At 46.4% G+C, this 288,358-nt stretch overlaps 1 protein-coding gene across 2 annotated transcripts; it reads right to left on the bottom strand.

The window, feature by feature from the left end:
• Nucleotides 1-76,681: 76,681 nt before the first annotated feature.
• On the bottom strand, nt 76,682-253,472 carry Tgfbr3 (transforming growth factor beta receptor 3). 2 transcript variants are annotated; one of them, XM_057772958.1, is made up of 18 exons: nt 253,135-253,472; nt 234,770-234,862; nt 231,430-231,605; nt 184,131-184,315; nt 145,795-145,932; nt 126,289-126,472; nt 122,058-122,226; nt 120,519-120,666; nt 115,006-115,198; nt 112,973-113,316; nt 112,382-112,534; nt 109,562-109,705; nt 109,248-109,415; nt 105,058-105,354; nt 102,834-102,951; nt 93,853-93,906; nt 90,800-90,907; nt 76,682-78,163 (listed from the first exon to the last, which is right to left on the bottom strand). In XM_057772958.1, the coding sequence occupies exons 3-18, from the start codon at nt 231,491-231,493 to the stop codon at nt 78,045-78,047; spliced, it is 2,586 nt and encodes an 861-aa protein (XP_057628941.1). In that variant the 5' UTR covers nt 231,494-231,605; nt 234,770-234,862; nt 253,135-253,472; the 3' UTR covers nt 76,682-78,044. The 2 variants fall into 2 exon arrangements, with proteins under 2 accessions (XP_057628941.1, XP_057628942.1); XM_057772959.1 differs by lacking the exon at nt 234,770-234,862.
• Between the last annotated feature and the right edge of the window lie 34,886 nt (nt 253,473-288,358).

The raw sequence follows: 288,358 nt of genomic DNA, 5'->3' as shown, positions 1-288,358 counted from the left end.
CATATGATATTAATTAGTATTTAGATATGATTATAGCATCATACCCATGTTTAAAGAGACCTCTTCTGGGGTGTCACACACACCTGTTCACAGAGGAACTTGCATCTGATTTGCTTCAAACTCGTTCAGATGGGAGAGGAGGTGAGTGGGGTGAACATAGGAAGGACAGTGTCAGCCACGAACCCCTAACTGTTAAGGTCAAGCTGCCTTTTTCTGACACTTCAAACCTTCACCCGCCTGTTCGGCTCCACGTTCTTGGAACTTTCCACAATAAAATGTTTGAAAACACCTACTATGCACCAGGCACTAGACTGGTGTTGACCTCAGCCATGAATTTGCATCACAGAAAAACTCAGTCAGAAACTTTACCTCCTGGCTTGGACCTGTGGGAAGGGAGAAGAATGTGGTGGCGACGCCCTTAACTCTCCAGACTTGAGATGAATATGCAGTTTCTGTTGCCAGATTGGAAATTGGGAGCAGAAGGCAGCCCTGTCTAGCGACATGGTCGAAGGCCGGAATCATTACTCAGGGGCCAGCTGCACAGAATGCTCTCCACCCAGGAATCAGGCAGATACCCACCAGGCTGAAAGGGGGCCACGTGCGGGTTCTGACAAACAGCACTGAGAAAGAAGCCCCACAGACTTGCCTGAACTCTCCCTTTGGCCCCCAGGCCTTCCACGGAAATGCTGAGCTTTCCTCTGACGCTTGCGCGGCACCCTCTGAACCTGAACAAGCGTCCCATAGAGACTGGGCAGTGCCCTTTGGCTGCACGGAGGGCAGGGGTCCCAGGGCTCTACACTGCTGGTATTCACACCACAGTCTCCTCTTATTTCCGTGACCCGCCCTATTTGCACTTTGGCTTCGTGGAGCTTGGGGGCAGAAACATAAATTCAGCTGGTTACTGTTCTGCCTGATGGGGTGACCTTTATCCTACATATCTGGGATGTTTTCTCAAAGAATAAAAGAAAAAAAGGCTTTATCAAAGACACGTAGTACCGTGGAGATGACTGGGGGAGGAGTGTGCTTGGGTACAGGTCCACCTGATGGCGCCTGACTAGCGAGTGGCTTGCAACGGGGCAGGGTTTCTGTGGGAACCAGGATGGCTGTTGACTCATATTGTATCCCATCATTGCCTACAGAAAGGAAGTCTGTACCTTGAGCATCTCCCAGGGCAGGTTGGGGAGAAAACCACATTCACAGACAACTTCCACTTAGGGCAGGGTGTGATCAGTCCATGAAGAAAGACTTCGGAAGAGAACTTCGGTTTCAGAGGGGAAGTCCCAGGAGGGAAAAGTGTAAAGCAGATTTGAAACATGAAGCTAAAGTTTGGAAAGGGCACGATGGTGTGTGATGCTGGTTTTCATTGTCAGGCTGATGGGATTTGGAATCACCTAGGAGACACAGCCCACATAGCTTGTTTTCATGAACCTCAGCACTATTGCTATTTTAGGTTAGATAACCCTTTCTCCGATTGCCACGGCTGTTTTGTGTGTCATAGACCTGGTCTCTCTAGCCACCAGATACAGCCACCCTGCATTCGACCCTCCACTCATGAGAACCGAAATGCCTGGAGACATTCCCGGGTGTCCTACAGTGGATAGGGATGTTGCAAAATTGTCCCTAGTTGAAAACAGCTCACTATATAATGACATCATTTTTTTTTTAGGATTATATGGGCTATGTATTATGTGTAATCTCTAATGTTTCCATATAACCACTTAGTCCTCACAGACCCTGGGGAAATACAGGTACATTGTCACTAAAATGATACCCAGCAGAAGAGCTTAGCTTACCCAGATGCACTCCTGCCAGAGATTCAGGGCCCTCTAAGCCCTCACCCCATAAACCACCAGGCTCCATCAGACAGCACCCCAGACTAACTTGCTGGTCTTCTCTGTCTGGAGCTACAAACCAACTGGGGTGAGCAACAGCAAGGGACCCTTGAAAACATCTTAACTTCTGCCTCCATCCAGGCTGGAGGTGTCTGAGGTTGGAGCCCGTGCTGTTCAGGGAAGCTTGGGACCACGGTCTTGTGTGTGATTGTACTCTCCGGTCATTCCTCTGAGGATGGAACATTTCATGTGTATCTCCTGTCACCTCTGAGACAGCTTCATCCCTGTTAAGGCCTCAAGGCCCTTATGACCATAGCCCATGGTAACCACAGCATTGAGTTCTTCTACCTTTTGATTTAAGCATGGAGGAGGGGACCTTTGTCTGGAGGGATACACCTGGTCACATGTCACAGGACATGAAGGCCAACTGTAGTGCCCTACAGTGGACTGTGCCAATCTCTACTCAGGTACCCCCCCTCCATGGATCCAAATTCAAATCTTAGTTCTCCCGGTGTCAGAGACGTACAACCTCCACATTACATACCTATCTGTGCTTCAGTTTTCTCAGGTTCATATACAGCAGTACACAGAAGAAAGCTTAAGCAGAAGCATTGGGTAGATTTAAGAACACGCCCTGCGAAGTGCTTTCTGGTGCTGTCCTTATTAATCGTTCCTCTCTTTGTAGGGGTTTGCTTGCCGGGTTGTTTCTTAGTGTGATCTCTCAGCTGAGAATAAGTCGGAATGTAGAGATGAGCACCTTGGTGGCAACCAAAGCTCTGAACGCGCCTAGGAGGGCTCAGGGTTTGCGATGATTTAAATGCTAGGGGTCTTGGTGAACTTTTCTAGCTATGAGAAAACACCCGAGGCAATTAACTTTACAAAGACCAAGAGTTTTTTTTTCTCTGAGGTCACTGGTTCAGAGGTCCAAGGGTGCTTGGCACCTCAGTTCTGGTGAGGGTCCTTTCGCGGCTGGGGCTTCTCAAGGACAAGCACTCACTTTTGATATAGGAAGCCAGTAAACTGGATGAAACCAGACTCCGGGTTTTACATGAACCCTCTTTTGCTTCCCGTGGAAGGTGGGCAGATACAGCTATGATAGAAGGGCCTCCGACCAGGCCTCAACTCTTACATCATCCCAATGTGGACCCTTGAGAAACAAACCAAGTCCAAGTTAAATTGAGGAACGCAAAAGATGCTTGTAAGTTTCCTGAATTTCTTTTCAGATCATGCATGTGTCTGTATGCACATGAGGACATACAGAGGCCAGAAGAGAGGGCACTGGATCCCCTGGAGTTAGAGTTACAGGCCATGGGGAGTTGTCTGGTGTGGATGCTGGGAACTGAACTTGGGTCGTCTATGAGATCAGCAAGATCTTCTAACTACTGAGAACCTCTCCAGCCCTGCTTCAATATTTCTGACGATGTGGTACCGTAAGCAGGTGTTTGCTTAGGGGTGACTGCTAGAGAAACTCTCCAGCCACGGTGGGCTGCACAATCTACTCAGAATACACCGCGAGCTTTTGCTCCAGCATGCTCAGCACCCACAAACCCACAGACAAGGACACTCGGCTATCGGATAGGCTCAGCTATTGCCAGTTTCAACCCTAGTTTGTTGATTTGGCTCACAGTGAATGAACTTGGGTAGGGTTGGTCTTCAGTGAGTCACAAGCCAAGATTAGTCCAAAATGGCCTTAGCTGAGCCTCCCTCTGGCTTTTGGTAGCTCCTGACTTGTCAGCCTCTGCCGCCTTCAGAAGCCCGGCCTGTGTAACTCATCTCTGGGCTGTTTCTTCTAGAACTTCTAGAACTCTTGTAAATTTTCCCAACCATGTAAGTGATGATGTAAACTCTCCACTTAGTGGTACCTACCATCTAGACCTGAAGTCCTTGCTTCCAAAGGTTTCCCAGTATCCACTGGGGCAAGGAACCTAGAGCCAAAGAGGGGCTGAGGGACTTGCCCAAGGCCGGCCGAGGCTAGGATGGTCAGGCTTTTTGATGCAAAGCTGCCTCCTTTTCCTGTTACTGGCAGATGTTGGGATATGAGAGTCATCTGAGCAGGGGCAGCTTTCCGTTTACACAGCATTAGCAGAGCCCCGCCATGACAGAGCAAACAAAAGTGTGGACGGAGGAAATGGGTCAGAGTGCTCAGAGGGACTATGGCGGCAGGGAGGAAGGGAGGGGAAGGAAGGAGAAAGGAGAAGGAAGGGAGGGAAGGAAGGAAAGAAGGAAGGAAGGAGGGAGGGAGGGAGGGAGGGAGGGAGGGAGGGAGGGAGGGAGGGAGGGAGGGAGGGAGAGAAGGGAGAAAGGCAAAAGAAGGAAGGGGAGGGAGGGGAAGAAGGAAGGAAGGAAGGAAGGAAGGAAGGAAGGAAGGGAGGGAGGGAGGGAGGGAGGGAGGGAGGGAGGGAGGGAGGGAGGAAGGAGGGAAGGGAGGAAGGGGAAGGAAGGGAAGAAGGAAGGAAGGGAGAGAGAGAAAAGAGGAAAGAAGCAGGAAGGCTGCCTTTCCTAGATCTGGTAATCGTGAACCCAAAGGCATTTCCTGTGGGCATACCCACAAAGAAAAGCCTTTCTTGTTTGATGGGTGAGGGGAGGTGGAGACCATGGCTGCAGGGATTGACAACAGTGCTTGTCACTCAGAGGGAGGCAGTGGCTTCTTGTGAGAAGGGCCATCTCCAAGTCATTACACATTCAGGGAAGATCAAATGTCCCACAAGAAGAGTCCCTGCAGAGCGCCGTGGAGAAATAGTGCTCTGCGGGCACTCACAGAGGCTACCAGAGACCTCCCTGGCCTCTCCCATCTCTGAGCCACTCTCTGAGGACCAAAGTCCCATATCACAAAAACTACATTTAGAAAGTAGAGGTTTCATAATTGGCACATTTCTGTAAACACATTGCTTTAATTTCGATTTTATGGCTCAGCTACTCCCTGGAACACATGGTCTGTAAAGTATTTACAGTGTTGTTTGGAATCTATACACTATTTACATTCCCTGCTCTCCATCAGGTAACGTGGAGCTGGGAACTTGGCAAGCCTCCTGGGGAATGACTAGGGTTATACAGAAACCGCAGAAACAGCAGCAGCAGGGACATGGAAGCGTTACAGAGAGAATGAGGAACTTTAAATGCAGCCTCCCAGGTGAGGAGGTTCAGTGCGGACACTCAGAGGCTCCTGAACGTGACAGGTGGGTGTTCACCACCCCACAGCCTGGGTTTTGATTTTTTGTTTTGTTTCCTGGGACTGGGGTCTTTATGTCTCCTATATAGCTGAAGATGACTTTGAACTCCTGGTTCTCCTGCCTCTACCTCCTGAGTTCTGAGATTACCAGCATTTGCCATCCTGCCTAGTTTAATGTGGTGCTGAGAGATTGAAGCCAAGGCTCTGTGCACACTGGACAGGCGTTCTACCAAGTTACATCACTAGCCCACAGCCTTCTTTTCTGTGAATTTGTTGCTCTGATAGTCCATTGAAAAAGAACGTCACTCTGGCTTAAAACCTTGGTTTTAAAGTGTTCTCAACTTTTCTCTGAGTTTCTGAGCCCTGGGAGTCTAAATGATTCTTGGTCATTTCTCCAGGTGCTGTTGACACAGAGACCACACCCTATATGGTTTCCCAGTCACCCAGGATGGGCTAGCAGAATTCTTCAAGCCATGTTCTCTCTGTCCCCTTTAAAGAAAAAGAACTCAAATCGTAATACATAAACTCTGACCCTGAGCCTGGAGAGAGGCCAGTGCAAGAGAGAAGGGCCCAGAGTTTAAGTCTATCTTTGAAATAAACTTATCTCTGGCCTCCTCGAGCTCTGACCAAGAGCAGCGCTTTGTTGGCCCTGTCTGATGGTAGGAGGCCAGGCTTGGCCTGAGTCCCTTGGCACACCAAGATGCCTCACTACTGGCTCTCCCAGCACAAGGTGGAAAAGTAAAGTAGCAAGATCAGAACCAGAAAGTAAAAATAAACCTGGCAAGACCAGCGAGAGGACAGTCAATCAGCCAATAGCCATCAGTTTGAAAGATGGAGTTAGATGCTGTCAGAGGGAACGTTCGCTGCTTTCAGCAAACGATATTTACGTTTGAGCATTTAGCTGTTGCCCTCCCGGGGCTATAAATTCCTGGGGTCGTGCATCACCCCGTCACCTTGCCTGGTGGTGTGGATCACCCACTGCCTTGCTACCCAGCCCTGGCTGAGTTCCATGTTTAGCAATGCACTGAGTTCTGCCCTTGGCCTCTGAAGCAAGACCGGCTGCCAGAGGGACGAGTGTACGGCAGGAAGTACACGGTGTCCCCGCTCAGGCTTCATCTTTTGGCTCCTCCAGCTGGCGCTGTGATGACTAAGAAGAAACGCTCCAGGGTCCAGAGGGAGTCAGGCTAGTGACGTAAACAGCCGAATTCAGCGCTGACAGCGGCCCGTGTCACACAGAGGAGGGTCTTTACCTATGAAAGTAAAGATGAAGCCTTAGGCCTGAGTTGGCCATGAAAACGGGGATTTCAGCCTTGATCCCCCAAGAGCCCTTTGAAGCTCAGTGTCTCCACCCCAAGTGACTGGTTGTATGTCAGGGTGACCCAGTAGAATCTGAGCCCCAATAGTCAGAGCTGGACCAAACAGTGTGTCATTGGGTTGCTATGGCCTTATTACTGGGACCGAAGCTTCTTAATTGGGCAAACGTCAGCATGTCAAGAACCAAGTGTGGGCTGGGAAAGCAGAGTAGGCTCCTGTGGGGCAGAGACAAGGGTGGGTACAGGACAAGCAGTAGGGAAGACGGACCCTTGCAAGGGCAGGAAGGGACCAAGGTGGCACCAGCTTGTAGACAAGAGCCCTTGGTCCCGAGGAGTCTGTGTCCTTCATAAGCAAAGATGCGGTTCCTAAAGCTTTGAAGCTCAGCTGCCCTGAAGCTGGGGCCTGACTCCTGCTGTCTAGAAGGTCCCAGAGTCTTCACGAGGTTGCTTATTTACTTCAGCACTTCTTTAAATATTCTTGGAGGGATGTCTTAGCCGCATCTGTTTTCTCGCCAGATTTGAAAGTCTGGGAGAGCATGAATCATCCCTTTAACTATGACTTCATGAGAGCTTGGTATGTGTGCGCTAGGAATTGATCCAGGTATTTGAACCTAAGTTGTCTCCCTCCTCCAATGCACAAGGCTCAGATCATAACTGTGTGTCTAAGATCACCCATCCAACTGGTGTTAATGACCATGTAAGCCTTAGATGTCTGACTCTAACCTGGATATAAAAATATTGCTACAGTAAACCCTTAATTTTGTCAAATTCTAATATAGCTCTAAGGCAATTACTCCAAAATTTATCAACATGGCCCTGGAATGTTTATGTTCATGTTTAAATGTGGGTATGATTCCTAGCCTAGGAGTCTACAACTGCAAGCAAAGTAATAAAGATATTTAGTAGACGCTGAAGAGATGGCTCAGCAGTTAAGAGCACATTCTGCTCTTTACAGTGTTGGAACCCACAAGACTCTACAGTAAATGTGCCACTGACAGATTCACAAAGGCAGAGCCACAGTGGACAACTTATGGGGTACCTGTTTTGCAGAGCTGTGGGAACACTTGTCTTTTGGGAAAGTCGCTCTCATATCTGTAAAAAACTTGTGAAGTCATGAATCTCCCTTCAAAATGGGATTCATTCCCCAAACACCTCATCAGTGTGACTTCTGAACGGCAAGGGAGTGACCTTGCTCCATCCCCACACCATGAGGCCTTGGAGCAATGGCATTCACTCTTTGTTCTAACAGTCAAATTTACATAGAGTCAATCCCACAAAATCATCTGCTAACTGACCACAAAAAAATGTGTAAAGACAGGCACTGAGCAGGAAGGTAGTGCGCCCCACCTTTGCTAACAAACAAATCTGGGTGTCCCCAAAGCTAGTTATTACCAAAAAGATTTGATGAGGAGAATGGTGAATTCAGGACTCAGGGATGCTTAGTAACTTTATCTAATGGTTTGGGATGCCAGGTACTTCCCCTTGGATGCTGGCTCTTTCCTGGGTCGGGTCACAAGTTCAGGAACACATCTTTGCCAGGTTCTACCTGCCCTCTCTGTGATTTTGATATACATATTATCATTGTCCTTGCCTATGGAATTTTCCAACCATGTCTGTAAAACTAGAAACCTTGTGGAGATCACTCCTTATTCTTCTCCCCGCCCCTTCACTTCACTTTTTCCCCTCACCTGAAAAGTAAAGAACATGCAGAGGTAATGTACTTGAGCTAATTTTTTCACCCTCAGATCTCACCTGCTGCAGACATCCTATTCTGAGCCCTGAGGGGTACTGATGAGGCTGGTACTCAAGACCCCCGAGAGCAGAGGACCCAAATTTGGTTCCCAGCATCCATGTAGAGCTGTTCGCGACCACCTCTGTCACTCCAGCTCCAGGTGACCCAACAACCTTTCCTGGCCTCTGAGGACCCCTGCCTGCATGTGGCATATACTCACCACAGACACGTACACAACATAAATCATTTTTAAAATTCTGTATATGAGTACTTTATTTGCATGTATGCTTACACTACAGAAGAGGGCATCAGGTCTTATCATAGATGGTTGTGAATCGCCATGTGGTTTCCAGGACTTGAACTCAGGACCTCTGGAGGAGCAGGAAGTTCTCTGAATTGCTGAGGTATCTCTATAGCCCTTAAAAGTTTTTAAAATATTTTGTAAATGATACCAAAATATGAACATCTCCACTCTGCTGCTCCTACAGGGCTCTCCGGGCCAGCCCCTCTCTCATCCCTCCTCTGTCAGGGAATCCTCCCTAGCTCTGTTTGCAGCCCTGAGCTTCCTTGAGTTCCACATTCCAATGCTTCCTGGATACCCCAATTTGGATGCATAATGCTGCCACAGACACCCACTTGGAAGCTTTTGGCCTCTCCGTCACAACTGTTTCTCCCAGTGACCACCATTTCAGGAAGAGATTCCATCACCCACCCAATTGCCCAAACCCCAAACTTGGGAATCGCCAGTGATTCCCAATGAAGCCTTCATTCATCCCATCCAATATGGACTCATTCTTTGGTCAGGATGTCCACTGCTGTGGTAAAACACCATGGACAAAGCAGCTTGGGGAGGAAAGGGCTTATTTGACTTACACTTCCATATCACAGTCCATCTGAGAAGGAAGTCGGTGAGGAACTCAACCAGGGCAGGAACCTGAAGGAAGGAGCTGATGCAGAGGCCATGGAGGGGTGCTGTTTACTGGCTTGTTCAGCCTGTTTTCCTGTAGAATTCAGGGCCACCAGTCCAGGGATGACACCACCCACAATGGGCTGGGCCCTTCAACATCAAGAAAGCTGGTCAGCACAGAAGCACATCCCGAGTCTCGTCCAGGTTTTCTTCTGTGCAAGGGACACAGAAGGGACCACGGACTCGGACTGTCTGTGAAATGGCAACACACAGATGTCCACATTTCGTTCATATGAAAAAATTGTTAGGGCTTGTGTGTGTGTGTGTGTGTGTGAGAGAGAGAGAGAGAGAGAGAGAGAGAGAGAGAGAGAGAGAGAGAGAGAGAGAGAAATCAGGTGTGCCGTGGTCCTTCCTTGCACCGAGGGTTCTGTGTATCGGATTTGGGTTTCCAGGTTGTGTGCCAAGCACCTTTACTTGCTCATCCATCCCAAGTCTGGCTTATTTGTTTATATTTAAATTGTTCAGAATATAAATGTGTTCAAGGATAGTCTCTCCCCCGCCCAGCCCCAGAATAGAGGCATAGTTCTTTTGGTTCTAAAATAAAATTTAAGATTCTATACGTTTCCATTACCAAAATTATTTTTTGATCTAGTCATTCAATTTAGCATGAAAAAAATTCCTGTCTCGGGAGAAAATAATTATTTATTTTCGATGACTTTTTCCTTTTTTGCTTCTCTGGTGCCAACTGATTTAAACTTGAAGGAGATACTATAGCCTATTTTGTCTGCATAAAAAAAAAAAAAACCAACGCTCTGTGTTAATAACCTTTGGCAGGAATTTACTTTTAATGTGGCAAAGATGGCCTAGGTAAACTGGGCAGCCGCCACCTCCTCTAATAACCGAAAAGCTGGATTTCTGCTTCCATCGCAGGGTGACTGAAACGGGTGCTGGAGTCATTGGCGGATTACACGCAGTTCCCATAGGTCGTAAATCCCTGGCGTCTGTAACACTTTGGGTTGGTCTATGCCCGCTACAGTGCGCGCACATGCGCATGTTTGATCTTGCCCAGGATTCCTAGCAGTCCTTTGTTGCTCTGTGTGTTTCGACCAGCCCCACGTAATGCAGCAGAAATACAGAGAACTCTGTTTCCAAGGCTGCGGTCTTTCACATATATCCCTGGGAAACGTAATCTCTGTGGCTTCTAATCTCATGTCTCTTTGAGTATAGATATGAGCAACTTTTACTGGTTTACATCGAGATTAATTTGAGATGTGTAAAGAAGGGAGAGTCACTTGGGATCAATATTTACTAAATCCAAATCTCCGTTGCAGGACATCAGGCTTAATTAGTGCTTAAATTCTAACTTAATTGTGACAGGCTTCCTTCTGTTTACATTGCTGAGATTAAACAAGCTATGGCCTCCTCAGTGGCCCTTCCTGAAGAAGAAATGCAGCTGGCTCAGAGTTAGCTGGGTTCCCACCCCCTCCTCCCTCACCTTTTTACTTCTTTGTAGACCAAGAAGGAAAAAAAGTTCTGCTATTGGACCCGCTGTAAGAAAATATAAACCTTTCCTGACATCTGAGTAAGTTAAACATAAATATCTGTAGTTTATTTAATTTAGAATTGAGGGATTCGATTTAGGGGTGATTGACTAATAATCTACTGTGTTAGTGAAGGGAAACACTTCCTGGTGATTTTTCTGCTGGTTACCTTAATTTACCAATTAATGGCTCCTGTTTTTAAGTTTTAAACTATCAGCTCATATTTATGTCTTTGTATTAGACAGTCTCTGACTGAACATGGCTGCCTACAGAACGCTCTTGACTATGGCTGCCTACAGAATGCTCTTGACTACGGCTGCCTACAGAATGCTCTTGACTATGGCTGCCTACAGAACGCTCTTGACTATGGCTGCCTACAGAACGCTCTTGACTATGGCTGCCTACAGAACGCTCTTGACTATGGCTGCCTACAGAACGCTCTTGACTACGGCTGCCTACGGAACGCTCTTGACTACGGCTGCCTACAGAATGCTCTTGACTATGACTGCCTATAGAATGCTCTTGACTGTGACTGCCTATGGAACGCTCTTGACTACGGCTGCCTACAGAATGCTCTTGACTATGGCTGCCTATAGAATGTTCTTGACTATGACTGCCTACAGAACGCTCTTGACTATGGCTGCCTACAGAATGCTCTTGACTATGGCTGCCTACAGAATGCTCTTGACTATGGCTGCCTATAGAATGTTCTTGACTATGACTGCCTACAGAACGCTCTTGACTATGGCTGCCTACAGAATGCTCTTGACTACGACTGCTTACAGAATGCTCTTGACTATGGCTGCCTGCAGAATGCTCTTGACTATGGCTGCCTATAGAATGCTCTTGACTATGGCTGCTTACGGAACGCTCTCTTGACTATGGCTGCTTACAGAACACTCTTTACTATGACTGCTTACAGAACACTCTTGACTATGGACACCTGTAAAATGCTATATAAATGTTGCTAAATAAATGTTACTGACTAGAGAACCCAGTCAGTAACCTGCTTGCTTTGCGAGTATAAAGGCCTGAGCTCTAGTCCTAGAAGACTCACATTTTTTTTAAAAAGTGCTGAGTATGCTCTCGTGAGGAGGCAGAGACCTCTGCTCCAAGATGGTGCTTGACCTACCTTGCTAGCCTCACTGCTGAACTCCAGAACAGCAGGAGATCTATCTCAACCAACAAGGTGTGGTTAGTGTCCTGAGCAATGACATCCAAGGTTGTCCTTCTCACACACACACACACACACACACACACGCACGCACGCACGCACGCACGCATACATACGAGGGGATGGGGAACTTGTGTCCTTGGTACCAAGTACAGAGAACTGTGTACCGGGTACCAAGTACAGTATCTTTTAGAGTGTGGAGGTAAGGCCTCAGTGGTTAAGAGCACTGACTGCTCTTCCAGAGGACCTGGGTTCAATTCCCAGCTCACAGCTGTCAGTTCCAGGGGACCCGACATCCATGGCAACAATGCACATAAAATAAAAAAGTAGAATGTGGAGAGGAATGGTCTCCGGCCAGGGCTCTCTGCAACCTCCTGGGTAACTGAGAATAACCAAACAGAGACTGTGATTTCTAACCTCACGTGCTGTGCAGGGAGAAGAACGCCCTAAACACGGAAAGGACAAACAAGCAGGTTTGGAAGCAGATCTGCGCTGCAGTTCCTAGAGCAGGATATAGATGTGATCAGCTGCAGGGGGGCAGAGCCTGCAAACAGGCTTCATTCAGCTCCTGTGGTTAGGGAGCTTTTCTGGGCTGTGGCTTTGGGCTTCCGTGTGACTCACAGTCGAGTACACAAGAGCAGTAAAAAGATGTCCTAGGTTCCCATGTGCATGTCTGTTTCAGTCTTTCCTGGGTGGTCATAAATCAAGCGCCACTGCTTTTCCTTCTGGATTCCTCCGCTCTTGTGTTTGATTTCTACCTGCAGGAGCACAGGAAAGCTTGGCGGTTGGGTCAGGGAAGAGAGGGCCAGATGCTGGTTATAAATCCGAAACTGGATTAAAAGCTGCCCGGACAGGTTCCAAGCTGTGCGGCTTCTAAGTTGCAGTTCCCACATGAACACATGGGGGGCGGCACTTGGCCTGCATTGTGGACTTGGATGAGATGGGGCTTCGTGCCTCACACGTAGACAAAGGGCTGCACACGACAGGACATGCATCCTGAAGGAGCTCTGCTGACGTGAGCAATCTCACTTAGCGGCAGAACTGCATGAGAACAAGAGAAGGATACAGAGAGGCAGCAGAGCGCATGGCGGACGGAGCCTGTTCTAGCCCAGATGTGGAGAGTGCCTCACCTCTGTCAAAACACTCAAGGCAGCTCATGAGCCTTAAAGGAAAAACAAAGTCCCCCAAGGGCCTTGGTTGAGCCCACACCTCCAATCCCTTACCTGTCCACCTGTCCCCTGACTCCCTCTGGGTTCTACATTTCAAGCCAGCCGTCTTCCCTGACTTGGAGCCTTCGTGTGGGTGTTTGCCCCTTTCTACCTCATTGCTTAGCTATCTTTCCAGGAAGCAAGACTTATCTTGTGGCCTCTATGCTCATATCTTTTTATTTTTCCTATTTTTACCACTACGTGTTACTAGAATGGCTTATCTTGTTAGTTCTTAAGACTGTGAAGAATTAAACTGAAGAGACGGTGGAGCTGTTGACTGCCATGGTTTCGGGGTTGACTCCATGCTCTCTTAACCTCATCCCTGTGGGCAGAGTCTGATGGAGATGGTCAGAACCACAGCTGCTGTCTCCATGCTGCCAGGAGGCGGGGGGGGGGGGGGGGGGGGTGTGAAGCAGGAGAAGCCAAGGACAAGATCCGCCCCCAAAGGTTACTCTCCAGTGCTCTGCCTTCTCTAGCTGGGCTTTATCTCTTCTCAGTCTCCACCCCTCTTTGTGATTCCCGTAGCGTGAATCTCGGACTTGATGTGGCTCAGTTGACAGAGTGCTTTCCTAGTGTGCACAAAGCCATGGGTTAGAAACCCAGTACCGCATCTGGTTATAGCGGGTGGAAAAGCCTATTAGTCCCAGCATTGGGAGGTAGATTCAAGAAAATCAGAAGTTCAAGGTCATCCTTGGCTGCATAGCAAGCTAAGGTCAGGATCGGCTGTAAGAAAACCTGTCTCAAAATCAAAAACAATTATGGATCCACCAATAGATTAATTCATTGATTGAGTCCAAGTCCTCGTGACCCAACCACTCTTCAAAACTCTCACCTCTACACATTGCATCAGGGACCAAGCTTTCTTCAACACATGAGCCCTTGGAGAGGGCAGCCCACAACAGACCACAGCAGTGCCATCTCCCCATCTAGAAGGTACGCCTCACCGGGTCTACTCCGTCCCACACTTCCAGACCCGAGAGCATTCCTGTCGCATAGCTAGTGCTAACAAGTCTCCAAGAACTGAATGGGTAAATACCAGAAAAGACAAAGCTTATTCATCACGGTCAGCTTTGGCATATACCAGAATCGAGTGAAATGCCCATTTCTGGACTCATTACCAGGAATTCTGAGTAATTGGGCCAGGGAGAGGGTTTAGGAATCCGTGTTTTAGCACATATCTTGGTGATCATGCCCCTGTCAATAGAGCAGACCCTTCAGAAACACTGGGAAGACGCCAGTCTATTAAACCTATGGGAGGAAGCTGTATCCTAGGCAGCCATTGTGAGTGTGAGAGTGGTCAGGGGTGTATATGTGTGGTGGGGGTGTGTGTGGGCATCAGGTGTGTGTGGTCATTGGGTGTGTGTGTGTGGGCAGGATGTGTGTGTGTGTGTGGTCGGGGTGTATCGTGTGTGGTCGGGATGTGTGTGTGTGTGTGTGTGTGGTCGGCATGCATGTCTGTGGTTGGGGTACGTGTCTGGTCACGGTGTGTGTGTGGTCAGGGTGTTGTGTGTCTGGGTGTATGGTCAGTGTGTGTGTAGAGGCCAGAGGTCAGCTGCAGTGAACTGCTTGTCTCTTCCCCAGCTGTGAGACTGTAAGCACATGTAAGCTACCACATCTGGCTTTTTATGAGGGTACAGGGGATCGAACTCAAATCCTCATGTTTGTACTGCAAGTACCATCTCTCCAGCACAGCAGCCAGCAGCCAGTACTTCTAATACAATGGGCATTTGTCTGGGTGGAAATGAGGGTTTCCTTCAGCAGGAGCTGTTGTTTAGTGGCAGCTATAGTCTTCCTATAGGAGGAGACTGGGAATATGCTTTGGGAAGAGGCCCAGTGGCCCTTCTTCCATCCCTCCTACTTACATCTTAAGGCCTTGGGCACTCATTACCCCAGAAGAGGGAGGTAAGAACTTTTTCACAACATGGCTGTCCCTCACACACACCCCATCACCACCACACACCCAGAAAGAGCTGAACTCCAACACAGTCAGCCCTCTGGGAGCTAAGCCGCGGTCCCCTGGCCAAGAGCAACCTGGTTCTTGAGGCATTTCTTCAGGGATCATTGTTGCCCTGTGAAAGAATGTTTACCAATTCCTGTTTATTCTCTTTTTGTGAACCTTCATCAAACAGTAAATTTCATTTAATAGCACTGCGGCTGAGAACCAGGGGCCCTTGCAGTGACTCCGCTTCTGGGCTTTGGTGAGAGTAAACTGTGTGGCACAGAGTAAATCATCCCTACTTTAAATGTTCTCTTCCTTTAGCTCTAGAATAAGATTCAGTCTCGCATGCCTCTGGCTTTCTCATTTTCCTGTTGTTTGTTCAGGTGCTAGAATATTACAGCTGGCTTGTTTGTCCCCGGTAGTATTATTATTATTTTCTCTGCAGCATTTTAAACAAATGATGTGAACCTAAGAAATCTGACTTCCAAATTGTACTGTTTCTCTCTGAGAACTAAGTCCATGAAATCAGCGGTGGCTTCGTCTGTGGCTCTTACACTTTCCATAAGAGCTGGAGCAATTTCCAAATGTCCTTGGCATTTTAATCTGCATTGCTAACTTCTTGGCTGGGTGTAGGCTAAATGTTAACATGAAGGAAATTTTAGTAAATCTGATACTGAAGCCCCGGCACCCCCTTGGTCCTTCTTCCTAGACATCCAGGGAAGATGCACATTAGTGTAGACACACACACACACACACACACACACATACACACGTATGCACACATTGCATATACCCCAAACAATGAAGACCGTTACAAGGAATTTGGAGATCAATTGACTGGTTCTTAGGACTTTTCTTATTGTGCCCCCGTTGCTTTGATTTGGGGAGACAGAAAACGAGCTCGTGGGCCATTTTAAATCAACACGGTCCACAACACTGAGATCCAAGTTCTTAACTCAGGCTCATCTTGTGTGAGTACTGAGTCCCATGCTTTGTGCTAAGCATTGTGATTAGTGCTCTTGCTGCATTGACACTTTAGCTCCAAACCCAATGACGTACACAGCACCATTTCTGGTTTATAGGTGCAAAAGCCAAGTCAGGCCTCCAGGCTTAGCAACTTTCCCAAGTTCACCATGCTAATAGCAGAACTGGATGTGGCCCAGAGATCAGCCACACTCATGGCTTTCTTGTGCTTCTGCAAGACCAAGACGGTATCATGGGAGGGGGGAAATATTTGGAGTAAAGGGGTCGTGTGTAAGGGCCAGCCTTATATCAGACATTGAATTTGAGAAAGTAATTTGAGCTTTTAAATTTCTCCTCTGTGTTTTATGCCTATAGAACCTCACCGGGATTAAGAATTTCTCCTACAATAACAAACAGGAAGGCATTTTTCAAACTGATGCCCGGGAGAGCGTGATTGCCACAGGAGAAGTCCCGTGAGTCTTTGTGTTACGGCTCTGACTCGCTTTCCTTTTGACTGAAATGTAACAACAGACCAAAAGCCCAGGATAGCACAGCTCATGAGCCTCGGGGGTTGGGTTTCACATCACAGGGCAGAATTCCAGCAGCCGTGAATCTAGGGTCAGGCTGTGCATGCTGAGGGGCGAGGCGTGTGTGTCGTTCTGTGCAGGACATAAACAAGGCAGGCAGTGTACCTTTCCAGGACAGAGGAGGGAAAGGACGCTCAGTGCTTCCTTGTGTTTATAGAGCAGTAATTCTTCCCGAGCTCTGCTCACACCACGCTGTGTTCACAGTCTCTGGAGAGAGTGGTCACATGCGCCAAGACATCAGTGCAGCTTAAACTACAGGAGCACAGGCATTTGGTTTATGATTTGTGAGGTTTTCTGCTTGAGTTTTTAAAAACTCAATTATTAAGTTTTATTCTATGACAATTTCAGGCATATAGACTGCTTTGATTACTCTCCCCTCATCTTCCTCTCACCAGTTACCCTCCCCTTCCTCCTTACAAATGCCTTCTCCACATTCATGTCTCTTTGTTTTGTGGCTACTGTGTGTTGTAACCAGGGCTGTCTGTGTGACCACGGGTTTGGAGCTATTCCTTGGTGCCTGTGGCTTCATTAGTGGGTACACAACGTAAGGTAATGCCCACTCCCCCACTGGACCTGTCAGGAGCCCATAGATGAGCAGGGACGACCAGGGCCATTGGGGCTCCTCATTGGTTTATGGTTGACTGTTGACTGGTGTCATCTTCGGCAGGCCCTTTGCGTGGCCAGGCGCTGTGAGAGTGTGATGGCAATGGCTGTGCCGTGTGCAGGACGGCATTTCTCAGCCCACCTCCATCTCCGGCTCTTACATCCTTCCTTCCTCCGGATTGTTCCCTGAGCTTCAGAAGTGATTGTATGACTGTGGCTGTGTGGGACCGAGCACCTTCCCAGTCATGTGTCTGTTGTCCCCTCCATCCTTTGTGAAGAGGTTCCACTGATTAGGAGGGAGAGGATAGTAACACCTGTCTACTGTAAACACTCGTCTTCAAGGGTGGGCACTGCACAAACACAAATGTTAAAAGACACACGCCTGACAAGGAGTTAATTCCCAAAATGTATGAGCAACTCAAACAATTTCAATAAGAAAAACTACTGGCTAGATTTAAAATAGGGCTAAGTGCTTGAAATGTCATTTTCTCAAAAAAAAAAAAAAGTGCAAAGTAGCCAACAGGTGCCTGAAAAACTGTCCATTGTCACTGATAATCAGGGGAATGCAAATTGAAATCACCTCAAGAAATTGCCTCACAACTGTCAGGATGTCAAGTATTGTGTGTGTGTGTGTGTGTAAACCAGGTGTGTGCGGTCTGTAACCCCAGTTACGGGGGACATCAAGGCAGGAGTATTTTAAGTCCAAGGCCAGCCTTAGCAGCACAGAGAGATCTCTCTCTGGAGAAGAAGCATGACAGATGTTGGCCGGGGCCTGGAAGGACTTGGAGAAACAGAAACACTTGGTGCACCTATGAGAGTCATACAGATGGTGCGGCTACCATGGAAACAGGTGTAGAGGCTCCTTGTAAATTCAGGACTAGAACGACTGTCCAGTCCAGAAATCCTGCTGACGGACGGCATGTATCCAGAGCCATTGACAGCAGAGCTGGAAATCCACCCGTGTTGCTCCTCCAGCAGAAAACACTTCTCAGACGAGAGATGGCTGAGCATCTCACTGCTACTGCATGCTTTGACTTTTCTTTTATTCCTTGAGCATGTCATACATTTTCATCATATCTCTTCCCAGATCTTCCCTGCTCTCTACCCACCTAACTAAAAGTTCTTTCCCTCTTTAAAAAAACGAAAGGAAAAACAGAAAGCCACTAAATTTATGGAATCCGATTTGTGATGTCCAGCAGCTCTGGAGCAGGAGCCCACCCAGAGTGTGTCGCGCCTTGGCGGAAACTGTCCCCCTCCCGCTCCTTTCGGATACCTTTGAATCATTTCTTATGTAGGGTAGGACTTTGTGCCCACTGCCCCTCCTTTGTGCTGGGGATTTCTTTCTGGCTTGTGCAGGTCTTGCGTGTCACAGTCTGGGAGTTCATATATGAACCTGTGTGCTCTGTTGTGTCTGGAAAATGCTGTTTCCTTAAACCCATCTGCCACCCATATCGCTCTTACTTTCTGCCCCCTCGTCTGTCTTCACAGATCCCCGAGTCATGGATGGAGGGGTATGATATGGACACCCTCAAGGCCCCCACTCTCAGCTCATCATCCGGCTGTGGGTTATGTACTGGTCTATGGTGAGAGCTTGTGTCTGTCATGAGGAATCATTTCTCGCCATGTTCCTTAGGCAGACCACAGTGGGACATTTCCACAGGGCCTGTGACCTGTGTAGCCTCAGCAATCTCACTGTGAGCTATAATAACAACCTGTTTGTAAGATATGCCCACTGATATAGTAGTGGCAAGAACATCAGGGGAATGCCAAGCCACTCTGTAAATAATTTGGCCTTAAGGAGATGGAACCATACCTGATGTTGTTACTGAGGCCAAGAACCTGAGGCTATGGGCGCTTCTTGCATTTCAGAGGACCCAAGTTTGGTCCCCAACACCTGTGTTGGATGTTAATCATATGCTTGCAATTCCAGCCCTAGGGGGACACGACGCCCTCTTCTGGCATCTGCAGGCAACTGCACTCACACACATATGCCCACATAAACACACACAACCCTAAAAATAAAATAAATCTTAGAAAAGAAAACAGAATTCATCTTAGTTACTTTTACTACATTGTTTTATTCTGGAATATTCTATATAAAGATGTTTAATAAGGGAAAATTAAATTCTAAATGAAAAAGGTATATCTGCTGCTAGTTATGTCAGCTGATCCCTGCAAAAGGGACAACTTGAGATCAAGTTAACACTGGAAAAGTTGAGATCTTATTATTGGGAAAACAACAGCATGAATATTCATATTGTACATAACAGGCTTCATTGATGCATGATTAATAAAAACTCAGGGAAATTGGGGTTCAACCTGAAGATACAAAAGCAAAACAGTCAGACACTGGCTCTTACCTCAACTTCAGTTCGAAATGGCGATCCTGCCTCCAGGAATCTCAGAATGAGACTGTGTGAGAGCTGTCTCCTCCCATCTTATAATCCTGTCAAGTTCTGGAATTAAAGGCCTGCACCACTGTGATTAAAGGCATGTACTACCTGGCTTCTATGGCAACTAGTGTGACTACTGGGATTAAAGGTGTGTGTCACCACTGCCTGGTCTGCAAGGCTGGTCAGTGGGGCTGTTTCACTCTCTGATCTTCATGTAAGCTTTTCCTTTAAATATAATGGTTTTTAAACTTTTCACCAAGGGCAAATGTCTTAGGGTTTCTATTGCTGTGAAGAGACACCATGACCACAGCAACTCTTATAAAGAAAAGCATTTTAATTGGAATGGTTTACAGTTTCAGAGGTTTAGTCCATTATCACAGCGGGACATGGCGGTGTGCAGGCAGACATGGTGCTGGAGAAGGAGCTGAGAGTTCTACATCTTGATCCACAGGCAACAGGAAGTGGTTTGTGTCACTGGGTGTAGCTTGAGCACAGGAGATCTCAAAGCCCTGACAATCACACACTTCCTCCACAAGGCCACACCCACTCCAATAAGGCCACACCTCCTGTCTTAGCATTGTGAAGAGACACCATGACCACACAACTCTTATAAAGTAGAATATTTAATTGGGGTGTCTTGCAGTTTCAGAGATTCAGTCCATTACCATCGAGATGGAGACAAAGCAGCCTGTGGGCAGGCGTGGTGCTGGGGCTGAGAGCACTACACCTTGCAGGCAGTAGGAAGTCAATGGAGAGTCACACTGAGGGAAGCCTGGGCAAAAGAGACCCCAAAGCCCCTCTCCACAGAGACATACCACTCCAAAGCCACACCACTCCAACAAGGTTACACTTCCTAACAGCATCACTCCCTATGAGATTATGGGGGCCAATTACATCCAAACCACCACACCTCCTAACAGTGCCACTCCCTTTGGGGACCATTTTCTTCCAAACCACCCTGGCAAAGGAGCTTATTATAAGACTTGAGATCCCAGTTGGGGGATTGGGAACAAAAAAGCCTACACTTGTATCGTGACTTCTCTTTCTGAGGGATTGCTCAGAGGTTTGACTCTTGATAAGACCCACTGTTGTGGCTCCTCATCACCAACCCTGTCCCTTACTGTAGTGGGAGCTGCGGGCTGTGTTCCTGCCGCCCCAGCTCCTGGTCGCCTGGCTAGCTTATGCCCCAAAATAACAACACACAAACTGTATTCATTTAAACACTACCTGGCCCATTATATCTAGCCTCTTCTAGGCTAATTCTCACGTATTAATTTAGCCCATTTCTAATAATCTGTGTAGCACCACTAGGTGTGCTTACCGGCAAAGATTCAGCATGTCTGACCTGGTGGCTTGCTTCATTGTGTCTGCCCTGGAGAGCAGAAGCATGGCATCTGGCTCTGTGAGGAGTTGCCCTGCATCTGAGCTCACTTCCTCTTCCTCCCAGCATTCTATTCTGTTTACTCCACCCACCTATGCTCTAACCTATGAGGGCCAAGCAGTTTCTTTTTTAATTAACCAATGACCTTCCTCCATCACCTTACCAGTTATCTTGACGGTCCCAGTTACTGCTTACATGTGGTGTGTGGGAGTATGTGTGGTGAACCCATGCAACAGTCCAGGAAACACACGTGCTACTGGTGAAGTTTTCAGGACAGTGTGGTAGGAAGATGGATGGAAAGTCTTCATGAGGATGTGGAAGCTGCATTAGGCCAGTCTGGAGGCTTTTGGCAGCTGGAATTCCTACTCAAACTGAGTTAAGGAAACTTATTTCAGAGAGCAAGAAACGCAAAGCCAGGTGGGCTCCAGATGTGATCCAACAGGGCTTCATTCTCACTGATTCTCACAATCAACTTGCCCAACCTTTCTCTCCTGAAAGCAAGAGACTCCCCCACAACTGTGCCCACACGTGACAGTCAAGGGAAGAATCGTCTGCTTGTTCTTGGTTCTCCTTAGGAGCAAGAAAGTCTCCCAGACCCCTAACCCCCACTTCCTACCCCCCCCCGTCAACCCCCCACTTCTCACTACCCAGAATCTGGTCACATGCCTGCTCCTAAGACTCTCGTGATCAGCTTAAGAGGAACGTAGCCTTGGAGCTGAGTAAGCAGCCCTGAGTTCATCACTGGGGAAAGAGAGAGAACAGAGCATTTAAGGTTCTGTGAGGAAGAACAACAACCTAGCTCAGCTCACCTCTTGTGGCCTCTGTGCTCACATGCACAGTCACGGGCTCCGTCCTCCAGAGATGGCATCGTCCTCCAGAGACAGCTCCATCCTCCAGAGAGAGAGACGGCTCCATCCTCCAGAGATGGCTCTGTCCTCCAGAGATGGCTCCGTCCTCCCGAGATAGATGGCTCCGTCCTCCAGAGATGGCTCCGTCCTCCAGAGATGGCTCTGTCCCCCAGAGAGAGACGGCTCCGTCCTCCAGAAATGGCTCCGTCCTCCAGAGACAGCTCCATCCTCCAGAGACAGCTCCGTCCTCCAGAGATGGCTCCATCCTCCAGAGACGGCTCCATCATCCAGAAATGGCTCTGTCCTCCAGAGATAGATGGCTCTGTCCTCCAGAGATGGCTTTGTCCTCCAGAGATGGCTTTGTCCTCCAGAGACAGCTCCATCCTCCAGAGACAGCTCCGTCCTCCAGAGATGGCTCCGTCCTCCAGAGACGGCTCCATCATCCAGAAATGGCTCTACTTAGTTTATTCTGCACTCTTCTATCATTCTTCACCCAAATCATCACTTTTCTTGAACCTTATGCTATGATTTTGTTTCCCTTCTTTTTTCTTAGCAGAAGCCACACTAAGAATCCTGCTATAGAAACCCTTGAGTGGTATCAAAGGAGCAGACCATATAAGGTGTCAGGGACCTTTTTATTTGAAATAAGAAACAAAACTATTTATACTTTTACAAGGACTCTGCCCTATTTTAGTAAATACTTGGCAAGGTTTCTTGATTAAAAGAGCAAACTGACCCTTGCTCTGCATGGCTGTTTCACCATAACTAAAGTCGTTCATTAATTTTCTGAAAATAGAAGCAGCGAATGTGTGTTCCTTCGCAATGTGCCTGAACTAAGGCTTGCTGGGACTTCACTTACGCAGAGGCACAATGGGTCAGGTGTCTTAGAGACAAACCTGGGCCCCGGTCAGACCCCGTGGTGGTCACAGTTATTAAACAGAGTACATAGACAACAAGCTTTAGTGGACAGAGCAAAGACGCCTCCCTGTGACCCACAAGATGGTGGTTTGTCTGACAGTAGATTTCAAAATGAATTGAGATGTCCTGGATTTGCTAATAAGCCCCAAATGTTTTGACAAACAGCAATTCCCTGGATTACTAAGCCAGCACATTCTGAGGGCAGCTCCTTGAGTGCCGTATGGTTTTGATTTGCTGGTAGTGAACTCATCCTGAGGTCCCAGGCTTGTAGGAAACTCTTCTAGGCCCAGCCACCAGTTCTGCGAAGGTGCCATCTTGGTGGCTGAACTGGAAAGGTAAGGCATGGCAGGAAGAACTGACCCTGAATTACTGTGAGAAATTCTGTAGCAAAGCCACGCTGACGGCTACCCCATGACACCACCCAAAGGTGGACTCACAGCTTGGTACCGGTGTCATTTGTAGTGAAGTGTTTCTCCTTCCAGTCCTTGTCTCCTGCCCTCTGGTCTGAGTGGACATTTTCTGATCCCAAATCAAAACCACCCAGAAGAAAAAAAAAATCAATAGGTTAAAGAAAGAATTTTGATTCCTAAGATCTCAAGTCTGGAAATTGTTTTAAACATCAGGTATTTCCAGCCTGTGGCCTCCACACGTGGCCAAGACAGCTATGAATGTGGTCCAAACCAGAATCCTAAGCTTGCGCACAGCATTATGAGAATTTTCCTTTGGGGCGTTGTCTTTTTGTAGCTCAGATTTGGGTTCTTGAGCATGAACCTTGTGGATGACAGAATCGTGTTGTAATGACAGCAAATTGGACACACTCAATTCAACCTCACTCCTCCAAATAACAACCTGAGGCGATGTGTCACGTTCAGGGTCACAGGGGTCGTTCCCAACAGATTCTCTCCCTCCCTCCTTATTCTCGGCACTACTGGGAAATCCAGACTTCAGCTCCCGTGCCAACTCAGCTCCTGTGTTCACTGGTTGTTTTCACTTAACTATTGTAAGAAAATAGAGATCCCCACATGGCAGATCCAGAAGGATTCAGTGGAAGCAACACTTAGTCCATCGCTATAGAGCTGGAGAGACAGCTTGGCTGTTAGGGGCCTGGGCTGTTCTTGCAGAGGACCTGAGTGATTGATTTCCAGCTCCATGTCAGGCAGCTCGTAACTGCCTGTAACTGTAGCCTCAGGGAGTCTGATGCCCTCTTCTGGCCTCCAAGGGTATCTGTGCGTGCTTGAGTACACACACACACACACACACACACACACACACACACACACACACAGTCTTTGAAAGGGAGAAACATCTCTCCTGACTGTTGCCATAGGTTCAGTAGAAAGATCTCTGAAATAACAGCCGCTCAGAAGTTTCTAGAGCTGGAAGCATAGCTTAGTGATAGAGCCAGTGTCCAGCATATACAAGTCCCTAGCACTGTTAAAATAAAACTTAAATTTAAAAATCTGTTGCACAGGGTGCGAATAGTTGACTTCTAGATTATAAACTTAAATGTAGTTAATATAGTAAAACTATATATTCCCAGAAATGCCTAGTTCTAGCTGTGCACCTTGGGGAAGCCACTCTTTCCTTTGTCTCCCTCAGACCAGGCTTTTGTGTGAATTAACAGTGTGTTACAGCAGAGTTTCTCAAACACTACTGTACGGATCACCTGGGGTTTTACTGAAAATGTCCGTCGTGTCTGTAACTGGTATACGTGTGGATCCTGAGTCGGGTATTTCTAACGAGCTCCCAAGTCAAAGGCATGATTCTGCTCCACAGCTTCTGAGTTATCATTTTGATATGAGGTACCGTCTGGTCACCAGACAAGACAGCTAGCTGGGACCCTGAGCTGTCTTCTCTGCTCCACAAGGTGTGAAGAAAGGCCACGCTACCCCTCGAGCCTGCAGCAGGCAGTGCTGAGCGTGCTCCCTCTTGATACCAGGTCTAAGGTATCTTTGCCAAATAGGGAGCTGCTGCCCCTCTTACATTCAAAGCACTAGCCCCACCTCTGTGCCAGAGGTGCCCAGTCATTCTCCAGTGTGAGCCAGGCCAGCAGGGACCAGTGCTCCTACACACACATGTTCTCGTGTTCACAGTGTGTGCAAAGAGACAACTAGCTAAGCCCAAAGCAACTAGAGAAGACCAAGAAGGAAAGACAGGCAAACTTGGCCTTCTTAAAAACTAAAGCTTCCAGGAACACATATTTTGCTATTAAATTAATGGGAAAATTAACACAATGTGAAAAGAAGATAGTCATTAATCACTAATGATGAAATAGCTAAGTATAATTTCTTGGAAAAAACGGCCCAGCCAGGCCTCTAGCAGATAAAAATGTACATACTGCTTAGACCAATATTTCCACCTCCAGAAACAATCTCTCAAGGAAGAAATCCAAATGCTGAAACACAGTAAATGCACACTTACAGGGGCTTGATAAGGAGACATTGGAAATGACCTAAAATAACCAAAGGAGGAACAGTGAACTACCTATGGGCCACACCTGGTGTGCAATTCCAACACCTGAGAGGCTTCCGCAGGAGGATCACGAGTCTGAGTCTGGCCTGGAGGCTATGTCCATTCGCTGCCTCTCTTGGAAAACAAGAAAACATGGTCAGAACATTAAGGTGCGACCTGAAGGGTCGGCATAGAGATTAGAACATGAAAACAGGCGTATGATGCCATACATGGGAGGAAGCAGGGCGTGGTTATAATTGGGGAACCGTGGTAAAGGCCCTCGAATCAAGTCTGTTTAAACTAGAAGCAGACTGTCTCCAAATGTCGCAATTTCACGTTTAAACAGCAAATTCTAAATATTAACTTGAGAGTATGGACAGATAGACTTAAGTTCATTTGTTCCTCCCTCCCTCCCTCCCTCCCTCCCTCCCTCCCTCCCTCCCTCCCTCCCTCCCTCCCTCTCTCCTTCCCCCTCCTTCTGTTGTTTGTTTTCAACAGAACACTTTCTTCCAGAGGACTCTAAATTTTTCAGCTTGACTTTTGTTGATTTCTATTTCAAATGCATTTGAAAACAAGACTAATGAGCTGTTCTGTCCTGGCCATCCTGATAACTTGACTCTTGTAAACAGGCTCCAGATGAGCCTGCAGTTCCCTCCAATCTCATCCCTTTTTAGGGAAGAGGCGCTTGCTGGCCAGCTGCAAGGTTTAGAGGGAGTCTGGTGCTCACTGGCCAGCTGCAAGGTTTAGGGGAGTCTGACTTTCACTGGCCAGCTGCAAGGTTTAGGGGTGTTTTGCTCTCACTGGCCAGCTGCAAGATTTAGGGGGTGTCTGGCTCTCACTGGCCAGCTGCAAGGTTTAGGGGGTGTCTGGCTCTCACTGGCCAGCTGCAAGGTTTAGGGGGTGTCTGACTCTCCACTCTTGCTTGGGTTTCATCAGCAGCGTGATGTCTTCAGAGAATCTTCTTTCTTCTGATTACAGGAAGAAGCGCTCATCTACGCGGTTCCAGCCTGATTCTGGAAAAAGCCCTGAGGGATCCTGCCGCTCCTAGCTCCACCTCCATTCCCTGGTGGTTGATGATAATGGTGTCGTAGAGTTCCTAATCTGGACTTGATAGTTTCATTTACAATTTTCTCTTCTATTATTGAACAATTACTACAAATCTCCAGTGAGGCAAAGTATGTAACTGGCTGGTTGGGAATCCAAAGAGGGTGGATGGCCTCTGGGATATTTCGAAACCTCACGGAAGGTGAAGGAGAGGCACCTAGACGACTACAGATCATATACCTCAGATACTTTCTTTGTAAGTTTTTGTGTTTTTAAGACAGGGCCTTGTTCTATGGCTCAGGTTGGCATGGAACTTGCCTCATAGCCTAGCCTGACTTTAAATTTGTAGCAATCTTCCTGATTCTGTCTCTTGAGTTCTGAGATTATAGACTGTGTGCTGTTTGGGCTGTCATCTTGATACAAGCTTAGACATTTTGGAAGAAGGAACCTCAATTGAGAAAATGTTTCAACCAGGTTGGCCTGTGGGGTAATTTCTTAATTAATGATTGACACTGGGGGACCTCATTGTGGCCTAGGTTGCATCTGGGCAAGCGCTCCTGAGTTGTATAAGAAAGTAAACTGAGCAAGCCGGAGGGCAGCGTTCCTCCATGGCCCTGGCTTCAGTTCCTGCTTCCACATTCCTGCCCTGAGTTCCTGCCCTAAGTTCCTACCCTGAGTTCCCTCAGGTGTGGAGCGTGACCTGAGAGTTAGAACCTGCCTGGAATAAATCCTTTCCTCCCCATGTTGATTTTGGTCATGGTGATTATCACAGCACTAGAATCCTAACTAACACAGGTGCATCCTACCAAGTACAGCAATATTTTGTTTCTGGTTTAATGTGTGCCAAGAGCCAATTGGTTAACAAGGAGCCGGGCTTCTTTTCGCGAGATCTTAGTCTTGTTAACAGATGCTCAAGGGGGCGGGATTCTTTGTGGCCCCTCTGCCACACTGAGAAAGTCAGCATGGACTCCGGTCTTACGGAACAACTCAACGTCTCAATTGCTCGCCTGCCTTGAAGCTGCCTTGTCTAGGTGTGAGGGCAACCTTGTTGGACCAGCCAGAGAGCAGCTATGGCCTGACTCCCTCAACCTCAGCTCTAGAGGGCTGGAAGTGGTTCAGGAAGCCCCGTTGTTTCAGCACTGCTCCGTACAGCATTAGGCCAAATGACATTCCTGACTTCTTGAATCCCCTTCCTGGAAGGCATGGTACCATCATGCCAAGTTTTCAGAAGTGGAAGCTGAAACCTGGAGGGTCAGGTTCTTTCTAGAGGTCACATCTTCAAGTAGGTGGAACTGGGATTCTGACCCAATTAGGCAGGTGGATTCTGAAGACTGCTTTTCCATGGTGACCCATCACACGCGGCCCCATAGTGACTGCTCTTCCCAGGACTGCGTTTGTAACAACGTATTGAAAGTCACATCCCCATCTATCTCACCAAGGAAAAACTAAGGCCCAATCATAAAGCAGCTTTCTTCTGGCATGGGACAAGCAAGTGGCAGAGACAGGTTCAACGTGACGACCTGGAGCTAGAGTTTGTGCTCAGCCTCATTGTGAGGCATAGCCCCTCCAAGATCAGCCTCTAAGGTGGCTGACTGGCACACCCAGCACCCTGAGAGCCAGTCGTGGGCCGGTGTCAAGCCTCCATAGGAGGAAAGCAGAGGGAACAGAGTCCAGGAGCTTGCAAAGGCTTCTTCCCCAGGTGGAGGGGCACTGAGCCTTCCAAAGGCATGGGAAAGGTCACGTCTAGCCTGCATCCCCATATTTCCTTCTCCAAACCCCCACAGAGTTCCCTTCTGGAAATCTTTACAATGTACAGGCCTTTACCCTGTCAGAGAAGGCTGAGAAACAGCAAAGGGCCGCCTTGGCCTTTATCTCCTTAGATAGAGGAGAAGCCCACAGTTATGTGGGATCCAGGGAGAAGCCAAGCTTCTGACACTGTCCAGCTCTGCCTGCAGGGAACGGCACCAGCAGGACCAGTTGATTGTGGAGGCTTGACCTCGGGCGGCTCGGACATTACTGGGAATCCAGGTGCCCCAGAGCTGAGTTCCACAGGCAACCAGAAGGCACGTCCTTAATCCCTCTGGGAAAAGCAGGGGCGCGGTCTGCAGCTCCCTGAGGGCCCTGGACGACTGACTGTGTTCTGTTATCCCTGACTTCTCCTGGAGTGCCCAGGCTCACAATGCATGTTCAGATGTGAACACAAGTAAGTATCAAAGCTAGATGACCGAGTGAGGATCCACCTGGGAGATGAAGGAGCAATTTACCAATCCCCAGCACCATGGTAACCAGCTCCTCACAGTGAGTCTAAGGACAGTCTGTACTTCGTGGGACTCTTATATACGTTATATATGACATAAAATTCTGAATCTAGGAGAGTGCTCTGTGTTGATAAAGGGGCAGGGAAGCTCATGCCTGTAACCCCACTCCTGGGAAGGTAATGGCAGGAAGGCCAGAAGCTGAATGTTATCCTTAGCCCAGGCTGGCTTCCAACTTGTCAGTAGTTACATTGAGACTCTGTTTCAAAAGCTACAATATGATACAACATGATACAATTCTGAGAGTAGCCCCTCTTATCCTGTAAGTTTTAGCTATTGCTAAAATTCTACAACTCAGGCTGGTTATTTGCTCTGTTTTGAATCCGGCTCCTGCCTCCCTCAATTCTCCACCCCCTTAATCTCCACCTTCTCAGGACTGTACAGTAGTTGTATTTCTGCTACGGTACCAAGTCTGTCTGCTCCCTCAACTAGACTGTGAGCGCTCCTCAGAGCGCTGGGCCTTATCTGGGTGTACTCCATCACACACTTCTGTAACCCATGGAACTCTTGTCTCCTGCTCTGCCTCACAGACCGACAGGTCTTCCCGTCGTCGTCCTGGAGCTCATGACATGTCTGCTGTCGCAGGCGTGGTTCAATCTGAGGGACCCTCTGTGTAAGGGCCATTGTCCGATAGTGGGATCAGCTAAGAGACAGGAAGCAAACCTAGAGTCAAGCCTCGGGACCAGGCTGGCCTAGGTGTCTGCTCCTATTTCCAGGGCTTCTGACTGTTCCGCTTGGCTTCCCTGAGATCACAGTCTCTCACAGCTGCCTAAATAAGTATGTTAACTTTGTTTCTCTAGTGTTTCCTAAACCCTCAGTGCTGCTTGGCATCAACCAGCAAACACACAACCAGGGGACTTTTTTTTTTTTTTTTTTTTTTTTTGGTTTTTCGAGATAGGGTTTCTCTGTGGTTTTGGAGCCTGTCCTGGAACTAGCTCTTGTAGACCAGGCTGGTCTCGAACTCACAGAGATCCGCCTGCCTCTGCCTCCTGAGTGCTGGGATTAAAGGCGTGCGCCACCACCGCCCAGCTCGCGAGGGGACTTTTTAAAAACATCAGCCGCAGTAGGTTTTTTTCCCTGCAATCTGTCATATTTTTCAACAGAGCTCAAGACTGGTTAATTTGATATTCATTGTGGTGAGACTGTGTCTCCTGTAGCCCAGGTTGGCCCAAACTCCACTTGTAGCAGAGCATGACCTTTGCCCTTTCTTCTGCTGCCCAGCAGCTGTGATTACAGTCCTCAGAACACTGCCTGTTTTACACAGTGCTCCGTGCATGCTAGGCAAGAAATCTAGCAACTTGAGCTGCCTCCCCAAACCCTGGATTTTAAAATTAATTTTTAATTCTTCCACATGGGTATATGTTGAACACATTCTCCCTTCCTTTTTCTGCCTCTCTCCCTCCTGTTGGTCCCCTTTTATCTCCTTAGACAGTTTCTCTCGTACTTTCTTGTCATACACACAGGTTTTTATGTACCTATAAACAGTGCAGAAACCACAAGAGCAAACAGTGCATTCTGATTCAGCTGGACCCAGAAGAGGCCTGGGGACCACATTGCTACAGAGTTCCTGGGAGGTGCTGGTGCTTTGGAACTCACATCTGGGCACTACTGCCAGGTAATCACGGACGCAATTATAATGGTGCTGTCATGCAGGTTTGAGCAGATGTTCACCAAGAGATTTGAGAACAGCAAATGTCACTTGAAAAGCTATCCCACATCGTTAGACATTGAGGAAAACAAATTATCACCACTGAAGAGTCCAGAAAACATAAATTCAAATGGTTGAAATAACTCCCTCCCTCTCTCCCTCCCTTCCTAGTTCCCTCCCTCCCTCTCTCCCTCCTTCCCTCCCTCCTCTCTCTTCGTCTTTCTTTCTTTCTCCCTTTCTCCCCCCCTCTCTCTGGTGAAGACAAGACAGAAGGGAAGCTTTTAGACACTGTTCTTCCCCTGCTTTGCATTTTTGCAGTGCTGTGGATAGAACCAAGTACCTTGAGCATGCTAAGCAAGCAGCCCATCTCCAGCTCCAGGTTTCCTGTGTTGAAGGCAGCAATGAGCATTTGCCCCGGCCCATGAAAGGCCTGGCACGGGTGCCTGTTCTGCTGCCTGACTCATGCATTCTGCGTAGGAGGAAAGACAGCCATGACAGACACCACCACAGGTGTCAGCTGCTGGTGGCGATTGACGACTTGTCCTCACTCTCTGTTAGAAGGGCTCCTCACCTCCCTACCCTCTCTGCCTTCCTCTGGAGGAGCTGCCCACCCTGACAGACCTGTCCTCCCAGTCCAGCTGTTCCCGGGCCTGTCACCAGCTCATCAGCCATCACCGCACTTTCTTCTAGCTCTAGAGTGCTGACAGCAGCCATGAGGGGGATACATGACTGTGGGCCTGGCTGTTGACTCCTCTGCTACCCACTGGGAACTGACAGTTGAGATCCCAGACCAGAGCACCAAAGCCTTGACAAAGCTCTGAATCTGAAGATACGTCCCGAGGGAGAAACATACACAAACACAATATATACATGTACACACACTATGTATTAACACATGCTCTCACACATATATACACATGCTTGCATATGCACCCATGTTTGATGTGGAATTCCCTTCTGTATGCTATGAATACCATTAGTTAATAAAGGATTGATTGAACCTATAGCAGGGTAGAACTTAGCTAGGTGGAGAAAACTAAACTGAATGGTGGGAGAAAGGAGGCAGAGGAGAGAGAAGCCATGGAGCCGCTGCCAGAGACAGACACGCTGTAGACCATGAGCCTCATGGCAAAATATAAAATAATGGAGATGGGTTAATTCTAGATGTAAGAGCTAGCTAGCAATACACTTAATTGGCCAAGCAGTGATTTAATTAATACAGTTTATGTGTGGTTATTTCGGGTCTGAGCTACTGAGCAGCCAGAATGACCAAGTGGCCTTCCTACAACACATGTTAATATTCTATTTAGGGTCACTATTGCTGTGATGAAATACCAAGACCCAAGCAAGTAACTTGGGAAGAAAAGGGTTTATTTGGCTTACACTTCCACATCACTGTTCATCATCAAAGGAAGTCAGGACAGGAACTCAGCCAGGGCAGGAACCTGGAGGTGGGAGCTTATGTGGCAGTCATGGAGAGGTTCTGCTTACTGGCTTGCTCAGCCTGCTTTCTTGTAGAACCCAGGAGCACCAGCCCAGGGATGACCCCACCCACAATGGGCTGGACTCTCCCAGTAGTCGCTAATTGAGAAAATGCCTTACAGCTGGATGTAATGGAGGCATTTCCTCAGTTGAGGTTCCTTCCTTTCAAGTAACTCTAGTTTGTGGCAAGTTAACATAAAACTAGCCAGGACAATATTCATGTGCATGCATACACATGCACATACACCCACATACATTTATGCATGCATTCACACATGCATGTGCACGTATCACATACATGTATGGATGCACACATACATTTATGTCTATGTGCACACTTACATATGCATATGCCCATGCACACATACACATATAACTCACATTCACACATTCATCCACATGCACACATACATCTGTACATATTCATACAAGTACATGTATGAAGAGTACACCCACATACACTTGCATCCATATGTACATACACTCGTTATGCATTCACAAATCTATGCCTGAAAGTCTATGTTCATAGACATATAAATACACATGCAGATGCAGAGACACACAGACGTAGCCATATGTATTCATATTCACATATACATTTACACACACACACACACTACTAAGAATCTTAGATGACTACACTCCTAGATCCATGCGTTGCTCAGCCATCATCAGAAAAGCTTCCTTTTGCAGCAGATGGGAACAAACGCAGAGACCCACAGCCAGACTATGTGCAGAGAGTGAGCGACCTTGGAACACTCAGCCCTAAATGGGATGTCTCCACCTCCCCTCCTCTACTGGTGCTGTGATCTCAGCCTTCCCGGCCTCCATCACCATGACACATAAATCTTTGTTGCTTACAAATGATTCTAAGGTATTTTATTATGATGTCATGAGCAGACTAAGACATATGTCTGAAATTTCAGAAGAAACAATGTAGCTAACAGGGAGAGCCACAGTGTAGCCACACGAGTAGGATGCATGTTCACACACATGCACACACATGTGCGTGCACACACACATACAAATGAAGAGGCTTCATTTGAGTATCTGAATGATAATGCTTTTGGTGAAAAAGCCCTCCATATTTTTCCCCTTTCATGGGCTCCTGGTGGGAATTTGGGGCCTTACATATGAGCCAAATACTTCTACTCTCCGTAACTTTCCTTCCCAGTGTGTTGTTTTATTTTCTTTCTATTGAATCTTGAGTATTGCTGGGCGGTGGTGGCACATGCCTTTAACCCCAGCACTCGGAAGCAGACGTAGGTGGTTCTCTGAGTTCGAGGCCAGTCTGGTCTACAGAGTGAATTCCAGGACAACCAGGACTGTTACCCAGAGAAGCCCTGAGTATTTATGGACATGGTGTTTGCACTCATGTGTTTCTTGTGTGCTATGCACATGCTGAGGCTTGCAGAGTCCAGAAGAGTGCAACGGATCCTCTGGAAGTGGAGTTACAAATGGTCGTAGCCATAATGTAGGTGCTGGGAAGCAAGCCCAGGTCCACTGGAAGAGCAGCCAGAGCTTTTAACCACAAAGCCATTAATGTCTAGCCCAGGGTGGTTGTTATATCACTATAAAAACACGACTTGCAATTTCTGTCTCCTGTCACTGAAATACGAGCTCTCTGAGACCTTAGCCCTTACCTGTCTGATCCCACGCTGTAAGCACGGGCCATGGGGAGAGCTCTCGGCAAGCATGGCTGGACAGTTGAGCAGATGACTGCGTCTTTTTTGTGACTGTCACTATCTTGATGCCTCTGCATCATCCACGTGCTTGCTAGACATAAAAGCTAAACTACACATCACTTTAAGGGACCCCTTGCCAGCCAGGATAACCATGAGGGACTGCGAGGTTCTCACCTCCTCTCTCTGGAAGCACAGAAGGAGCATTCCTGCTGTTTGCTTCGTCTGTGGCAGCATTTTACACAATGGCTCTGCAAGGCTCTCAGCTGCTCTGAACAATCCCTGGAGTCCCAGGAGCAGCCCGGGATCCCGCATGCCCCTTCCCTCTGCCACTAAGTTAAAGGGAGGCAGCGTACCAGCCACCCACTTCCGCATCTTTTAGGCCATGTACAGCCTGAAACTCCTCTTACCCTTCCAGCCTGTCACTGGGTCTGTTTGGTTAGCATGGTCAAGGTAGAGGTAGGGGACCCTTTGCCTCGGGGGTACTAATGTGAGCCACCAGCAGGAGACGGAGTTAATGCCTGATGCCAGCAACTGTTGGGACCCACTTGTCTCTCCCTGCCTTAGACCAGTCCAGGCAGCTGGAGCAGCAAATCACAGGGGCGCAAAACAAGCTGGGCACAGGACAGTGTGGGTGTTGTTTCCGCTGGACACTGTGTCCTTTGATCCTCTGGTTAGGGACAAACGGTTCAGGAATATGAGGGGATGCTTACAGCCAAGTTAATCCCTGGTAATCCACGGACTGTGATCTGTGGGACCCAGATCACGTCAGTAGTTAAATTTCAAGGCTCGATTTGCGTATGTTGGTGGAAGATTTAGGTTCTTATCTACCCCATGAATTTCCAAAACAATTTCTAAGGTACTTTTTCAAAAACATAACACTCTTAAAAATTAAAATATAGCTTTGAGAAAACACAAAAGTATAAATGAAAAGGGTAGCTTCATAAATAGTGGTGCATACATAATACACACATGTGTATACACTGTTCTTTGGGAGGTGGAAGGATGCATAAGTTGACAAAACTATACAGACTGCTTCTTCTCCTTAGCAAATGTTCTCTATGGTTATGTTTAATATTACAAAAGATTCCACCAAACGGCGGCACTGTAATTTACCTAACTGTTCCCTGACAGATGGGCATCCAGGTTACTAATGGTTTCTTAGTATAATACGAGCACGGCAGTGAACAGCGTGAGTCACAGGTCCCTGTGCATGAAGGAGGAGCAGCTTATTAAAGTCGCAAACCCTGCAGATCACACCCAAGACACAGAGTGTATGGAGAGAGGCTGAGGGCATCAGATGAACTGCCAGGGTCCTGCCGACACCCAATCCCTGGACTGTGCTCAAGTCAGCGTGTGTTCTCATTCCCAGGACACACCTCACGGCCTGTGTTTGGATGAGTCACCGGGTGCACTTCTAACCCGGAGCTTTGGAAGACCCCTGAGAGCTGTCTCATACGCAGGTGCTGTGTCATGTGTGGGTGGAACAAACTGAGCCTCTCAGATTAAAGGACCAGGTTGAGCTGCTCCCAGCGCTAGGGATAGCATCAGGAAGGAGCCTGAAATCGAGATTCTGGAACGGCAGAGTCTGCACTTCTCTGTCCATCAGCTCCTGACTGTGCACAGACATTCCCAAGTCCTGTTCATCACGATCCTTTTCTCTGCTCTGGTTAAGAAATCAAAAGGAAAACTAAAGGAGTTGGATGGTCCGACATCGCAACTAGTAAGGTCTTCATGGACCACACAGGGTCATGATGCTCTGGATGGAAATGGGGTCAGAGAATCACAGAACACAGCAGTGTCCTCCACTCTATAAGGAAATGAGGTCACAGAATCACAGAAAATGGCAGTGTCCCTATACTCGGAAGGAAATGAGGTCACAGAATCACAGAACACAGCGGCCTGCCTCCTCTGGAAATGAGGTCACAGAATCACAGAACACGGCAGTGTGCCTCCACTCTAGATGGAAATGAGGTCACAGAATCACAGAACATGGCAGTGTCCCTCCACTCTGGAAATGAGGTCACAGAATCACAGAACACGGCAGTGTCCTCCACTCTAGATGGAAATGAGGTCACAGAATCACAGAACATGGCAGTGTCCCTCCACTCTGGAAATGAGGTCACAGAATCACAGAACACAGCAGTGTCCTCCACTCTATAAGGAAATGAGGTCACAGAATCACAGAAAATGGCAGTGTCCCTATACTCGGAAGGAAATGAGGTCACAGAATCACAGAACACAGCGGCCTGCCTCCTCTGGAAATGAGGTCACAGAATCACAGAACACGGCAGTGTGCCTCCACTCTAGATGGAAATGAGGCTACAGAATCACAGAACACAGCAGTGTCCTCCACTCTGGAAGGAAATGGGGTCACAGAATCACAGAACACGGCAGTGTCCTCCACTCTGGAAATGAGGTCATAGAATCATGGGATGCAGCTGGGTATTGGGTAGCAATTTCCTCTAAGGTAAAACATTCCATCTCGGAACGAAGCCCATTAAGACACAGGATGTTCTAGAGGGAGGTGAAGCATCCCATCCTGAGCAGAAGTTCACTGAAACATAGTAAATGAACAACTCAAGAGCTCCAGGAAGTCCTCGAAACTGACTGAACTCACTAGGCTCCTCACGCCCCAACCTTATGCAAGCAGTAAGGACACTACTGACAAAGGCACAGACCAGACCAATAACCTGGAGAGGATGCCCTCCATTCTCTGAGCTGACTGCAGGCTGTGCAGTGAGCCTAGCCCCAGGCTCCCAGCTTTGTGAGCTGTCACCCACGGAGGGGTGGGCTTTGGTGATACAGCCGTCTCTGAGTCATTTCTGCTCCTGTAAGTAACTCCAATAAAGCTGGTTCGCCAAAGCTGACTTTGGTGGTGTCCTTACTTTGTCACTGCTTCTCTATCTGGAGCAAGGAGATGTTTGTTCACGTCTTCCAGGGAATAGTAACAGACACAGCACTGGGTCACTACATTCTTGGTGGAAACGAGGTAGCAGAATGTGGGTTCCTTAGCAAACAGTGATTGTCCAGAATGAGCGGAAAGGCTGAGAACTCACTTTTGCTCACAGGCAACAGAACCCCGAATATAGACAAGACCCTTGCTCGGGGTGACTGAACATCTGGGTTCAGCATCTGGGAAGGGGACACGACTACAGATCTGCTGGATCCTTTTCGGTGTAACCCAGACTGAGCATCTGGAGGACTTGCAAGGGACCTCTGTCACCTGGACGTGTGACAGAGAACTTCTGAGATGGCTCAGGCCCACTAGAGAGTCCTGGCCTTACACATTCCAGCACCACCTGGGAGCCCCCCCATTTTCTGGATGGTGGATAAGGCAGCAGAGTAATCACAACCTCAGCCTCTATTTAGGCAGATACTGGGAAAGAAAGCAAGGGTTGGCCTGAGGGACTCAGGGAAAGCAAAGGTACCCAGAGCCTCAAGGTGATCACACAGATGGTAGAACGCAGCCCCTGATCAGCATCTCAGTTAGGATTCCAGAGACCTGAGCTCCACCTACAGGGACAGGCCACACCCCAGCATCTCAGTATCCCCATCTCTAAGTTAAGGATGGCTGCAGCCCGCATCCCTCTTCTGTGAGACAGTGCAGCTTACACAAATTCCCAGAAAAGTTGTCAGTGCACCCACAATTCCAGTCCTCCTCTGCCGTGGGATAATGCTCTTATATACTATAAAGGTTTGTTACTCATATTGGCTTAATAAAATGCTGATTGACCAGTAGCCAGGCAGAAAGTATAGGTGGGACAATCAGACTAGGAGAATTCTGGGAAGAGGAAAGGTAGAGAGTCAGTCACCAGCCAGATGCAGAGGAAGCAGGATGAGAATGCCTTAGGGAAAAGGTACCAAGCCATGTGCCTAAACATAGACAAGAATTATGGGTTAATTTAAGTTGTAAGAGGTAGTTAATAATCAGCCTGAGCTAATAGGTCAAACCGTTTATAATTAAGATTAGCCTCCGTATATTTCTTTGAGACTGAATGGCTGCTGGACCAGGCAGGACAGAAACTTCCATCTACACTCCCCTCTAACCCTGGCACTGACAAGTAGCCTTTCCCAAAGTCATTATGTTTCAGGAAGTTGATTTGATCCATGCAGTAAACAAAACGATACAATGAAAGCTTGTGTACAATTAAAATCCCAGTTTAATATAAATTGGAGCTTAGGGAGAATCCAAGGTGGGAAAGTCAACAATGGAGGAGCAACCAGAGCCGAGGTTCGGAATAAGGCACTTAGGACAGACATGGAGTGCAGACAAAATGCTAGGGGTTGGTGGGGGGGGTTCTTTTTTTTTTTTTTTTTTTTTTACAAATTGAAGCGTTCTTATCAGAGAAGGTTTGTGGCTGGAGGTTATCTTTCATTAACTTATTCACTTGCTTATAAACATATTTAATATTTAATATTCAGGCCTTGCTCTGTTGCTTGAGTGCTGGGAGAATTGCAACGCAGACATTTTTAAGCCTTGGCTTGAAAGGTAGGAAGCCACCAGGATGCTGGTGCAAATCTTCCATTTCCCAGCTCTGCACTCAACTGCTCTGGCCTTCAGCTCCCTTGTTTGGAGAATAGGAACAATGATATCATTATTTCCTTCTCTGTTGTGGGGAATAAATTATTTAACAAAGTATTTAGAATGGAGGCTGCCGCATAGTAATTGCCCCCGATAAATGCCAGCTATTATCGAGAAGGGAGTTTCCAAGGAAGACAGTGGTCTCCTCTTCTAACACCAGCAGCTCATTCTAAGCCTCATCACAGTAAAAATATTTTGCCTTTTTCCCTTCTATGTGTGATGATCTTATTTGCTTACTTTTAACATTTATCATGTTCAGCCTCCATTTTTGCAAACAAACAAATCCTTCTGAAATAGACAAAGAGACAACACCCAAAAATCTGACACACCAGCACCCTCCACCCAGGATCTGAATTTAATCTGATGGTGCTGGAAGCTAGACATTCCCGTCACACTTGAGAAGGTGCGTGGCAGGGTGTGGCACTATTGCAGAGCCTCAGAAGTCATTGCCCTGGCTCTTGGGGCTTTGCAAGGGAGCTGGAGCAGATCATTCAACTCATTGTCATTGCTAGCAGAGGACACTCCCTGTCCCCTCTGCTGTGTACCCAGCCTCTGCAAGACTGGGGTGACTGTGTCACCAGACTGAGGGAGTGTCTGCCATGGATCTGAAGAGACGAAACAAATGGGTTTGACTTTAGGGTTCCACCCACTCCGTGTGTGGGTGTTGGTGACCTCTGAGTGAAGACTACAGAGAGAACCTTGGGTTTTATGAGTTGAAACAGTCCCTGTATGGATGGAGATCCAGAGGGAAGTGGGTATCTGGGACCTCATAAAACTCCTTCCTTCCTGGGGTTCCCAGAGGCCAGCCTCTACGAAGCAACCCACCTGTCCCCTGGGCATGTGTGACCTATTCAGTCCATCCCATGTTCTCAGTGCAAAAACAGGAGGAAATAGGGAACATGGAAGGTAACCTTCCTCAGGAGCCCAAGCAACTGTTCCCCAGAGTGTGTGAAGGAGACAGGCCACTGTTGACATTTCTCTGACTCCCTGGGGATGAGCAGAAGCAACAGTTGTCTCAACCTACGGCCGACGGTCCACACAGTACATTGTGGAGACCTCCAGGCCAACTTCGTGGAGGTGAACTGTCTGGAGATGGCATTCCAGGCCTGGACTGAAATAGGGATTCTGGTGGATGGGTCGATAGATTCTCTTTCTTCTTTCTTTTCTTTCTTTTTTTTTTGTGTGTGTTTTATTTTATTTTTTTATTCTTTGAGACAGGGTTTCTCTGTATAGCTTTAGAGCCTGTCCTGGAACTAACTTACTCTGTAGACCAGGCTCACCTTGAACTCACAGAGATCCATCTGTCTCTGCTTCCTGAATGCTAGGATTAAAGGTGTGTGCCATCAATGCTCAGCTTCAATAGTTTCTAGGCTTTCTCTAACCAGACCCATTCTGAAGCCCTTCCCCTTTGGACATCTCATGAGTAGGGGTCAACTGTGACACATGACCACACTGGGTGAGTCCCACTGAAGCAACGTTAGCCTGGAATCAAATTGCCAAGACCCTTATTTGTTATGCCTACAAATACTGACAAAGTCCTTGCTCTCACCTATGTCTTAGAATAATGTGATTACATCAACAGCTACCACATATTATGTTCTAACATACAGCAGAAAATATTCTAGGAGGAAGAGGGGGGCAAGAAAAATACACTGTTTTTTTTTTTTTGGTGTGTGTGTGTGCGCATGTGTGCACACACGCGCGCGCGCGCTCACCCATACATATGAGTGCAAGTGCCTGCAGAGGCCAGAAGAGGGACCTGGAGCTGGAGTTACAGGTGATTGTTGCCACCAGATGTGGGTACTCGAATCTGAACTCAGGCCTTCTGCAAAACCAGCAACCCATCTCTCCAGCCCCTCTAGGTTTTATTTATTTATTTTTATTTCATAATTATGACAAGCTTCCACAAACCCCCTCAGTGCTCTTCACAGTGACCATGTTGCCACAGTTCCAATAAGATCTGAATTCTAGTGAAGCAAGGGGCTTTTCTCTGACAGAAATTGAAGTAGGAAGGCTTGGGACATGGTTTCCAAACTCGGCCCTCTTAATACCACACCAGAAACCTTCTGGATGGTATGGATGAAGTCACAGGTTCAGACATGGTTGAAGTTAACCTCTCCAGTCCACTTCCATAGCATAGAGCGTTTGACTGCCATGTGCCCCCAGCCTCTACTGTCCTAATTACTGTTCTGTTGCTGTGGAGAGCCACCGTGACCAAGACAACTCTTATGAGAGAAAGCATTTAACTGGGGGCTTACTTACAGTTCAGAAGGTTAGTCCATTATCATCATGGTGGGGAGCATGGCAGCATGCGGGCAGGCACTGAGAGCTATATTCTGATCCATAGGTAGAGAGACTTTTAGGGTGGCATGAGCATTAGAAACCTCAAAACCTACCCCTAGTGACATACATCCTCCAACAAGGCCACATCTCCTGATCCTTCTAATCCTTTCAAATAATGCCATTCCCTAGTGACAAAGCATTCAAATACAGGAGTCTGTGAGGGACATTCTTATTCAAACCACCACAACTACCTTCTTAAGGCGTGTAGTCACTGTGTAGAAGCTCTCTGGTGCAGCTTTGCCTTGTAATCCCAGAGGCTGCAGTAACCACTGAAAGAGAAGATGGCCCTTACTTCTGAGGTGGCTTTGACTGAATCCTCAGATGCTGGATTCATTGGTCTTGGAGGATTTAAGAAGGTGCAATGAAAAGAATAGCAAGCATCTCTCAGGTACCACGTAAGTCTGCACAGGAAACTTCTGGGGATACACAGTAACACAGACCAAATAGCAGTAACTTCAAATGGTTTGGTCTTATGCAATGTTTGCTGACCTACTGAATCTAGTCAGTTTATGAGCAAAGCCAACTTACCATTCAGTCATGGTGCTAGACTGTGGTTTAGCGTTTTTTCAAAGTGAGAGACACATGTGATATCTTGCTAAGTCTTCACAGCTGGACCACTCTGTGTGTGTGTGTGTGTGCACATACACACATGTCATTTCCATATGATGGAGGTCACAAAGCTCCTGAGTTGCGTACCTAACACACAGCAATGCCTTTATAAATACCTCATCCTCCATAGCAGCCCAAGGTGGCCCATCGACAATCTGCTGTGACACAGATGAGCAGGCGGTTCAGAACTCAGATGCAGCCACAGTCAGCATCATTTAGAATGTGGCAAAAGCAACTAGACAGAGCGTGGAAGCATTTAGGAGGGTTTGGATGACCAGGCTGGGAGAGAGCGGAAGCTAAAAACTATAGGCGAAGGAGCGTTATGTCTCTCAAGTCCCCACTCTGTGAGGAAAAGGGAAAACCCTAAGAGCCCACAGACTTCAGGCCGAAACAATGCCTCTGAGACCTGGCTAGAAGCAGAGGGAAAGGGGACCGTGATGTCGCCTTTCTGCCCATCAGTCTGTGCACGCATTGGCTGTGCCGGACTGGCCCTCAGATTACAAACGCGCTGCTTCGCCTAACAAGTGCTCTTATTTATAGACTGTTACTATGTAAAGCAATTCCACATTTCCAAAGTGACAACAGGTTCTTAAGCAGAATTCTTGGCTGTGACACAGCGAAAGTGTTTTAGAAAGATTAGTCTGTCAGAAGTGCCCTAAATAGATTTAACAAAGAAAGAGCGAGAGCAGAGACCGGAGAGGGGGTGAGCTAGGGAGGCCTCAGAGCACTGAGTATAGGCACCGGAAAGAAGGGGAGAGGTATGGGCAGTGCCAGGGCACAGGAGATGCTGCTAGAGAGCTGCCCGGGCTGGGGAGAGTGGCAGAAAACTCTGGAGGACCCAAAAAGATCATCTGGACTTTTGGTACAGCAGCTATTGCCCGTCAGCCTTCCTGACTGGCAGGAAACCATGGGCGACCCATTCTTCCCAAACCTTGTCATCTGTTTTGAGACATGTGGCTCACACTGGTTCTACTCTTCAGTCTAATTCAGGGGCTTTCGTTTCCAACGCGCTAAAGTCAACCAAGATGATCTCAGCTTCTGCTTCATGTCACCTCCATGTCACCTCTTCGATGGCACATACCAAGCAAATGTGAATCAAAGTGAAAGACCGTGAGAATGAGCCATCGCAATGTACCCGACTCAGATGTGGCTGAATCTAGGTAGCTTGGTTTGTTGGAAATAATATTGCTGTGGTTTCAGTATGAAATGTCCTCTCTAGGCTCACTGTCGGCACACCTGGGCCTCAGCTGGAAACTGTCTAAGGAGGTTGTGTACGTTTTAGGCAGGAGGACCTGCCTGAAGAATGTAGGCCACCGGGCATGCTTTGGAGGTTAGACCCGGCTCTCGGCCCTTGCTCTGTTTTCCAGCTCACACGTGTGATCTGTATGCCCTTCTATGTTGTCTGGACATTTTAAGTCAGATGAGCTTATCTAAAGTCATGAGTCAAAATAAATTCTTTTTTAATTTTATGTATATGAGTGCTCTACCTTCATGTATGCCTTTACGCCAGAAAAGGGCACCAGATCCTACTAGAGATGGCGTGAGCCACCATGTGGTTGGCAGCCATTGAACTCAGGACCTCTGGAAGAGCAGCCAGCACTCTTCACTGCTGAGCCACCTTCTTACTTTTAAGTTGATTTTCCAGGTGCTGGGTCACAATGACCATAGAATTGACACAAAGGCTTTCAGTGCCCTATTATTGTATCTATTACAACATTTTTAACAAACTAATATGACTTTGACTTGCATTTTAGTATGTTTTATTATAAATATCTAGAAACAAATTCTTTAGTTAGGTACATCCGAGAGGCTAATTATTCAATGAATCAAGGAGGCTGATGTTTACAAGCCAGCCAGAAATGTAAGATTAGACATCACTGTGAGGTAGACGGCAGAAACAACAGACTTAGGGATCCATCAGTGCTGACGTGAAAATAGAAGCTCAGTGATGATCTGGGTGGTGGTGGCGCACACCTTTAATCCCAGCACTCTGGAGGCAGAGGCAGACTGATCTGTGAGTTCGAGGCCAGCCTGGTCTACAAAAGCTATTTCCGGGACAGCTAGGACTGTTACACAGAGAGACCCTGTCTCGAAAAAACAAAACAAAAAGTTCAGTGATAGAGATGGTGATAGAGCATAGTAAAAGACCTGCTTAGCAAGTGTGATGCCCTGGGCTTGATTCCCAACACAGACAAGGAAAGAAAAGGAGGGTGGGAGGAGGAAGAGAAGAAAATAATTTCTCACAAGGGTAAAGACACTCAAGGAAAGTAGGCACACAATATTTGTAACAATTCAAAAGAAAAAAAGAAGACATGAGAAAGTAAAAGTACATCGTTTCCAGAGGACCACGGTCTTCGGAAGGGACTCAGCACTGCGACAGAGACGGCTAAGCACACTCTGAATCCATCTCTCTTTTAACACAGCTGATAACCAGTGAAGGACTGCCCAGCTACGAGCCGCACTTCTCGTGGCATCCGGAGGTGACCACGTAACAAGCTCTCACCTGAAGGACAAATCAGGAGCTGTGTGTGCTGAGCAGATGAGAGTCTGACAGCAGCTATGGAAACGGGGCGTCCTAGGTTCAACGGTGATGGCAGAAAGACCCGGAGTGGAAGGACGCCGTGTTCTGCAGCAGAGAAAACCCACCTGCTAACAGGGAAGGCCTCTGCAGGCTAACCTAGGGGCGGCCCTCTTTTATGAGAGCAATTATGACTTTTGATTTCTTTGATACTGAACATTGGCCTTCTGTAGACTGCCAGGCAACGGGGCTAAGAGGAAAATTGGGGTGATTACAGATTAGAGAAGTTAGACAAACTCCCTAGATTCAGTGTTATTGGGATCAAGGGTGCTGAATGTTTAAAAGGGAAAAGAAGATTTAGATGAGGGGGAAAGACAATAGACCCAGAATTTAACAAGATTATATAACAAATACCTCCCAGCAACAAAATAGATATGGGCAGGCCTTTCAAAGGCCTGAGACCATGTGACCAGAACACCCTGTCTTTCTTTCCACTTGTTTTGCTGTTGGGCTTTCCTCTGCTGGCTCCGAGGGGCCATGAACTTTAGAACATCCCGAAGGGACTCTGCAGCCCAGTCCAAAACCCATGGAAACATGACGTGGGCGCTGCCGCTTACACAATGCAGCAGAAAAGCACAGAGGTTAGACTCCTTAGCCGGAACCCGCGCCTCACACATCCGGGACAGCCGAGTCCAGCGTGAACTGGAGGAAGAATGAGTTCTAGCCTGTTAGCAGACTGACTACAGCGCCCCCCCCGGGAACAGCAAGCGCTCTCCTGTGGGTGTGTGGATACAAGCGCGCAGTCAGGGGCCTGGACCACCAAGGGGGGAGCCAGCTCAGAGGACAGAGGCCAGGCTCTAAGGCTTCGGTGTTTGGGAAAGGTTATTGGGAAAAGGCTAAGTCACGCTGCCCGCTTTCTCCGCCTCGTTTAGTTAAATTAGTCTAAATGAAGCCAAAGAAAGCAGGACAAACCATCCCTGGCCTCCGAAGAGGCCTTTGCTCCGCTAGTAGGTCAAACTATGTTTTGGATCAGGCCAGGCTCTTAATTTTCACATACCCATAAGATACCAGAGAGCGACTGGACAAGGTGTAGAGAGGCACAGTCTTTGTCCCTGTTTCTATCGACTCCCCGTAGCTATCCCAAACATCAGATGAACATTTCAGTACAGATGACGAGGCTGAAGCTAAAAGGCAAACCAATGTATCGCCAGAAAAAACATTCTTCAAGTGTGGCTTTACAACAGGCTCACTTTAAACCAGTTGCTGCCCTGAGGCTTAAAATTTTGGAGCCTCTGCCGGGTGTGGTGGTACACACCTTTAGTTCCTGCACCAGGAAGCAGAGGTGGGAGGATCTCTGAGTTGGAGGTCAGCCTGCTCTACATAGTGAGTTCTAGGACAGTCAGAGCTACAAAGAGAGACCCTGTCTCAACAAACAAACAAATAAACAAACCCAATTCTGGAGCCCCTTCATCTGGAAAATGCCAACCATGACTGGAGAGGGTTCAGTCCGTGAAGCGCCTACAGCACAGGCGTCAGGACCCCACTCTGGAACCTTAGAAACCCATGTAAAAAGCTGGGCCGGGTGACATGTAACCCCAGCTCTAAGGGTGGCAGAAGGCAGAAATGGGTAGATCCTTGAAGCTCATTGGCCAGTCAGGCCAGCCAAATCTAGCTTCAGATTCACTGTCAGGCCCTGTCTCAAAAAACAAAATTGGAAAGTAATTGAGGGAAGACACCCAAGTCAAGCTCTGTCTTCCACACATCGACCGGCATGTGCACATGCCAACACATATGTGAACACACACACTAACAAGTAGACATGCCACACACACAACATAACACACATGTATAAATAAACATGTTTTCAAAAAGAAGGCACTCCCTAGCTAGGCTGTAGTAAGGGCTGGGGTGAGATGGTGTGCTACCCAAATGCTTGCTCAGCTCAGCACCTGTCTCCTAAGGCAGCCTTTGCTCCGGGGGAGCCGAGCGTGGGACTCCAGAGCAGATGGACCGTGCTCTGTCTGCTTCTTCATTTGTCACCAGGAGCCCAATATACAGAGCAACTGAGTTCTCCAGCAAAGTGGGTTTTTTTTTTTTTTGGAGGGGGGAGAACCAAGTCCCTCTTTTGACAAAAAAGAAAGGAAAAAAGAAAGGAAAGAAGGAAGAAAGAAAGGTAAAACCCCCAAATCGAGATTAAAATATAGGTCATCCTGGACGAGAAGTACTCCCTCAGTTTCTGAGGGAAAGGAAAAGAGTGGAAGGGGGTCTCCGGGTGATTAGAACTATCTTGGCTCCTAGAACCAGACAGCTGCCTTCTGGGGTGAGGCATCCATTCCTTTGCCAAACAAGCCTGAGTTAAGCCAAACCCACTTCCCTCTTGGTCCTATCACGTGAACCTGGCTCTGTCCCCGGAGCAAACCAGAAGAGACCCAGCCCCGTTCTACCCCCTCTGCGTTTTTCACCCCATTCTCTCCACCACCTCAGAATGATTCACAGGATCTTAGCATCCTGTTTTCCATGTTTGAATTTGCTCTTGTTCATCACGAAAACCTTCCTAATTTGCACTAGTAATAGGGGACATAAATTAGCTCAAAAAGCCCTATAGGTTAAACCTGTGGATGATAATACCGCTGCCTGCAGCTGGAGGGAGGCTCAGAAGTGAAGAGTGTACTCATCTTTTGAAGGGCTCACTCCTGCCTGGACTCCAGCTCAAGGGACCCAACTACTGCTGGCCTCGACACCTGCTCACATGCACATAGGTACACCCTATACATAGTTCAAAAAATAAAAATAACACTCCACACTGATCCATATGCTAAGAAAGCCTTTCTTTAAAACAGCCAGGTGTGTTATTAGCTCATATCTAGTTTGGTCAACTAAAATTATTTTTATTTACAAAGTATTTTTTATTGTTGTTTTGTTTGCTGTTTGACTCCAGGGGCCAACACTGTCCTCAAACCCGCTACACAGTCGAGGATGACCATGAGTGTCTGATCTTCTGCCTCCTCCTCCCTAGGTCTGGCTGCATGTTTGTACCAGTTTTATGTGGTGCTGGGGATACAATCCCAGGCTCTGTGCCCTGTACCAACTGTGCTGCCTTCCCAGTCCACGGTTTTGTTTGGGAGATGAGTCTCACTTTAGAGCACAGCCATGCCATGAGCTCAAGGTCTTTGACCTCAACTTCCCGAGTGCTGAGGTTGTACAGAGGGTAGCTGTGTTGTTCAAGCACTAGGGACAGAGCCTAGAGCCTCATACACACTCACCTTCATTTCTGTTTTTAAATGAATCAGGGTAAATGTTCAGGAGTGGAAACTTGCTTTGCTGTCTTCTAAAGTCCTACATGAAGTCACAGATGATCCAAAGCCTCGTGTACCACTCAAAGCAAAGAGGATTACCAACAAAACGTTCCTATGTTTGGAAACTTGGGAGGACACATGAGAAGCCTGGAGATGTCACTTGGCCACACTGGTGTTAAATCATAAGCTGTTTGAAGACCTTGGTAGACACCATGAGAAGCCTGGCACTGTCACTTTGCCATGCTGGGGTTACATCATAAGCTGAGGGTAAAGACTTCTTGCCGGTTCTGTGAGGATAGGCAAGAAGCTGAAACAATGAGAAGGGCAACTTGAAACTGCTAGGCCAGCGTTTTATCAGACACCCAAAGACCTGGAGTTAAAAATAATCTCAAAGAGCAGCTAGATAATATATTATCTCAAACATTCATCCTGGGTTTTAGGCCACATAAAATATCCTTTACCCAAAGCTAAAACCACCACAGCAATAAAATAATTAACATTATTTCTTCCTCAGTTGGCCCAAGAATGTGAAACTTAGTTTTCTCACCAAAATTCTATCCTGAACACTGTTCAACCCTTAACAACAGCCTCCATAGACAGACTCATCGAGACTAGGGGTGGCTGGTTCTCTATCCTTCCTTACCCCATCTGCCTTCCTTAGTCCCCCAGCTTGTCTCTGTATTCTTTTGCTAAAGGACCGATTTGATGGAGGAGTTAATTTCATTGGTTAAATAAACTGCCTTAGCTCTTTAATAGGACAGAAAATTAGGTAGGTGGAGTAGACAGAACAGAATGCTGGGAGAAAGAAGCCTAGTCAAGCAGTCGCCATGATTCTCCCACTTCAGACAGACGCAGGTTAAGATCTCCCTGGTAAGCCACCTTGTGGTGTTACACAGATTATTAGAAATGGGTTAGATCAATATGTAAGAGCTAGCCAATAAGAGGCTGGAGCTAATGGGCCAGGCAGTGTTTAAAAGAATACAGTTTCCATGTAATTATTTCGAGTAAAGCTAACCAGGTGGCGGGACGCAGCCCCGCTGCTCCATCAACACCAATTCTCTGGTTCTCTTCTCTTGTCTGTCTTTCAAGCTCCCTTCAGAGACGTGTTCTTGGATACTGAGTGTACTCCTTCTCACCAGAAGTAAAATGCTATACTCAGAAATAGAAGGAGGAGGAACCCCGGTAGCAATGCAAAGTCAGAAAAGTAGCCTGGACCTGGGCATTAGGACAGCAATTCGGTGTATCAGGGCTGTGGTAGCATGAAAGCCGAGCTCTCAGGAAGGGGCTGGAACACATCCACATCAAACTGTTGTCCAGCTGCAGAATCGTGATGATCCAATTATTACCCAAGTGCCTCACTAGAATCCAATATAACCTTCACCCTGTCTGTGGGTGATGCTGACATCGGCTTTTCTCACTCATTCAAATGAAAACCAACCAGCATTGGGAACCCTGAAGCAACTAGAAGACAAGGTGAGGAGCATTCCTCTGACAGCAACTTCCGTAGCAGGGAAGAAAACATTTTAGTAAAGTGTAATAGTCTTGGAAGGACGTAAGAATACACGGCTTCTGTGAAAGAAATACAGAGAGAGAGAGAGGAGGGTAGGTGCAAGAATAACTGAGTGACATTAAGCATCAATGTGACATGGGCCAGGCAAATTAAATTAACAAAATGGTAGCCGGAGAGTACAGTATGCTTCTCAGTGAGCAAATTAGCGTCAGCTGTAGTGAGTGAGGAGAAGCACTAAGCCCCCAGACTGGAGGTTAGCACTGGAGGCAATGGTGGAGACACTGTGTTCTGGGACCATGGTAAAGATACTCTTAATAACACACAGAAAAGGTTTCATGTTGGGGAAGGAGACAGTAGGAGAAGGAGAGAGAGTGAGTGTGATTCAGATGAGTGTGTGTGGAAGGGATGGGAGCAAACAGGCAAAGGAAAACATTCCTGAAGAACAGTGGAGTGTGTGGAACAAACAGGCAAAAGAAGACATCCCCGAAGAACAGTGGAGAGTGTGGGCTGGGTCACTTCACTCAAGGTAAAACTAAAGACATGATACAGCCCAGAACATGCTTTTTAAAGAGTATAAAAAAGGAATAATGGCTTATTTACAGCATAACAAAGAAACAGCAAGCCCTGCACACTTTCCCCAGAAAACAATGTAGTTATGTCTACAGACCACAGAGAAGGATTATGAATGCGGATTTACCATCTGACCATATTGTCATTGATTAATGAAAGCAACAGAAAGACGTGGTCAGACAGGCAAAGACTCAGAAAGTAGATCAGCCCATGGTCTCTTCCTGAAAACACTGATCAACTGGAAGCAGGGATAAAAATTAACAGCACACATACACACACACACACATGCACACACCTGTGAAAGAGCAGGGCACACGTTACATAAGTTGACATGATATTCTGAAGTTTGGTAGACTGTGTCTGTTGTGGGGGGCACTGTGTGTCTCAGAACAGCTTAGCAACTCTGAGGAGAAGCAATGTTGGCTGCTAGCTCACAGCTCCTCACCTTTTCTTCCTGGTTCTCCCTAACTTTGTTCCCGTCTATCTCCTCATTTAGCCATTAACTTAAAGGGAAGTCATCCTGCGGCCAAGGTGGGAACTAGTCCGCAGTGCCAAGCATTTAAGGTGACAGAGTCAATGGATACAAAGGAACTTGGGTCTTGCTTGATATTGCTGACTAGCTAAGTTAACCAAGCTTGGACTACAGTGCAATACTGTCTGTTCTTATTATTAAACACAAATGAGCCCAATCTGCTCTCACACACAGCCCAAGTCGTCTTAAGGAACAAGCCCTGCAGTGTTGGCTGTTTCTCCTATGCCTTCTTGGTGCCCAGAAACATCTCTGGAGCTGCATCCTTTAACCCCGAGTTCGTATGGAATCTCTTGCCTTATTTGACAGTCACTGGTAACAGTAGTGGGTGCTGTTCTCGTCCAGAATTTTGAACAATGGCTAAGCTTATTGCATAGCAAAGACCTTATGCCAAGAAAAATCACTAAACAAAGGGTCTCTTCTTTCTCTCTCTCTCTACACAAAAGCTGTATTGCATCAGATGGTATAATGAACTTTCTCATTGCTAAGGAACGTGAGAAATGGTTTTATGAATCTTTAAGCTTCATGTTAAATGATCTAACTCATTGAGTTTTGTTTTTTTTTTTTTAAAATGGTGAAAACAATAAATCACCCTGGGACAGACATTATATATCATGAATCTTCTTTCTAAGTTTACTACCTCTGACTGTTTCTTAATTCAATGACTCTTAGAAATCAGTGTAGAGTGTTACCCCATTACATAAATGCATGGAAGAAACTAAGGAAATAAATATAATTGTTTGGGGTATTTTTTATGGTGGTGTGTGGTCATTTTCTTTCAATTTACAGACAATTTCTTTTACTTTTTTTTTAAGTACAGAATCTTCCTTGACCCAGGAAGTACATGTCACCACCTCACTTTGCCAATAAGAATAAGAGTTATCATTCTTCCTCTTAGCTTGGAAGAGAAAGCTCATTTCCTTTCCAAATTCAGATTTCTTCTTTTTTAATTCATGGTCTGTGTCTTTGTGCATGGATGCCACATGCACTAGGGTGCCCATGGAAGCCAGAGATCTGGAATTACAGATGGTTGTGAGCCATCTGATGTGGGCGCCGAGAACTAGCCTCGGGCCTTCTGAAAGAACAACTGGTCCTAAGGAATGAACCATCCCTCTGAACCCACATTCGGTTTCTTTACATCAGATGTACACAGGAGTTCTAAGATAGCCTGGTCTATAGAGCAAGCTCCAGGACAGCCAGGGAGAGAGAGAGAGAGAGAGACCCTGTCTCAAAACACAAAACAAAGTGAACAAATAAGCCAGTCGTAGGTCCAACTCCAGCTTCCAATGGGCTCCCCACACCCAGCTACAGAATGGTGCTCCTCTCTTCAGCACAATGGCCGTTTTAGGAGCACCCATACGTGCTCCATGGAGGACTCTTCTGTCAAGGCACTCGTGTTCCTGGAGCTGTGAGAGTCAGAGCCTGGGCTCCAACAGCCCTGTTACCTGTCCCCTCAGGTCAGCTAAAGAGACAAACAATGGTGACAAGCAGAGAAAGATTTTTTTTCAACATTGAGAAAACGGACAAATGAAGAGGTGCAGTCTCTTCTAGTCCTGTTAGAAAAGAAGAGCAAGCATGACTAAGCGGTCCTGGCCAAGGTGTGGGCCTGCCCCTCGCTCACCCACTGGGCTCCCCTTCTGCAGGTTGCATCCCAAGCTGTCTGGAGCAGCATGAAGCCCTTTCTGGGAGACAAATCCCTCTTCTGGCTTGGTCCAGGGCCCCGTCTCTCAGTTTGGAATTTCAGGGGGAATTCCATTCCCTTGGGGACCATGGTTTCAATAGCCTGGTAATGAAAAAGATGGCTCCTGCTGGAACAGTCACACCAAGAGCTACCCTTGACATGGCCCTTTGAAATCCATTAGCTAGTGTTTCTCTTAGATGGCTTCTCGTACCCACCTAGGAAGCTCTTGTTCTTTGCAGTAAACAAAGCGAGAAAGGGTAGTTTTTCTCCAAACCTTTCATCCTTATCCAAAGGGGAGATTAACTTCCATTCGCTGTACTCAAAGTGTAAGGCCCCTTAAGCAAGAAGACGGGCCTGGCAAAGAGTTTTGAGGTCAACTTCATAGTCGAGCAGCCATCTTGCTTCCTAGAACAACACCCTCCCCAGGGAATTACCGCAGCAAACTGCCTGTTGGAGTCAGAACTATTGTTGCAGCCACCCAGGACTACACTCTGTTAACAAATCCCCCAACAAATTGCACCCCAGAGTTCCAGATCCATGTGCCTCTTTGGTTTCAGGGTACTCCATGAGGAGGGACGGATTATTCCAGAACAGATTTCAAAGGGAGTGATGTAAACTACGGCACCAGGAGGTTCTCCTGCAGGTCCCTTCTGGCGGAGCCAGCACCAGAGCCGAAGACCTGCCTCGCAGATCGGGACAGGGAGAGCGCTGTGGCGCGTAGTGGCCTTCGCCATTCCCTTCCAGGACTGCACTGTCAGGAAAGGCTTGTTCCAGAGCAGGTCTGTGACGTCACCAGGAGAGGCGTGTCTCAGAGCAGAGCAGTTCAGAGCCAGTCGAAAGCAAATGGAACCGCTTTACAAGCAGAAATTTGAATTGTCATGAAATTAACCTCCCATAATCATTTTCATGATAAAGTAAAAATAAAAAGGGTCGAATTCATAAATTCATTGTTGCTTACTTAATCTCATAAAGATGGGTGAAAGGGGAGGGATCAGAAAACTTCTCTATCACTACAAACCCAGAAGTCACCATTTTTTTTCTTTTTAAGAATTATTTCTTTTTAAAGAGTCAGGCGGCACTCAGGAGGCAGAGGCAGACGGATCTCTGAGTTTGAGGCCAGCCTGGTCTAAAAGAGCTAGTTCCAGGACAGGCTCCAAAGTTACAGAGAAACCCTGTCTTGAAAAACCAAAGAAGAAGAAAAGAAAAGAAGGAGGAGGAGGAGAAGGAGGAGGAGGAGGAGGAGGAGGAGGAGGAGGAGGAGGAGGAGGAGGAGGAGGAAGAGGAAGAGGAAGAAGAAGAAGAAGAAGAAGAAGAAGAAAGTGGTTAAAAACTAGTTACTAACATTTTCTTGCATAAAGGGTAAAATCAGATTCTTTTAAAAAGTACACATTTATGTAATTATTCAATGCCAGACTCCCCAATACTTATCAAGTTACTATCAAGCCTTAAATCTAAATAATTCCACTTTGACAACTAATAATCTCTTTATATATTTAATCAGTATAACATATTAATCACATAAATTATTCCTGAGTGGTGTGTGTATGTGTGTGTGTGGTGCATTTCCAAGTGGGCACACCCATGTGCACAGGCAGGACACATGGTACCCTCTTCACTGGACCCAAGGAGAAGCTGACAGTCAGCAAGACCCAGGCTCCTCCTGACTTTTCCCTCCCCAGCACTGGGGTTGGGTGTAGATGAACACAGCCTTGTCTAATTTTTTAGCATCTAATGAGATGATCACGTCTTTTTCTTTTAGTTTGTGCCAGATTACATTGACAGATTTTCGTGTGTTGGACCATCCCTGCATCTCTGGGATCTGCAGATGATTTTCCTGATCTGTTCTTGGATTCAGTTTGTTAGTATTTCAGTGAGCAGTTTTACATCAGTGTCCATGAGGGAGATTGGTCTGTAATTCTTAGTTAGATCTTTGCGTGCTTCCCTCCCCCACTCCCTTCTGCCCCCTCCTCTGTACACCCCCCCCGCACATATATTATGGACATGTGATGCTATTGATGGAACCCTAGGCCGTGCAATGCTCCACGCTCCACCACAGGGCTAGACTCCCACCCAGCCCAGCAGAGTGTTTTAACTATGTGGGGACCTGTGAATGAGTGGCTAATACTAGCCGTCTGTCACTGGGTTCCAGTATAAATAATAACAATGGAAACCTCCTTTCTGTACCGCAGCACAAAGATAAAACACCCACTCTTAATAACTTTCCAAAACACAGCTCAAAGTCTCCTGAAGGGTTGGCTCCTTGAGGGATGATGGCCCAAGCCCTGTCTGTCAGAAGCATTGGAGGACTTGAAACAGTCGCAGTTCTTTGTTTTTTAAATCTGTTGGGGTAAGAATTTTCTCTGATTTAAGTGCTGTTTCTCTTGGAGAAGACTTGTTTTTCTAAGCAAGTTAGGTCATTGAACTGGTAATACCAGGAAAAGAAAAAATTATAGAAGACATTTTAAAAACAGAAACTATGGTTACTCTTTTGTATGTGTCTCCACTGAGCTTCTGATGTCTTATATATAATTTTACCAGCAGATGCTGTTTTCATTCAGAAACAGATTTCAGGGCTTTTTTCTTTTTGGCTCTTTGGATCAAATCCACAGTTTGGGCTGCTCTGGCGCTGAGCTGCCACCTCCTGTGTCCAGAACTCTAACAGTCCCCAGTGGGCTCAAAGCAGAGCAAAGGTGAAGAATCGGGATGCGTGACGGTGGTGGGCGCAGCGACATTCTCTAGTGGCTTGTTTCTGTCTTTACCTAACAACTGACAGTTGTCTTCTAGAAGCAGCTTTGATTCATTAAAACATTAGATCAAAATGGTGTCTGTCTTGACTGGAGAGCAGCTCAGCTCCTCCTTCAGACCCGTGACTCCCCTGCCTTCTTTTATTCAGAATAAGGAGCACATTTGCAGGTTTGGAAAAATGACTTCATTCTGCCTTCTTGTGCCTGGTTGAGAAACCATTCAGGAAACAGTCCAGGGCTAGTCAGGGACAGCCATAGTGCTTCTGCCTCAAGCTGGCTGCAACAGCCCAAGAAGGGCACTTCCTTAACCTGATGAAGAGCTAACTCACACTGTGAGCAGATGGACAACTAACTGCTTTCCTTTGATACCAGGGGAAACCCAAGGCTGTCTGCTCCTGCACTTCTAGTCAATATTGTTCTCCAAGTGTAACTTGACAAAAGAAAGAGATAAAAGGAATTCCGATCAGAAGAGAATATAACTCAGAATTTGTAGATAAAATGACCTTAGAAAACTGCACCGAATCCATTAAATGAGTTTACCAAGGCTGAAGGATAGTAGATCAATATTCAAATATCAGTTTTATTTCTGTTTATTAGCAATATCCAATCCAAGAAAAGGAATAAAGAAAAACTGTATTTGTAATAACAGCAAACTAGATAAAATATACATGGAAAACAGTAAAGCATTGGTGAAAAAGGAGTCAAATGCCTACATGTAAATTGTACCTTGCTGCTAGGGACTTCACTACCAGCCGATGTCTCCCGGAGCCCGGATTATACGTGGGACGTAACCCCGCCCTGAGTTTGAGCATCAGGGACAGAATTTGCGTTCTCACCCCCAGCAGGGGAAGCTCGTGTTGGTACATCTCCAGGAGGATGCTAGGAGTCAGAGGGACAGTATGCACAAGGATGTTCTCAGGGACTTTGGGTGTGCCCCTTCCACAGACCTCACACCCCAGCCTCCCTGGGGCCTGAGACCAGAATTAGTCAAAACCGTCATGCAGTCAGCTTTTTACTTCTGGCAATCCCAGCTGAGGAAGGCGAATTTCCTCTGCCCAGGTTGACAGGGACTGTTAGCTTGGATGAAGTAGGGCTGGACTCTTTCTTTGGCTGGGACCTTTGAGAACTTGCTGCGTAAGAGTGCCCCTCCCCAATGTGCTGAGGATCACACCAAGGTTCCCAGGCCATGAGAGTCATAACATTCTGAGCATAAAATAAATCTTTTTTAAAAAGGTTATGTGTGTGTGTTGTAGCTCAGTTAAGACACATTTAGCTCTTGAAGAAGACACAAGTTCAATTCCTGGCTCTGACATTGTGGAAGACCCAACCCCCTCTCCTGGCCTCTGCTGGAACTGTCCTCATGAGTACACACCCACATACAGACACATAATTAAAACTAAAATCTTTAAAGATCACCAAGTCAGCCAGACTGTGGTGCTGCAGGAGGCAGAGGCAGTCAGACCTGAGTTCCAGGCCAGCCTGGTCTACAGAGAGAATTCCAAGACAACCAAGGCTACACAGAGAAAGCTTGCCTCAAAAAATAAATAAAATAAAATATGCCAAAACCCTGCGCTCATCCAAGGCACACCTAACTAAGGCAACCTCGGTACCCTTGGGAAGATAGTTTGAATTCCCCTGAAAGTCTTGAGGCTGCTCAAAGGTCCATAGCTCCCAGAGCATACAGAGAAGCTGGGGTTTCCAGCAGAGGCCATGGGGTCGCACACTTGTATGAGGTCTCATGTCCGAGGCGTACAGCATGCAACTCCCCAGAGTGAGCAATCACCATCCTTCCCAGAAGGGTCCTTTGTCCCCTCACACACGCTCTCTCGTGAGCTACTTTCCAGATGCTCATCAGACCCCGCTCCCAAGGAAGTCATGGCAATCGCAGACATCTGAGGAGCCCCAACCTTGTGTCATCACGAGCTCAGAGATCAGTCTCTCAAGCGGCTGACTGGATGCCATAAAAATTAATTCAATGCTTTAAATTGGCTGTTAGGGTGTTTGCGCTGAGCAACACGGACATCCCCCACCAGGCTCTGCAGGGCAGCAAGAGCTCATCAGATTTGGATGGGTCCCTGTGGGTCTGAGTGAGGCTGGGAGGTACAGATCTGGCTGGGGGCTGGCTGAGTCAGAGTGGGCCTGATGTCTACACAGGCTGCACCCTGGGCCACAGCTGCCCCTGGACTCCTGAAGAAAGAACAGAAACCACAAATCACAGGCTAGAAGGGGTCAGCAGGTTCTGATTAGTCCTCCCTCTCTCCTTCCATTCCTCTTTTCCCTCCCTCCCTTCATTCCATCCTTCCCTCCCCACTTCCTTCCTCCCCTTGCCCCCGCCAATCCTTCTTTCTGTTTCCCTCATTGAGAAGTAAAGTTAGGAATATCTCACCAGCCAATAAATAGATAAGCTTGGACCAATGTTCCATGGGGCAGAACCCCCATAATTGTTCAGAAAAGTATCATATCTATATAGATATAAAATCATACACAGAGATACAAGCTTCAGGGGGGAAAAGCCACATTTTTGTTAACCTCAACGTCACATTTCTTGTGGCTTTCCTTATTCTTTGGGTTACGTGAGGGGCTGTAAGAACAAACACCAGTGCTGTTTCATCTCCTTGAGCATGCAGGGTCCTGGGCAAGATGCTGGGTTTGGGAATACGTTTGAGGTTAGTGTGGTTACATAGTAACATCCGTGGTATTGGCCAGTATGGACCTGTCAGCAGCTTTGGGAGGCAGCAGATTGCAGCCACAAAGGCCCGGTTCAAGCCTAGCATTTCCACACTGAGTGATCTCTGTAAACTAGTCAGAGAGTCACTGCTGTGGGACAATGGTCTCTACCCTGTCACTTGTATTTTAAATAAATGCCGATTGGCCAGTAACCAGGCAGGAAGTAGAGACAGGGCAATGAGAATTCTGGGAAGAGGGAAGTTTCAGTCTGCAGTCGTGACCCAGCCACAGAGGAAGCAAAATGTGAATGCCTCACTGAAAAAGATACCAAGCCATGTGGCTAACACAGACAGTTATAAGAGTTAATAAGAAGCCAGAGCTAATAGGCCAATCAGTTTATAATTAATGCAGACCTCTGTGTGATTTCTTTGGGACTTAATGACTGCAGGAATCGGGCAGGACATAAACCTCAGGCAACTGGTCCCTTTTGTCATTCATAAAGCCAGGGATCTTTAGTTCAGGCAGCCCCTCGACAGTGACTTTAAGAAGGATACCTCTTTACAGCTTGTTTTGAAGACAGGGTCTTACTACAAAAAAATAGCCTGGCCTCTGACTTGCCTGGCTCTTGTTTCAGCCTCCAAGGTACAGGATTATTTGTGTGTATATCTTTGCCTGCCAAAAACAGATTTTTTAATCAATTTTATTTTTATTATGAAGACTTAGTATCTCAATGTGATAAGTTATGCTCTATCCCCCCCCCCCACACACACACACCTTCAGCTTTAAAAAATATTTATTTTGTGTATATGGGTGTTCCACCTCCGTATATGTTTGTGCAGCCCCTATGTGCTTGGTGCCCAAGAAGGCCAGAAAAAGGGGGTTGTATATCCTGGGACGTGAGTTATAGATGGCTGTGAGCCACCATGTGGGTGTGTCAGGAGCCATGTTCCCCCAAATTATTATAGGAAGCACCGCCGTGAGGAGTTTTGCAGAGAGCTCTACTTTTCAATTGTATTGAGAATAGTTTTATTGACAAAGCCTATCCCACACCCAAATTAACTGTTAATAGAGAGCTATCTGTTAGTGGAACCCGCCTCACATTCCAAACTATCTAGAGAACTAGGTGGGTCAACTTGTGACTTCCTGACCAAGGAATCGTGACCTGACCGATCGTAACCTCTTGGCCTACGTGACCGGCATGGACCACGTGGCAAGATCCTGTGCCCCAGCCCCCCAAGCTCCTCATCCAGGGGCTATATAAGCTGCAACCATGACTCTAATAAACGAAGGCTTTGACAAGAATTATGCTTGGCCTTCTTCCTCTTATCGGCCTATGTCTTTTAGGTGGTGCCTCTCCGTGACCCTGGAATAACTGACCAGCCAGGCGGGTTACAGACCCTAGACAGAGTAACCCGTCAAGGCGGTCGACATGGGTGCTGAGAATTGAACTTAGGTCCTCTGGAAGAACAGCCAGCTTTGTTGTTTTTTGGTTTTTCGAGACAGGGTCTCTATGTAACATCCCTAGCTATCCTGGAACCACTTTGTAGACCAGGCTGGCCTCGAACTCACTGAGATCCGCCTGCCTCTGCCTCCCAAGGACTGGGATTACAGGCCTGTGCCACCACCACCCAGTTCCAACTTTATTTTTGAGACAAGATGTTGCAGGAGCCTATATTGGCCTTAAGCTCCAAGAGGTCCCTGTCTTACCCTTCCAAGCCCTGTGGCTACATTGTATCACCACACCCCAAGCCCTGTGGCTACATTGTATCACCACACCCAGACATTGTGCTCCTTTGCAAGTTTCTTTTAAAAGCAAACTACTAGGGTTGTTTTTGTTTCTTTTGTTTATAAAAATCTCTGCTTTAAAAAATATGGACCGCCCTCTGTTAAGGGCTAGTAAATAAATCAATCATTAGGTTAATTATGCAAATCTCATCACAGATATGCGTTCTTGATTTTCTCAGCCAATAGAAGGGTTCTCGTGAGGAACACAAGTCAGTCAGTACTCAAATCTGTGCATGATATAAAGAGAAAAAGCTCTAGGAAAAATGAAAACATCTCCCCTAGGCTCTGCTCTTTCTCAGTTTGGATGATTTGAACCCCAAAGAGGAAGTGTCAGAGTGAAGGGCTGGTGGCTCGGGGTCAAAGAGGTAGGAGGTGGAAGGCTTCCATTTCAGAAAAGACTGAAGTAGGAGCTTTTCCGGAAGTAAGGATTCACACAGGAAAGGCCTGGCCACTGAGAGTGTGGCACCCGTGGTCCTAATCCCCTGATGGCAACTGATAACCCCTTTTGTGTGCAGGCCCAGGGCTTCCTGCCAGGAAGCCTTGGCCCTACAAGCAGGGATAAGGCTGGCCTGGGAGTCGGAGCTGTGGGGATGTCCCACCATTGCTTCCCAGTCCGAGGGGAGGGTGGGTTCAGGCTCCTTTTCCCAGGACTGCAAAGTCAGAGAGGTCAAGTTGGCTCCGCGCGTGGTCACTCCTTCAAGCAGGCCTGGCTTGTCAGTCATCTGGTGATGCCTGAGGAGGCAGGTGAAGGATAAGGAGGGAGTTTGGGGCCTCGGTGAGATCAAGCCCAGGGGTTGGTTACAAGGTGGTTTGTGGAAGGCCGTGAGGCAAGAACGTTCTCTTCCTTTGCACACCTATTTTCACTTAATATTTTTTACTAGGATGGTTAATAATTTAGCTAGCAAGTGAAGATAAAATAAATTTGAGTTTTTATAAAATTTGTTTATGTCAGCAATTGTGATAAAGAAGGCCCAGTAAGAGCTCTCTTTGGGGTCTTGTTGGCATACTAAAATTACCCACTTTTTAAAAAATTAATAAATCTTTTACAGACCTATCCCAGTTCCCCCTCCCTCCCTCCTCTCCTCCTGCTCCCCACTTCCCCCACACCACCCCCATCTGCTCCTCAGAGAGGTTAAAGCCTTCCTTAGGAAGTCAACTAAGTCTGTCTCATCTCCTTGAGGCAGGACCAAGGCCCCCACCATTACCATCGTGCCTAGACTGAGCAAGGTATCTCTACATAGAGAATGAAAAATCACCCCTATTTTGCCCTAATGTACTTTCTCCTGGACACCCCTTTCAATGCCTCAGTCACTATGTATCGAGGATATATCTTTTTATTTACATTTTTAGTCATTACATTTGTGTGAGGGGTGTGTGTGTGTGTGTGTGTGTGCATGCTGTGCGTGTTTGTTTTCCTGTGTGCCATGGTGAACCTGTTAAAGGACAGCTTGCAGGGGTCCTTTCTCATTCGGCAGTGTGGGTCTCAGGGATCAGACTCAGGTCACTGGGTTTGGCAGTGAGCGTGCTTGCTTGTGGAAACAGCTCACATTTTGCTGCCTGCTTTTCCCCTGGCTGTATATTAAGCAGGTGTTTGGGGTGTGACTCGCTGGTAGAGCACTACAGGCCATCTTGTTACTGCTTTCAGTTCTCCCTGCCTGCCGAGAACCAGCCACCTGACCCTGACCTGGGCTGAGCAGTATGGGTCTTTATTTGGTGAATAGTTTTGGAAATCCACTGTCTCAGGAGTAGAGAATGTAATCTCTGCTCTCCTGCTGATGCTGTTGTGTGTGTGTTGGGGGGGGGGGTATTTGCTCTTTGGAGGTTTAGGACCATGTCACCACAATTTCAAATCTCTCTGTTCTCTACACAGAGAGTTAATCTGATCTCCTCTTGCTAGCGGTTCGAGACACCTGTCTGATGTTATGTGGCTGGAACACACTGCTGCTAAAGGAAAAGAAATGACAAGCTAAGATGAAAACCCAGTGCCCAGCCTTCTAAACTGCAGGAGAAACTGATCAAATCTCAAAACTGAGAGTCAATGAGACACCTTAGCTCACATGTACTCTGGACGGAGAGGCTCCTCACCTGGAGAGAATCCTGCCGAGGCCTCCCATTCCTTCCTTCAGTTTGCACGCTAGATCTTAGTGCCCCTTCGCTCTTCTGCAAATTCCAAGCTACAGACCACAGTCTTGGTGTCAAGATGCTAAGGTGGGAACAGCGGGAGTCTTGTAGAGGTTGAAATGATTGGATGAAACTTATGCCCTAGCAATGCTGAATTAGGCATGGGCGGCTCATCTATGGCGGTTCTTACAAACACAAAGAGCAGCAAATGCTGGTGGAGATGTGGACAAGGAGGAACCGGATCCACTGGTGGTTTGAGAGTACACTGGTCCTTCACTGTAACAGTCAGTATGGAAGGGTCTCAAAAACTAAAAAACCCATCTGGCCCCTCCCGGTATTTACCTCTGGAGACCCCAAGGCCACACATCGGAGAGATGCTTGTACGTCAGTGTTTATCGCAGCACGGAGAGATGTGGTCTCTACACACTCGGTATATTCCTTTTCAGTCATAAAGGAGAATGAAGCTATGTCATTGTGTCACATGAAGGAAATGGATACAATCAAAGATAATCCTTTTTAGTGAACTAAATATGCCTCAGAAAGACAAATGCCACATTTTTCTCATTTCCGAGAGCCTAGCTTTTTATAGAGACACGTGAAATCATATTCATACAGATGATGTGAAAGTAGAAACAACTGTCTAGGGGATCAAGGGACCAAAAAGAGGGTGGGAGGGAGGAGGGAGCGAGTGGCTGGGAACGGGGCGGACATTCTCAAAGAACATTTTATACTTGCGTGAAAATGACTGGATTTGTGCAACCTGGTGTAATAAGATTTTAAAATATATTTTGAAATAACTGTGTGCTGTGGGGTGTGGAGAGGTCAGTGGCTGGCTTTCTGTCTGGGACAGGGCTTCGCTAATCCTGGTGACTGACTTTAGAGCCAGTCCAGCCGAACACTGTGTGATAAAGACCTGCAAGGTGCTAATGGCGGGCTTGATAAACTGTAGCGGATCTGACGGTTCTCAAGTTAGCTTAAAATCCTCTCAGCTGTTTGTCCTCCGGCTTCAAAACAAGCTGTGAACTGTGGGAAATGGCTCCTAGAATTCCCCAAAATGAGGACCCTGTGGGAAATGCAGCTTGGAAGCTGTGGTGGGGGGCAAGTTGAGAGACCATGAAGACAGGTGGAGGATCTGGCTGGGTTTTCTGTGGCTTCATCCATCACCAGCAGGTTCTAGAGCCAGCTGGGTCTCTCCCTTCTCAGGGCTTCAGTTTTCTTTTTTGTAAATGGAGGGTCTTTTTCTGTGAAAAACTTTGAACTGCCATTTTGCTGGCTCTAGCTTCTAACTGGCAGAAACTCACTCAGCTCTGAAGCCTGGGGAGTGAATCTGCTGAGAGCCTTGTCCTGCACCCAGCAGGGCAGAAGGCTTCATGTTCAGAGAGAGCCGATAGCTTGACCACAGGTCTGCACTGGCAACAACCAACCACTCCCACTACAGAGGCAGCCATCTGTTCACAGGGGCCGGGCCCCCAAGACCTCATCACCTGCTGTAAGGCTCTGCCTCTCAGCACTGTTACATTGGGGTTTAAGCTTCCAGCATTTAACTCTGGGGTGCACATTCAAACTATAGGATCTAAAAATATATTTATTAATAATATTGATAGGCAGAGAACATAAAAATAATCATTTTCTTAAATCCCTTGTGCTCAGCTTTTAGTCAAGTACATAGGGCCATCACTGACATAATATTTTGAATGAGGTCCTATGACTGAATGAATTGTTACCTGGTAATCTTCATCAGTGCTTTTGATAAGGTGACTAACTTCTTTGATAGTCCCCAGCGGAACCCCTGGGACTTGTCTCTTGTTCTAGCTTGTCCTTGAAAGCTCTCTTGTCCCCTGCCTAGCTAGGCTCTTGGGGTCTGATAGCCACAGTTATGAGTGGCGTGGGGAAGGGGCCGGGACCCCACCTCCAGAACAAGGAGTCGCCCTGTTTGGGGGACCACTCCTCCACTCTTAGGTGCTCCCCCAGAAGTCCTTTGCTCTGTTTGGTGTCCTGGATCTAAACACTGGTCAGAAGCACCCCCACAGGCCTTTCCTTGGTCTTCCAAGTGTGTGGGTCAGCTGTTTGCTCTCAGCCCGCGTCTCTCTCATGCTCCACCTCTGAGCCTTTCATCTGTTCTAGTAGGGATATCTCATTTAGGGTTAAATCCTCAGTTCTCAGCCGCTGCAATACAGGCTGATAAAGGCTTACCACAGGAACTGGCCTTGCATGTAGGGAACTGACTTCCCCATGCCCACTTTGGCTTGGAACCACTGTGAGCAGCCTCCTGTGAGGTGACCTGAGGGTCAAGCGGTGGATGGGCTGAGCGCAGATCCAAAACCGGGCAGTTCGAGCCAACACACCAGGAAACAGCGTGCCGTGGTCTAGCCCATTGCTATTGATCTGCTGGGAGAAATGAGGCTGTTGTTTGAGGCCCGTAAGTTGGTTCGGTGGTGAAGACTCTTGTCACCACACCTGATGATTTGAGTGACCCCCAGGACCCATGTAGTGAAAGGAGAGACATTCCTCTTCAGAGCCGTCCTTGGACCTCCACATGTGTGCACGTATGCACACACTCACAAACAAATAGAATAAAGAGGGAGGAACGATGCTATTGGGGAGTACTAAGAGGCAGCAGGAAGAAGAAAGTTTTCACAAAAATCCACATTATCAACCTAAGGTTGCAGAAAACTGCCCTGTAGAACCTGGCTAAGTGCCTACAAGAACAGGGACAAAAAATGCCACTACTAACAACGTCCAGGAATTCACAAAGATCTGTATGTTTTAACTCATTTCATCATCATAATTTTTATGTCCCTGGTGCTTGTATTTTATAGAGTATGGATCTGAAGCATAGAGAACTTGCTGCTTAGCCAGAGAGCAGCAGCGTCAGGATCCCGATCTAGTCTGCCTTCTCAACCATGCTGTGGTGAAGGGCTCTCCTTCTCCTCCTCCTACTGCCGAGCTGGTCATTCCACCTATCCAAGTTTCTAGAGAGAAATCCTTCCTTCTGGATGTAACAGCAATAGCCCTGCCTTGACAGGGTTCCCAGCTGTTATCCAGTCTTATAGCCTAGTACAGCAGAAGGTAGAGGACAACGGGGCTTCAGAATGAGCCCAGAGGCCAGGCCGGGTGCTTAGAAACCCTCCCATTACCAGAAGGATTGAAGAAGAATCATTGTAGAGATAAAGGCTTGAGAGGGGAGAGCAGAGCCAGCCGACTAGAGTGCCTGCAGCCTGGTTGGACCTTGGTTTATGGGCCGAGGACCTTGAAGCTTGAATCAGTAGTCCAGTCAGAGCCAGTGACTCACTGGACCCAGGGACTCAGGAACACATCACACCAGGCTGAGACACTCTCAAATGTTTGCCAGCTGAGCCCATCTGGAACTTGAGTTCTGAGCATGAAGAGTGGGAGAGAGGAGGAGCCCTCGAGGCGCTAGTCAGAGAGAGCTCAGTCAGAAGTCACATCCAAGGCCAGCCTGGGACAAAGGTTGTCCCTGGGACCAGCACTGACTGGGGCGTTGTGAGGGTGTCAAGGCTGAATCCAGCAGCTCCCCAAGCAAGAACCACAGTCAGGTTTGCCCAGCCCTACTGCACACCGCACCCCCGTGTCTGCGCTCTGTATGCTGGCACCCAGTTCGCGAGCTTCTGGAAAGGGGCTGGAGGTTGAAAAACACAGACACACACAGACAGAGAGACAGCGACACGGGTCATCCTTGAGTTCCCCAAGAACGCCCCCTTTATTGTGTTAAGGGGCAGATTATATAGAGATAGCCACGCCCCAGCCAAACCCACCAGAAACCCTCTCCTGCCATCAGGAACTCCTGAAGGTCTTGTGCTCAGAGCAGCTGTAGGCACTCAGATCAGGGGATTACAAGAAATTCAGGATCTGGTGTCTCACTGCTCCCAACACAGCACCCCCCCCCCCCCTCCAGCTCAGGTCAGCGGGGCCTGTTATCCCTAAGTGTGAGGCAGGAGAAAGGGACACCACCAAAACTCCCTTGATGTTTCTTTGATTCTTTAAAAGGAAAGGAACTTATACACAAAGTGAGGGATTTGTTTCCGCTTGACTAAACAAAATTTTTACACTTGTAACTATTGAAATTTGGTTATAGGATTATTTATTTCATGTCTGTCTTTTTCACTGGACTGTGGATTCCATAGCCATGTGTGTGTGTGTGTGTGTGTGTGTGTTTGTGTGTTCTCCATACATGGGTGTTAGGTGACAAACCCTTCCAGAACCCCGCAGTCTCGTCTTTAATTGGGGAGCAGTACGATGAAAGCCCCTCCCCCACTTCCCAGGGACCGAGGCTCAGCCGCTCTGATCCTTGCCCCACTGACCCACCGCGGGGCCTTGTTTAACATTTGCAGAGCCAGCAACTGAAAATCCCCCTAGGAAAGTACCAGAGCTGGGGCCCAGGTCAGGTGGAGTCCCAGGCCTCGGGAGGCTCCCGGTCCCAGCGAGAGGTCAGGTATCAGGAGCCAAGCTGGGTAGACAGGACCTCTAGGAATCGCTGGGGGCTGCGTTACTCCGGTGAAGAATTTGAGAAGTGAAGGGGTTGTTCGGCTTTTGAAAGGAATTGTCAACAATCAGCAAGGGGAAAGCAACGGGGGCGGGGGCGGATGCCTCTCCTCAGCGAGGGAGGGCCCTGGCTCGGAGTCAAGTTGGCGGCCTTCCAGGTTTTTATTTCTGGTGTTTGGTGGTTAAATAAAAAAAGCTTATAAACTTAACTCCAGTTAGACCAAAAAAAAAAAAAAAAACTAACTATTTCAAATATTGATCCCGGATAATCCCTTCAGGCCTGGCAAGGAGACCACCCGCTGTGGGGGGAGGGGGGGCAGCAGGTGGGACCTGGTGGTAGGGCTGGCGCTCTAAGCAGTGGGCTGAGAGGTTTGGGAAACTCTTGTTTTCTCCTCTGGGTACAGGTTTTCCTGTTCTGTCACCTGACTTCATATCACCCGTAGGATGCTGAGGACCAAGAGACAAAAGGACAATCCGCAGGCCTGTGTCTGCAAAAAGTGAGCTGCCCCTTCCAGACAGCTCACAGCTGACAGGTCTACATTTGATGATGGTGACTCTTTCTCTAGTCAGGAATAATATGTAAATATTTTTATATGATCAGTGAAAACAGGGCAGATTCTAAGTAGGGGAATTGGCAAGGCATATACATAGTTCGCCATGGCGGGAAAACTGCCTAGTAATACAAGGGATGTTTGTTGACAGCTGTCGAAAAAATACAGTCAAAACAGTGAGATATGTTCAAGTCTTCCTGATTAGAAAATTGCCATTGTTAACCATAGGAAAAACAGAAAGTCAACTGGAAAAGGGCTGCAGCTGATACTGGGTGCGGGACTGGTCAGCGTTCTCAGATGAGATGGTCTACCAACACAGCGTACAACACATGGCTCTCCTCTACAGCAGGCACAGGGAATGGCACAGCCGGGCACCTTGCCGTTAGTCCATCCTGCAGGTGTGGGGAATGCAAGAGAAATAGGACAGACAACTGCATGAATGGATCAATGATAAAAATTGATGAATGAATGCATTGGTTAGGCATTCTGTGACAGTATTTCTTAATGTCTGCCGCTTGAGTGTTGCTTCTTCTAGGAATCTAGAGCTTGACTTGAATCAAGTATTTTGACTTAATTTAATAATCAGGACAGCCAAGGCTATACAGAGAGACCCTGTCTCGAAAAACAAACAAGCAAAAGAGAATTTTGAAACCTAAGTATCTTTAACTTAAACCCCACCCTACCCTAGATGACACCCACAAGCCTGGCCCCTAACCCTGGGAAACAAAGAAACAAAAAGCACAGATGAATAAAGAAAGAATTGACAAGGCCTGGAGGCCTGGCCTTTGTTCCTAGTCTTCCCGATGGACCAGAGAGTTTTAGTCTCTCTTTTTTACCCAATTCTCTCCTGCCTCCAAGCTCCCAGAGCATTCTAAACGTTTTTTTTTTTTTTTTTTTTTTTTTTTTTTTTTTTTTTTTTTAACTCCACTTCCAATACTTCCTATCTTTGCCCAGGACAGCTCCTCGCTGTAACCCCCGCCCCCCCCCATCCATCTACCTACCTCTGCTCTTGGTCTCTAGTGTGCTAAGCCTAATGTCTTTACTGAAGTTCAGCAGGAGGTCGACCAGTGTGCTCTTGCAAGATGGGAGCAGGGGCTGGACAGAACGCTCTAGAAATCACACTGTCTTGGGTGTCTCGCTTGGGAAAGGGAGAGAGGCACCATCTCCTAGTCCCTCAGTTGTAAGGTCCTGCATTCCCAGCCTGACCTCTTTGTCTGTGTCTTGGCAGTAGTTCCTGTGCTGTTTGTCTGACCACTCTGCTTTACTGTAGGATTGCTGTGAGATATCTAACCAGAGATGTGAGCAGACCATTGGCTATACTGTTTTAGAGTTCAGGGGATTTGTAAACATGAGAAGTAAGTCTAAGGATGTGTAGAGATCTTCCACATGACCGAGTGACGTTACCTAGGAGATGGTTCTCGTTCTCTTTTAAAATACACATTGGTATTAAGATACCCACTGTCTACAATGACAAGTTTCATAAGGACATTTTCATACGAGTACTTCAGGTACTTTATCCATATCTACTTCCCATCCTTCCCCTTCCTGTCTCCTGTGTTCATGAGATCCCTGACAATCTTGCTTCTGCTTCTGTCATATACATACATAGTTATGTAAATTTTATATATTTATATAATCTTTATAAAATCTAGGATCCACAAATGAAAGAAAAAACAGGAAGTGGTATGTATCTTTTGGGTCTGACTAATTTAGCTTAATTTTTAATGTCTACAGTTACATTCATCTTTCTGTAAATGACACAATTTCATTCATTATTTTGTTTCATTTTTTGCATGTTTATGTATTTTTAGTGTGTGTGCGTTCATATTTACACGTGTGTGGGCACACACATGTTTGTGAATGACTTGCTTCTATGTGGAGGCCCAAAGCCTTCAATTCCTTCTCACTTTATTCACTGGGGCAGGGTCACTTATTGAATTCAAAGCTTGCTAATCTGGCTAGCCTAGCTATCCTGCTTTCCCCAGGGTTCCTCTGTCTTCACCTTCTCAGTTCTGGTATTCCAGGTGGCTGCCTGGCATTTTTGTAGGATCTGGAGAACTGAACTCAGTTTGCTACTCTTTGTCTGGAAAGAGCCGTAACCGCTGAGCCATCTCTCCAGCTCACTGAGTATACATGTGACGTTTCCTTCATCCACTCCTTTGTTCATGGGTATTTAGGCTGATTCCACAGCTTGGGCCATTGTGAAGAGTTGCATAAAAACAGAGATGGACACCTATTTCTGTGGTGTGTTGACGTAGAGTCCTTCAGGGGTATAACAGGAGTAGTTTATCTCTAACTCTAACTCACACAATCTCATAGCCTACAAACCAACTATCCTTGTTACAGTGCGCCTCCCCATTATTTCCTGAATCCTCTCCTCTTGCTATAGTGTGATCGTCATTATTGCCTGCATCCTCCCATCTGTTACAGTGTGCTTCCCATCCCCATTATTCCCGAGGTCTCTTCCATCATCAGCCTCGTGATGCTGACATGCTCTGAGGTCCCAGTCTCTCAGGCCCCTTATCTCTTTACATGTACGCTCTAGATGAAGTAATCCATCCCTACGCTGATGACTGCCTCATTTATACCACCTGCCTTAGACCTTTCTCCTGAACTCCAGACTCACACCCAGTGGCCTGCTGGCATCTCTATGTGAGTGTCTAACAGATATGCGACTGGAAAATAAAACTCCTGAATTTTCTCACAAATCTACTTTTCTTAAATGTCTTCCTGCTCTTTAGTGCACCTTAGTTGTTTGCTCAGCCCAAGCCTTCAGGCTTGCCCTACTCCTCCGCCCCTCTCATCCCACATCCATCCAGACAGGAAGCCCTGCCGAGCCTTCATCCGTCCACTCCTCACCACTTCCACAGCTGCCTCCTTCCTCCTGGCCGCAGGCTGATGGTGCCTGGCTCGGCGCCACAGCCTCTGCGAGCAGGTGCTCCCAACCTCCCTCTCAGCCTGTGAGATGTCGCTTGGGTAGATAAGGACTCCTGGGCTCTCCTGAAGAACAGGACGCGGCGGTTTCCAGCTTCACACCCTGCAGTCGCTCCTGCACTCCTGGTGGTCTGAATCCTTTGGTTCCTTAAACTATCTGCCATGAAAACCTCCACAAGTCCACCATTTGCTGAGTTTGGGCCCTTGTCTTTTCTGGGAGGCATGTTAGTGTTACTTCCTAGGGAAATTGCCAGGGTATTAAATCCTTCACTGTAGGACCGTGTTCCTGTAACAGTTTACTCTCACTGTGGTGAGAGTCTCAGGATCCTGACTCCCATGTATTCGTACCATGGAGCCGTCCGGTTACTGTAGCTGAGACCATGTCACACCATGTCATAGCATGTTATACCATAGAGCCGGGCACCTAGACAGCCCTTCAGATTCAGTTCTGTTTGGAGGGATGGAGGTCAAGACTTAACATCCCTCATCATCTGGTAGCTAAGGATAGGCTGATGCTGGGCAGGGGCCTGACCTTGAGGGAAATAGGCAGCTGAGATGTCTCGCGGCGAAATCCTGAGGGACAGTCCAGGGCCCACTGCCTTCCCCCAGGGGGCCTGTTTGACTCAACACTGCTCCAGCCGCCCTTACAGATACCAGCCTTCCTTCAACATGGACCTGTCCTTTGAACTGTGACGTCAACACGAACCTGTCCTTTGAACTGTGACGTTAAACTTAGGATAGCCCCAGGAGCTGGAGAACAATGCCCTGGGTTCCATTAATAAGTAAATACTATCTCCTTATTGATGATTGTGAATTTGTGCCTTCCTCTCAGATTCTGCATCTCAAAACACCGTCTAGACGTGCACTGGGCAATCCAGCATCTCATTTGGAGACCCAGGAAAGGACACAAGAGTTCAAGTAGAAATTTTTATTATTTTTTTATCCTAACACCCTTATTCTTACTGCTGAGGCTGCTACAGTTCTCCCTGTTGTCTCAGATCCCACCTAATCCACCAGCAAATCCTCAGAATTTCTGACTGTTGGCAGTGGTACTTGCGTCTTGAGCCGCCTGCCATCTCCTGTCAGCCACTGCTCGGGTCTTCTCACTGGTTTCTTCTCTACCAAACAGCCAGGACCGCCTTCTCAAGTGTAAGATTGTGTCCTGCAGGCCAAGACTTTTCAGTGGTTTCCTGTCTCACTCAGAATGAAGTTTGACCTTTCTATGCTCAGCTCTTATGCCTGCACTTCCCAGTTTGATTTCATCCTGTGTTCTTGCCAGTCCTCAGCATCTTCAACACTGTTCCAGTTTAGATCTTTGTGTTGTTCGTCCAGCCCTCTGCTTTCTTCTGGTCTTTGCTAACGTGTTCTTTGTTGTCTGATGAGAAGGAGGTTCTTCTCATCATCCCTACTTAAACAGACATCATCCACATACCTGCTAGACCCTATCATCCTTAACTTGCTCTATTTTGATGAGCATTTGTTTGAAAGTCTTATGCTACGATGGAAGTTCCAGAAAGGCAGGTCTGCTGTCCACTGATGTGGCCCCTTTACCTACAACAGCAACTGCACACAGTGTGCACCAAAGATTTGCTGCAATCATAAATGAATATGCAAATTTTCACAGCAGAGACATGACCTGAAACTAGCATATAACCTGGATTCTGTGTATGTTCATCTGTGTATATGTGAGCACACGCATGTGTCTGTTTGTGCATCAGTGTGTTTGCCTGTGTGTGCTCACTTGTGTCTATCATTGTGCTTGTGTTTGTGCATGTGTACGTGTGTGCTGGTTTCTCATCTTGTGTGTGTGTTGTTACTTATCTCATTTAAAATATGTTTCTCAAGCCTCCTGGCTTCTGCCCAGACCAGCAGGGTTTATGACATGGCTTGGGTAAACTCATTCTTTTTTATTCACTTCCCAAACACTCATCCACATCCACACTTAGCTTTAGCAAACAAATTTCTCAAAATATGGCAAGCCAGCCAAATGTATAAAAATCTATATTTACAGAGAGATTAGGAAGTGTTTATTCATTTCACAGAAGGAGTATTTGCTTTGAGTTACCACAGGAATCCTTTCTTTCGATTGCAAGTTCACTAAATCAGTTTAAAATAGAGTGTGGCTTCCAGCATCTCCCCAAACAGGGAAGAAAGCAAGTCTGCACATCAGACACTTACATGCCATAGTCATGGGTCTGTCCCATGGAGATTACCACTAACTCCCGACACACTGTGGTTTAATGAGTTATGCCAGGGATCAATTTAATTATTATAGTAGTTTAGTCGTGTTTTAAAGTTTCTCTAAGTGTCACCAATTATCCCATTCGTTCTAAGGGAAAATATATGGTACATGGAGCCATTCAGCTTAGGACAAAGAGATTTTATGCACCCAAAGAGGCAACTCCCGTTTATTTCCGTTGTGGAGTAAACTAGGAACACACCAGTCTCCCCGTTGTAAATGATTCTTATATCAGGGGAGGGAAGTAAAAGTGAAATAATTGTTTCCAGATTTGAGACAGAACTGTGATTCTGAAGAGGAAGGGGAAGACATTTAGGGTTATGTAGTGGTAATGGCTACCACTTGAGATGGCTGTAGTTATGTCAAGTTGTATTCGTGTATGCACTCTGCTGGGCGGAGTGTGAAGAATGAGGAGTATGGGAACCTAAATAAGGTCGCACCTCCTATTCCGTGGTGCCTACCGTGGCCCAAGTGCTGGAAAATATCATGTCCTTGGCTCTGCCGTGTTCTTCGGGATGCCGTTGTCAGAATCCTTTTGAAACTAGATTGACAGGCAGGGTTTCTTCACTTAGGAGTGAAGAAAATGGATATTTCCCACTGCTGTTACCTGGCTGTGTTATGCGGATGATGTCATGCTGACAGGCGATGATGTCACAAGTACAAGAGGGGGTGGTCCCCACACCTGAAAAGGATTGTGTATTAGTTACATTTCTGGGCGTGTGACAGACTGCATCACAGAGACTATTTAAGGGAGGAAGCGCTTGTTCTGACCCACGATTCAGGGAATAGTCTGTCATGGCCAGGAAGGCATGACAACCGAAATGCCTCTGTCTGTAGTGGTGGGACCATCACATGGTCACTGCTTGTTACGTTTTCAAGAACCAGGAAGCAGAGATGGGGCCAGGGCCAGCTGTAACCTAAAAGTCCTGCTCTCAGTGGTCCGCTTCCACTAGTTAGGTCACACCTCAGAGGCTCCATGACTTCCCAGACCAGTGCCACCAGCCAGAGACCACATGCTCAAACACACACACACACAAATGCACACATACACACACGTGCACACACACACACTGCTCACAGCCCTGTGCTGTTGGACGACACAGATTTACCCTTTATAAGCCCCTGGCCAGTGCTTCTCTACCCACAGCGTGAGTCTTGCTGTTTTTCTGCTGTCCCTAGAGACTGCACAGGTAGCGAATGAAAGTTTATGCCTCGCCAGATTGCATCTCCCATTACATCGCCCGATCGCATCGCCCGATCGCATCTCCAGATCGCATCTCCCAATCTCCCAATCACGTCTCCCAATCACATCTCCCATCACGTCTCCCAATCACATCTCGACAGGCTGAGCTATTAGTTTGGTTCTTGGGGCTCAGAGCAGAAGTTAGTCTGCTGTTTGCATGACTGTTTTTTTTGTTTTTGTTTTTGTTTTTTTAAAATCTGGTTTTGAACACTTGCCTCGACTGTGGATTCTGTTTCCATGTTGGACAAAAGGTATTGCTACATGCTGTCTACATGATGTTCAAACCCCTGGCAAGTTGAGGGAGCATCCTAGGAGCGGGTAGGATGTGAGATTGTAAGGTTAAGGAGGGGATATTGTAAGGATATGGCTTGATGTGACTGCAGAAACCTAAAAACATAACTACACAATGTCCCTGAGTAACCCTGTTTTTTTTCTACATACGTTCTCAGCAAATCATAAATGGATTAAAATATTAGAGGCAGTTGTGGGACTTTACTGTGGGACTATGGATGCCCCTGACTTTTTAATATCATCTGAAGCCAGGTAAATTCTAGGCAGGATGAAGTCACTGTTGTGCGACCCCATAAATGCACTCATCTGGATACATAGGACCACACTTCTGCATGTAGGTCTTCCAAAAAATCATATTCTGCATGATTCTAGATCTGTCTGTGTCTCTTTGGTCAGGGCACCTGAAGGCTGGTCCTCATACACCAGGACCACATTATCCAAGAGTACACACTCCTTCCCAGCCTCACTTCTGAAGCCAAGGTGGTGGGTGGTGTATCTTGTGTGTCTGGACATTTGGTCCCCAGCTACTGACACTGTTTGGAAGATGGAACTGCTCCAGAGGAAGTTGGTCACTGGGAGCTGGGCCTTGGCTTTTACAGTCCCATCATACTTCCTGTGTGCTCTCGGTTTCCTGCTCTGCCAAGATGTGAGGGGGTGAGGGCCCCACCCTGCGGCCCCTCCTGCGCCCACAGGGCCTCCTGCTGCGATGTCTCCTGCCCCATGGTAGACTGTGTCCCCTAGAATTTAGGCCAAAGGAGACCCGTAAGTTGCTTCATTTTGGGCATTGGGACAAAGCAGAAAAAATAAAATAAAATATTCAGTCCCGGGATTCTACTTTTGAATTTGGTTTTCTTTTTAACAAATTCTCGGAGTTAAGTGGAGAAAAATCATTAAAAATCAATTCAAGCTGTGGCCTTCTGAGGAAGAGGGGTGAGATCATATGACCTTTACTATAGTGTGAAAATCAAATCTCCATGAAGGGGGCTGGAGAGATGGCTCAGAGGTTAAGAGCATTGCCTGCTCTTCCAAAGGTCCTGAGTTCAATTCCCAGCAGCCACATGGTGGCTCACAACCATCTGTAATGGGGTCTGGTGCCCTCTTCTGGCCTGCAGGCATACACACAGACAGAATATTGTATACATAATAAATAAATAAATAAATAAAAAACCAAATCTCCATGAAGTGCAGTGTGCAGTTCCTCTGGAAAAAAAAAGTGAGATGGAAATTTAGAGACAAAGGCAGAGACATGCCCAGACTCAAGCCTCAGACTGGTAACCGACACCCGCAAACACTGATGAAGCAGCTCACTTGCTTTTAAACAGGTTCCCTTAGGGAACAGCGATGGAGGGCTTGGCTTGCTAAGAAACAAGAAAAAGATGCCTACATGTTCCTCGAAAATGACTGTTGGTAACAGTTCTTCACTGTATAGAATTACAGCATTCATAGGTGGCCGGAAGAAACAACACATTATAAATGATCTTTGATTTATAAATGTCCTCAGGATTGAACCACGACTCTTCGGGTAGATCTGGCATTGGTCTGCTTTCTCTGACTGACCAGACCACCTTTTCGCAACATTTCTGCAAAAACAGGGAGGGAAAAGCCAGATTTGTTTCCGGGGAAAAATCAGACAACCCTTCATGCTTACATAAGGCTCCAAGTTGCAACATGTTCCCTGGGGACATGGAATATTTAAGAACGAAACGGCCCGTTGTCATATGCTAACATCTTAGCTGGGTCTCTCAGAGCTCAATTGTCTTTCCCAAGGCTAGCGAATCCTATGGTATTCCGGTTTACGATTTCACACCAAATTATCTCTCAATGTCAGACAACCCACATTTTCTTTCCCTTTTCTTCTTCAGTGTGATTGAACTAGGTCCTCGGGCATGCTGGGCCACGGTCTGCCACTTAGCTACACCTCCAACCCCTTGCTGTAGGGAATGGTACGCAGCCATCAAGAAACATGAAGTTGCTCTCTGTCAACCTAGGGGGAGGGTCATGCCCTGTGATGTGACCAGTGGAGTCTGTTATTGCGACACTATTTTATGGACAGAAGGACATTCCTATTTATGAAAACATGAGTTTGAACTAAGGTTGTTGATACTGGTTCTTCCAGGGAAGGGACTGGAAGAACTCGGGGTACCTGTGGGATCATCTTCTACAGTAGCTGTTCATTTCAGCAGCTAAGAAGAAAGTGAGGCGAACAGGGGAATTACTTAAAAGGCTCAAGCTGGGCAGTAGCACAAAGTGAGTGTTTTTAGTTTTGCTCTGTGGTGAAGGAAGACTTTGGAGGAAAGCAAGACAGTTGGTTCCTGCTCAGGGGCTGCTGTGGTCGGCTTAGCTGGTGACAGAATGGCTCCCAGACAGTGGAGAACAGTACGGGTAGGAATGAGTTTATCATTTAAAAATGATATTCTTGAGGTGAACGATACCTAGGTTTGCTAAGGTGGGGTGTGGTGTCAAGGCTCCAGCTATATCCCAGTTTCTGCCTTGGGTAACTGGAAGAAGCTAATGGCAGACAGACGGAGAGTGATGGAAGCAGCGTCGAAACTTAGGGGAGATGGGAAGAGTGGAGCCTAAATACATGACATTCCCCTTGAAACTGAAAGTGCAGAAGGCTGAGGAATGAGCTCTGGGCACAGCCCCTCCACTCTCTGTCCCCCCACCCCCACTCTCTTGGGCCCGTGTCTTTCTCCTCCATTCCCCTCATCTTCCTCATCAGATCTGGTGCAGCAGGTGTGGTCAGAGTTGTGTCAGCTCAAGTGGAGATTTAGCAATGACCAAATAAGATACAAGTTAATAATTGATATATCTTTTTATTATGCACAGATAAAGGAATTAAAACTGTGGTTATCAAAACTATACCTCTAAGCAGGTTCACAAGTCTCTGACTTACGAACAGGAAAGGTTACAGCAGGGGTGTTCCAACTGGCCACAGGGATTTTTCAGGGTATGCTTTGACCCTCACAGACGAAGAACAGTAACAAAATCAGGCTCATTCAGGAAAAACCAGAATAGAGGAAGGAGTATTATATTTGGAAACTGATAATAGTCCTTCCTAGAAAAATATGTCAGTTTCATGAATGAACCCCCAGATAAAACAAACAGGGTTAAGAAAAAGTTTGCATACACGACTCAGCCGACGACATGTGCTGTTAACACAGCCAGCAGTATACACATCATTCAAACCATGAGGTAGTTACAGTAAGGAAGGGTGCGCCTGTGCACCCACACACTCAGGCATGCCTGCCGAGAACACACGCAGGAAATAGACTCACGATACATTACCAGACAAGCAAGAGACCATTTTGTGTTTAGGAAAAAAACTGCTACATGACCAGCTCCAGCAGAAGAAAAATCTCCAATCTCTGACAATGCAGTGTTACAGCTAGGGAACACCACAACATGAAGAGCTGGGCGTTGCAGTCACCATGGACTCGGGCAGTCTGGCGTGGCCTCTGACCATGGCGTGACCCCCAGAAACAACACAAGACTTTGCAGGTGGAACTGGGTTCAGCCAGTCTTAGGAAACTTGCAGAATATGTTATAAAAGTAAAGCTTATACTTTGTATTAAATCTGTGATTGGCAGGAAGCAGTCAGAAACACTGTAACAAGAGGTTGGGGAGGAGACCCTAGCTTTACACTTCAGAAATACTTAACACATTCATTCTCCAATACGGAATGGGGGTTCTTGAGCTGAGTAATACTTCTGATAGCGAGATCCAAGGAAATAAAAGGTGATTTTTCTTTCTCCTTCTAAAAATACTTTTGTTTGCAATTTATAAATTTGTAAGTTAATTTAAGATTATAAAATCATTGGTAATGTAGTATCTCTCTCAAAAATATACATTTAAATATATTACAAAATTTTTAAACTCCATCCATCTAAAAAATGACTCTTTTAATACCTTCCCAAGGCTAATTTTCTTTTTAACAAGACGGTAAAGGTTTTTTTCTTTTTTTTTTAAAGTAACTGATGAGAATTCACAGTAACTGAAATTAAACATTTCATATGGAGTAACTTAAATTTCTCTAAAACATTTAAATATATCTTTATACAGACTTTTTGTAGTAAAATATAGCTATAAGTGATTTAAAGACTCTAGTCTTCTTTGAAGACATCTTTAAACATTTTATACATAGAATATATACTTAACAATTACATTCTGCTGAAGGTTAGGCAAAGCGCATTATTTTTAGACACAGGTAGCATAATCTAGGTTTTCCACAATGACAGCTTCACGAGAAACGATGAACTAAAGAGAAGTATTTCCCTGGTCTCACACCATTCGTACTCATAGGTGGAAATCTGAAATACTCTCAACTCATCAATGCATCAGTCTGAAGCTGTCAGCCCGGAAGGAATCTGCTTTGGTTCAAATTATCCCAATTGAATAAGAGCCGTCCGTCCATCCATCCATCCATCCGTCCGTCCATCCGTCCACCCACCTACCCATCCATCCATCCACTCACCCATCCATCCATCCATCCATCCATCCATCCATCCACCCACTTATCCATCCATCCATCCATCCATCCATCCATCCATCCATCCATCCACCCACCCATCCATCCATCCATCCATCCATCCATCCATCCATCCATTCATCCACCCATCCATCCACCCACCCATCCATCCACCCATTCATCCATCCATCCATCCATCCATCCATCCATCCATCCACCCACCCACTTATCCACCCATCCATCCATCCACCCACCCATCCATCCACCCATTCATCCCTCCATCCATCCATCCATCCATCCATCCATCCACCCACCCATCCATCCATCCACCCACCACTCACCCATCCACCCACCCACCCACCCATCCACCCATCCAGACTACGACTCAGTGACAAAGACACTGCCGTCCCCATCCATTTGCCCTGTTTCTACCAGCCACACTTCCTACTGAAGTTTTCCCCCATGAAGCACAGCCACCTGACTTCTGAAAGGCAGTGGAGTTTGCGCCTGAGAATTTCAGGCTAGAATCGAGCTTGTTCTACTTATGGACTCTTAAGTTGTTTGGAGGAATTCTGGGAAAGCAATCTGATTTCATTTGCGGTGGATCCGGCATGGAGAGTCCCCTCTGGGGCTCAGTTTTAACACAGCGCTACAGAGCGCTGTCAGAGTGGCCTCATATTTTTCTGTTGAAGGAAGTTCACCTGAAACCCTTTTTTTGTGAGCTACTTTAAAGCTAGTGCCCTTCTCTCTCTGCATTCTGAGGGCAGAACCGGTGACATCGTGAGATGACTTGGGGCCTCCTGGAAGGGTCTGGCTTTGATAAAGGGTTCATCAGAAAGGCCACTGTGTTGAGTCCACATAGTCTACGGCTTATAACTCACATTTCGACTCTGGAAGCATAGAACATTTTAAAAGAGGGTGTGGTCCTATCTCCAATGTGTAGATGCCACACACTTGTGCTTATATGCGCGCGCACACACACACACACACACGTGGCACCTTCACCCTCCTGAAGTTTAAATATGATCAGGACAAAATGTCAGAAACAGGCACACATTTTCTGTTTCTGTTAGAATTAACAAATTTGGCTTTAAGATATGTATGGAGTTGGCATGTGTGTGTGTGTGTGCGCGCGCATGTGTGTGGAGGAACAGGAATCAGCATTCATTTTGGCCCAAGAAAGGAATGTTGCCTTAACAAGTGGCAGGGTGAAGCCCGCTCCCCCAGGCTAGAGAGCTAAACAGGGCACCATGTCGGGTGTGGCAGGTCAGAAGTGGGCACCCAGAGAGAGGTGCGGATTGGATACGGAGGGGACATTTCTTCTATTTTACATCTTGGTGCAGCTAGGAGGGCATCTTTGGCCACGTCTCCCTGGCTCTATTCTCCGGCTGTCTTCCTTTCTCCTTCCCCTTTACTCTGGGTCAAACTTCTGACCCCAAATGATGGCTGTTTGGACACCTGGACAAAGCAGCATTAAAAAAGAAAACACTAGTGTGTTTCACATTGAAACCCTCATCCTCCGAGGGTCTGGAGAAGGCCACCGGCTTAGCTTTCATGTGTGACAGATGTCCGGGGTGATGGGGGTGGTGCAACAGGCTGTCGGCACACTGAAATTCACTCTCTCTTTACAGGGAGCCCAGACGGAGCCTTCTGTGTCTGGACACACAGCGCCGGCTTCGGGCCCTGCCCTGGCAGCGGCGGTGGCAGCAGCGGGCAGCGGGCTCCAGCTAGGCCATGCTGCTGCTGGAGCAGGGGCTGCTCTGAGTGCTGCCAATGCTGTGGGCCGCGCTGCTGTTCTCCGAGGCCGGTGGTGAGGTGGGGACTTGCTGCCTTCGAGCTGTTTCCCCTGCAGTGAATAAAGACACATCACGTCACACATGCATTCTGGAAAGGAATGCCCCCCCCCCCTTTCTTTGATATGTTACCTGGTGTTTTTCTTAACTGTAGGCAGAAGCAGCTAACTCCGATTGGTGGGAGAGCCTTGCACTATAATTTTTTTTCTGATTTGTTCTTGTTTTTGTAAGGCAGTAAGTGCTTTCTGTATGTCCAGTTGTGGCTAGGATCTGTGGCAGCTGAGAACCAATACTCTGGATTCTAGGGCCTACAACCCAGGGGTGAGCCTTCTGAATGCCAGGAAACCACATAGCCATCAAGTACAGGCATCTACAACTATCTAACGAGCTCATGACCAAGAAATGCACGAATGAGTTACACAATTAATCACAAAACAGTATCATAATGGTCTAAGTAAATTTGAAATTGTGGATTGGTGAACCCCTTTTTGTACTTTTGGAATGGGACCTAGGTCTTTGCACACACTAGGCGAGAGCCAAATACCACAGAGCTATCCCCAACCTCTGCTTCAATGCCTTGCTTAAATCTGGGTCAGTGAAGTTAAGAGTTTGCCCCTACCTGCGGCACAAAAAGCTTTGTGTGCCCAGCATGAAACCTGCCTGAGAAGTAGGAACAGGGAGGGGGCTGCTATGGGAAATCCCTTTGGGGCAAGGAGTTTAAGCTGACTGCAGGTGGGACTTGCAGTGGCTGCCAGCAAGCAGCCTCCTTGCATGCTGAGGCTCTGTTGCATTCAATGCATCTATCTCCCAACACACCAGCAAACAGACTCCCTGCACACTGCAGCTCTGTTGCATTCAATGTGTCTAACTCCCACACATAAGCAAACAGACTCCCTGCACACTGCAGCTCTGTTGCATTCAATGTGTCCAACTCCCACACACCAGCATACAGACTCCCTGCACACTGCAGCTCCGTTGCATTCAATGTGTCTAACTCCCACACACCAGCAAACAGACTCCCTGCACACTGCAGCTCTGTTGCATTCAATGTGTCTAACTCCCACACACCAGCAAACAGACTCCCTGCACACTGCAGCTCTGTTGCATTCAATGTGTCCAACTCCCACACATAAGCAGCCCTCTCGTCATTACACACTCCATCTCATTACAGCTCAGCCCATGCTTTGTGCCAAATGCATAACGCTCTGGGGAGCGAGGAAAGCTCAGGTCACACACATGGTTTGCATTTAACTGTGTAAGAGGCCCAGCAGTCTCTTCAGTTAAACCAGCCTCACACCAACTCCTCCCCCAAAAGAAAAAACAAAAAACCAACACAAAACTCTAGGAAGAGGAAACTGATAGGAACTCTCAGCAAGGGAACCAATGTCTCCAACCCCCACCAATGTGAGAAGCCCCCAGCAGGCAGGCCTGTTTGAGTTCTTTCCTGTCCTGCTGAAATACACATCTATCAGCCAGAGATAAGCAATCCTCCTTCAGCTTCCTAGAAACACCACCCAGCAGCAGCTAGAGCAGACTCTGACCCTTTCAGCAGGCTCAGGCACTAGAGACCTGTCCTGCCAGTGCCTTCCTGGGGCCCCTCAAAAATCCCGGCCAGAAGAGCCATTCTGCAAAATGCACCAAGGGCTCGTGCCCCCGGCCAGGTTTCAGCTTCCTCTGACATCTGTTTTATGAACCAAACCCCATGGTCTTCTGCATCCACCTCGGAGCACTTGAGGCCATTGTGTGAGCATTTGGTCCTTGCATTTCCTGTAATTAATTTTCCTCCTGGTACTGGAGGGATGGAGGGAGAGGAAAGGGTGGATATTCCCAAGGAGCAGGCAGACTGTTTTAATACTCTTCTTTCCTGGAGCATTTGGTATCTTCCCCAGCATTGGCCCTTCAAGTGTATGTAACCAACGGTGGGATGCTTGCTTCGAGGGTAACAACATTTTGCCAAAAATTTACTTTCTCCCAAATGGGAAATTATTTGTAGAAAACAATCCAATCTTTTTTCTTTCTTTCTCATCCCCTTCCCTTTCCCTACCTCTTTCTCCCTTCTGTGTTTTTCTTTTTCAGTGCTAGAGTTTGAAACCACAGCCTTGTAAATGACAGGCACATGCTCCACCCAAGCTATAGTCCCATATATTTCTAGCCCTTAACTGTTCTTGTGTGCACACACACACACACACATACATACACATATACATACACATACACACACTCATACACACATACATACACACATACACACTCATACATACACATACACACACTCATACACACATACATACACACATACACACTCATACATACACATACACACACTCATACATACATACACATACATACATACACATACACACATACATACACACATAAACATATACTTACACACATACACACACACACACCCCTTTACAACTCACATGTTGACCCATTCTCAGTTGGATCCTCATGTTACCCATTAGAAGGCTAAGATGGGCACACAAAACCTATTTATTTATTTCTGTTATCTATCTATCTATCTATCTATCTATCTATCTATCTATCTATCTATCTATCATATCCATCTATCTCTCCAGTGCTGGAGCTGAATCCAAGGCCTTCAAGTTGGCTAAAGCAAGCACTCTATTATTAGGTTAAATCTCTAACCCCTGAACCACACACACACACATACACACACACACACACAAATCTCCCCATTTAGATCAAAGGCACACTGGTCTAACAGGTCTTGCCATCCATTTGGGCTCCGCTGGCCTGATCTGGTGAGCTTGGTCTCTAGTGGCTGAAGCAGGACATCTTTACTCATCTAGGGGCTTGTCCCATTTATGTCTTCCAGAACAGGACAAATGTTTGAAAATTCATGTTCAGGAAAATGTCAGCACTGTATCCTGCCCAGGAAGTCAGAATATCTGCTTCTTGGTATCTGTTTGTCAAATGTAATTTGTTGCTTAGTTTGTAGTTTATTTTAATCAGTGCCCATTAAAAAGAGACCCTGTCAGCACTCAGAAGGCAGGGGCAGGTGGATCTCTGTGAGTTCGAGGCCGCTCTAGCCTACAGAGTAAATTCCAGGATAGGCTCCAAAAGCTACAGAGAAACTGTATAAGAGAGAGAGAGAGAGAGAGAGAGAGAGAGAGAGAGAGAGAGAGAGAGAGAGAGAGAGAGAGAGAGAAAAGAAAAACACATTTTGGAACTTTTAGAGTCTTGCAAATTCTTGCCTTGGTAATGAGAAAATGCTTCCCAAAGTAAAATCCCAAAGATAGCCTAAAAGAGCCCTTATTCAAGACAGCAGGGCCTGCCCTGAGGTGGGTGAGCCACACTAACCTGATACTATGCTAACTTTGGTTCAGTGCACAGTTTGTACTGGGAGAATGCGTCAGCGAAGCTATTAGTAAAGGCTGAAGACCCCTCCCAAGTCCTGGAGCAGGCTGGCTCTCTGGGCTAGAGGAATCTGTGAGTTCCAGGTTTGAGTGGGAGACCCTTCTCAATATAGAAGGTCTAGAGAAACCAAGAAAGGCGTGCAAGGTCAGCCTCTGGCACATGTGAGTGTGTATGTATACATGTGCACACACTCACTCACTCTCACACACTAACACTAATCTTAAGAAAAGAGAACCTTTCACACATGAGCCCACCTGCCCTCTGGCTATTTTCACATGTAAAACCTAGTATTTCTCAATATAACCAAGTTTTTTTTTTTCATCCTTCAGAAAATTAGGAAAAAAGCTTCCCCTGCCCCTTTCTTGTGAGGTGGGGGAGGCACTGTAAGATCTCATCACGAAGAAGTCTAATGTGCCCACACTTCTGTTCCCACTGCTAGCACTGGGCCAAGTGGTCCTTTGGCTTCCTGCCCCCCATCACACTATCACAAGTACCAGGTTTCTCTAAAGCATGCCTCGGTGACAGGTACAACTGGCACCCTGTGGAGGAGGTGGGCTGGGAGGACCCTGTAGCTAAGCAGCTCAGTGAGATGTAAGATGGTCTAGGGGGGCTTGTTCCTCACAGCGTAAATTTAGCCATCAGAGTCTAGATGTTCAGTCTTTGTTCTTCTGAAATCTCAAGCACACAGGGGTGGGAAGAAAGAGCCAGGGAGGAGGAAGAGTGAGTAGGGAAAGGGGCATTTAGCGCCTGGAGCAGTTTGGACCAGGGGTGGGGTAGGGTGGATAGACACAAGCTGAGAAAAGCGAGGATTAATCCGAGACATTTCTTGGGCTGGGCTCGGCATAGGTGAGGCCAGTGATCTTCTAAAGAGGCGGAAGGTATATTTCCTAAAGGACAATGGCTTTTATTTCTGTAGCTCAGCGTGGCATTGGCCAGATCTTCACAACTGGATTTTTTAAACACATGTATATGTGTGTCTGCATAAGGGTGTATGCATGTCCATGTGTGTTCGGGTGTGCAGAGGCCAGAAGATGAGGCTGGCTACCCTGAAGCTGGAGTTACAGGCAGTAGTGAGCAGCCTGGCAACGTGGGTGCTGGGAGCCACACCAGAATCTCCTTCAAGACTGAGCCTCTCTCCAGGACAGAGTGGAGTCCTCTGTCGGTTTCCAGGAAGACACAGGGAGAGAGGGGACTAACAAGGAAAGAAAGGTAGCAGGAATCTAGGTTATGGAGCCTAGAGAAGACCGTGCAGGTGTCCCGGAGAGCACTGTGGGAGCAGGACCAGCTGTCCTCTATCCCCCTGCAGGTGAGAAAGTGAGGAAATGAAGTGTCGGGGGTGGGGCCTTGTGAGACACAGAAAGAAGCTGCAGGTTATGGCGATTGGCTTGGCAGGGAGGGAAATTATGGGTCCTTGTTCTTGGGAGGTAGTTAAGCAGGGAGGGGGAGGTTTTCCTTCAGGCCCATGTGTGGATTGCAGTTTTCCACCAATTGGTTTTGCTCCTTTGTTCTGTTTTGTTATTTTCAAATACTAGCTGAAACCAGTCATGGGCCTCGAAGGAAGGCAAACATGTCTACCTTCAGCTTAGAGAGGGTCAGTCACTTCTCATCTTTCCTGGAACCTGTTCGTTCCCACCGCAGAGGTGGGAGGTGGGGGTGGAAGTGTGGGGTGTGGGAGTGGGGGTGTAAGGAGTGGGGGGTAGGGAGTGGGGGTGTTAGCTGTTGACGTGAGTTCTGATGAGAAGAAATACTACCACAAGGCGGCAATTAAAGTCTTCCCAAATACTCTGCCTGTCATTCCCTGTCTTTATTCCTAGCTGTGGCCAACCTCTACCAACCGCATTGTGGTTTCCTGCACCTTACGCTAACTTGACTTTGTGATGAACAGAATATACTCTGGCTCTGGCAATAGGGCTAAGAGAAGAGGGAGCAGTGGGAGAGGACAGGGAGACTAGCAGAGGACCAGAGACCTTTCTGGATCTTCCTGCCTCCCCCCGAGTGCGGCTGCTATTACCCAGTTCTGCAGTGCTGGGGATCAGACGCAAAGCTTCCTACCAATGGACTACATCCCCAGACCCCACCCCTATGTACTTTTATAAGGCCTAGTTCATTGTTAAAAAATTAGACTTAAAGCTCTCTAGTTAATTTTGCTGCCAGGCTTGTCATTTGAGCCAGGTATATCACTACCATTTCCCCTGGTAGATGCAGGGCAGACGGCTACTTCACGATGTTCCTAGAGGTGAGATGCTCAAACAAGAAACACCCATGAAAAGCCTTTCAAATACCAAAGCCCCATAAAAACGTCAGCTATTGCAGGCTGCTCCAAGGTGTAAGCAGAAAACAATGTACAGGCAGAAGGAGCAGTGTGTTTCACAGAGCAAAATAAAACGCAGAGAATTTGGCCCAGGACTGCCTGCTCCATCCCTCAGGCCTAATGGGCCGTTACTGAACCCACCATGCGGTCTAGGAACAGAAGCCAAGCACACACCTAAAAGCCCACTGAGTCGGGAAAGAGATTCAGCTAGGAGATTCTCTGCAGATGTCTGTGTTTCTAGAGGTTGGAGTTTCAGCAAAGTCCTCCCTCCCCACTACCACAGAAAGGAGGTCACCAAGCTAGAGAAAGGATTGAGCAGGTTTGGAGGCAGAGAGCCCCAGAAAGGTGGAGCTGGGTAGGAGCGAGCCTGCTGGCGCTGTGAAGACGGCAGGACCCCCTCTCGTCACAGAAAAGCCTCTTCCATTCTTTTCAAAATAGCCACTTTCCTGTCTGTCCCTGTGTATCTCCCACCCATGATCCCCATCCCTGCTCTTCCTCCCCTGCTCCTGAAGCCACTCTTCTTCCTGCTGGGGAGACTTGCCTTTCTGAAAAACTCACTAAGCCTTGCTGTCCTGAGGCTTGGCCTCTCTCTGCTGGGAACCACTGGAACCACTGGTCACGGCCCGTTTGCTCTCCATATGTGTGAAGTTCAAGGGAGCTACAGCTCTGCTGGCCACCGGCATTGCACCGGGGCCCAGGTCAACACTTGACATTGACCAATAGCTAAGAGTTTCACTGCGTGAGTGACAGGATGAGCGACTTGTAAACAAGCCAAGCAGAGATCTGCATCACTAATCAGAGTATCAGTATATATTAAACACACAGTAATAAGCTTATTCGCCAATTAGCAACACAAAGATGAAAGTGTTGGAGCCATATGTTCTTAGAGCTTATAATACAGAACAGGAAGAAGTAAGTAGACTAAAAATGTAGAGAACCACCAGTTGTCACATCAGTGCTCTGGCCCATATATGTATGTGTGTGTGCACGTATGCATGTGTGCATGTGTGTGTACATATACATATATATCTGCATTGAGGGCGAGACTTAGCAAAGAGGCCGATAAAGACAGCGCTTTGTAGGCGCAAGTAGACTTGTCCCCTCCTTAAATCTCACCAGGATGACAGGAAGAAGGAGAGGGGCTCCTAAAAAAGCAGAATCCCAGAAACCAAGACGACAGCAATAAAACACGGGGAGATGCTGAAGAGCTGGGGGACTTGGAGCTGATCACAGAGCCCAAACCTAGGCCATTAGTGGCAAAGACTGAGAAACAGTTCATTCACACCACAGAGGCTTCAAAAGCCCAGACAATGGAGACATGCAACACGGAAGGAAGGGAAGCTGCTCAAGGCCTGTACACAGTACAGTAGACCGAGCTGCTGTACGGGAAGCAATATGGCTCCCCTGAGTTCCCTCTGCTCCCCTACTAGGCTGGATTCTCTAAAGGGGGTGACAGTGAGGGTACCGGAAATGCCCAACCCTGGACACAGCTAAGAGCAAGGAGCCACACCTGGAGGGAGGAGCTGAGTGGACATCCATATGCTTCGGGGCCCGCTGACTCCAGTGCCCAGCCTCCCCAACCTCATGGCTACTACAGCAGAGTGGCCTTGGCCCCCTAGCCACAGCTCACACGTTTATTTCCCCCAGAACACGGTACGTTTTTGATTATCCACATTCGGGAGAAGTGTCAGCACCGTGCCCTGCCCAGGAAGTTTGAATGCTTCTTTTCCTGTGTTGCTATGTCAGCACTTCTTATTATTAACGCCCATTTAGGTTTCAAAACTACGAGACCTATACCCTGATGTGGGAAACAGGAAGGCCTGCTTCGTGGAAAACCTGATGAGTTCAGAGGAAAGATGCAGGGAGGCGACACTGGGGTTCGTCCATAAAACAGCCCTCGCTACACGCTTGAAGGAAGTGCCCTCAACAGAACCTCATTCTTCAGGACTCCTGGATGATTGTCAGATAGATAATGCAGGCATAAGGGAAGGACAGAACTTTAAAAAAAAAAAAAAAAAACAAAACAAAACAAAGGAAATTCAAAGTTCTTGGAATTTTAAAAATTTCCAGATAGTATCATAGGTTAACTGAAAGAGAGATGAGGAAGGATAGGGGACTATAGAGGTTCATCTCTCAAATAAAATGTAATAATATGTAATGTAATGTAATAATATGTAATGAGAGAAGACGGAAAACAGGGGCAGGGAAAGGAAGAGGAAAGGATGAGCAAGTGAACCAGGTAAGGGGACACATGCCTGTCACCGTAGTGCTCAGGCATCTGAGGCAGGAGGACAGCATGTTTGAGGCCACAGTGAGCTCAAGGCCAACCTATTGTGCACTGATATTTCCTATATCAATGCCCCCTCCCTCCCCCCCAAAAAAAACCAAAACAAAACAAGAAAGAAGACAGGAAGAGATGGAGAGGAGGAAGCCTAGAATGAAGGGCAGGCGTTCTTAGGCTGAAGCCCAATTAATTCCCAGCTCAAACTGTGAAAACACATCTAAATCAGGACAGTGTTATAAAGATGGTTCCAGAAAGGCAAGTCAGATCACACGAAGAATAAGAAATCCACAGCTCAATGGCCTCAAACCCCTCAGCAGCAATCTTTATAGAGCTAGAAGAAAATGAGGAGCACTTTCAAAATTCCAAAGGGGTTGTTTATAATCTAACAGTCTCTGCCATGTTCATCTATTAAGGGTTTCTATAAAATGAAGATATTTCAGACTCACGTCATAAAGGAAATATGCATTTCCATGCCCTCTATAGGCCAAGAAGAAGGAAGGTTTAGGATATATGGCATAGACATTAGCTAGGCCCAACTGACTTAAAAATTGTTTTTTTTTTTTTTTTAAGAGGTGTGGGGAGAGTGAGCGCATGTGCGTGTCAATAGCTGTGGGACATGGGTGCTGGGCACCCAACCCAGGTTCCCTGAAGAAACAGTCAGCACGCCTGAATGCTGAGCAGTCTCCAGCTATCTTCCCGTGGAGGAAGGTGAACGGCATGCCCAGATGTGTTAGGAGGTCATAACAGCTGGCAGTCAGTAGACGAATGGATGATAAATGTCTAGAAAACTAAACTAACAGGGGATGGATAGATGTAGGGAGGGAATGCTACTGATCCCTGGGAAAACTGAAACACAGGCAGAAGAAAAGAACTGTCACTAAATGGCTAAATCGCGGTTAGCGTGTGCGTGGTCATAACGACACACAGTGAATATGGATCTAACCAGACTTCAGTATGAATCTACCACAGTGTGAAAAGGGAAATGGATGATAATTGGGGTATCCGGGAAAAGTGGAAATAAACCCTCACTTTCTGAGTAGGATGTTGACAGAGAAGACCCCAAACCAAAAGCGGCAGTCAAATAACATGGTCTACTTGCTATTTAGAGATACCAGTTAGTATCCCAAAGAATCGGACAAGAATGAAAATAAATGTTACTCCAGAGGATGAGACAAAGAGTGAGGTAGTGAGGGTCTGGTCTGGCAGCAAGTTTTGCAGAAGTCTTTCTGGCGTCACACTGTACACGTACTATCTCCATGAGGCTAACCTCTAGAAAACAAGAGATGTAAGCACACTCTGACTTTGGGACCCGTGGCACCAGAGGTGAGAATCTTGGAGTAGAGCTGTCCATCTCCAGCCGTGTTCTCCTCTCGTCCTTCATGTCTAAACACAAGAAGGCTTTAAGGCAGAACTGAGGGAGCCCGAAAGAGCTATCTCGCTGTGCCTGGAGTTGCTATATGACAGTGGGAGCCCTGCCTTTCTCTTTTAGACCAAAACGATTTCAGGAACATAAGGAGTCACAGTTCAAATCTGTGACTTGGTTTGTGCTGTGGAAAACAGAAGCAGAGGGGAGTCCGTCCAAACGAAGCGTTGTTCTGGACACAGAGGTAGACGCAGCCCGAGCCCCCACATAGACCATATAAGGTCTGAGTTCCACAGTGGAGCTTCTTGTGGAAACTGAACAGGACTGAGTCAGTGTTTGGATTTGCCCATCTTTGCTTGCTCGCCGCGCCATCCTGACCATCCCTGTTTATCTAAATTCGCTGCTGGCTGACCCACGTCAGAAATTTACTGGGTTCTGAACTGAGCCCTCTTTGTGTTTGAGTAACACTAAGATTAATTACGAGCTGTGCATAAAATGCACTTGGGGCCACAACTTTGACTTAAAAGTACTTTTGGAGTGGAATCATAAGCAGTATCAGCGGAGTTTTAAGTCCCAAGGACAGTGTCTATAGGCCTTTTAGTTTCTGGGCTGGCATAAACAGAAATAAACATAAACTGTTTTCTGGAAGGGCTTTTGTTTGTCTTAAATCTATGTGCAAACTTTATTTTGTATTAACAATACTTGAAGCTCCCCTCTGAGGCTTTTGTTTGGATGGGAGGGGGTGAGGAACAACCACCTCTAAGTTCAATGAGGGGAAGCAGGACACAATACAATCAAGCTCTGCTCTCTGTTTATTGACTTGAGGCTTGGCTGTGGACACATCTGGAATTGCCAGAGGGGTTCCAGTGAGGTGCTTCCATAGCGAGTACCATTTGCTAGCCCTGCGCTATGCCTGGGCCCGGCTTCCTAGCCCGAGATGGACCGTGTGGGTTTCAGGATCAGCTCTGAGACCTAAGTCAGTCAGTGGCTGAGCAGACACACAGAAAACATCTGTGTGTGACCAGCCCCATATAAAATCCTCAGGACTACAGCCTTCTTGGAGTACTTCCAAGTTCATTCCCAGTAGACAAACACAGGGTGCCAAATGCCCCAGAACCTCCCTGTGCAGGAGGTTGGAAAAAGTTGCGAAGAGCTATTAGCTTGAGATCTAAGCACGTCAGTACTGCTGTGATAATAGCATTGGCTCCAAAATTCTTCTCTACCAAAAGCCGTTACTTCAGGGTTTTGTTTTCTTTCTTTCTGAACTTTTACATGGAGGAAAAGTCTTCAAATGATTCAGAGGCATTTATATAGTGCCCAGAACCATCCCACTTAGGGCTTCATTTTCCCTGACATGAAGCAGGTTGCTGGCTGGGAACAACAATTTTTGAGGACTCAATGCCCAGTTATTAAACACTAAGCTTCTGTCACTAGCTGGCTTTGGAGTTAGCCTGGCCAGGCACCGGGGGTTTGCTTCTCTGTGTTCCATAACCTAAAACACCTTCATCCAGGGCTATGGCATTTGAAGTGAAATTGCTGATGGAGAGTCAGAAATTTTAACAGAAGAGCTCTGTCATATATTTTTCTCAACATTTTGAGACTTTGTCTAGCAACTAACAGAAAACACAGGGGCTGAGGAGATAGCGCAGGGGATAAGCACCTGCTGCCCAAGTATGGGAGCTGGGGTTCAGGACCCCCAGAACTCATGTGAAACCCAGGTCAGGTTGGTGGCTAATTGTAATCTTAGCACTTGGGAAACAAAGAGAGGATCAGTGGGGCAAAGTGGTTATCTAGGCCAGCAATGCTGGCACCTCTAAATTCAATGAAGGACCATGCCTTAGTATATAAAGTGAGTGATGGGGAACCACCATGTGTGTGCATGCACACACACCTGCACACACACTCACACCCATGAGGACATTGATACACACATGCACAGACATGAAGAAAATTGAAAGATATGGTGACACCTGAGGCTCCCTCCAGTCATTCCCTTCCCTTCCGATAGTCTTTCTTCTGGTGAAGCTAGCTGAATTGACTCCAGCTGAGGAAGAGGCTACAGGAGTCAGTGGGTCCATTTGCCTCAGAACCATCAATCTAGCCAGTTTACCCAGGGTCACAGCACCAACTCCAAATCGCCAAACAAACATGACTTTAACATGTCTCCACATACAAGCCCTCCCTTCCTAATTATAGAAAAGCTATCAAAGAGCACGAGGAGGAAGTGGAGGGTCAGTCTCCTTCCCACTGGGCAAGGGAATCCCTGCCAGGCCTGTGTTCGGTGTTGGCTTCTAACAGGTTCAACCTTGGGGCTGGCTGGAGGGAAGATGGAAATCGGGAGGTGGGGATGGGAGGGCATAGCTTTAAAATTTGTGTCTCACTTTTCAGGCTTTTTACAAATAATAAAAAGGTATTTTGAAATCCTAACTTTGTAAACATAGGAGAAACTTGTTTATCAAAGATGTCACGAGTTAGAGGCCAGGGACCAAGGTTTAGGGCCACTGACGGGGACGCTGGTGGGCCTTGTTCAGTGCCCTGGAATCTGTGGTAATGAGTGACTGGCTTCTCTCGTCGCATCCTGGGTGTTGCTCAGATGATTCCAATATTTTTTTTTCTTTGGAGGGATGTTTTCTAATTAGTTCTATACAAGCTTTCTTTAAATCCTATGACAACACTGCTTTATTAGAAGCTGAATAGTCATTAACACTGTAACTGTGACTAACATAGGATAAACTGTAACTAACACAGGATAAACTAACATAGAATAAATTAACTAACATAGGATAAACTGTAACTGTAACTAACACAGGATAAACTGTAACTAACACAGGATAAATTGTAACTAACATAGGATAAACTGTAACTAATACAGGATAAACTGTAACTGTAACTAACACAGGATAAATTGTAACTAACATAGGATAAAGTGTAACTGTAACTAACACAGGATAAATTGTAACTAACATAGGAAGTTGCTTATTTCTCTTAGGTAATTGTAACTAACATAGGATAAACTGTAACTAATACAGGATAAACTGTAACTGTAACTAACACAGGATAAATTGTAACTAACACAGGATAAAGTGTAACTGTAACTAACACAGGATAAACTGTAACTAACATAGGATAAACTGTAACTAGCATATGATAACCATCCTTTTTCTAAGCATCATTTGGGACAAGTTATATTTTACATGACCTAACTTATACCAAATATATAAATATAGAATAATGAAGTGAATGTTCTTTCTTTTGCTTACTATTTTATTCATCCCTAAGATTGTGCACGTCTGTTATGTGGCAGGTGCCCAGATACAGGCCAGCTGAGAGAAAGCAGTCACACTCACCTGTGTGGGAATAGATGTACCACAAGGCCCCCGTCAGGAGTGCTCCGATAACAAAGGCAGCAAACGCAATGCCCATTACGGTTAGTGTGTCCAGACCATGGAAAATCTCTAAAAGGAGAACACCAGAAACACACATTCTGTATAAGTCAGTCTTACACACTTCCATTTTATTCTCGCTACAAGCATGACCATAAGCCTAGGTGCTGATAGAAATTCAGACACTGTGGTAAGGGTTCCACTGAGCTCCACAAGTTTGTTACTTGCAAATTTGCTGACAAAGGAAAAGATGGATCACTTGGATTTTTAAATATTCGGTTAGCAATTTATTCTGAGTAAAGACTTTTTAAATAAATGTTTTTAAATAAAACATTTAGGTTTATCTTACTTTATTTTATGATCTTTTGCTTGGGTGCAGGTATGTGTACCACACAGGTGCCTGTTGGATCTCCTATCCTAGATTGGGAGTTACGAATGGCTATAAGCCATCTTGTTGGTGCTGGGAATTGAACCTGGGTCCTCTGCAAGGGTGACAAGTGCTCTCAATCGCTGCGAAATTTCTCTAGCTCCCCGAAAAGTCTTTTTAAAAAATGAGACATAAATTTTCTGATACTTTCTATCTGTGGTCTCATTGTCTTGGTCTGAGAAGGTAACTTGAAAATTCACAGGTTAAGATTCTTAAGAAGGTCAAGTAATAGATGTGGTGGTGTATGTCCTTAATCCCAGTTCTGGGAGGCAGGGGTAGGTAGATTAATATGAGTTCAAGGCCAGCCTGGTCTGTATAGTGAGTTCCTGGCCAACTAATGCTACAGAGTGAGATCCTGTCTCAGGAGGTGGGAGAGGGGGGTGGGCGTGAACTTCATTATCAAAACCAGGCTCATTGTTTCTTAATTCACCAAGCACTTCCGAGCAATCGTGATCCACACAGTACACAGACATCATAGCCTTAGCATCTCTGCAGTACTTCGGTGAACACTTACAGAGTACGAAAGATGAAAGGGAGTGAGAAAAAAGGAAGAGAACAGAATACATTACTCTTGCGCATCAGAATGCTGCCCTGGCTTCACAGTAAGCCCCCATCTTAACCCTGAAGAACTGCCTCATTTTAAACAACCTGCTTTTGCTGCCCTCCAACCCCCATCTTTCCATGAAGAGAATTACTTCTCAGTGGGGTTGCCATGTCAGTTTTACGGTCAGCAAAATATATAAAAGAACTGATTGTCCCTCTACTTGGCGGAGATTTTTTTACATTTGCAACTGATTTCAGTTCACAGAAATCCGAGATTTCCTCCCACTGAGGAAGAACTGCCTTTGAGTTAGGACTAGCTTGTAAGGAAGTGTTTGGTAAAATAAAAATCTGTTTATCTATGCGTAAATTGAAGGTATAAGCTCTCTCCATGACCTAAACACAGCTTCTTCTCTCTATCCCATTCAGAAGCAAGGCTAGCTGGTCATTCTAGAAGTGAAATCGCTTTGTTTTCCAACTCACACGACGCAAAAGATTCAATTATATGCCAATGTGAGCCTAAGCCAGCCAGGCACTCCAGAGGTCTCTCTGTTAGGTAACTCCCTATGCGAGGAGTCAAGAAGAACCTCACTCCCCCAGCTATGTCTGCTGTTGTGGTCATTACCTTCTGGGAAACTGAGGGTGGCTCCAACCACCACAGGTAGGAGTAACACAGAGAGAGCTATTACGACAGATGAGCAGTCCTGGGCAGGAGCTGGGAACTTGGGAGAGCCTGGTAGGAGTCAGAATGACAGACCAGCCATCAGCCCCCAAACATAAACTAGTCCATGGGACAGATGAAAAGGCAACAAGCCTTCTTATGCCTATGAATGCAAGGACAGATTGATGGTAACTTTCTTTTTGGTAAAAACATCCTGAAATTCCAAAGGTAGAGATGTCATTTACAAAAATCGGCCCAACGAGTATGAAAGAATGTGTCTACACCATGTCTGTTACCGAGTGTGTGGTGCTCCTGTTTCATAATCTCCTGGAAATAAGTCACTTAGGACATTCATGGGGCTTTGTAGAAAAGCATTAACAAGAACAACTTGTATCCAGCACTGGGGAAGTAGAGGCAGGTGGATCTCTGAGTTTGAGGCCAGCCTGGTCTACAGAGTGAGTTCCAGGACAGCCAGGTCGATACAGAGAAACCCTGTCTCAAAAAAGAAAACAAAACAAAAAAGAAAAAAGAAAGAAAGAAGGATGTTGTGTACATCTTGGGGTCAGCCCTGGAAACCAGCCCCTGGAGTCAACACAGATTCTCCTCACAGGGATACAAGAACAAAAAGAACTCTGGGTGGGCGGCTAGAAGGCAGGGGGGAGCCCGGCTTCACTGCCAATGATAACTCATTCAAATATATACAAAATGATAGTGATCTACATGACGCCCAACATTCTGTACCAAAGACACTGAATTCTCATTCTCTTCCTTGCCCTCTCCGGCTCTTCCCACCTTAAGTGTGTGGTGCTGTTTCCTTAGCACTACCTCTCTGAGCAAGGAATCACCCTGGGAACTCAAAGCAAACACTCTTCCAGCACAAGAGGAAAAAGCATGAAAATAATTAACTTGGTAGTGTGAAGTTGTAGCCTTCACACTCAGGCTGCCCGTGTCAGTGGGTCAACAAGTCAGGATTTTAATATGGCAAAGGGCCAGGCGGTGGTGGCGCACGCCTTTAATCCCAGCACTCGGGAGGCAGAGGCAGGCGGATCTCTGTGAGTTTGAGGCCAGCCTGGTCTACAAGAGCTAGTTCCAGGACAGGCACCAAAAAAAAGCTATGGAGAAACCCTGTCTCGAAAAATCCAAATATATATATATATATATATATATATATATATATATATATATATGGCAAAGGCAGAGACCACAGAACAAGGACAGAGAGGGTGAAGGGCAGAGAGAAGGGGGAAAAGTGAGAAAAGGAAAGAGGGAAGGGGAAGAGGGAAGGAGGCAGAGCTGTCTTATCAGTTCAGCTTGGCAAGGTTTTCACGACCAACACATTCTTAGAAAAGCCCAGAGGCATTGTTTGAAAATAGTTGCATAAAGACTTACGTGGAGGGGGAGGAACTGGACTGGACTCCTTAGTTTTAGTGTCTGGAACGTTTTCTGAAACAAAAGCATAAGTCACAATGCACTCCATTTACGCAAGGGATCATCAGACTCTCAGCAGAAGGGCATTTTTCTAAGTGTTAATAAATACGTGTGTGTGTGTGTGTGTGTGAGCGTGTGTGTATGTGTACTACTAGAGGCCAGAAGAGAGTGTTGGATCCCTGGAGCTGGAGTGGTTGTGAGTCACCTGACTTGGGTGCTGGGAACTGAACTCTGGGCCTCTGGAAGAGCAGGCACCACTCTTACCTGCTGAGCCTTCTCTCTAGCCCAAGCTAATAAATACTTTGTGAAACCACCGCTAAAGTTCCTCTTAATGTATCAAAGGCACGTCTCAGAAATTCCAGGCATTGTATTCTGCTAGGGACCAATTACAGAGGCTCTGCAATTTGAAGTTGAAGGCAAGCAGCTCGATTTAAAGACTTCGTATCTGACAGAGTGTGCATGTATTCATTCATCTTTCTAGTTACTGTTCAATACCTCCAAACACCAGGCTTTTCCAATACGTTCACAAAACTGTTCCCCCCTTGAAATATTTTTTTAAGAATTTACAGCTTTTCGCCAGGCATAGTAGCACAAGTCTAAATCCTAGCACTTGGGAGGCAGAGGCAGACGGATCTCTGTGAGTTCGAGGCCGAGTCTGGTCTGGTTTACATAGTGACCAGGGTCTCAGGACAGCCAGAGCCACACAGTGAGACCCTGTTGGGGAAAATCTATGGCTTTTGTAACATCATTTCTTATCTCCTTAACCACAGGGTTTAGTTCTGCTCTGGCATTACCAGACCCTCCCTCTTCCTATCAAACTACAAATGTTCTCTCCTGCACAACTCCCCCAAAGGGAATTCTCCAGAGTCCCGCTAGTGACTAACTACCCTTTGTGTACAGAGAAAAACAAATCCAGTCAGTTTAGCATGAAACATAGCTTCTCCCCTCCCTCCCCCTTCCCAGGTCCTTCACTCGCGAATGCTGGTGGCTCCTCCCTATTTAATGTTCTTCTGGCTCCTTTCAGTCCCCAGTTTCGTCACACTTTCTAAGCCAATTTCTGTTTCGCTGGCCCTGGTTCTATCCTTCAGGGCTGACCTCTCCCATGATTCTCACTCCACCCCTTTTCAGCTACACAGGTCACGCTCTGACACGCTGGCTGGCGTGGCAAGGCCCGTAGAGGGTCCCAATATTTTCCCTGTGCTGCCTTTAGGGGAAGCCTCAGAGCGGCAGAGAATCAGACTTCCAGGAATGCTTGGTGAAGGTGATTAAAATGCTGACATCCTTAATAAGACGACCAGAACACCTTGTGCTTAGATGCTTCCTGGTCTTAGAACGCCACAAGACCAAGGTTTTCAGTGACGTTAAACCTGGTCCTTAGAGGCCGTCAGAAAGAGAATTTGCAATTGCTGTTTTACAAATGAGTGGCCTGAGATTCTGATGTCCTGTGACCAGTTCAAGATCACAGCTGGGAAACATCAGTGAAAGGGCTGAACCAGGATTTCTGACTCTGGCTTCACGGGTTACGGGTGGGGGGGGGTAAGGGGGGTGTGCCCTGTCCTTAGCTGGAGAAACTCTGATTTAGTAACTGCTTGTGCCCAGTGCTTGCTGCTCTCCTCAGTGCGAGGAGCTTAAACCAGGGTGAGGACACTCTGGCCTGAGACGGGAAATTGTAATTTGAAATGATTTATTTAAGAAAGCAAAAGAAGAATATTGCAGGAGGTGAAAATTACATGAAATTCAAGTTTGTTCCAAAAGCGGTATTCCATGGTCATGCGCAGCACACATGATCTACAGCCATTTTCCTGCTGCAGCAATAGAACCGGACACTTGAGACAGGGGCTGGACAGTCCCCAAACCAAATACTTTATCTATCCAGTTTTTTATAAAGAAAGAGTGAAGAGGCCCTGGCTCAGATACCACCTTTCTCTGTGGAGTTCAAAGTGGTATGTCCTAAATGCCTCTCAGCTTTAACTTCATCATCATTCATAAAGAAGGACACACTTAGTCTTTGGATTCATAGCAAAACAAAAAGAACTTGTGGGATTTAGAACAAAATAATGCAAGTTGGTCTTTACAAAAATAAATAATAAGGTTGATAGTGTGAATGGAGACGGGAGTTCTTGGGGTTAACCATCGCAATCAGGCCAGGTCCGGTTCTGAGGAGGTAACCAGCTACTGTATGGACCCCTGAATGAGTGTTATGGTGGCCCTTTGAGGAGACATTCAAGTTATACGTCAATACAATTACTAAGAAAATTAAGGTGTCTTAAAAATTAATCCAGGAGCCAGGCACAGTCTATGATCCTATATCCCAACCCCTGGGGAGTGGACGCAGGATGGCTATGGGCTCACACACAGTGGCCTCAGGCCTGTCGGACCCACTTAATGAGAACCTGCTTGCGACTGTTTGGCTTGAAGGTTGTCTCACTGAGGGACTGTCGAGATTGGATTGGGTGGTCTGTGGCGGGGGCTGTCTTAAGTTAGCTGGTTAGGTTTAGCCCAGTGTGGGAGGCACTATTCCCAGAACAAGGGCCCTACGTTTGCATAATGGAGCAAAGGAGTTGAGTATAAGCGAGCAAGCAGGTAGGCATCCACTTCTCTCCGCTCTTGACAGCGGGTGTGATGTGAGCAGATGCTTGAAGTTCCTGCTTCCAGTTCTTCCCAGTGACGGACTAAATTAGGAGATAAGCTAAACAGACCCCTCCTCTTCTACCTGGGTGGTTTTGTTTGGATACTTTATTACAGCCACAGAAGTGAAAGCTAAAACACAGTCTTAAGGAAAAATGATACAATTTAGTATGCAGAACTCAACAGTCATAAACTAACTATATAAGATACATTTTCTAGGGGCTAGAGAGATGGCTCTGTGGTTAAGAACATTGGCTGTTCTTCTACAACAGCTGGGTTCCCAGCACTCACATAGTGGCTCACAATTATCTATAACTCTAGTTTCAGAGGTTCTGATGCTCTCTTCTGGTCTCTGAGCACACCAGACAGGCAAGCGGTGCACAGATAAATGTGAAGGCAAAATGTCTGCACACATAAAATAATAAAATGCATGTTTCTAGAGATGCGTTTCCTGGCTGGGGATGTAGCCTAGTTGGTAGGTGCTTGCCTAAAATGCCCTTTCCTGGGTATCAGCTTATTGGCAGGCAATAATAACACTAGCTCTGACATTTGTAGATTTGGACAATACTCTAAAGTAGACAAAAAGTCTCCGTCTCTTATCTCACACCCCTAGGAACTCTCTGAAGTGTGAGCATCTGACCACAAATCCACCTACTTTCAAGAAGTAATGGTTCAGCTCACTGAACTAAGTGTGAAGGCATTTGAAGGTCTCAGCGGCGTGCATCAGCAAGAAGTATACACACTTCTGGCAAGAGCTCCAACCAGCTTTCCACCTGTGGTTACGCTGTGTCACTCAGAATCCCCACATGGTTTGAAAAGGAGGATTCTCCAGAGGGAGGACCTCACATGTAAGAATTTAGGTTTTATGGCAAGGTCTTTGTGATGGATGGTATTGTTTAAAAATGGACTTACGCTGTGATCTAATACTCCCCCTCACCCCAAATAGGGCCCTCCCAGAGAGCTAAACAGAAACAGCCCCTGCCTTATTTCCTTGTGTCAAGTCTTGTCGTGACCATCCGTGCAGAGACAAGCCCCACACCGCAAAGCTGAGGCTCCAGGATTTACCAACTAACATTTCTTGTTCCCCAGTTCCCCATAACCCCTGACTATAGCAAAAATAGCTTCATCTCTTCCAGCGCCCTACAACTAAACCCGCCTGCTGAAAGGAAGGAACAGCCGTATTTACTTAGGGAAAGGATTGTTAGAAAGGAATCCTAGATATTGCTGTAAAGAGAATTTTAACAGTGGCTCTCTCTCTGCAGAAAGAATACACTATAATCAACATTCTGGATCAAATCTTCTCATATAGTCTGAACAAATTTTGGTTTACCTCTAGAACCCAAACCTCCCTCTCCAGATTGTCAGAACTAGCTCTCGCCAACCGGCGTGTCTGGGGTAGGTTATGCATGAGTAACTGACCACAGCTTTTGGCCTCCCGTTTTAATTCAGTTCTTGTAAACATTGCAGGGCTGAGAAGGCGCACAAAGAAACAGGGTGGGGGTTGGGGGAGTGATGACTTTGTGCGGCTATTCAAGAGTGGTTTTTTTCCCCTAACCTTACTCGGCTGATTCTGGTCCTTGCTCTGGGCTCTTTTCAGTATTTATGGCTTTGCATTGGCCTCTTAACTTCTCTGCCACTAGACAATGGTCCTCACCCAGGGACAGGGCAGGGGGCTCTATGGAAATATGGAGGTTTCTAGAAATGAAGGATGATGCTAATTCTACAGGACGCCCACATCAGAGTTATCCAGCCCTAGGTGGGTGCTATTCAGAGTGAGAAACATTGTACTATAAAGCCCTAATATTAGGGACTCAGAAAACATGTTTTTGGAATAAACAACCCAAAGTATCATTTCATGTTCTCTTGCTGGTTTTCTTCCAGAAGCACAACACTTGCACTGCTCTCAGAGTGGTAATCCTAAACAATCTTAAGCCCTGGAGCCCTCCCTCAACAGAGTCTCCTTCTGTGTAGCCCTGCCATGCCTTGAACTCACAGAGATCTGGCTTCTTCTGCCTCCCAAGTGCTGGGATTAAAGGTGTGTGCCACCATGCCCAGCCTTCTCCTCAAGATCTTTTGGTGCTTCTTAGATTTCAGAGAGGTATCTCCTGGATTATTGATGGATGGAACTGTTTGGTTTCCTTCCACACAAATGGGCCACAGGAAGTGGTCAAACAAGATTCACCATGAATATGTAGTTGCTAAAACCGGATAATGTGTTCCTGGAGGGTTCGTTCTAATTTTACATACATTTAAAATCTTCTTAATAACAGGTTTTCAGAACTGTGAAGCAGCTGGAGCGATGAGAGCTCGATGCCCTGCTCCCTCAGGGACCGAGACCTCGCTTGGTCAGCATCTCTAGTCTTCCCCTCATCTCTGCCTTAACCTCAGGACAAACTTTTTTTTTTTAAGAGTATTTTTGGTTCTGGAAAATCCAAATGTGTTCCAAAATGTCACGCCTCTTTTAGATTAATTTCCAACTGACATTTGAAACGGTTTCCCAATACCTTCCTCTCCTAGAGGAACCCCAGTTTGACCGAGAAGAAGAGGAAGAGATCCACATTCACTGAGTGGTCATGATAGGTAGGTGCTTTTATTTTCAAGTGTGGAGAAAATCCAGAATTCCAAAAGTTTAACTTGCTAGGAATTAAAAGCTGAGTATAAATCACGGCAAAGCCGGGAAAGCTGCCAATGCGCTGAAGCATTTCAGAGACGATGGCACCGCCTCAGCTATTCTAATTGTTTTGCCATAAGCCATAATATGCATCAGCTGTTTGTTTTCTGCTTTTGTGTGTGCTCAAGTCATAAAGTCACAGAATGTCTGAGTTTGCACTTTTAAACACACCCTAATATTTTAACCCTGTCAAGAAATGTGTTTTCTTTTTTTTTTTAAATCTTTCATCTGACTTTCAGTTCATATTCTTTAGATTACTTGAGTACTGTCTTGATAACAGTGGCCATGGGAAGAGGAGGCATATGGGGGTTTGCAAAAGGTGTAAAATCAAAGGAATGGATTCACATTCTGGTCTGCCATATGTAGGTGTGTGGCCACGTTTGTTAAAGCGTCATCTCCACAAAGCCTCTGTGAGAACTAAACTCGATAACACCTAAGCACTCAGGACAGGGCCTTGAGCAAAAGAAATGCTTCGTGAACGTTGGATCCTCATCGCCATCGCTAACGCTTCAACAGTCTGGCATCTTCATCTATTGTGAAGAGTAAAGGAGCCCAATGATCAGCCAAGGCTGATTCCAAAGGACTTAGAGACCAAAGGTTCCACTAAGAATGGTAGCCTATTGAAAGGACCTAGAATTATTCACACAGCTTTGATGGCCACTTTCCCTGCCCACAGAGGAGGAAACACTGTCTGAAGATGTCATCATTATTGGGAATGGTGGTTGCTACTCTCTGCCTGTATCTGTCGTCCCGGAAACCTCAACTGTAAAAAAAGAAAGACAAGCCAAATGGCCAAGGACAGTTGGCTCTATGGCAAGGACATCAGGAGGAATGGACCAGGACAGTGGAGCTGCCGGGCACTCTTACCCCACGGGTCATCCCTGGTCTCCCACTCCAAGAAAGAACGTTAGTTACTGTCGTTTAAATATACCACTGCTACTGGGCCAATGGTCACCTGCCTTTTCCCAAAAATATTCCAGTGCCCTGTGTGGCTGAGAGATTAGATTTCAGTGATCTACACAGAACAGAAATGATTTAAGAGCCAATGAAAATAAACACAAAGGTAAGGGGAGGCATTATGGAGCCAAAACCCAGCAGCAAACCCCCCTACTCCTGCCAAGGAAGATGAATTTGCACACAGCCTTGGGAAACTGCAGTTCAACCTCCTCAATTTGTTTCACAAACCTAAGCATAAACTGTTCACCCACTTGCTTCTCCACTAAAATCTCACCTCAATTAGCGAATCTCATGAAATCGCTTTGATATCCGGTTTAAAAAACAACACTTTCCTCTTGAGCGTTTATGTAAAGAAAACACAGAGTGTTCAGTGTAATGACTCTAAGTTTAAATAAAAGTAATTACCTAATTTACAAGAGAAATTACTTAGAAAAATACCACTGGAGTTTTAAAAAAAGAATGAAAGAATTGCTGGAAGTTATAGTGTTGTAATATTAATGCCTAAGTACTGTCTGGCACGGGGCACAACCAGCTGCTGCGTTCAATTACCAGCTGAATGCGTGCTCTCAAAATAGGGTAAGGGTAAGGGACAGGGAGCGAGGTGGCTGCTGCTATTGTTAACTACTTTTATAGCACAAAACACAGTCAGCTGTTCTCAACTATGAATTCTTTGCAATGCAATTTATTCCTATTCCTTTCCCCTGGACGCAACGATAAGGGTAGCAGTATTTGGGCAACCCAGCTGGAGTGAGATCACCTACTAAATGACTGAGAACCAACCAATAAAAGCCAAACAAGCTACATTCAAGACAAAACCCAATAAACACCTGACATGTGCACCCAGCATCTAGGGTGGTCAGGAAATGAACTGGAATCTGCTACTCCTAACAGCTCAGCCGGGTGTCGGGGGCTGCAAGGGCTTGCATGTCCCGGTTCTAACCTCTCCTTTCCAGATGAAGAACCTGAACCGGGGAGGTCGTGAGGGCTTGCCATAGCCCGCTGGGTAAGGAGGGAATAAGGGCAGTGCCCTAACTTCCGGGCTGTGAGCCAGTCTCAACGCCATGCTCTCCTGCCTCTTTGAAGGGGTGAGACACCTGGAATGACCACTCCTTATTGAGAAACTGACCAGCACCCACCTGTCTCTTCTCTGGTAGCTCACGACTGCTCCAGAGCCACCCACTGCTAAGTCCTGTCAGTCCTGGCCCCAAAGTACCATCCCAGGGCACCCCAGATCTGGTGTCAGCACCAGCCACCATGGCTCCCCTCTAATGCCCAGGAGCCGGGACTGAGCTGCTCGCCGGCTTTTGCTAGGCTTCTCTCTGCCCTTCAGGGTGGCAGGACACGGTCCACGACTGCAATGCTGGCATATCTCACCCTGGATGCTTGACACCCCCTCTCATCTCGCTCACTCTGCCAGTCTTTTCTCAGCTTGACACCCTTTGAGAGCAAGGCTTCTGGGGAGCGACAGGCTGTTTCTAGACAGGGAGGAAGGCAGCTACTCAGATCACCCATGCGACATGCGGCCCCACCCCTCAGCTGTTGACAGCTGCCTGATGCATCCTGGCTTTCTCAGGTCCCTGGGGCTGTGATGCTCTCCCCGCAGTCCTTGGAGTTCCCCGCTGGCTGTCTGGGCCTGCCTGTCGCCCCGGTGCTGACACCACACATATCAGGACATGTCTGTCCTTCTTTCATAGTCAGTATAGCTCAGTGAGTGTTCTTACACATGAAGGAATGGAAACCCTGGGAATGAGGAGGAGCAATGGAGTTCTGAAAACTCCTTTGTAAATCTCAGCTTCCTTCCAGTATTCCTGAGTGGATGATGCTCACGGATGAGAACCCCTCCCAGAGGTAGCTGTGGTCTTGATGAAGCGTTACTGTAGCACGGAGCGAGCAGACCCATGAGCATAGCATGGAAAGCTGGGCCATGCAAGTGTGCAAGTCCCAGCACATCCCAGACCCACAGGAACACATCTGAAACGCAGCCGAGAGGAGCACTGCAGAGCCAGCCTTTACGATGATGTCATTCTTTCGTGGTGCGTGGATCGAACCCAATGTCTTCTACGCCTATCTAGCCCTCCTCCACTGAGCTGTTTCTCTGCCCCTCATCTGTTCTTTAAAGAAGAATTTGTAAATAATTACACACAGCACAGTGGCAGAATTGGAACTCTCTTGGGGCAAAGAAGTATTTTCTATATTGACTGCCTTATGCTATTTTTTTTACATTTATGTGTTCATTACAGGTGGGTGTACATGCGTGTGCATGTGTGTACCATGGAACACATGCGGATGGATGTCAGGACGACTTGGGGAAGTTGGGTTTCTCATTCTACATCCTTGTGAGTTCAGGGATCAATGTAGGTCGCCAGGCTTTACGGCTTTAACCTTTAACCCGCTGAGCTATCTCACTAGCACTGGCTTATTTTTTATTTTTTTGAACAAAACTGGACTTGGATTTATAGAACTGAATTTTTAAAAACACTTATTTACTCTGTGTGCGTGTGTGTATGTATGATATCATGCAGGTTAAGGTCGGATGACATTTACTACCCTGTGTGTCTCTGTGTGGAGACACATGTGTTACACCGTGCAGATGAAGGTCAGAGGAACCTTGCAGGAGTGATCTTCTCCTTCGCCATGTGTGTTTTGGGGATCTCTATGAGGAGCAGGTTTAGGCCCCCCTTCTCACCTTTATAATCTGCCTGGTGGATCACAGCCAGGGGCTTGGTAAATGTCTTCTTATTCTGCATCATGGTCCAGATCATGGCGGCATCCAGAGAGGTACAGGCCTCATCAGGACTCACGCACTGCGGAGAGGCAGAGCAAAGCAGTCACGGTCATGGCTCACAGGGAAGTCATGAGTCCTGCACACGCTGTCTTCTGGTCCCTCACCAGAGAGCTCACGGCTGCTAGCCATGGGGAAGACAGGGCATCTGTGTGCTTTTCAAAGAACCCTAAATAATCAGGGAGATAGCAAGGCAGGCCTGGTGTGTTTTTCACTGTACTTGAAGATGCAAATATCAACGGACAGCTTACAGATATCCTCCTCGGCCCCTCCCCACAAACAGTTTCAGAATTCATTTGACAAATGGGTGAACTACAGATGTGCAATAATGGCTTCTTTGTGATAACATCTGTAATCTGTGATTGTGGGAAACTGCATTTATTGCGTTATGATAGAATTTATATCTGTTGATAATTGTAAACATATTGTCATACTTGTTGGTTTTTTTTTTTTTTTAATTCTACAAAATTAGGTTTCCCACAATCATCTTCTGTTTGTTTTGGTTTGGACTTTTTGTTTTTTCCCCAGTGCAAACATTTAACCCGAAACCTCACACATGCTCTACTATGTCACCCAGGCGTGGAAGTACGAGACCAGCAATTTCTAGCTATTTTAAGTCTGGAAAGTTATCAGGGACATGTCTGGAGGTGGAGGGTATCATATCTGATATGCTTCTCTGGGCCACACACAAGCCAGATACACACCGTGAGAAGACCCCGAACCCCTAACACCCTGAGAAGAACTTTGCAGCAGAGGGAAAGGCATGTCATGGTGGGAAGAAGGCATGATGTTGAAAAGACGTGAAGCTCATTTCACTGCTGTAGCTCCCTTGACTCTCTGGCTAGCCCTCCAGTTAATTAAGACTGTTCGATGCTAACTCTGTCTCAGAGGCTGACCCTGGCCCAGACACTTAACTCACAGCAAAGGGCAGGGCAAGACTCGGTGATCATGGGTACCTTATCCTAGAAGGTCACAGAAGTACTCAGGAGCTACGAGGAATAGGGGACCGCTGCCTTTAAGAAGAAGGCATTTACAGTTCCTCCTCAGCATCCCACCTCCTTTGCTCTTCTACCCGGGAGGGAAGTGTGTGTTACTTTCATTTCTAGAGGACTAACGGTAGCAGTGGCTATGGAAGCAGACAGGCGAGCAGAGCCCAAGTCTGGCTTTGTTCCCTGAGGATTGGTGGTCGTCTGTGTATTAATTTGTAGATAAAACTCAGTGACTTCTCAGGGAAATGATTCAAGGAATTCAGGTCAGTAGAAATCTATTTAATAGGTATTTTTCTCCACCTACTTTTTCTTCCAGTCTCTGTATAAGAGAATTCTAAATATATAAATGCTACAGCTTGATTCTGGACTTCTGAGACACTAGTAGATCCCAGATTCCAAGGGAATTAGAATCCAGTTTAGACTGTGTGTAACAGTTAGAGAATAAACACGCAGAGGAAATCATATGAAATCACATTAGCTCATAACAATGAAGTAACAGCAGGAGACACCTGTCCCACACAAGGCAGACCTAACAAGGTGTCACAGTTGACCCAACTGAGCCCCTGTGGTGGCTGCTCCGACAAGGTCAAAGGGTTCTAATTTCTGTTATGGCAACATAACACAGCCGTTTAAAATGGGCAATGGCACGAGGCAAATACGATGAGCTGATAAGAAACCAGGCGAAAGTAAAATATTTGTTAATTTCCCTTAGAAATCCTCCCGAGATAAGGCCATCTTATAACCCACACAGAGAAGGTCAAAAAAACAATTGCAATCCCAGTCTCACTGGGACCTGGAAAAATTAATCCTCACACTGATCTTGTACTTTCGATTCCTTGTTCTTCTGGCACAGCACGCTATCTGACCAACAGAGCCAGGGCAGCCTCTCCCTCGGTAGAAGTCATTCCTGGGTTATCACCCTAAGGTACAGCTAAGCGCGTACGGAAAAACTAGCTCACTGTCAGGGTTTATTTTCCAAAACCTAAAGTACATTGTTCCCTGTCGCTTCAACCAGAAGGCTTCAAAAACTCAAAACTACAACCTCAGCCTACAGTAACTTGGATTCCATGTTCCCATTAGGGTGTCTCTAGACCTAAATATGCCCAAATCACGGTCCAGACAGATGAGAGCCCACTCACCTTCGGCAGCCTCTGAGGGCCCTTCCTCCTGGTGCACAGCGTCAGCTCACAATGTAGGAAGAGCAGGGAGTTGTTGAACACAGACTTGAAGATAAAGCTGAAGCGCTTCTTGTCCACCTCGGCGTGCGGGATGGGGAAGTGCACTCTCTTGGAGCTGTAGAATTTCACAGACTCATCCTTGGGACAGATGTTCTCGATGATGGTGTAATCAGACATCCTGTCCGAGTTTGAGAACGGAGAGACAAAGCAGGTTTGGATGGCAAACCCCAGTTCTTGGTCGGCCTTGGTGACAGATACCTGCCAAGGAACAAGGTGGAGTCAGAAATGGCTGGCGTCTTGTACTTTAGCCACCCAGACGCTTTCCCGACACAGTTCTTTGGGTAACATTGTTCTGTTTTCATAACATATTTACAGTTCTCTAGCTGTAACAGAAACACACACTGATTGATGAAAGATATTTCCCATTTAAACTTGACGCGAATGACAACAAACTGTTTAATTCAAACGCTGCAAGTTACAAATACAAAATGGGTTAAGGCTCTCTGGCCCTCTGTAAGCCTTCAGAGATAAAAAAAAAAAGTAAAATTAAATTATGCACCTGAGTAGATTTTCTGAAATAAGCACACACAGGCGAAGCCCGCAATGCCACAATAGCAGATTATGACCGGGACCAGTTTTTTTAATGCTGTCCTGTAGCTTCAGGATGGAGGAGAAACCACGTGCCGGAGGCAGGCAGGACTACTAGAGAAAGCGGAGCAATGCCAGGAGAGCAGGATGTGGTAGATGCAGCCTGCTTTGACAGTCAGCAGGCCCGTGGTGCTTTGTACCAGGGACAGTGTGACCCGGTGGCCGTCCCCAACCTGGCACCAAGCCAGCCTTGCCAAGAACTCTCCTGTCATTCTTTAATCCCCCTGTGGGGGAGGGTTAAAGGGAAAACTAACCTGAAGACATTTCCAACTCATTTCTATTTCCCTCTTACATGTGTGTGCCGTGTCCAGATCTTACTGAGGTTTCTTTTGTTTAGACACGGGAAGGAGTGCTTAGCCAAATGTAAACAGCATTCAAACCTTAGCTCTCCTGAACCCTGCTAGAATCCCTGGAGCAAGACTGGCTTTACTGTCTGGTGACGTGTGATGGCTGTGTGAACTGCTCGCCTGACTTCGGTGCCTCTTTCCTTGACTAAACCAAGTATAAATAATAAACTCTAACACTTTAGAAATAAAGCTAGTTCTCATCCATAGACCATGAGCCCCCAAATGCTTAAAAATAAAGAGAGATAATAAACAAACCTAGTATTTGGAACCTGCCCAGGGGAAATCCCCGACACTGCAGGAACCCTCATCTATAGCACACCCAAAAGAGCCCACACTGGTAACTGTGGGACACTCAACACGGACATGAACAGAAGGCAAAGATGATTATGATGTTACCACCGTGTTTAACAGTTCACAAATATTTATCTTCACTATCTTTCCGAGTTATTTCTGATGAACAGCTATTCTGTCTTAGAGAGATTACCAGGTAAGTTACATACATGTTAAAACACAAAGTGCCATTAACATGAACTCAGTCTTCAGTGTAAAACTATGCTGACTCTGTTCTCACTTTCAAAGGCATGCAAAGGCAGAATGTCTGCCTAGACTGTCTCCTCAGTGCTTCGGAGGAGAAAAACCTTAGGTCCTGCTGCAGAATGGACCAGAAATGAATGGTAGGAAGATTATAGGCTTGGGGATGAGACCAGACCCAGGAATCCCCACGTTCTGCTCCTGACGTGCGGACCAAAAGCTCTCTTCCCACCTACAGGATGGCAGCAGCAATTAATGCGGAAGATGCAGTTAGTGTTAGAAACAGCGACTAGAAGAGGTTCACACCAACAGCATGGGTCCCAGCCGGTCAGAACTCCCACTGTTAGCAGTGCGACTCTAGATGCTGACTAGGCCGGACGAACTGAGAGAAGAACTGACCGTATCACCAGGCATCACCCAGGAATGTCCACCTTGGATTAGGGGAAAGAACTGTAGGCTAGAGGAAGTAGAAGGTTCTAGAAAAGGCTAAGGAGGGCAGCTGGAGAAGAAGCCAAGAAACGACTTTTCAGGTTAAGCCAGTGATTTATGAAGTTTTATTTTTCTTAAGTAGAAAATTTTTCCTACCAGAGGAGGAGTCCAAACAGGGAAAGAAAGACAGGGCATGGCCAGTTGCTACCCTATTTAGCAAAACATTTACAGATTCTTTCAGGTTTTAGGTAGCTTCAATCAAGTTTAAACTGGTTCGTAACTACTCCCCAGTCCCAAATCCTTCTTAACATACTTGATATGTAAAGCAGCAAAAAATATTTGATCCACTTTTTTTTTTTTGAGACAGGGTTTCTCTGTAGCTTTGGTGCCTGTCCCAGAACTAGTTCTTGTAGACCAGGCTGGCCTCGAACTCATAGAGATCCGCCTGCCTCTGCCTCCCGAGTGCTGGGATTAAAGGCGTGCGCCACCACCGCCCGGCTTTGATCCACTTTTAAAATCAAATTTAACTATAAAAATATGATAAGTGAAAAGAAATAGACGGAAAAACAAGAGTGAAAATATAGACGGGGCAGAAGGGACGGGAGAGGGAACCTCCCAACAACACAATTCAAGTAAGTGGCTGCTTCAGGGGGAAGGAGAGAAAAAGTAAAATACTGAGGGTGGGATACACAAGGCAGATTAGCCACTGGCTGGCATAAATTGGCAAAGTCACAAAGGAACAGATCTAGGCATGCGCTTGGAGAAGAGCAAGCTGTAGCTAAGTAGTGTCTTTTCCAACCCACGGCAGAGTCAGGAGTCAGACTAATGAGGCTGTGGGCTGTGAACACAGAAAAGGCTGAGGAAAAGAGCCCTGTTGTAGGGGCAATCATGGTTAGGAACAACACGGAGCAGTGGTTCCCCCAAAGCGCGGCTATGCATGCACAATGGGGGAGGGGCAGCGGGGGAGACCACTCCAATATGACCGCAGAAAGCATCCTGGGCTACCTGGCTCCACTCCAACCCAGTGCCCACGCGCACTGTCTCTCTTTGGGAAGGACAAAGGTGCTCTGCAGTGGCTGCCACCTAAGGAAGTTTCTCACCCTCCCACCGTGAGGCCTCACAACAGCAGCCAGCTGCTTCGCCCCAAAGCCAAAGATGCCTTTCGGTGAGACCAACAGATGCTATGCCAATGGGGTCACTACAGACTCTGCCCAGGACACACAGACGGCAGATAGCCTGCTGCCGTAGGTCCATCTTCCCCAGCATGGATCTGTGAACTTAGACACTGACGTTGATACGGAGTTATGTTTTCTTCCCTTTCAAATGACAAGCTGAGGGGCCATGACAGAGGTGCCTGGTGGCCAGTAGCGTGGCCTCGAGAGGTAGGACTTCACAGCTGCGCTACTTTGGACAGCTTGAATCTTAATTTTCTCATCTGAAAGTCGGATCTTAAAAATGAGTCCACTCTTACAGGATCCTGCTAACAAGTCAGTTCATGATGATGATACCAACTGCATTTGGTACGTTGTGAAACGGCAACATATATCAGCGCTTACTATTACCACCACTGCCTAATAGTTTCATAGACATTCCAGATTTAAGCTCTGTGTGATGACTGCTGTTGTAAATGGGAAATGGCTTTGACAAATTCGGGAGGCGATTTAGATAATGACTTGGCAGAAACAACTTCACACAGAGACATGCACATGCACACACACACGCACACACAGACACACATATATGCACACACACAGACACGCACAGACACACATGCACATGCATGCATGCATACACACACACACGCACGCACTCATGTGCACACACACAGAGCTTCTCACTCGACAGTAAATCCAAGATAAAGTGGGAGGCAATCTGAAAGCGTCCATGCCTAACCCTCACACTGGACGACTGAACAAAACTGTCCCTAAAAGTGTGGACAGCGAAACAAGCAGGGTGCTTTACTGGTAGACATCACATTTTTCTCACTTTTTTCTTTTTGGCATTTACCAAAAAAACCACTACATCCATTTAGCATACGCCATAACATCCCAATATTCCCCTTTTCTTCTTTTGTCAGAAAGTGACCTGGAGGAGTTTTTCTGAGCCAAGCTGTTTCCTAGATGAAGGTGTCAGCTAGGGTTACAGGACCTGCACGGGGTACTAGGCTGGATGCCCGTGCTGGCACTCTATTCTTACCTCCACATAAACATGCCCGTTCTCTGCCACAGAGAAGACCCCGGGGGAGGGCACCAGAAAGAGGTCTGTGCTGTACAGCTCCATGTTGAAGGTGATGTTTCCATCAAGCGGGTCCTGGAAGCCACTGGGATTCCTCAGCTGCCGCAAGCTGCAGTTAAACTGGAACACCTCCAAGCAGACGAGGCTACATCAGTCACATGCTGAGCTTTGGCCTTTTACATGCAATTTCATTGTTTTGACAGTTCCCAATGAAGACAAACCAAATGAACAACATAATCCAGAACAGAACAAAGCAAAGAGAAACCAATACATACCTTCACAGTTTTAGCTCGACTCAGGGGGGCGGCCTCTCCTTCATCGGTGTCTCCTGAAAATCCACTGTCACCTGACTCCAAGTCTTCAAAGCCACCTGACCCGCTGCCACTGCCATCCCCACGGGACGGCGTCTGTACCACAATCTAGAACGCAGGAGATGCACAGCTTTGTGTCATGCGCCTCTGCACCACGGAACAATTCGGTGCAAACAGAAAATCAGGCTGGATACAAATGACAGCAAGAGCAAATTCTCCAAACTTGTTAGGATTTTAAACCTCAAAGTGATGGGAAAATACAGAAAAAAAAAGCTCAACTCAAGCTGGAGACCTGAACCAAAATTTGGATTTTTTCCTTGCAAAAAAATTATAGATTTATTTATAACCATGTTGAATAATTATAAGTTACGTCAAATAGTGGAGACATTAGACATGGAAGGGGAGGAGCTGGGGCTGCTGACAGATTTGCCCACATCTTGTGGGTCCTCAGGCACTTTTTAATTTGTATCAGTGCTTGATCTTTTATAATGTCTGGATTGCGTGTGCACGCGTGTGTGTACATGTGTACGTGTGCATACATGAATGCGTGTGTGTGTGTGTGTGTGTGTGTGTGTGTGTGTGTGAGAGAGAGAGAGACAGTTGGAGAATACTTTGCAAGTCAATTCTCTCCTTTCCCCGTATGTGGGTCCTGGGGACTGAACTCACATTGTACAGTGATGGAGGAGAGTCATCTTTCTATCTGTTGCTTTCATTAGTTAATTAATAAAGAAACTGCTTGGCCTCTGATAGGGTAGAATTTAGATAGGCAGAGTAAACAGAACAGAATGCTGGGAGAAAGAAGCCGAGTCAGTGAGTCGCCATGATTCTCTCACTCCAGACAGACGCAGGTTAAGATCCTCCCTGGTAATCCACCAGCTCGTGGTGCTACACAGAATATTAGAAATGGGTTAGATCAATATGTAAGAGCTAGCCAATAAGAGGCTGGAACTAATGAGCCAGGCAGTGTTTAAAAGAATACAGTTTCCGTGTAATTATTTCGGATAAAGCTAGCCGGCTGGCGGGACACAGCCCACCACTCTTCTCTCAACAGTACGGCTTGGCATCAGGTGCTTTTACCCACTGAGCAAACCTCTGGTTCTATCTGGACCTTTTAAGGTTTACGGAAAGTTTGGTTTAAGTTAAAAGCATGGCGCCTAATGTTTCCATGGAGCAATTCTTCTCCTCTCTGGTCTTGCATACTCCGCCCCCTTTTTATTTTCAATCCTTCCCACTATCTTTTCTTGTGTGTGTGAGTATAGAAAAGAAAATGTTCTATTCACAACAATCTGTCTTAACATTGACTGAAATTATTATACTGGGTTGGTTCTGAATAGAATGGAAAAGTGACCCAAAGATCACAACTCCACAAATAAAATCCTAATTTATTCCCATTAAATATTATTAAATCATGAACATAATGGAAAATAAAAACAAATAGGAAGTCTGAAGATTCCTACAAACTGCTATGTCATTCACGGAAGGGGACAGACTAGGAGGAGCAAGAAGGCAGGCACCGCAGTGGTGACCCGAGAAAACACCATCAACGTTCACAAGCGCAACCATGGTGTGGGCTTCAAGAAGCGTGCTCCTAGAGCACTCAAAGCAATCCGGAAATTTGCCATGAAGGAGATGGGACTCCAGATGTGTGGATTGATGCCAGGCTCAATAAAGCCGTCTGGGACAAAGGAATAAGGAATGTTCCATACTGTATCCCGGTACGTTTGTCCAGAAAACGTCGTGAGGATGAGGACTCACCAAACAAGCTCCACACATTGGGAACTTACACGCCTGTTGCCAAGTTCAAAATCTACAGTCAATGCAGATGAGAGCTAACCTGCTGCATCTCAAACAAAGGTGGAGAGCTGCCAAGAAGAAGAAGAAAAAGAAGAAGAAGAAGAAGAAGAAGAAGAAGAAGAAGAAGAAGAAGAAGAAGAAGAGGAGGAGGAGGAGGAGGAGGAGGAGGAGGAGGAGGAGGAGGAGGAGGAGGAGGAGGGAAGAGGAGGAGGGGGAGGAGAAGGGAGAGGAAGAGAGGCAGGCAAGAGAGCTTGGAGGTGTCTGAGGCAAGCAGCTAGAGAATTCATGCCTTGCTCTTTCTTACAGTCAAGAAAACAAAAGCATACAAGAAAGAGGTGACTTCTGGGACCAGGATATCCTTATTCTTTAGAAGCAGTTGGGACCTTAGACTCAGTAGATCACCATTTCTTCCCAGTGCTAATTTGGAAATCAGTTTAAAATGTCCAAGGCAAGTACCTCACTATTACACAAACTGCAGTGGATTATCTTTGTAGAGGGGAGGGGAGCACTTATGCAGCCTTTTCTCAGTTAACTTCAAAAATAAAATTTCTTAAATTTAGGGTCTTTCTTAGAGGTGGAGGGAGAGACTTGATAATTTTACCAAGATTCTTTTCTGATTTTAAACTCATGAGGGAAGGAGTCAGCTGTCCAGAGATGCACATATAACCTAGGGCTTTGGGATTTTTGGTCCCTTCAAGACCGACCTATTTGAGCCTCCGGTGCGGCCAGAGCAGGATGGCACGGCACTGCCTCCTTCCTGGTTGACCACCATCAGATGGAAGGAGGAAATGTGTGATGACCACAGCTCCAGCTGAGAAAACAGAACCTTCAAATCCCACAGACTCACTGATAAACCAAAACAAGAGTTCAAGGTCAAAGTCCATCCATTTTGCTGATATCTGACTTCTGGCCTTATCTCCATCCCCGTCATCTTCGGAGACGTGGGGAGACTAACACTGAGTGATAACCAGCCATGCCACCAGTACTCACCGAGTTATAGTAGACCACACCGTCAGGGGCTGACCGCCAGTGTCCAGTGCCACAGCCATTCAGGGGGGACTCCAAAACAAAGTGGGTGCTGTTCATCTTGGCTTTGCAGGAATGATTTGATAGGGTGAGCTCTATCTCTGAGTAGTTACTGGTCTGAAATGGGCAACACCAAAGCAGAGCGGAGGGCTTTACAGCTGCTCGACGCACCCAGGAAGGAGCAGTGCCTACCTCAGCCTACCTCAGACAGAGGCGTGCGTGCCTCCCAAGGCAAAGGCAGCTCGCGGCCTGCGCAGTGTCCCTCCCGCCTTCTCCCCATTCACCCATCACCTGTCAACAGTCCCCGATTGTGTTTGTTGGCACTGAAAACCCAATAGCAAAATATTGACACAGGAGGATCTGAACTCCTCTCCTCTTTTGAGAACAACAGGAAGTCGGATGAGGGTTGTAGCCCAGGGGAAGTGGCCCATCCAACTAGGGGAAAAAAACTACCAAGTGTAGGGTTCAAAGGTGAAATAACTTCAGGGAAATAACGGACACAGGATTGCAGCTGGCTGGGGATGTTTCTTGGGAGGACCACACTGAGCCACTGACCTTGAGAGAGTCTCCGAGGGAGTCTTTGCTCACAGCTACGGTCAACTTCTCACTGTCACACTTGACCGACAAGGCGTTGGCCACACCCCCCTGTACTTCTTCCGTCTCTCTGTGGTTCTGAAACAGTGGGATGCTGGGAATGGCAGGATTCTTTGGATGGAGAATCCTATCTTCTCCCTCCTTCCAGCCTTTCTTGGGGATATTCTGGAAAGAGAAGGGGAGACCTTCATCTTTGCTTTTCCCTCCCAGGAAGGGTGGGTTATCCAGGGTAGGCCCGTGGCCATGGCCCAGCAGGATCCAAAGCTCTGGAGGAGTGGTGTGGACTTCCTCGTCTCTCATCTCCTCTGTGGAAACAAAAGACAAAGCATCGTGAGTGGCTGATGCCAGGCTGCGTCATCGTTAGAGACGGGGTCACTGGTAAAAAACTGGAGTCAAAGCACAGGGCATAGAACTGACTGAGCAGTGTGGAAACCCCAGTTCTGATCGGGGGTTCTAACTAGCTGAGTGGCTTCGGACATGTGACTTATTTCTCTGTGACTCAGTTTCCCGGGTTTTAAACTTTAAAAGTTTGGATTGTAACCGTGATCCTCAACTTGGGCTTCACATTGAAATCACTTTGGGGCTTTGGATAAAATGCAGCTCCAGTGACTGGAGCTTCTAGTGTGCCAGCAGCGCTCGACCATGCCTGAGAGCCATTCTGCTCGACAATTCCTAAGTTCCTACCAACTATATACCTGTGCCAATTGGGGCAATAACATGCTATGCAAAGGTCCTTAAAATACTTTCATTTAATCCAGGGGTCTTAAAATCATTTCTCAAAATATCTCTTGAAACAACATTGGCATTTTTATTTTATATTTTGCAGCACCAAGGATCGAGCCCAGGTTCATTATCATAGTGGATGAGTCCTCTGCCTTTGACACTGCTCTTTTAGAATTATTTTGCTGCCTTCTTTTTGACTGATAAAAATCTAGGCGATATCCAGGTACCCTGGTCCTTTTGAGCCTCAACTCTGGGAGAGGAGAGCCGCTTAGGAACACTTATTCCTTGAAAGGAAGATAGAATTCCATAAAGGCCACATGTAGCATCGCCATGTTTCCAATAATTGCAAGAGAAACTCGTGTTTCCCCAGGATTCTCTGCATCCATGGTTATCTGAGCCCAGCTGATGGATGCTTAAGGCCACACCTGCCTCAGGGTAAGATAGGCAGAAACCATTAGGAGACATGACCCCTCCTTCAACATGATCCGTTTGAAAAGGATGTTATAGACAAAGCACCAAAGGAAGTCACAGCTTTGGAGTGCTTTCAACTTGCACACTGATAAAAAACAAACAAACAAAAACACTACCACCCCACACGGAAAACAACAAAACATTTTGGCAACTCAGTAGGGTAGATGTTGTTCTTGTTATTTTGATTGTTGACAAGGAATCTGAGGCTCAGGCTTGGGGATTAAGTAACACCTCCCCTAATAGTAAAGAAACACTAACGCTGGGTGGGAAGGTAGAACGGGAAGCTTCGATCCATCAGTACTGTGCCACACGGTACCACTGGGTGAGGAGCAGGTCCAGAGATCAGAGAACTAGGGGGTTCAGGTCACACCTACTTTAAAACTCCAGACGCTCCCAAGGGCTTGCAGACTCTGCTTCTGCTAGCCAAACTGGAGTGGCAATTCTGCCTCCACACCCTGAAGAAATTCTCCCCCGTCTGAGTCCCCATGGCTATTCTCCCATAAACTTCAGCCATTGACCAGAGGCTTTTCCCCAATGGTCCTGCCCCCTTGGTCTTCTCAGTTGTGATTGGTCACTAATCATTCTAATATAATCACAGAGGACTTGGTGAACAAAACATGCCTGACACGTAATCCATCATGGAACATATGCGCTATGGCTGCTTCCATTACTATGTGAGCTTAAGCTTTACACCATCAGACGAACTATCAAACCGCACCACAGAAAACCAGTAACCATCACGTGGACGTGAGTGTCTTTCACAGAAACACTTCGTCCAAGAGACAGAACACCACGCGTACCATTATTGCTCTCAAGCCGGAGATGAAATCTATTCGCCACAGGCACCATGGTGTATGACGTCACTGGGCTGTAGCCATTATCCAATGCCCACTGCACCAGATTCTCTTGGGTGGAAAGGGTGTCGTTTTTTATTGACTTGGTCACTGTCATGGATCTTTCACTGTCTTTTCCAAAGCCAACACTGTTGGTAGCCTAAAGGGAATAGCAAAATTTCACTTGTGAGTATAAACTGAAAGTGCTTTCTAGGACCCATGCAAGGTCAAGAGGATCAGCTGGTCAATGTTCCAACAGGCAGCACTGACCCGGCTCTGTGAGCAACAAAAATGAAAGACGGGAAAACAAGTACGTGGGAAAGGAATATTTTATGGGGTGTCCAAAGGGGATCAAGGTGGGAGCTGGGGTAGGCATGATCAAGATACATTGTATCATGTATAAAGTTGTCAAAGAATAAGAGATATTCTCAAAAGATACTTTGAATAAGGGGTTGCCTGAAATCAGCAGATCCTAGATTGTATAATGAGGACCTACCCTGCAGCTCTTGTCTTCCTTGGATAAGACACTGAGATACAAATTAACACACACAAAGTGACGCCCACCCACGCTGCCTTCTCACTTTATTTTGGCCGCCTGTGCTAAGTACACATTTCAAATGTTCCCTTCCTATTTTTATTCAAAATTGTGTATAAAGTACCCAGGTGTGCACACTGTGTTACAAACACTCCAGTGGTTTTGCCTCTTGCTGCCTCGACCTAAAGGAAAGACAGTAGGATCTCGTGACTCTCCCAATGCTATCTAAGCTATTACTTCCACATGTTAAAACTCAGGTCTTTACATTTTATCTATAATTTATGATTGGTTTAGCCATCCTGAAGTTGTATTCACTTGCCAATTCTGTTAACATACTATACTTTATGGTCTGGAGTATTAATTAAGAAACGGCTCAAGTATTAGCACTTTATTTAGTAATAAAGGAGAAACCCACAAACTATATATTCTTATATAGGCAACACATCTATTGAAACTGAAAGGACATCAAGATTGATGTGGCCCCTATATAAAGACAACATGAAAATTCATGAAGCCATATTGAAAGGTTAGCTTTTATGTAATAATCAGCTACAATTGCTAAAATGCTGGTATTCTTTCAAGGAAGGATATGGATTGCCTCTGGGTAGCCAGGGCGTGGCAGTGTCTATGTGCTCTACTGACGCCCGTGAGAGGGATTTTGTCAGTGGGTGAGGGACCTGACCACTGCAGAGGGACCCAAGGGCAAGGCCCAGTTTGCACAACTGCTCTGGCTGAGTGGAGAAGCTTCCAGAGCATAGATTATGCCATTGTCACGCTGCATCAAAATCCCTTTAATTTCCATGCCCAGTGATTTTCTCCTGCATATCTGCAGCATTTTTTCTAAATGCCTCATTTGTTTCCCATTCTGTTTGCCCCAAACATGACTAAATATTAATTCTTTCCCACTGTAAAGTCATAAAAGATGCACAGGCTCTCATTATCTTGGCCTCCTTGGTTGTGGGAGACTGTCTGAGGACACATATACTCCAGGGCTTGCTAGCTATCACCCAAGATTGTCTCCTGTTACCCAAAGAGCTTATCTAGGGGAAACCTGCCAGGCTGGCCGCTCACGACTCTATGTGAGCATGCAAGAAACCAGACGGAGAGGAACGGAATCCTGCTACCGTTTGTAAGCTCGGTTGTTACCGACTGAGATTAGTTTAGTTCTTACTCAAACTCAGAGGAAAATCCTAGGGGAAGAATGAGAAGAGAGAAAGGGAAGGGAGGGAGAGAGGGAAGGGGGAGGATAGATGAGAAAAGGAAGTGGTAATGAAAAAGAGATGAAAGACAGAAATGGGACAGAAATCAAGGAAGACCCAGGCAGCTCTCAGAGCCCACTATTCGGTCAACAGGAGTTTCTGAGACACAGCTTCTTCCAGCCTTTCAAAGCAGCATGTGTTTTGACTGGCTGGAACCGCAACCTTGGCCTAAACAATACTGCCTGGCCTCTTCTGCCCTAGACTCTGTTCATGTTGTCAGACAGCTGAGAAAATACTCTCTCCAGAATCCCATCATCTCAACGGCCACCTGTCCTGCTGTACCAGGACAGAGTGATCTGTTCATGCCTTTCCACATAAATCTAGATGCTGTCAGGGTAATTCATATTAATTATGGTTTGGAACTTAAAAGATTAGACGTCACTCTACATGCTAGTAAAGCAGCAAGACCCAGGATAATGGGAGGCAAATTGGTTCTCAGCGTTGAGTAAATTCCTCACCTTTGTATTCCTGGACTCTCCAGGCTCTCCCAACCGTAAGACAGTCAAGTGGGGGCTCAAGGGGAGTCTCCCCAAACACCATCACCATACTCCTCAGCTCTATTGTGAACTATTAAGTGGAGCCTAAGTGGCTGTGCCCCGTGCCCTAGAAATGAGGGCGCAGGGAGGAGGGCTTTAGGGGAGCAGTGGGGAGAGAATACCAAATACACACACACACACACACACACACATATGCACTGCGGCTCTAAACTAGCAATGTGTTTTCTAAGAAGAAGTCAAGATGCACAAGACGCTGCATCAATTAGCACAAGAAGAAACAGCTTTCAGCTTTTAAATTTATTATAATTTTATCGTGTGTGTGTGTCTGTGTGTGTGTGTCTGTCTGTCTGTGTGTGTCTGAGAGAGAGAGAGAGAGAGAGAGAGAGAGAGAGAGAGAGAGAGAGAGAGAGGGAGAGAGAGGTGGAGCTTGGAGGCCTACTTGTAGGAGCTGGTCCTCTCCTTCCACCATGCTGGTCCCAGGGACAGAACTCTGGCCGAGGAGCCTTTACCCATCTCTCTGACCCATGAGAGGGAACAGCTGTGAAGTCCCCCTCATCTTTCCTGTTCTGGAGCTCTCCCTGCTGTAGAAGTCACAGCACCCTGTCTACAGGGCACCCAGAGAACAAGACAGAGCCACATCTTAGTGCTGTGCTTTTTGCATCGCTCTGCCGATCTCTTTGACCACTGTCCCTCACACAGGCTGCATGCTGCCCTTGCTGTAGCTCTGACAAACTCAGCACAGCCACGCACATGCCACAAGGTCATTCTTTCACCTCCCTACGAACTGTGGTTCCCTGTTTCCACCTTGGTTCACTTCACTTCCTGTGGACAAACTCTTCCAGCAAGCACTTATGGAAAGAGGATGAGTTCTTTTTACAATGGGTCCGTGCTAAAATATACATATATTTCTTAGGTACTCTTCCTTTAATACAAGGAACGAGGTTCTGCCATTCTTCTGCCACTGAAAGAATCTGCGGCTTGCAACGAGTAACACACATAGCTGAGAATTTCCACCTACCTGTGTGTTTTAAGGGAGAGAGGGACCCTATGTGCCCTAAGCACTTGAGGGATCAATGGAGTCACCTGAACCACACAATAGCTTTCAAGGCGACTGTTGTTACTCTGTATCCATTTCACAGTTACAGAAACAGACCCCTTGTTGGTTAGACTCTCCACCATGAACTGGGAGACGGACCTTGAAGCTGGCCTTGTCTGCTCCAGTCAGGATCCTTTATTTTTTTTTCCCGCTTAGCAACCTTGTCAGTACAGGGAAGACAAGGATTAAGTTCTCCACAAACTACGTCTCCTTTTCTAAGCAGCAACCCGTCCCTCACGGCACAGTTTGGATTCACATCTGGGACAGGGAGTTAGAAGTCAAATAGCTTGAAACTGAGTGGAGAATTGGAGAAGAAAAAGAACATGATGGAACATTACCTAATTGTTTAGCAATGTTGTCATGTATTATCCAAAATTGGCCTGGAACACGAGTCAAGCCAAAGGAAGGAATAGAAACAGATCTTGCTTGGGATGATGGCCGATCTCATTTCTAGTCTTTCTGATTCCTTCAAAGCAAAGCCCAGGCCTGCTGTTGTCCAGGCACATGCATTCAGGGACAGCAGGAGCCACAGGTCAGGGCTGAGAGTGTGCGTGAGCACTCCAGCGGGAACTGAAACATACCGTATTTTTTTTTGCCTTTCAAAGCTTGATTCTCTTTCCTGTTTTTGTTATTCTGAAGCTAAAAACATTCGGTTGATGTGCCAGGCAGCAAAAGCAGCAGACACTCCAGGTCACCACCACCCCTCCCCTCATGCCATGCCAGGGGAAGGCAATCAGAATACCCACGACCTTGGAAAATCACGGCTGGGGTTTGCACTTGACACTGGCTTAAGCCGTCACACTACACTTGATGGGTATTTGGACTGTTTCAAAGTCTAAGAAAAATAAATTTAAAAAATACCCTAGGAACAAGGGAGAATTATTTTAAAAATGAGATGTGTGTGCTACTGGCTTTGTCTGCTCCTCTGGTGAGTTCACCTATGAGGCTGGGATTGTAGAGAACCATTGGCTTTGCCAACTGCTGGATCCCATGGAAGGGGCTGTGTGCGAGTGAACACAGAACCAAAACAACCGAAGGCAATCTCTTTCAAAAAACCAAAAATCTAAAATCAACTCCAGCTGTTTCAAAACAGGCACTGAAAAAGATGCTGGTCAATTAAAAATACCTTAAAATTTTACCCTTCAAAAAGATGCCAAGGGGTGTGATACATATATGCATACATAAATTCATACACATGCACACACACCCATTACATACATATAATTTGCTCCAATATTCAGTCAAATAGTTTTCCCCTGAGATGAGTTTTATTCCGTCAAACTTCAACATTCTACTTTCCCAACAAACTAGCTACCTCGCTATCACCTTACCAAGTTAACAGTGTTTCAGAGATAAAACTGGAGCACACCTGTGGCTACTTTTGAAAAAAAAATCACGTGTGACACATATACAAGTGTGTGTGTGGTGTGCAAATGTGTGAATGGAGACCAGAGGTCAACATCAGGTGTTTTCTTCACGCTATGCCTGCCTCTGTTTCTGAGACCAGGTCTCGCACTGAACAGGAGCTCACCATTCAGCTAGTCTGTACAGATGGCCAATGAACTCAGAGGATTCTTCTGAGTCTGGCTTCCACACTCCAGCACTGGGAATACATATTTATCTCAACAAGAAAGTCTATGCCACAGGCTGGGATCAGATAGATTTTCCCTCCTCCCTAAGCACCCAACTCCTGAGTAAAAGCTAAATTCAGGACCATGATATTGAGTCTCTAAAGAATACTCAGACATGAAAAATGTACTTTTGTTCATTGCTTCATGTTTACTATGACTAGAAAACACACTGATTCATTTCAAAACTTTCCTAATGAGGTAACTGGAATTCAGAAAGCTTCAAGGACTTGTCCAAGGCTGTAATTTTTAAGTAGAAGAACCAAGACTCAAACCCACGTATTATACTCCCTAGGGCCATGTTTTAGCCACCACTCTGACTGTCCTATCAGGCGAAACCAAGCAAAGTAGAAGCTAACAGATCTAGAAAGTTCAAAGAGGCAGAATCCTTGCAAAAATAACACACACAACCACAGTTTAAATCATTGCTGTTTAACAAGATCAAGAAAAGTGCGGCCAACTTACAATAACTTTCAGGCTTCCCTTGACGTCAAAGGATTTGATCACCCAGTTGACATCCTTCTTGCACTTCAGGATGAGGATGAGGTCTCTGACCACCTCAGGGCCCTCTTGAGCGGGTTGTATGTCAATGACTATATCCACCTGGAGGGGGCTGTGTGGAAAACAAAGGCAAAGTCAAGACCCGAATGCCAGGAACTCTGCCACCACTCCCAAGCTCCATGTTTCCAGTGTCTGGCCAGTTGATTAAAATACTGGCGTGGGTCCCAGGCAAATGACATGTGCAAAACACATTGCTGTTGCACACATAACAAAATGGGTTTACATAACAATAGGAACACGGGCCTGATGCTAATTAACCACACAAGTTTTTCCTTCTAGAGAGGGGAGAGAAAAAGGCAGTTACTCAATGCAGCACCATCTGAAGGATCTTGAACACACCAAGAGAGCTTCATTTTGAAGCAGAATTGTTTGTTTTCAAGCTTCTGCAACCCGCCCTTCATTAGCCTGTAACTTCTATATGCAGAAACCCTTGAAATCCTGACAAGAGGGGCTGATGGCTAGGAGGTGGGAGACATTCGGAAACTTCATAATAAAATAAGAAGTAAAAGGCCTCTTGGCTTATGCAAGAGTTGACTGAGGAATCAATGGTGGTTAAATAATCACAGCTGCAATTACTTCCCCAAACTTATGGGTACACAGTTATTAAAGAAAATTATGGGTCAGAGAATTCAGCATGAAAGAGAATGATTTTTATTTATAATTTTTATTTACTAAATGATCACACCCTTCATCCTGAATTTGAGGGGAGTCTGTCTTGGCTTCACTTATGAAACATGATAACCAGGGTGCCCCGACTTCAAAGGTCTGCACACATGTTCCAGGTCCTCCCAGTCCCTTTGAATTTTCCAGAGTTCTGTACATGGGACCGAAGAGAATCCTACGCAAACTGATCTGTAGTCTATTCAATACTGAAATGAAAACTCTATCATACATGTCATTTCAAATATACCTCTACAATACAACTGTAAACTTTGAGTCACTGGTCTGTAAGAAATACAGATCAGCATGGAAAATAATAATTTTTTTTTCTACTTAAAAAACAAACAAATTATTTTCAATAGGAAGAATCAAATTTCCAGGCCAGCGTAAGAAGCTGAAAGGCAGAATAAGAACATAAGTGACAAATTGTGCCATCCTTCATATGTACCATGAAGACCCACTTCACCAACACACACACATGCATACACACACACGACACACACGCACACATGCACACCACACATACACACACACGCCACACATACACACGCACACACACACCACACATACACACATACCACACATACACATGCATACACACACATACCACACACACACATACACACACCACACACACACACACCACACTGCACACGCACACACCACACACACGCACACAAATGCACACACACACCACACATACCACACACACGTACACACACCACACACACACACACACACACATGCACACACGCACGAGGTCACATGTACATACAGGCTCACCTGTGTGTGTTTGAGTTGGGGGCGATTAATTCAATGATGTGCACTTCCCTCTCCTGGGGCTGACTGGACAGGACGCAGCCTTCGGCAGGCTTGGGTTGAAGGTACTCAGCAAGGTAATTGAGCGAGAGAAAATTCTTCCCGATGGTACACGTAGGAGGAAACACTTGATCTGCAGGCAGACAGAGGGGCACCTGGTCAAACCACTGAGCTTACGGGACCAGACGGGAGGACAGAGGTGACCACAGACAGGACAAGCCCAAAGGGCGGCAGGGGTGGCGGGGGCTCATCTGTGCCTCGGTTACTGCAGAAAGGTGCCGCACTTTGGCTACTAGTGGCTTCTTTTTCTGGTTCCTGCCCATTCCTGTGATCCAGATCAGACCTGTTAGGACTCTGTGCCTTAGACTCTGACTCAGGACCTCAAGGACATTTTTCCTTTCCATAGGGCTCCGCAGTTAATTCTAACATAAGCCAAGGCTGAGACTCTCAGCCCTGAGCTGGGGAACATAGCTCAGGTGGTAAGGTGTTTGCCCTGGGGTTCCACCACCACCGCGTGTCTGAGGTGTGGTTATGGCACAGCCTCATATTCTGGCCACTCAGGAGGCAGAGGCAGGAAAACAAGAAATTTAAGATCATCTTTGGCTACATAGCAAACCTGGGGCCAGCCTGGGCTACAAACCCTATCTCAAAAAACAAAAATATACATGCCAAAAAGGATATAGATGCCATAAGGAAAAATGAAGTCATGATACATTCAGGAAATGCATGCGACCAAATAATCCAAACTCAGAACCTTAGCTCTTTCCTCCAGAGAACCCAGCTACTCCTGTGGTATCCACTTTTCCCCAGACCATCACTCCTCCTCTGGGCTGCAGACTTAACTGTCATCTGTCTACCAAGAGGTTCCCGCCTAGACACTCAACACTGGGGCTGTTTTCAATCTTACAGGCTTCTCCTTGGATACCTGCAGCCTCAGTGCCAATGCCTATTGGTTCTCTACCCCGAAATTAAAATTAAAAGTGGGAAGCATGGGGAAGAGAGAGAAGACAAACTTTTACTCCTTTTTACACGGTTGCCTTACACAGCTAACCCTGACATGGCTCTTTCCCATTCTCAAGGTACTTTTACACATGCCACTGGGCTGAGGACTGCTCACCACCAGACCCGGGAAAAGACATGCCAGTTCCAAAATCTGAAGATCTCCCCAGTGACCCATGCTTGTTACAGAGCAGGACACCCAAAGGGATTTCCATCTCGTGGCTTAAATATTTAAACAGAAGCTACTGTCGCTGTGACAGCTGGCATCCAGGAAGTTCTAGGTGAAGGCAGATTATCTGGAGGGGAATCAATCAGACCTGGCACTTTCAGTGATGCAGCCTTGTGTCTTTTAAATGTTAAGGATGAGATGCTGGGTTTCACATCCACAGTGGCACCTAAGCACAGCTTTCAAGGTTCTCAGGCTGTGCTGACACTGCCCCCTCCCCAACCTCGTACAACTTCTGTTTGCTGGTCTGCAGCTTACACAGTGGCCCTAACCCCGGCAATATCGCAATATCCTCGGCACCACCTTGGCACAAAGGGCACAGTCGTCAATATGGCCCTGCTTGTGTGATTGCTGCAAGAGAGGGTTGGCGCATGCATCCTACATTTTTTTCTAGAAAACTCGCCCAAGGAAACAGCCCACTGCTTCACAATTCGAGCTCTTGGAGCAGCACCCGTGACATCGGCTAAGGGGTTTTCCAGATGTGCAGATGAAGAATGCGTACTTCGCAGCTGCAGCCCTGGGATGCCTCCCCCAGGTCACAAGATGGAAAATGATATTGGAACCGTAGGGCTGAAATCTGATTGAGACTCAAGAGGTGTGTACATGGGCCAGAAGACTCAAGAAGCCAGGCCCCTCCTGGGACTGTGGCTTGCATTTCCTACACAGGTGTGTCCAGGCTTGTAGCTGGCCCATAATAGACACATAGCACAGGCTTCTGGAGTCAGCAAAAGATGTGAAATTTGAGACAAACAGCCAAAGGTTCCCCCCCCCCATGTGCGAGCCACTCGGAAAGGTTTAACTATTCCAAAGTTGCTGCTCCTAAAGTTCCGGATGCCACTGTCAACTACACTGAGTGAACCAATCACATTTTGTTGCGAGGAGTCCCCCAAGTCACGTGACTTTCCACAAGCACAAAGCCTGGTAGGGATCGTGCAGGTTAACGTGGCTAAGGACTCTGAGTGCAGGGATGAGCTTTGGTGGTCACACAAAGGCTCCTTTTCTTGTAGTGAAGACCTACAACCTGGAGATTAATCCACGGTGCTTGGATAAGAGCCCGCACTGAACGCCCACTTATCCTGCTCTGGGTGGACAGTGAGTACCACCACCTGGATGGCTCGAGGCAACCTGCCTTGCTGACCCCATCCTAAAGTTCTTATTTAGCTGGCCAGGACTGAGCTAACAAGGGTTTCAGAAACACCAAAGCTTCCAAGGTGGGAGCTGTACTCTAAAACCCAGTGGGGCTCGTAGCCTATGGTCCCTGTTTGGGAAGCAAATCGGTGAGATTGAGATTGATGCAGGGTGATAATCAGTAACATTGCCTGGGGTCTATGAGCCTAACAAAGGAGTTCCCCCCACCCCAAATGTTCTTGTCAGTGACATGGGCCAGTGATTTAGAGCCAACTAACGGCTGGAGTCAAACTTCAGGGGATCCTAGGGATCCTCAGAGTCACCCAGTTTTTACCACTGGGACATCAGGTCTTTTAGTTTTGCTTTCCTGTCTCAGTGTGGAGCTCAGCTACTTGAGAGTCCTGACTCCTGACATGATGTGGGATTGCCCTCTGTATGCTGTGAATACCATTGGTTAATAAAGGAACTGCTTTGGGCCTACAGCAGAGCTATAGAGGAACAGAGCTAGGTGGGGAAAACTAAACTGAATGCTGGGAGAAAGGAGGTGGAGTCAGAGAGAAGCCATGGAGCCCCTGCTGGATAAAGATGCTGGATGAAATTTTACCCAGTAAGTCACAGCCACGTGGCGATAGACAGATTAATGGAGAGGGTTAAATTAAAATGTAAGAGTTAGCCAATAAGAAGCAAGAGCTAATGGGTCAAGGAGTGATTTAAATAATATGGTTTCTGTGTGATTATTTTAGGTCTGAACTGCCGGGAGACCAGGAAACAAACAAGCGGCCTCCTTACAACACTGGCCCAGGTGACTACTGCACTATACACATTGTCAAGGAAACAGGGCCCAGTATTCTACACATTTCCACTCCAAATCTCCTTATTCTAACAATGTAAGACTCGTTATCCCTTCACCCTTCGTTCTACTGGATTCTGCCTCAGACAGGCAGAGATCTTGGGGCTTTTTTTATTAATTTTTTTCCAATCCAATGTCCGTGCCCACCTTTCTTGCACTTATCTCATTATTACTTTAAAACAGTGCAGACCCAAGCTGGGGATCAAGCACTCAACATCCCCACCCTGTGGGACATCTGGGGAGGAGGTGGCAGGTGCTGTTGATAGCACTCTCCCCAGCCAGCCTGGGACAAGGTCCCATCCATGACAGTGACTTCCCAGTAACCCTGGGGGGAGGGGCAGGGGGACCTTCCAAATATACTCTGCTAAAAATGATTTTGAATTCTTAGAAAATAGGCTTTCAAAACTGAACTGTTGGATATTTATATCTTTCTGCAAGGCAAGGAAATTAAAATAAGCCAACTCTTATCAAAGCATATGTAGTTCCTCTCTCCAAACTGTGTCCTTGTAACAAGTGTTAATACTAAAAATAATATTTTCCCTCTGTTGGTGTCTAAGATTTAACTGATGTCTCAACACCATAAAGGGACAATGGCTTCAAACATCTGCAGAACAGCAAGTAAGAAGCTGCTCCAGGTGTCAAACCCATCCCGCTAAATCCTTCATGGTGTCAGTTACCACTGCCTTTCCCCACACCTTAGCCACTTGCTTGTTCTGGATGCCAGGGCTGACGGTGCTCTAAATCCCACACAGCAACCTGCTTTTCTCTCAACCGTATTACACCTATCTCTCAGCTGGTTATAACCAGCCCCGTTTCTGCAGAAGGAGAAAGAGGAAGGGTGTGTGGGAAGAGTCGCTCTAAGAGACCCCCTAGGTCCCTGCTGGTTCCAGCTCTCTGGATCCTACCATTCCTAGCCCTGACTACCTGGATTCAGAAAGACCAACAATCAATGGTTATAAATCTGTCCTTAACAGAAGCCACGCAAGATTTACCTTCCCCCACTTTAATGTAGATGTTTCTTGCTATCTTGAGTTCCGTGAATGAAGTCACCGCTCCGTATACCTTCCGGGCCCAGTTTAGCAGATGCTCGTTTCCTTGAGGAAAAGTCCTCTCTTCTGTGTCCGCTGTTGAGGAGAAGTTTCCTGATGAAAACTGGACCTTAGAGCCCTTCGACACCTGAAGCAAGCAGGACGGCATAGTTAACATGGCATAGTTACCCAGAGTCAAACAGCACTAGAGAAAGCGCTGGCCAGATTTTCCCATCATACCCAATTTGTCTCTTCTCTCCACTATGCAAGCAGATGTGTCAGAGGCAAGCCCTCTGGGAGCTGACTCAAGTAACCCCCAAACCCACTTCTCCCAGATAACCCCAGGCAGCACGTCCCTTCGAACTTTGAAAGAACCCTGCAATGAGAAACTGGGAACAGTCCGAATCATCTTTGCTATTTTGCACAAGTCTCCATGAGAGGTCCACCTTCCAGGCACCACTGGTCTTCATTTAAACCGGTGCTCACCCGTGGAGGACTGAACTGGACATTTAGGGGAACACTGCACCTCTCTCAATACTGACAAACTTTAAAAATGTCGGCTTTGTCATTTCCTAAACAGCAGGTATAACTCTTTGCGTGGAATTTATTCTAGATTGGGGACCATTAGTAATGCCACTAACATTGAGCCCGAGCAAACTCGCTGTAGACGCTGACAGTACACACTGGTTGTCTGTAGAAGGTGGTGTGGTTAGAGTAATGACCAAGTGTCCTTACTGCTCACACATCTGCTTGACTCCCTAGTGTGAATCCCCACGTTCCGTGTTTTATGATATGTGTCAAGTTTAGTTCCTTTTTTGTTTCAACATTCGTTTACTTTGTGCATGTATGTATGCAGTACATGTATGTATGTGGGCATGTGCTGAGGTCAGAGGACAACTTGGGGGTTGTCAGGCTTGGCAGCAAGCGCCTTACCCACTGAGCTCCTTCATGGACCCCGATGGGTTCTTAAGGAAGCCTTTCTGGTCTGTACCGGCATAGGAGGCACAGAACTAGTCATTAATAAGCAGGGTAAAAACTGTCACAAGAATGACCATTGTTGGGCAACACCACATCCCTTCTGGTACGGTACCGACTCCTGAGGGTCTTTGCGCTGATTTTAAGTAATGGCAGTGTGGAAGCCTTAGCGGTGGCCTTGTTTGGATGTTGTCTGTTCATGTCAAGGCTCACCATCCATCTTCGTGGGTCACACTAACCATGCCACCTCTGGGTATCACTGCTGGGGAGCAGCCACACATCAGCCCTGCCTCACACCATCTGGGGTTCCCCCCTTTCCTGTAGTAAAACCTTCTTGCTGCCAGAAAGCACTTCCATATTGTTATTCAGCTTGTCACTGAAAGAACAAAGCCCGCAGCAGTGCTGGACGGACTCTGACCACTGCCTGCACCATCTGGGTGCGAAGGCAAGGATCTCTACATATTTGTTGCCTGTGTCCTTTCTTCTGTCATAGCTATAAAATTTAACTCTGGGTTTTAAACACATCATGAGAAGCAAGCATTTTTCATTTCAGTGTGAATGGAGGGATATATCCTGCTGGTGCATTCCGAAGGCACGAAGAATCGCGTAAGTAGAAGAGGCCAGCAGCTAGCAGAATGTAGCCTGAAGTCATCAAAGAGCTGCGTGACTGTGAGGCCCAGGAGGGGTCACTCCTGCTAGTCTGTCCGTCTTCCCTGCCACACACCATCCACCCTGCCTCAGCACGGTCTTCTTCCCAGGCAGCCCCAAGGTTCATAAACTCAGGGCTGAGGAATTTGGAAGCACAGCTATTGCCACTCCTCAGGCACATTCCAGTTAGAAGAAAGCAAAGCTGCCAGGGGTAGGGAGGGTCCCTTGACTGCAGGTCAGTGGAAATTTCCTGCTTCTGCAAACGGTCAGTCAGCACTCTTCCCTCAACCGCCAGTTCCACAGGCCCTACCGAGGCCCTCTGCCATGATGGAGCTACAGACGACATCGTTTACGGGTGACTGCCATGATCCTCAGGACCAGCAATGACCATGGATTCCACAGTAGAGAAAGGAACTGGAGAGAGATGATGTCCCTCAGCACCAGGACAAGACCAGCGCACAGGGCTTGGGACTTCCAGACACTGTGGGCTTCTGTTCTAACCCTTGAAAGAGCCCCACATTTGCTACTATAATAGGGTTATATTCTTCCTTTCAAAATGACATTCGCAGTGTGTGTGTGGTGTGTGTGTGTGTGTATGATGTGTATGTGGTGTGCCTGTGTATACAGAGCCCTTGATAAAGCCATCTCTCCAGCCTTCTTCTCTTTCTACCCCTAAGATTCTGTTTGCTGGTCTGAGTCAGGCCTACCAACCAAGGCAGAGAATTCAGTCCTCAGTCCTTGGTTACACGTGCCTTCAAATATTTGCCGGTGTCAGCGGGCTTTTATCACGTATTCAGTCTTCGGCTCCTCCCCCAGACACCACGGTTGTCCAGTCACTACCAGCTCAGAGCCTGACTGCAATATGGGGCAAGTATGACCCATTCAGGGTCTCTTTGAATGGGCAGGACTGAATTAAATTCCTGGCCAGGGTGAAGAGGTCCAGTTCTATTTCCTTCCTCAGCTGGTGCAGAGAAAGTTCCAGCCTCTAATAAAGGAGCTGGTTCCCCTGGCAACCAGCCCCCAACTCTAGGAACCCCAGTCACATTAACATAGGCGACATCACTCTGGGGACACGAGGGTTTTAGGAGATGTGTGCCAGACACAAAGAGTAGGGACCAAACCTATTTCTTGGCACACCACAATAAGCGAATGTGAAATTGTCGTTTTAAAGGAACTAAAGGGTAAGCACAAGGATTTTATATTTGGATAAAATAACAGAAACTTCCTACAGCTTTATTTATTTATCCCATTATTATTATTTATTTATTCCATTGTCCATCCTAACCTTGGTTCAGGGTCTTTGTCATGCTAACACATTTCTGGCCTTTTATCTTACACACACACACACATACATACACACGTGCGCGCACACACACAGGCACACACGCATGCACACGCACACAAACATGCGCGCGCAGCAGCCAATCCCATCCCTTCAACCACAGTCCATATTGTCACCTGGAAAATCTTCCTAACATGCAAATAAGTGATAATATAGAACAGCTGCGCATCTTAGCACAGTGGGGAAGAGGGTGTCTCTGCTTCCCTCCATCCCAGGGTTCACCATAAAGAACCAATGACAGCCGCAGAACGCTCCACAGACTACCTGCTCTCGGATCCTCCATCCTTCCCTGCCCGGACCACTGTGCCGCACCTTCCTCACCTGTCTTCTCCCAGCCCCATCCCCCCTCCAGGACTTCCATGCCTCCTTCCCATCCCCTTGACAGAGAACAAAAACACCCGAGGGCCGAGGAAGCGTGTGCCCATCCTGAATCTCTTTACCTGGCACGGTGCATGACACAAGATGGGGTTAAGGGTCACTGCTGAGAGCCTACAGTCCCCAACCTGAAAAGCTAAAACCCCCAACCAGAAACAGACGGAAGCAGAGGCGGAGATCCTCAACTGACCCCTGGGCTGAGCTCCCTGAGTACAATCGAAGAGAGGAGTGATAATATGAGCAAAGGGGCCAAGACCATGATGGGGAAACCACAGAAACAGCTGACCCGAGCTAGCAGGAGCTCACTGACTCCGGACTGACAGCTGGGGAACCTGCATAGGCCCAAGCTAGGCCCTCTGAGTGTGGGTGACAGTTGTGTGGCTTGGGCAGTCTGTGGGGACACTAGCAGTGGGACCAGGGTTTATCCCTAGCGCTTGAACTGGCTTTTTGGAGCCCATTCTTTTTGGAGGGATACCTTACTCAGCCTAGATACAGGGCAAGGGCCTCAAAGTGATGTGTCAGACTTTGCTGGCTCCCCACGGGAAGCCTTACCCTCTGAGGAGTGGAGCGCATGGGGGCTGGGGCAGGGGGCGGTAGGGAGAGTGGAAGGAGAGGAGGGGAAACTGGGATTGGCATGTTAAAAAATGTATTAAAACAACCACAAAATAAATAAATGAGCAAATTTTCTAAAACACATGGCTTACTGATGGGAAAGTCCCTGATGCTCCCTGCGAGAAAAGAGCCCTCCAGTTACAGAGCCTCTTGCTTCCCCACCTCCCCAGAAAGTGACTCTCAGCCAGGCCTTTAAAGCTAATGATTTGATTTCTCACCTAATAACTCCAGCTAAAACCCAATTATTAGAGCAAACTTAGCAGTTTCGTGTCTCCACCCACACAGCCCTGAACTTTCCTCCTGCGTTCTAATTAAAACCCAGCCCCCCACCCCAAACAAGACAGATGTCTTCCTGTGGGAATTCGCAGACCGCTGAGCTCCAAGGACCTTGACTCTTAGCAAGGGTCTGTTGAAGGAACAATCGCCCAGTAGCTTACGGTCTTACAATTCCCAGGAAGCAAATGTGCACCTGGTCCCTTCCTCACCAGAATGTTCTTTCCTGCTCGAACTGTGCACAGCATTGGTACTTTGAGTTCTGGTTAAGCTACCAGACTTTTTTTTCCCTTTTTTCCAAGAGCAGAGTATTACTCTATCTGCCAAGGCTAGAGTTTTACTGCAAGAACTTACAACGAGGCTACAAGAGCCAAGTTTATTATTTTTTCTGGATCAGATTCAATAACCTCCTCCAAAAGTACACGAGGAAAAACAAAGCCAAGGAGGTATCCAGCCCTTTTGTTTCCACACCTGTGGTTGAGCGTTAACTCTTAGAGCCCTAAGTGGGCTCACACATGCCTTGAAGTTGAGCTCACAGGCCAGAGCAAAGGCTGAGTTCCTCAGGAGTCTCTACAGCGTCTTCCTGGAAGTGAGCTTTTTCATCTTAGCGCTGACCTCAGCTGACTCAGAGGTCCAGGGTGGCTGCACAGTTCAGTCAGAGGGGAGGAGGGCGGAGCTTTGCCCTGGGCAGTCCTGGGTCCATCCTCCCATCTCCCGACTGACTCCACCCTATCCCCAATCCAAAACAAACACCCCCAGATGAGCACCCCAGATGGGCGGTCAGATCGTAGAGGACCACAGGTGACCAGGCCTCACCTTGCGTTCCACATCCGCGAGGTCACTCATGCTGCCTTCAGAAGGCAGCCTCTCACTCTTACCCCACAATCAACAACAGCCTGCCACCCTGGACGCTCCAGGGCCCCCATCTTTCTTTGTGTATTATTTCTATTGAATCCATCACTTTCCAAAATGCTACAGGATATATTCATTTATTACGCCCATTCCCATCTCTTCCTTTGGAGACCGGAATGCTCACCCAGGCTGCAGAGAGGTGTGTCCCAAGGACGGTAAGTGTGTCTTAGAACGCGTCTTGAAGTTCATTGGTTGGCTGTGTTGGCATAAGGTTTGTATTAAAGAGGATTCGAAGGTCACAGGAACAGCAGAACGGGGGCGAATGTCAGAACCCATTGTGAATGTCAGGGTCTGGAAAGGCCCTCTTTCCTGCTATTCACGTATTATTTGATAACTACTGACCGCACGTCACTAATGACTGTGCATCTGAATTATTGCTAACTGACCCACATCGAAGACTGAAGATACACACCAGAGTTTCAAGTTTTTTATAAAAACTAAAATGTCTGTGAATTTTATGTTATATCACATATTTAAATATCATGTTGAGTGGATTAAATTAGATTTTTATTTACTTATACGTAAAATCACACATGATTCACTCTTAATTTCTATCACACGTCTTCCTCCAATGTGACCGTAAGGAAGGAATGTAGACTGGTGATGTATGCTCGCCTGTCTGGTTCTCAATCTAGAGGTAATGATCCCAGGGTGGTAGGGAGTGGGAACCCGGGACCCTGGAAACTACATTACAGTTCTTACAACTGAGATACAAATATTATTTACTAATCTGTTTTCACAGTACCGGGGACTGAAGCCAGGGACTTTTGAAGACTAGACTAGCGCTCTGCCATCGAGTTACATCACCAGGCCTGGTACTGATTTTATTTATTACACATTCCTTAATAATTCCATTAAAATACAATGAATTAAATCGTATCTGCCTCTCTGTGTCTCCACGGTGTTTCTGTTTTTATGAGTGTGTATGATGTGTGTGGGGGTATTTACCACAGTGGGCACATGGAGGTCGGAAGCACACGATCAAGTTGGCCAAGAAGAGCCCTCGGAGGGAGGGAGGCCAGCCACACCATGGATGGAGTCATTACTTTGCATATTTAAAAAGAAGTGGGCCTTACAAGATAAGAGAAAACACATCTCCACAAAGAGAAGGAAAAGCTGTCCCAGGAACCGTCACACTCACGCACTCCTCTACCCCCCAAGAAAGTCCCTACAGCTCAAGCCTGATGCTTGGGAGCTTGGGTTATCAGTGGGTGAGATCACAGACCCGCGGGGCTGCTCAAATGCACGCACCGCCTTTGCCTGCTCACGTGACGTTGGTGGAGATCCTGCACGTGCGCAGTAGAGTCAGCTTCTAGCCCCCTCCGCCCTGCCCCACGTCCCTTCACGCTCACAGCTCACGAGGATGTGCTTACACGGAGCTCCTGCTCAGGGAAACGGAGCCCAGGAAAACACTGATATTTCAGAAACTCCGGCCAGGCTGGGAACCTGCTTGCTCAGTTCCAGGGGGAAGACAATGGAGGAGGAGACTAGACTCTAGCTAGCCCTGTGCTTCAGAGGATCTGCAAATTGGCCCCGGGGTGCTTCACGGCCTGCACAGAAAGGCATCAAAGAGATTATGCTGGGATGTATTCTGCCTGCAAAGTCCAGGGGACTGAAAGATTTACTTCCAGGGAAGACTGAAGTATCTGTTCCAAAAGAAGTCACGTGTCCATTCTACCCGAACCCCAGGAGGACGCTACTCGGCTATTTCCTTCCAAGTCCCGTGATATGAAATTCAATCTGAAACATGTTTGCTATTAACATATGTCATGACTCAACGCTGTTTTGAAAGGGCTTACTCTAAAGAAATAATAACTTCCATGCCCATGAACCTACATTCATAATCTGCAAAGCTACATATTTGTCGAGCCAAATGACTACAGCATTTACCAATCACGCATTCAGGAAACGCAAACTCATGTAACTGTTTTTGTAAATTCCGGGGTGTTTTTATCTTGTAACCCAAACCAGATTGCTTTTTCCCCCCAATAAAATGACTTAGAACATACTTGACTATTAATTTTTTCTCAAAACATTCATCATGACCATCTTGGGATGTTTTAATTTTTCCTGAAATGTAAGATGCTGAAGAACTGAGACCGCTCTGGGCTCTTCATACTCCACAGGCTTGTGCACAGCACGGAGAGAACGCTGATGCTGCCAGGGAGACCAGCACGCCCAAACCTGAACACAAGCCAGCGTGAAAGCCGCATGCGAACCCCCACAGAGGCGGCGCGGGAATGGAGCTGGATGTGAACATGCATGGAGAAGGAAAAGCAGATCTCACCCACGGTCCGAAGGTCAGCCTCAGCCCAGCCCCCTGCCATTCCACCCCAGGCTAGCCCAGATGCATATTCCTCACTTCTGAGTTCACCCTTTCTCACCTTCCACCATCGCACAGAGTTAAGAGAGACTAGTCAGACATGGTGACTCGTGCCTTTAGTCCCAGCATTTGGGAGGCAGACTCAGGTGGATCTTTGAGTTTGAGATCAGCCTGATCTACATACTGAGGTCCAGGCCAGCTAGGGCTAATAGTGAGATCCTGTCACAAATAAATAAAACGAAAATCAACAACAAAAGAGTTACTTGAGCCTAATTTCAAAGTACATTTGCCACCTAAAAGGTGTTTTTTCGTGGGGGGGGGGGGCATTAGCGAAGGCAGGGGACATGAGGAGGTGGTGTTGGGTGTTGTTGACACTGTTACTGATATTTACCACACTCCTCAAGCTGTGGCTACCCTCCATGTATGCTTCTAGGAACCTCTCACTACGGAGGACTTTTCTCTTTTACATCTAATATGCCAACTTCAAGGGTACAAGCTAAATTTTACAAAAGCCAAACCGCAGCTGGGATCTTAGGATGGCCTTTCAGAGGTCCTCCTTGTTCACACTGGTAATCTCTGTGTCTCACAGGAAATACAGACTCAAAGAAACCAAAGGACCTGCCCAAGCCACAGGGTAGACCTGAGACCCTGTTTCCAGCCAGATCTCTCCCTGTCCCAGCATTAGGGAGCAATCAGTCAACAGGCAGTCCCCATGGGGTAGAGTCAACCTCCTTCAGCTCTGTGCCCCTCATCAACAGACCATAGGGAGGAAACAGTCACACAGTCTTGATATGCATTCTTGCTAAGCAGATCCTACATGGAATCTGAATCTTCATGTGTAACAACTGAAGAACTCTGAGCCATGATAGGGCCAGACCACACGGTGTTACAAAGCACATACAGATCGAAACTGCTGGACTCCCCCAAGCCACACTCTCTCTCTCTGCAGGACACTGGGCACTGACTGCGCCTGGAAAGGCCACCTCCCTTTGGGGAGGGAATCATCTGCCGAGGCTGGGTGGGCAGCGGGAAACACGCTTGGAGGTGAGCAGCAAGGCACCCGAGCGGGAGGCTTTGCTGAAGGCATCACTGCCCCTCTGTGACCCATCCGGCCTTCTGTGTTATTTCTTTGACCCTCCTTCCCTGCTGCCTGAGGAAAAGTGAGCAGAAAGAGAAGGGACAGAACAGGCAGAGATGACTGTTTCAGACGCAAGTTATCTGGCTGGAAACCAAGTTAGAGGAAACACAAATCCCCAGTGACCCAGTGTCTTGGAAATGGTTGACTAGAACCCAGGATGGACAGAGTGCTGGAAGACTATCTCAGGTGGTACAAATGTCAGGTGTGAAGACAGGCACAATGTGCCTTCTACACGTAAGCCTGGGCTTGGCTACGCGATGGCTAACGTTGGCAGCTGGACACCCTCTGGGCATGTCTGTACGGGATTTCGTAGACTTGTTATCTGAGGTAAAGGAAAGGAAAGAAGTGGGCCCTGGCATCCACTTCTCTGCTTCCTGACGGTGGATGAACATGGCCAGGTGCCTCTTGTTCCTGACACCATGTCTTCCTCTCCATAGATGGTCAAGCTGAACCCAAATCGGGTCTTGTCACAGCCGTAGACGACCTATACAGCTACAGTTCCATTAGCTACCCCCATGCCTGCACGCTTTTGAGAAGGTGTACTGGAGGTGTGACTAAAGTCCAAAACTGATTAACTTTGAGGAAGGGACTGTCCCAGGCCATTGGAAAGACCTGGCAGTAGAAAGACCTTAAGAGCCCAGAAGAGGGCTGCCCAGAAGAAGAGGTTCCAGTTGTGGGGGTCAGCTCTAGCTTATGCCCCTGGGTCCTGGATCCCTTCCAAAAAGTGCTCTATGTATCTCCAACTCTCTTGCCTGTCCCCACAGTGGGTTCAGCCGACTCCTTGCAATAACTCTTTTTGTGTCTATCCCCTGCTGGCTCTACTTCTCTGAAACCCTGGCTGATACAGTTTCTGTGAATGACTGATACAAGCCCCAAGAGAAATAGAGCCGTATATTCTGGCCCACTGAGCAACCAAACCCACGAGTGGGTAGGGAATAAAGGGCCTGAAGGACATTTCCTCGGGGAGATGCAATGGAGAAGGGGCCATAAGCCAGATACAACTGGTTTGTGTCCTCTGGGAAATTCCAAGTTGGAATTTTACGCCCCCCATTTTCTAGTTTATAATTGACAATCTCTACAACCAGGATGGCCTCCTCTGCCAAAGCTAAGGAAACTGAGCTGAGCACATTTAACCTCAATGACGAAATGGTCCCAATGGTGCTATGGATATATGTGTACTAATTAAGAAAACAGTCCGACCAGGAGCCCAGAGGAAAAGTGTACTTGGGGAAAGGGTCAAAGAAACAGTTTCCAAAGCCCTGGCCAAGAGGCATACTGCAAGGCCTATATTCCAGTTTTGAAGTTGTTCACAACATACATTGTTAAAACGAGATCTTTATTTGCCTAACCTGAAGTCCCAATCTTGATATAGCTATTAGTGGGTCCACACTACACACCAGACTTACAGACGGCATCATAGTCATGCCTTCCAATAGGCCATGTGGCTTTCCCCAACCAGGCCCCTTAGTCCAGCCCTTGACAGTTTATGTGTTACAACCACCATCCAGGAGCTGATTGTCCACACACGCTAACCTCTTTGTCTTATCTCCTCATCCTAAAATAAAGATAAAGGATACCCGTGTGGAAATTACCTTTAAAAACGCTGCACCCTACGTCAAAATAAAGAATTTTATGATGATGATCACAGCACCTACATCACAGACGTGTACAGAGACCAAATAAAGTAACAGATACAGCTGCTTTGAATCATCCAGCATCGGATGCACACCGTTTAGGTTTCATGACATGTGCTCATGCGTGTATATCTTCCAGACAGGCAGCAAGAGCTGTGTGATCAGCCTTGAGGCTCACAGGCCATGGCTTGTCCCTCCCTGGAACAGAAGCTTAGCCTTCTTATTCGAACTTCTGGAAAGGGATTTCTTTACCTGCATCCAAGCAATGCTGACCTATATGTCATGGCACTCCAGGACACGAAGAACGCTTTCTCAAGGATAAAAGAAGATAAAGGGACTAGAGATCAAATGGGTTACCATCACTGTGGGCTCTTGCCAAGGTGGCAGGCACGTGAGCCCCGGGCTTTGACTGCCCCTCACAATCCAAATGGCATAATGATGACTCTCCACAAGGCATCGGAACAGTTCATAGCTGCAACAAAGATGCCAACCCATCGAGAACCAGGTTTTGGGAACCAATGGCAAAAGCAGGGTTTAGAACACAAACTCTGGCCGCATGTGGATGTAAAAAGAGTTACTTCTAAGCCAGGTAAACGATAAAGATCAGGAATCCAAAAACACATGATCTCAAATAAACAGGACCATATGTACCCAGAAAGGACTCCGGCCATTCTGCAGTCCTTCCCTGAGATGGGCTGTGCAAACAGCTACGGGAACCTCACCACAACGTCACCGCCTGCACCCAGGCACGACTGAATGTTTCCACATCAGCATCCCGGAGCCTCCTGGGAGACAGGATTCTTCTTCCCCGTTTGTTTTTTTCTCCTCCAATTACATGAACATAAAATATTCTGCAACTTCCCTTAACAAAACACTCGTTTTTCTAGCCATATAGCTCTCTGGAGATTGTCTACCATGCTGCCCACAGCACCAAAGGTTAACATTTGAAACCACTACCCAAAGGCTTGGGAAGGGTAGATGCATTAGCTCACCAGATTAGCGTTATTCCAAAGCTTTCAAGAACTTCCTTGGGTGACACAAGGAAAAACCAGTCTTCCCTTCAGTGTCCTCAAGTTTATTTAACCTCAGTTTGTTGAATGAAAGCAAAACCTTCCCGGGGCTAGGGCTGTGCCTACACACAGACATGACACAACACCCTGAGCAAAGCCAGGAAAAGTCCACGCTGGTGTGAGTCCTCCTGGACAGGACATCTTCCTCAGAAAACTACGAGAGGGTGCACCAGGGCCCCAGGCCACTCACCCAATGGCAGCATTCGCCACCTTGCCCTTGTGTGTTAGGATAAATCCTAGGACGGTTTCTATAAACTCCCTCTCGACCAGGTTTACCAGCTGAAACTGGACTCTCTCCAAGGCTCTAAATACCACAGTGACATTTAAGAAGAGCTCTCTTACCACAAAGGGGCAGAAACTCATTCCCAGGAAATACGGTAGTTGACTGACCCCAGTTCATGAAAGGATCAAGCCCTATGTAATTAAGACTCTTAGGGACAAGCCACAAAACCAACAGATAAGCAGCCTCTTGAAGAGTAATGCATGGTACACAACCACTTGGAACCTCCTTGGGACACAATGACTCATTCCACCAGATACCGAAAAGAACCACTGCCAATCTGGAAGCAGTTTATTTAATCTGCCTTCAAAGGAGAATTTATTTGGGGAAAGACCTCACTGGGAAAGCCAAAATGGTATAGTCAGACCCCTAGTATACAGGGACGACACCTCTGGCTGTGAGGGAAGCGGCCTCTGTTTACTCCTCAATCCTTCTGCCCTCAACCCTTCTGCCCTGGCATCTGCCTCAAAGAGGCTGCTACCTCAGCTGCACAGGCAAGAGGACAATTCTCATTTTTTCCACATTCTGGATCTAAAAGGGGGCACATTTTCATATTGAACCTCACCTCCCCATTTTCTAGCTAGCTCTGTGACACAGCAGAAAGCTCCCTGAAGGCAGGTGACTCACGGGACATTCCCTGAATTGTCCATGGGTCATTCAACCTAAGCACACAGGCAGAAAAGTGGGCACTGAGTCGGTGACCAGTTCACACACAAAGCATCATATAGATACGCTAGTTTTGTGGGTTCTCCCGTATGAGAGTAGGGCCCCCAAAGAAGGACGTAAGAAAGGAGTTTTCTATTTTTTGTTTCAGTCCAGACTCTTAAATGCAATACAATAAGAAAACAGGGTCTTTGCTGTTGTTGATGGTTTTTAAGTCCCCTCCTCCAGATGTAAGCTTGACTATATGAGTTATTCTCTGGACATTTCTGGGCCCGGCAACCCACAGTCACACATGCTTGGCTTTGTGGAGAGGTAATGGCTGGGCATGCGCTGTGTGGGGCTGCTCTCGGTGCCGCCCTGAGCTCACATCTGGGGCTGTTTAAGAATTGATTGGAGATTTAGCCTTTTGATTTCCAGTGTAATACTAGGCACAGGGAAACAAACAGCACTTGTCTGCACTGAGTCTTGTCAGGCATCCAAACTGCAGTGCGGACCAGGGAACTGCCTGTGGTTGGGTGGCGGGGACCCAAGACTTGGCCTCCCCACCCCCTCCGGTTTAAGTAAAAGGAATAAACCAGGTTTTGGCAACAGGAATTTTTTAAGCCACCCTTCCCCCTTTTTTGGACTTGCAGATCTGCTTCTAAAATATTCAGTGTGTTCCTGGTATTAATTTACATTTTTCATTAGGATTACGTTTTGATTTGTTTTTAATCCAAAGCCAAAGAATAAAGTTCATTTTCCCTCGCCTATTCCGACTGCCATGCCTTGATACTTGCTTGGATTTGCTGAGGAGGGCAGGGTTCATATTGCTAGTTCCTGTTTCCAATTAAATTAGGATATAGTATCTAGCAGCCGCATTATCAAAGCATCAGAGTTGAAACTGGGAGGAACTTTGGAGCGCAGCCGAATCCAAACCCTTCATCTTAGGTGGGAACTGAGGCCCGCGTAGCTCACCGCCATGTACAGGGATGTGTTGCTAGTTAGCGGTGGGGCCAGGGCTAGCACCCATGCTGAGGAGATTAAACCAAAACACAAAAAACCCAGGCTAACAGAAAAAAAAGATATAGGACACTGAATTCAACTTGAATTTCCAGAATAGATCACTTTTGTTAGTATAATTATGTCCAAGATACTGCAGAGGCATACTTAAGCAAACTAGTCAGCGTTTATCTGAAATTCGACGTTAACTGGAAGCCTGCTGTTTTATATGCCAGACTCCGGCCACCGTACTGTGAGACCAGCATCGACCCTCCCACTCTCTATCTGGCTGCCAAAGATATCCGCATTTTTCTTTCCTGATTTTAATGATAAATGGCTGGGAAAGAAGGAATCACAGGACAGTAATCCCAAGAGAGTGTAACACTGGAAGAAGCCGCTCTTCTTGAGACTTCGCTAATCTTGGATCGCCCCCTTTCCCGCTATAACTAGCACGTACAGCAGCTAACTCTAAAATAGTCTAGATGTGGCCTCTAGACCAGTTTAGTGTTGCTAAGAGTTGGTTATTAGGGTCTATGTGTGATTGTACGTATACAGACATATATATGTATACACATGCATACAGATATATGTATACACACATACACATGCATACAGATACACATATATATGATATGCATGCATATACATACAGATATATACACACATACATATGCATACAGATATATGTATACACATTACATGTATCTATATGTATATGTATGAACACAAAGACAGAACCTCACTATGTAGCAAGCTGCCCTTGAACTCCGGATCTTCTTGCTTCTGCCTCCCAAGCACTGGGGTTGAAGGCATGTGCCACCACACCAGGTCACTGGGCTCTGAGCCTTGGAAATCTCTGCTTATGTTAGACTCTGAGTCTGAAGGGGAAACAGAGCTCAGGTTTGGAGTACAAAGCAAGGCTTAAAATGACCCTAACCATAGAAATTATAATTATATGTACACAATATTCCTGTATATTTAATATAATAGCACAATAATGATATATAATAACAAATAATAATTTTCAGTGGGGCAGGGCACAGGTTTGGGGGTCAGAGGACAACTCTGTGGCGGTAGCTCTTGCCGTCCACCTTTCATTGGGTTCTGGGAATCAATTCAGTGAGGAGCCTTGTACAAAAGTGCCTGAGGGCAGATCCCAGCACTGCCTGAACCATGACCACTGATTTTTGTGCAGTTTAAATTTGTCAGTTTAGCTGTGCTTGGACAACAGCATGGGTCACAGCAGCCAATAACATGCAGTGCTGGGAATCTAGTTCATTGCTCATGCATACGAGGCAAGTGCTCTACCACTGAGTTAGATCTCTACCCCATGGCAGGATCACTGTTCTTTCTAATTGCACCCAGGGACAACCTCAATCCACTGAATAGTCTCTGGACCACCCAGAAAATATTGTAAAGCTATGACAACTTTGTCACGCATGTGCCTGTATGTGACTTCAGAATCACCTTGAAACACGCCATCCATCCCTAGCTGCTCAGTAATCTGGACAAAGCAACTGCATTTGCAAGGAAAACTAAATCCCCCTATCCCTCTGGTGCCTGACACACTGCTTGCTTGTGCTGTGGGATTAGGAATGATAAATTGACAAAAGGCAGATGCCTCTATCAGATAGTGTAATAATAACAGAAAAGCCAAATACATTTTGTATCGCAGAAGTCAGCAAATGAGACATTCTGAGTAACACAAGGTCTTTCTAACTAATTACACACGCTGTAGGCAGTTAAAACAACCAAGGTTTATTGATTTAAATTTGCTGGTAGATGCCATTGTCCAAACTTTTCTCACCACCCTGCATAAGAAAAATTAATAACCACTAAAGAATCATAACTGTAACAGAAAAGACAGCCTGGAGACAGTCATGTGACCCCTTTACCATTACATGTCACAAGAGCATGAGATCATGTATGTATCTATGTTGGACTGAGGGTCCAGGGACCCAGCCAGTTCTAGGCCCTCTGAGTAATCTCAGGGCTTAGCTCCTACGGAGCCTCTGGGCTACTAACGTGCTTGGAGAAACACTTCAGGGATGGACAAACTGAACACGCCCTTGGTTCTCTATCATCACAAAGGCTGTGACATGGATGAGGGACACTAATTCATCACAAGCATTGGGGAGGGGAGTTTCCCGGCTTGTGAGCCATCTCAGACCACCCGTGGTGCCCTGATCTGGCCCAGCAACTGATGTCTTGCTGACAACCCAAACCATGGAGAACGAGCGGGCAGAGAAGGCCAAAGGAAGCCGAGCTTGTGTGTCCAGGGATTTCAGTTAGTAACTTCTCCATAGCTGCCTCTCCAGTGTCCCTCTGCGATGTCCTTACATGGAATTAACTCCAAATAAGGTTGATGTTAAGTTGTATACTGAAATTATCTTCTTCATTAGTGTATTTCCAACTAATAGTCAAGACAGAGCTCTTAGCGCTCACAGAGGGAACAAACAATAACAAAGCTGGTTCCCTCCAAATCCCGCAGAGTGGAGGACTCCAACAGCAGCGAGCAGACTACAGTGTGTGTGGCCCACACTGTGCATGGACCCCAAGCCCAGAGAAATGGGAACTGTAACTCTGGAGCCATTTACTGTTACTTTACAGTTACCGGCGCTAACTTAACACCCTTCCCAAGCACTCATTGCTGTGATAATTGCAGCAGAATTTCTGCAAATGCGAGTGAACTCAGCAGTGGTGGGCACTGCACGCAACATTTTACACGCAATTTCCTCACGTTGAGATAATGCTTATTTCTAAGCATAAGGCTGTCATTATTCCTAAATTACAGCTGGAAAAGTCAGGTTTGCAGAGACGAGTCTTTCTAATTACCACCTGGACCATTGCTGTCCGGGTAGAGTCTTTGCTCATCACGTATGCCGTTATCCTGGCTACCACGGTGGCAACCACGGTCCAGAAAGTCCCAAGGGCCGGGTATGCAGCGCAAGAATTGGATCTTAAAATTTCTTTAGGTTCTGGGACTTGAACGCAGGGCCTTGTGAATGCTACGTCAATGCTCTACCCAATCGATGGCTCCCTCTCCACTTTTTGAGAGAGGGCCTATGTTGCCAAAGCCAGCTTCGACTTTACGAAATAGCTCACAGTCTTTGTGATTCTCCTGCCTCAGCCTCAAGAGCAGCTGGGATTGTAGGCCCGTGCCACCAACCTCAGCTTAGATTTAATTAAACAGTGGTGCATAGGAGTTTCTGCAGACTGGACCGCAGTATCAGAGTAAACGCATATGACTTTATAACAGCCTTGTGTCTTACTGTCACAAATAGGCTTAATTACAGAAGGCCGGCGTGACTACGTATGAAGGGCAGTTCAGAATATGTGCTGCGGAGTGGGTCCTAACCCTCCCAGAAATTAACCTAGTGCTGCTAAGCCTGTAAGTCACCTATAAAAAGGAGATATCCTGGGGCTACTGTGAGGAAAACCATGAGATAAAGTATTAGAGCCCTTGGCGCAGTTCCCAAACGCACTGAGCATTAACTCAAATTAATAATAATAATGGCCACTAATTATCATTGCTCCAGTCTTTTAAATGTAAATAGCAAGATTTTTAAGTCTTTAAAAAAAAGTTGCCAGGCATGGTGGTGCATGCCTTTAATCTCAGTACTCAGGTGGCAGAGAACATCAGATATCTGTGAGTTCAAGACCATACTGGTCTACAAAGTATACACAGTTGATACACAGTTAATAAAAACTCAGAGAGAGAAACGGGGGTTTAACCTGAAGATCCGAAAAGCAAAGCAGCCAGCCACTGGCTCTTACCTCTACCTCAGTCCAAAATGGCGATCCTGCCTTCAGGAATCTCAGAATGAGACTGTGTGTGAGAGCTGCCCTCCCCCAGTTTATATTCCTCTCTAGGGCTGGGATTAAAAATGTGCACCCGGTTTCTATGGCAACTAGTGTGGCTACTGGGATTAAAGGTGCATGTTACCATTGCCTGGTCTGTAAGGCTGACCAGGGTGGCTGTTTTACTCTCTGATCTTCAGACAAGCTTTATTTATTAAAATACTAATGAAAGGCCACTACACACAGTGACATCTCCTCTCCATAAAAAGGCACAATTAGGGCTGGTGAGCTCGCTCAGTTCAGTGACAGCACCTTCTCCCACACCTGTGACCTGAGCTGATCTCCAGGACCACATAGAGAAATGGAAGGACTCCCACAGGGTATCTGCTATCCCATGCTTCCTACAGCACGTGTACCCCATAGAACACGGAAAATAAAATAAAGATATTTCTTTTCTTTTTTTTTTTTTGCTTTTTCGAGACAGGGTTTCTCTGTGGTTTTGGAGCCTGTCCTAGAGCTAGCTCTTGTAGACCAGGCTGGTCTCAAACTCACAGAGATCCGCCTGCCTCTGCCTCCCAAGTGCTGGGATTAAAGGCGTGCGCCACCACCACCCGGCTAATAAAGATATTTCTAATGGAAAGGCACAATTTAACCTCTTAAGAACTTGCACTGTGTGTGTGTGAATTTTATGTGTAATGATTGTTTTATCTGCATGTATGTCTATACTCCACATGCATGCCACAAGTCCACGGAGGTCAGATGAAGGCGTCTTCAGGAGCGAGCTATAGGCCATTTACCTAAGCAGTAGTTGATGGAGGAGGGCCCAGTTCACTTTAGGTGATGCTATCTCCAGGCTGGTGGTCCTGGGTTCTAGAAGGAAGTATGCTGAGCAAGCTACAGGGAGCAAGCCAGTCAGCGGCACCCTCCACGGCCTCTGCATCAGCTCCCGCCTGCAGGTTCCGGCCGCATTTGCACCCTTTGGTCATGAGCGCTGATGTGGAAGGGTGAACCAGATGAGCCCTTTCCTCCCGAGTTGCTTTGGTTGTGGTGGCTTCATCACAGCAATAGAAACCCTGACTAAGACGTGAGGGATGCTTGTTCCTCCTCATTTATAGACACACATTTTCTGTCTGCCCCATGCCCGTGTCATTAATTCTGATCACTTGCCTGAAGCACCCACGATGATTCCCCACTGTCTATAGTTACAATTTTTCTTCTTTGGTTAACATATAATTTGTGGGAAAAGTATTTCGAGAGTATCTGAATATTCAGCCCCTCCAAACCCCTCCTTTTCCAGTTAACTGGGCCTAACATCTGTTGGAGATTCTTGTCTGATCAGCTCTCACTGTGATGGTTACAAAACAGCAACTCCTCCATCATTTCCCCACGTGTATTTAATAATTAGCATTTGTTACACATAAGAGCTGCCCTATCTTTCCGACTTTACACACTTATTCAACTTCCAGCTCTGGGAATCCTCATCTCATTCGGCAGATACCTTCTAGTGGTTCAAAAAATAAATGCAAGTGACAGCAAACTCCAACCTGTACGAAAGTCACCAGAGAGGCAGCCTGGATTCACTGGGCGAAAGCAAGCCTGCTAACAGAGTCGCTGTTTAAGGTGAGATCTGGGGGGCCTGGGGCTCTGTCACAAGGACACTGAGAGGGATCCCCGCTGAGCTGCAATGCCGCTGCTCATCAGACATGATATCACACGACAAGCATTTCAACCCAACAACCCATCCATTTCTCCACAACTACCAAAGTCGAACGTTCTGGCAAACTCCAAGGGACATGATTTACAAATAGTAGGTAATATTTGGAGCACTCTGTAAAGAGCTGGGCTCCAGCTTTTTTAAAAAAAAAAAAAAACACAAATGATTTCATGCTTGGAGCTCACTGTATCACTTTGTCAACAGTCTCTCATATCGGGAATGAGGCCCGAGTTATATACAACAGAAACGGGCTAGTGTGTATTTATTCTGTGGTCAGAGACCACACAGCAGAGGCTGTTTACAGCTTTGACAGAGCTCTTAATGCCACGAGGCGGAAGGGAACACCAGGACTCAGGCCACACAGAGCACGGCAGCAGGTCCTGCACCACCGTGCAAACGATGCCCGACTGTGTCTCCACATAACACGTGCTGCATCCGCTCTCTGTGGATTTCTAACTATGCCATCCAGATATCCCCTGTGCACAAGTAAAAGCACAATCTCCTTTGGTATTATTTTAATGGAAAGGATTTTTTTTTCAAAATGCATCACAAACTGGCACGCTATACCCGACTATAATCCCAGCAGCATTCGGGACACTGGGAAGGACCGAGGGAAGCCAGGCTTGGGTACATAGCAAAATATTGCCTCCAGAAACAAAATGTCTTGCAAAAATTGAGAGTCGTTATAAACTTGCACTAGGAGCATTTCGGGGGAAGGTGTTGAACACTTACCAAGAAGAATCTGGGAACGCCGTTGGCCAGTCTCTCTGTCTTCAGATGCCAGACCAGGGGCTGTGGGGAGTTGAGCAGGAACACAACAGGCTTGTAGTGAATGTGAACTGAGGAGATGGGTCTCAGATGCAGGGTAACCTAGGAGACCAAGAAAGCAAGGAGAGAGCTCAGCGCTGATCCCAGCACCTAGGCAGCACCCAGATTCTTCAATGGCTCATGGCCAACAGCATCACAGGCAGCTCCAGATCAATGTATATATGATGCCATACGTGTTAAGCTAAATGCTGCCCACGTCCGGCCATTGTTTTACTACCTAGCGGCTATGTCACCTGGTCAGTTCCAATCATCTAGACGAAAACATGGCTCACCCACTAAGAATGGAACAAAGAACGCAGAACACTCTCTTGTGCCCCCAAACTGGTAGCGTGGGAATAAAAATGACCTTTCCTCAGGGATTCCTCACCCTTCAACTACGAACATTAAGCTGGGATTAGAGAACAGAATCCTCTATGGTGGGTTTTTCCCCTGGGCCCAGACAGAAAGGACCTTCTTCTCTTCCAGGTGACTTCCAACCGGTACAAAGTTAGGTAGGCTCTGCCAAAGAAAACTGCTGAAAGCAAAGAGAGCGGCTGCCAAGGCCAGTGCCCTACCCCTTCTAACTACCAACACAAAGGGGATTTCCAAAGCCATGAAGCCCAGCGATCAGACGGGATAAACAGTGATGATATATAGACTCTGCGGAAAAGAGAAGAGGCGCTAGAGGTGGTTCGGCGGTTAGGAGCGCTTACTGCTCTTGTCGAGAACCCGAGTTTGGTCCCCAGCACCCTGAGTGGTGGCTCTCAACCACCTGTAGCTGCAGCCCCAGAAGATCCAGCCCTCGTCTGGCCTCAGATGACCCCTGCACACATCTGAGTTTGTACAATCCCCAGAGCAGAGCATAGAAACCCAACTGTTTGGACTTTCCCTATGGCTGCTGGCCCACTTTGATCTCTGCCTTGTTTTTAAGAGACAATCGAGAACCAATTTCATTTATTAGAGTGCCCAAGTTATGGATAAATAAAGCACCACGCTTTTCTTATTTTTCAAAACCCATGCTTTAGCTTATGACAAGCACCTTCTAAATGCCGGAAGGATCTTTTAATTATCCATCTCTTGATGCCACAAGGCATATGAGTCTACAGAGAGTTTGCACATACACATACAATAGCATTGCTTGTTAACTACCGAATGTGCCCATTGTAATTTCCAAACAGACTACGCAAAAAGATGCATCTTGAATCGAGTATTGATAACAGTATGTTGCAGGCAGCAACACTGCTGACTCCCTGTAAATGCATAGGTAACCCAAAAGATTGGAAAAGAGGCTGAAGAAATGGCTACTTTTGAAAGGGTTTAGCTAGTTAATTTGCAGCAAAATACAAATCTCAAGCAGCAATTCTCAAACTATTGGAAGCTATCTCTGTACACAGGACCATTTTTAGACTTGGAGCGAGCACAGAATCAAATCAAAGTACTAAATGAACTGTGATGTCAGCCACAGCTCCAGCAAACTAATGTGTTCCTTGGTTGTCCAGACACATAGTGCACTCTAGAGTCACCATCGTCATCTAGAAATAAACAGATCGATAGCCACCAGACACAAGAGATGCCATCAAAGCAGAGCGGAGGCAGATGTCCAGACTGCAGCCCTGCCTGAACACAGAGGTACATGCGACAGGCGAAGCATGCTGTCAAAAGGGAGGGCGGGAGTCACGGCTTCTGCATCTGCAAACGACAGAGCTTCGCGGACGCTAGCTAACGGGTAAGTGGTTGTGCAGAGTGTGCCTTTGACGCTGGCTAACGGGTAAGTGGTTGTGTAGGGTGTGCCTGTGGCTCACTGAGAACCACCAAGGCCCAGAGAATAGCAACTGTCATCTCCAGGGTCACTGACTCTTTCCTTGCTTTGCAGTCAGTTCGAAGGCAGACACGTTTTCTTAAAGCTGCTAAATATGCGGAAGCGTTGCTCAAAATGTATAAAATCAATAAATATACATCTCAAATGAACAAGAATATTTTTAAGCTTATGAAATGAGAAGATGCATGAAACAGACACTGGTGTGTTCTGGTCCAAAGTTCCCCAGATGGTCTGAGTGTCGAGGCCTGGCTCCAACAATCAAGGAAAGATTTCTAAGAAGCTTAGCTCTGAGTTTTCCTGGAAATGGTTCCTTCTTCAATATGTGGCCATGTCTGGCCAAGATGAGTCTCTCTGACTCTGGCACAGATGTCCCAGGCAAAGCCCCAAAGCCACTTGGCAACAAAGAATTCACACTATGGTTGGGAAATTAAAAGGAAAATACAAATACTCAATACTCCCTCCTCCTTTTTTTTGTCATTTGGCAGGCACAAAAAGTTCCATGAGCTAAGGCTAACCAAATCCTCAGAAGCCTTCCTCTCCCATTCTTTCTCCACCTGAGCAAACCTCACATAAGGGGGGGGGATGCAGATACCCAGAACCCAGCAATAGCAGGAAGGTACAAAAGCCCCTCCGAATGTGAGGAGAGCTCAGACCAAACATTTGAAAGAACTATGGCTAAATTGCTTAATTTCTTCTAGGCTGAAAAATAGAAAAAGAAACAAAAAAGGCAGAAGAATAAAAACCTTTAGGATCAGTTATTGCTTAGAAATAATAATTACAAACCGGATGTGGTGATTGACGTGTAATCCAGCACTCAGGAGGCTGAGGCAGGGGGATCAAGGTTTAAGCCACCATCCCCAAATTTAAAAAAAAAAATCCTGTAGAGGTTTTATAGTTATATTGTCCTTGGGAGTCAGAGAGAAGAGCCGAGGCAGACTGCAACAAAGAAATCTCCCTCTGAGAAATGGGACAAGCAGCATGCGACAATCTCTAAGAAATCCAAAGAGTAGTTTGAAGAGTCCACCCTCAATCCTTTATCCAACTCACACATGAAAACATACATGAAGCTGAGTGTCATGAGCTTCAAAAGCAACAGGGAACTCAATGGAGGGGTGATGTGATGAGACGAGTGGGAAGCCTCCCGAGGGAAGGGATTCTATAATTGGGGTCTGAGAGCCTCGGGGAGCTACACAGCATTTGAGAACTCTCTCTTCATAGGCACACACACAAAACTTTGCACCGATGTGAGAAAAATGTACCTAGAACCCAGGTGAAGGAGTCCACTGTACAAGAGCAGGAAATTCTAGCAGCGGAATTGAAGACAAAAGGCTTCATCTCATTGAGCTAGGATGCCCACGTCTGCTTTTAAGAGGTCATCCTTCCTGGAAATAGCTTCACAAACAACTCCAGTGACTGTCTAGAGTTTCTGTTCTCTCCTCTCTTTCTACCCACTCCTCATGACGCCCAGAGATTCTGCTCTAAACTTAGGTGTGTCAACATGCACCGAGCGGTCTATAATGCTAGTGACATGAGAAAGTGTGAACAAATCTGGTCTGCCACATCTGTGTCCCACCTCCCCACTCCTCCACAAGGAGGGACGCAGGCTGGTCTAATCAGCTCTGTAGCACCCACCTGCACTGAGGCTTTCTGTGTGCAAACATTCCAGACGCGGTTTTATAAAGCGACTCAAAGCAGAGCTGAGAGCATCCTCGGGACCCTGCACAGCTTCAGGGAGCCTCTGAGGTGGGGAGCGCATTTCTAGCCTCCTGTTCGGGAGATGCACCCTGATCCACACTCTGCCAGACAAGGACAGGGATCGGATTCTCTGACTCTTGAGATGGAAAAGCTGTCTCTATTCTCTTTTCTTTCCTTCCTTCCCACCTTCCTTCTTTCCTTCGAGTGGGGAGTAGGGTCAAACTGTGTAGCCCAGGCTGGCCTTGACCCCACACACAATCCTCCTGCCTCAGTCTCCTGAGTACTGAGATTTCTGGCATGTGACACCATGCCCAGCTGGCTTCTCCACTTTCTAAATATTACACTTGATAAGAAAAAGCAATGTACATTTTCTCAAATCCTGCAAGTCATTCTGAAAATGAACTGTGTACTTACAGGTAGAAGAAGAAACTTACTCTTTATGGAAAGATGCCATAGAAAAATTGTTTTGAATTTCCTGGAATTCATAGTCTACAAGCAAGACATTCCTATCATAGAGATTTCAAAAGATTTCTTATTAGTAAAACCCCACCCCCCAACTCCTAGAGTTTGTTAAAACAAACAAAACTCACACAGCAACTGATATGTGAGTCTAACAATTGCCGTTTTGCTAACATGTCACTGAGATTTTCTTTCAACATTTCTAAATCTTAGGCCAGCCTTCTGCCCCATGTGGACCCATGAAGCAATGAAGTCATTGAAAACTTGTCCCCGGGAGACTTCTTATCTAAAACCAAACCAAGTAATGTTCCGAAATGGATGATTCAATAATCAGTTTACACTACAGATAAGAAAGAGAACTCCAGCAGTGTGCCCCTAACCAAGAGCAAAAGCAGGAGGCATTCTGCATGTCCCTCACCTGTCCCCTCTGAAGAGGGGAGGAGGCGTCACCCAGTGGTGTCAGGGACTGGGACACCTTTGGGCACTCAGATGTTACACAGAGAGATAGAGATATATAGATGACTGAAGACATGGAGGGCCCCCTGGCTGAATTCAGATTTTTCTTATACTTGGGCAAAAATACTTTCAGGAACTCAATTGTGACCCCCCACCCCAATGGTTCTGAAATATGTACCTGACTGTGGGAAAGAAAACTGTATTTAGCTAATCAACACTGAGTGCTTTGTAAAATTTAAAAAAAAAAAAAAAAGTCCCTTAGAAATTTTTATATGATGCTGAATTTCCAACGAAGAGTTAGTTGGTACTGAATCCAAAGTATCCAGACCTCTGAGAGTCCCCACCCTACCCAGGGAACCGTAGGACCATCCTCCCCCTCTAGAGAAGCCCCAAAGCCTTCACACTGCATGGAGATAACAGCAAGCTTCCGCCCTGTCCTCCTACTCTGCAGCCACTTACTGAGCTGAGAGGAACAGAGAGAATTCCCAAACTACCACCCTCCCCCCAACACGGACATGATTTTGGATTCCCTGGGAGCGTCTTAAAATAATCTAATATAGCAACACAAAAGGGGGAAAAAACTAAAAGTCTGCATTTTGATGCAGAAATAAGTCTGTCTTTTTCGCTATGTATTTTGAATACTCTGGAAAAATACTAGGAACTAAATTTGGGTTGGGGGTGAGGGGCAAGTTCACACATAAACAGAACAGTATTTATGAAACTATAGGTCATGACCCTCTGAAGGGGTCCTGGGAGCTTCACACAGGGATTCCAGGGACCCTGGACCTCCCTTCCCAGAGAAGCCTGTGGTTCAGCCGCTTCAGGGAAAGGGGCAGGGAAAGGGAGAGTCTTGGTGTGTGTTCTGCTGCTAGAACACACCTGGAGCCCTCAGCAGGCCACCGGGCATAGCAAACACAAGGGTTCTTTTCTGTTGTCCTTCGACACAAAGCACAGGCTGTGTAGACAGTGTACTATGTCACGGATATATTATCAAGGTCATATAGACTTCTGGCTTAAAGTACACGACAGCCATGTTCCCAGATTCCCTATCCTCAGGAATAGCCAGGAAGTCCCACAGGATACCGCAGAGTTCTCCTCTGTCGCACTGCGAAACCCTCAGAGTAAACCATTCAAGGGCAAAAACGGACTCATGTTCAGTTCCGCAGCCTTGTACCTAGTGCAAGGCCGGACAACTAGGAAGAGATCAAAAGAGGGGTTTAAAAAAATGAATAAAGGAACCATAAATAAATTTCATCAATAAAATTAATGAAATGTGACTCCAATAATGGTCATGAGGTCATATTGTCTTCATTTTCTGGCCAGAAGAGGGGAAACACCTCATCAAGAGAACATTTCACTATCAAGTACAACTTGAACTTTAAAACAGGGTCAAGAAAAACAAACAGATCCCAGCTACCAAAACAAGCCTGGGGATTGCTGGGATATACACTGGAGCCACAGCTGGACAAACGCCCGTGGGGTACTCAACCCGAGCAATACACCTCCAATACAATTCCTGCACCCAAGGCTCAGGGAACAGGGCAGAAAGACTGTGAGCTGTGAGATGGTGCCTTCTAGACATGACAGGGAACCAACACCCGTGAAACTTCTACAATATGGCTGCCTAAGCAAGCCCTGAAGAATGAATGATACCACCAGTTGGCATCCCGACATGAATGGAGGAATTTTGATGGGGTCCCACCCCTAGATGAAGAGCTATGAATAATGAGTTCTGAGAGGTGGAGAATCATCTTCTCCCAGGATGAGTTCCCTAATTGGTTATCCAGTACCAACTGGCCAGCCATGAAAACACCTACATATAAGCAAAACTAAATGTACACAGTATGTTGTATTTAAATATTTAGCACACACAACTGTGTGTGTAAAACAATAATAAAGAAAAATAGACCATGAATTTGAGAAGGAGCGGGTAGCATGAACAAGGATGGAGGAAAGACAGGGAGGGGAAAATCATGTAATGTTTTAATTAAATTACATAAATTAAAATAAAATCTAAAGATTAATGAAAAGCTATCTTTCATAGTTACATAAGATATGTAAAACATGCAAAATATCTCTGATGTGTATTGTGCTCCTTAAGGTTAGATAACAAAGATAAAGTGGGTTTTTTTCAGATGCCCCACTGCCTTTTGGAGACACAGGACCTGTTTTGCACCAAACGTTAAAACAGTGAGAAATGAAGTCTAAGGAAATGAAGGAGTTTGGTATCCGCACATTGACAGACGTGGAAAAGCCCATTTGTGTGCCTCTGTTTAATACTTCCTGACACAGTTCATGAATGGACCCTCTTTAACCTGGGTTGTGACCAACACAGATGTATGACCATGCTCTTCACACGAACATACAACCACACTCTTCACACAAACATACAACCACGCTCTTCACACGAACATACAACCACACTCTTCACACAAACATACAACCACGCTCTTCACACGAACATACAACTACACTTTTCACACAAACATACAACCATGCTCTTCACATGAACATACAACCACACTCTTCACATAAACGTACAACCACGCTCTTCACATGGACATACAACCATGCTCTTCACATGGACATACAACCATGCTCTTTACATGGACATACAACCACACTCTTCACATGGACGTACCACCACGCTCTTCACACAGACGTACCACCACGCTCTTCACACAGACGTACCACCATGCTCTTCACACAGACGTACAACCATGCTCTTCACATGGACATACAACCACGCTCTTCACACGAATGTACAACCATGTTCTTCACACGGACGTACAACCATGCTCTTCACATGGACGTACAACCATGCTCTTCACACGGACATATGACCACAATCTTCACACGAACGTACAACCACGCTCTTCACACAGACGTACCACCACGCTCTTCACACAGACGTACCACCACGCTCTTCACACAGACATACAACCATGCTCTTCACATGGACATACAACCACGCTCTTCACACGAATGTACAACCATGTTCTTCACACGGACGTACAACCATGCTCTTCACATGGACGTACAACCATGCTCTTCACACGGACATATGACCACAAACTTCACACGAACGTACAACCATGCTCTTCACACGAATGTACAACCACGTTCTTCACACGGACGTATAACCATGGTCTTGATAACCATGAACCATGTGAATATGCTTCAATTCATACTTGAAAATAGGCAAGAAATGTTTTTTCTATTTGTCTGTCTAGTAATGTGTATTTTGACATGTTTACGTCTTCAGCAACAGTGTCTCATAGCAGCCCATGTGTTCCTACTACGCAGAACAGAATCACATAAATGGAACCACTGGTGTGGTCATTAGAAGCTGATTTGCAGGAACCCAGCTCCCACATTGCCTGATACTGGAGTCAATGATAGTAAGACCACGAAATACAGCGGTATTCGGGCAGTGACATCAGAGGGTGACATCGGATACCTCAGAGTCGGTGACAGATAGCAAGACCATGAAATACAACAGTATTCCAGCAGGGACATCAGAGGGTGACATCGGATTCTCAGGGCTCATGTGGAAGAAAACAATTAGAGTAACGAACCCTGGTGTTTCCTGCGCACTGAATGTGCTTCCTTGTATGTCAGGCTGTACTTGTTCCAGTTGCTCTGAGTATTATATCCATATCCAGGTTCAAGGACGGTAGAGACAGGACTGCTGGGGTTCCCTGCATCCCAGGCTAGCTGGGAAAACATGGTCCCTAAGTTCAGGAAGAGACCCTGCCTCAAACAAATAAATGGAGAATAATAGACCAGAATGGCTCTTCTGGCACAAGTGCCCATCAACACATACAAATGAATGCATGCATGCATGCGTGCATGCACACACGCATGAGCGCGCGCACACACACACACACACACATCTTCTCTCAGTATTTGTTAATGACTGAAAAGAAAGAAAATAAAAAGAAAGAATAGGCAAAAGACTTGCACCATGGGAAGTTAACAGCGACACTATGAACATTTATTTACAGGTAAATTTGAAGTAAAGGCCATGGCAGGGATTTGGAGAGACCTCAACCTCAGAATAAAATGTGTAAAATGAACACAAACCATTTGATTTTCAAGTTAAATAACTAAAATAAGACATTCATTTCTGAGCAACAACAACACAGAAAACCTGTCAAATCTATATATGTAGCTGACTAATTTAAACCCTCGTCTATAGCTCATAATCCTGAGAATTTGTGAATGTGATTACATAACAGAAAGAGAAGATATCAGTTACCTTTCAAGCAAATAGTTAAAATATTTTTTGTATATTTGAAAATGAAACATGTAAGGTTCTATTTAACATTTGGCAACATTATGTCAAACTTTTATTTCTACACATAGTACCAAACTTTCATATTTAAGATAAGCTCCATTTTTTTTGCTATCTCCCTAACTACAAAATAAATTTTAAGTACTTCGACTTTTAAATATTTTTAAAATTTGCATACAAGGTACTAGATACAACTCTGGCATTTTAAACAATGTGTGCTTTATAAATGAGCCAATGATGCCTTCAGACTACCCAATGTGATAAACGTGGGGGATTTGAATATTTGACAGAGACGCTAACATTGGGTGCCTATGTACAGATTTTGAACTATTGCAAAGGTTTGGTTTTTCATACAAACAGATAAGGTCTGAGCTAACTGTTTTTTAATGTGTCTCTATGGGTTTTCATATATCACCAAAAACTGAAAGGTCCTAGAAATGCCAGGATTGTACTCCTTAAGTCATTTTATAATTCAGTTGGATTCTAAGAGTTCACGTTAACAGTGGCTAGCCTTCTAATCTTCAGTAGAACTAATATATGATTCTGCCTCTAATTAATGCTTTGAAAAACCACTAACAAGCAGAAATTAGAGCCCAAACAGGAAAAGTAAAATGGGAGTATGTGTTGCACTGCAAACATTTAGACCTTGATTATAAATTTAACCACAGTTAGCAGAATTTTGCAGAAGCAACTCAAATTCTCTGTGTGTGATCTTCAGATAGAAAAAAGAGGTTAGGTTCATAATAGGAAATTTTCCCTTTTAAAATGTGATTTTAAATAATTAAAATATGGCATTGTCCATGCAATTCTAAACTATTATTTCATCATAACAAAAGAAGATGCCTTGGTCTGGGGTACAGCATGGGGAAGGCGGCATGCAAAGGGAAAGACCCCAGACAGAAAACGCTACAGACAGAGCTGCATGTTTACATTTAACAAATGCCCAGAACCAGGGAATCATGAAAATAGAAACCAGATTGGAAGCTACCGACTCTGGGGATTAGAGGAATGAAGAGTTACTGGCATGGGTTCTTTTTGATGATCACCCTAGTTGCAGTGTTGTGCAAATACACAAACATCACTGAATGCATACTTTAGAATGGCTAGGAAGCCTGTATTAACCAGAGTTCTCCAGAGAAACAAACACCTCACAGATAAGACCCCAGTCACAGGACTGATAGAAACCACACTTGGAGAATCTTCTCTTTCTTTTCTTTTCTTTTTCTTTTGAAATAGGGTCTTAATATATTGACCAGGCTGGCCTCAAATTTGCTCTCACTCAGAATGTTTTCAAACTGGAGAGTCTCATGCCTCAGTCTCCTGAGTAACTGGGATTACAAAGATAAAACACCACATCCAGCTAATGTTTAGAACTCTGATCTTTTCCCAAGCTAGTGATTTGTGATATGATGCTCTTTCCCAATGCTGGGGTATAGTGGGTAGCCATATTCCCCGTGGCCCTCAGGATCACAAGCGCAAACAGTTGGCATTCTAGGGTTTCTGTGTGGCTAAGTGTGGACATTCAGGGTGTTAAATACACTTTCAACTTGTGAAGGGCACCTTATGTGGAGGACTATTTACCATGGAACTGGCTCACGAGATTGCAGAAGCTGAGAAGTTTCGGGACCGACAGCTGGGAAGCCAGCAGTGGCCATCATGTAATTTCAAGTCCATGAGTCAAGACTTGGAAGCCTGGGGTGTAAGTAATGTAAGTCATAGGGTCCCCAAGAACTCGGCGTCCTTATGTCCATAGGCAGAGGAAATTGAATGTCCTCAAAAGAGAAAAGAAATTTGCCTGTTCTCTGCTTCTGTGCCACATGGGTTCTGGGAGGAATGGACAGTCCTCACCAACAGGGACAGCTCTGTGCTTTCTATCCAAAACACCTCTTCTAGAAGTACCTCAAAGACCATTCAGAAATCATGTTCGCCGGCTCTATGGACATCCCTTGACCCAGTCCAATTGACACCTAAATCAACTATTACAATGGTGAATTCTTACATGTATTTAACCACAATGAACTATGGTATGGACTTTCATATGGGGTGGACCAGACCAGGCCAAAGAACTTAAAACTGAACCCACACCTCTGTTAAGAAATAGGTCAACAACAGAAGGAAACAAACTGGCCTAGAGTCACACTTTTAATCCCAGCACTCAGGAGGCAGAGGCAGGCAAATCTCTGGGAGTCAAGGTTACTTGGTCTACACAGTGACTTCCAGGCCAGCCAGGTCTACATAGTGAAACACAAAAAGAACGAAGAAGATGGAGGGGAAAGAGGGAGCAAGCAGGAAAAATAAATAAATAAATGTTACATCCTGGGGGTAAATTTCTTGTTTCTTGCATTTCTGAATTATTTAATACTAGATGGCTGAGCAATTATCAGAAATATTTCAGGGTTAATTTTCATCAGTCATGTTAGACGGATAACCACTGAGAGCCCTTCTGACCCGGAGTCCAACCATCTCGTAACTTCATGATGGACACCTTAAAAGAAGAAGGCAAACTTTCAGAATCTCATTTACTCGCTGATGCTGGTTCCGATGTTTGCTATTCAATATCTACACATTTGGCCAAGTTCTAGAGTTTGTTTCTCCACAGTGATTCTCCCAGATGTCAGAAAAAAATGACAGCAACTTAAAAGGAAATTTATGAGAACATTTTAGCATTTCCTAAAGAACTTGGAAAGCTGTCTTGGTAGGTTCAGGTCACGCTGTCCTTGTCTAGGGACAAGGGAATCCAAGGGACTCCTGCCATTTGGTTTTAAAAGTCAAGATTCTGAAATTAAAATAGTTTTACAAGAGACATGTGTAGTTCATAAAGTATTGTTAAATCTCTCCTAACTTTAAAACATTTTTTATTTATGTGTATGTATCTTTGTGTCTGTGGGGGGGGTGTGGGTGTGAGCGTGTGTACACAGGCATACACAGGAGCCTTCAGAGACAAGAAAAGGGCACTGGATTTCTTATAACTTGAGTCACCTCAGAACCTGATGTGGGTAATGGGATCCGATCTCCAGGGCTCTGGAACAACAGCCAAGGCTCTTACCACTGAGCCAAGCTCTAATCTAGACTAATTTTAAAATAATGGGAATGCCAAGATAACAAAATCATTTGTATTTGATACAAATATAATTCTTTGTAAAATTAATGTATAGGAGAAATTTTATCATCTCAAAGAAAAAAAGTTACATTTTCCAGACCATCTCAGATGCACAATATTCTAAGACACCATGAGATCAGCGTCGAAAACCGGATAAAGCCAGATTGCTACCTGTATCATCTAGCCATGAGTTCCCACATCCTTGCATCAACAAACCTTCTAACCAGAGTCAACAAACAGCAAACTTGTATGATTTCCTCTTCCAATAATTTCCCAATAGCTATAGAAAGTTCTAGTAACCCTAGGAATAAAGTATGAATAACGGACAAAATTGATGCCATTCCTCTTGGGAGGGGGGATTGCTAAATGTTTAACTGAGGAAGTGTACAGTTCATCAATCTATGAATCTCTTGTGTCTTGGTTAGGGTTTCTATCGCTGTGAAGAAACACCATGACCATGGCAACTCTTATAAAGAAAACATTTGATTGGGGTGGCTTGCTTACAGTTCAGAGGGTTAGTCCATTGTCATCACGGTGGGACATGGCAGGCAGACATGGTGCTGGAGAAGGAGCTGGGATTCCTACTTCTTGACTTTCAGGCAACAGGAAGTGATCTGAGACATTGGACAGTATTTTGACCTTAAGAGATCTCAAAGCTCACCCCTATAGTGACACACTTCCTCCAACAAGGCCACACCTACTTCAACAAGGCCACACCTCCTAACAGTGCCCCATCCTATGAGATTATGGGGGCCAATTACATTCAAACTACCACATTCCTCTCCCAGTCCCCCATAAACCTGTAATAATATCAAAATGCAAAACTCATTAAGTCCAACTTCAAAAGTCCCCATAGTCTATCACAGTCTCAACAATGTTTAAAGGTCTGAAGTTCAAAGACTTAACTGTAACCCCCTATAAAACCAAAATCAAAAAACAGATTACATATTTCCAACATATAATAGCACAGGCTATACAAACCATTCCAAAATGTAGGGAAGGGAACATAGTGAGGAAATACTGAACCAAAGCAAGACTGAAAACCAGCTGGGCAAACTCCAAACTCTGCATTTCTGTATCTGGTGTCAAGACACTCCTCAGGTCCCCAGCTCTGCTCAGCTTTGCTGACTGCAGCACACTTCTTTCTCCTGGCTGGTTCTACTCTCTGTTAGCAGTTCTGCTTGGCAAGGATCTCGAGACTCTAGCATCTCCAGTATCTTGAGGTCTCCAAGGCAATCCAGGCTTCAATTTCACAGCTCCATTCAAGGACCTCTAGGCCTCCAGTTAGGGACACCTCTGCCATTCGCCTGGCCTCCGCAGCTTTCCTCAGTCACAGAGGAAGGTTCCATAACACCTTTCTTCCATCCTTAACTCCAGAACCATGTGATAGAAGCTGTCACGTTCTGCTGCTTGCTGGGGCTGGAACACGCCCCCCTTGTCCAGTAACAGTTCACCAGCGCTCTGTTTTGGGGGGTTTGTTTGTTTTTGTTTGTTTGTTTGTCTTGGTTTTTTTGATTTCCTTCTCTGCTTATGCTTGGCTGTCCTGAAACCATTTGTAGACCAGGTTGGCCTTGAACTCAGAGCTCTTTCAATTGCATCTTCACCGGCTTTCTGTTTGATGAGTTTTTCACTGACTAAACTTGGCTATTTGGAACTTGCTCCATAGACCAGGATAGTTTCATCTCAAAGATCCACCGGCTTCTGCCTTCCAATTTGCTGGGATTAAGGTGTGCACCACCACACCCAGCTCTAAGATCTTCTTTAATTCCTTTTCGCAAATTGGAAACTTAGCTGGGTGGGATCTTGCCCTGAAGTCACCACTCCCTTTATTCCATTTCTTAATCTGTCTATCTCCTTGAACACAGGACTTAGCTCCATTCCACTTCCTGCTGCTCCTTTTCTCCTCAAGTTGTACATTTTCTTGCTCCTTTTCACTATAAATCAGTATGAGTGACCAGTAATAACCACACAGTAGAGTCTATACTAGGCTGTTTTGAGATTTTCTCTGCTGTGGAATTAATCCAAATCTCTTCACTTTAGCCTCAGGCAGACTCTTCGGACCAGGGCAAAAAAGCAGCCACATTCTTCACTAAAATATCACAGGAATGATCTCTAGGCAACATATTAAAATTCTTCTCCTCTGGAACCTCTTGAGTGAGCCCCACAGTTCAAACCACTCTCAGCACCACTGTCCTCCATGCTCCTGACTGGCATGGCCCATCAAGCAGTGCTTTCCTAACCCAAACTCCCAAAGTCCACAGCCTCCAAACTAAAACATGGTCAGACCTATCACAGCAACACCCCAGTCTCTCTAACAGCCTCTGTCTTAAGGTTTCCATTGCTGTGAAGAGACACCATGACCACAGCAACTCTTACAATGAAAACATCTCATTGTGGTAGCTGAACAACAGTTCAGAGGTTTAGTCCACCATTGTCATGGCGGGAAGCAAGGCAGTGCAGGCAGACACGGTGATAGAAAAGGAGCTGAGGATTCTTACATCTTGGCTCACAGGCAAGATGTAAGGAAGGGGTCTATCTTACTCTGCAGGGCTTGAGCATTTATGAGACCTCAAAGCCCACCTCCACAGCGACACACTTCCTCCAACAAGACCACACCTACCCCAACAAGACCACACCTCCTAATAATGCCACTCCCTTTGGGGGCCGTTTTCTTTAAGCCACCACACCATAGCGTCTAGTAGACTGGCCTCTGGATACTACATTCCTTAGAGAGCACGCCCACCCACGTACACAACAGCGGACCTTCTGGGCACCTGTATAGTAAGACTCAGAGTGGTTCCCTTGACCACATGATTTCTCTGCATTGCTATTTCTAAACAACAACAACAAACACACACACTGGATCGTCATGTGGCTAGTCATACTGACTTTTTTGAGTTCTTCTAGTTGTAACTAAAATGAGAGGAAGGGGCTGGTGAGAGACCTCAGAGAAGGAAGCCCACACTGGGGGCTGTGGGCTCCTGTTCTCTTCCTCTGTGTGCCCTGCTACAGATCCTAAACAAAGGGCTCCGTCAAGGCTAGAACCTCCACAGCTGGAGCCAAACGAAACCTTCCCTCTCTGCAAGTTAATTATCTCAGGTGCCGCATCAGTGAGATGAAGCTGACACAGGGGAGGGGGTTAGAATTGTGTTAGCATCCTGGAACCTGGCTCAGTATATAAGCATGGGATGAAAAAGCGAGCACGCAAACACATTGTAAGACAAATCCAACCCCTTCCAGAATGGCCAGCATCTCCCGTAACGTAATCCTTCAGGTCACTTGGCCTTCCTTTCTAAGTTACAGGCAATCTGAGCAGGTGGTGAAAATGGTGACTCAGAGACCGACTCTGGGCTGGATCTCAGCTCTCCCCACCAGCCGTAACACGACCATCAGGTTACTGAGTCTTCGTGTGTCGTTGTCACAGGGAGCCGATCATCTACCGATCTCATCAGGAGCCAGAGGATTAACGATGAGACTGTATCAATCACTCAGAATACCGAGGGGCATGAGGTAAGTGCTCTGGTCTTATGTCTCCCCTATTAGAATCACCAAAAATTGTTTCCCATTGCTTTGGAAAGAAGCTGAGCTTGCCTTAATGGTCTTCCAAACTAAAAACTGCAGCGTTCCTAAGCCAACTCCATCTCGCTGGCCACACACGAGCTCCGGTAAGCTTCCTCCTTCACATCCACTCTTTCTCCCTCGTAATGGTACCCATTTCCTTCACCCAGCTCTCACGAGCATCACTTTCAACGCCAGCATCTCTGGGACTCACTTGACTCGGCTTGCAGCCAGACTTGGAGATGCTTCAAAGGCCCCATAGGATGGGGGACAGAGACGGGGAGCTGTTTGTTTTGAAGTACTAAATATCCCGGGTGAGACGCCTTGTTTCCAAGTATTTATCTCCTTCACAAAGCAACCGCCGCAAGGCTTGCTGCCAGCCTGGTGAAGACCTCTACCATGTATGACACCAGAAAGGTTGGGACAGCTACAAGGCCTTCAGTTTCCCTGGAGACGCAAGGTCCACGAAAGGCTATGTATCACTTCAGCAACCAGACTACAAAGACGTCCGCGGGCTTTAGCCTGGACCTCTGGTAAAGCAATCTGGACACCGTGAAAAGGCCAGGGCACCGGAATTGAAAGAGGATCAAAGTCAACATTGCACCTCAAGCTCCGTGTGCTGATCCCAAGGCCTCAAGTGAAACATCAAAGCCGTGTTAGGAGAGCTGCATGTCACGGCCAAGCATGTGCCAGGCTGAGCCTCCTGCCTCAGTGTGAAGGTCTGCGTAGGAGCTCATGCATGGTACATTTCCCAAAGCAACCGTTTCAAATTTGGCCTAAGAGCAAGGCAGGGTGAAGATGTATGTCCTTAGATCAAGTTACCCAGGCATACTGGAGCAGCTGTTGGTCCTGACTCTGGATGAAATAACAAGTGCGGGAGTGGTTTTCCAGATAAAATGTTAGGCAGGTTTTATCCCAAGATGACCTTAAATGGACTAATTCCTACAGATTTAAGAAAACAAAACAAAAACCTTCCTTAGCAGGCCGGATAACTCAGTGGGTAAGGATGACTCCTAACAAGCCAGACCTAAGTTCTGTTCCTCGATTCCACCCTGCAAGCCCCACACATGGCCACTTGCAATGTCAAAGCCTGTGGCTCTCAGAGCGACTGGTGGGGTAGAGAGCAACTCTCCAGTGCAGACCCTCAGGAATGGATGGAGGTAAGGGTGAACAAGTGGCCAGTGTGACTCAGTTATCACGGCCACAGTGCGAGGTCACACTAACGTTTTTTATTTGCACAAACATACAAGGGACAATTGGCAAAAAATAAACTAGCCAAAGAGAATGCAAGAGAGAAAAAGTGGCCTATCTCAGTGAGGGAAAAGACCCACAAATTATTTATTTAGTTTTCTCCCACGGGGTGAATGCCACAGTGGCTCCTTCTCTGCGCTTTGCTGAGCCCACTCTAGGGCAGCGTGTGCCCTGGAGCTCTCCCTGGTGGTGAGCTGCAGCTGCTCCTAAGAGGAAGCACCCTGTGGGGCATCCTTCTAAGAGGTGGTACAGACGAGGTGGTGGCCTCAAGACAAGGTCGCTTACTGGCTCTTGCTCATTTTTTTTAAAGATGCTTTTTGACAAGGGGGCTGCATGACTGAGACTGGGTTTCAGGAGGCCTGAGCTGTCTGTTTTGTACTGAAATATATAGTTTCTAATATGTTCAGATAAGTCTTTTAAAAAGTCAAGAGTAAATGAAAATGACACAGTCATGGTGCCAGGGTCTAAAAATATAATTTTAATGGCATCAGTCTTTCTTAAAGGGGACAGAGGCAAATCTTGATTAGGGCGCCGTTAGGGATGTGTGGAAGGTGGGGGTCTCTGTTTTCCCCACTGTTTACTTCTTCCTGACACGTTTACATATTCTCCATTGGCTGCTCTGGAAGCAAAGAGAATGAAATCAGAATCCACGAGAGGCTTGGCTACTGCAAGAACACTGGCAAAAACCATAGATGAGAACAGAGCCCAAAATGAAATGTGTGTGTAATAAAATGAGAAGAGAGCTTGTGATGTTCCACTCCAGGTGTTGAGAAAGCAAACCCAAGGGGGTTCTGAAGTGTCCAAGTCTCACAGCTGGTGACTGAGACTAGAACCCCAGCACCCACTCATCACCTGGCCTCTACTTGCCAGCCAGCCAGCTCTTAAACAGCCTCACCTCTGTTATTGTGAAACAGGGACTCTGTGGGTCTTTGGAATTCAAGACAAGCTCTTAAGCCACTGGTTAAGAACACAGAGACTAAGAAACACAAAGAAACAACATCCAGACATAGTAACACACAGCTGTAAGCCTAGTACTAGGACAGGGTATGCGTTCAAGGCCAGCCTGAGCTACACAGTGAGACCTTGTCTCGAAAAACAAGAAGGCTAAACGGGTGGGGGAGGGGAATCAAGAGGGGATAAGGATCGTAGCTTTTATTAGCTTGTCTCCAACTTAGAGCACACCTCACAGAAAACACGGAGTTGTTACATGAAGTAAAACCATGGAGACAAAGGAAAGATCGCTCACCATGTGGGGTTCGGTTACAGCTTGATGTGAGGACATCCTCTCATTTACGGTTTTATAAAATGAAAGAGAAAAGAAAACAGAAAGCCTATTCAAAGGCTTCTCTCTACAGTGCATCTCCTGGGCACCTCTGATAAAGTAATGTTTTTAAATGAGTCAAGAGAGGCAAGAACTCAAGACCACTTAGAGTACACTCCCAGCTCACCTGGATGCTCCAACCGGAGCCTAGCACTGCTGAGACTGGGGGAATGTGAATGATACATTATATTATTGAAACATTTCCCAATATTTGTTTCCAAATGCAACTCCACGGTCTTTTCCCTGTAAAGGGCAAAACACCAACTAGTTTCTAAGCTACTTAGTAATATTTTAGCACAAATAACCCAGTAAAGAGAGCAGTTTGGATAAACATTAGCCATGATAGTGGTCCCCAACCTGTCCCTCTTCTTAAGCCCCTCACATGTAGATGACAATGCAGTCATCCCATCGAATTCCTACCAGATGGCTGTTTCCTGGCAGCTCAGATTTACCTCCTATGATTATGTCAACGGACAAAAACCCAGAACAACACTGAATGAAGCCCACATTAAAAAAAAAAAAGCAGCAAGGAGGGGGCGCTCACTAAATGGAGGAGGGAGCAAGGGAAGAGAAGCATGCTGTCTGCTGTATGTTTGCTCTGTTTGGCAAAATCCTTAAGCCACAGGCACAGGATTGCGCCAGCGCCTGGCCGACAACAGGTGTGTAGCAAATAATGGGTTAATGGATGAAGAACCATTGACCCCTCAGGGAAACCTGTCTTGCCTAGGATCACTAACTTAGCATGTGAACTCTTAGGAGCCCCTGAATTCCAATGACCACTGGGAGCCTCCACTCCCACGCCTGCATAAGGAACTAAGCACACAGCCCTTGTGCTGAGAAGACAGGATAAAACAGTGTTTGTGTAGTTCCCAGCATAAGTTCACGGCTCAGGGCTTGTGCTGATACCATGATTGCCCATCACAAGGTCCCTGAGTTTTGATGACAGTGACACTCAGACCACTTTGCTTCTTAATAAAGAAATAATGGTTTCTGCCATTTGTGGGTCTTTGCTTATTGAAGGATCAGGAGGTAGAGTCTGGCAGGTCACGGGCCATCACCTTCGCCCTGGCTGGTGCGTCTCACTGCTTCCTCAGCCTGTGTAAGCCTGCACAGGCCTGGGGCTCACTCTGCAACAGCTCTGCCGTTTTCAGAAGTTGTGAATCAACCAAGAAAGGTTTAGAGAATACTGCTTTTATTCAGTAGTTCCCCATGCCCAGGGCCTCGTCTGCTCAAAAGTCCTGAACAGAAAGAAACTCAGTCACCTATGCTTTTTGCCTTTCAGGGCTGGGGCGCCCCTTCGGGAGAGCCAGGAGCAGAGGAACCACTAGACTAAAGCCAGGAGCCTCTTCCCTGATGGCTGGCTCACCTGGCCATGGTGGTGAGGGAACACTGTGGTTTGCTCTAGATCTGTAACTGGGAAGCTGGGGACAAGTGTTTATGTTCAGAGGCTTAAAGACACCCTCCCTTTAGATCCTAAATTACCTAAATTATCCTGCCCAGTGTTAAAGACATTAACTCAGCTGGCTTCAATGACCGGCGGGACAGCTGGGTCACTTGTCTCAGCACACGCTCCAGCGGGGCCAGCAGGCACAAGCTGTCAGGGCTGTGGAGGACTTGCTGTCCTCATCCACTCGGCTCTGCTTTATTTACTAGTCTCCTCGCTGGTCCTGGAAAATTCTGCCTCCGTCCCACAGCCAAACCACATCCCTATTTCAAACGTCTCCAAATTCTCACCTCCAAAAAGCAGGGTCAGGTTAATACACCTGGCTCCAATTACTCCAGCCGGGCCCTTCCAACAGGCTGGATGACTGAGAGCGTGTTTACCTCAGCCCAGCTGGAGCTGATTACAGCTATGGTTAACCTTCTGTTGTGTGTGTGGAAGGCAATGTTACTCTCGGTCTCTGTCCTTTCCTTCTCCATGGGCAGAGCAGGGAATCCTGAGCTCTGTTCCTGCTTCCCTCATCAGTCCCACAATGCCCCGCACAGTCCTGGAAGCGGGCATGGCTCGCTGTCCAAATGCCTGCTTCTAATTTCTGCAGAGAGGGCCTTTGGTTTAGCAAACTGAAATGATTCCAATAAACAAAAGAAAGGGAGGGAGATTCATGAGGGCAGGCGTTCTGTCCCGACAGAACATCAGGGCGCTTTGGAAAACCCTGAAGTGCTCAGCACTGGGGGAGATCTAAGCACTGAACTCGAAAGTGTTTTTCCAAGCGCTGAGAGGAAGCGCACCCCCAGATCTGTAAACCCTGTGTCACCTAAGTCTTCTGTTTTAAGTAAGTCACCGGTTCAGCTATGAGGTGGCTCCTTGGCCACTTCTGCTGAGAGTCTTTAAGGACTGTTTCTCTAGTTTACCAGTTCCAGAAACACTTTCGATTCTCTTGCCCTATTCTCACTAGATGCAAATTACTCCCCTTTCATTCTGGGGGCCTGAACTAGTTTCATTAAAAATACAATCTTAATTCCCAGTATAGACTCAGAAAACCACAGCACAGGAGGAAACCTGAAGAGTTCAGTGTCACCAGGACCTTCCTATGGGTGAGAACGGAAACTGGTTCCAAGGCTCTATGCACATACCAGAATTTCAGCAAGGAGATGGGGGACAGGGCTGATGTAGCTTGAGGAAGAACCTGCCACACACACACGCACACACATACCACACACACAGACACACACACCACATACATACCACACACACACACCACACACACAGACACACACACACCACACACACACATAGACACATCATACACACACCATACCCCCCCACCACACACATACACACACACCACACATGCACACACCACACACACACAGACACACACACCACACACCACACACACAAACCACACACGCACATACACAAACCCAGGGCTGGGTCCTAACACCAGCACAGGGAAAGGAAGATCATAGATAAGACTTCATAATGTCTTTTATACCATGAAGCCTTGGTCTAGAACTACTGAGGCCAGTGAGGTGGCACAGGGGGTGAAGGTGCTTGCTGCCCAGCCTGCCAACCGAGTCGCACAAGCTGTTCTATGCTATACTGCGATGGTGGCACCCACCCCCCCACACACAGACACACAAATAATGAGTGTAATAATAATTTCTAAGGAAACATTATTTTATGCCTGTATAATAGGCCTCTACAATAGTCAGCTATCAGTACCTGGATTTTCCAGAAAATGTGATTAATGGGAATTTTCCAAATACAAAATTGTAAACATGGCAGTTCATGCCTGTGATCCCGGGACTCAGAAAGTGGAGGTCAGAGTTTGTTAGTTTGTGGCTAACCTCAGCTATACAGTAAGGCATTGTTTAAAAAAACTAACCAAATATTTGCTAAAGCTAAACTGTGTATCAATATATGTATTTATTCACTCAAAACATTTATTTCATAAATATTTAAGTGCTGACTATGTGTTAGGTATCGTTTTAGTTGATGGAAATATCAGAGGACAGAAAACGTCTATTATTATTATCTTGAAGAGACAGAAAGCAAGCATGTATGGGAGTCTTGGGTGATGATATAAATCGTTTCAAAGATAAACGGAACATGTGGCAAGTGGGATGTGAGAGAGGACTGGTACCGTAAATGGGAGACCAGTGAGGGCCTCTCTGCAGATGGAATGAAGGAGCAGGACTCATGAAAGCCTCCCTGATAACTGGGAAAGATGCCCCAGGTCCCCACAAGGAAGGGAGGAAGGGGTCAGGGTCAATCATCCCAATACAGTGATCAATAAATGGTAAAATGCTGGGAGAGGAACTGGCCGATCATTGAGACCCTGGGATGGTGTGGGATTCCCCTCTGTACGCTGTGAATACCATTGGCTAATAAAGAAACTGTCTTAGGCCTGTGATAGGACAGAGCAGAGCTAGGTGGGGGAAACTAGACTGAATGCTGGGAGGAAGAAGGCGGAGTCAGGGAGACGCCATGGAGCTATGGCTTCATGTGCTGTAGCCAGATGTGCTGAAGCTTTGCTGGTAGGCCACAACCTCATGGTGATGCACAGATTAATGGAGATGGGTTAAATTAAGATGTAAGAGTTAGCCAATAAGAAGCTAGAGCTAATAGGCCAAGCAGTGATTTAAATAATACAGTTTCTGTGTGATTATTTCGGGAGTCTGGGTGGTCTGGAAATGAACAAGCGACCTCTTCCAACACTGGGAGGGATTGAGATTTATTCTAGATATAAGAAACCAGTTTAAAAAGCCGAATGGGTGGATTCTGTGATCGGGTCTAATTTTTAAAGAATTGTGTTTGGCTTTTGTTCAGAGAACACATCTTATTAGCCAATAAAGATAGTGACTGGCAGTGGTCTCCCCTGTTCTCCTTCCCTTGTTTTTACCAGAGAGCCACCTGGGAGCGCTGGCATCCATTAAACCTGGGCTTTCTCAAAAAAAAAAAAAAAAAAGATAGTGAGTGGCATTTATTGAGTGATGGTTTGATTCCTGCCACCGTTCTGTTGTCTTTTAATTATTTCTGTCACAGTGACCCTATGAAGCAGATGATATCATTATCCCAGGAAATGAGGCAAAGCAAAGACCTGGCTCCCAGTGTGAGCGCCCTCCTCAGACCCTGAACCCTCAAAAGAGTGGGTTAGAAGCCTACTACATCTCAGATGTGAACACGGTGGTGCAAACCACAGGGAGAGGTTGAAGGCAGGAAGATTCTAGAAGTTAGAGATAACACCAGGGCATTGGGGTTTTTGCCACTGACTGGTAGGTGCTCTTTCCAGAGAAGGAAAACACACGAATGGAACAAATCTGAGACAGATTGTGTGAAATTCAGAATAATTCTCCAAACTTGATGAGATAAGATATACATTTCATGTGGCTGCTGTAACAAGTAACGAAAAATGTAGAAAAATGTAGTGACTTAAACAACAGAAATTTATCCTCTCGCTGTTTTGAAGGCCAGAGTTCCCCAATCAGTATTGCTGGGCCCAAATCCAGGGGTGTCTGGAGATGCTCTCCTTCCACGGGCTCTAGGAGACAAGTTCCCACTGGTCTCTTCCGGTTCCTCAGTGCTACTGGTGTCCTTCAGTTCATGACCCCATCTCTCTAACCCCTCTTTTGGTGATGATGTCATCAAATCTTACAAGGAAACTGGCGACTGAATTTGGAATGCATAGGTAATCTCCCCCATTGGAAGGTTCTCCATTTTACCCGCGAGATTCTATAGAAGGTAACATTCACATGTTTGGGGAGTCTGAACATAGGCATATCTTTGGAGGTGAATAGAGATGACAAGACACTTTTCCCTTCTGCATGAGGATTTGATCGCCTGTAAATTCTCTTAATTCTGTAAACCTGGCATGCCAATCACAATATCCATGTATTTGCTAGAAAATATTAAATATCTGTCAGGGAGCAAGGTGAGCGGGCTTCCTGGGATCACTGGCTTTGTATATTATTCCTATGGAGCAAAGTTCCTGGGCAGGGGCAGGACATAAGACTTTTACATTAGGGTAACACACACACAGCTGCAGGTGCATGCATATGAGGGCACACATGCACACACGTGCACACCCTGCACACAATACACACATGCACACGTGCGTGCACATACAGAGCTGCAAGAGCATGCCTATGAGTATACACATGCACAGGTACACACACACATGCACACACACACACACGCATGCACGCAAGCACACACATGCTCTCACACGCACACACGCACATACACAAAGGGACTGCTGTCCTTCCACAGGTTATCATCCCTGTCCTAGATTCTTTTGAATACACTAAAGTCACCTGTGTCTCAGATCTGAACAGTTCTCTAAGCCCAAGAAGACAGTCCTTTAACGTACGTGTCTGTGGCCACAGGTTATAAACGTCATTTTAGTTAATCACTTCCATTTCTTTCTTTACCACAGTTACCAGAGAGGTCAGAAGCAGAACACCCTGGGGTGGCCTCACTCATTAGCAGCAAAATGCCTGACAAAAATTGGGGGGGGGGTCTGGAAAAGAAAAGTATAGTAAACAAACAAAAGGCAGAATTTCGGAATTGCGCAGGAAGCGGAGCCCAGCACCTATAGACTACTGCGCCATGTTCTTGCACCATGCCTTCAGAGGGCCTCTCGCAGGATTACATGCAAAATCCTCAACCCACATCTCTGCTGGAAGTGCACAAGCAGGCTCATTACTCAGAGCCAAGATAAAGAAGAAATCTTTATGAGTACCGTAAGTATGAGTCATAAAAAATAGGAAACACATGTGGAGCATATGCTCAGTAACGGTACCGAGCCAGGAAAAGCGTTTGGGAAACATATATAAGAGCACGTGGCAGAACTGGACTCGGAATCACCTTTGCACGTTGCTCCAACAACACGCCTAAGAAGCTCGCGGCAAGTCCTGGATTTGTTTATCACTCCGGTCTCTAGCAAACACAAGTCACTTCCCCCATAAGCAAACAAGTTGGGCTTTTTAAAATGCAAATATGAGGAAAGCTGAATCAATAAAATGTAACTCGGGGCAGACTTTGAAAGATTTTATGATTTGGGAAATTTGAACGGCTTCCAATTAAAACACTGAGAATTAAATCTTCAACAGCATGAGAAAAGGAGCAAGATTCTTTCACAGTGGTGCTCTTCCCATTTCATTTAGAGTCTCACTATCCTCACATGAATCCAGTGGGGGGAAGAGTGGACTCTTCAAAACAGTGAAAGCAGGAAATGGAAACCGCCAGCAGCACGTGCACTAACACACAAACAGCAGGAAGGGGCTAGTTCTGCAGCCCTCTGCAGGGCGCTGACCCTGCAGGTTCACGTGTTGCAACATTTGGGGTCCAGCTGGGGACGCCGTTGGGGGAGTTGTGAGCCTATGGGAGGTGGGACCCAGCTGCAGGGGATGGGCCTTGAAGTTACACAATCCGGCCCCACTGCCTTTCTCTGCTTCTCATTCAGCCAAGATGTGAGTAACAGCCATAGGCAATGGACACCGAGCCAGAGGCAGCTCTCACTGCCATGGCTTCCCTGGCACAGGGTTGCCCTTCTTTCCATCAGTATCAGTACTTTGTCATGCTCAGCAACAAGAGTAAGGCTGGCTGTCATGATTGCTCAGTGATTAGAAGCACTTGATTTGAAAGTCTGGTGATCCGAAGCTAATCCCAGAACCCACAGTAGAAGGAGAGATGACTCCCCAGCATTGTTTTCTAACCTCCACACACCATCCCCTGCGCCCCACACAGCACTTTTATTTATTTGATTTTAAAAGGAAATTAAACTAGGGAGAGGAGTCAACCCAAGGGCCTCACACCTCACATGGAACCATGTGCATCCTGACAAAACCCGACTAACTCCCTTGCCTTGTCTACACCTTTAGAAACTCTCAGATTCCCCAAGGCAACACTGTTGCTATACAGTTACACTTGAGGCAGAGGGACACCATAGGAAAGAGAGTTACAAAGTGTTGTTTTGGACTTCATGAAATGTTAAACTTACCTAAGACTTCAATAAAGTCACTGCTCTGTTAAGAGTTTTAATAGGCAAAAGATCTCAATTTGCACTTTCCCGAAACAACAATGGTATGTGATTAAAACCCCCCTGGGCATGGCTGTCTTTGAGGGTCACACATTCCCTTCTCCCTCTGCACCCTGCATGCCTCAGTCCTCAGCATCCACTGAACGTCTTTGCTCCTCTCCCCTAAAGCACCTGGGGTTGTGCTCATGTAACCTGTGACACCGCACTTAATCCAAAGGCTCACCTCTTCGGATGACTGTCACTTAAACCAGCACACAGTACTGAGTACCAACCCCACGGCAGACCCAAGGCAGATGAAACCCACGAGGGATCTGGTGTGTGCACACTCATGACAACAAATAGAAATTACATGTTAATGTGCATGATGGGGTGTGGGTTCCAGGTCAGAGGCTACGCAATGATCCTGGTCCTGGAGCTGGCTTTGGTACTGGCTTTCAGCCACGTAAACATCTCCTCTCGTCTCGCTTCCAAAGGAGCCAAATCTATCTACAAAGGCTCCCTCCCCTTCCCTTCTTCTTTCCCCTTCATCCCTCACCTCCAAATAGACAGGAATACTATAGATTCAGCTGAAGGACGTTTAGGTTTGGACTGAAAATGCCTTTTCTCTAAAGCACTGTTGTCACTGTTATGGTAGAAGTCAGGGACTCAGCCTAGGAGTTGGTGCCAGGGGCATTTCAGCACAGTTTCGTAGAATCCTCGTCCATGGTGAATCCTTACAAAAGCCAGCTTTATTTCAACTTAAGAGGAACTACCTAGTGTCCAAGCCTTTCAGACAAGGCTAAGCCGACAGTGGGAAGGAGTACTAGATTAGCCTGAGGTCTAGCTGCAGTGGTCCCTTATGCTGGAAGGAAAAGTCAGGGCACACGAGTGCAGCAGAGGTCGTGTTCCTGTGTCTTTAAGACCAGACCCTCGTAAATGGCTTGCTTCTGCTGGACACCATGCTCTAAGTAAATACACTCTTCTGGCCGACACACAACTTCCTGTAGGGCTCTGGTGGGTAAAGCTTGAAGGCACTGCCAAGTCCAACTTCTGAGTCGCCTTAGAAAACAAGCTACAAAGACTGGAGTCCAGAGTAAACAAAGGAAGCGCCACGTTAAACAAGGAACAAATTACTATATAGGCAGGGTTATTTTAAGTAGTCACCAAGCAAGAAAACAAAGTTTAAAAAAATTCAAGTTATTAGTTATTTAAGAAGACACAGTAGAGTAAAACCCTCTATTGGAGGAATCAAACTTAATTAAGTTTAGCAACATTAAGAACTGGCTGGGAGTCCCCAGTTCCATCATGGGGACAGATCATGCTACATGGCCCAACTTCAAACCCGGCTCAGATCAAATGAGTGGCTCAGGGGAGCAGCGGGGAGTAAAGAACTATTCCCAGCTTCCTCTGCAGCCAGGGGAAGACTAACTAGTTTACTAGCAAATGACTAAGCCCCAAGAGAGGAGAATGTAACAGGATTTAAAACTGCGCTGTGGAGAACAGAAACCTGCAGGCTTTAGGGTAAAGGATGAGGTGAAAGAGACGGAGTTTAATTAGAGGAAAATACATGAGAGCAGCCATACAAACCGGAGCATTGGGGAACCAAGGCAAGTCCACGGGCACCACGCAAACCAAACCAGCATGCACCACACAATGCAGTAATTCAAGACATATGGTAAACTTTCAAACACTCTCATCTTGCCGTGTGCAGGCCAACTGGCATGAGCCAAGAGTCCCAAGACCTGAAGTCCACTTAGTGGGTGGGTACTGAGGATTAATACACATGACTCAGAAGAAAAGAACAAGAGAGGGGCTTAGAGAGATGATCTGGTGGCTAAGAACACTGACTGCTCTTGCAATAACCCGGGGTTTGGTTCCTGCATCCGCACGGCAGCTCACAACCACCTGTAACTCCAATTTCAAAGGATCCAGCACCTTCTTCTGGCTTCCTCAGGCACCTGAACTCCTGTGCACATACTTGCCTGCTGACACCCATATGCAGACTCTCTCTCTCTCTCTCTCTCTCTCTCTCTCTCTCTCTCTCTCTCTCAATGGATTCAGCTGTTGAGTAAAGAATGAGGTCCACCCAGTGCCTTTTTTATAGTTTGAAATAAACAGTGTTTAACTATGTTACTTAGCTAGCTCTAAACTCCTGGGCTCAAGTGATTCTCCTATCTCACCAAGTAGCTGGGACTACGGGCAACCAAACATGGGGGAAGAGCTTGAAACACATACTCTGAAGAATCTCCAAGGATACCTGGGGCTTCACAAACCACACCTTGACCCATGTGACTGTGTTCAAATCCTTACTGATGTGGCCATTCCAATCTCGTCTTCCGCTTTTTAGCGCCAACCCGACCCCACTATTATCCCAATCTTCTATCCCTGGGTTGGTAAGCTATTGCTACAAAGGGCCAAACAATAACCATTTAAGACTTCAAAGGCCATATGGGTCTCTTCTATAGCATTCAACTCTGGCATCATATGAAACAGCCATAGACAATAATACAAATAAATGCATATGGGTGTGTCCTAATAAAACTTTATTTTCAAAAACAGACAACAGACCGATTAGTGGATAAACAAATTATGGTATTCCTCTACAGTAGAATGCTACTCAGGAACAAAAAATAAATAACAGATATACGTTAAAAATATACAAGAATCTCTAGTGCATTATGCTAAACGGAAGAAACCAGCCATAAAAATCACCCTGTCACATGATTCCATTAAGTAATTGTCTAGGACAGACAAATCTAAGAAGAAAAGAGACCAGTGGTTGTTAGGCTGGGCAGGAAGGCACAAAAATGGGGAGCGATGCATTTTCTTTGAGTGATAATGAACATGTGGGGTTAGATTAGAAGGCTGTGGCTAGATAACTGGCCAAGCAACCTGTGGAAGGAAGGGTTTGCTGGGGCTCACACTGTGAGGGTACAGTCCACACTAGTGGGGCAGGCACAGCAGCAGAACCATGGAACAGCTGGCCACACTGAATCCGAGCTCAGGAAGCAGACGGCAATGAGTGTTTGTGCCTTGTTCCCATTCTCCAGGGCTCTAGCTCCTGGACTGAACAGTACCACTCATATTTAGGTGAGACTTGCACTCAGTTAACTAAACTAGATAATCCCTCAAGGCATGCCCGGAGATTTGTTTTGGTGGTGAGGCTAGATGGGGTCCAATTGACCGTCATTACTAACAGAGCCAACTTATTGGGCACCTCTATGAACATACTAAAGCCATTTTCAAACAAATGAAACCTATGTATGTAAATGATCTCTCAATAGTTATTTAAAAGTAAATAAAGCAACAGGCAGTACGTGTCCTGATGATGATGGTCACAGCCACACCACACACACCAAAGATCTTCCCTGTGTGGTTTCCAACCTTCCCTCTGAGATATAGAGACTCCTATACTTTGCCAGGCAACAATGTATCGACTTCTGGGCACCTCCTCTCACCTGCACTCCATCCCATTCATGAGTTTCCACCAAATCCTGCTGTCTTTAGTTACACTGCCTGTCATGTTGCATCAAGCATATTCTTCTTTAATCCCACACAGGTGCTACAGACAGGATGAGGAAGAACCTAGTAAATAACTCAAGAAACAGGTCTGCAAATGAGTAAACAAATGGATTCTGAGAGCATTATTTATGGAAGACTGGATTTATGAAGCCATTCCCAAGCTAGGTGGAAACAAGAGGAGCCTGAGGCTGAAGACGGCAGTCCCAGGAGACGGGCTGAGGAAGACTCGTGGTAAGTGGAGAGGAACAGAAATCCCAGGGCAACGGCGGGGGAAATGGAGACAAAACTTGGTGACCGACCAAATACAGGGCTTGAAGGGACAGGAAAATCTATGATGAGATGTGAGATGGCGTGGTGGCACTTGTAGCACCAGGAAGGGACCTGGGAAATCAGCCCTGTGATAGGAGAACTGACTTCGGAAGGCTCTGAAATTCCACTTCAGAGATAATTTTCTTTAATTAATGTTATTTGATGATTGACAGGCAAACCAGCCAGACCAAAGTGCACAGAGTATCTCTCAGTCAAGGGCTACTATCCCCTCTATGTTCTAGGAAGGAAGTCGGGCTTGGGGAAGTAAGCAGCTTCTCAGGAGCCCACACGCAGAAAGTGCCAGCACAGAGACTCACTTCATTAATGGCCACCGACCACACTGCATCTCGGGAACCCAGGACGTGAAGTCCTAGAGAGACCCCACTGTGTCTCCTCTTGAGAAGCCCTCTTTCAGGAATCAGAGGCAAGAGGTTACAAAGGTGACAATCCAAGTCCTCAGAGTAGGCAAGCCACCCCCAGGACTACAGAGGAAAACAAGGCCAAACAGTGGCTTGGACCAGAACCCCAGAGAGGGAAAGAAAGGAAACCAAGGACACCAAGAAACAGACACAAAGGAAGTCAGACCACCAGATGAACAGCATTTAGAAACCAAGATGGCGGTGCCAGGAAAAGGCAGCAAAAGTAGGTGAGGAGTGGGAAGAGCTCTCCAGCAGGATGGGGGTCTGGGCATTCTCAGTTCCTGTCCACAGTGAGTGGATTGGTACCTCTGGTCTGGCCCCCTCTGGAGGCAACTTGAAGGCCCCTTCCCAGTCCCATTGGCCCATGAGTTGTTCAAAGAATCTTGTGTATGACACCCAGAGGGGGGCACAGGACAGAAATCAGGCAACAGGGAGGGCAGAAGGATTCCCAGATGTTCACTCTCGAGTTCAGAGACCTGCCACCCAGCTCCCAAATAAACATGGAGATTTATTCTTACTTAAGAATGCCTGGCTTTAGCTTGGCTTACTTCTAGCCAGCTCTTCTTAAATTATCCCAGCTACCTTTGCCTCTGGGTTTTTACCTTTCTCTATTCTATACACCTCTCTTTTCTTCTTTCTCTGTGGCCGTGGCTGGCTGTGTGGCCGTGTGGCTGGCCCTTGGCGTCCTCCTCTCCTCCTTTTCTTGCTCCTGGCTCTTCCTCTCTCAAGCCTAGAGTCATCCTCCTCTTTCTGCTCACCAGCCCCATCAATTCATTCTCCTGCCTCACTATTGGTTGTTCAGCTACCTCACTATTGGTATTTCAGACAGGCAAAGTAACACAGCTTCACAGAGTTAAAAGAAGGCAACACATCTTTAAGCAAATATTCCACAGCACAAACAAATGTAACACATCTTAAAATAATATTCCACAACGGAGAGGGGAGGAGAGGAAGAGGGAGAAACAAGATATTGCCTAGAGGCCTCTTTAAAGTGGGGGACGAAAAAGTAAAATAAATATGTCTAATTTATACAGAAATATTTCAAAAACGCAGTCAAGGAAAGGATGGAAGGTAATATAATAAACACTCCCGTGGAACTTAATTCTTCAAATAAACTTATTAGTAGTAAAATTCCCTTTATTCTCCAATAAAATGTCAAGATAGCAGATAAGGTGGGCAAGTGGATGCTGGGCACGCACACACTGGGCATGGGCCCAACTGGCATTGCCGGGGGGCTCAGACTGTTGACAGGTCTGCTCCTTGCATTATTTTATGGCTTTTATATGCTATTAGCAATGCTAACAGGGAAAACAAACCTCATTTTCAAACGTGGAGGGCGTTCATGTATAAACAGGCTCTAACAAGAGTCCAGGAGACTTGAAGAGTCAAGAGCAGCGACCGTACAGATCGAGGATGTGACCCTAAGCTCCCGGAAGATCAGACACCACACTGGTGGGGAATACTGTCGCCGGGCAGACTTAAAAGGGGTCCAGGAGAGGAGGACGAGGCCGGCAGGTAAGAAGAAGGTTGTTTGGATTTTCTCCCAATCTACCAGCTCGGGGCAGCATAGAATGCAGGCCAGCTTTACATCACACTGAACGGAGTCCATGTGGCTCAATTTCCCTGCTGGGCCAGGGGTCTAACCTAAGCTCTGACAGGCAGTTTTACACCATGTGGACAGTCCAGTGGTAAATGACAGGGTTTAACCAGCCCGAGTCCTGGTAGGAAAGCTGTAACTTCTCCACTCAGTGTTTCCTGGTTTGTTTGTTTTTTCTTTTCTTTTCTTTTCTTTTCTTTTCTTTTCTTTTCTTTTCTTTTCTTTTCTTTTCTTTTCTTCCTTCCTTCCTTCCTTCCTTCCTTCCTTCCTTCCTTCCTTCCTTCCTTTCTTTCTTTCTTTTTTTGTCAAGCCTGGTGTTGACTAGTAGCCTTGGTTTTCAAATTCAGAATTCCAAAATTGGTTTGGAAGTTCTTGGTTGAGAGTTAGCTGTCGTTTCAGATTACACGTCTTGCCCCGACTTGTTAGAAACCATCTTGAACAGAGCGTTTCCAGCTCCGGGCGTACTGATCTCTGTGACGACTTTGCTGTCTCCCATGCTGCTCCTCTTCCCAGGCCTGGCCTGTCACCATCACACTGCTCAGCAGTCACCATCATTTAAATGCACTGGTGTCTTCAAGTGAAGGGAGGACACTTCTTCAACCATGCGAATGTCCTATCCAGTTAGGTTCTCTGGTCCCATGGGTCCCATGGGTCCCATAGGTCTTCCCTTTGAAGGGAAGAAAGCCATTTCTCCTGGAACATAGGACTGGAGGTGGTGGAGTGAAAGAGGGGAGAGAGAGATCTGGGGACATTTAATAGCCCTGCTACAGGTCTGTGATACAATGATGAGTTTAGGAATAATCCTCCCTGCCACCCTGGAGTGACTCTCCTCCCAAGGGCAGGCAGTGCTTACTTACGGATAATGCTTGTCATGTCAAGGCCGACGAGACAGCTCAGTGGGCAAACCCACTGACAGCCAAGCCTGTGAACCTGAGGGAGATTCCAGAATCCACACGGGGGAAGAAGAGAGCTGACTCCCACAAGCTGCCCTCTGACCTCTGCACACACTCAACATGGCACACACGGGAGTGCCCACACATGGCCCCGAATATCAACCCATCAGTAAACTGATGTCATTCTTTTAAAAAGAAAGGATGCCGGAAGGTAGCTGAGTTACTAATGTAGCTAGAGAACATGCCTAGTGTTTAGGAGGCCCCGGGTTTGATACCCAGCACTGAAACAAAACACATACAGTATTTTTGTTTTTAAAGAAAGAAACCAAGTTTCGTCAGTGTCTATGTACGTGCGGAGTTGACGTCCACACTACTTTAGTGACAACGACTATGTAGGTTGCATATAAGGTGTCATGAATGCAAAAACCCCCTTGGGCTGAAGGCTTGTTTCCTTTTATATACACGTAGGACTCGTATTGGGAACACATTTGTGATTAACCGCACACTCCCCTTGGGGAATAAATGCAGCTAGTTTAGTGGCTGCTCTGTCATTGTTTCCCAAACATCTAGCCTTAAGTGGCATATCTGTTCTTTTTTGAGATGGGTGCAGACAAGACACACACTCTTTCCTGCCTCTCCAAGTACTGCTGCGGCTGACTTTTAAAGAGTAAAGGAGGAAAAGACAAAAGTTGCTCATGTGTTAAGATCACAGAAACAGAAGGAAAGACTAGATGCTGACAGGTGAACAAGGAGTTAAAGGTCATCCAGGCAGCGGCTGGTTACACGGAGCTATCCAAAAGATGTGGACTCAAAGAGGGTCTTACTTCACTGTGGGTGGGAGTCTCTTCTTCATTTGTCCCCCCTGATGTGGGATTTCATTGGTCAATAAAGAAACTGCCTTGGCCCATCTGATAGGGCAAAATTTAGATAGGCGGAGTAAACAGAACAGAATGCTGGGAGGAAGAGGAAGTGAGCTCAGATGCAGGGCAGCTCCTCTCAGAGCCAGACACGATGAAGCTCCGACCCAGGATGGACGTAGGCTAGAATCTTCCCGATAAGCACACATTATTAGAAATGGGCTAAATTAATACATGAGAATTAGCCTAGAAGAGGCTAGATATAATGGGCCAGGCAGTGTTTAAATTAATACAGTTTGTGTGTTGTTATTTCGGGGCATAAGCTAGCCAGGCGGCTGTGAGCTGGGTGGCAGGAACACAGGCCGCAGCTCCCACAACACCCCCCACATACACACAGCCAAAGCAGGTGTAGTTAGAAGCACCAGCTCTCAGCTCAGGTCAATGACTTGAATGACAGCCACAGAAAGCTTCTGGAGACTGACTGAAAATGAGATGAAAGTTCCTTGGCAGGGGTGTTCCATGGGAGCCCAGCGATGGCTCCTGAGGTTGAGCCCTGCGTTTTATAATTGCTGGCATTTGCTATGCTAATCCTAAACCACACAAAAGAAGAGGCCCTCCCATGTGGAGCTCAATTGCAATACTACTGTGAAGCCCTGACAGAATGAAAACAGCAATGACAATGGCCCAAGAACAAGAACCTCCGGGACAAGTGTGTGCAAACCTGAACCCTCCCGGGGACAGCCACCTCCACTGAGTAACTGGCAGAGCTCACTTGGCCTGGGATAAAGTAATAGCTTAAGAGAGGCCACCTCAGAGTGGACAGAGAGCCAGAGGACGACCAGAGACTGCTCACAGGCGGCAGGCCCACTCACAACCTCTCAAAGCCCAGATGTCTCCTTTCACTCAGCCAAGCTTCCCTTTCAGGCTGCCTAGGGCTACCTGAGTGTCTGTGAGCATCTGGCAAGGGGAGGCCCACTGTGGCCCGTACCACCAGAACTGCTGTTACTATTATCTGGGGATAAGAAAGCAGTTAAAAGGACAGTAGCACATTTTGGGTCTTTCCTTCCTTCTCTTTCTCCTACTCTGGTCTTTCCTACCCCTAGGAAGAGACCAGGAAGGGACAGCTTGCATACGGAGGGATGGATACTGAGAGAACAGCTTAGAGCCACATGTGTGATTAACACAGCCATCAGCACAACTGTCAAGGAGCTAGAGCCACACTTCGGACTCCATCATAGCAAAAACGCGAACCCACATGGCCAGCAAAGCGAGTTTTTCTCTCCTCACCTTACACGTCTGCTCACAAAGCTGACGTGTCTGTTGTTGGGAGCTCACCCCAAATCCTCTTTTGGAAGGAGGCTGAGAAGCAAATACATCAAATTATGAGGGGCTATGGGCTTTCTGGCAGGTGGAGTTATTAAATCTGGTCCCTTTCCCACAGCAGCGAAGCCTCCTTATTCTCATGCCAGCCCTGCAGCCAGACACTGGCTCACTCGCCTAATGACAGTCCTTCGTGGGCAGAGTCAGAGTGCCTGGGGAGAATGCATGAAGCCCTGGGCTCAAACACCAACACCACATACACAGAACATGGTATGTAATCACAGCATGCCGGGAGGTGGACATTTAATCCCTATCCCTCCCCACCCCCAAAAAGAACGGTGTCTCTTTCAACATCAGAACACATGTAAATAAGTGTCCATGTCTCCTCACGTGTAGCGGTGCAGGAGGCCGACCCTAGGCAGTCTTTCCGGTTAGAAACAAAGAGATAGGTGGGAAAAGACACGCCAACCCAGGAAACAGATCACAAGAAGAAACAAAAAGATAGCAAACAAACCGTCACTATTCCACCATCTAGCGAAAGCACGCTGCTACAGCCAGCCTCTGAGGGTGTGTGGCCTTCTCAGTCAGGAGGTGTCCCAAGGCACCAGACTCCCGGCTTCACAGAGAGGAGGGGGATTGCTTACTCAGCAGGCCCTAGGTGTGGACAGCAGACTGCTCAGAGAGCGAAAACGCTTGAAGACCTGAGTTTGAATCTTGATGAAGACGAAGGCGGGAGCTGACTCCACAACTATCCTCTGGCTTCCAGGAACGTTCCTCCTCACCACCCACTCAGCCCAGCCCACGTACAGATGATGACGGCAACAGTGTTTCTAATCAAAGCAAATAAAGTAATAACACATTCAATGAACGCATAATCTACTACCTCAGGGCCTTTGGCCTCATCTCTCCTCTGTATTCGGGGCCTTTGGCCAGGCTCCTGCTCACTTCTCTCCAGGCTGCTATTTCCCAAGCCTGTGATTACATCGAGAGGTAGGTCCCAGATGAAGAAACCCTAATTCTAGATCTAGCATCCCCAGGCTCATGCCAGCAGAGAGCCAGGGGAAGAGAAAGCCCATTCCCCTCAGGCTCTCATGACCGTTTATCCCACCTTCCCTCAAATCTTGTCAACCTGCTGGTGACCACTTCCAGGCACACACTCTTGTCACCTCTGCCGAGGAAAATAGGGAACCTCTCCTCAGATGAAGCTCGGTAACAGCATCCAGGAAGTAGGGGCTTGGTCAAAGGTTAGAGAAGGGGGGTCTAGCATAGCCCTGGTGATGATCCTGCACCCCTAATTAGCTGAGGGCAAAGAGAGTTGGTCTCATAATTCCTTCATGTTCAAGAATGACATCAGGGGAAAACTACCATAGAGAGCTCAGGTGGGCGGGGCAGTGCGGCAGTTCTCTGACTAGTTTGTAAGCAAAGGCATTCCTTTTGTTCTCAATTTTGAAAAATACTTGACTTAAATAATTGGTATAGACTTTATAAAGTCCACTTGTCTCTGGTCCTTCTATATATACCCCCAAACAGGACGGCCATTACAGTTAGCATAGCCCATAGCTACAAAAATCAAGTTATCCAGTGAGAATAACAAGAACAACAAAGAATGAAGTTTAGGTTGGAAGATGAAGCAATTTTAATCCAAAAAAAGAGGGGGGGGTAGAATTGGCCCAAATTGACTTTATGAGCTAATTAGAACACTGTGAAGTTGAAGGACTTTAAAACAAAATAGAGATGGAATTCATGCACCACCAAATTCAAATTATAATCCAATCATTTTCGTATAGTTGGCAGGCTGTGTAACCATCACCGTGATTTAATTTTAGAATATTTATTCCTCCATCCCTAAGGCCCTCACTACTGATAGTTCTGTCCAGCCCTAAGCAAACACTCATTTAACTCCTGCCTCTCTGTATCTGTGTGTTTTGTACACGTCATTACAGTGCAATTACACAATGCATAGGTGTGAGCCTATCCCTTTCTTAGCTTTACGTTTTACCTGTGCTGTATCACCTCTATCTCTGTGCCCTTTTTTATCGTCTGATAACCTTCCAATGGGTGGATATACCACATTTAACTTAGCCCATTCCTCAGATGGCAGCCATTCAAGGTATTTCTAAGTTTTAAGTGTTATGGATAGCACTGGAAATTTTTATGGGTGCTTCGGTTGTGTGTATCTCCCGGAGTAGAAGTGCTAACACATAGACTGGGTAGCCTATTTCAAAACTACGAGCAGAGGCAGGAACTGGAGAAGGTTTAACACTTCTCCTCCCTACCTTGGCAATCAACAAACCCTTCCTCCTCTTCCTTATGTCATCCTCAATACTCGTGCGTGCTCCGAGGTCTGCTGTACGACAGCTTGCTCTCAGAGTCGGCTGGAGCGTCCAAAGTCCCGACATCACGTCTGCAAGCAGGCTTGTGCTACAGCCACTTAACCCTGAGAGGTCTCCAGGAAGGCAACAGTGTACTTCCCCTAGGCGGTCTAGTGGCAGAAATGCCTTTACATCCGGGCCACAGAGCATGTATGCACTGGCTGAACAGGCATGGCAGGAGCATGGTTTGGGGCTGCCCTGCACAAGCCCTCTCACTGGCCTCGCCAGGCCCCTAGCTAGCCACACATCCTCTGCACTGCCACGCTCTGGAATGTCCCTCCCTGAAGTTTTTTTTCTCTTTTGCTGTGGCAATCTCATCAAATCCACTTTCAGAGTCCGTAGAAGTATCGCACGATTTAACACTAAGAATTTTTGGTTGTTGACATTCCTGCAGCAGCCCGGACTTTCTTTTTCCTCCTCACTCCCCCTGAGAGAAGCATATATAAAATGAGTAATTGGTACGCCGAGGAATTGCTGCAGTCAGCAAGGCCTCACAGCGGCTGTATTTCCGACCCCCCACCCCCCTCCCACCGCAAACTCTCCCACATACGCTGAGAATTAAAGACACATTACTGGGATAAGGAAATCTGACCTGAAAAATGCGTTGCAGCCACAATGGCAAGCCACCAAGAGGCTTCACAATAATTTCCAACGGAGCTGGAGAGTGCTAGATGCCCTGACTTTGAAATGAGCCAACACTGCACACTTCCATCAGATTAGTCAGTTCTGTTTTCCTAGTAGAATTCCATGCCTGCGCTACCCCCACAGACCCCAAAAGGCAAGGAGATGCCCGCAGCACATAGACAAGCAGATGTAGAATTCACTTTCCTGACCAAGAAAAAAACTGAAAGAAAAATTCCATTCTACAGCTATCTTCCTAAACTCCACCACCATTGGGAGTTACTGTGGACGCTTTTCCCTAGGGGGACAGTCCTTGCCTGATAACATTGCTGACACATAAACTAAAAATGACAACTGTGTGTTGTTTTTGTGGGAAAACCCATCCTCTTAAAAGGGACAAGAAGACCATTAATTCACGATCTAAGCTATAGATGAGTCACGGGGAAAAATGGATCATTTGCCCCTGAAACTTGTGTCCTCACACCTGTCGCCTGACCTGTAAAATGCACACAATGAAGGGACCCCAAGCCAGTGAACCGTTTCCAACAGTCCTCAGCCCAAAGCAAACACTGAACAATCATGAGTTTGCTCCCCATCTTCTCCATGACCACCAAGACCGCCATCTTGGAGAAGATACCTCAACCACAAAGGCTCCCCTTAGGGTACTGCCTTTGTTCTAGAGTTTTTTCTGACTCATCTTTAGAGAGCAATACATTTATAAGATACAGTTAGATGAGAAGAAAGGAGGGTCATGTGTAAAGATGAAAAGACAATTTAAAATCTTAGATAAAGGGGACAACGAGAGCACTGCGGGTGGTAGTACTTTCATTACAAGGTTAATGACTTGAGTTCTAATCCTCAGGACCCAAGACAGAGGCATAGAATCCACTCTCAGAGCTGTCTCTGACTCGAACGGCAACACCCGCACTCACCTCCCTCTGCAGCCGCCCTGCTCCCTGGTTCGCAATGCGGAGGTTTAGGACGTGAACCTCTTGGGGCAGCCCAGTTGTGCCTCTGCTGGCGCAGCCAGACAGAACTGTGAAACTCTCCATCAAGGCCTGGACAGGATGAGAGGCGTTGATCGGTGACAGCTCACACGGGGTGCTGGGCTCTGGACCTGCGGACAGAATCACAGACATGAGCTGTTCGGCAAGAGTAGAGACACTGTGGGTGATGGATTCGCTGCTAACCCAACTGTGAAGCCCTAGAGACTCAGCTGTTTTCAGAACTCATCATCTGAAATCCCAATCTTTTCAACTTTTTTGCATAATTTTGATTTCTAAATTCTCTTTAGGCTCACGGTCACCAATGTATGTATCCCTTTGGATGAAGGATACCTTCCATTTGACATTTGTGTTTTTAATTCCTCTCTTGGAAGAAAGCCTGAGATTGCTGAAATAAATTATTTAAAGTCCAAATAATACTATACACAAATAATATTAAAGCCCTAAAATTGCATACACACTCCCCAAATAGACTGATACCTTTTAAGAGTTTTTCTTGTTAGGAATGATATAAAACAAAATGTGTTAAGAAGAGGAATTTGAAGCCAGACCTGCACAGCCAAGTTTGGGGCAGAGGTGAGGAAAACCGTCCCTCAACAGGCAGAGTCTGAGGCCGCGCTACAAATCAGAAGAGCAGAACTCTGGCCATAGTTGGCTCCTGCAGCCTCATTTTCCATTCCTCGAGCCAATGAAACTTTCGATTCTAAACCACCCATCCACTCCTCTCTGCCTCTAATTCCCAACTGCCCCCTAAATTAAGAAGGCTGCACCCTTCAAGCTCCCCAAGCCAGCTCTATAGCAAGGGAGTCCTTCTAACCTAGGGAGCCCATCTCTACAGCTGTTCACATGGAGATGCCCGCCCTTCCTATCTCAGACGCCCATCACTCTGAGAACTAAGCAAAGTCTGAGCCCCTTTGCAGGGTGCACAACCAGGTCTGGCTTGATCTAGCCTCCCGTCCTTCCAACCTCACTCCCGTCTTGGTGGGAGATTCTCAACTCCCTGCCTCCACTCCAGTTTGTCACAGTCACCCTTCAGCTCCAGCCCCACCCACAAGCTGGAGGAGGTACTGTTCCATCCCCCACCTCTTCCTACACCCCCACAATCTATTTGTTCATCTCTTCTGCTTCATTTACCACAGTGACTACAGGTGAATACGCCTGCTACAGCCAGTCAACAATACACCTGTTCACCTCCCTGATGGCTATGTTATTCATACCCATCACTAGGTTCTCTGGACCCCACTGTAGCGCCTGGCCTGGAGACTCATATTCATATACCCATTCATTTCCTCCCTCCCTCCCCCTCCTCTCCTCTCCACCCCTTGCCTGCTGGCTACAAGGAACTGATGAGAAGTGGGTTCCTACAGTGATATGAGCTGCAGTTCCTCTACCTCTCAGCTTCATTCCATGTTGATAAACATCTAGGAGGAGGAAATGAGATACTGAAGGGACCCAGGAATTGTCACCCCCAAAATACACCATCTTGGTATGTTAGCTGTTGAAATGAAAGGAATTCTGAGAACCACGGATGCCTGACTTCCCTCTGGTGCTTTTGTGTGAGTCTAAAGTCTGGACCCCAGAGAAGACCCCAGGACTTCCACCAACTGGGCTCATGACAGACTGAGAGAATGCAGTGTGTCAACATCCCTGTCCACGTCCCATTCAATATTCCAGAGAGATCATTGCAAACCTTTGTCATCCCTGTGTATCTGTCCTGGGCCCCTTTTGTTCTCCAAGCCCACTGTGTTCTCCTAAAAATCATTTTCAAACCCTTGGATTTCCCAGACCCGCAATCCCCCTCCCTCCATAGTCGGGCAGATGTTTCTGGATTTTTGATTTATCACATCCCTGTGAATTTTCTTCTTTCGCAATAAATTCCTAGTCTTGCTCTCCTTTTTAATCCGTGTTTGTCAGTGTGTCCAAAAGACGTATATGAAGGCAGAGGTGCCTAGAATTCTTCACTGGCCCCTCCAATGAGCCTCTGGGACTGTGGCCACAGGGCGCCACCAAGCTTCAACCTTTGCGAAGGGGACCCAGATCAAAGTCCTGGGCGCATTCCGCTGAATTCCTCCTGCTTTCTAAGTAACAAACACATTCTTTAGAACTACAGACTCAGTCTCAAACAAACATCACTTGAAATTCTGGACTAGCCACTGCTGTACCCCAATGCTATGTCATAAACAGGCACCCCACCTACTGGGCCACGACTATTTCGGGACTCACAGAAATTATCTAGGTTGATAATAGCAATCTGGTCTGAAGTGGAAGCACGTGCGCATTCAAACAGCCACTGCCACTCTATTGCTGGACGGTGCCCAGCTGCTTCAGAGAAGGCAGGAGGTGGTGAAGGAAGAGGCTGCCACAGCAATGGTGGGGGATGAAACTGTGTGGGAGCCTCAGAGAAAGTCTGTTTCCCGATTCTGGAGACATAGATGATACAATAACCACTGTGCTTGGGAACCAAATTGGTTTCAGAGCCTCCTGCCATGAATTTACAAAGATTACAGATTAAACACAATAGAAACATGGTCCGTCATTTGACCCAAAACCCATCTACGAAGGGGCCTGCAATCTGCTCGACGTGCCTTTCCTCTGCAAGGCCATCATCACTCCTCAGATTCTCCCAGGAAGAGCCGACTGCTCTTGCTTGGGGTACGGCTCCAGCCCAAGGTCAAATGGAAGACGCACGCAGTCTAGGGAATCACACTGTAGTCCTTGTCTAAGTATACCCAGTGCTGTGTTCTGGATCTTAAATGCACTCTTGAGGCCCAGGTCCTGGCATGGTGGCTGTCTCTTCCTGAGCTATGGAGTAGGGACCACATTTCCAGGAGATGGGCATAGGGCAAGGTAGTCACTGGAGGTCCAGGAAGAGGGCACGGACTTCCAGGCCCTTCCCCTGAAATGGTGCATCAAACGCAAACCTTCTTCTCCTCAGTCACACCCTAGGCATTCAGTTACAGAGGGAGAAAACCGACTGACACAATACGGTGTGTTCTTGACACTGGAGTTTTGTGGTTGCTCACTATATGTTCTTCTCCACACGTTTGGAAAACAAAAACAAAAAGGAAGCCCACAGCCTGACTAGGCATACACTAAAATCAAATGAAAAGTACAAATAATGTGTGTATATGAGTAATTATTTGCCACCACCGCGAACCATAAGAAGGCTGGGGAGATGGCTTTGTTGGGAAAGGGCCTGCCCTGAGAGGGAGACCTGGACCCGGATCCACAGCACCTGCATAAAAGCCGCATGTGGTAGAAAGTAACCATAGCTACCGGGGAGGCAAGCCAAGCAGATCTCCAGAGCTCACTGGCCAACCAACCCAGCTAACAAGCTGGAGTCAGTGAGAGACTCTGCCTCAAAACATAAAGTGGAGAGCAACGAAGAAGAGACCTGGCATTGGCCTCTTGCCTCCACACACACATCCGTGTACATACAAAAATAGAGCTAACAAGTCTTAAAGATTATATAAAATGTCTTCAGCAACTCAATTTACTATCAGACAGATATAGGAAATACAACAATGAAGTCATCCCTGTTTAGCCAGCTCCCACTCTGCTGGCAATGCTAGCTGCTACACAGCACGGGGAGGTGGTACCCTCCCCATCTCAGGTAAAAAGGATGCTTCCCCACATGAATGTGTCTGCTCTAAGGTCACCTGAGGCCTCAGAGGAGGACCTGCCTCTGGCCGACAGCAGTCTGAGGAGCAAGACTGGGCTGTGCCCACACAGCCTGAGGGAATAAAGAAAACAAACAAACAAAACCCATCATAGGCGTGGGTGGTTTGTAACTTACTCTGAAACACATCCAAAATGAAGATGTTCTGATGGACAGGCACGCATAATCTGATAAAGCAACTATTACAGAACGCCCGTTGTGGAATCTGGATCTGCAGCAAACACAGTTTCAACATCTTTTATGTTGAAATGCTTCATTTTTTAAAACATTGAGAGGGAGGGGATGCTTATAAAAAGCTGTAAGGCCGGGACCACCTCCAGAAACCACAGACTGGTGAAAGAGCAAAAGCCATTTCCTCTGACCCGGTGACTTTTCTCCAGGAATTCACCATAGAGAAATAGCTGGGTGAGTGTGCAGAGAACAGCATGCACCAAGGGCTCAACCAAAACCCAGAGAGAGGATGGAAAGAAAATAAAGATTTCAAGACTATCGATGTGGTGGTGTCCTTTTTAAAGGGGCCTCCTAAATTCTCACTGTGAAGCCCCAAACCACCCCAAGGCTTACAAAGCCCGACCAGACCTAGCCTAGTCCCATGGCCCACCACTTGCTCACTATGGTTTAGCCATTCTCCTGTCTCAGGCACCTGCCCGCTAGCAGTCTCCCAACACCAATTGTTCTCTCTTGAACTGTTAGGCACAGGGTCATCTCAAATGCAGGCTCCTGTCCCAGGCCCGTTTGCAGCTCTGCATGGTTATGTGACCAGGTTCTGAGAAGTAACCAATGGCTGCATGCATAGCTTCTTCCAAGAAGAGTCCTTACAAAAGGAAGGAGAGGTGTCCTCTGGCTTTTCCTTCTTCCTGCTGACTGGAACGCAGATGCGATACACAGTGGTGGAGGTCCCCTTCAGCCTGCTCACACACTGCAGTGCCTGGCTACACGCCAGAGCAGACCCCGTCTGGGAAGAGTGCAGTCCACTCTACGTGTGTGTCTCAGGGCACAGTGACAGTTTCTTTTCCAGCCACCCCCTGACTGGGGTACAATACCTCCAGCCGCCAGGCCAACACACTCGGAAGCTCTGTGCTGCACTGTGATCTGTGCAACTTCTCCACAGCCCATCTCTTGTGGCCCCAGCTGGGACCCATAGTCTCCTCTTCCTATATAATCTTGTCCCTGTAATCAGAGACCGGTGAGCAGGAACAAAGGCTCCTTCATCACCTTGAGAGGTGACATGGACACCGAATTCTGCTCGCTGCATCCACAAACACCTGTACTATTAAAAAAAGAAAAGCAGAAAAGGGCCTCAACTTGTCTTGGTAGAATGCTTGCCCTCCTAGCACCTAAGAATTAGGTTTGGTGGCTCATGCCTGTAATCCCTGCACTCAGGAAACAGGCGGGAGGATCAGAAATTCAAAGCAATCCTTGGCCACATAGCAAGTCCCAGGCCAGCTCTGGCTATAGCACAAAACTGTCTCATATAAGCAAACAAGCAAACAGGCCATCCCCTACGCTACTACTGCATAGCTAGAATCATCTTACAGATACTTGGTCTGAATCCTGACAGAAACTTCTATAAGTGGGTAGAATAAATCTAACTTATTCCACTAACGTAGATAATTCCAAGATGCCAAGTCCCTGGCATTTATGTGTTCAGAGATCCCCTCCAGAGCCATCCCACACTTGTGCCTTCCCCACCGGACTTTCTGTTGCTTCTGACTAACTGCTACATGCTTTGCCCTGAGTTATCCCTCCTGCCCTACCCCCCAAAAACAGCCAAATTTCCTGTGCGCTCCAAGTATAAATTGAGTTGATCCTTCTCTGTTGGCTCTTTAGGAACTCCAGCCTCCTCAGATCTTACTGGACACAGTGTCCTGCTTGAAAAGACCTCTTCCTTCCTGCCCTGAGGCTGACTTGGTTCCATGCGTCATCCCCCACATAGGGCACATCACAGTCATACTGATGAGACCATCACCACATCAGCCCCCTTCACAGAGCAACATCCCCAACAGTGAGACACTTAGTGCCCAGCGCTGCTGCCGTGTGTGGCAGACCCCACGAGAGACCCTGCGGAAGGCTAGCGTGTACCAGCTCTGGGTCACACAGCCTATGTGTACTGTTTCTCATCCTTGTCATACAGCTGGGACGATGTAGCTGAAATTCTGGTTTGGGAGTGACGGAACTGGGCACAGAGAGGATGCTTTTCTGATCAAAAGTCACACTCCACCAGCTGATAGCAGGAGCGGGCTGAGGAAACCGTTTTCCTCAGATTCTAGGCCCAGCCTCTCCTCTAACAACAAAGTGCCTACTTCTGCTTGGCACCTGACAGGTCTTTACTGAGGACTCCATCAACAGACTCACAAACGAAGCACAAACAAGCCCATCTCACAATATACTATGATAAAAATCGATAAAAACCCAAACTGCCAAACAGTTCATACAGCAGCTAAGATAAAAGACTCCATGGCCTCATTGACCAAATCTCCTCCTTGTCTTTGGCAGTTGGTGATTGATTATCTGGACACACGGGAAACTACATAAGCTCTGACTATCCCATCAATACCTAAATCCCCAGGTCTACTTGAGCTGCACCCAGAATTCCAGCCTGAGTTCCACGCTGGCTGAGGGCCAGTACCCAGCCTTGACAGAACGCAGATGAAGCTTTTGGGAACAGATGTGTTTGCCGCACACTTAATCTACCTGTCCCCCAAAGAAATCATTGCCGTTCCACCCCACGTAACACGGAGTCACATACAGAGGGGAGGGTATTGCTTGGGGGAGGGTACAGAAAGTTGTTCTCACGTCTACGCAATGTCATCTGAGAGCACCTTAAACTGACGCAGACATCTGGTACCTATTCCACACAATTTCCAGTATTCTGATTCCCCATATCGCCCAGGGCACTAATGAGAAACGTGTGTTCAGCTGTAATAAAAGTGGTAAAGAGGCAATGGGAATTAAGGGTAACATTATAGCCTGGGACCAGGACAGTGCAGTGGGGAGGTTTTTTATTGCAGCGACACCATTGGCTAATAAGAGTTTGTGTTACTGTACCCTAGGGGATTCTGCAATGCTGTCAACGTCGAAGAGGGACAAGCTCCCACAGACTGTGGGACTGGGCACTGTAAGGCCTATTCTATCCCTGAGCAGAAAACCCCTTCTGTCCACTGGGGATGCCAGAGTTGGTGAGAAAGGGGCACCCGGGATGTATTCTCAGCCAGCAGAACAGCCTGCCTCTCACTGAGCTCTGGGAGAAGGAATGTCACAAATGCCAGGGTAGGATGCAGAAATAAAGCTCAAAGAGAAGAAACACCTGGAAGGCCCCAGGCCTCAGAGCCTTTGGCCAGTACACGACATGAGCTAATGTTCGTACATCTTAAGTTACAATTCATGGGCTCTAAGGTCCCTGGAGGACAGAGCTGGGGAATGACGGGCTTTAATGTCTTGAAGAGGCCTCAGCCACAGTTTCTACTTGAGTTTTCAACAATAAGACTTAGTTAGAATCTGAAGCTTATTTCTGATAAGGAATTCTGATAAAGTCTTAAATGTGGACTTCTTGGTGCAGAAGAGCCCACGTCTTTGACTCAGCTCCTCGGGGTTCCTTGTACGCTCCACATGAGTGTCAGAATCTAAGCTTCCTCTTGACAATACCAACCTTCTTCCAAGGAGTCAAATGCCAATTAGTTGGGCTGGAAGCCAGTGCACATTTGTATACTGCCGTGCTGAAATCACAGTGCAACCATGCTGAAGAATTTCCTGTGTTCAAACTGTGCTTTGAAACGTTCAAACAGAAACAAAGGGCAGAGCTTCACTGGGAACGCAAGTTCTCAGAGTTGGGAAACTGCCAAGCTATAGAGGCAGTACAGCTCTTCTACCTGACCAAGAGTCTGCTCCTTACAAAGTCCTCAGAGGGGATCTGGCAGGAAGAGTGGTCAGAGGGTTATGTTCCACAGTGCCTAGTAACATCAAGAGAAGCCCCTAGGGGCTTAGAGGTACATGCATGTGTGTGTGTGTGTGTGTGTGTGTGTGTGTGAGTATTAAGCACTTCATATATATATATACATACACACACATTAAGCACCGCAGTGCCCCAGTGTATGGAGCCTGGGAGTTGGTGCCAAGTCCAACTTCTTGGCCATCTGACGTTGGATCTCCGGGTGGGGGTTGTCACGTTATGCCTGTGCTATACAAGGGATAAAACCCTAAACGTAGCATCTGCTAGGGAAGTAGTACTCTGCCCCTGGGCTCCAGCCTGCAACTGTGACCTGGTGAGCTTCCCACATTCTCTCTTAAGCACTTACAGGCTTGACCTATGGCTAAAAGGAGGCATATGTAATATGTAAAACACTGTACAGATTTCAAGTGATCGTAGAGACATAAATTCCCCCAGGGAAGGAGAAAAGAATAAATGAATTTCCCCCATTGATAAACGTTCTCTTGGTGGCCTTCAGAATGCTTAGTAAATTAGTGTCTAAGATAAGAGTCCCTTTGCCCCTCCCCAGCTACTACTGCCCCAAAGTGCTTCTACGAATTACAGTGTGAAGACTTCATATTAAACTACACAAAGTTGCCAGGCGGTGGTGGCGCACGCCTTTAATCCCAGCACTTGGGAAGCAGAGGCGGGTGGATCTCTGTGAGTTCGAGGCCAGCCTGGTCCACAAGAGCTAGTTCCAGGACAGGAACCAAAGGCTACAGAGAAACCCTGTCTTGAAAATCCAAAAACAAAAAAAAAATAAAATAAACTACACAAAGCTAGAGTAAAATTTCCTGTTTCCTGAACGCACTCTGGGAGTGTGACCCAGAAAGGAACAACTAGCCAGACCCACATCTCCTGAGGACTCTGGTGCAGGTTACCTCACTCCAGTGGGGCCAAGCTTCAGTTGCTCCAGCGGGGCCGAGCTTCAGCCTGTCTTCCATTTACAGGAGGGTACCGTATCCCTGCTCTTCTGACTTAACCTGAAGGAGGCTGAAGTGGATGGGACACAGCCTGCAATGCCGTTTATGAGATGAGAACTCACCGATGGCCTTGCCCGCACGGCTCAGCAGAGAGACCAGGGCAAATCTGAAGGCTTAGAGGAAAGAGGAACAGATTGTCTCGGCTGGAGCAATGGCTCAGGAGGTAAGAGTTTGCCCTACAAACCTGATGACTTGAGTTCAATATGGGGACACAGCGGAAGGAGAGAACGAGCTTCTGCAAGCTGCCATTCACCATGGCAGTGTGTACCCCTCCCCCACCCACCCCACACATCCATACATGCGTACTACTAATAATAATACATAAAATTTAGGATTTAAAGTCCCCAAAAGAGAGAGAGAGAGAGAGAGAGAGAGAGAGAGAGAGAGAGAGAGAGAGAGAAACAAACTGATTTCCATTTTCTCTCCTGTTTTGAGTTTGGAATATAAAATGACTGAAGGAAAATAAACTCCTTTGTGAGGACCAAAAAATGTTTAATTGCTCTAAACTTTTAATATCGCCCTCCAGTTATCCATGTGACAAACCCTGTAACTCGGCTCTGACCAACGCAGCAGTTAGCGGCAAATCGAGACTTCGAGGGCCAGAGAGTGGCTCTGCTCACTGTGTGGTGACGCCCCAGATCACTTCCCACCCAGGCCTTGACAGACCCAAGATAATCACACAGCTCATTTTCTTCCTGCTACCCTGGCACTGAGGGTCGAATCCAAGGCTCTGCACGAGCACTGAGCCATTGCCCTGGCCTCTTAACTTTCAATTTTTAGATCTAATTGGTGTCTGATAAATAAGAAAAGGAAGCAAGAGACACAGCAAGAACCGGACACAGGGCCCTGGGGTGAAACGGTCTGTCATGCTGTGTGCGGGGCAGACAGTAAGTGGCATAAGATACAGGGCAGGGGTGGGGCAGAAAGGATGGAAGAGGGAAAACACACTGTTAAAGACTTGAATCATCACCTGAAACCACCAGTCCTGATTACAGATAAGAGGAAGATTTAAAAAGAAAAGTCTACCAACTTTTGGGTTGGCCATGGGACTTATGGCTAATTACGGCCATGTGCATGAAGCAGGACCTGAACTAAAACACGTTTACATGAAGACTTTTATACACAATCTGGGCAGTCAGCAATTGATTGTTAACAAATGAAGGAAATGCTCAGCTCCAACGGCAAATCACCCGGCGTACTGTGCGTGTCAAACCCCATGGAGACCAGCCTGAATCGTCTTGTCTTCTCGCTCACTGCTCGGGGGCTTCTGCACAGGGACGCCGACAGCCAGTGGTCTGTACGTGTCACGGCTGTCCTTTAGCTCCTTTCATGGCGAAGTTTACAGCTCTAGGGGAGCTGGACATCCCACAGCTCATGGAAGCGCTGGGCTCAAGTGTCACAGAACTTCTCTGTGGACACCAAGGATCTTGGAAACACAGCGGGGCCATTCCCAGCTCATTAACATAGGTCCTGAAGCACAGTCAGTGGCCCCTTCGATTCAGACAGTCCTTAAGCCTGTTAACCCAGTATTAGAGTGTTCCTTTATAGCAAAGGCCAGCCCTTAGAGATCCAGTGTGTGAGCTGGGTGTGTTGGCACATGTCATTCATCCCAGGAGGCAGAGACAGGTGGATTGCTGGGAGTTCGAGGCCAGCCTGGTCTACACAGTGAGCTCTGGATTGGCCTTGCTATGGAGTGAAACCTTGTCTCAAAAGAAGAGAGGGAATGGGGCAGGGGACTCGCTCTCCTTAGCTGTACATCCACGAAGGAGAGAACCACATTCCTTTGCTTCTTCTGCATTGCCACGCTTGAGATGCAGCAGGTGTTCCCAACGTCTTGCTGAGTGATGGATCTGCTACTATGGTGCCTCCCTTACATTTAAATCTTAACCCTGCCCCATCTTAGCTCATACGACTTCGGGCAGTTATTTAACCACCCCACACCATCTCTCCATCCATACGATGGGATGAACAGGCTTCAGCTATTACACAGCTGTAACCACCAGTACCAAACTGTCCAAGTTTGGGATATGCTCCAAGGAAAAATGCATCCTGATCCAGGTTAGTCTCCCTCTGCCATAGCAAGCATGGGACAGTAGAGCCCAATGAACTGCGGACGCCACGCTGTTCAGTGACCTCATTGCTGTCCTGTGGGCTTAAAGGACTTCTACACACAAGCCAGCAGAGGACCCTTCCAAACCCGCCCTATTTTTCAGACATCATCCGCTAAGTCATGTATCACACTTGCCTAGGCAGACCCCGGTGTGAGCTAGCTAAAACATCATGCCAATATGCATATTCTTTTATTGTTCATGTACTTATTGCTATAAAAGGAATCAGAGGACTCATAACAACAACAAAAATCCCAGAAAGCCCACCTCTGCTACCGACCAATTAAAAGTCAACGCTGGCAAAAGAGGAATCTTATTGAGAACCTATCTAAAGAAGTCAAATCCAGCACTTAACTGTTAACCAGCATTACCTGAACATATGGTGCTTACGCAGATCCCATTTAAAAGGAAACAAACACATTCTTAGGTCAGGGAAGTATTTTTCCCAGATTTGAATCTGAGAGACCCTACAGTCACACTGTAAAGGAGCGGTGGGTTCAGGATTTGCTTCACAGAGATTTCTGTCTTGTGGCTTTAAAAAAAGATCTTCCCCCAAATTTAAACATGAGATAGAACCAGTACCTGTCCCACAAAGCAGCTACTGAGGACGCGCGTGGCAACGCCACACGCAGTACTGTGCCGTGTGAACACCTGCCCAGACAAAGCACCCTTTCAAGAGAGGCTGCCGGGCCGCGACAGGCTGGAGCTGCTCTCTGAGATTTATTTTGAAGTGTGTCACATTAGTCAAAGCAATTTCTGTTTTTCTAGAATCTGTGGGTGTTTTTTGTGGGGAAGTTTGCTTCAGTGTTTTTCCACTCTGGATCAAGTAGCTCCTGTCTTTTCCTCCTGAGTGGAGAGGGGAAGCCACTCTGCCAGTGGGAATTCATACGCAGACTTCCAAATGGTCCAGCCTGAAACCAAAACGCTTTGCACATCAAATCCCACAGCACAGGGGCTTTGTTTGCAAGATTCGGACAGAAAACGATCATAGGGTGAGATTTATATTTGAAATGATTATCAGTTTCTTCTCTGAGTTTTTCATATCACTCTCGCACCTCCCCACCACACAACAATATCTCACTACTCAAAGCTCACTGCTTAATGAGAGAGTCCACACAAGCAAACCCCCCCCCCCAGCTGAATCTTACTCAAGGAACTATGGCAATGTTTTAAATGGAAAATTACCAAACACACACAAATGCATAACTACATTCTGGCCATCCTAAGTATTTTGAGCCTACTGAAAATCACTTATTTGAATTTTTCTGAATTAATTCAAGTCTACCATTATACACACTAATTATAGTTTGTTAAAGGTTGGCACGTTATTTTGAGTTTTTTTTAGAAATGTTTATTTATCTTTGTTCCATGTGTTTATGTGTAAGCGTGTCTGCATGTCTGTGCACATATGTGCAGTACTCAGGCGGGCCAACAGAGGGCGTCACACACCCCAGAACTGGAGTTACAGGTGGTTGTGAGGCACCATGGGATTGCTGAGAACCAGAGGCAGATCCTGTAAACCACTGGCCATCTCTCCAGCCCCTTATTTTGTAATTTGTATTTACTTATGTATGTGTGTATGTTTGCGCGCACACGTGCACACGCACTTTCCTGCATGCACATATCACAGCACACATGTGGGGGTCAGAGGACAACTTTCAGGGGTCAGTACTCTCCTCTTACCATGGGTTCCAGAAATCAAACTTGGTCATCAGGCTTGCGCAGCTTCTACCCTCTGAGTCCTCCAGTCAGCCCTGATATTTCCGTTTCCATCCCCACTAGAGTGGCCTCGTATTCATACACTTACAGTTCTGCCTGCACTTCTCATACTTCTGAAGGCCTTTCTAGTCCTGGATCGAGGCCCTGTGCACCTCAAGCTCATCCCTTCTCACACTCAGTGTTAGTGAGCTCACCCTAGCCAGGGCTAGACACTCAGTGTTAGTGAGCTCACCCTAGCCAGGGCTAGACACTCAGTCGCTCCCTGTCTGTTTACACAATGGCCCATGTGAATTTTTGACATCTGTTTTCCTTCTAACTCACTAAAACATTATGGGTTCTTTCATAATGCAAGAAACATGTTTAAAACTGACACGGAATTAGATACCATGAAGGACCTTAGGCCCACACTCACCAAGTCTGAATACAAAGCTGAAGAAAGTGAGCTCACGTAGGAAGGGCAGACTGTTGGGAATTTAGTCCACAGCAAGATGGCATTTAAAGACCATTCATGTTCCTATTGCTCGGAGACCTTCAACCTAAATGGATAAGTAGGGCTGATAACGTTCCTACCCCCAGGTTCCCATGGTCTCCTTCCCCAAACACCTCGGTGGGATGACGAGCATATTGAACTGACACCTCCCAGATGTGGGGGTTAGTATTGTTTAACATCTTGACAGGGTCTAGAACGACCTAGGAAGCAAAACCCTGGGTGTGAAGGCCCACCCAACTGTGGCAGACACCATTCCATGGGATGGGACCCTGGACTGCAGAGCCTAGAGTGGGTTAGACCCAACCGACTGTGGAAGACACCATTCCACGGGATGGGACCCTGGACTGCAGAGCCTAGAGTGGGTTAGACCCAACCGACTGTGGAAGACACCATTCCACGGGATGGGACCCTGGACTGCAGAGCCTAGAGTGGGTTAGACCCACCCTGGACGGGACACAAGGAGAAGTGAGCTGGGCGCCAACATCCATCTCTCCACTTCTGGACTCCCGCCACAGTGTGAGCAGAAGCCTCACGTCCCTGCTGCTAGGTTTTCCCACTTTGATGAAATGTCCTTTTGACAGTGAACAAAAGAACCTTTCCTTCCTCGAGGTGCTTTTATAGGGCATTTTATCTCGACAGAAGTAACTGATACTCCAAATTAAACAATTTTAGCACCGGGGCAAAATTATTCCTCTGCAGCTCCTCCCAGGAATCTGGATTCGCTACTCCTTCGCGCCTTCATGCAGACCAGCGCCGGCCAGGACCGTCATAGAGAAGAGATCCTTCAGCCAATACTCTCTACACAAATGGCTGCCGTGTGCCAAGTAGTCCAGGAAGGGCTACCGGCCGCAAAGTGCCATTTCATAAAGAAAACACAGACGATGCCATACAGAACGCCTTCTCTGGTACAATACTCCTGCAACTTTTAGAAACCAAATTACAGTGCAGAGTCCCCAACTGTTCCCGCAAGAGGAACAGGGGTCTGAGGACACACACACAGGCAGACTCAGGAAGATCTACTTCTCAAGCTTAATGCTAGCTAACAAGGAAAGATTCCTCTTAAACAGGGTGAGGGAGTAGCCAGCGAAGACCGGGCAGGAAAACCTACACAGAGTGAGCCTCGAAGGCTATTAATCACCAGTGAACCGAAGCTTTGCAGATTGGAATTCTGGGCAAGGAGCTGTGGATTAGAAGCCCCCTGAGTCTACTGAAACTTGTGGATTAGGACACCAGATCATATTTTCCCCATTCCTGGTTAGGACAGAGGCACACAAACCCTAATTTCTAAATGTGGGTGTCCAGCGTTCCAGAATAAACAGCGGCTCAGGAAGAAAGCTACAGAAGGGGACAAGAGGAGAAAACAGACAACAGAGAGAGAGCAGGTCAGCCACTTAGTAATTAAAGGAAGAGAAAACAGCCTGCGTCCAAGTTCACCTCAAGGCTGGATTCCTATCAGAAAACGGCTGGAGGCCAAAGACTACATCTGGATAATACTTTAAATCTGAGGTTGGCCTTTGAAAAAACATTGCGCCAAGATTATCAAAACATGCATCTTTCTTTATACTCATTCTCCTTGGTTATTTTTCCTGCGCTTACCAGTTCTGCTTTGTCAGCGGCAAAATGTTTCTCGTGTGTGTGTGTGTGTGTGTGTGTGTGTGTGTGCTGAAGGTGCATGTGTGTACACGTGTGTTGTACGTGCATATGTATATGTGTGTTCACTTGTGTGGGGCACATGAATGTGGAAGTTGCTACCCACTGTGTTCACTGAAGCAGGCGGTGGTAGTTTGAAGGTAATTGGCCCCCATAAGCTCAGAGGGGGTGGCAATATTAGGAGGCGCGACTTTACTGGAGTGGGTGTGACCTTGTTGGAGGAAGTGTGTTATTGTGGGGGTGGGCTTTGAGGTCTCATCTATTGATGTGGGAGTCTTCTGTTTTGTGTTGATTTCATTGATTAAATAAAGAGACTGCCTTGGCCCTTTAATAAGGCAGAAAATTAGGTAGGTGGAGTAGACAGAACAGAATGCTGGGAGAAAGAAAGCCAAGTCAGGCAGTCGCCATGATTCTCCCACCCGACACAGACGCAGGTTAAGATCTTCCCTGGTAAGCCACCTCGGGGTGCTACACACATTATTAGAAATGGGTTAAAGCAAGATGTGAGAGTTAGCCAGTAAGAGGCTAAAACTAATGGGCCAAGCAGTGTTTAAAAGAATAGTTTCCATGTAATTATTTCCGGGGTAAAGCTAGCCGGGTGGTGGGACGCAGCCCCGCAGCTCCTACAACAATCTATGCCCAAGCCACACCCAGTGCCTCAGTCCACTTCCTGCTGCCCTCTGATCAGGATGTAACCAGCACCGTGTCTGCCTGTGTGCTGCCATACTCCCCACAATGATAACAATGGGCTGAATGTCTAAGACTGTCAGTGAGCAAACCAGCTAAATGTTTTTCCTATAAGAGTTGCTGTGGTCAGGGTGTCTCTTCACAGACACAGGGTCTCTCATTTGAGCCCAGAGTTCAACACTACAGCTCAGCATCCTGGCCAGCTTGCCCCAGGGATCCCATGTCTGCCTTCTGATTGCAGAAACATAGCATTTATATGGATTCTGGGGTTTACCTCCCCAATCCTGTCATCTCGCCTGTGATGGGCATGAAGCTGGGCTGCACAGATACCACAAGGCATGTTTTTACACCCTTGTGACTGACAATAGACAGAAAACACACAGTCAACCAGCAGCCAACCAAGGTGGCTGATACACAGTTACAAGATCAGAATCCTTCCAGGATCATCTGGATTGGCAGATGTTCGTGTTATCACTGACCCCACAGGAGGATTTTGTAGAGACTTTCCAACCTTATGAGAGAAATGTTGTTCCCATTCACTGGGCTCAGATGAAACTTTGGACCCACTCAGTAAGGTTCAAGCATATCAAAGGTGACATGAAATATTAAAGAATGACATTATCAATATTTTTATATCTATTTATGTAAGTGTGATATAAGGTACTTACTTCCCCTGCCCCAAATGAATCTGAAAGCTTGACTATATGAAATGATCACTTTTAATTACTCTCATATAATGGATATTCTTATTAAAGCAAACATCTTAATGTTACCATGTGTGATTTATCTAGTCCCCAGGTATTAGTATCTTCATCTCCACACTACAGTTTTGAGACCGGGTTTCTCTCTGTTACAGCTGTCCTGGAACTCGCTCTGTAGACCAGGCTGGCCTCGAACTCACAGAGATCTGCCTGCCTCTGCCTCCTGAGTGCTGGGATTAAAGGTGTGCATCACCACTGCCTGGCTTACTGTAAGGACTTCAAACACTATTCTGTGCCTTGGCCTCTTCTTTACTTAAGGAATGGGAGGAAAGAGGCCATGGCAGTCATCTCCAGCCACCTAACGATCTGACAGTAGTTTTATAAGGGCTTATTAATTTGTTATATTTTGTGGTATTGGTGATCAAACCAAGGTGTGTGTATGTGAGCATTTATGTGGTTGCATGTGTGTGTGCATACATGTATGTATGTGTATGTGTGTACACGTGAATGTGTGTGATATACATGCACATACGTGTGCGTGGAAACAGAGACCAGAGGTCAATCTTGGGCATCATTCTTCAGGAGCCATTTACCTTGGTTTGGGGTTTGGGTTTGTTCCATTTTGTTATGTTCCGGTTTTTGTTTTTTGTTCTGAGGCAGAGTGTCTCATCAGGACAGGCTGACAGAGCAGTGAGCCCAGTAACCCACTATCTGTCTCCCCAGCATTCGGATAGCGAGCACGCACCATCATATCTGACTTCCTATGTAGATTCTGGGAACTGGACTTAAGACTGAACACAAGCACGCAAGCAGCAAACACGTCATGGACGAAGCTCTCTCTCCCACATGCACCAGGATCTTGCACACATGCTAGGCAAGAGCTAGCACAAGCTACAGCCTCAGCTGCCGACATCTTTACGAAGAACCCGGAAAAACAGGCTGCTCAAAAGGCACGTGACCCATCTTCCGAGCTCTGCAGTTGACAAACTTTAGAGGATTACAGGCACTAACACAGTGACAATGGGACATGATGCCCTCTTCCTGCCAAGGTCAGCTGCACAGAACACCCTAACCTTGGCAAAGTCCTCAGAGGTTCAGACAAACAGGAACTCTGGGGCAGGGATTGAAAATACTGCCCATCTTAAAACCACCCCTTGATTTTTTGGCTGGAAAGGACTGGAAAGCCTGTATTACTTCAGCCACCTTCCGCCCCCTCGTTCTAAGGGCTCGGTAAAGCAGTCCCCATGGAGACAAGCCTCCGACAGCCCCGGCCTTGCCAGGACAAACTTTGGCATGCCCTCCAGTAAGGCCACAAGTCTTCTGAAGGTCAAACAAAATATGGATAATTTCCAACCAGAGAGGAAATATGCTTTCTGGAATGAGGGCCCCAGCTCAGCCGTGACATGGTGTACCATGAGGCAAGTAAACTAAAACACGGGAAAGTGGAAACGGAACGGCCTTCATTTTTAATCAGTATTTTGTGAAGGATAATACTGATAACAAGGGGAAATGTGACTGGCCTTGATATTCAGATCTGTCTTGGGCCTTTGCATTATGTCTGCACCAACAGATGTCTGAATGAGCCTGTCACCCATGAAGCTTAAAACCGTGCTATATAAATTCAGATTCCCACACTGTTCGTAGAAAAGGCTTAACACATTAAGTTTTCCCTCTTTCTGTATTTTAACAAATATGCTTCCACAAATCCTTATTGTAGCAAACGATTTCCTTGTGCTGATGGTTCTAAAAAGAGAAGAAACGAGAGAGAGAGAGAGAGAGAGAGAGAGAGAGAGAGAGCTCTTTGATGTCTACTTCTTATGAAGGGCTAAAAACCCTTTTATTTCCAAACACTAAGGCATGTGGCTGGGAGCAATCTGCAGGCCTGGATTTAAGCACAATATTCTTTCTCTCTGGCACACTAAAACAAAAAGAAATCTCAACTGTATTTTTTTTAACAAAGTGAGTAGCAGAGAAATAAAAGCCTGGTCTCAAACTTCTGGCAATCCTGCTGCCTCTGCCTCTGGATTGCCAGGACAAACAGTTCTTTTTTTTCGTGTGTGTGTGTGTGTGTGTGTGTGTGTGTGTGTATAAACGTGAACATGGAGAGGGTGTCAGGTGTCCTCTTCGTGGCTCTGCACCTTACATACCGAGGCAGGGCCTTCTACCGGAAGCCAGTCCAGCCAGCCTCTTGCTCCACGCCCCAAGCACTCAGCCCCCCAACCCACCTGGCATCTATTGAGGTGCTAGGGATCGGAACTCAGCTCCTCACATTTGCACAGCACACACTTTATCCAGAGAGCCATATCCTCGGCCCTGTTTCTTTCTCGTTCTAGAAACTTCTTTATTGTTCACTACTGCGTGTGCGTGCACACACGCCGACAGCAATCGGAGGACACTATGGCTTGTGCTCTCCTTTCACCTTTATGTGGGCTCAGCGGAGGTCAAACTCGGGTTGCCAGGCTACCTGCTGAGCCATCTACCCAGCCCCCTCTCTGTGCCTTTTATTAAAGTTGAGGAGAACAGGGAAACTGAGCCCGGAGACACAGGAGAGCTGACTCTGCACACGGCTCCTTGTTTGCTGTTTTCATTACACACGGTCATGGCCAGAAATGAGCATTCAGGATTCCCCTGCAGACTTGTAGGACCTCATCCCCGGTTTCTACGCTGCTCAGAGAGGTGTGGGTCAATTGAGTATGCTCCCAATGGGTCTGCATGAGGCTGAGATACTGCACTTCTTTACAGAGGTTCCAAAGTGTGTGTTTGGGAAAGCAGAGAAAAAATGCAATCAGAGGAATAATCAGGAATGTAATTACATGCACGCTTGTGGGGGTTTTAGTGCATGTGCATCCGGACATTTAATGTGAGCTCCGACTTAAGCTCTTCACTTGTGAATAAGCACCGCAGAATCACACATACGACCACACAGCTATTAAACTGTGTGTGTATGTATGTGTGTGTGTGTGTGTGTGTGTGTATAATCTGACATGTCCCCAACCTCTCTCCATAATACTTGGGATTGAACCTAGGGCCCTGAACATTCTAGGTAAGCCCTGAGCCATGCCCTCTGTCCTTTGACATGTTCACTCAAATATTATGTATCCTATTAGCAACTAAAAGCTTTAGTCTTGAGGGGGTTGCTTGCATTTTGTCCCATAGATTTTCTTAGCTTGATGTGGGATGCCCTTCTGTATGCTGTGAATATGTTTTATTACCATTGGTTAACAAAGAAGCTGATTTGGCCAACAGCTAGGCAGAATAGAGCCAGGTGGGAAATCCAAACAAAGATACAGGGAGAAAAGAGGTGGAGCCTCCAGCAGTCAGAGGAGAAGCAAGCCATGCGGTAAGAAGCCACGAGCCTCATGGTAAAATATAGACTAACAGAAATGGGTTAATTTAAGTTATAAGAGCTAGTTAATAATAAGCCCAAGCTAATAGGTCAAACCGTTTGTAATTAATACTAAGCCTCACAGTGGTTATTCGAGAACTGGCAGGTGACAAAGAAACCTCCAGCTGAAAATGGCGCCCAGTGTGGGGTGGGACAGAAACTTCAATCTACATTAGCTTTCTTTTTCAAACACATCTGATGGCTTATTTTGTAATTTCAAATTATTTTACTAAAATTACATCCTATGGACACAGGTCTCTTGACATGGAGTAGTGTTGATTTCAACACTACATGTTCCTCTGCTAACAGCTGTAATCCGCCTGCAGAGGCCATGAGGATGGGTTGCCTCCATGGGTGACTGGATTCTCACAATGACACAGAATCTCCCAATTAAAATGGCAGGGTGGCCCTGTTGGATACCAAGGTCTCAGATTCCAGAGTCACCAGTCACACCTCTGGGTCTAATGACAAGATGGGAGGTTTCAACACAAACTCCACCTTCAGCTTCAGGGCCACTTACTATAGCTTTCTCTACTTATTTTCTGATTCTGTGATTTCAGTACTTTCTCCTTAAACTCCCTAAGGGAATAGACTGACCAAGAACAATGAGGAACAAACACAGTCAGTGAGAGATGAGAAGCAGGATCTTCTTGCTGTTGACTTGGGTTCCACGTGTTTTTTGTATGTTTGTGGCACTGCCTAGCAAGGCAGTGCCAAGAGGCCTTGAACTCCACAGCCTCCTGCTCCAGCCTTCCTAACACCAGCTCTGTGTGTGCTACAAGGGCTGGCCCAGGTGTTTGGAATCTCAAACTGACTTCCAGGAAGTTGCATCACCTGATGAAGGTCATAGCCTGAGTCTGAGTGAGTTTCAGGTAGTTTATAGTAGTGACATCGCACAAGATGGTAATATCACGAAAGAATGTCTAAGTGAGTACCTAGTAACACCACAGGTGCTTAGTCACTGGAGAGCTATCACCGTGCTCACTCATACTTTTTGGAGAGCTGATCACTCAAGGAAATTTAATCCCTGTTCTGGCATAGATGAGCTGCCTAGCCTCTCTGTAAAAGACTGCGCCATATCATATGCTATCTGATAATTAGTATAACTGTGAGCATGCACCTGATCACATCACAATGTACATGCTGTTGTAGGGCCACAGCTCCCACAGTATTTACAAAAACACTGGGCAGAAACCTAAATGCCTGTCAGCAACGGCACACGTAGGACCATGAAATACACACGCTTCATTCTCAGTGGTATACACTCGTAGAAGTATCTCAATGATGTGAAGTTTTTAGCGGTAGAAAAACACGTAAAGAATAACTGGTTGCTATGATGCATGGTCTGTAATTACAGCTCTCAGAAAACCGAGGCAGCAGGGTTATGACCAGTCTGAGACCAATGTGGGCTGCAGAGTGAGCCTTAGGCCATCCCAGGATACAGTGTCAGACCTGGATCAAAGCACACACACGCATATATGCACACACACATGCACACATGCACATGGACACACATGCACGCACATACACACACGTGCACACACACATGCACACACACACACACGCACACACATGCACAAAAAATAAAGAAAAAGAAAAATTGATTTCTTAAATCTTTGTAACTATACACACACACACACATATATATAAACAGAAAAATGATAGAGTGAATAACTAATTGTAAACAGCATTTTCCTAAGATAGGGGCCACTGATGCCAGAGGTGAATTGAGAAATAAAATATGACTTTGTTCTATGTCCTTCCACATTGCATACATGTGTGCACGTGTATGTGGGGGGCATGTATGTTGGAGGTACATGCATGTGTGCACATGTATATGTGGGAGCATGTATGTTGAGGTGCGTACATGCATGTGTACACATGTGTGTGTGAGTGTGTGTGTATTTGAGACAGGATCTCATGTAGCCCCAGGCTAGCCTGATCTCACTATGTAGCCAAGGATGACCTGTAAGTCCTGCCTCCACCTTCCAAGTGCTAGGAACACAGGCATGTGTTACAATGCGCCACTCTTCGGTGCTGGGACCTGAATTCGTGAGCTTCACGCATGCTAGGAGAGCACTCTGCCAACTGAGCTACACGCCAGGCTTCCTGGTCATTGAATTCTTGCCATGAAAATGTTTTTGAGTATTAGCTACGTTAAAGCTATAACATGTACTCCCCTTTATGGTACAAGCAATTCAGACCAAGGCCAGTGTTGCTGGATTAGCTTCTGCCCTGGTTGTCTCGCTTCTGGATAGATAGCACCACAGAAACAACCCCAGCATCCCTCTAGGACGCAGAACTCGGTCACTGGGTGTTCCTGTCCCACGACATCCCTGCCCCACAACATCCTTCTGTCTTCTTGAAAGCTTTAGCCCAACTTCCTCCTCCTCCCTGGTCTACAATCCTCCAGAACTGGAGTCTTAGCTGTCAGGCATAGTGCCCAACACCTGTAGTGCTATCCCTTGGCAGGCTGAAGCAGGAGGATTGCCACAAATCCCAGGCTACCCTGAGCTAAAGAGAGACCTCTCTGAATAGACACATACAAAATGCAGTTGTGAAAATACTTAGCATTGCGCCTTGGCTCTGCCTGCATCCTGGGGCTTCATCCTCTCATCTGCAATGTTTATCTGTACTTTGCAGGAAGCACAGGAGGTAGCCAAATAGAGCAAATGTTCAAAATAGCATCTTTATCCTGACTTGGGGTATATGAGAAGCTGAGTGCTGGACAGGGAACCTAGGACCTTCCTTGCACAAGCTAGACACCACTTAGTATAAAACATTCCCCACCACAGCCCCCCTTCCCCACCGCCCTGGTATGTTTTCTTCCCTTCCTGGTCAGGAAGCATTCACAGAGTTAGGACTAGGGGAAGCATCTCTATTTCAGTTTCAGCACTGGGTCACAGAATACAAGTGACATAAAGGCCAACAGAAGGACCTAGTTTGTCAATCCTTGCTGAACTTGACTCAAAACACTTTAAAAAAGCAAACTTGAAAAGTAATTTTGCCCTCCCCATTAAAACTGGAGCACACCGGTCCCCTTGTGTATTCAGGTAAAGATGCCGTCTCAAGGCAAAGCTCTGTTCCCCCCCCACCACCACACCTCACGGTGCCATCATGGAAGGTCAAGCATTTTGCAGTGGGGGCTCTGGAGGTGTGAAGAAGGGCAATGCCAGGCATGTGGTTAGCATTTAAGGCATCACAACAGCCAGAGCCACAGAACCTGGGCGGACACCAGGCTGGCAGTTAGAGCATGGGACAGTGCTGGTTTCTATTCTCAGTTTATGTCACTGACTTACCGACAAGCAGCCGTTACCAGTGGTAGCTGGATAGAGTCCCCAGGAAACGAGAATAACACAACCCAGCAGTTCTCCCCAGACCACCTGTTTCTCAAGAGTTTTCATTTCCTGTTCCAAATCTTTCTTAAAACTGCTATTACCAAAGTAGCCAATCGAAATGGACTGCTATTTCCTCTCCCCGATGGAAGGGACCAAAGGATGAACAAGAGGGGACACAGAGGACCGGTTACCCTCCCCTCTCTAGGTATCTCTGTGTGTTTCTGGTCCTTGATCGATGTTTGCGCAATGATCAGGGACACCACCGGGGAAACAGAATCTGTGCACAGAGTAGAGCAAAGCCTTGAATTCCCCAGGGTCACATTTTCTGCCACTCCGAGTATTGACAACAACAACATTAAATGTTGAAAATCAGCCTGTCTGAGTAAGGATGCTGTCACTCCCCGCTCACCAGATGAATGAATCTATTTAGTTTATCTGACTCACATTCAGAATCAAGGTAGCTATGACCAGTGCAGGCTTCCCTCCAACCAACTCAAGATTACCATGCCCACGGTCTGACAGATCCAAGGGACCAGTTTGCTGCACTGTCCAGAACGGCATCCTGCTGCCAGCTTGAACCAGCCTAGGGACCCTGACGGCACCAGGCAGGACACCTGACAAGTCTCTCCTCACCTCTTCCCCAACAGCATCTGGGACTCACGGCAGTTCCAGGATAACCCTGGGAAAGATTGCTGTTTTCCCTAGTTCACAATTCCTTGGTGTGAAACACTAGACTCAAAGGAGCAAGAACCCTACCAATAAAGCACTTGCTTTGCATGCATGAGGTCCCAAGGTTGGATCCCCAAAATCCAAATGAAAAACCAAGTATGGAGGAGAATGCTTGCAATCCCATTGAGACGGAGGGGGGCGGTGGCCAGCTGGCCTGATCTAGTTGGTAAAGTCCCAGGTCAATGAGAAAGCCTGTCTCAGACAAAAAGTACAAAGTGTCTGAACCCTAATACCCAGGTTATCCTCTGCCTCCACAGGCACATATACACACATGGACTAGTAAAACCGACACCCATGAACATGCATGCATATGCATACACACACAGAGAGAGACTAAATGAATTATTAGATTTACCAGCACCTTACCCCACGTGATGGATTCTCAAATACAGCCGACCGGATCTCCCTACCCCTCCATCAGTATTTTAACCTCATTAGTAAGCGAATAGAAAGGGAATTTGTGATGGTGGGAACTGCCAGGACACCCGAGGTTATGCTTTAACTGAAATCCTTGGTTAAAGGAAAACTAAGGCTGATTTGGTTTGGTTTCTCAACCAGAGACCTCACGAGGAACTATCAGGAGCAAACAATAGCAGCTGGCCCAGGAGCTGCACTGGCCTCAAGGGCTAAATACCTTCCCAGGCAGTGCTGCAGTCCCAAACACCTGCCAGGCCTCAGGGCTCACCGCACTTCAAGGAAGGAGGGGCAGAGGGGGCAAAGGTAGACCTGGATTGTTCTAAGAAGGAATTCTGGTTTAAGCCAGTTCCCATCCCTGTCTTTGCAACTGAGGGTACACCCCAGGCTCCCTCCTCTTGTCTCTCACAACTTCTTGATGAGGGTGGTATGAACAGTTGAGAGACCTCAAGATGCCATGGGTGTAGTGAATGCCATAGGGGTAGTGAACAAGGCCGTGGGGTAGTGATCAAGGCCGTGGGGTAGTGAGCAAGGCCGTGGGGTAGTGAGCAAGGCCGTGGGGTAGTGAACAAGGCTGTGGGGTAGTGAACAAGGCCGTGGGGTAGTGAACAAGGCCGTGGGGTAGTGAACAAGGCTGTGGGGTAGTGAACAAGGCCGTGGGGTAGTGAACAAGGTCGTGGGGTAGTGAGCAAGGCTGTGGGGTAGTGAGCAAGGCCGTGGGGTAGTGAACAAGGCCGTGGGGTAGTGAACAAGGCTTTGGGGTAGTGAACAAGGCTGTGGGGTAGTGAACAAGGCTGTGGGGTAGTGAACAAGGACGTGGGGTAGTGAGCAAGGCCGTGGGGTAGTGAACAAGGCCGTGGGGTAGTGAACAAGGCCGTGGGGTAGTGAACAAGGCCGTGGGGTAGTGAGCAAGGCCGTGGGGTAGTGAACAAGGCTGTGCGGTAGTGAGCAAGGCCGTGGGGTAGTGAACGCATGCAGTAAACTGTACAGCCAAGACTGCCCTTTCTCTGGTTTATAATCCTGACATGTGTTCTGTTGACAAACACCGATGCCCGCATTCTCTGCCACCCCAGCACGTTTCCTTCCACGAGGTCTTCTGGGCCACACCAAGGAGACTCACAGAGATAAGACCCAGTCTGGGCCATGAGCTCTATAGCAGGGCATCAGAAGACCCAGGTTCTGACTTTGCTTTGTCAAGGTGAAGACACATGAGCGCTAAAAGGCTCCAGCCACAGAATTATGAAACCTGAGGACACAGAAGCACCCTGACACAGGTCACAAGAGGCTCCATACTTCATGCTCGAGGATGTCAGTAGCTCACCATTTCTAGAGGGAAGGGGACTTAGGACACAAAAGACCATCACTCATCATAAAAAAAGAACTCAGAGAGGATACACTCCAACGCTACCTGCTCCTGACAGGTTTGGAGGGTGCAGACTTAAATGCAGCTACACTGGTTGCATCAAAACCTAGCCTGGGAGCAGGAGAGTTGGCTCAGAGGTTGTTAAGAGTGCTCACTGCTTCCCAGAGGACCCGAGTCCAGTTCAGTTCCACCATCCATGACAGATGGATCACAACCACCTATAACTTAGCTCCAGCAAACCTGATGCCCCCAGGCAGGCATGTGCACATGCACACACAAATAAATCCTTTTTTAAAAAGATACAACCTAAAAGAAGATTTCAAAACCTTGCATTTCCAGCACTAAACACTACCCAACACTACTTCCATCTGAACCCACAGCTGAGAAGCCAGGCTGGCTGGTGCACCACCACACTGGGGCCACAGTCTGGGCGTCTGTCTTTCTCAGCCTGGAATGTTTTGCCCAGCGAAGAACGATCCTGACGGTTGGGGGCCTGGTCCATGCCCCCAAGGGCAGAATACTTCCAGGCTACTTTGGTTAGTTTGTCTTTGTTTTGGTTTAGCCCTGGCAATCTGGCAGGCAGTCAGTTTCCAAGGGGAGCCCTATCCATGGTGTGGATGCCCCAGGCCTGAAGTCCTTATTCATTTTTGTAAACAGAGCCCAGTTGCCACGGTGACCGGGGCTGTGTGCAGCTGCTTAATAGCGGAGGTCACCCAGAGCGTTCCTAGGCATCAGCGGTGAGCGGGCGGGCGCTGCCGTCACACCAGCTAGGACTTCATCCAGGAGTGTAGACCCTGGGGACACCAGAGCTAGTCGCTCCATACAGACATGTCCGACCTGACAGATCTTGGCCCGGAGGCTCAGGAAGAGTAAAGAGCATAGGAAGAGTGGAGACTTCCTGTGGGGGTCTTTAGCAGTGCCCAGGATGGTAAGAGGGAGCAGAGGAGAGAAAGATCTTAGAGAAGTGAAACTGGGTCTGGGTCAGAGACCCTTGTGTATTTTCAGGTCCAAAAGAAACAGGGCAAATGGCTATCTGTGGTCCCTATTAGCAAACCAAAGCACGCGCTGGCCTCCAGGCTCACTGGGTACCTGTGGCTTCTTCTCAGCAATTCTCACCCACTCCCTACCCTAAACTCCTCATCGCATGGACACTCCCCCCCATCATTCCTCTATATCCCTGCCATCTTGTTCAGGCACTCTCTTGGCCCCTTTCTCATGGTCCCCTCTCTTGGTGTCTCTTCTCTTCCTCTCTTTCCCTTTCTCTCTCCTCTCTCATGGCCTAGTTCACCCTGCTGGCAACGTTCAATGAACGACTCTTCCAGATGCCTCTGGCTGCATGTTCCCTCATATCTACAATAGAAACCTTCCCCTCCACCACACCTTGGAGCAGTAGCATCCTCACCTTAGACATGCATGGTATATGCTCACTGATGCCCTTCTGCCTTCTGGACAAGGTAGAACCCACTCTCGTACCCCACAGAAAGGAGTTTGTCATTCCTTCTGTCTAGCAGAGAAAAGACTGGTCTAGAATCCTAAGGCTTCTTCAGGTTAGAAACCACTATTACTGTCTTCACCTTCCCAAGGCAACGCTGCCCAAAGGCCTGGAGATCTGCTGGGCCTGGGATGCACACTGAGGAGGGGGTGAGCTCAGTCCATGTGGAAGCACAGGAGCCTGTGTGTATGCCCTGGGAATATCTACCTGCAAAAAAATCAGGGAGCGTGGCCTCTGTCCTCTGGGTACAAGGCTTATAACAAAGACTAAAGGAGACGAATCATTCCGGCTAAGGAGACTGCTCAGTGGGTAAGTATCTCCAGGAGGACTAGAACTTGGGTCCACGGCACCCATGTAAGTGCCAGGTGGGTGTGGTGTTGGAGGAGGCCACTGTTGGTTCCTGGTTGCTCAGCCCCGAAATAATCATACAGAAACTATATTATTTAAATCACTGCTTGGCCCATTAGCTCTAGCTTCCTATTGGCTGGCTAACTCTTACATCTTAATTTAACTGATTTCTATTAATCTGGGCATCACCACAATGTCATGGCCAACCAGCAAAGTTTCAGCGTATCTGTCTCCAGAGGGGCTTCCATGGCTTCTCTCTGACTCCACCTTCTTTCTCCCAGCATTCAGTTTAGTTCAGCGCCCCCACACACCCACCCACCCCCACCCTGCCTAGCTCTGTTCTCCCCTATCAGGCCAAACCAGTTTCTTTATTCATCAATGGTAATCCCAGCATACAGAGGGGGGTCACACATCAGGTGTGGCAGCCAACTTGTAAGCCAAGCAGGAGATCCTTGAAGCAAGGTGGCTAGCTAGAGTAGCCCAACCAGAAATTTCTGGGCTCACTGGGGAGACCCTGCCTTAATATCAGGTGGAGAGCGGTAGAGGAGCACCTGCCATCCACCGCCGGCCTCCATATGCGCACACATTCATAAATATGCATATGCACACATACAAAAAACAGTAAGCCCCTTCCTTTGAGCAAAATCAAATCTCCCTGACTGGGGTTCACAGAAGTTACAGGATCTATGTGAACATAACCCCACTTGCCTAACTTCCGGACCCATCTTCATATGAAAAGCAGATGCAGTAATCAGTCTTTGGCAGCTGAGTGTGTGGCTCACACCTGTAATCCCGGCACTTGGGAGGCAGAAGCAGGAAGATTACCTGCAGTTCAAGGTCAGCCTGGAATACACAGTGAGTTGGAGACTAGCCTAGACTACCAGATGTTAAGACTGCCCCAAAGGGGAAAACATTTCATCTTGGTACCATATTCAGATACATGGTCGTTTAAAAAACAAGTGAAAATCGGATGTGCTGTTCTCAAAAGCATATCTGTTTTTACCAAGAGAACCAATCAGATCATTATAGGGTTGAAAATTCCCTAATTTATCCTAGTAATTCACAAACCGAAAACAGAGGCTGAACCTGCTGTGTAAACAGACCTAATGTTCAAATCCTGGAGTTCTTGCCATTCTTACCCCTATATTTTTATTACAAGCCAGAGAAAAACCAAATAGTTAAGATTGTTCTTAGGCAAGTAACTTCAGCCTTCAAAGACTCCCTTATACATTTGTTCAAAATCATGTGTTTCCTCTCCCTACGGAACATCAAAACATGTCACAATTAATTACCTTTGTTTAAAGTGTTATTAAATATAATGGCCAATTTATTTTAACAGGGGGGTGGACTCAGGGCAGCGGCTGGTGGATGACATGTTCAAACCTGCACCACTCTCTTCAGGGACCAAATGATAAGACAACATGCAGGGAGTTTTGTTACCACACACAGAGTAGGCGTTTGGAATGGGAGCTAGAGAGCTTACACGGGATTTTACACTTTCACATTTATCCGCCACCGGAAACAAAAATTTCCAGGACAGAATTAGAGCTGTAAAAACAATTAGCTTTCAGTCCCTTTCCATAACTTGTGCCCATTACCTGTACTCAGTCCTTCCTCATGCCGAGACTCAGTCTTTCGTTATTCTGTTTTCTATACATTCTACACACATTGAATTATTATGAACTTGCTCAAAGTCACCAAGCTATTGAATCAAACGATTAAACCAATCCTACTGCAGGGCACGTGTGAAAGCTGGCTCGGAAGGCAGGCTGCCTTCCTGGTTCCAAAATCCTGAAGAAACAATCCAGTTAGTCCCTGGACTGTGCTCGCGAGCACTGACCCAAACATATGTCCTCACTCACGGCAAGCGCAGCTACTGGTGTGGCAGACAGGCACAAACACCTCAGGAAAAGGGACCCACATTTCCCTAATTATCTGCTCAGGTTCTCAGCGCCTGTCACTTTAATTTTACACATATTTTCTACAATTCCAGGTAGTCTTTGCAAATTACGTAAGAAAATGATTCAAGTCCCCAGAAAAATGGAGCTACTTGGACATAAAATGACGGAATTTCCACACTGTATTTTTCTTCTACATTGTAATGTCTTGATGGCACCTCGTGATTCATAGTTCTTGTCTAATTATCAGGGAAAGTCAGGCTAGGTTCCCGCAACTCTTGGCCTGGGCTGCGGTGGAAAGCCTTCGGCCGGCTGGGTTGACCCAGTAACCAACGATAGCACAGCATACTCCTGCCTTGGATAGGATTAGAATCTTTCTCTCTAGGAAATCCTCACACTGGGGAAAAATGCTTCCTGAATGTATTTGGAAGATGCATATAATTACAGATATGTCTCCTGCGAGGTCTTTTACTCCTTCCTTAGAGGGCTTCCCTTTCAGTCCCAACCTGAAGAACTGGTTAGCTGTGATACACAAGAGAGATTAGTTACTATTTTCTTGTGCAAAGTGAAGAACAGGTTCACACTGGAGATTTCTAGTTCATCTTTAACGGCATCATTTCAATACTGAATTGCAGGCCAAGTTCTGGAAGCTGTATAAACTACACCGCTTCAAGCTGGGTGTGGTGGTGCACCCGAGAGAGAGGCAGGAGGATCACCATGAACTGGAGGCCAGCTCACCACAGAGAGCTCCAGGCTAGCAGGCTCTCTTGCCTGTTGCAAGGACCTTCAGGACAGAATGCTCCAGGCCAGCAGGCTCTCTTGCCTGTTGCAAGGACCTCCTTCAGGGGTCAATAGGAAGCGGTCAACTCTACCCTCACAGAGCTTCCATCCTGAGGAGGACAAACAAAGAGCAAACATCCAGAATTGAATTTAAAGCCAAAGCAGCAGGGGATTAGAATTTGAATACAAATGTCCCCCATAGATTCATTTGCCAAATGTTTGGTCCCCACATAGTGATAGTATTTGGGGAGGCTCTAGAAACTTGAGCAGGAACTTTAACTAGGAGAGGTCACTGGGAATGAGTCCTTGTGGATATCTTGGCCCTGGCCTCTTTTGGCCTGGTTCATTGCTTTCTATCCTCCATTAAGTGAAGGATTTCTTCCTATACACACTTCTGCCACCCAGCAACCAAGAGCTGAGCCCTCCTAAGCTACAAGCCAAAATAAACCTGTTCTCCCAAACTTGTCCTCCCAGGTGTTGGTGACAGTGACTACCACCAGAAAGGATGGCCATTCAAAGGGTGTTTTTGTGAGAGAGGTGCCCAGAAATCAAAACACTGTCCATGCCCATCTAGTTCACGCCTCACAGGCACAAGGGCAAAGTCCCTATGCTGAAGCAACAATCTCGAGGCTTAGTTATTTCATCTTTAGAAAGCAAAGTCTTCTGAGCCATCTAAATTATGACAAAATGTAGTCATTTTTAGCCAGTAGCCAACTGTCCAGAACCCATCTGCCCACTGTCAACATTGAGAGGGGTTTTCCTTAAATAAGTTCCATACTGCTTTGCAGGCAGATCTGGGGCTAGGAGTGGGGAAAGACTGCAGGACAATATAAGAATTTCGTGAGCCAGGAGTTTTTAAACATTTAAGCAAACGCTGAGGATTTCCATCAACAGGGTATTAGGTAATTTGAACCAATTCAGGCTGAACTGGACAAGATAAAGATTCTTAAACAATCTTAACATATTACTAGATCTCTATAACGCCCGACGTTGGGTTCATAGGTATAACTTACCAGGCATAACTTGCTTGAGGATAATGCTGCTAATGAGATAAAACTTCTGATATCAGAGCTGATGAGATGGATCAGTGGATAAAATGCTTGCCATGCAAACATGAGACCCTAAGTTTGGTTTTTGGTGCATACTTGTAATTCCAGTTCTCAGGGAAAGCAGAGGCAGAAGGATTCCTCTGGGTTGACTGACAAGCGGGCTCAGCCCAAGCAGATAGCTCTGGTCACAGTGAGAGACTCTCATCTCCAGGAAACAACAACAAAGAGGGGGACAGGTCATGGGGAAAGACAACGAGGTTCATTTCAGGCCTGTGAGTGTGTGCACGTGCGCAGCCATCAAAACATCCTGATGTCATGACAAAATAAGCCACAAGTTAATGAGGCAGTGATTAATAAAACCACACCAATACTTATCAGGGTTAGTTAAGTGGCAGGTAGGGCTTTGTGCATAAAACACGATATGCAATTAGTGCTTCAAAACCAGGCCACCAGACAGATACGGGATGAAACCGAATGAAGTCACAAGGCCTCTTCCTGGCGGAGCTGAGGTGTGCACCCAGGCATCTGGCGCTAATCAACTCTCCAAAGCACCGTACTCAATCAAGATCTCTTGTTAGGGGTGAGGAGGATTTTCCTTTCAGATTGGGTCACATAAATACCCTAAAACATAAAATAAAACTTGCAGTCTATTGAAGCACTTTTGATATAAGAGCACCACACATTTCTAGTCACGTGCAGCATGTATGGAATTTACTGATCTGCCACCCTGGACCAGTGCTCAGAAAGTTAGCTCAGCTCCGAGAGCAGAGGTCCAAGTAGTAGCTCAGACATCAAAAGAATTGGTGCAAGGGCGGAGAGATAGCTCAGCTTTAAAGACATTGACCGCTTTTCCAAAAAAAAACCCATTTTCAATTCCCAGCACCCATAAGGCTGCTCACAACTATCTGCAATTCCTGTCTCTGGGGATCCGACTTTATCTTCTGGTCTCCTCAGACACTGCACACACACCTGGACACAAACATACATGCCAACAAAACACTCACACACATGACAATAAAAATAATTACGCTCAAACTCAGCGACGATATTTATTTTCCCAGGACAGTGTAACAAACACATGAATTGGACGTTAATGCTTCTGCTAAAGATGAGATGGGTAAATATGGCAGTGTTGGACTTCAACAATGACAGCTTCCCTTACAAAATCTGCTGTATGGAATACAGGATCCTGTCTACAACCTGCCTTAGGTGGACACTACTGTCGCCTTCCCGCTTCCTCTTGCCACCTCGTTTTTAAAAGACTAAGGCACTGTGGTAGACGGTGTAGCTCAGTGGGAGAGTCCTTGCCTAGAACGTGTGAAACCCTGCATGCCACCCCCAGCATCACTCCCTACCCCCAAAAAATTAATTCTGAGGTGCTGAAGGAGAGAGGGCCTGCTTTTGGTCCCAGCCGGTTTGGGATTCTTAATATAACATGATAGAAAGAAGGAGATAGAGATCAAAGGAGGACGCTGCTGAGAAGAGTCTCGGAGGGGACCTGGGGATGAGAGCAGAATGTGGGATTAAAGGGCCCCAAACTCAGTACGTCCTGTATGAAACGGTCAAAGACTAATACAGAACACCAAAAAACAAAATAGTTCCAAAGTGGGAGATTATTAATTTTTTAAAGTATTGGACTCTGTGTTCCAGCTCTTGTTGCTTTTAAAAATTCTCTACAAATATCAATGCTGCCTAAACTATCTTCTTAGTGGTCAGATTTTTAAAGAGTAAAAACAATTTTATAAAGATTATAAGCAGGTATAAATACCTACCACCTATACCAACTGCTTCAATATGGACATCACAGGCAATTGGCTAACTGTGCTGAAGCAGGGGGATCACAGCCTAGACAATATGGGTAGGATCAATCTCAAAAAGTCAATAAAATTAACAAAATGATTTATGAAAAACAACTACTCACATGAGATAACTTTGCATACAAAATTAGAGCAGAAAAATTCTAGGAAATTGGATACTTTTAAGTTGGTGATATCTATAAACTGCCAGAAACACTCAGCAAAAATTAAAAGTCCCTTTTTCATTGTAGGGAAACACTATCAACATCAAAACATGGGCTTTTGAAGGGAAGTGTCAGAGAAATCAAGTGCAGGTCCCAAACTCAGAACGAGGCCCTTGAATCCCTGTCCCTAAACTGTATCGCAGACTGCCCTCTTCACAGCCCCACACACACCACACAGCAAGACTGGACATTACCCAGAATGCCCAGGCTGACAAGACGGCGTCCTGAAGCCATGGTGATCTGGAATCACGGAGTTTGGAGTTAAGGAAACTCATTAATTCAACAGGCCTAGGCCTTTGTCTGCCGGTTGAGTAAACTCCTAGTCAGGGGCTGAGTGACTGCTCCCAGGACCAGGACTCCTTGGTAGAATCCCTCATTAAACCTCTGTTTGAGCCAAAAGAAGAGTTTCCCTTGGCTTTCTCTTCTGTTATCAGAAAGTAGCAACTGACATGTTGTGGTCTTAGAATCCGCTTGTGCCTACCATTATTGAGGAATAGTTGGGCATAGTGTATGGGTGTGTATGGGTACTCCCAGCTCCTCGGGAGGCTGAGGCAGGAGGATTCCTTGAGCCTAATAGTTTGAGGCCAGCTGGAGCAAGTGAGGACTGCAAACTGATCATGTTTCTTTGAGTCATATATGTGTGTGCTTATACTACATATATGTTTACCACAACAGAAACTGACACGGAGACCCATCTAAGTGCGTAGTAAGTTGCTCAGAGCCAACCTCAGACCCAGTGCATCCCAACATAAACAGCATCTCACATGAAAAATAGTTTCTAAAGCAGCTCAATTCAGAGAGTAGAATTGCACTGTTCTCCATTTTTGCAAATCTCTTTAATGTCCGGCTTAATAAAAGACAGCTGGGTTTCAGACCTCCTTCTGCATTTAATTTGTTACAACGCATTACTCTGGTTAAAAGACATGAAGAAATGTGGCCTCACACAGACACAGCTGTCCCTAGGTATCTTCAGGAGACGGGTCCCAGGGACCCCACTGCCATCAGGCAAACTCGAGGCCCTCATGCAGACGGCACAGCCTGCACACATCCCCTCCAGGTACTTCTCATCACCTCTAGACTACTTATGATGCCTAATGCAGGGTGGCTATTGTGCAGCTTTTCTACTGAATTATTTGGGTGATATGATGAGAGGTTTGGTACAGATGCAATTTGTTTTACGTACTTCCGACCTGTGCTTGGTTAAAGCCTCAGCTATGAATCCTGCAGCAAAGCAGAGGGCTAGCAGTCTCGGCAACTGGGAGCTGCAAATCTCAAGTCTTCCCATGTCCTCGTCCATATTCTACCTCAGATCAACAAACAATCATTTGTAAGGCTTTTTGTAACGCTGCCTCTGAGTCACAGAATGAAATTTTCATACTCCAATGCATTAAAATCCATCACATCCTTCCAAAGTCCTGAATCATTTTAAAGGGAAAATAGTAACTTTATGAATGAGCAGGGATTCTGGCATAAGCCATCCTGGCTGTGTGATCGAGGGTAATATCACCAAGTCGTAAGTGCCATCAACAAAATACACTCTTGATCTGATGCCCAGGGCACTGGAGCTCCATGGTCTCTTTCTCAGTAAAGCCCCATGCCAACATGGCCAAGAGACAGCAACAGACAAACCCAAACTGAAGTGTTCGCCAGCACTTTCCTAAAGGGTTAAATCATTAAAGGACCAAAGACCAGAACCAAACAGAGGAACCTAAGGAAATATGAAACCAAAGGCAACATGAAAACCTGGAAGGATTCTGGAAGCGAAAAAGAATATTTGGATAAATAAATACAAATAAAGTCCAAATAAACTGAATACTTTTTGAATATTAATATAATGTTAATAATATCACACCAGGCTTTTTTTTTTTAGCATAGTTTTGACCGCAGTTCTGTGGTTATGCCATCATACAGCGAAGCTGGGTGAAGAGCACAGGCCTGGGTGTTGGCTACCTAACTCTTTTGTTAGATGTAAAATTATCTAAAAATATAAAGGCTTTCCGAATCAGCTGCTCTGTCCTGTACTCTAAATGTGAAGAATGTTTTGATTCATGTATCAGGCACTGATTTGGAAAACAGTGATTTGCTGAATTTTACAGATTTGCCAGGTAAGACACCTCATCACGCTGTCTCCTTGAAGTCACGCGTTCATAGCAAAGTAGTTAACTACAATGGCATTGCCACGGCCGCGGTGACGCAAGTTCCAAGTTGTGAACTTTGGTTCAATAAGATCTTACTATTGGCAACAAATATGGCTAATGGTTTTCCTTCTAATAAAAGACTCCTTTTGTACTTAGAACTGCCTGTGAAGTCAGGAGGAACATGGTTTGTCCAACGTTCCTTCAGTTTTCCTCAGGAAAATGGTGGCTCATGAAAGACAGACCAGTTCAACCTACAGCTCAAACAGCTCAGGATGCTGCCGCCCGCTAACGCGAACTTGGAGGCTTCTGTAGCTCATTAACAATATAAATGAAGCCGGAAATGATTTAATGTAAATGGGTGTTGGTCAGGCAAGTGCCCTGATTCCTCTGAGGTGCTAGCAGCTTTACTTAATCTTTTTAAGACTATCACACCCTTAAAAGTTAGCCTGGTTTGAGACACCTTAACCTTATTAGAAAACTATTTTGACCTCACAGATCCTCGGGAAAAGTCTCAAACTCATGATCACGCTTGGGAGAACCACTGGTTTGTAGAATTCATCTGCCCGTCAAGGTCAGTCGCGACCAGGGAGTGGAGAAGCACTATCTAACATTCTCATTCTTATGATTAAAAACACCCTAATAAAAGCAATGTAAGAGAGAGGCTTACGTCTAATGGCCTAAAGTTCAAGGAGACGCAGTCCCTCACGGTGGCGGCAGGCAGGGAAGCAAGGTGGCAGGAACAGGAGGATGGCTGGATACACTTCATCCACGTCAGGAAGAGCGGAAAGGAAACGGAGCTGGGCGGAGAACTCCCAAGCCCCACCCCAGTGACTCATTCCTCCAGCAGCCTCCTGCCACTTTTGAACGCTCCACAATCCCCAGCGGCCTTCACTTCTGAACGCCAACATGATCTTTAGCAGCCTCTGTTTCTGAACGCTCCACAATCCCCAGCAGCCTCTGCTTTTGAATGCCCCACAATCTTTACAAGTGGCACCAAGAGCTGGGACCATTTCACATTCAAACCACAACAATTACTCCCTTTAATAAATGTGTACCAATCTAACAGAGTCATTGCTCACCTGGATAAAGTCTTTAAACAATCACACTCGGAAGGTAAAATCTCTATGAAATCTTTTGGTCACAAATTCCCAAAGACCCTTCCCTGGAGTGATTATGCTCAAGCAAAATTTCGCTGGAAATCTGAGGACCTAAAGGCATGACATTTGACGTCTGGATTCTGAGACTGACCCTAACTCTGACTTTTAGTCCAAAGCCACAAGGATTCTCAATTTAACCACCGTGAAGAGACACTATGACTCTCAGAAGGCCGAGTTGAGCCTCAGCTAGACACATGTTCCTTACAGTGTTCAGTGTATCTGAAGTTCCCGTGACAGAGAACAAAGCCATCCTGACCAACTTACTTTACAACTGGTCCAGTAGTTCCCTGTTCCTGAACTCTCAGGCTCCTTCTAGCTACTGTGAATGTGAACTGCCATCATTTAATGAAGATGTTTGACAGAGGCAAAATAAAGCTTTAAATTAGGTCCCTGAACTATCTAAGAAACATATATGGGGAATATTGCTCATACTTGAACACACTGAAGCCTCCCAAATAAACTGCTGATGGTTAGGAATGTGTCTCCGGGATAGGGCACATGCTTAGTACACGAGACACTGGAAGAAACACACACACACACACACATATGCTTAGTGCATGACACCCTGGAAGAAACACACACACACGCTTAGGACATGAGACCCTGGAAGAAACACGCGCGCACACACATACATGCTTAGTGCATGACACCCTGGAAGAAACACGCGTGCACGTGCACACACACATATGCTTAGCACATGAGTCCCTGGAAGAAGCGCGCGCACACACACAAAGAAAGGAAAGCAAAGGAAAAATACATACCAAAACTACAAACATAGAGCAGAAATTTTTTAAAAACTAGAAAAAAACAGAAGGGTGTACCATGTTCATGAACAGCAAAATAAACACAATGAGCTACAGACTCCCAGCAACTAATTCTCTGTCTCTCTCTCCTGGACCCTTCCCCCACTTCCATGTATTTAAATGAGAAAAAAAAATGGTTATTTTCTAAAACAGCTAAGTTAAAGCCTTTAAAAATGACAAAATAAAAGTCAGGTACTGGCCGTAGGTACAGCTTCACTGGGATACGCCAGTCCCCGACACACGTCACTTTCCCGGAGTAAAAGTGTATTAAAGCTGAAACAAACGGACAGCAACAAAAACCGCGGGGATGTAGAGCTCAAGAGCAGAGTGCAGACTTGGCATACATGAGGCCGTGGGTTTAATCCGCACACAGCACATACCCACCACAAAGTTATCAGTTATCAACCCCTTCTGCACAGCAATGAGAGCTTCAGTCTCATCAGACTACTCCATGAAGTGGTCTGGGAAATGCCTGCAGAAAGATCCAAAGTTCAGTCCCTGGGGCCTAAAGGTAAACAAGGACACCAGTTGAGCTGGGGTGAGCTCGGTCCTTCCTCCAGACTCACCCTCTCTGGGGGACTCACGAAAACACTTTCCAGTAGATTCCAAACTGAGCAGTCAACAGAAGTAACAGCCCTTCCTGGGCCTTTCTTGGGTTTAGGAAGATCTGACAAAATCATGAAAAGGCTCGGCACAGATCTCTGAGATCTTCCATTAGAATTCTTTTCTTTTGAATCAGGTTAATAAAGTGCAGTTTGGTCTGGCGGCTGTAGCCACTCACTCCTTGGCTGCCCGAGCAGGGAAGGAGTGGAGGTCCTGGGTCTTGGAATATTTCTGACGGCTGTTTTTAACACAGGCTCCAGCAGCTCTCTTATTTACTTGGACTTGCTTGGCTCTTAGATAAGAACTAATTCTTCCTGCTTTCTTCCACAGCACTGCCCTCCAGCAGAAACTGGTGGTCACTGGAAAGGTCTCAGATCCCCTCATCTTTAAGGGGCCTCAGGGTACCACTACCGATTTCCTAAGTCATCTGATGGAGCTAAGTCTGGGGACTATGATTCTGTAAGATACGCCAATACACCCCCAAAAGAAAAAGAGTATCAACCTTCTTTCCCCTTTCCCCTACACCGCTGGGACACAGAATTTCAAATCGAGGGGTTTTTAACCTTTTCCAAAATTTTAAGCATTATTTTCCTAGTGCACTACAAATGTATATTTTTCATTTTTTCCTGCTTACCCCCTTTAAATAGGCTGTAAACATGCTGAGTGTTCTTTCTAATGGGGGCAGGTATTTTTGGTAAGACTGCAGAAGGACAGAGGCTTAGGGATGTCAGTAAGTGTCCGGACACCAAGCCCCTAAAAGCCTAAACCCCATACCTCTAAACATTTAATACTCAGGACCTAAACTGCTTCGAGATCAAACTGCAGCTCCCTATCCATTCTCTGAAAGGCCCTTGGAAATTTAATTAATTAGTTAATGAATGTTAAGTAATTGTATTCTCTTACTAAATGAAAACCACACACAGCTTCCTAAGAGTGTCCTCTGTGTATTCTGCATTTTCAGGGGCCACAAAAGCTCTGTCACCTGGAGCTGGAACAGCGAACTGACAATTCAGGGAAGAATAAGGCCAAGTGTGTTTCTCCACAAAGCACAGTTACGCCCCTCTTGGCCCAGCTCCAAAAGGCAATTGAGCCTGGAAGGTCGGGCTAATCTCTGCCAAGGCTCACTACAGGCTTCAGGTTTTCCAGCATGTGCTTTGCAAACAATCTAACAATTAATTAGTGCTTGTGAATCTGTCCCCTATCATTAACAAACCACTGCCAGACAGTCTTTGATAGCATCCTCTAGAGCTAATTAATCCTGGCAAGCAGGACGCAGGATTGTGGGGCACCCACCACAGTCACAACTGAGACCCGGAGCTGTTCCTGCCAACAAGAAAGGTAGGTGCTGGGGTCAGGGCCCACTCTCCAATTAGATCATTAACAGGCCTGAAATTCGAACAATTTCTTTTGCCAGAAAGACTTTTTTTCCTGTATGACATTGTTTTTAGGTCACCTCCCCATCCCCTCTCCATACCCACCCCCAAAAGAGTACCTTAAGAAAATAAAAATACAGTTTCTCTTTTGCTCTTGATCCCTGTCCTCCACCCTCTCTTCTTCCCTCCCCCACTCTTAGCTCCCTACCTTCTATTCAAAGAATCCTACACAAGCCAAGATGCCCCCATCTCATAAGCTCAGCCATGTGTTGGGCAGTTTATCTAGTCTTCATGATCTTAGGCCACTCAGAAACCTAGCCTGCTCCATATGCACAGCCCACAAAATAAACACATGGGGAGGGGGGCTAGAAAAAGAAATGGGTGGGGGGTAGGAGTTTCCTGGGGAGAAGAAGAGAAAATACTACAGCAGTCCTCTGACCTTTCCTAGTTCTGTCTCCAAAACAGAAAGACGGCCTCCTGAGGCTGATGGCAAACTCGGGGTTGCACAGGCCTTTTAACACCAAGGATGAGGTTTAAGAAAGCAAACCAGAAAGCCTCCCCCTCCTCAAAGGCACACCGTCTCTTAACGCAATTACAACTATCAAACAGTATTCCAGAACGTGAGCCTGTGGGACATGCTCACAGGACTGGGGAGATGCCTGAGGGATTAAAGAACCAGCTGCAAAAGTACACAAGATCAGATCCCCAGAACCCATGTAAATGTTGTAATTCCAGCCTCCGAAAGTAGAGGCAGGATACACAGAACAAGCTGGCTAGTAAGACTAGTCCTATCAGTGAGTTCTGAGTTTGATTGAGAGACCTGCCTCACTGTGTAAAGTGGAAGTGTGATGTCGAAGGTGGGCAGTTCCTCACATCAGCCTTGAGCTTCCACATGAATACCCACATGCATGCAAAACATGCATACATCCACACATGTTCAAAACATGCATACACCCACACACATTCGAAACATGCATACACCCACACACGTTCAAAACACGCATACACCCACACACGTTCAAAACATGCATACATGCATACACACTTGCATATACATATAAAAATGATAAAAGAGAAAAGTCACCCCATCATATTCTTTGGCTTAAATCCTCCAAAGCTCCATCTCAAGGGGTGGGGCCATCCTATGGCCGAAAAGGCCCTACACGCATTGTATGGTCCTACATCCAACACTGCACCTCTCTCGCCCACCCCAAGATTTTTTCAGCCCACAGTCAGTTCTCCGACTCAGTTATCCCAGCAGATATCTGCACTGCTTGCCATAGCCCAAGCACTTCAAGCTCCCACCTCAGGACCCTTCTGCTACCGTTCCCTCTCCAGAGAGTCGTTCTGCTCACTACCTTCCATCTTTTGTACAAACATCAAGTCAATGAGGCCTTCCCTGACCATATTCATTGTCTGTGGAGTGTGTGTGCATAGATGGGGAGATGGATGAGTGGGTGGATGGATGAACAGAAGGATCAGCAGCTGAGTGGGTGAGAGGTGGCAGGGTGGACTAATTGATGGGTGAATGGGTAGATTGATAGATGGATGGATGGATGGATGGATGGATGGATGGATGGATGGATGGACAGATGGACAAATGGGTGGATGGGCAGATGGATGGATGGATGGATGGATGGATGGATGGATGGATGGATGAGCAAATGAGTGGATGGGTGGATGGATGGATGTGCTTTTGTATGATGGGTCTTGCACATTAGATGCCTATAGTCTATTATTGAGCTTCAAGCCCAAATTACAACTTTATTTTTTAATCAATTTTTTTGGGTGGTATCACGATAAAATCCAGGGCCTAGTGGAATTGAGGCAAGTTTTTTCCAACTGAACTATTCTCTTCCTCTTCTGTTTTTGATAGAGTTTCAGGAAGTCAACAATGACTTTGAACTCCCTGTGTAGACAAGGATGACCTTGAACTTCTAATCATCAACACTTGACCTTGTAAGGTCTCGGATCACAGGCATGCACCATTCAGATTGTTTTATTTAGTAGTGGAGATTAAGCCAGTGCTTTGGGCACACAGGGCAAGCACTCATCTCTCTAACTGAGCTTTAAATTGCTCTCCCTTACCAAGCTCTGTACCCTTGGCCTTTGTCCAGGGGAGACTGAACTCACTAAAGAGGCATAATTATTGTTTCTGCTTCATTTCTCCCTACTCCAGACAATGAACTGTGTCCCCCGTTATTATCTCCAACACCCAGAAGAGTGTCTTAAATACAGGAAGTTCTCAACAAATCCTGGCTGAATAAAGCAACCAATTAGCAATTTAAGAAGTTTAACTATACAAAAAGACCTTGGACAAAAGCACTGACTCTTAAATTCCACCCCTTTCTGTGCCTCAGAAGCCAGCACAGTGCCTGAGACTTAGCAGGTTGCTCGTGATCTCTTGACAAGAGCACAGGTTTTATCTAAAGCACAGAGGGTATCTGAAAGTTTAAAGCCAATGCAAAATGATGAATGGTCCCTGCTTCTGCTTGCAAAGGCACAGGGCCAGGTAGGGGCTAAGCAGCATTTGCTCTGCCACACAGTGTGTGTCGCTGCCAAGTAGCAAGGATCCGTTATATAATTCCCTCCGTATACAACTGTGCAGAACCATAAACTTTAGCCATTACACAGCTGTCTGGGAGCATGCAGGTAACTCTGTCCTGGCAAGAATGTTAGTCACCGTTCATAAAGCAGAATGCCATTGGCATCCTGAAATAATTCAAATCATCAGAAATACGAGCAGGGCAGAAGCTCCACAGTCTAGGTACAGATGGAAGAAAGAATAAATGTGTGCTGCTGACGAATCTGACATCAGATCTGTGGACACTCTCACTTGCTGTCCTGCTAACCATTCACCCTTCCCATTCTGTGGGTTTATCTAATTAACTCCCCAATCAAGAAGTTGTTAGTAAACTGCCTTGCAAACACACACACACACCCTTTTATTAATAGCTATCATGCACACACCATATACACACATACCCCATACATGCACGCACACACCCTTTTATTAATAGCTATCATGCACACACCATATACACACATACCCCATACATGCACACACACACACACACACTTTTATTAAGAGCTATCATACACACAACATATACAAACATACCTCACATATGCACACACACACACACAGAGTACAAGAGAATCTTTGGGAAATAACTACTCACTGCACCATCTGTATGTGTATGTATGTGTGTTGTTTTGTGGAAAGGAGAAAGGTGATACTTCATCACCTCCAGATGTGTGGAGTAACCCCCACAGAGGCACAGACCAAAGGCAGGCCACTGCAGCTGTGCGGATCTTTTTTTAAAAACTATCATTTGCTCTTTAGAATAGATGTAATAGGTATGACAGTCAAATGGCTCAGCATGTAAGGACCCACAAGGACTCTCCCCACCCCAAGTGGACTTCTGACTTACACGTGCTGTAGTACACACGTGTAAACACACACACAGACATGCACAAAACACAACACCCTAAATAAATATAATTAAAAATAGAATAAGTATAAAATTTAGTACCCTGGTGTTGGTTCATACTTTACTGACAATAGGCTTTCTCTATATATATAAAAAAGAAATATTAAACACTAAAGTAAAGAATTGAAGACAAAAATGATTACAGGCTGGCTTAGTTACATCTCTATCCCTAAGAAGAGTCACTGTGAACAGGGAACTTATAGAAGAAGAGGTTTATTTGAGGCTTACAGTTCTATAGGATTAGAATCCATGATCATCTTGGCAAAAACACAGCAGCAGGCAAGACACTAGAGCAGTAGGTGAGACTTAAATCTTTACTGAAGCAGGAGGCAGAGAGAGACACTGGGAATGGTGCGGGCTTTTAAAACCTCAAAGCCTACCCCAGTGACACACCTCCTCCAGCAAAGCCACACCTCCTAATCCTTCCCAAACAGTTCCACCAACTGGGGACCACATATTCAAATACATAAGACTATGGGAGCTATTCTCATTGAAACCACCACAGAAACCAAACCGACTCCTGTGTCTCAAGACCTCAAGGTTGGCCTGAGAAAGTATTTCTCAATCTGCTCTGAACCTTTAAGACTCCAACGCTTGATCTTTTTTGTTACTGTTTTGGCAGGGGGGTTGTTGTTGGTTAGATGGTCATCTGGTCCCCATTCTGAAATCTATGGGCCATTAATGCAAAAGCCAGAGAACTCACAGGACAAATAGGCAAAAAAAAAAAAAAAAAAAAAAAAAAACGAGGCGCATGACACAGTGGAGTTGTCAGCTCTAAAAAGGAGGAAGTCTTAGCCCTGCAGCTCACACAAGAGACCTCTGATCGCCACACGCCAACCACAGCAATACACCACACACACAGACATAAACAGTAATAAATAAATTGGGACAAGTGATTCAGGTATTAAATATGCCACCTCACAATATAAACACATATAATGTACATATATTAAACACCACGTTGGACCTCACAAACATATCTTACTTATCAATTAAAAATAAAATTGAAAATTGAGTGTCAATATCTTTGGGACAACATAATAGAAACAGTATAAACTCTGAGTTTCATTTTGTTGTTTTTCATTTGCTTATTTTGTTTTGGGGAGGGTTGAGGGGATTTTTGTTTTTAAATGGTGTCACATAGTCAAGGCAGACTTAGCCTTGAGCTTCTCACATAGCTGAAGATGAACACCTCATTCTTCTGCCTCTGCCTCCCAAGAGCACGGAACTTTGACGACCACTTCTCCACCCCTCTCCCACAGGGCTGTATATTAACTTAGGAATTTATTTCTCAATGCATCTGCACTTAATCTTCCACATTGGTCTTCTCATTTGTAACAGGAGTTACAATATTGGCCATAGAGCCAGTGCCAATAACAACAGCAGTGAGCAATGCTGAATGCCCAGGTCATGAGTTTTCTGTAAGGATTGAATGAACAAATCTATGTCACCTGCCAAGAAAGGCATCAGGCTGCAGCTTGGGGAGGTGAGGTGTTGTGTGCTTGTGTGGGAGGGAGTGGTCTCTAGCAGAAGATGCTAGAAGTTATCTGTGGAAGAACGTTTGAGCTTTAGCTGGACCAAGAATTGAATCATCTTTCTAAATTACTCACTCATCTGAGCCCCAACATTCTCGCTCTAGAAGTGAGACTGAAATCTGCCTACCTGAGGCTGCTGGGAGGTTCAGATGAGATGGGAGCACAGAAAGCATCTTCAAACAGCAGCTATGATAGGATAGTATCATTGGCTTAGACACTCTCCACGCTGACAGCTCAGTCTGCTCCAAACCTAGCACTGCCCATCTAGCACCTCAGCTTGCTGTCTGTCACCAGGACACGGGACTTCAAGACAGGAATGAGAAGCCAGCATCACCTCTGCTCACCTTGGCAGACCTGCTGACCGGGCACACCAGTCAGCAAATGCAGCCAAGACTGTGTCCTCTCGCCAAGCCGACTTCCCTGAATTTTTTCTGCATGCTTTTTTCTCACTACCGAGACTGTGGAAACACACCCCTGATGAACACTGGCAAACTTCAGACGCAGCAGCTATGACTCTTTAGAGATGTGTAGTATGTCTTTAAAATGAAAACAGACTTGAGCCTGCACTGGCAAGCTTTCTGCTTTCTCGGTGTGAGACAGATTACAGGATCTCCGAAAAGGGGCCAGTCAACAGCCTACGGTGGTTTCCAATCAAAAGGCATTCTGGTTCTTACATGGTGCATCTTTCAAGAACGGCACCCTCCTGCCCACACTGCCGTGTAATAACAAGGAAGAAAGGCTGGGAGGAAAAAGATGAACGAGTTCTGTCAAACCAGCTGGTAACCTGGTCATGGCTGCCTACAGCCTGCCTACTTTACCTTCCTCTTCCCCAACACAAGTAAAGGGAAAAAGATTTCCACAGAAGAGCCCGCCAAGCCAGGGGTCAACACACAAAACCCTGCTGTGCCTCATGTGCTTGCCCCTCCCTGTGATAAATACACACAAGACAACTTTTACTTCCTTCATCCCTTCCGCTCCCCATCCCGGTCCTGACAAAAGGCTACAAGGCTCTCTGTATGACAGGAAAATCAACAGAAAGCAACCTAGGTCACGACATCTGTTCTGGTGGCACGTCCCTACCTTCTAACCAATTGCCACACTGGTGGCTACTCACCTGGTATTTAATCAAGCCAAGAGTCTCATTCATTCCACACACGGGCTCTCCTTCTGGGGACCCCATAGGGCAGCAATGGCCTGCATTCAACAGTTAAATACCTAGGCTCAAGTGCCAGGTCGTCTAAGTGAATCTCGGTTTCTTATTTGTAAGATGATTATAGCATGAATAATAAAAACCCATAAACAGATATTGCGGTTCAACCTGAAGATCAGAAAAGCAAAGCAGCCAGCCAGTGCGGGGTGTGGAGTCTTCAGAATTTATGGAGACTGAATCTCGCCCACTTTTGGTCTGAGGCAGAGGTAAGAATCAGTGGTTGGCTGCTTTGCTTCTCTGATCTTCAGACTGAACCCCAATATCTGTCTCTGGGTTTTTTATTATTCATGCTACAATGATCATGGAGTGGGTGGTCTTCATAGCACACACACACACACACACACACACACACACACACACGGCACGCACGCCTGTAGTCCTCCTACCTGGAGACTGTCTGTACCCTCGGCATACAGGTGTATACCTTGAATCCTGCCACTCAGGAGGCAGAGGCAGGTGGATCTCTGTGTGTTTCAGGAAATAAGAAAAAGAGGAAGGAAGGAAGAAAAGAAGGAAGGAAGGAAGGAAGGAAGGAAGGAAGGAAGGAAGGAAGGAAGGAGAGGGACGGAAGGAGGGAGGGAGGGAGGGAGGGAGGGAGGGAGGGAGGGAAGGAGAGGGAGGGAGGGAGGGAGAGAGGGAGGGAGGGAGGGAGGGAGGGAAGGAAGGAAGGAAGGAAGGAAGGAAGGAAGGAAGGAAGGAAGGAAGGAAGGAAGGAAGGAAGGAAGGAAGGAAGGAGTTAAGAGAGGAAAGAAAATCCATCTTAATCCCCACGCTGAACGCCTTCACTAATGATACAAAACGAAAGTGCTGACAGAGAGTTGCCCTAACAGAACAAGGATGGGCAGTTCAAGCTCGCACACTGGCAATTTTAAAACAGAAACCCAAACTAACAACTTTCTTTCAAAATGTTTGCCATGGTGGGGGGCGACATTCTGATCCCCAGTCTTCCACATCAGTTTCTGCCAACTGGCCTCCCCACAGTCTGTCTGCAAACAGCCCCCGCTGTCTGCAAAGCCTCTGTGGTCAGATGCTATCTTCCATCCACCACGCGAGATGTAAAATGTAAAATCTGGATCATCTATCCCCCAGTTGCCCAACTTCATGTAAAGGAACTATGTCTTCATCTCTCACTTTATCTCCTACAAAATGTCACAAATAATTACACCTCATCGGAGGTTTGATTACATGAGCTTATTAAATTAATTTTTACTTGTTTTTATATGCTATAATCATTTCGCCCAGAGGCTGGCTGTAGTACCTATTTAAGTCGGTATTGTTCTTGTTGAGAACTGACAGTTTCCAGACCTGAGCCAATGAATTGCTTTTGTACGGCTCATTGCGGAACACACACAGAGCAAATGACGACAAAATAGAGCAAATTAATCTTCCAAATTAGTCACATGGCCTTGACGTGAAACGCTAAGATGCTGGTAGGCAGGATGAGCGTCCTCACATGGTCATCTGCTCCCCAAATGCCACCGGTCTACTCTGATGGTCTCCGGGAAACACAAAGTGCCCTCCCCCTTTCTCCCTTCAGTGCTGGAGCTGGCACTGCAGACCTCACCCAGCAAGACAAGAACTTCCAGCCGCCTCTTAGACCTCTCTTGACTTCATAAAGAGTCTTTACTAATGTCTCTGAAGCGGCTGAAACTAAACACCCCCTGCCCAAATCTCATGATGAGAGTGCTACCTCTATCTAGAAGATCTACTTAAATAAATTAATTAATTAAAAAAAAGAAGATCTACTTGTTTTACAAGAATATTCTTTGAAAAGAATAAAAAGAACCATAAAATTCTTATTTCGCTATTATCTACACAGGTACCAGAATCAAGCAGGCTCCTCGCAGTCTGCCAGCCTCAACAGAGGTAGCTGGGCTTCCGTGCTGTGACGTTAGAATGTCTAGTCCCAGTCTCGTAAACTACAACACAGGCAAATACATTATGGACCTGAGTGGTAGTCAAGTATTTTATTTGCCTAAAGAACATAAATATTTGTGTTTTACAGAAAGATAACATGGCCTAAATATTTCTCATCAAAGAGACTGAGGAGGGGAAGAAAACAGGAAAACAGGCACTCAAGGCGATAAGAAGATGAAATTCAAAATGAGCTTTACCAGCCAGACAGGAGCTCATCAGGGCGAACATGGTAGTGATCACGTGGCGAGAAGTCACTGCCATTTCTCCAACGTGGGTCCCCTCCAGTCACGGCAGCCTTTGGTCTTTCAGGTCGAAGGCGAGCTTGGCAAGTCAGAAGTGGCCTTAAAATCCCTCTCTGTAACTGTCAAATTGTCTATAAAAATAAACAAATTTCAGTAAGAAAACATGGTGTTGAAATTTCACCAACAAGCACACATTAAATGTTAAAAGTTAAATGGAGAATTTCTGAAAAGAAACAATTTGTCAAGAAACATACCAGGACAGCACTCAGGCAAATTAGGGTGGGGACGGGGATTATTTAACAAAGACGTCATAGAAAATAGTTTTGAAAGTGACATGTTTATACTTGACATTCTAGATATCTGGGGAGTTGGAAGGGATTGTTTGAGACAGGGTCTGTTTTTCCCAGACTAGCCCAGCACTCTGGGGTTCAAAAGTCCCTCCTGTTTCAGCCTTCCTGAATAGCTAGTATCACACTCAGGCAGATCTGTGGTCCTGTGTAGAGTTTTCTGGACCATTGCAGACACTCCAGGTCACCTGTCCTATCCGCAGCAGGCAATGACATGGAACGCTCAGCTCAGAGTGCCAACAGTAACACTGGACATGTAGCTCAGAGTGCCAGCAAGCAGAAATAGTTCCTAGAAACTGAGCCGCGTGCCAAAGTGACAGAGTTATCACCAAGATTGAATTCAATTACACTGAAAACTGATCTGGAAAACACACACATAGAACCATAAAAGAACAAAGCCCTTTCACCTTTTCGCCAACATTAAAATGCAATAAAGTCTTCACCGCCCCTCTGACCTGTAGAAGACTCGGACCTGGGCCAGGAGATCTAGAAGGCTCTTTCTAACCCCGTCCTATCTAGAGCCCTGTCAGGGTTTTATTATTGCCGCTTTTGTGGTGTGTGTGAGCGTGCGTGTGTGTATGTGTGTGCGTTGTTCGCTTGAGACAAGGTCTCACTGTGTAAGCTAAGCAGTTCTGGAGCTCACTATGAAGAAAAGGCCAGGCCAAAAACTCACAGTCACCTTCCTCTGTCTCCTGAGTTCTGGGATTAAAGGCATGAGCACCATGCCCAGTTGAGTTTTGTGATTTTTATATGTATGTTTTGGGAGATCTGTTGTTTTGTTTGAGATAGGGTCTTGAAATGTGTGTGTGTGTGTCTGTGTGTGTGTGTGTTTGTGTGTATTGTGTGAGAAAGACAGACAGAGAAGAGAGAAAGAGAGAGACATCGAGCAAGCACAGGCTTAGAAAAGTGGCTCCCAGATCATATACAATCAATCATTCAGTCAGTCATCAATGTTAGCTATTTTGATCACTGCTCCATTCTCTTTAAGGTCTTCTCACTGATAAACTGGAAAGATCAGGGTGTGGTTATTTATGTAATTCTTAGCTACTACCAGCAAGTTTTGCCTATTGCAAAGGGGAGAACCTACAGTAAAGAGCAGGGCAACTGAGAGAGAAACGTGGCCAGCGGAGCTGAAGGCCCAGAGAGCAGCACGGTGAGCAGTCACAGGTGGCGCGAGGCTAAGTTAGAAAAATGATTTGGAAGCCACGCAATTAGCTTCAATGGCCCCTTGAAGCCTCAGATTTCCGCCACCATCTTTCCTCGGTGTATCAGAGAAATGGAAATATCTATATCTATTAACTTAAGAACTGAACAACGAGGAAAGTTTGTCCCAGTTTTTCCTCTTTGAGAAACTAGATTTCCTAAATGGGTTAATTAATAAAGAAAAGAATCTCTCTCAAAGGACACATTTCAACAAATACTAGCAGAAATTTTAATAAAGCAAAACCCATAAGGAGCTGGAAGAAGATGGCTCGCAGGGGGATTTTTACGGGCCAATGGCCACAGGCAGTACAGGGCTCACCCCTGCCCCCACTGCATGGGACCCATGGGGCTGGGCTGCATTAATCCAGGAGCCACCAGTTCTGAGGGAACCCATGGAAAGGAAGGCAAGTGATTCTATTAAAAATATGGACTGCAAATTGCTGACAAGAATATTGGGCAATTATATAATTATTATACAACCGAGCCAAGCTAAACAGATTGATGCCCAAAGCAAACCACAGCAAGTTCACGCCGGATCTCAAGACAGTGCTGAGGAAGTCCAAGACAAGTTGGAACTCCACACAGCTGTGGCAAACAAAGAGGGGGCCTTCTTTGAGCTAAAGTCCCTCTTTAACAGAACTAGTCCAAGAAGAAAGCAAACTGCAGAGAGCTTTGGTCTAATCTCCCCAGGGTGGTGACAGCACTCTAGGACACGGGAGACTAAAAAGGGAACCACATGAGCCCTACCTGGCTAATCTCCAGCCAACACTCAGAGATTCAGTCCCTCGGCAGAATTTGGGGGAAGCCAGGCCTCCGAAAGTTGAAGCTTTCAAATAAAATCAAAAAACACAAGCTTCTCTTTTAGGTGAGGGTCTGTCATATTCATTTGGAAAAGACCAGGGGCTGCTGACCCTCCTGGGACTCATGAGAGATAAGGACATACATGAAAAGGCCCACTGAGGTCCTGGAACAATTTGCAGGCTACTGTAGAGTGGTCTCCCCGCTCACCACTGTAGAGTGGTCTCCCCGCTCACCACTGTAGAGTGGTCCCTCCGCTCACCACTGTAGAGTGGTCTCTCCGCTCATTATGTATAGCTTCAAAGCGGAGGGACTGAGAGCAGCGAGCACCACAAATTAACAGAAGAACATGGAGAGCGAGAGTCACAGATTAAAAACAAAGAAGAATGTGCCGCTAAGTCTGTTGATTTCAGATCGTGCTGTGTTTACTTCTGAGGCCATTAATCTGAGCTGGCTGCTGCACATTCCTGGGATCCAGCAAAGCACGTGGTAAATAGAGGGATTAGCTGGGGAAAGCCTACTCAACCGAATCCTTGACAACACCATGGCCTGAAACCCTGGTTTGAAAGGAGCAGCTTAGAAAAACCTGCTCTGGGCTAAAGATTGTGTGTGTGTGTGTGTGTGTGTGTGTGTGTGTGTGTGTGTGTGTGTTTGGTGTGAGTTTGTATGTGTATGATGAGTGAGTGTGTGTGCCTATGTGTGTGTCTATGTGAGCATGTGGTGGTGTGTGTGTTAGTGTGTATCTGTATCTTGTGTGTGTGATGTGTGTGTGTCTATGTGTGTGTGTTTGTGAGCGTGTGGTGGTATGTGTGTGTTAATATGTATCTGTGTCTTGTGTGTGTGTTTGGTGTGTGAGTTTGTCTGTGTGTGATGTGTGTGTGTGTGTGAGGGTGGTGTGTGTGTACACAGGTTCACACATAGACAGCACTCATTCATGCAGCAGACACCTTTCAGAGGCCAATGTTCTTCCTCCACCAGGGTCTCAGGGACTGAACTCTGGTTGTCAGCAGCACTTTCGTTGACTGAATCACGTCACTGACCTAGATTTGAAGATCATATGAAGATTGATTTAGCAAACAGAATTAAAACTGTCATGAGTAGGAGTGGGAGGTTACTCAGTTGGGAGAATGCTCACCCGCTATACAGACAGTACACACTCCATCAGAATGCTCACCCGCTGCAGACAGTACACACTCCATCAGAATGCTCGCCCGCTACACAGACAGTACACACTCCATCAGAATGCTCACCCGCTACAGACAGTACACACTCCATCAGAATGCTTGCCCGCTACACAGACAGTACACACTCCATCAGAATGCTCGCCCGCTACACAGACAGCACACACTCCATCAGAATGCTCACCCGCTACAGACAGTACACACTCCATCAGAATGCTCGCCCGCTACACAGACAGCACACACTCCATCAGAATGCTCACCCGCTACAGACAGTACACACTCCATCAGAATGCTCACCTGCTACACAGACAGTACACACTCCATCAGAATGCTCACCCGCTACACAGCACACACTCCATCAGAATGCTCGCGACAGTACACACTCCATCAGAATGCTCACCCGCTACAGACAGTACACACTCCATCAGAATGCTCACCCGCTACAGACAGTACACACTCCATCAGAATGCTCACCCGCTACAGACAGTACACACTCCATGAGAATGCTCACCCGCTACACAGACAGCACACACTCCATCAGAATGCTCGCGACAGTACACACTCCATCAGAATGCTCGCCCGCTACACAGACAGCACACACTCCATCAGAATGCTCGCCTGCTACACAGACAGTACACACTCCATCAGAATGCTCACCCGCTACAGACAGTACACACTCCATCAGAATGCTTGCCCGCTACACAGACAGCACACACTCCATCAGAATGCTCGCCCGCTACAGACAGTACACACTCCATCAGAATGCTCACCTGCTACACAGACAGTACACACTCCATCAGAATGCTTGCCCGCTACACAGACAGCACACACTCCATCAGAATGCTCGCCCGCTACAGACAGTACACACTCCGTCAGAATGCTCGCCCACTACACAGACAACACACACTCCATCAGAATGCTCGCGACAGCACACACTCCATCAGAATGCTCGCGACAGTACACACTCCGTTCACAATAACACATAGAGCAGGCTAGGTGGTGCATTCCTGAAATCACAACACTCCAGAGGCAGAAGGATCAGGAAGGCCAAGGTCTTCTGCTGCCAGGGGCAATGGCATTGCCTGAGCTCAAGTAGTAAGTTACTCGCGTTTCTGACGACTTAGAAATGAAGGGATCTGGCAAAAACGACTCAGCAGATCAAAGTGCTTGCTGTACAAACCCAACAGTCCGAGTTCAATCCCTGGAACCTACAAAGACGAGAACCAAAAGCTGTCTTCTAATCTTCCACTTGAGTGTCACAGCACATGCATGACCGTGGTCATGTGCACACACATATGCACAAGTATTTTAAAATGTTTCTACTTTGTCAACTAGGTGGACTTTTTGATAAACACACATTTGTGTTTGAAAATGTTAAATAAAGCAGGCAGAACTGTTTGTCCACCATTCAATACACTATTCAGTGACAGCAGTGTGGACCGCAACATCAGCGTGTGGCGTGGCAGCCGGGGAAGTAGCAGAGCCATTGCTGTCTGGTGACACCTGGATGCCCTTTGGAATGGTACACAGATGAGCGCAGCCTCGCAGCGGCTAAACTCCCCTCCACACAGAGAGAAGCTGCATCACGCAGGTACCCAGAGAGGGAGGGTGGGGGACTGGATCTGGATGAGAAATCTCTGAAACCATATCTAAGTGCCATTGATATCCAGCAAATATTTACAGCCACTGTGTGCCAGGCAAACCGGTCTGATGCCAAGGGTGTGGCGGTGTAAAAAGGGCCCAAGCCTCTGCTTGGTGGGGTTTTGTTTGGGCCAAATAAAAGCAACGTCCTTTGCTTTTTGGGGATATGACATTTAATTTCTCAGCACCGTTTCTTCTGTCCACAGACCGTTATTACTATTTGCCCTGCACCAGATAGTGGCCAATCAATCGAGAGGTATGCTTTTTACACTTACAGATTTACAGTATGGCAAATAGGCATATAGTCACAAACATGGAATTACACAGTATGGAAAGAATTATAAAGGAAGGACTCTTAGGAGACACATATTTTAAATTATTGGGCATAGAAAGATACTGAGTGAGTACCCTTATTTCACTTTCGTTATTATGATAAAATACTTTGATTTCAGCTCACAGATCACAGTTGCAGGCCCTGACAGTCAAAGGGTCACGTGCTTGGAGACAGCCAGTCACGTCACATTTGCCAAGAGCTGAGCAGATTAAATGAATGTTTGCTTGCATGGCTTGTTTTTGTTGTGCTTACACTGCTCAGGGGCATGGAACCGTGCTGCCTAAATTCAGGGTGAGTCTTCCCATCTCAGTTTACCAATTATGAAAACCCCCTCTGCTCTGGGCTGAGCAGGGGCAGTGAGGAGTGAGAGTTCAGGTGACTAGGGACCAGGAGCCAGGGGCACACAAGGCGGTGGGCTGAGCCACATGGAGGGAGAAAGAGGGAGCCTCATCAGTTCACGTTAATTGCCAACAATTGGAAAACTGTGAGCACCAAAGACTGCTGCTCCTTTCTCCACCAAGGGTCTAATCAGGCATACATGGGTTTTTAAGGATATAATAGGGTTCAGTCCTAAGAAAACCAAAAGTGCTATGGCCAGGTACATTGATGTTCTTAGTCCAGAGAGAGAGTGTGGGCCACGGTGGGGTTGGGGTTCCTATAGAATTCCCATTGGCTTAGAATGTCTGGAAAAACCAAGGATGATCTTCAACTCCTAACAGTCCTTCTGCTTCTACTTCTCAAATGCTGGGATGACAGGAGCTCTGAGGATGTCCTGTGTGAGTGCAGGGGAAGGCCAAAGGCTCCATTCTGAGTTTGCCTTCCATCCTTTTGTGTCTGACCTGCTCTGAGAATGTCAGCTGATCTCATGCCCTCTGGTAATCCCTGCAGTCAGTTCTCCATAGAACATCTCAGAGCCCTTCCTCCTCCTCCTATGGACCCTGCAGCCTATGTTCAGGCTGTACTGTTCCCCTTTGTGCTGGTTAGTTTTAACTGTCAACCTGCCACAACCTGGGAATACGTGAGAAGAGAGTCTTTATGGAGGCTTGCCCATACCGTGATGGCCTGTGGGCGTGCACTTCTCTGTGAAGGGTTTCTCTTTTCTGTCAATATTGTGTTTAATGGTGAAACTTAGCACATTCCACACCAGGGCTGGCATGGAGTCAAAGCCGCAGGCATGGCTTGTCACCCCACGGAGCCTCACCTGGGGAGAGAATGAGGACAATGACCAATAAGAAGAGTCATCCATGGCCTCAGACAGGGAAAGCCCAGAATGGTATAGAAGATGAGCTGCTGCTTGAGACATGGGTTCCTGACACAGGCAACAATCCAGCTATCAAATCCCACTTCAATGCCAGCCCCGATCCAGCGACACTATAACCTCATCACTAACAAACTTGGGGCCTGTGTCAATGTCCTGGACACACACAACACTGTCTGGAATGCCCACATGGCCACCTGGAGAAGGAGCTGCTACAGGAAGACTGTTTAGATGATGTCTCTGGTCTGCTCAGGAGGGAAGGAAAACACTCTACCCAGAGGAAAGCAAATGGGGAGAGATGTCCCAAGCCTAAATAAGACCATGTTTAATTCAGACTCACAGACTGATTTCTCACCCACACTTGAGACAGTTGTTGTTAGTGGTTAAAATATGCACAAGACTTCAATAGGCAAACTGCCAGTGAAAAGCAACATAGATACTAATTCATGGGCAAACTGCCAGTGAAAAGCATAGATACTAATTTATGGAAAGTTATTAATTTTGAGATAAGACTTTATTTCCTAGAATTCAAAAATTTTATCCGCAAAAGAACACAGCTGGACGTAGTGACAAGGGCCTTTAATCTCAGCACTTGGGAGGCAGAGGCAGTGGATCTCTGTGAGTTCAAGGCCAGTCTGTTCTACAAAAGGTTACAGGCCAACCAGGGCTACATAGTGAGACCCTGTCATGAAAAAGGAGAAGAAGAGGAGGAAGAGGAAGGGGCAGGAGGAAGAAGGAAGGTAAGAAAGAGGAAGAAAGGGAGGAAGAAGGAGGACAAAGAAGAGGAAGAGAAGGAGGAAAAAGGAGAAAGAAGGAGGAGGAAGAGGTAAGTAAATAAAGTAATAAAACAAAAGAGTCTTGAGCCAAGCAGGCATGGTGGGTTAAATCCTAGAATTTAAGAGGCTCTAGTTTGCCTTCTATGATAGGGAAGACTATCACAATTCAAGACCAGCCTAATCTATGCAGCCATGTCTAAGTCAGCCAGAGCTACACAGGGGGACATTTTCTCAAATCAACAAGAAAAGACACAAGCTCTAACACCCCTCACAACTGCTTGTGAAGCTGTTCCCAATAGAGGAGCTACTGCCTGGACATGGCTAAGGCAGGGATCTGTACATACTTCCTCTTCTACCTTCTGGTTCTCAAATCTTCAGAGGTTTAAGCAGGGGACTGTGGAACTCTGCCTGTCAGGGCCCACCAACCAAACTATTCAGGATGAAGAGCCAGCTGTCATCAAGAGGGTTTAGTTACAAAGCTGCAAGGGATTCCATCAAGGTTCAGTGTAGTGCACATTTCCAACTGTGATTCTCCTCTTTCCCCATTGAACAAGCGGTGACAGGACTGGGTGTTCTAGTTTGTCTTCTGCTGTGATAAAACACTGACCAACAGCAACCTAGGGAGGGAAAGGTTTATTTGACTTTCAGGTTACAGTCATCACTGAAGGAAGCCAAAGCAGGAACTCTAGGCAGGAGCTTGAAGCAGAAAGCACTGAGGAATGCTGCTTACTGGCTTGCTCTCTGTGGCTTCCTCAGCCTGCTTTCTTCTACAGTCCAGGCCTGCTCAAGGATGGCACCACTCTCCGTGGCCTGGTCCCTTCCACATCAGTGTCAATCAAGAAAATGCCACAGACCTCCCCACAGGCCAACGTGGCTCTTCCAAGGTGTGGAGGTTTGAATAGGAATGGCCCCCCAGGTTCATATATTTGAACTCTTAGTCATCAGGGTGTGGCACTATTTAAGGATTAGAAGGTGTGGCCTTGTTGGAATAGGAGTGGCCTTGTTGGAGGAGTGTGTTACTTTGAGTTTTCTTTGAAAAATTCGAGGTGGGCTTTGAGGTTTCAAAAGTCCTTGCAAGGCCCCGACTTTCTCTCTATCTCTCTCTTGCCCTTTGGAACAGGATTCAGCCCTCAGCTACTGCTCCAAAGCCACGTGTGCCACCATGCTCCAGATATTGTTATAAGAATTGCCTTGGTCATGGTGTTTCTTCACAGCAATGTCACTGGGTGACCCCAGTCTGTATCAAGTTAAACTAAAACCAACCAGCACAAGAGAATAGCTCAATGGTGAGGCTCAGGCCTATAACATGCTTAAGACCGTGGGACAGATCGCTAGCACTGCAAAAAGAAAATGACACTATTATATGCATTACAATAGAAAATTTATGGAAGGCCAGGAATTTGTTAGAACATTTCCAGTAATGAATGACCAGCAAACCAGAAGCAGCTGCAAGAAAGAACTCTTGAGTATGCTCAAGAGGGCAGAAGGCAAGAGTTCTGCCATCCAAGGGTCTCACAAGGCATTCTGGGCTTTAACTTTCTTCATCCTTAATATGAATAGGTTAAATAAAAACTCTTTTCTCCTATACCTCCCGTAGAGTTGTCATCATGACTGACAGCTGACGGGAGTTCCTCACAGAAAATAAACTCTCGTGCATTCTTGTGGAAGATTCAAATGCCTTGCTGTGAACAGGCCAGCAGGATCACAAACCATCCACGGCAAACATCCAACCTCACACACAGCGCTGAGGACAACACTGTTGCTACGCTCACTGTTTATCTAGAACTTATGTGAACAAAGATGCCGAATGCTCCCAGCAACGCAAGCATTTAAATCCAACTTCTGCCAGACATGCTCATTTTGTTTATTTTTTTATTATATGTAAAGGATATATAAATAGTTGTTTTTTAAAATTAAAACATTTTATGCTAGTCTTCAAAGTCTAAGAACTACCCATCCCACCCTCCTATTCTAAAAACCACATACAATTAATCCTATCCTTGATATCCTTACTGTGTGTAATGTGTTTTTTGTTACCTACTTCAAGCCAACTCAGCGTTAGAGATGGATCATACCTACTGCAGTCTCTTACAGATAGGCAGACTGAGAACTCAGAAGGCTCCATGACTGGTCCTCTACTTCTCCCAGACTGCTTTCCCGCTACAATTGTCCCTGAGTGTGTGTGCCTTAGCCTGTTCCTATGCGCATCCTGCCTGACTTTCTTCTCTGACCCCACATAGCATCCCAGTGATTCTCTCAACCACCCACAGGGATGGATGCTTCCTTTAAGTTGCTAAGCAACCCCAAGGTCACCAGCTAAGCAGCCCTGGACCAGAATTTGAGCCCAAGTCTGTCTAAATCCACAACCCATGCTCTTAGCCACTATAAACAGGGACTGTGCCAGAAATAGCTCACAATCAAGAAGAAAAAAAGAAAAGGAAAGAAAGGGCCTGTGCAGGTCCCTATATCACTGTGGACATTGGCCAGGGACAAGGGACAGCTCCTAGCTGACGAGGGCTGACACAGGGGCAAGTTACTTTGTTTTGAAGTCAGCATGGCAAGGTCTGGCCAGCAGTTATGTGTTGCTTCATTCATTAACTCAACAAACATTTAGAAGTAACAATGATGTGTTGGACACTGGCTCTGGGAGGTAAACAGAGGTTAGCAACTCTCTATGGGGAACAGAAGACAAGGTCTGTGAAGGGTTAAAGACACGCTGAGTTTGTTTTAGACAAGTCAGGGAAGCCCTCGCGGGTGAGGCGGCGGCAGTTAAGCAGAGGACAGAGAAACACTGTGACAATCTAAGAAGGGTTGAAACTTCACTTCAAATTAAAGATGGGGCAGGTGGGAGGAGGGCTTGCTGCCTAGCCTGACAACTTGAGTTCCATCCAGGAGCCGGAAAACCAGCTTCTACAAAGTTGTTTTCTGACCCCTCCCCCGCATAGGCATGCACACATAAATAAAACACAATGAAAATGAATCTTTAAAAAAGTTTCCTGAGATGGTAAAAACTGGGTATCGTGGTACATATGTGTAATCCCAGTGTACAAGAGGTACATGCAGAAGGTTCTTGAGTTTGAGTCCAGCGTGGGCTACATGAGATGATAATTTAATTTCCTTCTATGTCTTTCTTGCCTAAAGAAGAACATCTCTTTTCAAAGAAAATAGTACAAAAAAAAAAAAAAAAAACCCACTCAAGAGACACAAGGTCTGTCTCCAAGCTATTGTAGCCCCAGGCAAGGCAAATCTGGAAGGTTCCCTGAACTGCCAACAGGATGAGCTCAGAGCCAAAGGAGGATGTCAGGGCCACGATGAAGCTCTGCCTTCGGCTCTGCCCACCCTCTCCCCGAGCCCCTTCCTCCACTGTGTTTACTTTTCATCTTTTTAGCAGGATGGGTTAAAGGGCACACCACAGGCAAAGGGAAACCACAGCCTGTGCCTGGTGGAGTGAAATGGGAATCTCCCCAAACCACTTGTACGGCAGGGAGAACAGTCAGTGTTCCAGCCCGTGTAGTCTTCAACGCGGCTGTGAAAAATAAGATTCTCCATCTTCCAGCAGGACAGATAGTGGAGTGTAACTGGACCAGAGCTACCCAAAAATCACCAAAGGCCTGCATCTTCTAGTTAATTTAATCTTGCAACAAACGTTGCAGTTCTGAAGGACTTGCCCCTGCTGGCCACTGTTTCACAGAGAAGAAAATGTGCTAATTCCGACCCCAGGAGGCCTGGAGACGATCATGAGCATGACACACAACTGTATGTGGAGTGGACATACATGCTAAGAAGGTGAAAGCAGAGACGGGGAAAGGAAGTGTGCATCTGAGTCTTCCACTTGTTTCTTTGTTTTTACTAAGGATCCACAGGAAGTGAGCTTCAGATACCTGGGAGAACAGAATGTTTTCCGAAAGACCCATTTATTAAAGGCTTGGTTCCCCATAGGAGCACCACGAGGAGCGGTAAAGCCTTCAGGAAGGAGGTACTTAGTGAGAGACCTTAGATCATTGAGGATGGGCACCTGAAGAGGTGGCGAGACCCCAGCCTTTTATTTCTTGCCTAGACATAAGGTGAGCAATGTTGTTGCCATACTTCCCGCCGTGTGTGCTACCTCACCACAGACAGCAGGGCCAGCTCTGAACGAGCCCCTCCAAACTGTGAGCCAAGAACCTTCTCTCTTTATTAGGACGACCTCAGGTACGTGGCTATGGTGATAAAAAGATGACTGAAAAGCTCAATGTTGATCCAGAAAAGTCCTCAGGAAGAAAAGCCAAAGCAATGAAAGTTTCTCATGAGCTATTGAGAGATGACATCTCCAAGACAAACCATGTGAAGAGCTAGGGACAGAGACCCTGGAAGGGGGATCTGGGAACGCTAGACAGGTGGTGACAGAAAGACCTGGGTGTGGGCACGTGTGGCACACTGAGGAAACACCATGAGGTTCACAAGAAGCAGAGGGAGGAGGCAGAGAAGTGGTTGAACGTTACTAACCACGCAGTCCACGCTATGGAAAACAGAGTCACAGGGACCGCACAGAGCAAGAGGCGCAGATAGGCCTGAGAAGATGGCGGTGACAGATGTAGACGCCATGAAAATCAGCTTGGTGATGATGGGAATAGCCCAGAGTCTGGGAAGTCCTGGGGGTGGAGGAGAGAGTGTTATCTGCGGAGATTTGCTGAGTTAAGACCACATCCATGGACAGGGGGGAAAGAAGCAAGACCGAGACTCTAGCTTGGTTTCTGATGCCATTGCTAACGTGAAAAGTGAAAAAGAGAAAACTGTGGGTCACAGAATAGCACAGTACACTAGAAGGAGGCTTTAATTTAATGGGAGACCTATTTGAACCACATGAGACTACCTCCGGCCGAGTCTAAACGAGAGAGCTAGACGTTTGTAGAATAGATATGGCCATTGAACATGGAAATATGAACACTTAAATGTAGGCTGAGAAGAAGAAAGAAGGGGCGAGGAAAGAGCTAATGGTTCTGGTGTCCCCACCAAAACTTACGCTGAAATTTAATCCCCATAATGAGGGATCAAGAGATGGCAATAAAGCGAGGTCGTCAAGCGAGGGCCCTGATTCTGACTACAGCTTTTCACAGATAGACACCTGAGCTGGGACACTCTCTTTCCCCTCCCGCTGCCTGGAGATGCTGTGGAGCACACCAGCAACAAGCGCCTTATCACCGCAGTCTCCCAGCCTTCAGATGCATGAACTGAGCAAACCTTCATTCTGTATAAATCACTCGGTCTTAGAAATTCAGTTGTAGCAACAGAAAGTGGGTTAACACTAAAGCTACACACAGGGGCTCAGTACTGAAAGGGAAGCCTGAAGAGAGGTCAGGAACTCAACGGAGAAGACAGGAGAGCTAGTTCTGAGAAAACCACAGAAGGGAACATGGAGGGAAGAGAAGAGCAGAAGCAAGCAGCAGGCTGGGACAGTGTTCTGATGAGCAACACGCTTGGTGTGAGCTACTGGAGCAGAAAAGAGATTCATGGCCACCTGAGTCTCCTGAGCCCACTGATCCCACAACCAGCAGCAAGCACTACAACAGGCTAGCAGCTGGGCTTGCATTTGTAGCTCAGTTGACAGAGTGCTTGCCTAACACAAACAAAGTCCTGGGTTCAAGTCCCAGCACCACATAAACCAAGCCCGGTGATGCATGCCTGTAATCCCAACACCGGGGAGACCAGAAGTTTAGATCATCCTCTGCTACACTTGAGTTTGAGGCCAGTCTGAGAGATGTGAGCCCCTGTGTTCAAAAAGAAAGGCAAAGCTAGCTGCGTCTGCCCAGTGTGAAGGACGATGTGCTCGTGGGCATCATCCAGCTACAGAAAAGAACGGGGAAAGTGTGTGGAACAGTGTGGGACCTTCCACTGTGAGGACAGGAAAACACTCCACCAAACACACCCGCTGGGTCCCAGAACCCCCGACACCTTAGAACCTCCGGAAAGCTGCCTAGCTGCTTGCTCTTCTGTTCTCTGAGAAACACGGGAACCAAACGTCGATCCTAAACTTGTTTCTAATTTCTGGTACAGAGTACTTGAGGGGCATCTGAAAGGGAGCAGAAAACCCAGCAGATTACTTTGTCTTTTCCACTATAAATGGCAGCCCCACACCCAAGTGATCATTTTTATTGGCTTAATTTTGGGTATCTGTGTGTGTGTGTGCGTGCGTTCGTGAATGTGTGTACAAGAGAGAGAGAGAGAGAGAGAGAGAGAGAGAGAGAGAGAGAGAGAGAAAGAGAGATGTATAACTTGAGCCAGATGCTTTTGGAGAACAGTATCATCTCTGGGTTCCTAAGAGTTGCCAGCTGTAGCCTCACAACCTTAGCTCCTGCAGACCTCCTGAGACTTGCTAGCAGTCCCATCCTGTGACACAACAGGGAAGCTTTCTCCAGCCACCCCACCCCCTCCCAGCCTCCCAGGCCAGTTAAACTCCAAAGAATCCTGCTCTGAGTTCAACGAGCCCCCATTCAAACCCTATTCAGCAAGGTTATCTATCTGAGACGTTTTCTGGAGGCGTTTTCAAGAACTTAGCAGAACTCCTTCTAAAGGAAATCTCTTTCTTTAAGCCCACACACTGCATCAAAATAAAACTGTGAACAGACACTCTAGCAAAGGAGACACAGATGCCACAAACTGAAAAGCCATCAACGTGGAATAGAGTACATAGGTCCCTCCTTCCTGGGCTACTGTAGAAAACATCAGGAACCCAACGACCAGGCTGCAACTGCAGTTAATAATGACTAGGAGGATTAGGAACCAAGACAGGGATGCAGCCCTCTCATCCCAAAATGGGCTGTTACTCATGCAGGATTCATGCTTCAAAAGGCATGTTATGGACATATGACCACAACCCTCTCTCTAAAGTCATAAAACTAAAACAAAGGAAGAAAAGAAGGAAGGAAAATGAAGAGGGACGTCTGGCCGAAGAGGCCTTGGCAGAAGGAGGTAGACCCCAAGAGTGAAGCAGCACCTTCAGAAGATGAGAGACTTCTCCCACACAGGGAAGACCTGTACTACATTGATGCTCAGCCCACGTTATGACTCAACGGTGTTTTCCCTCCCAGTCAAACCGAGTTTGTCAGCCCACTGTACAAAGCCACGCAGGAGAAAGAGGCCCGTACCCTTTCTGGATACTAAGAAGTCTCTGTGCTTGAGTGTTTTGTTTTAAAAGAATAAAAGCCACAAAAGAGATAACTCCCCATAACAGAGTGAGGATTGCACAATGATATTTATTTAGGCTTTGTGTCAAAGTGTCTCACCTCAAATAACCTTCCCAATGTGAAAGGGGAAAAAAGTCATATTCTGCTCCAGCAATTACTGCGCAGTTAGACAATTATGAAGTGAAATCCGCAAACAGTCACCAGCATGGTGTTGTATCCAAGGGCCAACATCATACTGTCAGAACACATAAATTGCTAAAGATGCTAACAGGATGACAGAAGCCAGAGGGACTCGTCACACACAAAATGGAATTAAGTATTCATCAAGTTTCCATGAAAAAAAAGCTAAAGAAGAAAAAAATAAAAAGAAATCCAACTTTCTGCCAGACCCTCCACATGGGCCATCAATGCAGCAAGCATTTCGGCTCCCAGGGCAATCTGATCGACAGGAAAGGTCCAAGGATCCATTCCCAGGCTGTTTTCTAGAGAGGGTTTTTTGTTATTGTTGTTTTCTCCAGGAATTAATCAAGGGAAATGTGTTTTCACAAATGGTCCTTCTGTAATTTTATACAAAAACCCGACCTTCGGCATATGCCAGAGAAATGAACTATTTGTCATTCTCGGTGTGAGCAGGACCCAGCTCTGCAGGCTCTCCTCGCCCAGGGAAATAGACATTTCTGTATTATCCTTTCTTAAAGCCTTGAAGAGGAATCCAGTATTTCTGATTTAATCTAAATGATTAGTCTGGTGACATCAAATCTGAAATAAAAATGAAACTTGCCCACCGTCACACGTCACTCGAGAGTCCTTTGCCCAGATTTGGGAGACAGTTTTGATTTTTTTGGGGGGTGGGGGTGGGGGTGTTTGTTTGCTTGTTTGTTTATTTGGTTTTTGTTTGTTTTTGTTTTTTAAGACAGGGTTTATGTAGCCAGCTGGCCTCAAACTCACTGTGGATGTTAAGTTGATCTTGAGCTCCTGCTTCTTCTGCCTCTACCTCACAAGAACTACGGTTGTAGGCATACACCACACGCTGGGCTAACAGCATACACATGTGCACACACATACACACCACACACGCACACACACACGTGTGCACGGGCAAACACCATATGATAATTCTCATCAGTAGATGCACTCGGATAGCCTAAAGGCATAGTTCCAGGCCTCTACTGCAGGATCTTCTTAAGTACAGACTCCGTGCTTCATAACTGGTTGTTAACCTGTATCAGCCTCCATCTCTGTTCTGAAAAAATGAAGGGGAAAATGCAGACTGAGGTCCAAACAGGAGCAGCCTCAGGCAGAATTTATATGAATACTGCGTCAAAACCAAAATATTACACTCTTGAGAGAGATGGAGATCCAAATAACTGGTCCCTAAGATGGAGAGGGAGCATGCTTGGAAATCCATGCTGAGTCCAAGTAAGTCACTTAACAAGTAAACTGTGATTTCAAGCACTAGAAAGACATCTAGAGATAGACAGGGCCCAGGACATGGACCCAGATTCTTTTTGTACAGTTTCTCTAGGTGGTTGGTTTATGTCATCCGGACTAGAAACTGAGCAGGTTAACAACAGTTTGTTTTGACAAAATGCTACAAAGAAGCGGTGTTATTTCACACGTGAGGTCGGAAGACAGGGAAACCAGAACTTCCTGCCATCGGCTGCTTGCTTCCACTGACACAGACGCCTCGTTGAATGTCATTCATTGATGTGTTGCTCAAATTCTAGTCGGTCTTAATACTAAAAACCCGGAGTCAGATATAGGAGTCAATGCTGGAGTATCAGAGAAGCAGAGCGGTCCAGAGAGTTCTTATCTCTACCAATGCTCGACCAAATGGGAGATCCTGTCCTCAGACTGTCTCCTCAGACTCCTCCCACCTTCTAGTCCTCTCTCTGTTACTCCTATCTCCACCTCCCTAGTGCTGGAATTAAAGGCATGCACCACCACTGCCCAGCTTCTACTGGCTTAGCTCTACACTCTGATCTTCAGGCAAGCTTTATTTGTTAAAACACAAACAAAATATCACTACACTGGTGTTCCTTATTTGGGGGTGGGGTCTCAAATGCATAAGGCCGCAAACCCCAGCTCCTCAACATAACAATCACAATAGTAACAATAAATGTTTCCACATAACCTAGGCTAGTTCTCATATTCCCAACAGTCCACACTTCTGAGGAAGTGAAAAATTACTTTTGAGTTAAAGACCTCTAAGAACATGAACCTAATCAGACATGTAAACTTCAAAAAACAGTTAAGGCTTTTAAATGTGAGAAAAAAAAAATCAATGTTTGAAAGTATAAGAAAATAAGGAACTGACTGAAATAGCTATTAAAATTCTTGTTTAAAACTGTCTGCAGAGGAAAGGCTGTCCTCCAGTAACCAATAAATGTAGCCATCATCATTTTCCATCCAGTAGCACTGAGACTATAGAAAATACACATTAAAATGACTTATAGAGGTGCTGGAACAATGGGCGCATAGCACCAGGCACAGTCTGCACTCAAAGGACACAGGGTGGCTCACCAATGTCTGCAATTCCAGTTCCAGGGGATACATCACCCTCCTCTGACAACCATGCATGCACAAGATTCACATACACGCATAGGGCAAATGAGTGTGCATGCACGTGTGTACATGCACACACCCCAAAAAGGAAATTTAATGATTTGTCAAGAACAGGGTTAATTCAAAACAACAAAAACACGGAGGTGGTGTGTGTGCTGTAGTAACATTACCACTTACCTGCCTGCTCTAAACTCTACCTGTCTGTCCTTAGGTGTAAAACACCTTTCATAGACTCATATGATGGAGGAGGGTCATCTTTCTATCTGTTGTTTCGTTGGTTAATTAATAAAGAAACTGCCTTGGCCCTGATAGGACAGAAAATTAGGTAGACGAAGTACACAGAACAGAATGCTGGGAGAAAGAAGCCGAGGCAGGCAATCGCCATGATTCTTCCACTCCAGACAGACGCAGGTTAAGATCTTTCCTGGTAAGCCAGCTCGTGGTGCTACACAGAATATTAGAAATGGGTTAGATCAGCCGGGCGATGGTGGTGCCCGCCTTTAATCCCAGCACTCGGGAGGCAGAGGCAGGTGGATCTCTGTGAGTTCGAGACCAGCCTGGTCTACAGAGCTAGTTCCAGGACAGGCTCCAAAGCCACAGAGAAACCCTGTCTCGAAAAACCAAAAAAAGAAAGAAAGAAAGAAAGAAAGAAAGAAAGAAAGAAAGAAAGAAAGAAAGAAAGAAAGAAAGAAATGGGTTAGATCAATATGTAAAAGCTAGCCAATAAGAGGCTGGAACTAATTGGCCAGGCAGTGTTTAAAAGAATACAATTTCCGTGTAATTATTTTGGGTAAAGCTAGCCATGTGGGAGCCGGGGCTGCCGGAACGCAGCCCACTGCAGCTCCTCACTACACTCATAGAATTTTAAGACCACTTGAGAACTAAAAGAAGCCAGAAGTGACACCACAGGACTTCCCTGGGCTTTTAGGCAGGCATATTGATTGATTGATTGATTGATTGATTGATTGATTGATTGACTGACTGATTTGGTTTTTTTCGAGACAGGGTTTCTCGACAGCCCTGGCTGTCTTGGAACTCACTCTGTAGACCAGTCTGGCCTCAAACTCTGCCTGCCTCTGTCTCCCAAATGCTGGGATTAAAGGTGTGCATTACCACAGCCTGGCTGGCAGGCAGATTTTTATAAATTAAGTTTGTAGGCAAAAGGAAAAGATTAATTCCTCTGAGTATTAAAAAAGGAGACAATAGTTTCCTTCCAGCAAGCTAGTTTTGCCACGTGAATGCTCTTCTGTGAGAAAGCCTTGGCATCCTCAGACCAGTGTGACCTCAGCTATCAGAAGACGTTATTCTAATTTCCCAAGTTCCAAAGCCCGGAAACAGGGACTGATTAGAGGGGGTGGGGTGCTGATAAACATTTGTGAGATGAGTAAAGTAGATCAAAGAATGGAAGACTAACGGAGACCCTGTAAAACCGCGAGTCTGTAGTGTCAAATGCAGGCTGCGAGCTGGAAAAGTGGCTAAATTCTAAAGAGATTTAAAATAGGTCCCATTTGACCCTAACAGCTAATATAAAGTTAAACCTTTAATATAAGATACACAAGAAACAAGACCTGCCAATGGAACTACAAAGACGGAAAACTTTCACTTAATAAAAAATACAAGTATGTTGATTCTTAGATATTTTATAAGCATATTTACAGGCATAATTGCCTAAACATACCACAGACACCTGTACTTACACAGGATAAGATTTTGAACTACTGACACACAGGTAAAGGACCCTGATCCGAAAATCCAACATCCAAAATGTTCCGAAATCCAAAACTTTCTCAGGACAAACATGACCCCCACAAGTGGAAAATGTATACTGATCTTGTGTAACTAGCCAGAGTAATAATGTAACTACACTAAAAACATATGGAACTACCTTTATGGTCTATATGACACCCAAATTATGTTTGGATTTGGGTCACCTCTCCCAAGAGATCAATATGTATATGCAGATATGAAATCCAGAGACCTTTTACCCCACCCCCACCCCCCAAGCACTTTTGCTCAGGGAACCCAGCGTGTATTGAAACAAACATATCTAGAGAATGCACAGGTATGTAAAAGGAACATGGGATAATGAGCCTACTCTTACTATCTCGAATTTGGAAGGTGTTAATGAAAGATAATGATGATGGTACTGAATTCATCAGCCTCCCCAAGGAGTTCATTTATGCAGTTTTATACATGAGACAAATAGGGGTCAATACAAAAGGATTCACAAATGAATCTCTTTGGATTGCCAGATCTCCTAAATATCCTGGAATATTATTCAAACAACACAAAATTTTACAGGCGCACATCTCAAGAAAAACAAACTAGAAGAAAAAAAAGAGAGACCCTACACGCCACTGTAAACACCTTTAACATTCAGGCCCAGACCTCAGGGTCATCCTGCTTTTAACCAGCTTAAATTAAACCCATCCCTCCACAGAAAGCAGCTTGGTTATTTTGCTAGATAAAGCTACAACATTTTCCATTTCTGAAATATATAGTACATACAGTAAAGCAAGTTTAGGTGCCTGCAGGACATCAGTAAGTACGCTATGCTCCCCCTACTGGCCAATGTTAAAAAGAATTTCCCAGGGAATTGGCCTTTGAAGTGCTGGGGTTCAAAATACCTTTGATGACTTTATCTTTTTTAAATGTATATCTCTTACCCAATAGCTAAGCAAAGCTGATGTGGGGTTGTCATATTCCATCACAATAGAAACTTTAAAGTTAACAGCAATGCCAAGAGTAAAAAATATGCTGAAGCCTTGAAACGCTAAACAATGCAGAATCCAAGCCAAAAGCGCAGGACATCAAGAAACAAGAGCAACATCCTCTAGCTGACACGATTGCATGAAATCAACTCCTCCTTAATGGCCCTTTAGGGGGTAAGAATTATTTCCCTACCTCCTGTGCCAACCTCAAGCTGCTTCCTAAGGAAGCCTAGTGGCCTTGATCAACAATGTCTGGTAGATTAATAAAAGCAATGAGGACTAAGGATTAACACGAGTCGGGGTTCTATTTATAATTATCTGGAGCCAGGCTCAGGAGAGCTGGGCTTTGGCCCCTGCAAAGGTCGTGTATGATCACCTAAATTAATCACAGATAATTAGTGTTTCAAAAGATGTATTCAACTCAAACAGGAAGCTAAGCAAGACAGAGGGCCAAGGACTTACTGCCCCTTGCCGTTTCCCGCCAGGACCAGGGCAGCTCTTGGATTAAAACTAACAGAAAGCTGTGTGTATCACCTTGGGCAAGTGACTTAGCCTCTAGCCGCTACAGTCTGGCACGCGAACTGTAAAATGGGTCTACTAAAATCATAAGGTTTTAACCAGAGTTGGGGTGGGACTTAAGCTCGACTGCTGCCTTGGAGACATTATGGAGCACACAGTACTGAACCCATACACTCCCGTTTTATTACCCCAAAAGAACCAGCTGAGTTCTCTCTGAAGTAGCCAACTACGGTCTAAACGACCATTCCAAGGATATTAAAGGATCACGATATGGTGTGTTTTTTTGTTTTGGTTTAGGTTTTGTATGTTGGAAACTTCTACCAAGCCTTTCAGTTCTGCGAAGGAAGAAGAAACTTTAAAACGCCTGATTCCCCATCTCCATCTGTCACTCGCTGGATCCCTCACCGCAGGGCGCAGCACGCGGCGCTAACACCTGTGCACCGCTCCGCGCGGTCCTCTTCCTGAACATCTGTGCACTCCTGCAGCCTCAAAGCCACCCTGCGGGACCCGGTTCCCCCAGCCCACAGCTAGCGAGTGGGGCGACTGTTGGCACCCACACCTAAGCCGCCAGGTTCTACTCTGCCGAGGTAGTTCAGGCTTGGCACGCAGGCTGTCTGCACTTCTATACGGGTGTCGTAAAGTGGAAGAAATGCCCTAATAAGCGCAACTCTGCAAGCCGATTCTTCTAGCAACATCCAAGAGTCCCGAGTTTGTCCCAACCAAATTCACACACCGAGAGAGCCTCTAACATCCAGCGGGAGCGCGGCTGGGTTAACCCGGGCGTCCTCCCCGCGTCAGGGCGCGGCCGGCGGGGACCCGGGGCTGGCTTGAGCGCGCGTGTCCTGCGACCGCGGCCTCTGCTATCCATCACGGTCGAGTGCCCACCCACGCTGTCACGCGCCGGGAGGACAGTGGCCTGTATGCCCCGCACTGGACTAGGAAACCGCGGAGAGGAATAGCGAAGGCGGCGGTGGGGAGCTCCTCCCCGGCGCTGCCCACCCGGGACGGCCGCGGATCCCTGTTCCGCTCAGCGTCAACCCGGCCGGATCAAAGCCAGGTCCCGAGCTCGGGGTCCCGGGTGGCCCGAGCAAACCCTCGAAGCAAGCACCAGCCCTCAGCGCACAGCCTGCACAGCAGGGGACCAGGCGCAGAGCCCGCACGTACCTCGTACGCGGCGTGTCCGGGAACCGATAGTCCGCCGCGAAGTGGGGGAGCAGCCGAGACGAGTCCCCGCGCCCTGCGTGCGCAGGCGGCCGCGAGTTCAGCAGGCGCAGCTCAACTGCGCCATCCGGACCCCGCCGGGGACTTTCACCTCCTGCCGGGAGCTCGCGGAATAGCGCAGCGAAAGTGGCCTGGCAGGACAGCAGCCCGCTTCCCCCTCGTCCCTCTCTCTCTCACTGCCAGGGAGGAGGAAAGTGGCGCTCAGCGTCCCCGAAACCCTGGATCACCCCCATCAGGCCCGTGCGGCGCCCTCGCTCGACCGCGCACACGCGCGGGCGGGGTCGGGCGCGCAGCCACAGCAATCAGCGCGTAGGGGGAAGGGCGCCGCGGGCCGCGGGGGCTCGGCCGCCTAGAAACTCCTCCTTCTGCCCCTCCTCTCCTGCTGATGGATGAGCCCAGAGAGCCTGCTCTAGCCTGCGCGTCCCTTTGGGCAGAGAAGTCTGAAGCTGAAAGAAGGGAAAGGAAGTCAGGGAGCAGCCCGGGATGAGATAGCGGGTGGGCAACCCTAACTTGGGAAAGAATGGGGAACCGGTACTGGCTGCCACTCCCTGAATCCTTCAAACTACCAGGGCTCTCTGGAGAAGACATGGGTTTTATTTGGTTGTGGTTTTTGATATATAAGCCCGCTCCCCATCGCAGTCCCTCCGCACACATTCATTCTGCCCCAGTTGGTTTTATTTTCCAATTCTGGTTATCAAAAGATATGTTCCGGTAGCGTAGACAAGGTCTTGCCTTCTCCTCTCTACAGGATGGCACAGAGCGTCTTTGCAGAGCGTCTTCCCCAGCTGTTGTCGCTGCAGTTTCTCCATAGCTTTCGGGATGTAAAGGATAGGTGAGCGCGCAAGGTCTTACTCGCTTGTGCCGGTGAACTGCACCTGTAAGACTTAAGTGCGGTCAGTACAATCACCAACACAAATTTGATACTCCTATTTACACTTTGCTTTCCAATTCAAAGTGAATCGCCCGTTGGAGCTGTAGCTCCGATAGCAAAGTGTTTAAACACACACAGAGCCCTGGGTTTGATGCCAGCACCACGTAAAACCCAAGCATGGAGGCAGGAGGGTCAGTTCAAAACCTGTCCCTTAGAAGACCCTGTCTATAAACAAATAATAAACTGTGTGTGTGTGTATGTGTGTGTGTGCGCGCGCGCGGGCGCGCTCAGAACACAACTGCCTCCCATCCCATCACATGGGGCCTAGGAATCCAGCTAAGGTCGCTCTTCAGGCTTGGCAGCAAGCGCCTTTACCCACTGAATTATGTCACCAGCCACTTCACAGGAAACTCTTACAGGTGTTATGGCAGATGGGGTGACTGTGAAGTGACGGCTTCAAAGACAAGTTTCCAGTCTTAACTGCTTCTGGATATCCAGGGAACCTTGCACAAGCCAGTCACCCCAGCTAGACTTCCTCCCAAAGTGCAGGGATCTCAGGCATTTAACCACAGAATTGAATAGTAGCCCCACCCCCTTGAGTAGGTCTCCTGTGACTTAGGCCAGCCTCCAACTCCTTAAGAAGATCTTGAACTCTCCATTCTCTGGCTTCTGCCTTCCAGTTCCCAAGTTTAAGGATTAGAGGTGAGGGCCGGCCAGCACACCCACCTGAGGAGACATCTCACAGAATGACTTACATTATTTCTATTTTCACTTTGTGATGGGGCCTCACGTAGCCCAGGCTGGCCCAGAACTGACTGCAGAGCCCAGGATGACTTTGAACTTCTGATCCTCCTTCCTCCACCTACTGAATCCTGGAAGAATCACAGGCATGAGCCATCGCATGGCATCTGATTTGACGTGGCCGGGATGGACAAGGGGCTTCATGTATGTTAAGCAAGGACTCTCCTGACTGGCTGGAAGTAAATTGGCAGCTGGAATGTTATTGGAATCCACTGTTTTTGAGAAAACAGGAAATATTTCTTTCTTTATGTTTTGTTACAGAGATCCATTGACAAAGGTTAATATCATTAATCAGATTCGTTACTATGAAAGTCTCTTGGTTTCCTGTCTGTGGTGGTTGGGTGGGAAATGTCCCCAGTTGGTGGTGCTGTTTGGAGAAGTTATGGAGAAGTGGGCATTGGTGGTGCAGCTTTGCTGGAGGAGAGGGGCTATCCATGAGCTTTTACAGCTCAATCTGTTTGGTGTTTGACATTAAAGATGTTCTCTCTCATCTTCCTACTCTTGTGGACATTGGTGACATTTGCTACAGATTCCAGGGAACAACCTCAGGCCCGGGCATCGGGTGCCTTTGCCTGCTATCTCACTGGTTGAAATGTCAGCATTTGTTGCCATAAGAGGCCATCGTCCTTTGGTCTGAGGTAGTATCTTGATAAATTTCTTTGATCATTTTTTTTTCCTTTTCAGTTTTTGCTTGTTTGTCTTTTGTGTTTGTTTGATTTGAGGCAGGGTCTCAACTATCCCAGTTTAGCCTCCGACCTCCCAGGTAACAGAATGACCATGAACTCCATGAACTACCAATCCTCTTGTCTTCACCTCTGGGGAGTCTGGGCATGCGCCACCACATATCCAAGACTTCACGTATGGTAGACAAACATTTAAGCTAAACCTCCAGCTCCCCACCCCCGTCTCTTTTAGTTTTTCAAGACAGGGTTTCACTGTGTAGCCCTGGCTGTCCTGGAACTCACTCTGTAGACCAGGCTGGCCTAAAACTCAGAGATTCACCTGCCTCTGCCTCCCAAGTGCCAAGATAAAAGGCAGGAACCACCAATCCCCACTGTGTGGGCAGAGACTGCTCATTTGTTTCCCAGCTGCTCAGACCTGAATAATTTCACAGAAACTGTATTAATTACAGTACTGTTTGTCCAATAGCTTAAGTGTATTCCTAGCTAGCTCTTACATCTTAAATTAACCCATTTCTATTATTTTGTATTTTAACCACAAGGTTTGTGATTTACTGGTAAGGTTCCTGGGTGTCTGTCTCCTTTGGCAGCTACATGGCGTCTGTTTAACTTCACCTACTCTCTCTCTATCTCTTTCAGTCTTTCTACATTCTGCCCTGCTATAGGCCAAAGCAGCTTTATTTATTAACCAATAAAAGCAACACATACACAGGACCTTCTACATCACCATCAGTCAATAGTTTAAGCTTTTAAAACTTTTTTGGAGAATTTTATCCTTGAATACATAATTTCTATACCTTCCTCTTTCTCTTCCAGCTCCTCCTGTGTTCATTCCCCCACTCCCTCTCAAACTCATGATCTTTATTTATTGTTTACACACACACAGAGAGACACACACAGACACAGAGACACACACATAGACACACACAGACACATATACACACAGAGACATACACACAGACAGAGACACACATACAGAGACACACACATAGACACACACAGACACATATACACACAGAGAAATACACACAGATACAGAGACACACATACAGAGACACACACATAGACACACACAGACACATATACACACAGAGACATACACACAGACACAGAGACACACATACAGACACACACACATAAACACACACACAGACACAGAGACACATGCGTAGATACACACAAACACATATACACACAGAGACATACACACAGACACAGAGACACACATACAAACACACACACATAGACACACACAGACACAGAGCCCCACCACATATAGACACAAACATAGACACAGAGACCCACCACACATAGAAACACAGAAAGACTCAGAAACACACCACACATAGACACACACAGACATATACACACAGACATACACACAGACACAGAGACACACCACATATAGACACACAGACACAGAGACACACCACATATAGACACACACAGACACACACACATAGACACACACACATAGACACACAGAGAGACGCAGAGACACAGACACACAGAACCTGCTGAGTCTGTTTAGTGTTGCTCCTGTAAGTGTGTATTTGAGGCTGACCACTCAGAATTGAACAACCTACCAGAGGGCTCCCGCTGAGAAGACTGATTCTTCTCTCTTTGCAGCCGTTCATAGCCTGGAGCCCTTCATCCAAGGGTAGGGCTTTGTGACCTTTCCCCTATCCACGCTGGCATTCCAACCAGTGCTGTCATTGTGCAGGTCTTATTTAGGCAAACAAATGGCCCCTCCACTCCCAAGAGGAACTGTAAACAGAGAACTGACATTTTTTGGAAGCATACGTTATCTTATTTGCACAAGGAATGCTTGACAGCAGAGTCCCAGTGATTTACAGAGCCCTGGAGTGGTACCTCCCCTAAACAGGGACCCACTCTTAAATTGACTCACATCTCATGGCACGTCTCCAGATCCCCCTGATAAGCAGACAACTGAACAGATGCATAATGACCTGGTTGTCAGTAACATATGCTTTAGGTACATCCCCCTTGCAGAACTCCAGTCTTCTGAGAGACTCCGTCATTTTAAACTCCTACGGTTGTTTCTCATTTCCATAAGTCCTCATATAGAACTCCATTTACTTACACTTTAGAAATTTAATTCACTGGACCCTTGACTAGGTCTGGGGATGTAGCTCTGTTGATAAGGTATGAAAGAAGCCCTAGGTTTTATCTTTAGCACCACATACACAGGGCGGGATGGCAGATGCCCGTATTCCCAGTACACGGGAGGTGGAGGGAGAATGGATCAGAAATGCAGGGTTATCCTTGCCTGTGAACAGTCATGCGGCCAGCCTGAGTGCCCTGAGGCCTGCCAGAGAACAGCAAACAAGCTATTCTCTGATCCGCACTTCACCAAGTATAAAATGATACACTGAGAGGTTTGGTCACTTACCAGCAAGTGGCTGAGCGGGGTGACTCCCTGACTCTACAGTCCATCTTTGGAGTCTGTACTTTGTACCACAGGTGGCAATGAGTCTCTTTTCAGTGACAGAAAGTCTTGTTTTGGTTTTTTTAAAGCTCAATTCTTTGGTGGCTTCACAAGATAAAGAGTTTGTGGACTAGAACTGGTGCCTTCCACTAGCACAGAAAAGCAGGCCCCTTTCACCCAGCTACAAATGAAGTTTGTCAAGCACGGCGAGCAGCTTGGGGGAAACTGCACAGCTATTCCAAAGAATGCGTGGCAGGACACAAACCAAACGCTGCTCTGAAACTGCGGGGACAGGATGCGGTCCACGGACCCCAGTGGACACGCTCACCCTCCACTCAGCTGGCCTGTTGTCATTTCGAGGGTCTGCTCCCAAAGACACCAGTGCACACTTGCAAGTGTTTCATATGGTATCAAAATCGAAGGCAAAGATCCAGAGCCACATTTTTCCATATCTGTATCTGAGACTGGGCTGATAAAATATCCAATTAATGAGGAGAGATTACTTCCCGACAGCCCTGCATGTGGGGCAGAGGGCCAGAAAACACCTGTCTGGGACCTGGGTGATTCCTGCCAGGGAAGTGAAAGAGTGGAGAGGATTCCCTTGCTAATAAAACTCCAGCCTCTACCAACGTGCCAGGTCCTGAGACTTCAGAATTCAACAGCCTTCAATGTCCCCACAGCAGGGGTTCTGATGAAGCCAGAAAACTTGTACCACTTCAAAGTAAGAGCAACCCCACCTGGGATCTTTGTGGTCTCCCCAGCAGATGGGGGTTGGGATGGGGGGTGGGACTTTCTCTCACTTGTAACTGAAAGCCGGAACCAAAAGGGGACCACACACACCTGCCCCCTTCCACAGTAAAGAACTAGCCCTTCTTTGCTTAATCTTCTTCCTCTTTGTAGGTTTGGAGCCTAGATAAGAGAAAAAATAAAGTATTATGAATTATTATTAAATGTCATCTCCCTCCAGGAGAGCCAACATACAGAGATACCCAGGATATGTACTCATAGCTCGAAATGTTATAAATCTTAGCTCATAACATAAGCCCAAAATATTCTAGAGCTTTGGGGTTACTGTGGGCCCCTTAGTCAAGAAGGGTCTGCTCACACCTTCTGTTCTAGTGTTGTGCCTAAATTCAGGAAGGCCATCCCCAGGGCCGCAGGACCATTCATTTTGTCTTTGATTTCTTTAAAGACAAGATCTGCTATCCCCCAGTGCCTCCTTAAATTGTTCTTAACACAAACAAAATGCACTTCATAGATAGGTACCAACTCAGATACCCTCACTGCCAACAGACAGTAGGTGCTCGATTAATATGCTTTGAACGAATAAATAAAATGAATAAGGCAAGGGTGATTTCCAAAAGAGGGGTTCAGAAACACCCCTTTGCTAAAGAGAAAGACCCCAAAAGCGTAGAAACACACAGCCCACATTCCTTTCTACTGACACCATCATCTCTCACAAGGGTTTGGATTGGTGGTCCCACCTTTCATTGGCTTGTCCTAACTGGGGGCTCCCCACTGCTGCTTTTCCCTGCTGTCCCTCGATGCTGTGTCTTGGTCTTGAGAAGATAAAGAATAAACTACTGGCTTTGGGTACAGCATGCTGGAACTCTCCATGGAGATAACATATGACTGGAAACACAGAGTGCGTATTTTAACTCATCTCTTCTGCCAGCAGCAGAGGCAACACTGATACCCGCGCAAATCCGTGCCATGGCTCAGCGTTGAGGCTGCTTGGGAAAGACTGAACAGAGTTGGGATCGCAGCACGGCTGTCATTGTACCATCTCCTCGCAATCTCAAAGCAACAGAAACAAAGATTTACCGCCCCATCCACCAGTGGTTACCATGGAAGCAGAGTCAGGAGAAATGACAATTACTGTCTTATGGAAAATACCTTACAAAATGTCATGCCTCCACCTTCTACACATTTGGGGGGGCAGGGAAAGGCATATTACTCCCTGAGCCATCTTGTCTCATACAACGTAGGAGAACATTCTCAAACCCGGTTCCTTGATGAAATAAAGTTAGGAAAAACATACAAACATATCAACATTAAAAATTTCTTGTTTTGTTTCTTTAAGACAGGGTCTCGTATGGCATGGATTGCTTTTGAACTCATTGCATAGTCAAGGACAGCCTCCCAAGTGCTGGGATATCAGTCATGTGCCAACCATACCCAACAACACATTGAATATTAATCATAAATATTAAATGTTGGTGGAAGTAGAGGCAGCTGCTGTACAAGCCAGGACAGAGGGAGTTCAATCCCTAGGACTCCTGGTGAAGGGTGAGAATCAGCTCCTAAAAGTTGTCCTCTGACCGCCTCTGTGTGCCACGGCACACTGGTGATGGAAATAAACATTTTAAAAGTAATATTAATATTGATTACTATAGTATTTGTATAATAACATGATAATAAAGCCCTTGAGAAATTACAGAAAAAAATATTTAACTTTCTTTTGTATAAAAAAAAAATTAAACTTCTCTTTTAGGTCTTGTTGTGTGGCCAAGGCTAGCCTTGAACTCCAGACCTCGAGTGATCTCCCATCCCAGACTTCTGAACAGCTGGAACTATAGGTTTGTACCAACATGCTCCACTCTCATTTCTTTCCTTTATTATTTTTAAGATAGAATCTCAGTCTGTGTCCTCACATTGGCCTCGAACTCACTATGTAGCCCATGCTAGCCCAGCCCTCCACCTCCGCCCTGCTGATACTGAGATCCATCAGCCTGGACCACAAACTCTGCCATGCAGAAGCCCTGTATCTCCTGCACTCTCTGACTTTCAAATACTTTTTTTTAAATGTAAAATTTGTACAACTAATATTCTATAGAACATGGTTTAGGAAGCTCTGATAAAAGGCTATGCATGTGATTATTTGATTTAAACAATCCATTTTATTCATGTATTTTATCAAGGAATATTTACTGTGTTGGTGACCATGCCTACAGAATGAAGTTCCAGAATGTTGCCTTCAAACCGCCGTGGATTAGCATGGCCCCTGCATAAAGTGACAGGCAGACTCATGAGGATTCCGTGTTTTTAAAAAATAATGATAGGAAACTGATTACAACTCCGACCACAACCCATTCTTACCTTACTGTATTTGGGGAACAAGGCGTTGTAGCTAGTAACCTGAATCAGATATCTGAGTCCCGAACCCCGGCGTGACGGTAAACACCTGTAACCCCAGCACTCAGGAGTTTTGGGAGTCCCTGAAACTCCAATTATGGCAACAATGGCTCTAGGTCGAGGTTCGCATGCCCTGTGCAGTGGCCGGGAGCAGGTACCAGAGGGGACATTCCCTGCCGGTGTCCCAGATAGGTTCCAGACCCTTCTCTACGGCTTCTAGGGCAAACTAAGCTGGAGGCATTCTAATGTCCGCAGTTCTGTCTGCTGTGATGGTCGTTGTTTTCAGGGTTTCTGCAAGCAACTGAGAAACTGGGCATGTGGTCACTTGATGTTGAAGAAATCACGCCTCTGCGTGTACAGTCTGCGGCCTAGCCCTGTCCCCCGCAGAGGGTCAAGAGGCCATTGCGAGGCTGACCACATGGACAGCAATTGTCCTCCCTTCTGTCACTCTGAGAACTGCTATGTGGCTAACGGGCGCTGCCGCTGCCCTGAGCTGTGCATGCTCTGCCACAGCAGTCCGCTCGTTCGGTGACCCAAAGTGCAGAAGCTCCTCACCAATGCCTCTGAGCTGCCACCACTACTATTGAGAAATTCCTCTAACCAGCCGAGGCCGGGAATGTTTTCTGCAACCTTGGTCAAGGGTCTTCTGGGGAGTTCCTGGGGCCACAGAACGCACCCTTCTGTGGTGCCACACATGGGGCCAGCTGTGCATTTCCCACAGCGTCCTGTCTGGATGAAGAGACATCCTCCTAAGGACAGACACAGCTCCCTGTCCCTCCGCTGGAAATGACAGGGGCTCAGGGTGGGCTGCCGCCTGTGCCGTCTGCTTCAAGGGACTGATGTGGGTGGAGAGGCTCGGGAGGACCTGTCCTAGGTTGCTGTCCTGCTCAGACGGGGAGGTGATTAGCACGTCTCAGTGGCTGTGGGATATTAGGCTGAGATCCGGGAAGCCCCAGCTTTAAACACGGTGCAGATCTGTGTGTGTGTGTGTGTGTGTGTGTGTGTGTGTGTGTGTGTGTGTGTGTGTGTTCATGTATGTGTGCACACATGCAGCCCGTCACATGCAGACTCTATCGCACTCTGAACCCACCTAAAGATGGACATCTTAAAGTCGGCTCACTGACATGGTGAAAGTTCAGTCGACTTGATGACCAGGTGCCACAAGTTTAATCCCTTTCGAGTGCTTTTATTTTGTTATTTCTTAGTGGTGTTATTACATTATTTTGCTCCACACAGGCCATGGCGCAGACGCGGAAGTCAGAGGGCGACTACCGCTGTGTGGGTCCCAGCAAGCGCAGCCGCTCCGTGAGCCGTTCCACCAGCCTGAGTGGTCTGTGTCTACTGAAGTACTTCATCCTTTCTTAGCACACTGTCAGTATTTGGGGGCTTTTAAATTGTTTCTAATTTATTATTAGTATGTATTATGATGGGGGTGCTGTTCACGCCACAGCCTGGTGAGTGTGGGCGTCGGAGGATAACTTTGTGGAGCCGGTTCTCTCCTCCCACTTGCTATGAGTTTCAGAAGTGGTGCTCGGGTTGTCGGCTGTGTCCACTTGCTGGCCCTCCATGGTTTACATCTATTTACACAAGAGAGCTTCTGAGTTATGTTTGTTTTTTCCTATGTTACCTACTTTCAAACACTTTTTTAAAAAAGTTTAAAATGTCTAGCAATAAATACAACTTGTACAGAAAAAATTATTTTTATATAATTTTTAAAAGTGTGATTTAAAAAGAAACACAGAATGAAATTTATCACCATTTAACTGTCTTGAAGCCAAGCACAGTACAAACTATAATCCAGTTCTTGAGAGAGAGAGGCAGGAGTATCAGGAGTCCAAGGCTAACCTGAGTTCAAGGCTAGCCTGGACTACTACATGATACCCTGTCTCTATATTCTAAAATATAAAGTTCCGTAGCATATATTGTATTTGCATTATCATAAGTAGGTTTCTTGTCCAGAGTCCTTTAAAACTGAAACAAGAGCATAAAATAACTCTATCATCTCCTTCCTTCTGACCCTTGGTAATCCCATTCCATTTCTGTGTGTACGTACATGCATGCACGTGTGTGTGTGCATGTGTGTGCATGTGCGTGCATGTGTGTGTGCGTGCATGTGTGTGCGTGCATGTGTGTGTGTGCTTGTCTGCTTTAGATACTTACCTCATGTAGATGGAATCACAAATAATGGTTTAGTAGCTGGAATTTTTTCATTTAGCATAATGTCCTTGGTTCACCCACACTGTGGTGTGTGGCAAAACTTCCTTCTTTTGTAAAGATGAAGACTGCTCCGTGACTGTCCCTTCAGGAGCCTGTGGCCACAATGTGTGCAGCGTACTGACCTTGACTCTCCTGGAGACGCCTAGCCCGTGCTCTCTGACTCTTGCTTTCTTCTGAATGCCTCTTTTCTAGCCCTTACTCTGCCTGTATTAAAATGTCTTTATTAACCTCACATGTCCCATGGCATGCGTGTGTGCACATTCACACACACAAGCACACACAATAAGTGCAAGTTAAAGAAAAGGTTGTTAAGCCAGAGTGAGAGCAGGTTGTTTCCGGTGTGCCCCTGGCTGAAAGCAGTCCTGTCGGCTGGGGAGGGCCATCCTCTTTGTCTGAGCACAGCTTTGTGGGCACACACAGAGCAGGGAGGACGGGGACAGCTGCCTAGCCCAGCTGCACCGCACCGAGAGGATCAACCCTAGAGACCAGAGGGTGTGACAGATCGCCCCACGTCTACTCAGTATCTCGGGTTTACAGTTACAGAAAGCAGGGCCATCTTTTTGTGTTCCTGAATCATTCTTGTGTTTGAGCTTGTGTGGACTGGGTGGACATGAGGGTGTACACCCGTAGAGCGACGAGGGCAGAAGCCTGAGGATCGCGGCCAGCCTGCGCTCCACAGGGAGCACCAAGCAGCCCGGACTATTCAGGCTGCCTGGAAGCCTGATGGGACAAACAAGAAAGGAAAACAAAGACTGCAAATCTACATCTGTTTTCACTCAGCCATATGTTAGTGTTGCACATTTGAATACCACAAATGTGACATAGTTTATTCAAGTTATCGCTTTTCGGCTGCTCCCAAAAGTTTATAACTATAAACATATCAGAGTTGCTTGCTGATACTAAAACATCTCCAGGGGGGGTTTATCATCAATATTAGTAGGATGTGTTTTGTTTTGTTTTGTTTTGTTTTGTTTCGAGACAGGGTTTCTTTGCGTAGCTTTGGAGCCTGTCCTGGAACTCGCTCTGTAGACCAGGCTGCCCTCAAACTCACAGAGATCCTCCAGCCTCTGCCCACCCCACCCCCAAGTGCTGAGATTAAAGTCGTGTGCCATCACAGCCCGGCAGATATATTAGTTTTATAATAACTCCAGTGCTTTCAAATTTGAAAAGCACCAGCAATCACATGGTCTGGTTGAATCATCCCTGTATTCTTAGGAACTAAATAAATATCATTGCGAGGAGTTAGAAATGTAGCTCAGTCGGTAGGGTGCTGGCCTCCCATGCAGAAAACCCTGGGTTTGATCCCTGGCACTGCATAAATCATGGTATCACACATCTACAATTCAAACTCAGGAGGGTCAGAAGTTCAAGGTCATCCAAAGCTGCATAGTAAGTGTAAGCCAAGCCTGGACTACATAAGACCCTGTCTCAAAATACACGTGTATTGAAAAACTGAAGTAGAAACATTTTTTTCAATGACATATATTTAATAAATATGTAAAATTCATAGCTGAGTGATTTCTCTCTAAATCCCGACTTCTCACTCCTTCACTAAGGGCCATGGTTACATTTGAAACAATATTTTCAAAATATTTTTTCCACATCATTAAAGGCCCTGGGAGAGGTTCATGCAAGTGAGCATCCCAACACTGCATCCAGCTGTGAAAAGCTGACATGAAAACTGTCACACACCAGGAGGATGGGGTCAGAGGCCTGGCCTGAGAGGAGAAGCTCCTGGGGTGGAGCAGGGCAAGCCGTTCCCACAGGCCTTCCAAGGCTCCATTGCCACCCAGAGGCCCTGCGCTTGGGGAAGAAGCAGCAATCCCAGAGCTGGCAAGCAGCCAGCAGCACTTAAGTCTCTTCCCCCACCCCCACTCTTTCCTCCTCTTCTTCTTCCCCCTCCCCATCTCTTCCTCTTCTCCTTCCCCTCTTTCCCATCTCCTCTTTTTCTTGCTATCCTGGACCTCTACAAAAAAGAATTTAAAATTCAATACATTGTTTTGCATGGAAAATTGTAAGAGTTTGGGGGCCAGGGCAGTGTCGCGGAGGTCAAAACCCTGGCCTAGTAAGCAGTGACTGGCGTTCAGAGCCCCACAATCCACATGTGTGCTGGTGGGACCCCATCTGCCAGTCCAGCTCTTGCTTCTTGAAGATGGAGAGGGATCCCAGTGCAAGGTGGCTGTGGAGAGCAGCCATATCAGCCAGCTCTGGCTTTGATTGCGAGGACTGTCTCAGAAGGTGGGAGAACAATCGAGGAAGATTGTTGATCTGAGCCTTGGGTCTCCCAAGAACATGCACACACAAGCAGGTATGCTTCCACATCCACACATCCACACCACAGACACATGACAAGAACATGCACACACAAGCAGGTATGCTTGCACATCCACACCACAGACACATGACAAGAACATGCACACACAAGCAGGTATGCTTGCACATCCACACACACATCCACACCACAGACACATGACAAGAACATGCACACACAAGCAGGTATGCTTGCACATCCACACCACAGACACATGACAAGAAGAAAAAGAGGAGTTTTAGACTGCCAGACATACTAAAAGTCCTTGCATCTGGCTAATGGTACAATGCGAGCAACATTTTTTTTTCCAAAATAATTTGAAAAATTGATAGTTGAATGAATTTTCATGAAGTTATCATTAAATATGGCTGGTAAATGTAATGAATCAATCTAACATGACTACCAGATGGTTAAAAGCACAGACTTGAACATTCACCGACATGCTTAGATTTTCAAAACAACATTTGAACTAGTCATGGGAACAAATGCCTATAATCCCAACACTATGGATTGGAAAGTTAGGGTATCTTAAGCTCCAGGTAATTTGTTTTTACTGTGTGTGTGTGTGTATACAAGATGTGAGAGTTGATCCTCTGCTTCTACCATGTGGGTCCCTTACCAGGTTCTCAGGCTTTGTGGGAGACACTTTTACCCACTGAGGCATCTTCCTGAAGCTCACGGTTGACTCCAATGGCTGGCCAATAAACGCCGTGTGTACACCCATCTCTTCCTGAAGCTCACTGTCGACTCGAATGCCTGGCCAATAAACACCGTGTGTACACCACTCCTTCCTCCCCAGCACTGGAATAGTAACGAGCTCTCTCTGCTGCACCAGGCCTTGTGTGTGGGCATTAGGGATTCGAACTCAGGTCCTCACACTTGCAAAGCAGCTCCATCTCCCCAGTCTCACAATGACTTCCCTTCCCTGTAACGGTGAGTCTTCGAGAGCAAACCTGAGGCAATGATTAGTTCAGAGTACAAGGGAGGACAAGGATCTCCTCAAAAGTATGAACAATTTGCTTATTTGTTCATTCTCTGATTTTTCTTTCCTATTTTCCTTCCCAGTTTGTTTCTTTTGTTTGTTTTGCAATCCCAGTCTGGCTGCACACTTCCAGTGTGGCTGGGATCAACATGCACCATCAGAGCAGAAGCCAGGGCTTCTAGTCCCATCGTGGACCGACAGAGACAGTCAGCAGACATCAGGGAAGGGCGGGAGCTGCTACAGGACTTCAGCATGGCCAGAGCAGCATCAGTTAAAACACACGGCCATTTCATGAAACCACATAAAAAGTGTCTCTGGAGAGAATTGGGGTACAGCATTCTGGACTCATGATTACTCTCCATGCTAACTAAGCTCCACATGTGGTGAACATCTGCAAATAAATAAAATAGAGTGATCCTCATGTGCTCTGCCTCCAACTCCCAAGCAGCTCAGCCAGCTCTGGCACAGACGACAGCAGCCATATGCAAGCCCAGGAAAAAGCAGTAAGGGGAAAATGTCCTCCATGTTAAAAAGCAAAGTTGGTCAATTAGTAAACAAGAGCTTGAGAGTTTAAACCTTTGCCAATTTAAAAACAAACCAAAAGTTAACATTATAATAACTTTCCATAATGAAAATAAATACAATATAATAAAAGGAAGGCGATGGCATTGTTTGCAGCAGCAAATAGCTCTTATTGGCTGAGTCAATCTTTCTAAAGGCAACAGAATCATATTTACAAAAAATACCTTATTTGGAATATTAAGAAATGCGAAAAGGAAATCCCATGTGCGTCGGGGGCTGCCGATGCTGCCAAGTGCAAGGGTTCTTTGCTACGATCTCACTGTGCTCTGCAAGCATCTTCTCTCTTCAATCTGGTTACATTCCAGACCCAGGAGTGAAGGCAAGTTTATGATCAGGGAGGAAAATAAGAAAAATATTTACACAAATTCCATAATGCAACTTAATTTTTTTTTAATTCTTTGAACTGAACTGAATACATGTGGACACACAATCCGAATAGAGAACAGTGCAGAGAAAAAGTTAGAAATGATGCAAGGTCACCCTCTGCAAAAGAAACAAATGAACGTGCACGCATGCATGTACAGACACAAAACACACCACGTACACTCACAAATGAGTTGCACCTTCTGAAGATGTCTTCCCAACGATCATGTATCCCAAATTCCAACTCTTGTTAGTAACACTGGGATGTAAAATCTCATTGATAAGGCCTCAAAGTCAATCACTAGCCAATGAGTTGGCAAATACGTGAGAGTGTTGTCCCAGGGCAGCAGTGCCCCAGTCCTGCCCTGCTCACTGCTCAGCTAAGTCTCCAAAAAAAGAAAAGCCACTGGTGTCATGAGTGCCATCGCCTCTTCCTGGTGACACTTGTTGAAAAGCGGTTTATAATTCTGGGATCTTACATTCTACCAGGTTCAATTCCCAGCATCCACATGGCAGCTCACAACCACCTGTAACTCCAGTGCCAAGGGACCCAACACCCTCTTCTGGCCTTCGAGGGTTACCACTCGTGCAAGTGGCATACATACGTGCAAAGAAACCACTCATACACATAAAATAAAATCAAACTTAGCTTAGAATTCTAGTGGTATCCTAGGTTCAAACCTTACTTCAGCCCAGAATCTCTTGCCTCCAATTCTCCAATGCTAGGATGACAACCAAGCTGCTACTCGGCATTTAAAATAAAGGCTAATAAGACCAAAGTATCGCAGACAAACAAAAACATTCTATTACCAGTTCAGCCCGGAACTTACCTTGGTGGCCTTAAACTCTTTGGGTCTCCTTTATAATGTATAAATAAAATCATAATTTAGTAAGGAGTGACATAAACTTTTATCCTTGGGGAAAGTAACCACTTAACATGATCAACTTTAAATGAGCTAATGATTTGTCACACTTTCTTACATTCAGACAAATAACAAATTGTGGTACAGCGTTTCTTCCACGGCTTCCTTAGAAATCCATAGCAAAGACGTGAGACTCCCATAGCGGCACGTGGCTGGGCCCTGCACCTGCTGAGCACAGACCAACCAGCAGCTACCCTCAGCTTTAGAAGCAGAATAAAAAAAAGATGTGGTTACATTAGGCGTGGTTGAGGCACATTCCTGTAACCTCAGCACGGGGCACATGAGTCTGAGCTTATTTGACAGCCACAAAGTAGGGCCCTGATTTAAAACAAAGCAAAACAAAATAAAAAGAAATAAACAAAAAATGAAAATAGATGTGTTTAAATGGTGGCTGTTCCACATCACCTGACAGACACTTCCTGTGGGTGAGGTTTTGGTCCCCGAGTTTACGACTGTCTTGTTAAGTAGTTGCTGATAGTTACTAAATAATGATGGCTGGAGGCTGTGTAGTCCAGCGGCCAAACAACTGTCCAGCTGGCGTGAAGGCCTGAGTCCCACCCTAGCACTATGGAACTAGAAGAAATGAATGAGGAAGGTGATTCTTTCCGGCATTTTCTGAGACGTCTGTGCCAGATCCTTTGGTATAAAGAAGTTAGTTTTCTGTTACTAAACATTCTTTTCAACTCCTTAAAGGCTGGTAGGCCTGAGGATCTGTATCTCTCTAAAACCCATAAGTCACTAATAGAGTTGAGATCTGTTAAAGTACTTTTAAATTTTTGTCTTTTAAGCTTATCATGTATAATTTATAGTGCCAATTTAACAACAATCAGGATAGAAAAATCTATATGTTAAAAGCAACTAAAAAAGGAACTCTGGAGCAAAGCAGACCGCTCTCGGTATGTTTACACTTAGCCTGGTCTAAATACTGAATTCTAGACTGTCAGAAAAGAATACTATATATTCCAACCAAAAGTCTTATCTCGGTTAAGGCTACCACTGTTTGATAAAACAGCCTGACCAAAAGCAAGTAGAGGAGAAAGAGGCTTATTTGGCAAACACATCCATAGCACTATGCAATGTAGAGGGAAGTCAGGACAGGAACTCAGACAGGGCGGGAACCTGGAGGCAGAAGCTGATGCAGAGGCCATGGAGGGGTGCCGCTGACTGATTTACCCCCCATGGCTTGCTCAGCCTGCTTTCTTATAGAATCCAGGACTAACAGGCCAGGAATGGTCTCACCTACAATGGGCGGTGCCCTCCCCATCAATCACTAATGAAGAAAATGCTCTACAGCAGTGGTTCTCCACCTTCCTAAATGCAGTGATTCTTGAATACAGCTCCTCATGTCGTGGTGACCCCCAACCATAAGGTGATTTTGTTGCTACTTCATTACTGTAAGTTTGCTACTGTTATGAATCATAAATATCTGATATGTGGGACATCTGATATATGATTCCCAAAGAGATCTCAACCCATAGGCTGAGAACGATCTGCCTGCAGCCGGATCTCAACAGAGGTTCCCTCTCCTCAGATGACTCTAGCTGTGTCAAGCTGACCTAAAATGGACACGCTTTGGCCTTTATTTTTGCTGTAATAGCCTCTGCTTGGGCATTTCACTAAAACTCTCTAGCTTAAGACCGTTGAACTACAAATTCTATTTTGTTCAAAATATGCTCTTCTTATACACTCATCATCAAGAACAACACCGCTCTTAGTTCAGGCAACGACTAGGAGTAGACACTTGTGCTCCAAACATCTTAAGTAGAACTTCAGCAGTGAGTCTGTAAACTGTGAATGGCAGGTTTGGGGTGGGGGGTAGGAAAAACCAAAAACATGAGTAACGACACAATTATAATCAAGGACTCAAAGTAGGAAGTGTTGATAGTTTCTCTTAAATGCTTTTCTTTTTGGAATTTCTCTGGTTACTTGTTTGAAATGACAACTGCCAACTCACAACATCACCTGAGACACACAAGGAAGTGCTCTGATCCTGGCTCTACATTCACAGATATATAGCAATACAACACCCAGGCAAAGAAGTGCTTGATTGGAAAGAAACGTGTTTGCAGAGGAATGTCTGCTGTTTGCACAAAAATCTGCATAGATACTAATCTTTCATGAATTTGAAAGACTGTTTCTCCCTGAAACAAAACACTATTTGAAACTATTTGTTCATTAATCACCAGTGCACAGTGTTTAAAGAAATGAAGCTCGATATATTTTATAAGGCAAAAAGTGCTGACTTTGTTTACTTAAAATATGGTAGGATCAAGCATAAATGAATCACAGAAAATAAACTTGGGTAACCATATTGCAAAAGATTAAAAACATACTCCATCTCCGTTAATAAAACTTCCAAAGGAATGTGACAAACTGTCAAAGCCCCAGAGGTTCCTGGCTTGTCAGTTAAAAGAGAAGAACATGAAACATTTTGTGAATTTTTTTCTTTGTAGATAATTAACCCAAGCCACAAACAAACAAATGCACAGATGTCTACCATATTGTCTTTGCTTCAAGGATGAGAGCCAAAAATTAGAGACTTTAGATTTGGAAGAAACACTGACTTTTCCCAAATCTGAGCAATTTGGTCAAGATGAGGTCTGGTGCCTTCTTGTCTGTCTGTCTGTCTGTCTCTCTGTCTGTTTGTTTGTTGAGACAGGGTCTCACTATGTAGTTCTGGCTGTCCTGGAACTTGCTATGTAGATCAGAGTGGTCTCAAACTCACAGAGATCCTCCTAGCTCCACCTCCCGAGAGCTAGGATTAAAGGTATGTGTCACCAGGCCTAATCAGCCTTTTAATCTAAAGCAACAGAGTTTCTCTCCTCTTCCTCTCAGGTAGGCCAAACATTTCCAGATGAGCAGGCATATTGTGCAGGTGTGTGCAGCACGTTTGCATGCCCTGCAGGCACGGTCAGATTCTGGACAGACATCGTTCAAGGCACTTTCTCTTCCTTCATAAGCCACAGTCCCAGAGGCCTCCTGCCTGCCGGTCACTAAGACATGAGACATGGCTCCATTACTCCCTAGACCTACACGAATTTCTGTCATAAGAAGAAACCAATGCACATCACTCTCCTCCCTAGATTCAAAGAGAGCCTTCACCAGGCAGGACGTGGGTAACTACCACAAGTGGTGGTTCACTGTGTGGTGCCAGGTCCCGAGTGTGCACAGTCAGGACTGGAGAGGTTCACTGTGTAGTGCCAGGTCCTGAGTGTGCACAGTCAGGACTGGAGAGGTTCACTGTGTCGTGCCAGGCACTGAGTATGATTTACAGCCCCCCAAAACCAAAGAGGCAAACAACAAACCCCAAATAAATAATGTGTTGATTGCTTTATTTGCCTTCCTCCTCAAGAAGTCTGGGGTTCAGGAATACTAGGCAAGCTACTCCATGTGAATATCTGACAAGAATGGCAGGCCCAGTTGTCTAAAAGCCCCACGTCCCAGCCCTCACCACCACACCCTGAAGCAGTAACAATCACCTTGGAACCAGACATTTTCATTTCTGCATATCTGCCGTAATCCCTGTCTTGTCTCCTCCCCTGGTCGGCTCTGGGCAGCAGGTGTACCATGCTCATTTCACACGTGCGGCTCAACTAGGCTTAATTGCTGCTGAGGGTCGACCCACCAATAAGTACGGCCACACCCAAGAGTTCAGCCTCTGAAGCTCATGACTCCCTTTCCCACTCCTGATGGCTCCAAAGCACCACAGATAATGCCGAGCTTCAGTGAGTCAAATTTCTTTTTTTTTTCATTTAAAATAAACTATCCATTTGTACTAACAGGATTTTTCTCCATTGCAAATGGAAGTTTCTCTCCTTCCCAGTCCTTCAGCTGTTTAATACAAAGAAACACACAGAGGCTTATGTTAATTATAAACTGTTTGGCCTATTAGCTCAGGTTTATTATTAAATAGCTCTTACAAACTAAATTAACCTACAATTCTTATCAATGTTTAGCCATAAGGTTTGGTACCTTTCTTGGTGAGGCATTTTCATCTTGTTTCCTCTGTGTCTGGGTGGCGACTGCATCTCTGCCTTTCCTCTTCCCAGAATTCTCCTAATCTGGTTTCCCCACCTATACTTTCTGCCTGGCTATTGGCCAGTGTTTATTAAACCAATATGGGTGACAAATCTTTACAGTGTACAGGAGCCTTATCCCACAGCACCCCATTGTCATTCAATACATCATCCTCTCCACCTTACTAAGTTTATTTCTATGTACATGGAAACCTTCTTTAAGATTTATTTATTTATCTATTATGTATATAGCACTCTGTCTGCATTTACACCTGCACTGCAGGCAAGAAGAGGGCACTGTAATACATTACAGATGGTTGTGAGTCACCATACAGTTGCTGGGAATTGAACTCAAGACCTTTGGAAGAGCAACCAGTGCTCTTAACCTCTGAGCCATCTCTCCACCCCTAAAATTTATTTTTTAATGTAATATTTTTATTAATCCTTCAAGAATTTCACACATATAATGCATACAATGCATTCTTATTGTATTTGCCCTAACTCCCACAGATCTATCACCCCATCTCGCCAGCCCTTTCCAACACCACATCCTCTTTTCTTTTAAATTAACGCTCCAAGTCCCTTTTGTGCCGTCCATAGACTCATGGGTGTGGATCCATTCACTGCTTGGCTCTGTGGTGCTCAACCTAAAGGAGGCCACTGCCTTAAAGAAAACCAACTCTTCTTCCAGCAGAAATCAACTATCACAATCTCCTCAGCTAGGAGTGGGGGCTCCCTGCCCCATATTAGAATGTTGAGGGGTCTGATCAACAGATCTTGTGCAGGCAACTAGAGCACTGCTGTGAGATAATCCTTCTGTATGCTGTTAATATGCATTGCTCTCATTGGTTGATAATAAAGCTGATGGGTCTATAGCCAGGCAGGACAAGTTAGGCAGAACAATCAAACTGAAGACTTGGTTGAAGAAGGGCAGAGGTGAGAGAGACACCAGCGAGCCACCCAAAAAGGAAGAGCCTAGAGGACAGGTAAAGTCACTAGCGGTGTGGCAATACAAAGATTAAGAGAAATAGGTTAATTTAAAAATAAGAGCTTCTATTGGCTGAGAATTTTGTAATTAATACAAGCTTCTGTGTGTTTATTTGGGACCAGGCGGTCAGGACAAAAGACTGTTTACACACCTCTGTCTGTAAGCTCATGCAGGGTCAGTTTGTATCCAGCAGACAGAGACATTGTTTCGCTCAGATAGAGACATTGTTTCGCTCTAGTCTCTCCCCTGACCTCTGGCTCTTGCCGTCTTTCTGCCCCTTCCTCCAAGACGGTCTCCGAACCTTAGGTGTGACCCAGATATCCCATTCATGGCTGACTCTACACTGACACTTCTCTGCACTTTGGCAGGTTTGAATTTCTGGGTTAACCCCTGTCTGCCACACAAAGAGACTTCACAGATGGGGTCTGAGAGCTGCCTTAGTCTGTGGGTATAGGTAAGAATTTAGAGAGCAGTTTGATACTATGTGCATTTTAGCAAACCTGTAGTAGGTTCACCCCTGGGCTGTGACTTCCCAGCCATGGTTTATTGGCCAGATTCACAGTGCTAGGCATGTGTTTCCTCCTGTGGACTGGACCAGACAGCAGTTGGTCATCCTTTAAGGTCCATGTTACTTCTGTATCCGTGGGAATACCTTGTCATCCTGGTCATTTACTGTAGGCTCACGACCTTTTCCCCAGCAGTCTTCACAGCACCTTTGGGTGCTATGAGCACTATTCAGCAGGGAAGAAGCTTCATGGGCGGTAGCAGCTTGAATTCACCAAGTCCTGTGACCAAAGGGTGTGGTGTCTTCAGCAATAGGATCTGTCTTAGGGTTTCTATTGCTGTGAAAGGAGACTATGATCATGGCAACTTCTACAAAGAAAACATTTAATTGGGGTGTTTCACTTATGGTTTCAGAGGTTCATCTATTATTATAGGGAGAATGGTGGCTTGCAGGCAGACATGGTGCTGGAATAGGAATTGAGAGTTCTACATCTTGCAGGCAACAGGAAGTCAACTGAGACACTGGGCAGTATCCCAAGTATAGGAAACCTCAAAGCCCACCCCCACAGTGACACACTTCCTCCAATAAAGCCATATCCATTCCAACAAAGTCACACCTCCTAATAGTGCCACTCCCTGAGATTATGGGGGCCAATTACATTCAAATGACTACCTGGTCTTACTATCAAGATCAATGACAATGGCCTGTATTGTATTGGGGGTCTCCAGGAGACTCTTAGCCAACAACTCAAGGGGAAAGTATTCCATAACTGGCACACATCTCAGGTAGAACACCACTATCAGATAGCCCCTTGCTATTGCATGTAATAAACTCAGACAATCTTAATGTTTACATGTAGGTGACTTTTCTGCTAGTCCATTTCAGAATCCCTCAGATCCTTCCAAGGCAGGTTGAAGCATGCACAGTTCCCAGGAATTTTACAGCACTCCACAGGAAAAACAACAACAACACACCCAAAAGCACTCAGCCGCTGGAGAAGCAGAAACTTCCAGTACATAAAGTAACGTGTCTTGGCGCCCTGGGGCTCCCCAGGACCTGGCAATGCAGAGGTCTTTAAACTTAAACTGCTTTTCCCCCTAAACATGTTTGGAAGTCAGAGGACACTCAAAAAGAGATGTGTGCCAGAATCCATCCTAAATTAAATGATTTAAAAACCAGTAGGGTGTGGCAGCTTGCTCCTGTTATCCCAAGACCTCAGAGGCTGAGTCAAGAGGGCCATGAATCCCAGGCTAACCTAGGCTACAGAGTGAAAGACTGTCTCAAAAAAAAAAAATCATTGTTGGGTTTCATTTTAAAACTGAAACCCCACAGCAAGCCCGTAGTTCACAGCAGATACCTAGGACTCCACTTCTAACTGCTAACCAATGTTATTGGTTCTGGAGTGAATTTAAAAAACAAAACAAACAACAAAAAACAGATAAACTGGGTGGTGGCGCACACCTTTAATCCCAGCACTCCAGGGGCAGAGGCAGGCGGATCTCTGAATTCAAGGCTAGCCTGGTCTACAGCCGGAGTTCTAGAACAGCCAATGCTGTTACTCTGTTACACAGAAAAACCCTGTTGCAAAAAAACAAAAACAAAATAAAAATAATAAAATAAAAATAAAATTAATAACTGTCTTCCCTGCTTGTAGGAGCAGCTTGAGACATTGTTTGTCAAAGTACTTATACTACTACAAAGTACTCATCAAATGTGAAATTTCTCTAACTGTCCAAAGGTTAAGAGAGGAAGGCTCCCTGGAAAGAATACGGGCATATTCTGCCACCTAGTGGTTACAGGGAAATATGTACCAAGGAATAATAAAGTAACAATATTGTTGGGCATTTCAAACCAATCTCTCAATGTATCCAATTTTCACCAGTATTAATGGACATTGGACTTCTGTATCTTTATACGGAACACATAGACTACATAACTGTAATTTATCCGAACTAAAATTTATGAGTTGCCTAGCATCACATTGAAGTCCAACCTGCTTTCTGCCAGTATGTACTCATTGAACATGAGAGTAATTATCACCTGGACACAGCAGAGACCAGCAGAGTGCTCGCTTAGTGGAGCTGACACCTGAAGTAGCATTTCAATTACGTTGTCATGAATAAAGCTCACCTGGGGATCCGGAAAGTAAATCAGCCCCACTGGTCAGCCTTACAGTCAGGCAGTACTAACACACAACTTTTTAAAATTTTTATTTTATTACTTCAAAAAATACCAATCCAAATTCCCACTCCCTCCCCTCCAATCCTAAGAGAGGAAAAGGCACCCGGCCCCGTGGCAAGTTCAAGGCCCTCCCTCCTACATCTAGGTTGAGCAAGGTATACATTCAAAGAGAATAGGATCCCCAAAAGCCAGTACATGCAGTAGAGACAAATCCCAGTGCCACTATCAGTGGCTCTTCAGTCTGCCCCAACTGTCACCTACACTCTGAGGGACTAGTTTGGTCCCGTGTTCGTTCCTTTCCAATCCAGTTGGAGTTGGTGAGCTCCCAGTAGCTCAGGCAAACTGTTTCAGTGGACAGACTCCTCATGGTCTTGACCTCTTTGCTCACATTCTTCCTCCTCCCACTCTTCAACTGGACCTTGGGAGCTCAGTCCAGTGCTCCAATGGCTAACGCACACCTTTAATCCCAGTGGCGACACTAGTTGCCAAACAAACCTGGTGGGGCACGCCTTTAATCCCAGCCCTAGAGAGGATTACGGGATGGGAGGAGACAGTTCTCAGACACAGTCTCATCTGAGATTCCTGGAGGCATGATCACCATTTTAGACTGAGGTTGAGGTAAGAGCCAGTGGCTGGCTGTTTTGCTTTTGGAATCTTCAGGTTGAACCCCAATTGCTCTCTCTGAGTTTTATTGATCGTGCTTCAACTGGTACCCAATTTTTTGGAGCATGAATTTTTGAAAAAGCCATTTGCCTGCGACTTTTTAGTCACCAGCCCAGGCCAGGCCTGGGATTGGAATTCCAGTAGATACCTGGGTGCAGGAGGAGCACTAGCTCCCAGCTCCCATCTGCCCAGGCTTAGCTTCCTCTCCTGCTGGGCCCATCCTTGCTGACACCCCATGGGGCACCCACATGGCTTCCTATGGCTCCTGCAGTCCCATGGTTTGCCACAGCTCTCCATGACTTGTATGACATGTGTACACTTTCTTCACGGCTGCCCTGACCAGCATCTCTTTAACAAAACTCCATTCAGTTTTAGTTCTGAGTTCTACTTAGAAAATGCACAGGTTTTTCTCACCCATACCATTACCATACCTTGAAAGTCTCAGCTAAACCCGGATTTTAACAGAGGGAAGTCATCTGCTAAGTATAATTATTTTCTGTAACTTGTAAACCACTCCTATGATAACTGAAGATAATATCACCACCCAAGAATTTAATAACCTTTAAATGGAATTCTAGGAGAGGTATATGACCTACCTGGGACTTAAACCTTCTTAGTCACAGCTGTATCAGTTTGATAATTCATATTATATCTTTAAAGAAATAGTTTAATAACGAAGTCAAAAATGAGAAGCTTTTAGAAATGATACAGACTTTACAGACTAGTAATCAGAAGTTGGCTGAAAGGATTCATACCATTGAAAATGACAACCATAATTTGAGAGGCAAAATTCAATTCATGAAAATGGGTTATAAAACCTTACAAAAGGGCACTGAGAGATTATCTGAAAGGATCCATACTGTTGAAATTGACAGTCAAAATCTGTTAAAAAGTTATAAGATAGCAGATAGAACATCTCTCCTGGAAGGCAATCTGCATGCCGTCCAAGTAATCTCCAGGAGGAGAAGACATCACTAAAGGAAAAAATTAGAAACTTGGATTCATATGTGCAGAATGAGAACCAGAAATTGATTGATTTGACAAAACATTAGAAATATTCACAGGTCAAAAGATCCAAACTTTACAAAAGACAGTGATAAAAAGATTTGAATTGATTGAGGAACTTGTCAGAACTGATAAGCAAGGAGAGGAGGTACAGACAAGGGATTTAGCATCACCAGTACCTCTCAGAGTCAGAGATGATTTACCAAGAGTTTTAGCTACTTATCCTGTTAGCCAGCAAATACTCAATACACAAATGGATACACAGAATGTAAATGGGAGCCTATACATATGAAAGACCTAAGAGATATTAAGCAAGCAGTAGTATCTTATGGCATGCATTCACCATATGTGAGGGAGTTGGTAAAAACATGGACTTCAAGAAATAATGTCACTGCACATAATTGGCTTTAACTGGTCTCAGCCTCACTAGACCATGGACCACAGCTTCATAGGAAGAGTTTTTGGAGAGAAGAGGTTAAGGCCCTTGAATGTCAAGGTAGAGTCAGAGGTTTTGAGACCTCCCACGATCAAATTCTTGGTGAGGGCCCTTACAGTGATCTAGATAGTCAGGCTACATACAATGAAAACATATTGTCCCTACATCATGCAGCAGCCTTGAATGCTTGGGACAAGGTTCAAGAACTGGGGAAAAAACTAAATCATATAGTAAGGCAATACAAGGCCCAAGAGAACCATATGGTAACTTTTTGCAACTAACTAAAACTGTACTAATATTGGTAGCAAATCCAGAAGCTAGACAAGTATTCACTGAGTCTCTTGCTTTTGAAAATTCTAACTTAGAACACAAAGAGATACTTGAACTCTTAAAGGTCAGGTCAGCAAAAATGGGCAAATGGATCCTACAGACAGCCAATGTTGAGGTGTTTGACCATCACACTGAGGCTTGGGTACGAGAAGCAATTTCCAAAGGTATGAAGAGAGATCAAAATACCAAATGTTTTAATTGTGGTAGAATAGGTCATCTGAGAAGGGATTGTAGACAGGGCATTCTTGAAATAATGCTTATTCTGGGAATCATCAAACAGAAGGCCCCAACCTTGTGGCTTATAAGAAGATGCAGCAAAGGCCAAAACTGGAAATGAGTGTAAAAAGAGATAAACAAGGCAACCCATTATCATCAGGAAACTTCTTGAGGGGCCTCTCACAGGCTCCCAGGTTGAACATGGTCCAGGCACTGGAGGAGGACACGCCTCCCCAGGAAAATTAGAAAATCCAATCTCTTTTTATCAAAAACTATACTGCTCTGAATGATAGAATGACTATGGAGGATAAATAAAAAATTCCAACAGTAGATTAAAAAAACGTATATTTTGGCAGACTTCTACAAATGATCAAAGACCAAAGCTGAGGGTACAAGTAAAAAAACTTATAATGGAAGGATTATTAGACACAGGTGCAGATGTGACTATTATTACTCTGGAATCTTGGCATCTGAATTGGCCTCTTCATGAGGCAAGATGTTCAGTTCTTAGGAATTGGAACATCTAAAACAGGAGCAACTAGATGCTCAGCACATTGAAGAATCAACCAGCCCTTGGAATTCTTCTGTATTTGTTATTTAAAAGAAATTTGGAAAATGGAGAATGGTAACAGATCTAAGAGCTGTCAATAAGGTAATTCAACCTATGGGCCCTCTAAAATCTGGAATTCCTCTGCCTTCCCTATTGCCTAAAGGATGGCTTCTTATAGTTATTGATTTAAAATATTGTTTCTTCAGTATACCTTTACAAGAAAATTTTTTACAGAAAAAAAATGCCTTCACAGTTTCTACTTATAATAAATCTCAGACTGCTAAAAGAAATTAATGAAAGATTCTTCAAAAAGCAATGTTAAATAACCCCACACTGTGCCAATATTTTGTAAGTCAGCCATTGATTCATAAGCAATTTCCTGAGTTTACCATTATATGGCTGACTTTTTGCTATCTGCCCCCACACAACGATCCCACCTGGTTCATATGGTGCCATTCAGCTGATAGCACCACTTAAAGATTGACTTTGGACTACCAACTATTCAGAACAATTTAGAGGTGGCGGGCTGAGATGATCCAGCCTCACAGACTACTCTAGCCAGGACTTGAGACAAGCCCGATCTGTTTCATGTTGCATAGACTGAATGATATATTTACTTCTTCCAGGACTTGACAATTAACCCAAATTTTTCTTTCAGGATATGATGTGGGATTCCCCTCTGTATGCTGTGAATATGTTTTATTGCCATTGGTTAATAAAGAAGCTGTTTTTGGCCAATGACTTAACAGAATAAAGTCAGGCAGAAAATCCAAACAGAGATGTAGAGAGAAGGCAGAGTCAGAGAGACACTGTGTAGCTCCTGAAAGGACAGACCCCAGAACCTTACTTGTAAACCACAAGCCTCGTGGTAAAATACAAAACAATAGAAATGGGTTAATTTAGGATATAAGAGTTAGCAGGGCAGTGGCAGCACATGCCTTTAATCCCAGCACTCGGGAGGCAGAGGCAGGCGGATATTTGTGAGTTCGAGGCCAGCCTGAGCTACAAGAGCTAGTTTCAGGACAGGCTCCAAAAGCCACATACAAACCCTGTCTCAAAAAACCAAAAAAAAAAAAAGGGGGATATAAGAGTTAGCCAGGAATATGCCTAAGCTGGCCAACCAATGTTATAATAAATATAGTTTCTGTGTGATTATTTCAGGTCTGGGTAGCCAGGAAATGAACAAGTAGCCTCTGCCTACAAGGATTCCCTAAAGATACCATCACTCCCAGGAAGCAGGCAGTAAATTTAAGATTACAATACCCACATTCCCAAGAGGTGGAATGGATGGGTTTTGGTTGTTCAGAGGATTACGGATATTATAGATAGGATAAAAGGGTAGATTATTCAATCTACTCTAAAAATAAAAAGGAAGGATATAGATATAAGATAAAAAGGTAGATTATTGAATCTACTTTTAAAAAGCAACTATTAGTTATAAATGCTATCTATTGGATTGAACATTTGTACATTGTATACAAATTTTGTATAATGAAAAATTTGAGATTAATTTTGTTAAAACATACTATACATATATTTCTACTCTTGTTCAAGGTATTGTACCTATATAACTCATTTAACAATGTAATGCAAATTTCTAGTCCTTGAAAATTATTATTACCAACTGTTTAGGATGAGGAAATGCAGGTTAGTAGTTAATCACCTGGTATAATCGAGCTTGTAGTCACATTAGTTAGTTTTTCAAGGTCAAAAAAAGATATATTTTAGATAAACCCCAGAGATCTACAGAATATGGCTTTTTTTTTTTTTTTTTTTTGCTTTTTCAAGACAGGGTTTCTCTGTGGCTTTGGAGCCTGTCCTGGAACTAGCTCTTGTAGACCAGACTGGTCTCGAACTCACAGAGATCCGCCTGCCTCTGCCTCCCGAGTGCTGGGATTAAAGGCGTGCGCCACCACCGCCCGGCCAGAATATGGCATTTAAGATGTTTTAATAACTTGATTCTTTTGCAGGGTGGTGGTGGTGCACGCCTTTAATCCCAGCACTTGGTTGGCAGGGGCAGGCGGATCTCTGTGTGTTCAAGGCCAGCCTGGTCACAAGAGTTAGTTCCAGGACAGGCTCCAAAGCCACAGAGAAACCCTGTCTAGAAAAACCAAAAAAATAACAATAATAACTTAGGTTCTTTTTTATGACAACGAGACATGTCTGATCCTGGGAGCACCAATCTACTTCAGAGAAGGTAAGTGGATGGCAAGTTATGATAGAAAGTAAATTAGGTAAAGTTTGGACTCACCGAATACGACAGATGTGGAGTAAGTTTTCTGAATCTGTCACATGCAAATGGAGCAGACATTGTTGATGTATTTATTGCCTGTATATATTATTATAGTTATTGTATTTACTGTATATAGTTTTTCTTATATTAGTTATAGCTTTTTTATTTTAGATAAAAGGGGAAATGTGGTGGCATTTCAATTGTATTTTTATAAATAAAGCTCGCCTGGGATCAGAAAAATAAAACAGCCACACTGGTCAGCCTTACAAACCAGGCAGGGGTGACACACAGTAGCCACACTAGTTGCCATAGAAACCGGGTGGTACATGCCTTTAATCCCAGAACTAGAGAAGATTATAAAATGGAAGGAGACAGCTCTTAGTCACAGTCTCATTCTGAGATTGCTGGAGGCAGGATCGCCATTTCGGACTGAGGTCAAGGTAAGAGCCCGTGGCTGGCTGTTTTGCTTTTTGGATCTTCAGGTTGAATCCCAGTTTCTTTCTCTGAGTTTTATTAATTGTGCTTCAGATATCAGAGGGGAAACACAACAAACAGATGAATACAAGATTCGCCAGTGATGGAGGGAACAGTTGGGTGAGTAGAGAGCTTTTCCAGCATGCAGGAAGCCCTGGCCACAGCCCCAGCAGGGCATAAAACCGAGAAATGAATTCCCGCCAGAATGATCAGATGTTTAAAGTAACCCTTGACCATATAATAAGTCAGAGGCTAGCCTGGGCTATGTGAGACTCAGTATCAAAACAAAACAAACAAAAATGACCAGGCAAGAGATACATGCTCTCCCTAGGAAGCCTGCGGTGGGGAATGTTTGATGCGATCACACCACAGAAAAGAGGCAGGAGGAGAGCTAGGGAGTAAGGTGGGGAGTGGCAGTCCTAGAGGTGATGGGGACCCAGCTCCTTGTGGCTCCTCGGAGGAGTTCAAACTTGACGTTGGGTCTTTGTGTAAGACGGGCCACAGCTGCAGGGTTGTGGTTTTGAACATTTATTTATTTCAAGCGCATGTGTATGTTCTTGTGCATGGAGGTCGGAAGACAGGAAGTTGTTTTTCTTCCATCCTGTAGGAAGATTCAGGTCTTCCAGTATGGCACCAAGCACCTTTACCTTCTAAGCAATCTTGACGGCCCCAGCTGGTGGGTTTTAAGAAGTGGAGTAATCCAATAACTGAGCAATTCTCCGGCGAAATAAACACTAAGTAACCTGACAGTCAAGTTTGAGAGGATGCTGGGAGAAAATGGCTCCAGAGAAACAAATGGTTTAAACTTTTAAGAAAACAGCATGTCTCTAAGTCTCTTTCTCTCTCAGTTTTTTGAGACAGGGTTTCTCTATGAAACAGCCTTAGCTGTTTTGGAACTTGCTTTGTAGACCAGGCTGGCCTCAAACTAATGGAGATCCGCCTGCCTCTGCCTCCTGAGTGCTGGGATTAAAGGCGTGCGCCACCACTGCCTGGCTAAGCACACATTCCTTTTTCATGGAAATATGTTACCTTGTACGCTACAGTGACCCATGTATGGTTTTGTCTGGAAGCACACACATGCACATGAGTACATGCACACTCAAATTATGTTCAAAAATTAAAATGTGATAAAATTGGTAGATTACTGACCCCAAGGGTGGGTTAGGAATTGTTAAGTTATAAATTTGAGATGGCAATTAAGAACCCCACCAAGCTGGGAGGTGGCAGCACACGCCTTTAATCCCAGCACTGGGGAGGCAGAGACAGGCAAATCTCTGTGAGTTCAAGGCCAGCCTGGTCTACAGAGCTAGTGCCAGGACAGCCAGAGATATATAGAGAAACCCTGTCTCAAAAAAAACAAAACAAAACAAAGAACCCTACCAAGTGGTCCTCAGTGTATTCAAGAGGCTGAGGAAGGAGCAGTTATAGCTGAAGGCTAGCCTGGGCTACACACTCAGACCCCCACCTCAAACAAACAAGAAACAAAGAAGAAAGAAATGCAACAAACAAGCAGTCACCAAGCTTGCTCTTCCACATTAATTCAGGAGGCGAGGCTTGCTCTCAACCCCCAGGAATTCCGATGGTCAAACAGACAGACGCTCCTGTTTGCTTTCCATCTTGACACCTTAGTGCATGCTCTCTCTCTCTGAGATAGGACCTCACTTTTGTAGCCCAGACTGGGATTACAGAAATGCAGGGGGTGTGCCTTTTGAGGACTTGAAAACCTAGGCTACAGTAGTTTTAAGGAGACGTTCTCTAATTTCCTACAATGTCTGAGGTTTGTGAGGCTGTCCTGGAACTTACTCTGGAGATGAGGCTAGTCTTGAATTTGAGAGCTCTACCAGCCCTGCCTCCTGAGTACTGGGATTAAAGGTGTGCGCCACCATTCTGGGCTCTGAACAATTTTACTTGAAAATGGAGGGATTTCTAGTTCTGTCTGAAGTAAGCCGTTGTCAGTGTTTTTGAGAGAAGAGCCTTCCCAGGTGACAGCTGTGTGTGACCTGCAGCTTCTAGTGGGCTGTGCTCTTCCCTGTGAATACCTGGTCTTGAGGAATCTCCTCCACAGTGCTGAGCAGCTAAGGACACAGCTGTGTTTCTCGCCAAGTCAAGGCCGTTCAGCTGCTCTGACCTTCCCCCTTTCTCCTTGGTGAGTCTAGGACGGTGAATTCAGAGGCAGGCCCGAGGCGCACACCTTTAATGCCAGCATTTAGGAAGATCTCTGTGAGTTGATGCCAGCCTGGTCTACACAGCCTGGTCACCAAGGACTTCAGTGAGTCCTTGTCTCAAAACAACAAATGGATACACTGCAATTAGATTTAAAAAAAAAAAAAAGTTACTATGCTAAACACATCATTAAGCTTAGGTATGTTTAAAGTGTCCACGAGCTCGCAGGAGGTAAAATACCTAAATCAAAATCCTAAATCACGCTGGGCGGTGGTGGCACACACCTTTAATCCCAGCACTCGGAGGCAGAGGCAGGCGGATCTCTGTGAGTTCGAGGCCAGCCTGGTCTACAAGAGCTAGTTCCAGGACAGGAACCAAAGAAAGCTACGGAGAAACCCTGTCTCCAAAAAAAAAAAAAAAAAAAAAAAAAACCCTAAATTGAAAGACTTAGGCACGTTAGCACTATTGCACCCTGCTTCCTGGGAACCAGGACCCTGGTAACCAACCATGCGTTCCCCGGGAGCTCTGAGTACTTTCCATCCCCTTTGTAGTCTTTTTTCTATAGACCCGGACCCTGGAGCTGGGGTGAGACGACCTGCAGGTGTTCCTCCTTGTAACCGCCACAGCATTGATCAAGGTTCCTCCTTGTAACTGCCATAACATTGATCAAGGTTCCTCCTTGTAACCGCCATAACATTGATTAAGTAGAGTTAGCTGACCGTTAAATGAACTAGTCAAAGTAGTTGACAAATGATTTTTGGACTTTCCCTTTGATTTTGTACTACCCCCTCCCTGATTTTGTGGTTTTTTTTCCTTTAAAAGAGCTTGTAATACACAAAGCAGGCGTCCTTCTCCTCTCGAGGCTGGGGGACCTCAGCCGCGGCAGAATAAAAATTCCTCTTGCTATTGCATCAACTGTGTTGTGTCTCTTGGGGCGACCTCCTCCTTGGTGGGGCTTTAGGGCCCAACAAAATCACTTTGTGCAGCTCTGTAGCTTTGAAACCTGTCCTGGAACTACCTCTTGTAGACCAGGCTGACCATGAATTCACGGAGATCCACCTGCCTCTGCCTCCCAAGTGCTGGAATTTAAGGCCTGCCCCACCACCGCCCGGCTGATAAGTGGCATTTTTAAACCAGTGAGTGTGCTGGGTGTGGTGGTGCACACCCTTAACCCCAGCATTCAAGAGGATAGGCAGGTGGATCCCTGTGAGTTTGAAGGCAGCCTAGTGTACAAAAAAAGAAAAGAAAAAAAGTAAGTTCCTGGATAGCCAGGGCTTCACAGGGATCCCTGTCTCAAAAGGAAAAAAAGAAAGAAAGAAAGAAAGAAAGAAAGAAAGAAAGAAAGAAAGAAAGAAAGAAAGAAAGAAAGAAAGAAAGAAAGAAAGAAAGAGAAAAAAACAAAACATTGAGTGTGGCCACAGCCACAATCTATTGTCTACTTCTGAGACTAGAGACGGGCGCTTTGCAGAGGGCTAGAGAAAAGGACAGAAATGCCTTCAGACTAAACTCATGAACGCTTAAAGTAACAACACGGGGAGAACTAAGAACTGATCCTGTAGGCCTTGAAACTGGACGCAGTAGCACATGCCTGCCTTTAAGCCCGTCCAAGGAGTGGTCAAAGTCACCCGGGATTGAGACCACCTCCGGATAAACAAATAATAAATGCACAACCTAAACCAGTCAAACAAGCAACTTCCTTGGGGGTGTGAGCTAAACGCAACCTACCCGAGCCTCACCTGCCGCAGGACGGCTCACACCTCCTTACAAGGCTCACACCTCCGCAGGGTGTGAGGCGCAGGCCTGGTCACGTGGCAAGCTCCGGCCAATCAGCGGGCCGCTCGCGGCTGAGTCCCATAAAGGCGCCAGTGGCCGGCTGCTGACAGCCGCCATCCGGACAGAGCTGGCGGCCACCGGTGGGGAACCAGGAGCGCCTGCCCCGCAGGGCTTCACGTAGTGCGAACCGAGAGGCCGAGCGGATGAGGCCCCTTTCCTAGAGGTACTCTACCCGCCGGACACCCTGCCCTGGGCTGCGCCCCTGGCGGCCCTTTGGGTGAGAATAACGGTTTTCCCCTCTCCCCTCCCCCATGGGCGCTGGACTGCCGCAGGGTGGGCAGTTGGAGGCCATTGCCCCACCGAGTGCGTGCCCGCTTGCAGCCCCGACGAGCTGGGAGCCGCCCTCCTTCGGTCTTGACCAGCTGCGAGCTTGCGGTCACGAAGGACCACTTTCTGTGTTCCTTTCCTCTTGTCGTACTTAGCCTTCGGAGGCGGCGTCTGGAAGAGGGTTGTGGCTAAGCCCAGGGTATAACGGTTTTCTAGGTTTCTTCGTGGTTGGGGTGTCGGCCATTCCCTGTTCTGTAGTTTGGGGAGGGCCTTTGTTGTGTCAGTTCTGTGTGTGCACTGTGAACACAGGGATCCCCGTCCCTGGTTCATGTCCTGCCCCGTTAAGTCCCTGGAATGGACCAGACCATCTGCTGTGTGGTGTGGGTGTGCTCTATCCCCAGGCACGGGCCTGTGCGTGGGCAGGGTGTCTGTGGAGCGATGGGACAGAGCAGGTGGAAAGGAACGAGCGAGGCTTCTCACAAAAGACAGCTCAGCTCCATCTTGAAGAGCAGGTAGCTCTGATGTAGAAGTGATTTCAAAGCATGGATACTGGCTTGAATGGGTAGCCCAGACTGGCCTTGTCTTTCCTCACCAGTACAGGATTACAGTTTGCCACAGTGCCTGACAAGGCAAGAGTTTTAAGAGAAATGTGTGAGCGAGAGTGTGCACACCCATGTGCCTTTCTGTTTCCCTGCCGCCCCATCCTCACCCAAAGTACTAATTACATCTGCCGAATGATAATTACCTGTTCACAAGGGCCTGAAAGGGGTCTGCAACCTCAGTTCCCACACTTTGGCATCCTTGAAAGTGAATAAATGAACAGATAGAATTTGGAAGACAGTGCCCTGGGAACCGGAGAAGAGTTAGGCGTGTCACAATAGTACTCTAGTGACCAACACTGCTGAGAAGTCAGGTCAGGTCAGATACAGCAGGAGTCTGTTGGACTGGTGAGTGTTAGCGTAGGGAGCTGTAAGGAAGGCAGAGGAAGCCAGGCCTGAGGCACACAATACAGACAGTGTAGATTTTGGGGTGCCTGAGCAAATGCTGAGGCTCCAAGGATAATTCGTGGTGCTTTGATTCCTGGGTATGAAGAAACAATGATGATATCATAACCCTCTAATCATTGTGTCTCGAAGGGAAGAAGTTTGCTTTGATCTGAGACAGGTCTGTCATGTAGTTCAGACTGGCTTCAAACTCTTGCGGGGACGGGGTGTCCTGCTTCAGCCTCCTAATGTTGGCATTATTGCTGGTCTTAAAATTTCACAAAGTTCTTCATTTTTCTTTTTCCTGGAACTCACTTTGTAGACTAGGTTGGCCTTGAACTCACAGAAATCCTCCTGCCTCTCTGCCTTGGTGTGCTGGGATTAGAGGTGTGCACTACCACGCCCATCTGGAAATCTCTGCATTTTAACTAGCCTAGCTATCCTGGGCCACAGGCCTAGCAGAGACTAGAGTTATCAGACAGGAAGTTTCCTCATGCTGAAGGGACGAAGGAAGACTGGGTGCCATCTATCTATCTGAAACCTGAGATAATTCTGGAGGAATTACTGTCTCTGAGACTGGGCTTGTCCGGTACCCTGGGTGCTGGTGACCGAATGCAGGTCTGGCATGCGAGAGGCTGCTCCTTTGGGGAAGCAGGACTTAGTGCTGGGGTAAGAGCTCATCAGTGTCAGGGGGCGCTTTGTCCCGCCAGAGCCTAGGGCCACCTGGGATTCAAAATGCAAGTTCCTTCTTTCTAGGCATTGATTCCCAATGTGCACAAGTTCTATAAAACTCACCCAAAATTCCCCCAGCAGAAAGACCTGGGCCACTTAGGATGGGTAGAAATCGTTCTATAAATCATCTTCAAAGTCTCAATAAATTCAACTAATTTAAAACAGGCTTAAGATATGGTAAGTTATTTTTCATTCTTCCGTAGGATCAATTCCATGAGACTGATGTGCAGTGCAGATCATAGTTGGCAATCTTAAAAAGTGTTTTATAAAGGAACAAA

This window comes from Chionomys nivalis, chromosome 6, assembly GCF_950005125.1.
Source record: "Chionomys nivalis chromosome 6, mChiNiv1.1, whole genome shotgun sequence".
Taxonomy (NCBI): Eukaryota; Metazoa; Chordata; class Mammalia; order Rodentia; family Cricetidae; genus Chionomys; species Chionomys nivalis.
Note: the sequence above shows the minus strand (reverse complement) of the source record. Positions and strands in the feature narration are given on the sequence as shown.

Bases quoted from the DNA above. Each gene is read 5' to 3' on its own strand.
- Tgfbr3 (XM_057772958.1), bottom strand. From the start codon at position 231,493: ATGGCAGTGACTTCTCGCCACGTGATCACTACCATGTTCGCCCTGATG. The intron at 126,473-145,794 runs GTAAGTGTTCAA...TGCTTGCTTCAG, and splicing joins GCGTTCCCAGATTCTTCTTG to GTGTCGAAGGGCTCTAAGGT. The intron at 109,706-112,381 runs GTGAGTACTGGT...CCTGCGTTCTAG, and splicing joins GTGTGGTCTACTATAACTCG to ATTGTGGTACAGACGCCGTC.